Genomic DNA, 288,358 nt, shown 5'->3' on the forward strand with positions numbered 1-288,358 from the left:
ATGTCAGGACACTGCGGTGAAATTTGGCGTTAATAGAATATGTGAGCAGACGACCGACGCTTGTGCTTTTGCTAACAGCACGACATTGCCTGGCTGGTAAGAGCAGAGTTCGGGGCAGAATCCACGAAGCTATGCACCCAGGTTGTCAACAAGGTACTGTGCAAGCTGGTGGTGGCTCCATAACGGGTATAATGGTATGTCAAGAACGATCATTCGGAGCAAAATGTCTAGTAAACATGTGTTCCAAAAGAGATTCCGTAAGAACAACACGGTCCAGTCACAATAATGTGAGAAGTTGTCAAAAGCATGAACAACCATCTTTTACAACGCGCATATGCAGGAAGAAGATAACGTCTCAGACCTTCTGGTGACAGACGGACCTGAACTTATCGAATCAGTTAATGCAGAGGAAGGTATCAGTGATCATAAGGCTGTGATAGCATCTATGACGACGGGTCTGAAAGTTACAAAGATATTTTTGTTTGGCATGAGTGACAAGGTACAAATTTCACAGTATCTGAGATGATGATGAAGTCCCATATTCCGCGACAGAGCGTAGGGGAACGATGCGGGAGACCCACGTCGCCGTACTAGGCAATGTCCTAGTGGAGGAAACTACCATTGCCTTCCTCCGACCATAATGGGGGTGATGTTGAAGACGACACAACAACACCCAGTCATCTCGAGGCAGGGAAAAATCCCTGACCCCGCCTGGAATCGAACCCGGGACCCCGTGCTCGGGAAGCGAGAACGCTTCCGCGAGACCACGAACGGCGGAGAGGATCTGAGAAGTTAGTATAAAATAATCGGTGACGAGGAAGAAGATGTTGAAAACAATGTGCCCTAGACAATACGTTACGAGGAAGATATTAAGGGATGCGAAAGACCTACCTGGTTTCATAATCGTGTTAGAAATCTGCTACTTAAGGAAAGGGAACTTCTTCTCAGATTCAAGAGAAGTAGAAATCTAGCTGACAAACAAAAGAGCTGAATGAAGCGAAAATGAGCTTAAGGAGAGCAATGGGAGAAGCGTTCAATGAGTTTGAAAGAAAAACTTTGTTAGCCGATCTGGGTAATAACCCTAACAGGTTTAGGTCGTATGTAAAATCAGTAAATGAGTCAAAATCATATATTCATTAACCTGGCGACCATAATGGCACCGAAAAAGGAAGACAACAGAGAAAATGCCGAAATACTGAATTCGGTCTTCCGAAATTGTTTCACCGCGGAAGATCGTAACATAGTCCCTCCTCTTTAATCGTCATACGAACGTCGTAATGGCAGATATTGAGATAACCAATCGCAGAATAGAAAAACAACTACAGTCGCTTAGTAGTGGAAAGGCGTCACGATCAGGTGAGATACCGATAAAATTCTACAAAGATAATGCGAAAGAAGTTGTTCCCCTTCTAGCAGTAATTCATCATAGTTCGCTTGAGCAAAGAAGGGTAGCTACCGACTGGAAGAAAGCGCACGTCGTTCCTGTTTTTAAGAAGGGCCGTAGGGCAGATGCACACAATTACAGACCTATATCGATGACGTCAATCTGTTGAAGAATTATGGAACCTGTCTTAAGCTCAAGAATCTCCTCTATAAAAATGTACATGGATTCCGCAAACAGAGAGCCTGCGAAATTCAGCTCGCTCTGTTCCTAAATGAGATCGACAGCGCCGTATACAATGGCGCTCAGGGTGATGTTGTGTACCTTGACTTCAGGAAGGCATTTGACATCGTGCCGCACTGCCTTTTAGTGAAAAAACACGAGCTTATCGACTATCGGAAGAGACTTGCGACTGGGTTCAAGACATTTTTGCTGACACAACTCATCACGTCGCTCCTAACGGAATGAAATCAACAGATGTATAGGTAATTTCCGGAGTACCCCAAGGAAGCGTGATAGTAGCTTAGCTGTTTTCAGTCTATGTAAATGATGTAATATAAAGCGTCGAATGCTGTATTAGGCTGTTCGTAGATGATGCGGTTGTCTATAACAAAATAGCAATCCCAGAAGATAGCAACGATTTGCAGAATGACCTTCAGAGAATCGATGAATGGTGCAGGCTCTGGCAGTTGATCCTGAACGTAAATGAATGTAACATATTGTGCATACATCGGAAAACAAATCAGCTACTGTATAGCTGCACTATTGATGACAAACCGCTGGAAACAGTGTCTGCCGTAAAATATCTAGGAGTAGACCGCGCGGGATTATCAGAGCGGTCTTGGGCGCTGCAGTCGTGGACTGTGTGGCTGGTCCCGGCGGAGGTTCGAGTCCTCCCTCGGGCATGGGTGTGTGTGTTTGTCCTTACGATAATTTAGGTAAAGTAGTGTGTAAGCTTAGGGACTGATGACCTTAGTAGTTAAGTTCCATAAGATTTCACATACATTTGAACATTTTGAATATATCTAGGGGTAACTATCCAGAGCAACCTTAAATAGAATGACCACATGAAACAAATTCTGGAAAAAGCAGATGACACATTCAGATTCATAGGAAGAATCTTAGGGAAATATAACTCATTCATGAAGGATGTGACTTATAAGGCGCGTGTTCGACCGAATCTTGAGTTTTGTTCATCTATCAGGGATCCCTACCAGATAGTACTGATAGAAGAGACGGAGAAAATTCTGAAGAGCGACACGCTTCGCCACGGGATCGTTTAGTCGACACAAGAGCGTTACAGAGATGCTCAACAAACTCAATTGGCAGTCGTTGTAAAATGAGCGTTGTGCAGCATGGAGAGATTTAGTACTGAAATTTTGAGAGAACATTTTCCCGGAAGAGTCGGACGACGTACTACTTCTCCCCACATATCTCTCGCGTAATGACCATGAGGAGAAAATTCGAGAAGTTAGATCCAGTACAGAGGCTTACTGACCAAAACCATGAGCAGAAAATTCGAGAAATTGGATTCTCTACTGAGGCTTACTGACAATCATTCTTCTCATGCGCTATTCGCGAGTGGAACAAGGTTGGAGGGCTCAGTTAGAGGTACAGAAAGTACCCTCTGCCACATATCGTCACGTGGCTTGCGGAGTCCGATGTAGATGTAGATGAAGAGAATAACGTTCTGGAAGACAAGGGCAGGTATGTGGAGCCATGCCGACTCCATTCCTGTGGCCAGCTGCACTAGATTTTGTCGGTTGTGGATCCTTGGTACGAACAGTCCGAGCGATGGGACCCCACAGGTTCTCCATTTGGTTTAAGTCCTGGTGCTCTTCGAACAACGCACGTACACTGCAAGCTGTGTGACACGTTGCAATGCCCTGCCGCTGGAAGACATCATGACGAGAAGAAACAGACTGCATATAGGGTGTGGCCCTGGTTCCCAAGTGTAGATGCTTATTGGAATGACCCGTTGCGTCTTGCAAAATAACGAGATCACCCAGGAAATGCCACGAAAACATTCCCCAGACCATATTGCTCCGTCCTTCGGTCTGGACCCTTCCGACGACTGTTGCTCAGCAGTATACTGCAATGGTCATCTCTCCGATGGAGCATAATACATAATTCATCTCAAAAGCTCACCTATCACCTGTCAGTGGACGTTCAGTTGCGGTACTGGCATGCAAATTCCAGCCTTTGTCGCCGATGAAAAGCAGTCAGCGTTCGTGGATGAACAAGGCGCCTGCGGGGGTCTACACGCAGCAACGTTTTCTGAAGGGTCGTTGAAGAGACACTGTTGGTAGCCCTACGGTTCATCTGGGCTGTCAGCCGCATAGCAGTTGCACGTCTATTCACCCGTACACTTCGCCGCAGCAGTCGTTTATTTCTGTCATGTATATCCCGTGGAGCACCACGGTTGCCTTGGCGCCAGTTTCAGACAGCGCCATTTTGGCATGCACGATGTGCTTTAACCATTGTGGTACACTCATAGTTTACAGACTTACCGTTTCGGAAATTCATCCACCCTTCACCAGATAGCTAATGATATGCCCCTTTAAATGTCAGATGAATCGCCCCGTTTTCACATTGCGACACTAACGGCACAGTTTCTGCGCCACACTTTATATACTTTCCATTGCTAGTGCTTGCACCTACCGTCTGTATCTGGTTATTGCACACTGACGTTGAACGTAAGTTTTGGTTACATTGATGTGACTGGATCATGTATGTGTACTGACTCTCCGTCGATATTGTGAAACAAATCTCTTCTATTGGAAGCACTTTGCTTTTTGAATTTTCAGATAAGGTATTATTGACCAAAACAAGAAAAAATTGCGTAGTCAACATGGGCTCTGAAATGCATACCTTCACATCTATGAATGCCTATTCGTACGCATTTTAGAGTCCATGGCTGATAGACTTTTTTGCATCATGTGATCGTTTTTGTCATATTCATGAATATGGCTTTGACCTATGGGCCACGACAGTTCAATCATCAACGCAGACTTTTATCCTACGAGACATGACAGTTAAATGAGCCTGTATGTTAGTTGTCTGGTGGATTCTTTTCTAAACTCAGTGAGCCTATTTGCAAACAATGCTCTTGTCCATAGGAAGGTTGCAACACGAGAAGTGTCAGCGAAGTCCGGGGAGACCTACAGACGCTTGACGATTTTTTGAGCGACTGACAGTCGGAAGTGAACATAAATAAATGCGACCTTTTCTACGTAGATAGGAGAAGGAAAACACTACTGTTCGATTAACACTACTGCCGCAAATCACTATAAACAGTAGCAACCGTTAACACCTAGGACCAACCGTCCGAAACGACATTAAGTGTAATGACAACATAAAGCAGATAATAGGACAAGCAGATACCAGGTTGAGATTCATCGAGAGAATATTAAGGAAGTTTAATTCATCCAAGAAACAAGTGCTTTAAAAACACTTGTTGAACAGATTGTTTAACACTACTGACTCGCCTGTGACTGTTAATAGGCTGTTTTAACAGTGGAGATACAAAAGGTTCAACGAAGATTGGCGCGTTTCGCCATACGATCTTGCAGGTGGCGCGAGAGTTTTGCGGAAATTTTCAAGAATCTCCAGTGGTAGTCACTTCAATGCATCAGGGACAAGTTTACTTTCGTAGTTCCTGGAATATGCGTTCCAGGAAGACTGGGGAAACATGTTACTTCCTCCCACATACCGCTCCAGAAATGACCACAACGAGAAAATCGGAGAAATTAAAGGTAATATAGAGATTTAGAGAATCATTCTTCCCACGCTCCGTTCATGTACTGAATAGTGAAGAGGTCGAAACACATCAGTATCAGAAGTACCCTCTGCCACATGTCAAAAAGGAGCTGGTCTCGACGGCCGGTCTATCACTAAAGTTAAAATTACGTAGATTTGCTTTTGGAGGAGGAGCGCCATAAGCAAAACATAACTTCTTCTTTTCTTCTTTTTCCAAAATATGTTTCGCTGAAGTTTCAGCATCGTCTGCGGCAGAACTGCAAATCAGTTTATATAGGGCAAACTAGCAGAAACTTTCATACCAAATATACAGAGCTCATAAGGGTGCTAAAAAGTAATAGCGGTCACCCTACATTTGCTGAACACTTTGTGGACGTGAAATACTGACCAACAGACATCAAAATAGACATGTAAATTCTCAAATGCTGCAACAAGCCCTCACAAAAACTAATAATTGAAGAAAACACAGCTGAAGGAAAACAAATAATAAATGAATACACAGCTTTCAGCGATGGAATTCTGCTATCTGCCCTCACAGAACTGTCAGACAATACTAACCCATAAATGCACCAACCGATCGCCCCCTCCCACAAACAAAACATCAAATAACTAAACAAAAGCCAAAAGCCTTCAGCTACTTAAAGACACACACGCACATATTATCTTCCACGTAGATTTAGTTAATGTTAGGCCTAAACGTAACATTCCTAATCGTAAAATATCTTAGAAAAGAACTTTTCTACATTAAATCTGTATGATTGAAGATGAAAAACTGTGAAAGAAAGCAACTGCAATAGAAAACATGAAAACTAAGAAAGACTACAGCATGTGATAGCAAGGTATATACACAAAACTTTGTTTTTCAGATTTGTAAATACCGTCTTAAAACACAAACTTATGTATGGAAAACTAGTATTTTTCTTGTTTGAAGGCTAAAACTGCAGCGTGTGACGTCTCCCGCAATGCTGCGTGTGCGAAGTCTCGCTCAAGCTTGGCAATTATTGCCCTTAGTTTCTCATCGACGTGTAAATTTTTGGATAATCTTGCACAAGAGCCAACACAATAATTAAACTAATATACCAGCCGCATTGACGTTTGAGACTCAATGCCATGGTAAAATGCTTATATCTGATGAATGCACTCACTTCTAACCATTGAAAAGATTTAAAAAGAGATTCAGCACATTATCCAAGTTTCAGTATCGTCGAAAACAATGCTGGCCAGAGATATCACAAGAACGCCAGACTCGGCAACTTAATGAGACAAGTGCACTGCACCTACACTGTATAGCGTAAATTTGTCAGTTAATATCATGGAATACTTTCAGTTAATGAAGTCACCGGCTATAAATACCTACAAAACTCTTTCTTATTAATTAATTCTCATTTTTAAATAAATAACTTCCATTATAACTTGAAAATTTTAATTCTCTATCCTGTCACATCCACAGGTTTTCGCAGGTTGAAGCTTTGTCCAACAAAATCCAGTGTTTTCTCCCTTTATAGTGCTTTTCCACAGGTCATAACTTTTCCAGTACAGTAATAGACATCAGTGCTCGCCAGAGCGGGACATAAGCACAGAACGAACAAGAACAGTAAGAGAAAGAAACAAAAGCGTTACATTGCTATTTCTAAGAAGGAAAACAAAAAATGTCCCATCTTTAGCTTCCGTAGCCTGTACGTTCTTAGGAATCTAATTATTCCAATGCTAATATTATATGTTAAATATTTGTTAAAGTACATGAACTAATTATTTTTAGTTTCGATTTAGAGCCATATAAGAGAGTAGGAAATAGAAGACAATATAAAACTGTGTTTTGATGAAGTTGAACCCATCCAAAATACGGATAGAATAGCCTCAACCTAATGTTGATTAAATACTTTATTACGTTCTGTCAACTTCTCCTGCCTTACTTCCAAATATGGCATCATTTATCGTTAACTATGGACGATAAGAAAGCATATGATTCATATTAAGTTGTAAATTAGCCCAAAATTTGTTTGAATGTGGGTTCTCTACTAAAATTTGCTGTTAAATGCTCGTGGAGAAGCAATATAGGCAGCAATTCTTCGATGCTATGAAAATATTTCCTTTGGCAGAAGCTTGCTTTAAACCAATTTTTCCTGTTATTTCTTCCTGAATATGGGATTTCACTTTGCCTGACATCTTGCAAAATTGAATAGTGAAATATAAAAAGTCTCAAGCGCCAAATCTCACAACTGTAAGTAGAATAGAAAAACAATATGTATTATCACTGATTCGTATTTGAAAAACTGAGAAAGTATTCAGATACCAAAATTATGCTGCTCACTACAGCTAGAAAAATAATAATGAAATAAATTAGGAAATAAATACATTATTAATAACGCCCTAAGTTGCGTACCAGGAAGCTGAAACGTTCTAGAAGCCGATAAAGAAGTTGGTCCCCGCGAAGAAAATAACACCAACCAGCCACTGGCGGTAATGCTACGTATTTATTTACACAAATAACGCAGTTAACCCGTTTCGAATCGACAGTTTCATGTTGTACAGCTGTTCACGTGTATGTTACACTTTTTGTTGTTTACATTATCTGTTGGCTGTTTTTTCCAACTGAAGTAAAAAACAATAAATTGTAATATGAACAAGAATAGCAGCCAGAAGATGAACTTGACGGGTCGAAATCAGTAATTTCGTTATTTGTGTTAATAAATAGCATTATTAGCGGTAGCTAGGTCTTATATTACAGTTTTTACAATGCCATGACCTCAGAAATGTCAGTTTTGGACAAAATAGTACGAAGAAAATTCTGCCCAAACGTCATTAATCCTCAAGTATCATGCTTTGATTCTGAATATGTGTACAGAAACAGAGCATTTGATTTGTAGCTAGTAAAACCATAGTCAACAGAAACCACTGCTCATACCTTGTAAATTTCGGAACCCCGGAGAGAAGTACAAACTGACAGAAAGATCGAAGCCATCCACCAATGCATGTTTGAAAGACTTTCCCCGTAGCTGGGCATCTGCACCAAGTGTAGGGACATGCAACAGATTACCGAAAACGCAGCAGCACTGAAAGCCCTTTCTTTGGGAAAACAGATACTTAGAACGTTTTACTTTTCCACTTTTCATTTGTCAATAACTGCTCATTTCCGTTGCTGCCAACAGAGAGAACCTAGCAGCAGCGAGATTTTAGTTGCTAGCATGTCGTTCAGGCATTTAGAGAATAAGTGACTAATAAGGCTATTGTTTCAGGAGAAGATGGTAGTCGTGTACCGCAGGAAGTCAAACCGCTAGTGACGGCCTGCCTTCCAGGCGAAGCCACATCCACAGGAGAAACCCGCCAACCCTTGACCAGGACACAACGACGATGCCGCACGACGCAGAAGAAACTCCACCTCCACTGGCTGTTCCTACTGACTCCTGCAAACAGTATCCTATGGTCTCTTGATCTAAGAGCAACACGTTCCTTGTTAAGTAACTACGTACTTGATACGGTACGCTAATTTTAAAACATCTGTCCACGTTACGGGTTCCTGTAATCTCACTCATTCTTTTCATTGCCAAGTTATCTTACTTAAAGATATACTTTTTTGAAATGTCTACTTTTACTGATCAGCAATAAACAAATTTTAAAAGAAGGTAAAATATCTAATAAAAAGATAATTTATCACTTAACTACACAAGCTGCCATTAACAAAGAAACTGTTTCTCGAACAATACCTCCAGTGACAGTATTTTATGAATAATGCTAGATTTATTGTAGATTTAGCAGATTTACGTGTCATACAATCATAAAAGTTCCAACTTTCTACTAATTATTTATACAATAAGAGTTTTAAGGAAGTATTAGGTTGTAAGTCCCGTTTAGATACCAGTTTCATCAGCGGATATGAGTAGTGAATGTTGAAGTACAAATCTCGATTCATTTTAGAGCGAAGAGCTCAGATGACTGCAATATTTATTTCATTTAGTGGCGTCTCGATAGCAAATGATAATTTCTAACAGAAAACTTTTAATCATTTTGTGCATCGTATATTTATTGAGATGAGATGACGTCTTCATTCACCGAACGCTGAGATACTCATTGTCACGGACCTCTACTAATTACTCTCTTTCTAGTCTGTTGTTAATGTTATTAATGTTAGTTTGGAAGTTAAGTCTTTGCTGTGAACGCCAAATACATTTGAGATTGTTGAGAGGTCCGTCGCTTTCATCTGACTCTTCTCTTGACGTAGAAGTTCTTAGCCAGAGTTTTGTACTGTGAAATGTTATTATACAAGGTAAGATACTACAACAAACACTGTAACTGTGGTCAGCAAATTGGATATGCGTTTATTAAAAAAGGGCAGTCGATCCATAAAACGGTACATGTTAACTGTATCTTCGAGTATCTTCCATATAATGCGGCAATAGATAAAATGAAATCCGCTAATAGGTGAAAACTAATCTTCATTGAAGAAATGTGTAAAAGATAGTTTCAGTTGGGTACAGAGAATATTTTTGCTGAAAAACAAATGACTTAAGAAAACTCTTGTTCACCATGATGTCTATTTTCTGTGTTAGTATGGTAATGAAAGTTCTCTGTGATAGATATTGGACGTAGGTGAGGAAAAAAGCCGATGAATGTCACTACGATCTACAGCTGGAAGACGATGACGATATAACATGCAATAATTGTAACTAGTTCATAAAGTTTTGTACTTTTGAAAAATGATGTGTGATTTACTTGGTTATATTGCCTTGTATAATGTATTATGTGTAGTTGAAGAATTGTTAAAAATGGACTACAGTTTTCCAAATAAAAGAAAATTCTGAACCTTTGTAGCAACAATTACTCCGCTCCCATAAAGTTCGTTCAATGTTTCTGTTTTAAAGGAATACGAGTTTCGTTTAATTATGTAGTGTAAGTTAGGACTATGAACATGTTGCCTTTAAGAGTCTTCTCTTTCTCATTACTAATACATTTTAAGTGTATGTATAGTATATCAGTGAGCTCTGTGATACGTTTGTAGAAAAGAGTACATTATATCATATTATGAAAATTAATTTAGTCCATAACGTCTTAATAAAAGCTTATCACGCTAAACAAATCAATATCCATGGTCCACATATCCATAATTCTATGTGCCATTTATATGGCATCACTTTATGTGCGCAGAGGATGAGCTGGGGCAAGTGAGTTCTGTGAGACCTTTTAGGAACTCAGCTGACGGAACTCTGAAAGATATTGCAAAGGACTTCCCAAAGAAACGTTATATTACCGTCCTACAGGTCCGACAGTTGAGCCCCAGCTAAAAGACCCTCACAATGATTTGAAAACCGACAGCGACGCATTCCATTTGTTATATCCAGTTTAATTGGTAAACAGAATGACAGAACGATTCAAATTATGTAGTCTGTCTTTATTAAATACTAATATACTCGAAATAAACGCTTAAAAAAGATTTTTAAAGGTAAAAAAATTATTATTTTGAAAATAATATATCTCTCAAAATAATCACAAATTGAGAAATGCAAAGACAGTGAAAACTTGAGAAACTACACTGAAGCTTATACTTTAACTTTTTCGGAACTGCTTATTCCTGTTGACTCTGATGTAGATTGCTGGACAGGAAATTAAAACAGACATTGTAAAATTAAATATGATTTTACGAAAACAGTTGGATTGCTAATGACAATCGACATTTCCCATGTGATGTCATTGCAAGACGTAAGTGACACTCGTTAACAGAATGTTAACCACTAGCAACAAAATCAAAAGAAACATTGGATCTATATTCGGTAATGATGGTCGTCAAATAATTTCTTTTGAATTTTGTGACAGATGTTCTATAGATTGTTAACTGACTTCAGACGTAGACCGGGAGCGAATCTGCATTAAAAAGAAATTACTTTAACTGGCTCTATGCCCTCTGCCCTCTTCATTCTTCAATTCAGTAGCAGTCGCGTCAAACGTGGTAGCAATACATCGCCGATTCTGTGGACCCATTCTCCCCACCCCCACCAAACATGCACGCATTTTGTTTCCATTATGCTGATTAAAAGGCAAAAACCGAGTGAGGTGGCGCAGTGGTTAGCACACTGGACTCGCACTCCGGAGGACGAATGTTCAGATCAGCGTCCCGCCATCCTGATTTACGTTTTCCATTATTTCCCTAAATAGCTGTCTTTGAAAGGGCACGTCTGACTTCCTTCCCCATCCTAATCCAATGGGACCGATAACCTCTCCTTAAAAAAAATTCCCAGTTTGACAAACTTTACCTTTGTAGATCAGGTTGAATAATACGTTTACAGGTGTATACATCACTTTTTTCTTAGTCGGATTTTACAAATGTTCCTTTTTTTCTGAGATGTGTCGCTGATAAAGAAAGTTAATAAATAGCAATATGACCTTGTTGTAGGCTAACGAAGGTTGCTATACGTTATTTGAAGCAAAGTAGTTCTGAGTTTCTTTCTCAACAGTTGGCCGTGAGGGGTCGCCATGCAGTCTTTAGCCCAGTAGACTTTTAGACTGAAGTGCCACATCGCACCTGTTTAGGAAACATGTGGGTGCATGTGTATAATTGTCAAATCATGTAATGTGGTAAAATTTTGTGTTACATGGTGTTCTCTAATGCTGTACGCTAATCACTTTTAATGTGCTTAATTTGTGTTAAGTTTTATGGCGTACTAGGCTAACGTACTATGGTTTTATCGTTGTAATACTCAACGCACTCTTTGACTGCAGCCCACGTATGTGCATTCCAGAGGGTTGTATTATGTAAATATTCATTTTATTCACTCGACAATAAATTATTGTTTTATATATACATATTAATTACGTTATGTCCGATACATAATTGACACAAGTGCTTAAAAAGTTCTACGTAGCAAAAATTGCAAGTGCAGTGGTGACTGCAGAATAAAAGGTTATTTCATTCCAACCAGTGACAGATGGGGCGGTAGACTTATAATACAATCAGATACAAATGTCGTTACAACTTGCCCGCATAACCGCGAATAATAGAGCTCCGTTTCCGTGACGGACAGGTGCGCCGGCCCAGGATCGATTGCATCCGGCGGATTAACGAGGAGGTTTGGTGTGCCAGACAGCCTTGACGTGGCTTTTAGACTGTTTGAAACAACCGACTAAGTGAATACCGGGCTGTTATCCATAAACCACCTCAGTTACACGATTCGCAAACATTTGTAAAACTTTCGCACAGGTCTATAAGGGATAAAGCTGCGTGCAGTTTAAATGGTTCAAATGGCTCTAAGCACTATGAGACTTAACATCTGAGGTCATCAGTCCCCTAGACTTAGAACTACTTAAACCTAATTAACATAAGGACATCGTGAACATCCATGTCCGAGGCAGGATTCGGCGACCGTAGCAACAGCGCGTTTCCGGACTGAAGCGCCTAGAACCACTCGGCCACAGCGGCCAGCTTCATGCATTCTGTCTCGGGGACTAACAGGGTGGCGACATGAAGGACGCCACATTAGCTCCTACCCATTCAGGACGTGGGCAGTTGATGGACAAGGGCATAGAGAAGGAGAACAAACGTCGTAATTGAACAACTTTAGCATAAAAATATTTTTTTGTAGGTAGTTCGCTAACAAGAATGATGCACAAAGTGTTACTGAATGACAATTGAATTATTATTTTTTCCTTGTTGTAGATACGACTTATTTGAGAGCTTAGTCACCTAAATATTATATTGTACCATTCCAGAGGGAAACTAACTATCTTGTTATAATACTCACACACACACACACACACACACACACACACACACACACAGAGAGAGAGAGAGAGAGAGAGAGAGAGAGAGAGAGAGAGAAGCATATAGTCATATACACTGAAGCGTCAAAAAACTTGTATAGGCATGCGTATTCAAATACAAAGAGATGTAAACAGGCAGAATACGGTGCCGCAGTCGGAAACGCCATTGTAATAGAAGAAGTGTCTGGCGCCGTTGTTAGATCAGTTACTGCTGCTAAAATGACAGATAATCAAGATCTGAGAGAGTTTGAATGTGGTGTTGCGCACAAGCGATGGGACACAGCATCTCCGAGGTACCGATGAAGTGGGGATTTTCCCGTAAGACCATCTTACGAGTGCATCGTGAATATCAGAAATCCGGTAAAACATCAAATCTCCGACATCGCTGCGGCCGGAAAAAGATGCTGCCAGAACGGAACCAACGACGACTGAAGAGAAACGTTGAACGTGACAGAAGAGCTACCCTTCCGCAAATTGCTGCAGATTTCAGTGCTGGGCCATCAACAAGTGTCAGTGTGCGAAACATAATCGATATGGGCATTCGGAGCCGAAGGTCGGCTCGTGTACCCTTGATGATTACATGACACAAAGCTTTACGCCTCGCCTGGGCCCGTCAGCACCGACATTGGACGGTTGATGACTGGAAACATGTTGCCTGGTCAGGCGAGTTTCGTTTCAAATTGTTCAAATGGTTCAAATGGCTCTGAGCACTATGGAACTCAACATCTATGGTCATAAGTCCTTAGAACTTAGAACTAATTAAACCTAACTAACCTAAGGACATCACACAACACCCAGTCATCACGAGGCAGAGAAAGTCCCTGACCCCGCCGGGAATCGAACCCGGGAACCAGGGCGTGGGAAGAGAGAACGCTACCGCACGACCACGAGCAGCGGACGTTTCAAATTGTATCGAGTGGATGGACGTGTACGGGTACGGAGAGAAATTCATAATCCATGGACCCTGCGTGCTAGCAGGGCACTGTCGAAGCTGGTGGCGGCTCTGTAACGGTGCGGGGCGTGTGCAGTTGGAGTGATACGGGAACTCTGATACGACTCTGACAGGTGACACGTACGTAAGCATCCTGTCTGATCACTTGCATCCATTCATGGCCATTGTGCATCCGACGGACTTGGGCAATTGCAGCAGGACAATGCGACAGCCCACACGTCCGAAATTGCTATAGAGTGGCTCCAGGAACACTCTTCTGAATTTAAACACTTCCGCTGGCCACCAAATTCCCTAGACACGAACATTACTGAGCATCTCTGGGATGCCTCTGAAACATTCTGTTGAGAAGAAATCTCCACCCCCTCATACTCTTACGGATTTATGGACAATTCTACAGGATTCATGGAGTCAATTGCTTGCAACACTACTTCTGACGTTAGTCGAGTCCATGCCACGTCGTTTTGTGGTACTTCTGCGTGTCGTGGGGGCCCTACACGATATTAGGCAGGTGTACCAGTTACATTGGCTCTTCAGTGTATATACATGTGAAAGAAGGGAAGAGTGCGAAAAGACGAGAGGTAACGGCAGGGAAGGGGAGGAGAGGAAAAAGAATTGAAATGGACCACAAATAAAAAAAATAAGATGAAATAAGAAACGAAGTAAAAAAATTGAAGAAAAGACGTGCTAGGATAGGGGCACCAGAATTTTTTCTGTCTTAAAACTTGAAGACACCTGATCATATTTCTACTACTTCTGAGACAGGCGTTGGACATAAATAACCTGAGAGGGAAAAAATTACATTTTACACACCCGATCTACTGGGGTATTACTTTAATAATGCTATAGTCAATAGAAAAATGTAATTCAATGGCGATGAAATATGCTTGAACTGTCCGTACAGACAGCTCTATGTTTCGGAGTAACACACAAGTTTGTACAGTGACACGAACAGAATGTATGATCCGAAGTTTAATTCGTCGAGCCGTCACTCACTGGACTCGTTGGAAGACAGATGAAACTCGTATGTAGCTAGATGTTTGAAGTCAATGCATCTGTTCCTTCGTAACAGTCTACTGTATAGATCACTGTTTATAACCACTGCTTTGGCACTAAGAAAGTTCATGAAGGGTCGTTCAAAGATTAAGCAGAGAGCCATAGACCCACTTTTGCGTTTAACTCATTCGTAGATGTTCGACTGAAATCTCATGCCTACCACGAATTACGCATTTGGTAGCAGTGCGGTGAAGTCTTCATACAGGCAGTGTCTTCAAGGGGACACCAGCCATGTCAATACCGTTTAGCAGTCGAAACAGGAGATAATGTTAGCAAGCATTCACGTATGTTTGGCTGCAGATGGTTGGCGACCTTCTAGCGCTTGTAACAAGTGTTATTTAATCAGTCGACTAACCTGAGATGGTTGTCATCCATAAAAACGCATGAAACACGTCATTTCAGACTAAGGGTCTTAGACTGTTTGCCTCATATTCAAAGTCCTAGAGATTTCCAACATTATGTGTTTTGTTAGTTTTAGGACTTTATGTAGGGTAGCCGGCCGTTGTGACCGAGCGGTTCTAGGCGCTTCAGTCTGGAACCGCGTGACCGCTACGGTCGCAGGTTCGAATCCTGCTTCGGGCATGGATGTGTGTGCTGTCCTTAGGTTAGTTAGGTTTAAGTAGTTCTAAGTTCTAGGAGACTGATGACCTCAGATGTTAAGTCCCATAGTGCCCAGAGCCATTTGAGCCATTTATGTAGGGTATTGAACCACACCCCACTGAATAAAGAAAACTGAAAACGCATCACTGGAATACACGTTATATTCGACTGTGATGCATGTTACAGAATCGTCTTCAGCTGTTATGTACTTCGGTTAAGAGTAATCCGACATATATGTTTTTAACGTTGTAATTACGTTAATTATCGGTCTTAGTGAATCACCTGAAGAAAGTATGCATTTGCTGCGCTATATTAACCCTCTTGTCGTACGTCTGCAGCATAGGATTTAGGTGGAGTGGGGTTCGTGCGGCGTGTTTGTGGACGTGGGGCGGAATTTAACAGTTATTTTTTAAGCATCAAAAATTCCAAATCACTGAGGAGAAACCATTTACAATAAAATAAATGTAATTTTCTGTGGCCTGAAAAGACTTACATAGGCCTAAAATAACCAACCACAAAATATCCTTTTGGCAACGACAGAACAAGGCCAAATATAGAAAAATTCAGTGTGGTCGTACAACAGGCCAACAGGCAAGAACAAACGCTTTCAAATTGTCTGATACTCTTCCACAATCACAAAGCTTCCAATTGCAGAAGATAATTAACTCATTTACGATCAGTAACTTACAGTCTCAAACTTCCTGGCAGATTAAAACTGTCTGCCGGACGGAGACTCGAATTCGGGTCCTTTGCCTTTCGCGGGGAACTGCTCTACCAACTGAGCTACCCAAGCACGACTCACGCCGCATCCTCACAGCTTTATTTCTGGCAGTACCTCGTCTCCTACCTTCCAAACCTTACAGAGGCAACGGTCCCGACTTCGAGTCTCGGTCCGGCACACAGTTTTAATCTGCCAGGAAGTTTCTTGTCAGCGCACAGTGCGGGGCGTGAGTCGTGCTTGGGCAGCTCAGTTGGTGGAGCACTTGCCCGCGAAAGGCAAAGGTCCCGAGCTCGATTCTCGGTCCGGCACACAGTTTTAAACTGCCAGGAAGTTTCATATCAGCGCACACTCCACTGTAGAGTGAAAATCTCATTCTGGAAACATCCCCAGGCTGTGGCTAAGCCATGTCTCCGCAATATCCTCTCTTTCAGCAGTGCTAGTTCTGCAAGGTTCACAGGAGAGCTTCTGTAAAGTTTGGAAGGTAGGAGACGAGGTACTGGCAGATGTAAAGCTGTGAGGAGGGGTCGTGAGTCGTGCTTGGGTAGCTCAGTTGGTAGAGCACTTGCCCGCGAAAGGCAAAGGTCCCGAGTTCGAGTCTCGGCCCGTCACACAGTTTTAAGCTGCCAGGAAGTTTCATATCAGCGCACACTTCGCTGCAGAGTGAAAATCTCATTCTGGGAACTTAAGAGTCTAGCACTACCTTGCCCTACTCTTACTACTGACACCTGAGAACTAAGTCACCAACTACGAACAACGCTACCAATTTATTACATATATGACAATATAATCCTTTAAGGCAATAACAAAAGAAAATCTTAATGCACAAGAGTGAACCATTTGCTCATTCGTGAAAATCCAATACTTAACCAACTCCTCAAATAACTGTATAAACAAATGATTCACACTCGTGCAAAAAACGATCAAATTCTCTTTTAATTTTCTTAATTACGACTGCAGTGTGTACTGAAACAATTATGCCTGCTCTGAACATTATTGCACAACTTGCGTTCCATCAATGCAAGCAAACGATTACTCGCCACTTGCAGACTGACATTCATGAAGTTGTTTTGCAAGTGGCTACACTCAAATCACGTTCCCACGTAATACGGTACACGAGATAAATGTCAAAGACGCCAGGCTACTCTTTTGGTACTACTGTGCGTCCGACCAATTAAAGACAGCAACTACTGTGGCAGGTTGTCGTTCACATGGCTGCCTTGTCCGTGCTCACCGTTGTTTCTTGCGGCAATACACAGTACTTGAGGCCCTCCATCTTGGATCATCCCAAAACTTTCTTCTTCATGGTAGTTCAGCAACTGACTTGGTCACCATTTCTTCCCACTCATATGTTGTACAGCCCCAGAGTTCACATGGCCGCCCATCTGCAAGCAGATGTTGCTTGTTGTGATTGCTGGAGCTGTCGACCACCACCACCAACAGCTGTCGACAGCTAGAAAACTAGACTAATTTTGTATGAGAGCAATGTACGGACTTCTCACTACCTGTCGCTTGACAGGTGCTGCCTTCTGTTGTTCATCACTAGAATTATTTCGAAAGAAACGGTAGGGAATGTAACAGCTGCTGTAGCGAATGTCTGAGCCAATATGTGATCACACTGACGTCGTTTCGAGAGTGTATTCGTTAGGTTTCTCAGTTTGCCGTAATTCTGCTACAAACACGCGGTCCCAGTGTGCGGGCCACGGGCGAGCCAAGGCTCTATCTGAATCGGTTTTGTTCGTTCTTTCCCGAAAGTATTCAAAATTTCTTTTAGTGTTGCGGTATGACTATTTTTGTCGGCACAATTCATTCATTTCGGCAGAACCGCTGGTGTCAGCGATGCTTCTTCTTCGCGATTTGTTCGTAGTATGAAGGACGTTCTTGGGGCCAGTGGATTTTTTGCAGAAAAAGAGACAGTTTAGCTGTCTATCGGCACAAGCCCTTAAAAATAAATAGGAATGACAGAAAAAGAGGAATGAGGATTCTTAATACATATTATCCTGTCGTATAAGTGACGGGGACAGTAAATTTGCTAGGAAACGATATTACAGCAGAGGTCATTTAAAGAGTTAGTTAACAATGAAAAGTCAAAGTACGTTGCTTAAGTCAAGGAGTATACCTGAAACGATGTTTCGATTTAAGACTCACTATTATTGAATTTATGAAGCAAAAAGAAGTGCTGGAACGAAAATTAGAACATCCGGAATGGATTGCAGACCTGGCATTCTAAATGGACCTGACTGTACACTACCCACAGGAAGACAACGCGAGGTGAGGAACAACTTCCTTCTGATTTGATGGAGATGCATTTAAAAAGTAAATCGCGTTGTAGAGGGGATACATTTCACAAACACAGCCCAGTTTCCTAATCCCACTGCCCAAAAAAATGGCTCAAATGGCTCTGAGCACTATGCGACTTAACATCTGAGGTCATCAGTCCCCTAGAACTTAGAACTACTTAAACCTAACTAACCTAAGGACATCGCACACGTCCATGCCCGAGGCAGGATTCGAAACTGCGACCGTAGCGGTCGCGCGGTTCCAGACTGAAGCGCCTAGAACCGCTCGATCACTGCAGCCGGCAGCCCACTGCCATCAAAGGAAACGTGAGGTTTGAAGAAGTCATTCGCGTCTTGAAAGAATTACAAACACAGCTTCCTGAACGCTTTGAGGACGCTATGACTCTTACATCTGTTTTCGAGACAATTTCCGAATCAGTTGAAAGGGCCCCTGTGCCTGTGCAGATGTAACTGACTGACCTGGAAGGGCATTCCTGTATTAATAACACATCCTTTTGCATTAAAACCGTCCAGTCCGTCTATACTTGCTTTCCTCAGGTAGAGTTTCCCCCTCTCCATAATGAAGTCGCAAAAGTGCTACAATATTTCGGTCGATATATTTGTGTGTAAGACCTTTTTTTCAATCTTGGAAGTAAATAAATCATGATCACATGGCAACCTGAGTGTGAAAATCTGTGAAATTGCTAGGAAACGATATTACAGCACCATTCATAAATAATTTAAAGATTTAGTTGACATTGAAAGAGCAAAGAATAAGTATGGAAATTATATATATTACAGCTGTTCGTATACCGACAGTTTGTACCAGATAAAAATTATATCTTCAGTGCGCCAATAATAAGTAATACTGAAAATTTGTTTTGTTTGTGATTTATGGTCTTCATCACTGTCAAATATAAAACCATGCGATACGCAGTACGACTGCACTGAAATTTAAATGCGTCACGTTTGCTATGTCCGCCTCTCTCTAACCCCCCGCCCCCTCTTCCCCTACCCTCACACCTCCCGCTCTGCGTGGCGTGGCACTGGGGGAATGAGCAGCGAAGCTGAATGCTATGTCACTCGTGCCAGGCCACGGCCCATGAGCCTGAATAGTGGCCGGCCCTGCCAGTTTTCTAGGCCCGACGTGATTCTAAGTGGCCAGTCTTCAAAGTGTCAGGCAACGAGGCACTCGTGCGTTGCGGGTCAGTCTAGTTGGCGCCTGCTACGTGTACATGGTAGAGATAGGCAAACTGAAACACGTAACTGTTTCGAAAGAAATGAAACAGTACAATGTAATGTTTTGATACGCTGTTTCGAAACAGTGAAACAGTTTGTGTTTTATAATCTAATAAACATACACATTTTATCATCTTGAATGACTACTGTATAAGTATGTCCATACAAACACAAATGAGGTGCGAGAGCGCTAATCATCTCGCAGAAAGTATGAAACCATCAAAATGGTTCAAATGGCTCTGAGCACTATGGGACTTAATAGCTGTGGTCATCAGTCCCCTATAACTTAGAACTACTTAAACCTAAGTAACCTAAGGACATCACACACATCCATGCCCGAGGCAGGATTCGAACCTGCGACCGTAGCAGTCGAAACTATCACTTAGGCGTCTTCGTATTTCCTGCAGCAAATGCGCTGCTTTCATGTCGTGTGACTTTCATACTTTTCAGTTGGCTGAGGACAGCCATAGCTGAAGACAGAAGAACCACCACGAACGAAACTGGAGGTGGGAGCAAACTGCAGCAACAACGGATACGCTACTGGGATTCCCACATTCCGTTAGTATGGGTAATATACCCATCCTGCTAATTTCCTGGCACACAAAGGGAATCATTGAGGATAATAGGCACAGTGACTATAGACTCACAAATAACGCCAAATAATTCGAATAAATAACAAAATATAATAGAAAAAATTTTTTCTTTCAAGGTGTCTCGAACCGTTACTATAATTTCACCATGCTTCCCAGCCCTTCCCGTTCATTATTACAGTATCAGTGATATGTCAAACAGATTGCTTGCAATTATACCTACATCAAATTGATGTATATGTCTAATAACTGTCACTCTACGCCTTTTTTTATTCAAAATGTTGTAGGCTTACTTGCGTTTCTTAATATGATTACTGTACATGAACAGAGAAGCATATGTTATAAAAAAAGTGTAATTTAACTGAATGATTTTCACATATTTATTATTTTATTTGTGAATAGTATGCGTTGTTTTATTGTTTGGTTAGTGTTTGTAAAGCAGATGTTACGCCATTTCGGAATAGGACAGTCAGCTAGAAACGAAGCTTTATTTTCGGATATCTTAAGCTTCATACTACTGCTTTTCAAAAAGATTTCGACACTCTTGTATGTGTTTCACGAATGGTATGTTGTGTTTCAGTACCAGTGCAAAGCCCGAATCTCGTCCGACACAGAGCGGAATGAAACATCACTGTTTCGATACAATTAGTCCGTTCCAAGCACAGGTGGACTGAAACAGCCTTATTTTGTAACAACGATACAGTTTCTGTGTCTGCCTCGAGATCGAATCTGATCCGGTTATCCGAGACAGGGGCAGAATGAAACAGCACTGTTTCGAAACAGTGAATCACAGCCGTTCCGAAACACTGAAACAGTTCCACATATCGGTACACTGTATCGAAAGAGAAACAGTGGCCATATCTAGCACATGGAGCGAGACCGCCGACTCACACAGCGCCACCCGCGGTCCGTGCCCAGTACGGACACCACTGGAAGCCGTCTCAGGAGCCGCTATTTTATAAATTAGACCCCCGTCCCCTTATCTGGGTTGCAGCTTCTTTAAGACATTACAATAGCTCATTGTTTGCACTGCAGAGATAAAGGGGACGATCCCATTATACGGAACACGGCGCTAGGCGACGTTGATAAGCGCCTTCTAAATTCGCGGCGGCTCCTTCCCTTTTCTGCAGTGAGACCAGGAGCTCCGACGTCGCGGCGGGAGGAGGAGACGGAGGAGGAAAAAATCTCTTCTAATTAGGAAACGACCCCTGGCTGGCAAAGGCAGCACGGCGCTGACGGATATATGGCGCCTTTTTCCGTCTGAAGCCGGCGCACACTGGCTGGTGTTAAATAATTATTGCTCTAATGAGGTAAAAGGCTTCTGTTCCAAACGTGACTTATCCTCCGCGGCCCCTGTCGACTGTTCTCACTAATACTAATATAACATTAATTAAAAGGTGGATCCAATACGCAGCTCCGAGGAATGCAATAACTTCCGGTCTTAATTCCAGCGCTAAAGTGAATTAGACGAGAGGAATTATTTTCCTTAAATTAATCGAGCTTTCGTGACCTGTTTCTAAAGGACGAATTTTCAGTCAAGTTACTAACGCAAAATGAACGATTCAAACTAAAGCTATGCATAATGTTAACTGTTACGCTATGAAGGCCACTCATTTACACCAACGAATTAAAACATAAGAGGCCACTGCGAAAAGTATTTTGAAAAAACGTCATTAATGCAATATCTATAGTTCTCTAGTTTTTCAAAAAAACTGAACAGAACAGGTTGCACTGACATAAAAGCCACCACGATTACTTCAATACCGGTATTGTTAGTAATGTTTGGACCTGATTGTGTCTCCAAAACAACTGAACAAAGAATACATAAGGAAAATTTTACTCCCTTCGTTAGTGCACACGCTACACCGCAGCGGTCAAAGATTTACAGGATTAATTATAAATTTCCATGTGAAGAAAGCTGAAATGAAGTTTTTCATTGTCTTCAACGCGTGTATGTACACGGCATTACTAGTTTCGACAGGATGAAACTGCCATCTTCAGATCCAAAGTGTATAGGATATAAAATCACTCAGTGCTATAAACCGTACTTTCGTTTTCGTAACATCGTAATGGACTCGTAATAAAAAACAGTACATCATTAAAAAATATAGATGTGTCTTCATGGGCGGCAGCCAACCCAGAAACTCATGGCACTTTTTCATGTGCCATATTTGTACGACTCAGTCTTGCCACGGAGAGACAGCAGTATTTTTTTAATGTTCTGATGTCTTTTTATTAAAGGTCCATAACGACGGTACGAAAACAAATTCGTGGTTTATCGCACAGCAGATTTCATATCCTATACACTGTGTATCTGAAGATGGCAGCTTATTTCTGTCGAAACTAGTAATCCAGTGTTCATAGACGCGATCAGTGCAATAAAAATAAGTTCATTTTGAAGCTTTCTATATATTGAATTAATTCAAAGCTGTCCAGCCGACAATTTCAGGTATTTAAAATGTAAAATTGCGTCACTGAAATGAAAGATATGGCAACTGAACGCAACTACTTTAGCAGCGAATAGCTGGCAACAATGAGACAGAAATACTTTATTTTCCAAGAGCAGATATTTATGAGAGAATAGTAAGGAAGAAAAAGAAGACGAATAATCGCAGTGGTCAACACAGCACAGTTTCGTTTGGGAGGAACACAGCAAAATTCCTCCTCCAGCAATACAGGTGGGTGGTTTCCTGTAGCCGCCCTCTATGACTTGTGACAGATCTCGAGATGATGTCTTCAATATTATGATGGTTAAGGTATCAGTGTGCTCCGATCTGAGCGAGTTTGGTTCTGTCTCGAGTGGCGACTGAACGACTGTGAGCATTTCTGCACGTTACCGCCGGTCAACACGCTTAACAGTGTCCACTAACTGGTGTGGCGGTGACGCAACGTAGGGATTATGATTCCGTGTCAGCGGCGGGAGAGCTGTCTTGGTATCTTGGCCGGGAGTGAGAAACACGTCCATGCCCCTGTGTCCTCTGCTGTTCTGTGGGTCAACGTGTGTTCCGTGGTGCCGTGGTAACATCGTATGTCTACAAGTGGCGTGTGGTGAAGGCTGGAGTTGCGACACGTCTGTGCGATGTGGTGATCGAGTTCCACTGACTACCACCACCAGAGGGATAAGCGTTTCTAATTACAGTATAGATCTGTGTTTCGCCCATAATTTGATGACTGATGAGATACCACTGTGTTCTGCTGGAGCGAATAAAGTTCCGGTCGGCACAACTCGCACTCGGCACCGTGTGCAGCAATTTGACGCCATTTACAGTCTCCAGCGTGTTGGCCGTTTTAGTTGGCCATAGGTTCTGCGAGCTAATATACGCTCGCGAAGTGACTCGGCTGCACACTTAAAGGTGTGCGTTGCTTGTGTTCGATGCATTGGCGAGTAACAGTGTATTTAAAGGTATGCTTTGCCGAACCAGTTTCCACTAGATACATTGTTTTAAATTTTCTGAGGGATGTGTTGTTTTATTTTAAATCATCATATTGCAATGAATTTTCTCGTAAGTGGTTAGCAGGAATTACAACTGTGTACTCATCAGTTTTTATGCAATCTGTAGCGCTTTATAAAACAATTATCTGTGCTCATTTATCACCTAGATTTACTATTTTCTGGTAATTTTCTGGTAATTAAAAATTTTAATATTGCTGCTACTGAACCATTTTAAGTCACTACCATTTAAGTTACTTGTTGTGATTTATGAAAGTATTCTGTTTGCTCAGATACCAATTAATTTTTATTAGTTTCACTGAAAATGTGTTTAACATTTCCGCTACTGCACTAGAATGGTTTTAATACGCTGATGTTTTCAAAAATGGTTCAAATGGCTCTGAGCACTATGGGACTCAACTGCTGAGGTCATAAGTCCCCTAGAACTTAGAACTACTTAAACCTAACTAACCTAAGGACATCACACACATCCATGCCCGAGGCAGGATTCGAACCTGCGACCGTAGCGGTCGTGCGGTTCCAGACTGTAGCGCCTTTAACCGCTCGGCCCCCCCGGCCGGCTGCTGATGTTTTAAGCCACTGTTATCATCAGTCCCATACTGCTTAGAGCAGTTATATCGAACGAAATCATCTTTCTGTTTAGGTAATTATTCTGTCTCCTGTCGATCAATTTAGTGTTAGGATGCTTTTGATCCATGTTAGATTCCTGCAGTAACTTGTATCTGTCATCTTTTTACGTTCAGTTTTTTCTCTTTTCTTTCTATTATTTAACAGTTGTGCCCATGAGCGGAGGTGAAGACTGAATTAGCTTCACAAAAGTTTTGATTAAATTGCAAAACTAATATTACGCCAGAATTTAAATTAACGTTTTCCCTGTGGCTTCTTGTTTCAAGTTTTCAAGATTGTGGTCTAGCTGTTTCAGTTTGTGTAAATGATTAAAGGTTCAACTATTTTCCTTCTGTGAAAATTTTTTTACATTAAAATTTGAAATAAATGTTTGTAAAATTTGGTTTAAATTTAAGTGTTCTTGGTGGCACAGTATTTTTTTAAATCCTCGTTATTAGTTTCAAGGCTGAAATAAGTTAGAAAATGAATGGCAGTCTGTGAACATAGGCAGTCTGATAAATAATGGTAACGAGGTAGGATAGGATTCAAGTAAACTTGTAGAAAGAATCGGCAAGGCATTGATCGATAGAGTTGTTGGATGTCCTGAGAGATATCGTGCTATATTCTGTCAAAATGACGCATTAGGTCATCAAAATCCCAAGCTGGCTGGATGGCGCTGACCGTAGTACTCGAGACGTTCTCAGTCGGGGAGATATCCGGTGCGCTTGCTGGCCAAGGTGCGGTTTGGCAAGCACGAAGACATACGGTAGAAACTCTTTCTGTGTGCGAGTGGGCACTATCTTGCTGGTATGTAGGCCCAGGGTGGCCTGCCACGAAGGACAGCAAAACGGGGCGTAGAATATCGTCGACTTACCACTATGTTGCAATGGTGCTACAGATGACAACCAGAGGGGTCCTGAGGCGAAAAAAAATTTCGCCCCAGAGCATCACTCATCATTCTCGGACCGTACTGCGGGCGACGGTCAGGTTGGTACCTAACAGCTGTCCAGGGCATCACTAGGTACGTTTCCGTTGGTTATCACGACTCAGTTCAAAGCGGGACTCATCTATGGCAATTTTACTCCAGACAGTGAGATTCCAGGCCGAAGGCGCGTGTGGATACTGCCCCAACTTGTCTCGCCCGTCGTAAGGCCCAGCAACCAGGAATGATTGTCGGGAGTCATTCCTCTTCATAGTACGACCTCTTTGGTCGTCATCCGCGCACCCTTGCAGCACAATGTTGACGATATTGTATGCCTCGTTTTGTTGCCCTCAGTGGCAAGCCATCCTGGGTTTACATTTCACAATAAATGCCCGCGCGCACGTGGGAGTGTGTGTACTGCTTGTCTTTGTGCTTCCTAAATCCTACCTTGGCCAGCAAGGTCGCAAGTTCTCTTCCGAATTGAGAACGTTTTAAGCACTGTGGGCAGTTCCCTCAAACCAGATAGGGACTTTGATGCTCTAACACGCCAATTGGACAGAATTTGACTCGATATCCCTCAGGAGGACATCCAACAACTCTATCAAACATAATGTTGCATTACGGCTAGAGGGGAACCAACGCGTTATTAACTTATTTTGTGAAGCTCTTTCCCTTGGATAAATCATCCAATTTTTCTGAAATTATAATCATTGTTTGTTTATACATGTATATTACATTTACCGATTTCCATCCCTTTGGTATAATTCCTTCGTAGTGTGTTATCTTTTTATTATTTTTTGTTTTGTTTTAGAGTGTATTTAAAGTAGGTTGGGAAACAGAATCTATATTTCAGTTACTCGAGAAATAATTACTGATTATAAGAAACAAATGGCATAAATGATATGTTCCATTTGTTATGATTATCCAGTGACACAGTAATTGAAGGTAATGAAGATTATTAAATTTATGTGCTATTAGATAGTAACTTGAATGTGCTGTACTTTTCACTGATTTTCAAGAACTTAAAATAAAAATATATCTTATGGTTCGGCTGCACTTACAGTGACTACTGCATACTATTAAAAGTGTAACATAATGGTAAGTACACTAAAGCTGTTTCTGCTGTGTTGTGCAGCATAAAAGAAAGAAAGTAACACAGTCTTTCAGAAGCAATGTTAAACTACAATATACCCAATAACGGTCACACATGAGCTGAAGTCGTAACGGAAATAGGATTGCAGGGGATCGATTTAATTCTTATACCTTGCACAAATGAGAGATGGATATTAGAGCCAATGGCGTGTAAGCAGCCTAAGACTAAATGGACATCAAAGGATTGATCAAATTACTAAGAGGTTCTATATAGAATTTACGTCTGAATTAGCCCCTCAATCGACCATAATAGATCAGCGATCGACTAAACCGCGTCCAGCAGCTGAAACAAAGCACAGCCACTGTCTACAAGAAGCAATGTATAACATTTGCGGTCAGTATCCGTGCCATACATCTCCTGTAGAATTTTATAATTTATTCTGGGCTCAAACATTATCAGATGTCTCCAAAAATATGCGCCCTCCACGCCAACTAGCATAGATACCGAAAACATCGGTCATGGGGCATGGACATGACATCTCGAAAAGCACAGGTAGACACAGTATGTAAGCTCCCACACTTTACTTTCTCGTCGTTATGTTCTCTTGGTCGTAGTACATAATATATTCCAGATCTGAGAGGAACCGTTTTGTCAGTTCAGAGGATAATACCACTCACAATCAGGTATGGTTATCACTGATAGCCATCAAAGAGTCAAGTCACAAACCTGGTGATTTATTATCAAGTAATACTTAATAACACCAACTTTCATTCCAATATTTTAACAAAAGTACACCATCAGCGTTGTAACCTCTGCTGTTTTCGGCTTGAACAACATTACTAGCTGCCGCTACGGAGCTGTACATTCCACATTTACATTATTCTACAGTCTGCAAGCCACCTTACGTTGAACGGCGGAGTGTACCCTGTGTATCTAACAGTATCAGTTCCCCCTTCTCATGATTCCGTCGCTTATGGTTCGTGGGAAGAACGATTGCTCTCCGTGTGGGCTCGAATCTCTCTTATTTCATGATATTTTCGTGGGGTGTACGTAGGGGGAAGTAACATATTATACGTCTCTTTTAGGAACGTAAGCTCTTGGATCTTCAACAGTATAACATGATGCACAACGCCTCTCTTGCAGCGTCTGCCACTGGAGTTTGCTGAGCATCTCCGTGACGCTTTCGCACTAACTAAATGAATCTGTAACGAAACGTGCTGCTCTTCTTTGGATCTTATTTATTTCCTCTATAATGCTGAAGAGCAATATTCAATTATTGGTCAAACGAGAATTTTGGGGGCTACTTTTTTTGTTGATGTATCCTGAGGATTCTTTCAACGATTTTCAGTCTGGTATCTGCATTACTCGCAGTTAATTTTATGTGGTCGTTCACTTAAAAGAGCTCCCTGGACATGCTCTTCGAGCTTGTATTGATATATGTGCTTCCAGCTTGGAAATCGTATGATAAAAGTTTTCTCTGTTTCATTGAGGATGAATTACTACCCTCAGTAGCTAGGGTTGATCCTCTGCTGTTCTTTCATCATTTCGCTATAACTTTCTAGAGTCGCATTTTCTCTGTGTATAACAGTAACATCCGCAGAAAGTCACATGAAACTTACGGTGTTATCTGATAGGTCATTTATACATATTATGAAAATAATAGTCCTACAACGCTACCCGAAGCTATATTTACGTCTGAAGACTTCTCTCCGTCCAGAATGACGTGCTGTGTTACGTTTTCCAGAAACTCTAGTCACTCAGTTGACCTTTATTCCATACCCCCGTACTTCGTTCACTAGGCGACCGTGCGGAACTGTACCGAATGCATTTCAGGAGTCAAAGAACACGGTACGTACCTGGGTTTCCGAAACTACTGGTTTCTGCATGTCGCGGACGAAGAGAGTGAACTATGTTTCACACGATTGCTGTTTTCTGAACCTCTGTTGGTTCCTACAGAGAAGATTCTCGGTCTCCAGAAATTTCGTAATATGTGAGCATAAAACATGTTCCAGAATTCTACAACAGACCAACGTCAGAGATGTAAGCTTATAGTTTTGTTCGTCTGTTCGATAATCCTTCTTGAAAACAGGAACGACCTGTGGTTTTTTCCAGTCATTAGGAACGCTTCCCTCCTCAAGAAACCAACAGTACACTGCTGCTACAAGAGAAGCAAGTTATCACGTTCTCTGTGGAGAATCTAACTGGTATTCCGTCAAGTCGAGTGTCTCTTTTGTATTGAGCGATTTGAATTGCTTTTTTATACCTTACTCACTTATTTAGATATCTGTCATTTTCTCGTTGGTGCGACGATTTAAAGGAGGTATTACGGTGCGATCTCTCTCTGTGAAACTGTTTTGGGAAAAGACGTTTAGTATTTCGACCTTCTCTGTGTCATACTCTGCTTCACTGCCATTATGGTCACAGAGTATCTGGAGAGATGGTATAGATCCGTTTACTGCAGGGCCGGCCAAATGCTGCACAGTGTGCAGACGTGCGGAAGTGCTGCACATGTGCGCACGTGTGCGACAGCGAGCGACAGCGACATCTGTTATTAAACATGTGTCCTAAATGAACGGCGGCGGCTCCACTTCCCTGTTTATGTGGTACACGCAAGAGCTTGTTTGTGAAAGATTTTTGTCGGCGATGAAAATGAGTAAATCAAGGTTTCGATCAAGCATAAGTGATGAAAATCTTCGCAATTGCTTGCGTTTGTCAATGAGCCGTGCTTTTGCGCCCGATTTGAATTATATTATTTCTCATGACCAGTGAGAAACGTGTTTGGATTTATTCCTTTCATAATTAAAAATTATTGTTTACTAATTGTACATTATTGCCTCATTCTGCTCCATGTTACATTATTATCAGGAAAATTGGTCATTAAACCGATTGTTCCAATGTATACTTACATTTAGGGGTTTTTATTAATGTGTGAAGGGCTACGCTCAGCTAAAGTCGATAAAACATAACATTCATCTAATTGTCGGTTATTATGCAGATTTCAGACGGAACTGATGAAAGATATAGCAATAATGGTATAGAAATAACAGGTGATCATCGAGAGAGGTCTGCGGTTATCATTCTGTTCAGAGGTCAGTGAAACAGAAATTATGTGGGTGTAACTGAGGGCACCGAGAATTAGTTATAGGAAACCTTGCATTAGTTAAATGTTATTTGAAATCATGAACAAGGTTCGTTGGAAGTCGCTAAGTGCTCTCTTTCTTAAATACTAGATCAAAAACATTACGCGTATTTACGTGACGTCGGTCAAGCCGCCTTAATAAAAACCCACGGTTGTTAACTGCATTGCTTGTCTTATTGGGTTAAACTGTTAACATAAAAGTAGACGTCTCAGTGAGCAGACTGTGACAGTATTTTAAATGTTTAATACGCGAAATACCTTCCCATGGTTGGCTTGCAAGCTGTGGAAAGAGCACTAGAATTCGCCGGTACAGAGTATCCCAGCAAGTGGATAAAGCGACATCTGTTCGTAGAAACATGCACTACATGAACGCTGACGGCTGCGGCGTGCACGCTGTGACCCGGAAGTTGCACACGTGCAGGAGCACCGCACGCGTGCAGAATTTCTGGCCGGCCCTGGTTTACTGATTTAACACACTACCAGAACTTGTCATGATTTTCTATCAATTCGGTAACTACAATTTTACTTTAGTATTCGTTGACCATTTCACACATAGCCCTCCTTACGCTAACTTTAGCACCGCTTAATATTTTTGTACCTATGAAGCTTCGGCTACGTTTAAATTTGCTGTGAAGCTCTCCTTGCTTTCGTGGCAGCCTTCTAACGCTGTTTTCGAACTACGGTCGGTTTTTTCATCTCTCAAAATTTCACTCGAGACATACTGGCCCAAGGCGTATTGTACCATGCTCTTGAACTTTGTCCGTTGATCCTCAACATTGTCAGTGCTGGAGAAAAATTTTTTGTGAGACCTGTCAGGTAATCTGAAATCAGTCTCCTGTCGCTCTTTGTTAAAAATACAGATCCTCCTGCCTTTCTTTGTATTCCTATTTACAGGCCTATTGAATGCTCTCATGACGGCTTCGTGATCACTGTTTCCCTGTTCTACGATAACTGATGCGAAAAGTACAGGTGTGTTTGTCACCAGCAAGTCTTAGATGTTGTCTACATGAGTCGGTTCTCTGATTAACTGCTCTAAGTAATTTTCAGATAAAGCACGTAGCACGGTTTCACGTGATTCTCTGTTCTTGCGACTCGTCCTAATCTCTTGAGTGTCCCACTCTCTATCTGGAAAGTTAAAATCTCCACGTGCACCTACAAAATGTCCGGTAAATTTACACGAAAAATTCTCCAAATTCGCCATCAACCGTTACGCCACTACTCTTTCTGAGGCAGGGTGGTGATAAAAGCATCCGATAACCAGGTCTGGTCCACCCTTAACACATATCTTCACCCAAATTATTTCGCGTTCTGTGTGTGTTCTAACTCATTAGATATTATCGTATTTTTTATTGCTATAAACACGCCTCCTCCACCAACATTCATTCTATCTTTGCGATAACATCCGTATCCGAATTTGGAATATCGTTGCTATTAACCTCTCGTTTCAGCTAGTTTTTTTGTCCCAAGTGCTATGTGGGTATTTTAACCGTCTGTAAGCGAGGTTAGTTTGGTAAGTTACGGAACTTTTCCATAACCGCTCCTGCAGTTAACTAACACCATATTGACATTTTAATTCTCTGATGTGCTATTGTTACCACAATAATTTCTTGACTTTTCGAAAAGAATTCGACACAGTAAGACATCAACACTTATTAACGAAGGTGCGATCGTATTGGATATCAAACGAAATTTGTGACTAGACTGAAGATTCTTTTTTACCTGAAAGGAAAGTCATGGAAAACATAAAAAAGGTTCAAATGACTCTAAGCACTATGGGACTTAACATCTGAGGTCATCAGTCCCCTAGGCTTAGAACTACTTAAACCTAACAAACCTAAGGACATCACACACAGCCATTCCTGAGGCGGGATTAGAACCTGCGAACGTAGCAGCAGCGCGGTTCCGGACTGAAGCGCCTAAAACCGCTCGGTCACAGCGGCTGACTGAAAAATATAGAAGCACTTCAGGCGCACCCTAGGGAAACATAGCGGTGCCTTTGGTGTTCATGTTGTATATTAACGACGTGGCAAACTATCTGATAAGTATCTTCAGAGTTTTTGCACGTTTTGTTGTTACATAGAATGAAGGACAGTACGACTGAAGTTGCACCAATATTCAGCCAAATCTGTATAAGATATCAAAGTCGAAGAGATTTAGTAGATCAGAAATATAAACTTATGCATAGAGTCCTATGACTACAAGATCGACGAATAACAACAGGAATTAGTCAACCCCTACAAATCTGTGGATGGAACAACTTTCAGCGATGTGAAATGGAGTCATCATACAGGCTCAGTCGCAGGTAAAGAGATGGTACTTTTCGGTTCAATGGTACGACACTGGGAAAATACAGTACGTCTACAAAGGAGATTGTTTACAAAGATCATGTAGGGTACATCCTAGAATTCCGCTCATGTGTATGGGACCAAATATTAACAACTGACTGGGATATTGAACTTATACAAAGAATGGTCTACAGAGTTGTTTGACTCACGTGAAAGCATCACTGAGATGATGAAGAAACTGAAGTGGTAGATTCCCGAAGTCAAGTACGAACTAACACAAGTGAATCTACATGTAACGTTTCGAGAACCTTCTTTAAGTGAAGAATCAGGTAACATACTGACACCTCCTACTACAGCTCCGGGGCATTTAATCATTCTTCGCACGTCCCATACGCGAATGGAACGTGAAGAAAACCTACACATAGTACACCGGTAAGTACTCTCTCCCATGGATTTCACAGAATTTTACGGAGTAAAATTCTTCCACACGCCACTGGACTGTATTAAGCTACGAAGCAGGTTTTCCGACAAGCCATAAGCTGTCAGAAAGTAGCTGCTGAATAATTTAATATAATGGACTGAGATTTTTTGAACATATTTAGTAAATATTTATGCAGTCACCAGAGAGGTATTCACTCTATACTTTCAGATTCATTGTCTTGAAAACATGTGAGCAGTAACCTTTTTCTTTCGCGCTTTTTTTTTTTTTTTGGAATCTGGTGGAAGATGAAGTAATTCTGATGGAGAGGATGGATACCGCAAATTACATATTGTGGACGAGATCCCGTCTTCCTAGCCGGGATACGGCGGACGTGTCACGAAACAAGATGGTCTTCCTGTGCTGAAATCGCACCGCACCGCACCGCAATTTCGTAGCGCCGACTGCAGAAGATGACGTCACAGAAATAACACAAGCTTGAAAAGTAAGAAATACAGCCTTGTGCAGGCGGTATCATTCTCTAAACTAATGGATAGAAGCACGTTTGCAGGAGCAATACTAGACGCCAAAATCGTGGCCACAGTAGTGTTACTACCAACATTGTTGCAACGTGGCGCAAAAGACGCCGATATGACCTACCAGTAAAGAGTCTTCTCTCGGGCATGGGTGTGTGTGTTTGTCCTTAGGATAATTTAGGTTAGGTAGTGTGTAAGCTTAGGGACTGATGACCTTAGCAGTTAAGTCCCATAACATTTCACACACATTTGAACATTTTTTTGTTGAAGCGGAGGCTTGCAGGTAGTCCCCAGATATGGCCGATATGTTACCTGCGTTGACCACCAAGTTTGGAGAATATTGTCCAATGTTGGAGAACATTTCGTGAAGCCGAGCCATAAATACCTCTGCCCTTATCTGCAAATGCTTATCCCTCGCTCTTGTCCTTACTTCCCCTTGCTCACACCGTCAGCTCTGGAGTTCCACGTCACGTAATCTGTGCGGTGAAACGAAATTGTTTCGCTTTAGTTCGAAAGATAACACGCGTACTAAGGAGGGACAAACGGAAGAACCATGAATGTTATTAATGTGGCGTTACGTCTACGACCAAATTTATGAAAGACAGAAAATGTTTCATATGAACACCGTAATATGGAAAAGAATATTCTCGATCCTACCGTCCGTCGTAATAGCATATTTGCAGAAGTTTTCCATACATTTACATCTGGGTTTACATAGATACTCCAGTAGCCATCGTATGGCGCGTGGAGAACAGTACTCTGTACCACTGCTAGTCATTTCCTTCCTGTTCGAGTGAAAAACGGCTATCTATGTGCGCCGGCCGAAGTGGCCGTGCGGTTAAAGGCGCTGCAGTCTGGAACCGCAAGACCGCTACGGTCGCAGGTTCGAATCCTGCCTCGGGCATGGATGTTTGTGATGTCCTTAGGTTAGTTAGGTTTAACTAGTTCTAAGTTCTAGGGGACTAATGACCTCAGAAGTTGAGTCCCATAGTGCTCAGAGCCATCTATGTGCCTCCGTATGAGCCCTAATTTCATGTTTCTTCGTGGCCCTTATTTGCAGTGTATGTTGGCTACATTAGAATCGTTCTGCAGTCAGCTTCAAATGCTGGTTCTATGAATTTTCTCAATAGTGTTCCTTGAAAAGAACGTCACCTTAACTCCAGTCGGGACGCAAGGAAGGGAAGAACCGGAATTATACCTCGAAGATAGCACCTCCAGGAACCCATCAGACACTCGAACCTATCGGAAACAAATCATATCTGTATTCTAGGTACTCTTAAGACTTATAAGAATATCTGACGTTTCGTCATACGAGTTCCCATATTAATGGGCAGTAACTAGCCATTTTTTTTCTTTTTTAATAACTTCTTATTAGGTCCCTTTCTTGTTTGTTTGTTCAGTATCAATTTTGTAATTGATTTTAAACTAATTTCTTGGTGAGCTAGACACCTGAAAGTTTTGAGAGAGTTCAGAACTTGCTTTGTTATTTGGTGTGTGGTGGAGAGTACCTTCTTTCTATTTCAGTTCGCGATGAGCTGTAGACTTGAATCTTGTAACGTAGCTCAGAGCTGGACGACACTGCAGTATTAACTCGCTTGTTGTGCGATGTTTGGCTGAATTATTCCGTAATGTCTTAACAAATGTCCTATCATCCTGTCCCACCTTCTTGTCAGTGCCTACCACATACCTCTTTCCTGATCGATTCTGTGGAGAACCAACTCATTTCTTACCGCATTAGACTGCGTAATTTTCAACATTCTTCTGTAGCAGCACATCTCAAATGCTTCTATTCGCTTCTCTTCCGTTTTTCCCAAAGCCCACGTCTAAAAATGGCTCTGAGCACTGTGCGACTTCACTTCTGAGGTCATCAGTCGCCTAGAACAGAACTACTTAAACCTAACTAACCTAAGGACATCACACACATCCACGCCCAAGGCAGGATTCGAACCTGCGACCGTAGCGGTCACGCGGTTCCTGACTGAAGCGCCTAGAACCGCACGGCAACACCGGCCGGCAGCCCACGTCTCACTGACATACAATGCTGTGCTCCAGACGTGCATTTTCAGAAATTTCTTCCCCAAATTAAGGCCTATGTTTGATACTATCAGAGTACTCTTGGCCAGGAATACCTTTTCTGCCAATGCTAGTCTGCTTTTTACATCCTCCTTGCTCCCTCCGTAATGGGTTATTTTTCTGCCCAGGTAGCAGAATCCCTTAACTTCATCTACTTCGTGACCATTAATTTTGATGTTAAGTATCTCACTGTTTTTGTTTCTGCTACTTGTCATTACTTTAACCGTTCTTCGATTTACTCTCAATCCATATTCAGTACTCATTAGACTGCTCGTTCCATTAAACAAATACAGTGTCTTCTTCTCCTTTGCTCAGGACAACAATGTCATGAGCAAATCTTATCATTGATATCCTTTCACACTGGATTTTAATTCTACTCTTGACCATTTCTTTGATTTCCGTCATTGCTTCTTTGATGTAGAGATTGAACAGTGGGTACGAAAGACTACACGCCTATCTTTCACCATTTTCAAACCGAGCACTTCCTTCTTGGGCTTCCACTCTTATTGTTCCCTCTTGGTTCTTGCACATATTGTATATTATCCGTTTTTTACTATAGCTTACCCGTATTTTTCTCAGAATTTCTATTATCTCGCACCATTTGACATTGTCGAACACTTTTTCTAGGTCGACAAACCCTATGAACGTATCTTTATTTTTCTACAGGCTTGCTTCCGTTATCAACTGGAACGTCAGAATTGCGTCTCTGGTGCCTTTCCCTTTCCTAAAGCCAAACTGACAGTCATGTAACACATCCTCAATTAGTTTTTCCATCATTCTTCTGTATATTATCCTTGTAAGCAACTTGGATGCATGAGCTATTAGGCCTATTGTGCAATAATTCTCGCACTTGTCGCCTTTTTCAATCTTGGCAATTTTGTGGATGATGTTTTTCTGGAAGTTAGACATATCGCCAGACTCATACAGACCAACGTGAATAGCCGTTTCGTTGCCACTTCCCCCCATGATTTTAGAAATTTTGATGGAATGTTACCTATCCCTGTTGCCTTACTCTGTTTTAAATCATCCAAATCTCTTCTAAATTCTGATTCTAATACTGAATCCCCTGTTTCTTCTGTACCGACTCCTGTTTCTTCTTCTATCACGTCATCTGCCAAGTCTTCACCCTCATGGAGTCTTCAGTGTTCTCTTTCCACCTACCCGGTCTCTCCTCTACATTTAACAGTGGGATTGTAATTACACTCTTAATGTTACTACCCTTGCTTTTGATTTCACCGAATGTTGTTCTGACTTTTCTATATGCTGAGTCATTCTTCCCGACAGCTATTTCTTTTTTGATTTCTTCGTCTTTTTCATGAAGTTATCTCGTCTTAGCTTCCTTGACTTCCTAATTATTTTATTCCTAAGTGACTTTTATTTCCGTATTCCGAATTTCCCGGAAAATTTTTGTACTTCCTTCTTTCTTCAATCAACTGCGGTGCTATTCTACAGTTATTATGCATGATTTCTTCACACTTACCTTCTCTGTTCCTACGTTTTTCTTTCCAGTTTCTGTGATTGCCCATTTTAGAGACGAACTGTCTATTGAGCTATCCCGTATCGCAGTATCTATAGCATCAAAAAACTTCAGGCGTATCTCTAAATTGAATTGTACTTCCGTATCCAACTTCTTTGAGCATTGATTCCCGTTGACTAGCCTCGTAAACTTCATTTTACTTTTCATCACTACTAAACTGTGATCTGTGCAGATATTCGCTCCTCTGGTCCTCTTACAGTACATTATCAGATTTCGAAACCTCTGGTTGACCATGATGTAATATAACCGAAATCTTCCCTTATCTTCTGGCCTTTTGCAAGTATACTTCCATCTATTGTGTCTTGAAAAAGTATTCGCTATTACTAGCCGAAATTTATTGCATAACTCAATACGCTTTTCTCCTCTCTCATTCCTAGTACCAAACTGATATTCTCCCGTAACCCTTTCTTCCACTCCTTCCCCCATGACTATCAGATTTACAACTCCCCTTACCTACTGAATTTCCTGTTCAATATCGTCATATACTTTCTCTGTCTCTTTATCTTCTGCTTGCGACGTCGGCATGTATGTCTGAAGTATCGGTGTCGCTGTTGGGTTGTTGTCGATTTTGATGCGAACAACCCTATCACTGAACCGTTCACAGTAACTCAGTCTCTGTCCTGCTTTCCTAATCATAACGAATCATACACCAGTTACACCATTTACTGCTTCTACTGATATTACCCTTTATCCACCTGACCAGAAATCTTTGTCTTCTTCACTTCACTGGCAACCACAATAACTAATTTGACCCTCCCCATTTTTCTTTTCAAATTTTCTAGCTTCCATACCAGCTTCAAACTACTGACATTCCACGCCCGACTTGTAGAACTTTATCTTCCGTTGGTTATCCCATCTTTTTCTCACGGTCGTCTCCCGCTTGGTAGTCCTCTCACGGAGGTCCAAATGGGGGACTAGTCCGGAATTTTTTACCAATGGAGAGACAATCATGACGTTACATGGCACATAGCCTGTGCATGCACGTTATGTGTGTTTAATGCAGTGGTTTCCGTTGCCTTCTGTATCGTCTTCCCGTTGACGATTGCTGATACTTTCAACTTTAGGGACAATTTCTCACCCCAAGGACAAGAGAGTGCCCTGAACCTCAGTCTGCTCCTCCTCCCTCTTTGACAAGACTGTTGGCAGAATGAGAATGACTTGATATGCCAGAAGTCGTCGGCCACCATTGCTGACGACTTTTATTCAAAATTTTAGCGATGATTGTTTTCGAACCCGGGACCGAGGACGTTTTGATTACTGATCAAGGATGCTATCCCTCCTTTTTTTATTACAATTCCTCAGTGCTTTGAAAGAACACAGTCAGCTTCAGGCTGGAAGAGAGAAAGTGGGCAGGTGTCGAATACTGAAGCCCTTCCGTCGCTGTACTGCTCCCCTCAGACAGCTCATTTTAATTTTACTGATTTGTTTATGTATTGCACGTATACACAGTGGAAAAACATATTAAGACTAGTCCACCAATCCGGAATCCAGGAAACAACGCAAGGTGATAAAGGATGGTAGGCGGATCGAGTCCAAGGTGTAGGCGCTTCATGTTTCGTTCGAATCGAGCGGGCGCCTGCCACTCCGTGAACACGCCAACTTAGTGGGGGCGTGGTAGAAACGCTTCTAAAATAATTGACAAAATAGGATGATAACGGCCACAGCTTGCAGCTTCCGCATGTGCAGTCTGCAACAACAGCGAAAAATCATGGCGCGAGTCATGAGCATCTTCATGCAGATATGCGAAGTTCTCGCCCTTTGTCCAGAGAAAAGGCCGAGACTTTGTTGCAGGAAAATATTCCAGACCTGGGTATAGAGAGGACTCTGGGTCAGTAACATGAGGCGGCACTCGAAGAAAACACGCGACCACTTGTCGCCCCAACAATCAGACATCCGCAACGGCTACACAGACGAATCGGTGGTAATCATTATCGACATTACGAAAGACTGTGGAGAGAGGCGAGTCTGCCAGTGCTATTTCATGGAACCGCGGATCAGCCGGATACTTCCAATAGGCTGCATAATACCAACTCGAGTTGACATTCTCTGGAAAGAAGCTGTGATGAATGTGCCGCCAAATCTCAGTCCATCGCAGCTATAGGAACTTGCGTTCTACGACATTACTGGCGACATTACGCAGGAAAGGCAAATAAAAATCAACCGCCTGCGGCCAGTGCGTTCGTGGGAGCTCGGTACTAGTGTAACTGAGTCCCACAAAGAAGGCCGCAATTTGTGTAAACGTAGGCCTGATGCTAGCAATCGAGACCGGCGGACAGTGGGACACTGGCACAAGGACAGCAAATAAATGGAGCGTAATGGAGGCCTCGATACTTCACCATTGTTTATGTGTTGTGGCCATGTAAAGTTCCGTAAGACGAAGCCCTCCTGCACGAAGGGGGCAAGTGAGTGGGTCACAACGTACTTTGGAGATGGACCCAGCCGTCAGAAAATACACGAATGCCGCTTGAATACCACGTCCTTTCGTTATCGGCATCGGTAGAGCCTGTGCAATATGAACTATTCTGGAAGTCACATAGGCATTCAAGTAGGCAACACGCTGCAAAGGATCAAAACGTCGCAGGGAATTGTGACTGGTCATCATAAGGGTGCTTCTCAAAACTTGATGAAAGTCGACTGCCTCAGTATAGTGCGTTGACAAGGCGCGTTGACGATGTAAATCTGATCACAAGACAGCGGAGACGTTGGACACAGGACAGGGGCGCCAGATCTTCTGGGGGTAGCTCGTGACCAATGGACAACAATGTGGATTTGCGCACATTCACCGCACTACTAGCCGCCCTCTCATGAACGGTAATGGTGTCGAGGGTCCATGCCACCTCCTCCATAGGACGAATCAGCAGCAGCAGATCATCTACGTATGCACGACGTCGGAAGATGTGAGCGCGTAAGGACAGGCCAGACAGGTGGGTCGTCAGCAGGCTTATGAGCGGCTCCAGCGCCACTGCATAAAGATACATGGATAGCTGTAGCCTTATCGGACAGAGTTGAATCGGTATCGGACCAGCCACATGACCATCGACCTGGGCCAACGAACGCGAGATGCTAAAGAAACTCCGAAGGACGCTGATGAACGGAGCAGGAAAGACAATATGGAACTGCATGGCGTACCCTATCAACCACGCTCTCATACTCTACAGCTAAGGACTCCGCACGAAGTCAGCACACCTCTGACGGTGCACTCACATCACGACAGTCTCCAGTGACTGTCTGGACGTTAACTGTGGCACCTTGGGTAGTTTTCCCCGTGGAGTGAAAACGTAGTAAGAGGGATCTGCAACGCGCCGCCAATAGCCGCGGAAAAATCTTGTAATCATTATTTAATAAAGTGATTGGATGGTAGTGGGCCCATAGTAGTTTCAGGTGTCGGCTTGTAAACGGGAGCAATAATGCCTTCAAGAAAAGCATGGGGAATCGCAGCTGCAGACGTGATTATACATCCCCTCCCATCGTGTAGACACGAGATTACAAAATGTACGATAAATAAGTCTACTGATGCATGGCGACTTGCACAGAGCACCCTGAAGGTAGCGGCACTGATCTCCTTGGAGGTGAAAGGTTCTGTTAACGTAACGTCTTCCCCAAGAGTGAGGGCTCGTGGAACGTCCACTGCGACAGAATCGAAGTCCAGGACGGCCCCATCATCGACACTGTAGACTCGGCGATAACGTTCGACAACGCTACCGACTATGTCCCCTTGGCAGGTGACCCCCTGCGCACGTTATATACCATTTCGGTGACTAAATTTTGTCTGCGGTGGCTGAAATCGTGCACGATATCATGCGTGGAGGGATTCTGCGAGCACGCACCAAAACCGCCTGCAGTATCCGGCGAGCAATCGCTAGTAACTTGGCCTTAATCACGTTGCGTTAAGTTTGTGTTTCCGGGTAACGTGGCTGGCCATCAAGGTCGCGGATGTCGCTGGAGTAGAAGCATATAGTGTGCCTGTGCAAAGTGGCCATCTCCCTGCTGTAAGTGATGAACGTGCGACGAAGCATCGGCTTGGCACATTACAGCCACAAGTCCACCATGGATGCGCAGGATCGGAGGCGCTGTTCGAATCTTGTCCACGTCTCAGTGATACGTTGGCGACAATCAGGATCCTGCAGATGGTGAGTGTGATGAGTTTCCACGCTGGCGATTCCTCCAAATCTTCTGGCGGGGAAGAGCAGTACACGTAGCCACAATGGTCATAGAACACCAATGGCGAGCAATCTACTACGAGCACCGCACCTACCAGCTCGCAGGAGACATGAACGCGGTCTCACCGACTCACCGAGTGGGTCGTATGGAATTTGAACCCTGGATCGTGGAGCGCCGTACCTCCTAGGTATCCAGTAACGCTAGATCATTAACAGTGAGACGCAGTTCCTGGCAACTAGTAAAACTCGGGTATTGACTTTTCCGGCTGAATGCACAGATGTTCGTGTCGATCTTTGGCAATCTTCTCCTTATAAAAGGCGTGCCCTTTCACGCCGAGCCTGTTACCAGAAGGCTCGTACACATTAATGACACTTCTGGGGTGAATCGTTAACGCCATACCCCTGACAGAAGGGAGAGACATTGTGTCGTCAATTATGCTTTCGAGTACACACTCCGCCACTCCACCGCCAAATCATATCCTGCTATCCATGGTAGCGTTGGTAATTGCATCTCCCGTATCAGTGCTGTGTCTAGTTCCGAAGCCCATAGTCATTTCTTCCTCGAGATGGATCTTGACGGGTGCGACGACGTCGTTGACATTCAGTGTGGCAATACGGCATGCGTAGAGCTGCGCTCTACCTGGGTGGGGGACTATAGGTCGCTGCTGTGAAGATACGTGGGCACCTGGAGGCAGGTCGTGCCTGCGCCACTCGCACGGTACAGAAATTGACATCAACAGGTCCCTCTCCTGGCGGAGGAGACTCCTGTACGGGGGCTTCTGTTTCTTCAAAATCCACTCCTGCGGTAACTCCGTCACCATCTTATGGATGTGTTAAACGCCTTCCGACACTGCCACACCGGCTGGTATCGTTCCTTCTTCGCTAGGGATTTCAGAGGCGGGGACATTCATTTCCGTCGATGCGAGAGCCAGACGCACTTACGACGCCGTCGTCTACAGCGTCAGACGCTGGAAAGTTGGTTTACCCAACAGGTAGTGTATCATCTGAACAGGGAGAAGAACCTCGTTCCGAGGGCTTGTGGCGCCTCTCTTTGTGACGTTTAGGGGAGCGTTGTTGTTCAAGTAATGTTTAATCAATTGTCCTCCCGTGTTCGAAGATGAGACGGAGTCGCGCCCGTCAGGCAGAAAGGCCGGCGTCAGGATTATCAGAGAGTTAACCAAGGAGCCACGTTTGACATTAACGTCGACTACCCGCGGAGCCGGAGCAACCATCGGAAATTAGGCCATTGGTAAAGTCACATCGTCAGTCACCTCAGCCGGCCGAAGTGGCCGTGCGGTTAAAGGCGCTGCAGTCTGGAACCGCAAGACCGCTACGGTCGCAGGTTCGATCCTGCCTCGGGCATGGATGTTTGTGATGTCCTTAGGTTGGTTAGGTTTAACTCGTTCTAAGTTCTAGGGGACTAATGACCTCAGCAGTTGAGTCCCATAGTGCTCAGAGCCATTTGAACCATTTTTCAGTCACCTCGTCCACAACCGGTTAAAGAATCGGTGGAATGCCATCCATCAGCTGCTTACGTGATTGCGGGTGCCACCGGGCCCCTAGGGGCGACTTAAACACCGTCGCATATGTAACCGGATGTATCGTAGACCAATAAGGAAGTATATGTATGTTTGCAGGTGGGGAAATTCAGCCGCGATATAATAGTTAAAAGTTCTGTTGAAACATTCTGCTCTCATTTACTTTGCACAATTCGCTACTAATTTCGACAATGACCGTTATCAAGCTTAGCTGGTATTGTTATATATTGTTATTATTGTTATAGTGTACTCGGTTATTTTCTGGTATCCACAATGCGGTCTGAGACAAATATAATAGTCAATGATCAATAGCTAAACAATGTTATACTCTATAACCAAAATTAAATTACCATAAGAGGGCCTCAGTCGAACAACAAAGGTTTTCACAAATGATAACGTAACAAAAGGTGCTCATCGTTTTATTTCTATATCGATCCATAACTGCAAAGTAAATATTTTCACTTACACATTTACAAACCAAAACAGTAGAAATGAAAATCGTGTATGATATGGTAATGAAGACAATACCCCACCCAGTCCCCAAGAGGAGAAAAACTCCGCCCCAGCCGAAAATCCAACCCCGGCCCCTCGCGTGGCATTATGGTGTCACGCTGATTGTTTTTTTTCTTTTCTTTTTTTTTTCGAGTGGCCAGGGTCGTATTTGTAGGCCTGGCCACGGTGTCCCCGCCTCCTGACAGGATAAGGGATAAGTCAGCAGTGAGGAAAGGTTGAACATTTATTTGATATTTTTTTATTCTTTAAATTATTTATTTTTTATTTAATTTTAATGTCCCATAAAGAAACATATGAAAAAGGAAGAAAACAAATATAGCGCCAAACTGACATCCTCCTCACTTCATAGGCAGTAATAGCCTATTCCGCGAAACTACGTAAACCTGGGACTCGCCACCGCCTTGGGGGCTCATGAAACATGATGCCTAGAAAGTTGCGTCTTGTATTTAAACCAACGTCGGATGATTTCGTGTTGTTCCAGTAGATAATATCAATAGTCCATGCCCGATATAACGGTCCGCGAGAGCACGTACGCGATGCGTGTCCTCCAATCCAGCGGACTGTCGACGTTTTCTGAGAAAAATAAAGCGTCGGTCGTGATCGTGCAGTCTTCGGTGCGTCTGAGGAGTGCCATGATGCGATACGTCAGCCGCCAAACCTCCTTTGCCTCACCGCACCGCAGAGAATGTTCGTCGGTGTCCTGCGTGCCACATCTAAGTCAAAGTGGGGAATCTACCATGATAATATCGCCGGCGGGTGACTCTCTTGCGTTTCATCTTTCATTAATTATACCGAGACGACCTCGTTGCGGCCGAGAGGTTCTAGGCGCTACAGTCTCGAACCGCGCGACCGCTACGGTCGCAGGTTCGAATCCTGCCTCGGGCATGGATGTGTATGATGTCCGTAGGTTAGTTAGGTTTAAGTAGTTCTAAGTTCTAGGGGACTGATGACCTCAGAAGTTAAGTCCCATAGTGCTCAGAGCCATTTTTGATCTCGCTGCCGTGGTGGGGAGATGCGTTTTCACAGCTCGCCAAATCTGTCGCCAATTATTAGTTGGGTATTTAAGTTCGACAACATTGCTGCCTCAATCTGCAATTGAAAATAAATAAAATCAATAAAGAATCGCGCGACATCAGATAAAGAATGCGATATTGTCCCTACCGCCACCGGCGTTTCATAGGATGGGGAAAGAAGTACGTCCACAATCGCCGATGTGATGGCGTGTTGCCGTTGGTTCCATGTCCGTTGCGTCGCTCGCATGCATAGAGTCTTGTTCCTCACATTCGTGAGATGAAATCCTCCAGTATGGTGTGGGAGAGTTAAAGCCTCGTATTTGACCTTAAACAACATCACTTGGCTGACATAGTATCCAAAGGCCGCCATTAACCTGTCAGCAATACCATGTGGCATTGGCAGTACCTGTGTAAGGTGCGGAAGTAGCGGGGCCAGGTGAGCATTAGTGTACTCCTTTCTTTGGAGCAGATCGAGGCTTCGGAGGGAATTGTTGCGTATGTGCAGTCGGACGTGCTGGAGCAGTGATCGGGTGAACAAGACTCCTAAGCATCGCAAGATGTCCAATTTCGTAAACGGTCTGTGCAGAGCGTCCATCCCCTGTCCGATGTGCATACTCTTGGTTTCATTCATGTTGACATTGCTACCAGCCGCTACTCCATACGCAGTCAGAGGGCCAATAACCTTTACGTACTTCGTTCTCCGACCGAACGAGTATCAACAAGTCGTCGGCATAAGCACGACACGTAAGGAACTCGCACGGAGTCGGACGCCTGTAAGAGTCCATCTAAGAGTCTCCATTAATGGTTCGAGCGCTATTCCAAACAGCATCATCGACAAGAGGCACCCTTGCCTAACTGAGCTACAAACAGGAATCGTTCCTACCTCCTTGCCATTGACCCTCACCGTCGAAGGAGCGCCGTGAATGAGGCGCATGAGGACGGTAATAAAATCCTGTGGTATCGCCATACGTTGCATGGTCGAGTCAAGGAAATCGTGGTAGATCCTGTCAAATCCATTGATACGAACGCCGCTCGCGTGCGACTTGCTTTCGTCAGGGAAATGATGTCACGGCATTAGCCTAGGATAGAATGGATGTTGCTCCGAATCCCTAGATAAACCTAGGCTGGTGTTAATATGTTGGATATTACAGTCTTGAGCCTTGCCGCCAACATTCTCGCAATGATCTTTTAATCATTATTGAGCATTGTGAGCGGTCGAAATTGATGGGCGCTGACACTACCTGCCGATTTCGGTACTGGTATAAGCATTCCCGCCATGAATTGCGACAGGACGGCCGTGTCAGGGCTCAATAACTCATTATACATCCACAACCATTGGGGCATCATTAAATCCTCAAATTCGCGATAAAATTGGACTGTCAACCATCTGGCCCAGGGGATTTATGCACCGCACCCTTTACTAGTGCGCTCCGTATGTCATCTTCCATTAGGGGTTCCAATATCACCTCCGCATCCGGACCATCCGTTTGCATCTGTCGCAAAATTTTGTCTCCATTCCGATTGTCCGTCGGCGGTCCAGTGAAAAGGAGGTGGTAATGCTCCAGAAATCCAGCAGCAATGTTCTGTTGTGGCGTCAAGGAGCGACCATCACTGTCATGGAGTTCTATGATCAAGAATAGGCGATTACGTGTGTGTCCCTTGGACACATGATGCAAGCTAACACGTTCTCCATCGACGTTGTCCAAGCATCGAGCACGAATCGAAAGTCCCTCCAATAGATGTCTCGTGACCGATAAACTGCACGCCTGAATGCAATGGACTTTCGCCTGACGCTCGGGTGATGGAGCCCTGGCGGACATATCGCGGAACACCATGTAGTCATAATAAAATGTATCTTGGAGGCACCTCGCTTTTTCCTTGGCATACGTTATGAGAGCTCTTCGTATCGCCGGTTTTGCACATTGCAGCCACCATGAAAGAACCGTACCGTGCATCGGCAGACGGCGAGTGCATGTCTGCCATGTTTCTTCCATCCGCTGACGGCATTCGGTGATCCACCAATAAGGATTAATTGAGTTTCCACGAACTACGGCTTGGCCAGACCAGCTGCCGTGGGAGGGTTACGTGCATAAATATGAAAGGTGATCCGTAAAAGCTGTGGGTCAACGTTCAGCAGTCAACATATGATCTCTTAATCCGTCAGAAACATAAATCCGATCCAGTCTGCTCGCCGAGTGGCTAGTAAAAAATGTGTATCCCTCTCTCTGCCCACGGATCTTTCCCACGTGTCCATTAACGACATGTCCCGGCATCCCGGCAGATCGTGTGTAATGAGTAGCAGGAGCTGAAATTAGGGGTTTCATCCTACGGTGTGAGAACACAGATGTCTCGTGACCGATAAACTGCACGCCTGAATGCAATGGACTTTCGCCTGACGCTCGGGCGATGGAGCCCTGGCGGACATATCGCGGAACACCATGTAGTCATAATAACTCTCCTACCAAGATCTGGTCATATCTCCCACGAAATAGGGGGCAATCTCCTCCGGGTAGAATGGCGCACGCGCCCTTCAGATCCGGAGAGTGCATAGATGTTGACAATATGAATGCCGTTCACGGTAATCGCCAAAACCGGAGATGAAGGGAAGTAATCGTGGTCACACACCGGAATCCCTTCCCGGACTAAGATCGCTGTGCCACGTCCTCCGTCTGGAATCGACGTTAGGTAAAGTGTTGGGAAAGGCAGCATTGTAGGCTTCCTGCACCAGCAGAATATCCATATCTGTGGCGTTATCATGTCCAGGAAAAGTTGCACCTTTGCAAGTGATCGTGCGGTGTTAGTGTTCACTGCTCCCACCTTATATGCTTGGCTTGTAGTCGTTGTCATGCTCGTGTCATGTCACTGTAAACTCTATCGCCGGCTGGGGTGGCCGAGCGGTTCTGGGAACTACATTCTGGAACCGCGCGACCGCTACGGTCGCAGGTTCGAATCCTGCCTCGGGCATGGATGTGTGTGATGTCTTTAGGTTAGTTAGGTTTAAGTAGTTCTACGTTCTAGGGGGCTGATGACCTTAGAAGTTAAGGCCCATAGTACTCAGAGCCATAGGAACCATTTTTTTGAACTCCATCCTCTTTAGTCCACTATTCGTGCTCAGAGGATTGCCCACCAACGGGCTGCCCTCCGTTGTTTTCGTTCTGTGTTGTGCATCCCATAAGTGAGTCCTCACCAAGTGGGGGTACCAATTCCTGTATCTCTTCGACTGGTTCTGCCCAGTCTCATTGGTCATCAGTCCTAGAAACGCCCTCTCTTGTAGTCTGATGTGGCTGCTGGGACACTGTCCCTGACTCCTCCCTGACTTCACGGACACCTGGTCAGTCGGTGTCCATGAAGAGTGACCGTCCGAAAGGCAGAACATCCGGTCACCATCTGAAGGAATCCTTCCAGCCTCTTCTAAAGGCACGAGTTCCGTGTCAGATATTTCTTCGACTCGAATAGCTTCCCATGTCTCCTAGGTTAGGGGAGGGCGTGTTACCGGAACTATGGCGACGCTTTTTGCGACGCTGCGGCGATCGATGTTTGCGCGCTCTGCCCTCTGCCGCCGTAGCCCTCACTGTGTTCGTCGAGCGTTTGATGTTCCGTTGCCGCCGCCACTGTTTCAGCCTTCACTTCCACGCCGAGTGCCACATGTGAGCGTGCGAAAGGTTCGTCCCTCATCTGACATGAGGTGTGTAGGGGCATTCTCCGTGTCACCTCCATGCTCCCCTAACTCGGTCTGCTCTTGCATCAACAGGTCCGTGTCACGCTTCGAACCCGGTAACACCTCCCGGCGGGTCACCGACAAGTACGTCACCGGCAATTACGTGGGAACTTCTCACTGTGACGCTTCTCCATGTGGCAGTTGCATGACGCGGCGTTGTATGCACTCCAAGCGGATATATCCTTCTCCACCGCAGCCAGGCATGTGGGTGGCTGACCTTCGTAAATCAAAATAGATCAAATGGCTCTAAGCACTATGGGACTTAACATCTGAGGTCATCAGTCCCATAGACTTAGAACTACTTAAACCTAACTAACCTAAGGACATCACACACATCCATGCCCGAAGCAGGATTTGAACCTGCGACCGTAGCAGCAGCGCGGTTCAGGATTGAAGCGCCTAGAACTGTTCGGCCACAGAGGCCGGCATCGTAAATCACAATAGTTCGACATCCTCCAATATATAAATATGAAAGGGTATGTTTGTTAAGGACGATCCGCAGCTGTCGGACGCCTTTTAGCACGGGATTGGTGCTAAAACTCCCCCAGCATACAGACCTGTGACTCAGTACCGTTCCATATGGTCGCAGCGATTCAATAACCACCGATTTTGGTACCTCAAACGGCAATTCAAAGATCCGAATAACCCCTACATCCAAGCCTGAAGGAGCTACTGTTACATCGCTGATATGGCCATCAGAGTGTCGAAATTTAAATCCTCTTTGAGTAACGGCGAGAGTTCTTTCACACGCAGCTTCATCGGTCATCTTGACGTACTTTGTACTGCTTATAATGAATAGGTGTATTGCAATTAGGTCTGTAGCAGGTAAACGAACTTCTTCCCTCAAAAAGCGCTCTATTTAGAAAACCTTCGGTCTGGCATATTCGCTGTCAAACCTAAATTCGAGCGTAGTCTTTCTAAAATTGTGCGCCATGGCGATCCAGTCAGACAGCAACACGAGCGAGTATCAGCGGTGTAAACACTTTCTCTTGCACGTGCTCCCGCGGCCGGGACAACAGGTTCGTGCCGCGCCACTGTCTGCGTGTTCGGCTATGCAAGCCGACAGACAACTCGCCTTACCACGCTCCCTTTGGGGAACGAGACCTTACATGTTAACAAGAATGTTAGACGAAGACTCATAAGTGGTTTGTTTCTTACCAGTATCATTGTTCAGGAAAACTTTAATACGACACCTTAACCCTTTGTTGCCTGACGGTACTTAAAAGTACCAGTAAGTTTTGACTCTCATTATTTTCTCGTGGTGCAGTTTCGTGATCTGAGAGCCTGTTGGTACGTAACAGTAACTCTGCTCTACTGTTTCATAGATGTTATTGTGCAATACATAGACCTCTCTGGCGGTCCGAGCTAGAAATTGTTTTTCGCGCGCTGCTGTGAAAACAGAAGATTGTATGTGCTTGTTTCCATGCTGTTGCCTGAATTTGTGCGCAATTTATTGAAACTTCCGTTGAGTTTTCCATTGTACGCACTTAGCTTCTTTGTTTTTTATAATAGTTTGAAGCATTACGTTACAAGTGAATGAGATAAAGTGGAAAATATAAGGCGGACTTATTAGTACCGTCAGGTTGTGCAGACACTGGACTCGCAGTCGGGAGGACGACGGTTCAATCCCGCGTCCGGCCGTCCTGATTTAGGTTTTCCGTGATTTCCCTAAATCACTCCAGGCAACTGCCGGGATGGTTCCTCTGAAAGGGCACGGCTGACTTCCTTCCCCATCCTTCCCTAATCCGATGAGACCGATGACCACGCTGTCTGATCTCCTTCCCCAAACCAACCAACCCACCATCAGGTTGTGCGAACACTTTATTGTAGCAACAATGCGTTACCTCTCACTAGTTGTTCTGTCCACTTTTTCTCACACAGAAATCGGTAAATACATTTGCCTGTGGAACAATTAGAACAAACAGGAAAGGTTTGCCAGGGAATTTACCTAAAGAAAAATGTCTAAATCAAATCACAGAGAGTCATCTTTAGACCTGACATTATTTCAATGGAAGGAAAATAAAGTAGTGTATTTTGCGTCAAACTTCCATGGCACTGAACAGAGCGTAGTGACAAGAAAACAGAAAGATGGAACTAGTATGACTATACCATGTCCAGTTATTGTATGTGATTACAATAAAAACATGGGTGGTGTGGATCATGCAGACAGATTACGTTTAACTTGTGGTCTTGACAGGCAATCAAAGAAATGGTGGCACCGTCTTTTCTGGGGAGCAATATAAATTGCTTTTGTGAATGCTTACGTCATTTTCAGTGATCTACATGGGGCACTGCCATTGCTGGAATTCAGGCGTGCTGTGGCACTAGGGCTAATGAATGAATATGAAGTGCCAAATCTCAGAAAGAGAAACTCTGGTAAAGATGAAATAACTCTCCCAAAGAGAAGGAAGGATAACTTTTCTGTTCCGAAGGATGTACGTCTTGGAAACCGAGGAAACCATTTTGTAGTGTTCCGTTGTAAAAGAGGACGATGCGAAATGTGTGTGAAAAATAAAATTCAGCCGAGACCACATTCACAATGTAGTACATGTAAAGTGTATTTGTGATGCAATGAGAAAAAGAACTGTTTCATACAATTTCATGAGGTATCACTAAATATGGGATATGTATATACTGTCAAAAATGTATAGCTAAGTTACTACGTATTGTGAAGTTGCTCTAGAATAAATTTATGCGAAATTAAAAAAAAAATTCAGAAATATCATATTTCTGTTAACTAATTTTCTAATGTAAAAATATTTAATATTTATGTGGAATAAAGTACAAGTTACAAAAATTGGAGCATTTTTTGGCGCATGTTGTGATTCTGTCCGTGGAGTCTGACGGTACTTCTGAGTACCAGGAGAGAAAAGAGTTGTGAAAAATAAAATAAAATTTTCCAAAAACCCTACCGTCATTTAAGGCCAAAATAGTATAAATTCTGCAAAGAAAATGTTAAAAAGTAAATTTTTTCTTATGTCAGGAAACAAAGGGTTAAGTCAAAATTTGCCTTATTATTTCTCATGCAAAACTTGTTCAGGTATTTCTATTTCCTTCGTAGGATACATTGAGCTGGCGATGACATAGCTTATATTGCGTACATTCTAAGCAATCTGCCCCAGTTTATTGACATTTTGGGCGCATTGATCCTTTATTAAAAGTTAGTTGACCCGTGATTTGTTTTCAAAGAATATTGATAAGAATTTATTTTATTTACTAGCGATTCATGAAGAGCATTAACACATATTATCACACTATGTAAGCATGGAAGTAGTTGCAAGGGAGTAACTGATGAAATCAGAACCAAATTCCTTGTAACAAATGGGAATTTTATTCACTTTAATAATGCCTAAAAGCATTTTTTTTAAAGAAACAGATTTAAAATTATAATCAGAACACACCCTCTAAATATCAAAGTTACAATTTATTCAGAGGCAGAAAGAAACAAGTTTTGACTGTATGAGCTTTCGGGCTGAGAACCTTGCCGCTCCCTTTCGACACGGTCGTAGTTACGACGGCTCACAACAACCTCTGAAAGACTACACTGGTGCAAATTTGCAACACACCAGATAACTTTAAACTAAGAGTTTTAACAATTTACACAAGCACATAAACTATGCACCCCCCGTAGGAGGGATGGAAATGGTACAAAACATTAACAATTAAAATATTAAACTTGCCACCGAAGGTGCAACTTGAGTTTAACTTCTATGGAAGGTCTTACGGTGATAGGGTGGCAACTTTATATACTAAAACGATCATTTAAATAAAAGCCCATGAAATGCAATCTTATATAAAATTTTACAAGGTTGGCCAAACAATAGTTCAGATGCTCTACAGTACACTGATACCGTCTCTCGAGATCATAGGCAATAATATCAAAATTTCCAAAGATCAAAACATATATCAGGTATTAGGCCGTTAGCCTCCAAGCAATAAATTCCTTAACACACCAAATCCGACAAACATTACAGAGACAGCTCCTAACGTACGGTAGATTGATAGGGAGATTACCGAACAACCCGAACCTCAGGTTGCTCTAACACACCCCTACTCCACAAAGGAAAAACGGGCCACCCAATTTATAAACAACCTACTTCCCGCGGGTGGGCAAACGGAGAAGAATGGTGGGACGACCCCAAAGAAAAACGGCTGGTGACCTCACCAAGAAAACAAGTAGAATTTAACAAGAGCAAATCAAACAACGTATCACCAATCACTTAACTTCTAATAATCTGCGATTTCTCGAGAAGACCTGGCGCAGCAACCCCAAATCGCTCTCCCGAACCATCCGCTGCCAGCCGTTTCAACGGAAGGCGCGCCGATCTCTCGTCTCACGGCGTCGCAGCTCGCACCGGCCAGACTGATGTCGTGGGTTGACTCCTGTTGCTCTCGTGTCGACCGCGAAGTCACTACCCTCGCTATACGCCGCGGTCCCACTGGACTCACGTGGCGACCTCACATGCGCCGACGCTCAAGACAGACAAGTCATCATGTGTCTCAGTGCGTGACCGACCAACCGATCGATCCAACCGCCAATGACCATTGCCTGAGCGAACTCGAGCAGACTGGCGGCCTAACACGCAAACTCAGATGCAGGAACTAAGCCACGACCGGGCGACAACTCGCTGAGTTCTCTTACTGGCGAAATGAAAAGACTATCATTTTGCCGGCTTTAAAGGTTGATCCGAACGATAGACACACTAGCACTCCGAATGACAGACAGACAGTAAATGCCTAACAACCACTGGCTTCGAAACTCCCGACATGAACATTATTGTCTGGGATGCCTTGGAACGTGCTGTTCAGAAGAGATCTCTACCCCCCTCCTTCTCTTACGGATTTATGGACAGTCCTGCAGGACTCATAGTGTCACTTCTCTCCAGCACTGCTTCATACATTAGCCGAGTGCATGCCACGGTTTGTTGCCGCACTCTGCGTGCTCGCTGGGGTCCACACGATATTGGGCGGGTGTACTCGTTTCTTTGGCTCTTCAGTTTATTTGGCTTGTGCTTGTCGATTCCAGGCATACTTCACTAGCAGACCCCCTGCTTGCGACGACGGCCCCGGCCCTGAGGAGCGCGGGGAAAGCGACCTGTCGCGGCGTGCGGTGGCGAGGTGAGGAATGGATCCGTCCCGACCCACTGCCAGCACGCCACCCCCGCCCGGCGTGCCGGGGCGCGGTGCGGTGGAGCGGGCCTGCAGATTTCCCCGGGGAGCGGCGCGCCATGCCGCGTGTGACAGCCGCCTCCACTGCCTCCGCCTGCCCACCCCGCGCTGACCGACCGCGCCAGCCACCGGGCCAGCCCGGCCAGCGATAACCAACGCCAAAACCTGCCGACTGTCGCTCCGGGCCGCACAGTGCCGAGCGACGCCCGTCTCTCTGCCTGCGGCTGGGAATATGCGGAACAGAAGTTGTAGGTTCTTGCCGGCCAATCGCCAAATCTACATTTCTTAACCATACACGTAGTCTCTAGAGTGACTTACAAACTTTTCATCGTGCCTTCTTCTTCATCCCTCTAGGATTCACAGTTGTCTCCAGCATATCCTCAATCGTCCTCGAGCTCTCTTCCCCCTCGTCATGTAATCCAAAGCTGTCTTTGGGTGTCTGGTATTTTACATTGTTTGTAATTTGTATTTGTATAGGAATAATTATGTCCACTTTTAATCTATTACTGTGGGTTTTTCAGCCTGAGGTCTTTCTTTCTGCTCTGCTCCTCTCAATATGACCGTTTACAGGTTCAAATCCCTCGTACCATTTAATTTATTTTTTGTTTCTGTTACAGTAGCTATATTTATATCTTTCTTCTTTATTCCTCTTCTAAGTCCTGCTCTTTTTCATTTAAACCCCTCACATTCCATGTATAATTGCAATATCTTTTAACCAAGCTCCAGTTATAGTCCCTTTATACGTTCAGGTCGACATCCATCCATCTGTGTGTCCCAGATCTGTTACGACCGTGGCTGTGAAAAACAAAAGTCATAGACTGTGTTCATAAAACACTGTACTTATTCAAAATAATCTTGCCCTGAATCAATACACAACTGAAGCCGTTTTGAAAGTGTTTTGAAACAGTCTCTGTAGTTCTTTCGCAGAACTGCGTTTAGTACTGCAGTGAAATTTTCTTGGATGTCCTTAACTGCATCGTAACATTGTACCTTGATTGGCAGTTTCAAACTGTCTGGGGCCAAACCCGGATAATATGCTGGGTGATCCAGGACTGTGATCCGATTGCTGGCCAGATACCCGCGCATGAACTTCGTTTTGTGGGCTGGGGCGTTGTCATGGAGAAGCGACCAAGAACCTGTCTCTCAGTATTCTGGTCGAATTCGACGGGTTCACTGGCTGATGTGCCTAACGTGACACAAACACGTGATGTTCCCCGCCGCCCAACCGCCTCATTGTGTCAGACAGGTATTGTTACGTGCGCGGCCAGGCACCCGCTGGAGCGATGGTAGCCCTTTGAGCTTCTACGCAGTTGTTGTTCAAGTATCAAGGATTGTAGCGCCGCAGCTCGCCACCAGACAGGAATGCAGTTTAGCATTTCACATAAACAGTCCTAACGGAACTGGGACACGCTGTGTCTTGTGAAGCGACTGGCTGAAGTTTTTTTCTGCATTTTAGAGATACAAGCACTACGAAGAACCCCAACTAGAAGGATATAGTTTGATTTCGGAACAGCTCCTCCTACAGCACTTTCCTTCACGAGCGTCACGAGGGTGTTCTTCCTAGAGAATGAAACTCTACGACACCCCTGGGTATCATAACCTATTAGCGCCAGAGTCATGAAAACTAGAGTGGTCGAGAGATGCCGATAGGAAAGAAAACAGAATATGTCTGACGCAAGTAAGTGGAGCTACGGCAGACTTACCTAAGGGCCCATGGTGGTCGATGTCCATGTACTTCCAAATGGGGAGTGCGTAGAGGAGCTGCTCTTTGCTTGGTCTCTCAACTACTGACCAGTCCGTCGTGGATGACCCAGACCAGGATCATAGCTCTGTAGATTATTGAGACATACAAACCCCCTCACCATCATGAGGTAGTAGACCATGAGGAGCGTGGGCGCTGTTAATGACATTTCTTTGGATGTTCTTTTCCTGTCTATTTATCCCAATTCCACCGAAAAAATTCAGAGATATTTGAGAGTAAGTTTCTCTAAGTAACCACTCATTACGGAGTGGTAGTTCAACTTATTCGGTTTGTTATCTCAGTCACATTAGTTTCTGGGAAAATACCTTTAAACAGTTAAAACGTTTGTAACACACAACCATCAGAACGTGCAACACCATACACGGAGTAATGCAACACCCCTGGTCTGCAAAAGTTTTCGCAGCTGAGAAAACAGCTCGCTATAAAGTCATCGTGTTGATCTTCGCCGGCTGCTGTCGCCGAGCGGTTCTAGGCGCTTCAGTCCGGAACCGCGCTGCTGCTACGGTCGCACGTTCAGACTCTGCCTCGGGCATGGATGTGTGTGATGTCCTTAGGATAGTTAGGTTTAAGTAGTTCTAAATCTAGGGAACTGATGTTAAGTCCCATAGTGCTTAGAGCCATTTGATCGATTTTTTGTTGCTCTTCCACTGCGTTCTTCAACCCATACTCAAGATAAGTACTGGCCGAGTCTACATCAGTAAACGCTTACAAGCCGCTGTGTACCAATCTGAACGTACAATGAACACTGCAAGCAAAACAAACGCAAGACAGTACCGAGTAGTACTGAATGCACGGTGGTGGGCGAAGAGTAAAATAGCATTTGCTGAAAGTACTTGTTTATACACAAGACACTTAGCGCACACCAAAGGCACTTAAACTGCTGCGCAGACGCACTGCCTGACAAAGAAAGTGAAGCACGCAGAAGGGTTGAAGGAATCGATGTGAAACTTGATGGGTTGAGAGTTTATGTGATATAATTTCGGCGATAAAAATGTCTTCAAATTAGAAGAAACTTGGCGGTATGAGCCCTCTAGTCATTATGACATTTATCCCCCTCTGACCTGGATACATGAACTGACTCGGTAGGGGAAAGGTGTCATACAGCTGTTGTATTCCCTCCTGAGGAAAGCTGACCCACAATTATTGTAGCTGGTCCTTGAAATGCAGATACAGTATATCACTTCCCTCTACATATTGCAAATTATTTCCACCACACTATTTGTATTACATTTTTCTTTTGATTTTTCTTTGCATGTATAAATTATACAATCATCAGCTAGACAGAAACAAATTGTATGGAACCATTTTAACAACTGTTAAGCACTCAGTTCACTGTAACCTTAAAGAAATTTTTATACTATTTTGTTTATATTATTTAAAAAAGCGTTGAGAACTGTGTACCAATAACATTGGAACAATGAGAAGTTTTTGCTGTTGGATTAAGAAGCGTCCGACCCACCTTACATTTCAAAGCGGTGGGTTACTCTGTACTGTTAATTAAATAAATAAATAATAAATAAATAAGGTCCTTGATATCGAGGAAACTATGTTCTTTTGGGGACAAATACGGGGTGATGTCTCTTAAGGTTTAAAAAGACTGAAAAAAGAATTACGAATATATTCCATAATAGTGTGTCGAACAGTTCCCGGAACGTGTGACTCATCAAAAGTGTCGTCAATGGCCGTATGTGATCTGAGTAGAAGGAAAACGTTTGGTAATGGGTTTACTATGTCATGTGAAAGCATAGACTAGATACAGCTCTCCACACTATCCTGTGTGCAAGTCTTTCCACATCTGCATAACGGCTGCACCCTGAATCCATTTCAACCTGCGTAGCGTGGCAATCGCATAGAATTTTTAATCCCCACATTTCCCTCCATTACAAAAACTAATTCTTTGTACCCGAGGGTGTGTCGCCCTAGTGCACTCTTCCTTTTAGTCAAGTTGTGCGGTAAAGCATATTACTCGCACCATTAGACTCCATCTCCTTTTACTGGTTGTCCAATTTGCCCATCCAATTTGCCCATCCAATTTGCCCATCCAATTTGCCCATCCAATTTGCCCATCCAATTTGCCCATCCAATTTGCCCATCTAATCTGCAACATTCTTTTGCAACGCCACATTTCAAAAGTTACCATTCTTCTTCTGTCTTTATTGTCTTTCTCCTACATTTCACTTCCATATAAGCCTACTGCCAAACAAATAATTTCGGGAAACATTTCCTGAAACTTAAATTTAAATTCGATGTTTACAATTTCCTTGTTACTGATAGCCTGAATTTTAAATCTTCTTACTCTGGACATTGTCAGTTATTTTGGTGCCCCAATTACAGCACTTACCTACTACATACAGTGTGTCATACTGTAACTTAGGTTGACTACATTCCAGGCCATTTTAGTTCACGTCGGTTTTCAAGGCACTATCCACTCCATCCAAATTTTTCAATTCTTCTGACATCTCTCAAAAAGCCACCACGACATCGGCAATCGAGAGAACAGTACCCAGTCCTTTGACATAAATATTTTTATGGAATCATGATAGATTCGATGTTAACAAACCATTCCTGAACCACAGTAATGATTCATCTACAACTTAGTGCCCTGTTAAATGGACACTACTTTAAAACTTAGTGCTCTGTTAAACAGGCACGAAGGTAGAAATTATAGCAACAAATGCATTGAAGAGTAGCTGAATTAGTGAAAGCAACTATGTTGTATGGAGAACACTCACGGAGTTCGCAGTCACAATTCACTATTCTGCACTGTAACCAGATATGTGTGCTATGACAAGCAATCTGCGTGAGTTTTCCATGCATGCTACTAAGCTCTATTCGAATCACACTTGCATAATGCAAGAAGTACATACGTGTGTTTTGCATGAAATAATGCTTTGCTCGATTATAAAAACATTTACTTAGTGTGGAAATTTAGTTCTGTATGTATTCGTCAAAGTAATATCCTCAGTGCCATTTTATGAGATTTCACTCCCATCCCACCAACTGTGTAGAACTATCAAAGTAAGAAAAAAAAGGGTAATGCCAAACATCTGTTGGTGTCAGAAACTGCATGAACTTCCCACACATCTAAAGTCTTAGTAGCTGTTTAACAGAGTTCAATATGTGGGCCATCTCCAACAAGCAGGATATTTCAGCGATATATTAGTTCCTCTCATATCCAGTATTGAACGTTCGTATTAAAGTGTGCCATTATAGCTTTCATGCGAGCTCGCAGTTCTTTCTGGCCCAGCACTGATGATTGGTGGACAAAACAAAAAAAAAATATCGAATGGGGTTATGTCTGAATACCTTCGGAGCCAGTAAATGGATCCTCACCTGACAATCCCGCGAGCTGGAAATGTGCCGTCCAAAGCCTTCCTAGCGATCGAGGCAAAGTGTGAATGGGCTGCATCCTGCTGAAGTATGATGTCAGGCTGCAGCTCTTCAACCTGTGAAAAAGCAGACTGTTGCAAATACCCGCATAAATAGCGAGATTACTGATGCCTCTTCAAAGAAAAACTGTCCCACGAGACGGTCGTAAAGCAAATACACCACATATTACCTTGAAAAATACCTGTTTAAATTTATTTAATGGAAATGGATCTCAAATGTTGATTGTGTTTTTAAAGCAAAAGCCTCGCAGGGTGGCCACGCGGTTTTAGGCTCCATGTGGCGGATTGCCCGGTCCCTCCCGCCGGTGATTCAAATCCTCCCTCGGGCATGGGTGTGTGTTGTTCTCAGCTTAAGTTAGTTTAAGTAGTGTGAAAGTCTAGGGACCGACGACCGCAGCAGTTTTGTCCCTTAGGAATTCACACACACTCATTTTAATGCTAAAATTATCTGTAAAATGCTAAACTTTGGGCTTCCTGTTCCGAATGTTGCATATATCAGATGTTAAAGCTGATAGCTTGCGTAACGGTAACTGTTGGAGACAAATTTCCTGCGAGAATATATACAGAAATGTAACTACGAGAATTCTAAGAAAATCATGCCCTGTCTAAATCTTATAGTTATTGCAAAATATGTCTATGAAATTTGATGGAAAACTGATTACTTTGAAACTAAAGCTACTCCCTGTGAAATTTGATTTAAAAAATGATCTGTTTTCTACACTATTGGTCTTACTTGTGTGGTGCTGGATAACGCCGTGCAAACTGATCTTATAGTTACAACGCGTCTCGATAACAGAGCTGCAGAATCTGACTACGAAGATAAGCGGAGGTACAATGCATTTTCTAAAAGCACTGCTATCATTTTAGCTCATAATTTTTGATAATGGTGTTAAATAAATCGAAAATTATTTGGCTCTTGGTATGTGGACAGTGACTCTAGGTTAAATGAACTCAGCAGCAATCACGTACCACTTAATAACATTCAATGAAACTCCAATAAACGTTAAGCTTTCTCTGAAATCATGAAACTATAATCCAAGAACTACAAAAGTTTACTTCACTTTCCTTAAACTGAATTCCAAGATCTTGTTCTTAAATCTATTTTTCTCATAATGATCGATAAATCCTGTCAAAAATTCCTGGTTAGGATGTCTGACAAACCAAGAGTGCTGTATTATCACCTGCTGCCACCCACAATACAATTCCCAAAAATCTCCAGTGGTTGATGCCTATTGCTACTGAAACAAAACTCGATTGTTCGCATCTAATACCAAAACTAAGCTGTCTGTGTCCTCTCCTCTCCTCTCCTCACGATCAAGGGATAAATCTGGCGCAATTTCGTAGAGGGAAGATAACCTCTCACTCACCTCTGTGCAGCACAGCTTTTCTGCTGGTAATGTGCGCGTATGTCTAAGCAATTCTAACCTTACGAGCGCGATTCTAGATATCATAAACGAGAAAAATTCCTCCGAAAATTCACACACACACACACACACACACACACACACCTTTCCCTATTCCACGGACTATCCGACCAGAATTTTGCAAAATGAGACTTGCAATTGAGAAACATTAGAATGAAAAGTTCGCCAACGAAGTTAAAACAGAAAGTACATAACTAGAAATAATGAAATGATAAGAACACTAGCATAAAAAGGTAACATGTTTCACGGTGTTTACAAATTGTTTTCAATTTTTAAGCACTGGCGCACTAATAGTCCTTGACAAATTGTTTTAAGTCATTATGCACAAGCCCACAAAAATTCCATGACAAATTGGTTTAAATAACTGTACGCAAGTGCACTGACAGTCTCATAAGCGCCAGCGTGCTCAGTGCATCAGTAAGAAAAGAAATGTGGTAATATCATTACCGGGAATCATTGTCTGTTTTACTCTGCAAATAGTACGCGAGTCAAGTGTTAAGAAATTTGTTGCGTCACAAAGAAGAGGATAAAATTTTACTAAAACGTCACAGTTTTTTACACCACTCCAAAACTATGTTGCGATAGTTGAATTATATTAATTGAGTGAAAATCGTCGTTAATTTTAGTGTACCCAGTACATTACTAAAGATAACTAGTCAAAGTGTGTCTCGAAGTAAACATGTTTTGTCAAAGAGTCAGAGCAACGGTATTGTATGACGTACATCACTATATTGGTTTATTTGTGAGAAGGCTAAGAGCAGACTCAGGGGAAGCAGTATTGGTCCATAGATATTCCAATGACAACTCAGGGCCAGAGTCTCTTACAACAGTACTGTAAAGTTCCGCAATAAGGCGAATACGTGGCATTAGTTCACCACATGTCAGTGAAATAAATGCATAATCAAGTTGAAGTAATCTAATATATCATTGTTGTAAGGAAAAATTCCATTCATTGTGTAATTGTCTCGCAGCGCAGGAGAGTGTGCTTAAATGCTGCCATGAATGTTCTGAGTCGGCATAATACATAATAGACAAACACTGTTACAAACGAGTAAATACGTTAGCTATAATAAAAATTGAAATGTTTGTGTCTTTCAATTGGTCTCGAAAACAAACAGTTAAAGTAAGTTTCCATAAGAGAATGTGTTTGGTGGTAGGATTGAAGAACAGTCCATAACATACAGCTACATTTGACAAGTTACCATAAAGGATTCACAGTAACATGTAAACAAATTCGTTACATATGTGGTACACGGTTATGTGGGTAAGAAAATATGAGTGAAACATTGTATGCATACAAACACGAATTGAGAGAAAATCGTAGCATTATCGTACAAATACCTGTCAAAATACAGTAAAAAAAGTAAAAGCTTCCTTAAGGTTGTCTTGCTCACCATGTACAGTAGTCGTAGAACATAATACCATTTCTTACAAAATTTTTAGATCAAGCAAGTATACAGAAGGAAAGTGGATGAAGGAAGAAAATAAAGGTTTGCGTACGAAATTATTGTTGTACCTGTCAAAAGAGATTCATCACATTAAAGCATCCGTCAGTAGTCCATCACAAAACATAATGAAAGTGAAAATGCGGCCAAAGGTTGTCATTATCATCATCTAAAAATGCTTAGCCTGTTCCAAGTGCAAGAAAGACAGAGTGTTACCCAAAACTGCCTTACAACTATACATAAATGAGATAAAGCTGTGCTAAATTTATAGTAAACATATGTAAGTCTGGTAAGCAGAGTTGAAAAAGTAAAAAAGTCATTAACTTGGTTAGTGAGAAAGGAAAGTTGTTAGGTCAAGCAAAACTAAAAAGTTGTCAAATCAAGCACATGAAAAAAATTTCATTTCTCATAAAACATCACTACGCACACAAAAAACTGATTACAGGCGAAAAATTTCTCCTCACATTGTGTCAAATAAAGCAACAAATTTTCGCAATAAATCTCCAAGCTCAGACAAAAAGCACTAAACCACAACAATTCAAGGTGTGCACTACATCACGTAATCCGTAACAATCCTTACCGCCATTTCATATCTCCTGAAATCTTAAAACATATCTCATCAAATTCACAATTCATAAAGCCACAAAATCATCAACTTTATCATGTCATCCAATTATCATCATAAACTCATAATTACTTCCATCACATACTACATATTACTCAAAAAAGCTCTTATGACGTTACATTTCTATTTCTTACTCGGTATTAGACCTATTATGTTCAGTGATCTATGCTGAAAATAAGAAAGTTCCTCCAGTTAGTAATAAACAACAAAACTTCTCTATCTGTTCCACAATTGCATAGTGTACGACATTTGCCAAATACCGTCTAATTTTTGCACAATTCAGAGTGACAGCCTGTAAGAAAAATTCCGTTGCTTTACACGATACTCGATGTTACCAACCAACACTCATAGTTAGTGCCATTATGCTTTTCTACTTCACTGAAAGTTGCTGATCCTTTTGCAATGTAGTTTTGCCAGAATCTTTGTGTGACGTACACCGCTAGAAAGTTTCATTATTAGCGACATTGTAATTTATACCTGTGTGAGTAACGAACATTATACTAACAAAACTACGTTAAGGGAAAGAAATACAAAGAAGTGGTCAACCTCTTCTACCTTATACATGGGAAAAAATATTATGATCTACGCACACATATTATGAAATGGCTCATGACTTGATTTCTACATATTTGCAACAAACCACTCGTCAATGCGAAAATTGCGTGTCACAACATGATTATGCTAAGTAATGTGTACTGACTTAGAAGAAAAAAATGCCCAAAGAATACTTCTCCGAAATGTCTTACACTGGAAATGTGGTGTAGACCACAATAATGTTTTGTGCACTATGTTTCGATTTCAGTCGCATCTGGTGAGCTATTACGAAATCGCCCGTTGTTTTTATAGGTTAAGAAGAATTATTGAAACTTGTCCTTTGGTTTGCGTGATAACGGGTGATTGAAAACGATAACCGTTTGACCTGCTTTGAATTTTTTATTGCTTCATCTACACTTCTGTAGCCTTTTTCTCTTCTCTGCTGCGTGTTTTATGTTTTTAAGAGTTATTACAGCAATTTCGTGATGTCCTTTGTATTGAGACTTCGTAAAAGGTTCTGTTTCTCTGGTTTTGTCAGACGGTTGCTCACTTTTCAGTACCAAATGTGGAGAGAGTAAAGTGGAATCGTTAGGTAAGGAATTTATTGTGTCCTGAAAGATTGAATGGACTGTTTCCTTTCTGTGTACTTGTTTTGACGTATAAGTTGCATAATTTTTCCATTTCACTCAAGAGTCCTTCACATCCGTTGGAAGAAGGATGCTACTGGAAAATGAAAACTGATGTAATTTTTCTATTTTTCAATGTACATATCCAAAGAGGCAAAAGCAGCTGAAGTCCATTGTGAGAGATAACTTTTTCGACATGTCCGACTTCTCTTAAAAAATCCTTGGTAAATGCTGCAGAAATATTTCTCCGTCACTTTACGAAGTGGTACAAAAGGGTGAAATTTTGATATGAGTTTTACTGCCACAAAAACATAAGAAAAACATTGTCTGCTTTATGGAACGGATCCATAGAGGTTCATGGCTGCTAAATGACTCAGTTTGAATAGAATGATTTGGTGTAGCTGAGCAAAATGTGAAGCAGTGGATGTTTTTGCTTTCTGACAAAGTTTACATTTGGACAGAGCATGTCGAATGTATTTTTCCATACTGATACAGGAAGAGGTCTAAAGACGTATGTTAAATCGTTTTCTCGTTCCATAGCGCTCATCACTAAAATGAATGTACCAAACCATATCGTTGCCCAAATCATGCGGAATGCAAACATGCGATGCATCGCTGTCAGGCTTCTCACGTTTCAAACGACTGTAGTTACAAACCAAATAATAACGTCTAAATGTTGTTTGCGTCTCGCAACATGTGCTTGATATGCTTCCACATAGGATCTTTATCTGGTTCTTTTGGAGTTTCCTTTAAAGCAGACCAATAACACTTTCGAAAACGACCTGTTGTTTGTATATAAGACTGAAATTGGAGTGACAGAATTCTGTGGATGAAGCAGTCTGTGAATCGCCAAGAGATCATGAAAAGGCTTCAGCAACAATATTCTCTTTTCCAGGAATGTGTATAAGAGTGAAAAGAAATTATTGTAAATATAATGCCCACTACTCAAGCGCTTAGGAGAAAGTTTGATGGTCTTATAAACTGTAGTCTGTGCGTACCTTTCTACTCTCTCCAAATAAAAAATACCTTGGAAGGATTGGCCAGTGAAAGTTATCCGTTTAAATTTATTTTAGTGACAGTGTATCTGTAATGTTGCTCCTGTTTTTAATGCTAAAGTATATGTTCAGTGCTAAACTTTGGGCTTCCTGTTTCGAATGTTGCGTATATCAGATCATAAAGCTGATAGCTTGCGTAACGTTAACTGTTGGAGACAAATTTCCTGCGAGAATACGTTGAGAAATCTAACTACTAGAATTCTAAGAAAATCATTCCCTGTCTGAATCTTATCGTTATAACAAAATCTGTCCACGAACTTTGATGGAAACCTACTTACTTTGCAACTAAATTTGGTCCCTGTGAAATTTAATTAAAAAAAAGGATTTGTTCTCTGCACAATTGGTCTTACTTGTGTCGCACTGGATAACGCCGTTCAAACTGATCTCATAGTTACAAAGCCTCTCGATTACAGAGCTGCAAAATCTAACTACCGAGATATGCTGAGGTATAATGTATTATCTAAAAACATTGCTATCATTTTAGCACATAATTTTTGAAAATTACGTGGCTCTTGGTATGTGGACAATGACTCTAGGTTAAATGAACCCAGTAGCTGTCACGTATCATTTGACGTAACGACATTCAATGAAACTCCAATAAAGGTTAAACTTTCTCTGAAATCATTGAACAATAATCCAAGAACTACAACAGTTAACTTCACATGTGTAAACTTTCCTTAAACAAAATTCCAAAATCTTTTTCTTAAATCAATTTTTCTCACAGAGATCGATAAAAAAATGAATAGCAAAACGATTCCTGATCTAGGCATCTGAAGAACCAAAAACGCTGCATTATCAAACCACTGCCACAAATAAAATAAACTTAATCAATACCTGTGTAATCCGAACAATGTAAAAATCAATTCTTTTCCTCTCCACAGTAAAAATTCTATTAATTCCTAATATAATTCCCAAAACTCTCCTTTGCTTGCTGCTTACTGTAAATAAATTACACTCGACTCTTGAAGTCTAACACCATTGCTGAACTGCCTGTCTCGTCTTCTCTCCTCGCGTTCAACAGATAAATCTGGCGCGCATCTTTATACAGCAAAGATCACCTGCGCGCGCATGTCTAAGCGATTCAGATCTTACGAGAGCGATTCCAGACATCCAAAACCAGAAAAATTCTTACGAAAATTTATGTTCTATTTTAGCTTCCAGCTGCCATACACAATTTGCATGTTAAAGTGGGATTCTCAGGGTCCCAGCTTCTCACACTGGATCCGTTTGTCTTTCTGGACACATGAAAGCAATCTTCATCCATCAAAAAACAACTTTGGTCATGGTCGATGCGACTCATAATGTTCGTTGCAAATGCTTTGTGCTTTGACCAGTCATCAGGTCACGTGAATCAGCTGTGCACTGCATTGATAAAACTTCATTCTCTTGCGTAGCACCCTGTGCGCAGTGGTTGGTGATAGCTGCACAGACTGGCGTATTGATTTCGTTGGGTTGCGGATAAATTCCCCTTGCATGCGTTTCACAACTGCATCGTTCGTGCTCGGATGTCTGGGACTTATTCTCTTCACGACAATTCCTTGTCCCTCAGGTACACTGTCGGATGTTATGATGGTGTATTTCTGTAAAATGTCCGGAAGTTCTGCTGGACCTGGGTGTCAGAACTGATCTCTGTCGACCATTTCACACACTGTGCCATATGTTGGGAATGTATTATCTTCAATTTCGTCATTAATTAAATTGAAAGAAAAAGAACTTTAGTTTTGTCTAAATATTATGCTGCTAGCCGCACATTTCTATCAACCACCACTTCTGAAAAACACATGATCAAAAGAAATACACGTGATCCAAATTGTAAAATACGTTTTGAAATACCCTGTGTTTCTTGGGAATATGGCTGAAGCAGCTTGTGGCAGTCTATACAGCTATTGCCGTAGCTGTGTTGAACATCAGCATCATACTAATTACAGACATTTAAAAAAATTGACAGTTTGATCGTACTAGGATTCTGGCCAAAACTTCGAGCTATTTGGACTTGTGATTACAAAGGCAGTGGAAACTAGCCTATGTAGTAAAAATTTCAACAGAGACGTGTACTTAGCAATGCATGGAAGAGTCTACTTAATAAAGAAAGAGCACAGAGAGGGACCTAACATATAGTGAGCGGAAAATGCGGTGAGCGCTAGATGCGCAGTCGGCTGGGGAAGCGTGGGGAGTGCAGCAGTGGTGGGGGTCGCTCAGAACATTGTAGGAGAAATGTCGTTCTAAACTGAAGCCTACGCTCACATTTTTTGTAAATATACTTGCATGATGCCCATTCAAAGAGATCTACTGTCACCTCTGCTTTCGTTAGTATCTAAAAAGAATTCTGCTGAAAACGCAGCGATTTGTTTTCGCCTGGCTTGTTAACCATTTGTAATTTTCAGAGAAGCGTCATGAGTGGCAAATTCTGGGTAAAACCTATACATCCCTCTGACTGCCAAGTCAAAATTTGCTTCTTTTGCCGAAACACAGCGGAATTTACACTGTCTCACCTCACTAAGATGTGCAGACACAACTGTGACAGAATTCTGAAACAGTTGTTTATTAAGTTTATTAAATGAGGAACTGAGGAAAAGTAAAGTCAGTACCTTATGTAAGAAGCACATACTCTGTACAAAAAAAAAAAGAAAAAAAAAACACCTGTAACTTCTTCACCTTATGTTGTTCCAAAACCCATAGCATTTCTCATTTCATCGGCATCAAGTATGTATTTATTGGAATAATAGGGTATATAATGAAGCTGTATATAATAACGATATGGTAACATAATCTCCTCTTTGCGTGATATCATTTTCCAAAATCTCATTTCGATATCTGAAACCATTTATGAAATATGAGGAATATTGTGGATATTTCACTCTGGCTTTATCGCTGGCGCGGCACGATCGCAAATGAGTCAGCCACATCACATCAATTTTCTCTAGATTGTGGACAGAGAGCTACCTCTACCCAAGTCTAAAGAAAAATTCATTATGTTAGCTAAATTTCATATGCTACCGCGTATTATGTAATTTGCACCAAACGCAAAATAATAGTGACCCTATTTCTCATGGCACACTTTTCCAAATTTCGCGCAGTCTTAATTTCATGTAAACATCACAATAACTATGACCATTAGCGAACCTGATATATAAGGTTTTATACCGAACATTTTCTGTAAAATCGTTTGAGAAAGATTGAGGGTGCGCGCCTCGATTCTGTCGTCGCTGGTGTCCCCAGTCGTGGTCGTGCGGTAGCGTTCTCGCTTCCCGCGCCCGGATTCCCGCGTTCGATTCCCGGCGGGGTCAGGGATTTTCCCTGCCTCGCGATCACTGGGTGTTGTGTAAAGTCCTTAGCTTTGTTAGGTTTAAGTAGTTCTAAATTCTAGGGGACTGATGACCATAGATGTTAAGTCCCACAGTGCTCAGAGCTATTTTTTCTGTCGTCGCTGACCAGCCGAAAGGTGGAAAACACTTGTCGGCCTCGTCTTCTGAACAAACGAATGATTTCGCCCACCAATTAGCAGGAGAAAGGTCACTGAGCATAGGCCACCGTATCCTACGCGATCTATAATTTACCACCTGATGCCAGTGCATCGCAGCAAGTGACGCTGGACAGACTGCGCAAACGTAATCTGTGGACGTAGGGGACGGCACTTCAGCACGTGGCACCTCTGTAATGTCTTCATCACGTTCGACTCTTTGATCATATTTCACCATCACATGCACAGCTATCCTGGCTGCGTCCAGGAAAGCGCACAGACTGCCAAACTCTGTCTCCTCTGTAGTCTTTATCAACCTGCACTGTCCATCATATGTCTCCTCTCTCATAACGCTCTTGTATGAACAACATGGCAAAAACAGCCGCTCCCACCAGAGCAAAATCCTTTCTGACCCACTTCATCGTTCAGCCACTTCGTTGAAGTGCCTTTCAGTATCAGGAAGCCGACTCTGGAATAACCTTCCTCACTGGGTTAAAGAACTGAATAATATTTCCAGTTTCTAAAGGCGGCTTATGACACATCTACTAAAGCAACAATACTTTGTACCATGGTCCCTGCGCGCACTCTTTACCCTTTATGTCCTTTTTGCAATCAGGTCTTCTTCATTTCCTAGCATTCTTAGGTGGTGCAGTCTTCTTAAATCTCCCATCTCCAGAAATCGCTATATCAGAAAATATCTGTTTTTATGGTTCCGTACCTCAATCAGTAAAAACGGAACCCTTATATGGTCGCTTTGTTGATCGTCCGCCTGTCTATCTGTACAACGAAAAACCAGTCCTAAATTGCAAATTTTACTTTTTTTATTCACTGGAAGACTAGTTTCGGGTCGAGACCTTTTTTTCGAATTATCGTAACACACGAAAAAATGGTATTTCCGAAGATGGTGTGAAAATCGTGTCATAAATGTGCAACGAGCAGTTATTGTGCTGTAACTATTCGTTGTACATTTTTGACATAGTTTTCACATCTTCGGAAGTACCACTTTTGACTATGTTACGATGATTTGAAAATAGGTCTGGGTCCGAAACTAGTCATCGGGTCAACAAAAGAAGTAAAATTTGCAATTCTGGACTGCTCTTTCTTATACTGATTAACAGAAGTTATTGACCCACAGCTATTCCAGCATGCTGGGAGTTCGTGTCTGTCTGTTCGACTGTTAAAAACTCTTTTTCCCGGAAACGGGTAGACGTATCAAATTGAAATTTATGTCACATACTGAGGTGTACGGTCCCTTGGTGACGTAAAAAATTGAACCTTGTAAGTCAATGAATTCAAAAGATACAAACCTTTGCGACATATATTTTCAAACTCGCAAACACTCTCATTCAAAACTTATAGGGTACTTTCCGTTTGACTAGAATCATGAAATTTGGCAAGAAGCTAGGTTCCACGGTACAACAAAAGGAAAAAAAATACGAAAACTGTGAGTTTTTAATTATATCACAGGAAAAAACGTCTTTGTCATTTGCTTTCTGACTGACATCCCCCCCCCCCCTCCCCCACTAAGGCTATGGTCCCTTGACTGTAAAAAATTGAAGCATCCTCAACAATGCAGTCAAAAGATTCGGTCATTTATGTCACATACAAGGTGACAATAATTGAACTATATGAAATAAAATTGTCATAACTTATGAATGGTTTGCGTTAGAACGTTCAAACCGCAAGGAATAATGGGAAATGGTATGCACTGTATGGTTTGGTTTAGCAACGAAGGCCACTTTCATTTGGATCTGTGCGTCAATAAACAAAATTGGCTCATTTATGGGACTGAGAACCCGCATTTCACGATTGAGAAGTCTATTCGCCCTCAGTCAGTGACTGTGTGGTGTGCAGTGTCTAGTCACGGGATAATCGGTGCGATATTTCTCGATGGCACGGTGACTACCGTGCAGTACGTGAAGATTTTGGAAGATGATTTCATCCCCATTATCCAATGTGACACTGATGTTGACAAGATGTGGTTCATGCAAGCCAGAGTTCGACCTCATCGAAGCGGGAGAGTGTTAGATGTACTGGAGGAGCACTTCGGGGACCGCATTCATGCTCTGGAGTATCCAGAGGCCAATGGCATGGGCGTCGATTGGCTACTATATTCTCCGGATCCGAACACATGCGACTCCTTTTTGTGGGGCTATATTAAAGGCAAGATGTACAGAAATAAGCCCAAAAACATTTCTGAGCTGAAAACTTCAGGAGGTCATCGACAGCATCGATGATTCGACATTTCAGCGGCTCATGCAGAATTTCGCTATTGGTCTGCGCCACACCATCGCAATGATGGCAGGCATATCTAACATGTCATAAACTGAATAATGTTTGTGCACGCCATACCTTGTAACTGATATATGATTTTTTTCATATAGTTAAATAATTGTCATCCTGATTCCGGGAGGGGACTGTCAGGAGGGAGGTTACCATGTGAAAAAAAATTGAATAATCAACGAAATAATAACATTCTACAAGTCGGGGCGTGGAATGTCAGAAGCTTAAACGTGGCAGGGAAACAAAACAATCTGAAAAGTGAAATGCAAAGGCTCAATCTAGATGCAGTAGGGGTCAGTGAAGTAAAGTGGAAAGAAGGCAAGGATTTCTGGTCATATGAGTATACGGTAATATCAACACCAGCAGAAAATGGTATAACGGGAGTAGGATTTGTCATGAATAGGAAGGTGGGGTAGAGAGTGTGTTACTGAGAACAGTTCATTGATAGGGCTATTCTTATCAGAATCGACAGCAAACGAACACCGACAACGATATTTCAGGTATACATGCCGACGTCGCAAGCCGAAGATGAAGAGATAAAGTGTATGAGGATATTGAAAGGGTAATACAATATGTAAATGGAGATGAAAAATCTAATAGTCATGGTGGACTGGAATGTGTTTGTAGGGGAAGGAGCACAAGAAAGGTTACAGGAGAATACGGGGTTGAAGTTCTCTAAGACTATAGATACAGCAATAAGGAATATCTCAGTAGGCAGTACAGTTGAAAAGGAATGGGCATCTCTAAAAAGGTCCATCACAGAAGTTGGGAAGGAAACATAGGTACAAAGAAAGTAACTGCGAAGAAACAATGGGTAACAGAAGAAATACTTCAATTGATCGATGAAAGGAGGAATTACAGGAATGTTCCGTGAAACTCAGGAATAGAGAAATACATGTCGCTGAGGAACGGAATAAATAGTAAGTGCAGAGAAGCTAACACGAAATGGCTGCAGGAAAAATGTGCAAACATAGAGAAAGAAATGTTTGTCGGAAGGACGGACTCAGCATACAGGAAAGTCAAAACAACCTTCGGTGACATTAAAAGCAAGGGTGATAACATTGAGTGCAACGGTAATTCCACTGTTAAATGCAGACGAGAGAGCGGATAGGTGGAAAGAATGCATTGAATGTCTCTATGAGGGGAAGGACTGGATGTGATAGAATAAGAAACAGTAGTCGATTTAGAAGAGATAAGGGACCCGGTATTAGAATCAGAATTTAAAAGAGCTCTGGAGGGCTTAAGATCAAATAAACCATTAGGGATAGATAACATTCAATCAGAATTTCTAAAACCGTTGGGGAAAGAGGCAACAAAAGGATTATTAACGTTGGTGTGCAGAATGTGTAAATCTGCCGACATACCATCTGACCTCCGGAAAAACATCATCCACACAATTCCGAAGACGGCAAGAGCTGACAAGTGCGAGAATTATCGCATAATTAGCTCAACAGCTCATACATCCAAGTTGCTGTCAAAAATAATACACAGAAAAATGGAAAAGGAAATCAAGGATGCGCTAGATGACGATCAGTTTGGCTTTAGGAAAGGTAAGGGCACGAGAGAGACAATTCTGACGTTGCGGTTAATAATGGAAGCAAGACTAAAGAAAAATGGACATGTTCATAAGATTTGTCGAAATGGAAAAAGTGTTCGACAATGTAAAATGGTGCAAGATGTTCGAAACTCTGAGAAAAATAGGGATATGTTATAGGGAGAGACGGGTCATATACAATATGTACAACAGCCAATAGGGAATAATAAGAATGAACGATCAAGAACGAAGTGCTCGTATTAAAAAGGGTGTAAGACAAGGATGTAGTCTTTCGCCGTTACTCGTCAATCTGTACATCGAGGAAGCAATGATGGAAATAAAAGGTTCAGGAGTGGAATTAAAATTCAAGGTGAAAGGATGTCAATGATACGATTAGCTGATAACATTGATATCCTGAGTGAAAGTGAAGAAGAGTTACATGATCTTCTGAATAGAATGAACAGTCTAATGAGTACAGAGTATGGACTGAGAGTAAATCGAAGAAAGACGAAGGTAATGAGAAGTAGTACATCTACATCTACATAGATTCTCTGCAAATCACATTTAAGTGCCTTGCAGAGGGTTTATCGAACCACGTTCACAGTTCTCTATAATTCCTATCTCGTATAGCGCGCAGAAAGAACGAACACTTATATCTTTCCGTACGAGCTCTGATTTCCCTTATTTTATTGTGGTGATAATTTCTCCTTCTGTAGGTCGGTGTCAAAAAAATATTGTCGCATTCGGAGGAGAAAGTTCATGATTGGAATTTCATGAGAAGAAAAACGCCTTTCTTTTAATGATTTCCAGCCCAAATCCTGTATCATATCAGTGACACTCTCTCCCATATTTCACGATGATACAAAACGTGCTGCTTTTTCGATGTACTCCGTCAGTCCTATCTGGTAAGGATCCCACATCGCGCAACAGTATTGTAAAGGAGGACGGACAAGCGTAGTGTAGGCAGTCTCCTTAGTAGATCTGTTACTTTCTAACAAGGGAACCTCCCCATCGCACCCCCCTCAGATTTAGTTATAAGTTGGTACAGTGGATAGGCCTTGACAAACTGAATACAGATCAGTTGAGAAAACAGGAAGAAGTTGTGTGGAACTGTGAAAAAATAAGCAAAATATACAAACCGAGTAGTCCATGAGCCACATAGGCAACATCATGGAGACCGGCAGCCCAGGAGCGCCGGGGTCCCGTGGTAGCGTGAGCAGCTGCAGTAGGAGAGGTCCTTGGTTCAAGTCTTCCCTAGAGTGAAAATCTTACTTTCTTTATTTTTGCATAGTTATTATCTGTCCGTTCGTTCATTGACGTCTCTGTTCACTGTAATAAGTTTAGTGTCTGTGTTTTGCGATTGCATCGCAAAACCGTGCGATTAGTAGACGAAAGGACGTGCCTCTCCAATGGGAACCGAAAACATTTGATCGCAAAGTCATAGGTCAACCGATTCCTCCACAGGAAAACACATCTGATATATTCTATACGACACTGGTGACGGCATGTGCGTCACATGACAGGAATATGTTGTCGACCAACCTAACTTGTACACTTGGCGAGTGGGTAAAAAGATTCTTCTACCTTGCCCGATTTACGTTTTCTTGTGAATGTGATAATCACTCCCAAAAATGTGATGGAAACATAAGAGTTTGTCACATATACTGAAAATAAAATATTAAACTTTTCACTCGATGGAAGATTAGAACCAAGGTCCTTTCGTTCCGTAGCTACTCACGTTACCACGAGACCACGACGCTCCTGCGCTTCCACTGTCCTTCATGTTGCCTATCTTCCATGAACTACTCAGTTTGTATATTTTGCTTATTTTTTCATGTTTCCACACAACTTCTTCCTGTTTTCTCAATTGATCTGTGTTCAGTTTTTCAAGACCTATCCACTGTGCCAACTTATGACTAAATCTGAGGGGGGTGCGATGGGGAGGTTCCCTTGTAAGTGTTCTGCCAATTAATCGCAGTCTTTGGTTAGCCTTCCCCACAACGTTTTCTATGTGTTCCTTCCAATTTAAGTTGTTCGTAACTGTAATTCCTAGGTGTTTAGTTGAAATTACGGCCTTTGTATTTGACTGATTTATCGTGTAACCGAAGTTTCACGGATTTCTTTTAACACTCATGTTGATGACCTCACACTTTTAATTATTTAGGGTCAATTGACAATTTTCGCAGCATTCAAATATCTTTTCTAATTCGTTTTGCAATTTGTTTTGGTCTTCTGATGACTTTATTAGTCGGTAAACGACAGCGTCATCTGCGAACAAGCTAAGACAGCTGCTCAGATCGTCTCCCAAACCTTTTATATAGATAAGGAACAGCAAAGGACCTATAACACTACCTTGGAGAACGCCAGAAATCACTTCTGTTTTGCTCTATGACTTTCTGTCAATTACTACGAACTGTGACCTCTCTGACAGGAAGCCACAAATCGAAACACATAACTGAGACGATATTCCATATGCACATAATTTCACTATAAGCTGCTTGTGAAGTACAGTGTCAAAAACCTTCCGGAAATCTAGAAATACGGAATCAATATGCAATCCCTTGTCAATAGCACTCAACACTTCATGTGAATAAAGAGCTAGTTGTGTTTCACAAGAACGACGTTTTCTAAATCCAGATTGATTGTGTGTCAATAGACCTTTTTCTTCGAGGTAATTCCGAATGTTCGAACACAGTATATGTTCCAGAATTCTGCTGCACATCCACGTTAACGATATGGGCCTGTAATATAATGAATTACTTCTACTACCTTTCTTGAATATTGGTGGGACTTATGCAACTTTCCAGTCTTTGGGCACGGATCTTTCGAAGAGCGAACGGTTGTATATCATTGTTAAGTATGGAGCTGATGCATCAGCATACTCCGAATGGAACCTAACTGGTATACAGTCTAGACCAGAAGACATGCTTTTATTAAATGATTTAAGTTGCTTCACTACTCCGAGGATATTTACTTCTACGTTACTCATAATACGGAATACTGGAATATTTACGTCGTCTTCTTTTGTGAAGGTATTTCGGAAGACTATGTTTAGTAACTCCGCTTTGGCAGCACTGTCTTCGATTGTATCTCCGTTGCTATCGCGCAGTGAATGCATTGACTCTTTCTTGCCACTAACATACTTAACATACGACTAGAATCTCTTTGGATTTTCTGTCAGGTTGTGAGACAAAGTTTCGCAGTGGAAAATGTTATAAGCATCTCGCATTGAAGTCCGCGCTAAATTTCGAGCTTCTGTGAAAGATCGCCAATCCTGGGGATTTTGCGTCTGTTTTAATTTGGCATGTTTGTTTCGTTGTTTCTGCAACAATGTTCAGACCCGTTTAGTGTAGCAAGGAGGGTCGGCTCCGTCGTTTGTTAGTTTATTTGGTATAAATCTCTCAATTGCTGTCGATACTATTTCTTTGAATTCAAGCCACATCTGGACTACACTAATATCATTAATTTGAAAGGAGTGGAGATAGTCTCTCAGGAAGGCGTCAAGTGAACTTTTATCTGCTTTTTTGAATAGGTATATTTTTCGTTTATTTTTGGAGGATTTTGTGGCTACAATATTCAGTCTCTCAGCGACAATCATGTGTTCACTAATCCCTGTATCGGTTTTGATGCTCGTTATTAACTCAGGATTATTTGTTGCTAAGAGGTCAAGAGTGTTTTCCCAACCGTTTTCTATTCGCGTGGTCTCATGAACTAACTGCTCGAATTAATTTTCACAGGGAACTTGAAAGGTCATAATTTCGTGCAGTAATAGCTGCTGGTCATCTGATGATGGATAAATTCCGAAATGCGTCATAAGTGCCTGATGTTTCACTTTTAAAACTGCGACGCAGTCAGCCTGAATGGAGAACTGCTCATTATTTTAACAATGGACGCCCGATTCCTGCATGTTTTTATGTCACATTTGTATTATTGAATTCCGTGGGATCGATATCTTGCCAGTATCAACGTCGAAAAGAGGCAAAAATGGTGGAAATTCTCGATTCCCGGAATGGATGAACTTTCTATTTATAAAACTAAGTTTTTACGTTTACATTTACTAATTCTTCTTATATTTCCTAATATCAATGATTAGTACACTTATAAATTAGTTTTATATCTGCCACACCCACTATTGTTGTTATTATTATTATTACTGGAGGAAGCTACAGTAGAAGTAGTACCAGTATTAGTTTTGTTAGCTCTTATTCAGTACTACACTACTGGCCATTAGAATTGCTACACCAAGAAGAAATGCACATGATAAACGGGTATTCATTGGACAAATATATTATACTAGAACTCACATGTGATTACATTTTCACCCAATTTGGGTGCATAGATCCTGAGAAATCAGTACCCAAAACAACCACCTCCGGCCGTAATAACGGCCTTGATACGACTGGTCATTCAGTCAAATAGAGCTTGGATGGCGTATACAAGTACAGCTGCCCATGAAGCTTCAACACGATACCACAGTTCCTCAAGAGTAGTGAGTGGCGTATTGTGACGAGCCCTTTGCTCGGCCACCATTGACCACACGTTTTCAGTTGGTGAGACATCTGGAGAATGTGCTGGCCAGGGCAGCAGTGGAACATTTTCTGTATCCAGAAAGGCCCGTACAGGACCTGCAACATGCGGTCGTGCATTATCCTGCTGAAATGTAGGATTTCGCAGGGATCAAATGAGGGGTAGAGCCACGGGTCGTAACACATCTGAAATGTAACGTCCACTATTCCAAGTGCCGTCGATTCGAACAAGAGGTGACCGAGACGTGTAATCAGTGGCACCCATACCATCACGCCCGGTGATACGCCAGTATCGCGATGACGAATACATGCTTCCAATGTGCGTTCACGGCGATGTCGCCAAACACGGATGCAACCATCATGATGCTGTAAACAGAACCTGGATTCTTCCGAGAAAATGACGTTTTGCCATTAGTGCACCCAGGTTCGTTGTTGAGTACACCATCGCAAGCGCTCCTGTCTGTGATGCAGAGTCAAGGGTAACCGCAGCCATGGTCTCCGAACTGATAGTCCATGCTGCTGCAAACTTCGTCGAACTGTTCGTGCAGATGGTTGTTGTCTTGCAAACGTCCACACCTGTTGACTCAGGGATCGGGACGTGGCTGCACGATCCGTTACAGCCATGTGGACAAGATGCCTGTCACCTCGACTGCTAGTGATACGAGGCCGTTGGGATCCAGCATGGCGTTCCGTATTATCCTCCTGAACCACCGATTCCATATTCTGTTAACAGTCATTGGGTCTCAACCAACGCGAGCAGAAATGTCGCGGTACGATAAACCGCAATCGCGATAGGCTACAATCCGACCTTTATCAAAACCGGAAACGTGATGGTTCGCATTTCTCCTCCTTACACGAGGCTTCATAACAGCGTTTCATCAGGCAAAGCCGGTCAACTGCTGTTTGTGTATGCGAAATCGGTTTGAAAGTTTCCTCATATCAGGACGTTGTAAGTGTCGCCAACGGCCCCAAGCTTGTGTGAATGCTCTGAAAAGCTAATCATTTGCATATCACAGCATCTTCTTCCTGTCGGTTAAATTTCGCGTCTGCAACACGTCATCTTCGTGGTGTAGCAATTTTAATGGTCAGTAGTGTATTTATTCACGTTGTCTCTACTGACAATGAAATAATTTGGTTACTAATTGCCATATTAAAATACTTACTTCCCCAGTAACTATAATGTAAAAAATGATCTGTTGTATGAAACCCTGGTTCAATATACGAGAAGACCAGAAGGCACTAATCTGATCAGGTTAGATAAAGAGATAAATAAATAAAAAAATAATCCAATCAGTCAGACGCCGTCCTCTGGCCGTAAAAGTGGTAGCCTCGCCACTTTCACAACAGCCAGACTTTGCTACTGACAATGATAGCGGATGCAGTCATCGAAAGCTTGGGATTTTATCAGAATTCGTCGGGTAAGTGAACCGAGAACATTTTATCGAAAATTATTGATCGTTCTTACGTCATTACATTTTCAGAAGTTCTTATTGGGAAGCCACGACTCGGTTCGCGATATTAGTATGAGAAAGCTTCAGATAACTTTTTCTTCGTATGATAATTGCTCATTCTTCGTAAAGGATAGTGCTTTTCAGATGATTTCATATCAGTTCCGCTGTCTTTTGGGTAGAATTGTACATACCAAAAAATTATGGCACTTGACTCCTCTGTTACCAAGGAAGACTGCGAGAGGTTGTTCAGAAGTCGTAGGCTTCTTCTTTACAAACAAACAGTGGCTCGTTTATTATGTTGTTAACGAAGTAGTTATTCGTTATCACCGGCAGCCGGAAACTTAGTGTAATTGCGACTTTCCTGGCTACGAGATTAATGTATTATTCGTGTACAGAAGTTCGCTAACGACATTCCGGCGGCCCTAAACCGGCCTTATTTATTGCAGGGAGGGAGTGCGACCCTCGGAGACCTGAAAAGGCTCCGGCGCCGACTTCAAAGTGGAGCCGCGCCTCGCCGCATGGATTTTCATATTTTACGAATCATAAAACGTGACAGGAGAGCGTGATACAACTGTGTTTGTGCGGCCCGGGGATCGGGGAGGAGAAGGGGGCTGGCAATATCGCGCGCTGATGTTTGCTCGCGCCGCTGGGGGGATGCAAATGGAAGAGACGGCGGCTCCAGCTCGCGCACGAATTAATACTCGCTTTCCCAGCGCGATAACACTATTCTCCACACTGAGGGCTCTTCTCCACAATTCAGGATGCTGCCTACAGATCCGTGCTTGTATATCAGGAATGGCAGCTGCAGACACCATTATTAAGCTAAAGCGACGGAATAGTTGCGCCCCTCTTCGCGTTTACAGTTCGTGAGTAGAACAGCGGGACTACAGTTACAACGGGCATGAGGCTGGCTGTTAGCCTTACTCGTCGAAGTACTTCGATTTGAAATAAGTAGAGTTTATAGTTAATGAATTGCGCATTTTCTTTTATTATGTTCCTTTTGCTTTTGTCCAATATAAATCATTCTTCTTCTTCTGTAGTAGTCAATCCAAGAATTGGTTTGCAACAGCTACAATGGCAGCTTGTCTCCATTCTGTGCGTCTTTCAGCTTTTCTCTTCATTTCTTAATAGGTGTTACATCCCGCATCTTTCACGATTTGATCCATGTACCTCAGTCGTGGTCTTCCTCTTGGTCTTTTTCCCTCAACATATCCCTCTATGGTTGTGTTCAGGAGTCCTTTATGTCTTAATAGATGGCATGTAAATTGCACTCTTCTTTCAACAATGAAACTCCAGGAGCTTCTCTTCTCACTTGCTCTTTTCAGAACCACTACGTTTGTGACCTTGTTGATACATTTTTTTTGAGCATGCGTCTATAGCACCACATTTCAAAAGAATTTAGCTTCTGGTCTTCCTCTGTACCAAGAGTCCATGTTTCACACCCATAGCGTGTCACACTCCACACATACAATTTCAAAAATCTTTTCCTGATTTCAAGGCTGATGCTCTTAGATGTTAAGATGTTTTTCTTCTTGTTAAAAGCAGCCTTTGCTTGAGCAATTCTAATTCTCACTTCTGTCTTGCTCCTTCCATCCCTGGTAATATTACTGCCCAGATAAGTAAATTTAGTCCGCAGCTCGTGGTCGTGCGGTAGCGTTCTCGCTTCCCGCGCCCGGGTTCCCGGGTTCGATTCCCGGTGGGGTCAGGGATTTTCTCTGCCTCGTGATGACTCGGTGTTGTGTGATGTCCTTAGGTTTGTTAGGTTTAAGTAGTTCTAAGTTCTAGGGGATTGATGACCATAGATGTTATGTCCCATGGTGCTCAGAGCCATTTGAACCATTTAAGTAAATTTATCGACTTGTTAAAGCAGTTCATTGTCTACATCAACTTGGACTTTCACTTGATCTTTTTTGTCGCATGCCATTACTTTTGTTTTTGCTTTATTAATTCTCACATTATATTCTTCCCCCATAACTTTATCCATTCTATTCAGCAGGACTGCAAAATCTTATTCACTTTGAGCCAGGACTGCTATATCATCGGTATATCTTATCATATCTATTCGTTGGGCATGAATTACTATACCTGCCTTTGAATTTTCCCTTACTTTTTTCAGCGCCTCTTCAATGTATAGGTTAAAGATAACAGGGGATAGTGCTCAACCTTGTCGGACACCTTTCCGTATCTGCACCTCTTCTTGTTTTGTCCGTCCACGGATAACTGCTGTCTCGTTTTTGTACACGTTCCATATCATTTTTCTATCTTTATAGTCTATTCCTACTTTTTTGAGTACCTCAAACGTGTTATCCCATTTAACATTATCAAAGGCTTTCTCTACATCTACGAAAGCTATGTATGTTGTCAGATTCTTATATAGTCGTTTCTCTATTACTAGTTTTAGAGCAAATAATGCTTCTCTGGTTTCTCTATCTTTCCGGAATCCAAACTGGTCTTCGGAGAGTGTAGCTTCGACTTTTTGTTCTATGCGTTTTAGGATAATTGAAGTTACTATTTCAGTGGCGTGAGTAACTAGGATGAGCGTCCTATAATTTTCACATCTTGTAGCATTTGCCTTCTTTGGAATGGGGATCATAATGTTTTTCTCAAATTCTGTAGGAATTTTACCCTGCTCGTATACGTTGAAAACAAGATTATACAACTCCTCATTCAGTTTTGTTCCTCCAGATATCAGAAGTTCGGCTGGGATATTGTCTATACTAGGCGATTTGTTGTTTTTCATTATAAATCATTAGCTGGACATAAATATTACAACACACAACAGCACATTAAATTTAACATAATGTAAAGGAAAAATACAATGACCAAGGCCACAATGCCTGCAACCTCATGTCACCGGAACATCCATAAACAGGCAGCATACAGGTCAGTACTACATAGGGCCACTAAAATATTTTTGAACCAATAAAACATATAGCAAAGAATAAATACAGTGAGACAGATTGAAGCTGCCAATGATTATACCTCTTCGCTGGTTGAATCAATCCTAAACAAAGTGAAGGAAAGACCGAAAAACAAAATGCACCACAGAAGAAGTAGACGAAAACAAATGTATACCTGGTATCCCGTACATTGCTGATACATCACAGAACATTGCAAATATTTTCAAAAATCGCCAAAAATGTGTGTTTTCTACATCAAATAAACGATAACAGGAAATAATACATAATGTGAAGTGTAATCATGACCCATACTCAGTCTCTGAAATATACAAAGTAAGATGCCAGGAGTGCTCCTTGTTTTACCTAGGACAAACAGGCAGAAATTTCAACACCAGGTACAGAGATCACATTAAAACCTGCACGCACAACAGACACACAGCATCGGAAATAGCATCACACATACATAATACAGGACAGCCATTCAGAAAAGTACAGAGAAATCTCAAAGAACACCACCGACCAGATAAAGGACATAAAATTTGTCTGTTAGAGGAACTGGAATTATATTCACATTACAGAAAATATGAAGAAAAAATGCTGAACGAAAAACTTGAAAGCGAATTAACGAATATTTTCAGTTGCTTATACAATATACGCAAGTAAAAATAAAAAGGGCGGAAATGATGTTTATGTTGCTCTCTATTCCAATTTTCTTTACAGGCTTCGAATCTCTCCGAACAGAGATAATGCAAAACTTGTTTGGATGTTTGTAGTGAGCCGTGGCGGGACTGGCGCCAGTAGTATCTTTGACATGTGTACGATCGATTTCCTAGTGCCGAGGTTTGTCTTGGGGCTTGGGCCGGCTAGGGATATAGGGGTGTGCCGGCCGCGAATAGAAGTGAGGACACAACGCTTTGAGAACGTTACGCCGCGGTGCGCGAGTCGGCGATTGGCTGGAGGACAGAAGCGAAGACAGCGTGCCTGAGGACGGGCGGCGGTTATCACGTGGTTGTACTGGAGTCGGCGGGAGTTGGCCGGCGCTGTACATTCTCCGGCAACCTCGTGAGCTGTGGATGTGCCCGCTTCCTTGGAGGGACACGCTGTTAGGTCTTGCGAAGCGATAGTTTGACGTCTTCGCAAAATCGCCCCAGCGTCAAGGCACCAAGTACGCTATTTACTAAGAGCGCTTAGTTAACTGTCATTGTGATCGCTCTTGGTACAGTAAGACATTGCAAGACGTGTCATGTTATGTTTGTTTATTTCATTTGAGGGCTCTTACAAAGCGTGTGCTCTGCTTCCGCATAATAGCGATGTATTTTCAGATATGTGTCCTTAAGTTCTAGTCAGTGTCGGTTCTCGTGAGCCAGTTCATTTCCCACTTTTAGTGTTTATCAAATACTGTTTCACTTCACGGACTTGGGAGTGAAATTAATTGTTGTTTAGCCTTGATTTTGTAGAGCTAATTTACTAGTTTAACTTAGATGTTGGTTAAGAAAAGTTTCCAGCCTCCTGTTTTCGGGTGTGGTCTGTGCTTCAGTGAGCTGAGCCAGTCGGCAATCGAAGCGTAGAGCTTCCGTTTAGATTACAGGTTTGGCTTATTGGCGGTGGACTTCGCCTGAGCTCTTGTGTTCCTCTTCGGTAGCGTTTTCTTGGTTCACATTATGGTGGCCTACTCGACGTGGGGTTCCAAACGGAGCCACGTCTTGGTTAGAAGCTAAACATTACTTCTCTCAGTCGGTTCCACCGTTCGTGGTTAAACTTCGGCCTTACAAACTTGGGCCATGCTTCGGTTGGTACACATTTTCTGTTGTGTCTTAACTAGTGTTGCTTTGTTAAATTTATGGTCATATTTTGTCTGAGTGGCAGTTCTTAACGTTTGGTTAATGAAAATTACGTAAATATCTTGCCTGAGTGGCGGTTCTCAATGTTCGCCTAGCGATTTATTAACTTGCTTATGTTTTTATGTAATGAAAATTTCTTAAATTTCTGCCTGAGTGGCAGTTCTTAATGTTTGCCTAATGATTTATTAGCATGCCTATGATTTTATGTAATGTAAGTCTCTTAAATAATCTTCCCCTAGTGGCGCCTGTCAGATTTTATGTGATTGTTTTGGGTAACTAATAAACCCATTGGAATTGAAATGTTCACTTTATTGGGTCAGCCCTTCCACCCCCTTTAGATTTAAAGGTTAAGCAAACAAGTGTTTAGTACCAACTTTGCAATGTAGTAATACATAGAAATAAGCACCATTGTGAAACAGAATTAAGCAATTTATGAGCCATACTGTTAAGATAAATACCGTCAGTACAAAAGCATATCATACTCTGTGTAAGACCTGTAACATGACTCTGCACAAACGACCCATAAGAAAACTGTAAGTACAAGTTCTTCCAAATTTCGCCACTAACTGCATATAAAAATCATAACTAACTAAAAACTGTATGTTTTTGTGTATTGAAACAAAGTCACCCAAACAAAGCAGAATCAAAACACACCTGAAAATGGGAATCATTTCCCGAAACGCTTCCAGTAAAATATGAATAAAAGAAAATCGTGATTGGTAGCAGAAAAGTTATTTACGAACAAACCCATCATGTACCTTATTTGTTTCACTGTGGCGCGCCAACTAAACAGCTGTAAAACCTTGGGGAGCCTCCGTCGTAGTAGACCAGACAGCTTGATACAGCCATTAAAGTATAACGGAATTTTTCCCGCTCAAAACTGTTGAAAGTTATACTTGGAAGATCCTTCAAAATTACGTTAGTGAAACTTATTTGAAAGTCTTAAACTGCAATGAGATGATTAATCTATGAAGTTGCAAAAACTCAATACAGTATTAAAATTCTTAATGGATCTAATCTACTTCAGCTTGTATTTCTGAAAACTGCACTGAAATGCATTAAGATGCTTACTTAATCTGCACGCTTCTAATTTAGGCAATGAAATCTCTCCGTAGATCCGTTCGGGAGCTAATGGTCACGTCCTGTGGTGCGCTTACCTTGTTTGCCGGAGGATGAGGCATTTATCTGTTTGTTTAAAATAAACACCGCGTAATTTGTATGGCGATGCGATTGCGACATTGATGGCGAGGGAGAAGGAGTGTGAAATATTATACTCGGATTTTCAACAGTTTGAATTAAATTAAGGAACTGAAAGGAAAAACCGCATGAATACATTGTAATAACATTGGTACTAAAGGATATGTGTGTGAATTCCTAAAGGGCCAAACTGCTGAGGCCATCGGTCCCTAGACTTACACACTACTTAAACTACCTTAAAGTAACTTATACTAAGAACAACACACACCCATGCCCGAGGCAGGACTCTAACCTCCGGCGGGAGGGGCCCGGCAATCCGTGTCATGACGCCTCAAACCACGCGGCCACTTCTCGCGGCAGGAACTAAAAGAACTAATGCTTTCCATCACAAACTGAGTAGTTTGCGCTGAGGGAACCAGAAAGAAGAAGATCTGACATCAACATCTCAAAAGTGGAATTCATCGCTCCCACTTCCTCAAGCAATCCATTGCTATATAGAACCACTACATTCGGATTAACGGGCTAATTTTGCATATCATACACTTGATGAGTGTAAATCGCTCGAAATGCTGTAAATTTTGATGCTATGATCAAGCAATAATAATAATGGGTTGCATAATGTGACATAATTGATGAACATTTGTCTCATTAATAAAACACGGTCGTGACGCTCATATAAGGACAACGTGGGCAATCATTATCTTCTAGAGAGTAGGAAGCCCACTGCGCAACTCCTAAGTAGCTCCCGAATTGCATCACCGACTCTCTCCTCGCGACACACACTGTGGCTGCATTTGCACTTTAGTCGCGGACTGGCGGGAAGGGTAGGTTACCAGTTTTCCTTCACTTACCGAACAAACACTGGAGAGAACAACATCTCTCATCACCACAACTCGACAGAGATATATGTGTTCACTATGTATTCAACCGATGCTTAGGAAATGGGCAGGAATTAATTATCAAAACGTTTTGAATTTCTTCGGTTTGCTATTTCAGCCACGAATTTCTGTCATATCTATAGGATTTTACAGTTATCTGAAATGTGATACCAAGTAACGTGGTTACCTAATCAGTATCCACGTTCACAAAGCACTCTCCTGTAAGCACTGATTTGTGTAGTTGATGATCTCATTATGATTCAGTTTCGTCTTGAATGGAAACTGCTGTATATTAATAGAATTCATTGATTTCAGTCCCTTTTCAAATAGACTCTAAAGAAAAGAAACTCGAAAAAATCGGTAGATGTGATGTACGTGTACAGAAAAACATGTGATTACAATTATAGAAAAATTGGGTCGCTTATTGAAGACAAAGAGCTTCACAAATTGAGCAAGTCTATAAAGTGTTGGTCCACCTGTGGCCCTTATTCAAATGATTATTACGCCTAGCGTTGACTGAAGGAGTTGTCAGATTTTCTTCCGGGGGTATCGTGCCAAATTCTGTCCAATTGGCTCATTAGATGATCAAAATTCCGAGTTGTTTGGAGGGCCCTTTCTCAGATAGAGATATCCGGAGAACTCGTTGGCAAAAGTAGGGTTTGATAAGCACGAAGACAAGCAGTAGAAACTCATTTCGTGTGCGGGCGGGCATTATCTTGCTGAAATGTAAGCCCAGGATGGCTTGCCATGAAGGGCAATAAAACGGGGCGTAAAATATCGTCGACGTACCGCTGTGGTATGAGGGTGTCTGGTATGACAACAAAAGGGGTCGTGATATGAAAAGAAATGGCACTCCCGACCATCATTTCCGGTTGTCGGGCCGTATGGTGGGCGACATTCATGTTGGTATCCCATCGCTCTCTGGGTCGTCTCCAGATACACCTTCCCTGGTCATCTGGGCTTGGTTCGAAGCGGGATAAGACAATTTTACGGCAGTCAATGAGATTCCAGGTCGTATGTGCTCGACACCACTACAAATGGTCTTGTTGGTGGTTCAAATGGATCAAATGGCTCTGAGCACTACGGGACTTAACATCTGAGGTCATCAGTCCCCTAGAACTTAGAACTACTTAAACTTAATTAACCTAAGGACATCACACACATCCATGACCGAGGCAGGATTCTAAACTGTGACCGTAGCGGTCGCGCGGTTCCAGACTGAAGCGCCTAGAGCAGCTCGGCCAATGCGGCTGGATCTTGTTGGTGTACAGAGGTCAAAGGCAGTCGGCGGAAGGGGCACCGTGAGCTCAGCCACCTTTCTGTGAGCCCCCTGTTAATGGCCCTCGTGCTCACTGAAGCACCAGTTACACGTCAGATCGATGTTAATGATGAATCTTCAGTTCTGAGTGCCCCTCTGGCGACTGCTCGCTCCTCACGCCCCGTCCTCTCTCTGGGTCGACCGCTTCCCTCTTGACGCAGTGCTCGGCCATGGTTCACTCATTCCTGCCAACATGAATGCATGAATATCAATTTGTGACCAATGTGCGTAGCTCCTTCGCGATGCGTCGCTTTTCGGTGATGGCGTGTGTTGAAGTAATGTTAAACTCGGTTATAAAATAAGAAAGGAATGCGACGCATCAATCCGCAAAACGAGACACAAAGTAAGGTACTGCAGGATAACGTGGAAACAGCTTTAAAACTTTATTGTTCGGGTATTCTTCCGGTGTGACAAAGGTACTATGAAAAAATGTAAAGGAACCGCCCCCCTTTAGGAAGAACGGACTCAACTAAATGACTTAGTCCACTGGTGGTAAAAGAAATATCACCCAGCATTTAAATTTAAAGTGTGTTTCTATAAGAGACAGTGTCACAAATATTCTCCTATCTCTGCCATCATCACAGTTAGATAAATACTAAGAAACGCCCAAAGTAAAGAGTACCTACATTAATTTGTTTAAATCACTGAGCAAAGGACTTCCTCCATCTGCGTAGGTGCAGGAAGCGTATCTGGTTCGCTGAGTAGGCCTTCTCCGTTTCCATTCCATACCTGCAGTGTATAAGGGGCGATTAAAAAGTTTCCGTTCGAAGGCTACACAGTACAGAATCGGTGTGACAGTCACCCAAAAGTGTTGTGAGCGTTGAGGCAATCATTCCACCGATTCACAAGGTTGAAGATATCGGTTTGGAAAATCACTGTGTTCTGCTTAGTGAAGAAGTGCGTAACTGCCTGCTACACACCCGCTCCGACGGAACTGTCGATCCTTAAAAGCCCTTTTTTAAGGGACAGAAAGGTTGATAATCGCATTGGGAGAGATCAGGACTCTAAGGCGAATGCTTGAGCGCCTTCCACTTGAGTTAGTGTAACTTCGGCGTTACGACATTTCTGGTACGGTGACGTGAGCTACCATGAAGCAGCAGCATCCCTTTTTGCAGTTTCTCCAGACGTTTCGCCGTAACTGTGTACACATTCCTCAATCTCCGATGGATGTCTGCCTATGTTTTCCTCCGGCAGTCGAGAAAAGAATAACAGCACGTTGTTCCGTTATCCGCATCTACCACATGGACTTCGGAAAGACACGAATGGCACACTAATCCCTTGCCTACGTGTCGGTGCTTTTATGTCGGCATCGGAGTAGCGCTACCAAATGCACTGCAACCGTGATCTCAAACGGAAATGTTTTGATCGTTCCTTATATTTAGATAAGCTGCAGCTAAGCTGTAGTCGTATCTAGCAACTTACACTGACTGCAAAAGGTCGCAAATGTCAACTGGCAATTATCAGAAGTGGAAACTAGCGCTTGTAATTTGTGATGAATAAAAAATCGGGTTCATTTTACCGGAAGTATTAGAGCTTGATGACGCTAAGACCATCCTGATGAGTTGCGTGACTTCACTGATTACGTTTAACAATGTGTCAAATAAGGGAAACCTCTCTGGTGTCATTGTTGACTTCCTTGCTCTCATGCCAGACGTAATTTAACAGAAGAATTTTGAAAGCAATAACAGTGAAAACCTAACAGTAAGTATTTCCTTATAAGTGGTAACTATAAAATATTACAGAAAAATTTAGGAAAACTAATCATATTAAAATATGGGTCCTACATTTTCAAAAAAAAAAAAAACGTGATATGTGGATGTTTCCAAGACAGTCCTCAAGGACTTGGAAGAAAGTAGACAGCAGAAGCGAGGAAAGGTACTGTAAAGCGGCCATTTTTCTCTTAAAATGTATGTCACAGAACGATATGCAAATTCCCTCGATAAAGCGGTCGTTCATTACACTCCCTGTAATTGCAGGATCTGGGTTAATATTGCCAGTGGCTTTTCGCTTCACTGCTTCCTTTTCTGGTTTTCGTGGAGGTTTCGTACGCCTGAAGGCTCGTAAGTTGGATGAGCGAAAGGAATTTGCCACTACAAGACTGCTGTACTCTGGGCAAGGGCTCGTCCACGGGTAGCGTGGCTGGCGTTGGCGTTCCCTCAGCCCTCACAGCAGGAGCGTTGTGTGACACGCATTCCTTCCTTGAAGGAAACGTGAAATTCCTCGCAGAAGCCATTTTAGCCAGATAAAAGGTCTCCTGGCTTGTGTGATCCCTCTCAAGAAATGTGAATGTTCGTTATGATGCCTCGGTGAAATGTCCAGTTTAAACTTTCCGAATACCGTCTCCTCTACTTTTCGGCGGAGCTCGCGCTTTTGCGCTGTGCCTATGTGCAGAGTTTTTCATTCGTCGATTTCAGAATCATGTCCTGGAAAGTGCGTAGTCTTCCGGCTCTGGCTGCCCGCCTGTGCTCGCTCAAGTACAGTGATACAGAAAAGGATAGGATATTGCTCAACGATGTTACCTGTTGTTCATTCGTCGGAGTTTCGAATCTCCGAGCTTATTGCCGCCAATTTCCAGTTCTGGAGCAAGACAGACGAGTTCGTTCCTGGAAAACACACTTCTTGTCAGGTCGTTTTAGAGTAAGCAGTGCGTTTTACGCCTTCGTACCGTGATGAACACTTTGCTTTAGGCCTTTGTAAAGACACTTCTGCTCAGGCTCTTGTAGACTATAAACACCTCAGCTTAGAATAGTGGAGAGATGAAGAATGAAACGAGCGTTTCTACCTCTGGAAGAATGTCTGCACTTTAACAGTAAGTATAAAACGAGGGACGAAATCACATCTTCCAGTCACTGCCGCAGCCACAATGTTTATTTCCACACTGAGCGACTGTTACGCTGGCACATCGTCGCGGTCCCCGAAGCAGTTTAGCAACGAATCGAGCTCGCTCCCTTCATTCGCCGAGCACGCGATCTGAAAGACACCCATCCAGCTTGTTGCTTTCAGTGACCATTTTTTGCAGTCTGTTGGCGATCGCTCCTGTCTTTCCATGACTTTATATATCTAATTAACAACTTAAGCAGTCACTGGCCGTGTCTGCAAACTACTAACTGTGTTTTATCCTCCCTGCTCTCCTGTGACAAGACTATACTTTGCGTTGTATTCTCTTGTCCGTCTATGAATTGTTCTTTTTAAGAGGCCAGTGGGTAACTTTCATGTTCAAGACAATAAATCTATATGTTACAGTGCCCATTTGTTTCCATTCACAGTTAGAAGATCGCCCCTCCCATTCACATATCTGTGTGAGTGGTGTGGTACACATTTTTTTCGTGCTTAATTCGGCCTGTTAATATCGAATTAAATAAAACTTTTTCCATTGCGTGACAGTATCCTTGTCGTAAGTTAATTTGCATGATCATTTGGAATGGTCATTAGCTGCTCTGTAACGAAAAAAGAAGAAATAGATTATAAAGGTAAAACATTAATATCGCTTACCCGGCCCGAGAAGTTCTCCTTAATGCGTCATGTTAATGAGAAACACACCTCGAGGACACCACTGCAGCTAAACCAGATCAGAATGATACTTAGCGTCAGTTACCTGATCTTCGGTGAGTCACTTCGGCACTGAAGGTGTGTGTTTGCAGAGGAACGCACTGCTTCTCAATGTTTAGACATCAGCAGTACTGCATTTTCCTTGAACGATAGTGTCAGTAGAACTGAAAGCAGATACATTCATATTTACAGTTTGTTTCTGGCGTTTAGAAGATAATAAATATTACTGAGTTCCATAACTCCTTCAGTACTCACCACCATACCCCATCATTATTGCAAGGAAGTTACAAATCTCGAAGACAGATTCAATATTGCCGAATCAGTATGGCGACCAGTATATCAGAATCGATCACTACACTAACTGATTAATGTATGCAGACACCGGTTAGTCTACATTAATGTGGAGAATGTCCACCCTTCACCTTTATCACGGCTTGAACTCTACTGAGGAAACAGTCAATCTTCTAACAACTTTCTGTGTAAGAGTGGCAGCCCTTTCTTCCTCAAGAGCCGAAAAGAATGAATATAATCCTGTTGGGTACTGGGGTCCCCGAACGAAGTTGACGTACCAACTCATCCCAAAAGTGCTCCAATAGGTGCAGGTCGGGACTCGGGGCAGGCTAGTTTATACCAGGAATGTTATTGCCGACAAATCATTGCGTCACAGTTGCTGTATTATGACATGCTGAATTGTCATGCGGATATACAAAATCACCACCTCTAAACTATGCCTCTTTTATATCCAAAAACTATGCTGTAAAAAGTATTCATATTTTTCTCGTTTAACGTTTTCTTAACCGCAACGAGACAACTGTACCCTAACCATGACGAACACCCCCATACAGTAACAGCAACTGCTGGCAACACGCATGATGGCAGGTATCCTTCAACAGTCACTCGTTAAACCCATATCCTTCATCGGACTGCCTCAAGATATAGCGTGATTCATTACTCCAAACCATTGGTTTCCAGACAGCCACTATCCGGTGTCACTTAACACTGAATACAGAGAGGTGTGGCTTATGAAGCCCTACTCGAATACATTTTGCTCTCTGCTTTAGATGGTTTGCTCATAGCTTTTGGGAACTCACTGATGACTCATTCCATTGATTTCATGCGATTTTTTGCAACCACCCTCCGCCTAGAACAATGGTCCCTGTGTGTCACTGCATGAGGTTCGCTTTGTCTTGGTTTAGTTGTGGTTATTCCTTCGTGTTTTCAGCTCACAACCACATCACAGGGGGTGAAATGTGTTCCTGCGTAACGACAAGCGCTGGCACAAAGATCAAGATCGATACAGCAGAGAGTGCTGTGTGACGACATCAGCCAATCGCACGGTGACTAGGACGTCACCATGACAGGAGCAGCATCCACACGAAGAGAATAAAAGTGACACACCGCCTACCCTTGGCCATACTAGCAGAGCCAAACTAGAAGAGCTGCAGTGATATTAACAACAACAGTGACTCATGAACTTGTGTGAATAACTAGCATGGAAATTGTATCTATTGTAGAGGGTATGTTGGATGAGGATAGAAACTGTCAGGATGCACCATATTAAAACTCGTCCAAGTTTCCCAAGTGATTTATTATTTCGAGCTACAGTGCCCCATTCTTCTCAGTCTGCGTCACCGTGTTCTGCAATGCTGAGGACACCTCGGCATGGCACGGAATGGCTGCCTCAGCGACCCGTGCAGTGCACTGCTGTGTATCGGCCTTGTACGGCTGCAGACTTGTGATGAGGTCAGGCTGTGCCGGCAGTCGACTCAGAGGTCTCTGTCCCTGTTGCCGCTTGCAGGAAGTTGCAGGGCAGCCCCCTGTGTGCTCCTTCACCGCCGTGGTTAGGATCGCGGTGATAACGGCGTCCGAATCTGCGGCCCTCGCCTCGGGATGCCTCTGGCATGTGTTGGGAGCCAACAAGACTGTCTGCAGTAGCGAGCCATGGCATTGTCCACTGCTGGCTGGCTGCAGACCCCGCGTTGGCCTCAAAGGGTCGAACCAGTGACCTGCCGTGGACTGGAACTCTGGCACCCCCATCTGCTGCTGCGTGTAGTTCGGTGGTGTGACATGCCCCCCCCCCCCCCCCCCTCCGGCCAGGGGAACTGTCACACTTGAACACCTTGTTAGTGAAATTGAAATGATGCCTATTTATATGCAGCTGTGTGCCTCTGTTTTGCTAATGCGCTGCTCTGAGTCATGTACTCAAAACTCCTAGGTAGGGCAGTGGGCCCCTTCTGCCTGTAACTTTTCAGCAGGTCTATGACCCTGTGGCATCCATTCTACTTCACAACCGCTGGTAGCATAACTTACTGTCAACAGGCCTGTGCCCGGCTGTAACTTGGGCGCTCTGAAATATTGCACTGAAGCTAACCTTTTCCCATCTTAAACGGTGGTGCTGCTACATTATTCTCCCCTTCAGAACGACCCGGTCCCTGGGTCGACCTCTAAGTCCTCTAAAACTTGTTTGACATATTTACTACTACTATTAGAAAATTTAGATGTGGTCTAGTCCTCTTAAAACACATGACATGAGACAAAATGTAAAACTTCCTTACTGGATGACCACTTCATGTTCGATCAACCCCTTACCCACCTGTCTTACGCCCTCAGTCTCCAATCCACTGGGATTTGGACTACCGTCGGTTATGCGCCCCTCTTGCTCTGAAATGAACTGGTTTATGGATCTCAACAGACCTGAATACATAGTTTGATTTAACATGGTCAGATTCTGCCTATGTCAAACTCTAAAGTACCTTCTGGTCAGTACAGCTACTGCTGTGTAACATCCAATTGCATGCCTCCTGAAACTGATGCTGGCAGATTGAATGTTGGTCCTATTATGTTACACTTAAATCTATTGATTAAAATTCCGCTCCCCCGCTTCAGCAAATACTCCCTGCTCAAAACAACTTGCTACTACTACTAATTTTTCGTAGGTGGAGAAGATACAATGCATACCAATCCATTGCAAGCTCAATTTTGGCTCCATGATGTCCCTTGGACAGTTTATTTCTATCCTCGTGGCTAAAAATAACTGCACTGCGCACGTGTCTAGATTAGTGTTTATCAGCCTGGCTAGACATACCCCTACCTTCCCTCTATGGCAGCTCCGTAATTCCTCCTTTGTCATCTCGGCATACCGGCTGTTAACTGCCGAGATCAGCAATACCTCCTCAGTTTTTTACTTCTACGAACTTTTTCAACGCTCTAATTTACACCATCACCCTTCCTCCCTCTTCAAAAAGACTTCTGTCCTCAGTAGGCCTACAATACTCTAAAACACATACAACATATGAAAATACAATGCCTAATTAATCTACACAAACCCAATGATACATTACAAAAAAACAAAAAAACTACAAATACTCTTCTGCTTTATGGATCGCAACGTATAGGGTACATCATGCTATACTCTACCTTCCTGGTTTTCCCTGCGCTTAACACCTCTCTCCACTCTCCCTTTCTTCCCTTCCTGTGACATGCCTGGAATCACATCTGGGCAACCCTCAAATGGCCGCAATCGCCCAGTGTGTACTATCGTTGTTCTAGTTGGCAGCTGAAGCTTAACATTAATGGGGGATGTGGTTTCAACTACTTGGTATGGCCCTTGATAACTTGTGGTGAACTTCTTTGTTTTGCCTTTTGGCGTCTAGAGGCTGGATAGCATTACCCATCGCCCTACTATATACTGTGGTAGACTTCCTATTCGCTTCACTGCGCCTTCCTGCCTTTCCAAAGCCTTTGTATTCGCCTTCTGCACCTGTTTCAAACATCCTAAATTGTCCTCGCGAATTGACGTACAGATTCACCGGCCCTTCGTTTCTGTAGCTTCACTAAAACCAACGGTGGTATGGACTTTTGCATTGTATGTGCATACAATATGCTTCATATACTCGTCCCACTAATGGTGATGAGAATCCACATAAAAACTCAGCATTTCCCAATTGTTCGGTGTACCTGTTCTGTCCTTCCGTTCAGCTGTGGATGCAGCGTGCTCGTCTTCAACTTCTTTACATTCAACAATGTACACAGTTCCTTAATTTAATCTGACATGAAGTTGGTCCCTTGGTCAAACTTCAAAATCCAGTTATTTACTAACGCTTGCATAGCCATTGCTACCTGTTGACTTGGCATAGCCACCATCTCCACATACCTCGAAAAATAGTCTATTATTGTTAGAACGAATCTGTTCCCGATGGTGTTCGACTGAAAGGTCCTAAGGCATCAATTCCCAACATAGAAAATGGACATGTCACTTCCGGCAGTCTTTGTAGCTTTATCTGTTTCTGACTCAAATCTGCTCTCTGCGCACATGGTATACAATTCTTGACATACTGATTCATATCCACATTCCTACCTCTCCAACAATACCTCTCCGCCACTGTGCTGTTCGTCGCTCTACATCTGCCATGACCAGATAACACATGATAATGTGTTTTAACCTCATCTCTCAGTTTCGCTGGCACTACTACTCTTGGCCCTAACTTCGTTTCCCTGCACAGAAGACCGTCATACATATTAAATTGTGGCTGTGTCTGATACATTTTACAATCGTTGTCAGTGTCGTGTAATTGTTTTCACACTGCTAGGCCATAACCTTTGACTTCTGCTTTTGCCACCTTTCTACTCAGAGCATCCACATTACCGTGCTTCTTCCCAGGCTTTTGCACCATCTTGTAGTCGAATTCACTAAACCTCACAGCCCACCTAGCGAGTCTAGTGGACGGATCCTTCAATCCCAACAACCACTTCAACGCAGCATGATCTGTTACTACCCGAAATCTTCTCCCATATAAATAACATTTAAATTATGTGATCCCATAGGTTACACTAAGCATCGCCCTATCTGTTGTTGAGTAATTCCCCTCTGTGGCATTTAACTACCTAGACGCATAGGCTACAGGATGTTCTTTCCCGCCGGCCGGAGTGGCCGTGCGGTTCTAGGCGCTACAGTCTGGAACCGCGTGACTGCTACGGTCGCAGGTTCGAATCCTGCCTCGGGCATGGATGTGCGCGATGTCCTTAGGTTAGTTAGGTTTAAGTAGTTCTACGTTCTAGGGGACTGATGACCACAGCAGTTAAGTCCCATAGTGCTCATAGCCATTTGAACCATTTCTTTTTGTTCTTTCCCATAAATTTCCTGACTAAGGACACATCCTAATGCTTGATTCGATGCATCGCATAGTAGTATAAATTCCTTTACAAAAGCTGGAAACACATGAACTGGACTTGATGTTTCCATTCAGTATGTCAAACTCTTTCTGACACTCTGCAATCCACTTTAGTCCTTCTGTAACAATCGCGTCAATGGCTGTGCTAAATCTGCAAAACCATTCACGAAGTTTCGATAGAAATTGAAAATTCCGACGAATGATTGCACTTCCTTAACTGTTTTCGGATCCCAAAAATCCCTTACAGCCCGTACCAACCTCGGATTTGTTCGCACTCCATCCTTACTGATGATATGGCCTAAATATTTCACTTCTTCCAATGCAAAATGACACTTCTCCAGACTCAACGTTAAATGAGTAGCTCTTAAACTCATAAAGACTTCCCTTAAGCGCTGTCTATGCTGCTCCATACTTCTTGAAAACACTATAATGTCATCGAAATAGACAAGACACTGTCATGGTTTCAAACCCATTAACACACTGTCTAGCAACCTCTGAAATGTTTCCGGAGCGTTTTTCAAACCGAATAGCATTCTGATTTACTGGTAATGGCTTCCTGGAGTAGACAAACAGTTTTTGGACGATCCTGTGGCCTCCATTCTACTTCGCAATCGCTGGTAGCGTAACTTACTGTCAACATGCCCGCGCCTGGCTGTAACTTGGGTGCTCCGAAATATTCCACAGAAGCTAACCTTTTCCCATCTTAATTGGTGGTGCCGCTACACTATCAAAGGGCACTGATTATTGCTGTAATAAACTCCATTAATATGATTTGCTTGTATGTTGTCTAGCTATCAAGAAAACAGCTTCCTAGGCTTTCTATAAGAGATGAGTGGGTAGGATCCCACAAAACGTCCTCAGTGAATCTGTTACTCAAATAACATCTAATCACTGGTCCGCGTTCAAAGGTACTAAACTCTCCTGAGCGACCCATTCTACTGTTATTGTTCCTCTACCGACAATACGGTACTACTCGGCTCCATTAATACAGGTGGGTCTGCGTCACACAGGTATATCCGGGTACTTCTGATGAGACAGTGTATACAAAGGTGTAATTTAAATTATAATTACTGTAATGGTGGGCTAAGTTCAAGAGTACAGTCTTCATTTGACACACGATTTACATATAGGCAGTTGTCCATTATTGACAAATGCACTGAAGCACCAAAGAAATTGGTATTCAAATACCGAGATATGTAACCAGGCTACGGTCAGAAATGTCTATATGACAACAAGGGCCTGGCTCAATTGTTAGACCCGTTACTGCTGCTACAGTGGCAGGCTATAAAGATTTCAGTGAGTTTGAAAGTGGTGTTAAGGTCGGCGCACGAGAGATGGGTCACAGCATTGTCCGAGGTAGTGATGAAGTGGGCATTTTCCCGTACGACCATTTCATGAGTGTACCGTGAATATCAGAAATCCGGTAAAACATCAAATCTCCGATATCGCTGCAGCCGGAGAAAGATCCTGCAAGAACAGAACCAACGACGATTAAGAGATCCGTTCAACGTGGCGGAAGTGCAACCCTTTCTCATGTTGCTGCAGATTTCAGTCCTGGCCCATCAACAAGTGTCAGCGTGCTAACAATTCAACGAAACATCATCGATATGGGCTTTCGGAGGCGAAGGTCCACTCGTGTTGACTGCATGACACAGAGCTTTACGTCTCGGCTGGACCCATCGACACCGACATTGGACTGTTGATGACTGGAAACATGTTGCCTGGTCGGAGGAATCGCGTTTAAAATTGTATCGATCGAATGGACGTGCACGGATATAGAGACAGCTTCATGAATCTATGGACCTTACATGTCAGCTGGCGACTGTTCAAGCTGGTGGAGGCTCTGTAACGGTGTGGTACGTGTGCAGTTGGTGTGATATGAGACCCCTGATACTTCTAGATGCGACTCTGACAGGTGACATGTACGTATGCATCCTGTCTGATCATCTGCATCCATTCATGTCCATTGTGCATTCCGACGGACTTGGGCAATATCAGCAGGACAATGCGACACCCCACACTTTCAGAATTGGTACACTGTGGCTCCAGGGACACTCTCCTGCATTTAAACACTTCCGCTGGCCACCTAATTCCCCATACATGAACATTATTGAGCTTATTTGGGATGCCTTGCGACGTGCTTTCCAGAAGAGATCTCGAAGCCCTCGTACTCTTTCGGATTTATGGTGTCAGTACCTTCTAGCACTACTTAAAGGGGGTAGGACGTCAAACGGGCCGACTTGGAGCAGGAGAGGCGTCTCAGGACATTTTAATTTCCAGTGTCTATACTTTTACAAACAAAAGTCATAATACTTTGTCAGCATCACCAGGAAGGATTCAGGATTCACACCCATTGCAGCGGACGTTCGAAAACATAACAAAATAATTTTTTTTACGTGCGAAATTTCATCATTTTTCACTTACTAACGGCTGCATTTGTTGCTATAGGTATACTTTTCTTCAGTAGTTAGACAGATTCTTCGATGAATTTTGCACAGCATACATACCATACTCACAGGTGTATGAAACTCTAGAATTTATTTAATTTATGAAAAAACGAATGAACTGTTATATTTTAAACTTCATGTTTAGAAAAAACACAAATTTTATAGTTAATTACCCGAATTTTTACCACAGTTTCTAATAGATTTGGAAAATTCTAGAGTTTCATATACCTTTAAGTATGGTTTGTATGCTGTGCAAAATTCATCGAAGAATCTCTCTTACTTATGAAGAAAAGTGTACCTATAGCAACAAATCCTGCCATTAGTAAGTGAAAAAAGATGATGAAATTTAACAAGTAAAAAAAAATTACTTCGTTATGTTTTAGGACTTCCACAGCTATCAGTGTGAATTCTGAATCCTTCCTGGTGATGCTGACAAAGTTTTATGAATTTATTTGTAAAAGTATAGACAGTGGAAATTAAAATGTCCTGTGGTGCCTCTCATGCTCCAAGTCGGCCCGCTTGACGCCCTGCCCCCCTTAAGACATTAGTGGAGCCCATGCCACATCGTATAGCGGCACTCTTGAGTGCTCGCGGGGCCCTACACGACATTAGGCAGGTCTACTAGTTTCTTTGGCTCTTTAGTGTATCTGTAACAGAAGACGAATTCTTGCAAAAGGCGGTACCACAATAGCTACGTCGCCTAAACACGCTGATCGCCTAAACACGCTGATAATTGTTGACAGCTAAATGAAATCACTTGTCAGCACTATTCAGTTTCAGAGTGCTACCTCATTCGTATTTCAATAACTCTTTGACTTTCTCTGCAAAGTTGCATGTTTTCAGGAGAGCGCTGGAAAAGAGACAGCGAATAGGTCCGTTGAGGGTAGATTCCTGTAGACCATCAGCCCCATCCTTAACCTCGTAATCTTTCCACGCACAATTTAATACACCATGTTAATCGCTGGATGGATGAATTCCATCAGGAAGCGATTGATAGGCAAATAAGAGAACGCTATCTCTGTGTAATGACAGTTGTTGCAAAAGTAAAGGTACTCCACTCATTCCTTTCCCTTTCGTAGACCAGACGGCTGTATATTTCTTTTTATATTTCTAAGATACACATACGATTCATATCAACACAGCTGTACATAAAATGATATGAAATTCACAAGGCGGGTGCTAGAAAAGACCTTTGTTCTACAGTTCAAATGCAGTACTGTTCGAGAGCTACCACCAAAGTAAATCCTGTAAAACGAAGAAAAAGTCACGAGATGTACCTTTTGATATTCGCTTGATATGACTGTCTCGAACGTCTGGTTGGTTTTCAAAAGCTATCTGTACATTCTGTAAGCCTGAATACATCCTATCGTTTATTATTACGTGATAGACTTACACAATCTGCTTTACCAATTATTTTATCACTGTATCCTGGGTCTCTACTGTCTGCAGAGCTTCTTCAAGGCATTTTTTTCTTACAGTCTTTGTTCAACTTTGCATAGAAGTGAAAATAACATGAAGGAACGTCTTCTTTCCATGATATGGGTGCGCCCAAAATTATTCTCATCTGCAGTTCTGTCGCATTTCGTATCCTGAATTCACGGTGACAGGAGTATCATTGTCCTATAGTGAGCACACTCTTGTGGTAGTACTCCTTATCTTTTAGTTTCAGTATTCCAACATATTTTTGTAGGAGAAACTTCAGCACTGACTTTGTGGCATAGAGGGAAAAATCCGACTAATAGCAGTTGTATCTCAAAGAACTGTCACTTTTGAATTTTCTCTGGAATTAACGCACGTGTTATTGGTTTGTTATCGTCGTCAAATTTATGGTGAACGTCTTACGACTCAGGACACATAAAAGTGCATAGCAACAACTTAGCATTATCTGGAGTCATGTAATAATCAGTAACTCGTCTGATGCCTCTGATTGAAGCCCGCTTTGTAGGTAATAAACAACTGTTAAAAAATTTGTGAACTTTTTACTATATGTGTTTCCTATTAGGGATACATGAAGGAACCTCCACGCAGAATAAGCAAATAACTCATTTACTCGTCTCCCGGGAAATGACTCTAGCCACGCAACACTTCCACTGCAACAACATCGAACTGTTGATACATTGGTGTTACGTGTGTTGCTCCTACGAAGACCTTACTCTGCATAGCTTAGTACATGTGAACCATTTCTACGCCGAACCTTTGCAGTACAATTAAGTAGTTATTATTCTAAAACAAGTTGTAGCCCTACATCATGTTTCTCATATGAATAGACATAATAACCAACATCATTTTTATTATACGTTTATCTTTAGTCTATGTACAATCCTCGCTTGAGGGAATACCTACTCGTATATCATTAATTACAGAGATGTCCCTATTTCTCTTCGGTTACACCTAACATTCTTTTAATAACCATTGCCTCGTTACTTCTGCAGTTAAGCTGAGCTACCATTTCGCTCTTTTGCAAGATATTCATGTTACAGATCGTTATTCCAATTTAGTTTCGGAGCAGTTATACATTTAATACACGCTCTCATTCCTAACTGCAACAGCACTCATTTTGAAGTATCCAGTGCTCGCATTTAGAGTAGTTACGTGACTTCGGTGCTTTTATAGAGTCGGGCAGATTATTTTCTGGGTGAAGGAGTTCCACTGAGGCACTCGTGTGTGCAGCCAGTTGTCGTGGACAGCTTTATGAGGTCGAGACAATTAAGTTTCCGGCAGTATTGTGAGAACTGAATGTAGAAATGCTTTGAATGATAAAATTCCTACCGGTATCTACCAGGAAAGTAATTTTCTGTGAACTAAAGTCACATATTTTCAGAACTTAATACGCCTTTTGCACATTTTTAATCTGTATGCCTGAGAACATCATTAGCGGAGAAACCATTGTGATTCTCTAGACGATATCATTTCAACAACATATAAAATATAACGCTTCTCTGCTATTAATTTATGAAACACTACTAATAAAAAGAGGAAGGAAAACAAAATTGACATAATGAAGCTCCTTTTCATAGCACTTGTGATTTCATTTTGAGGTTTATAAATGTGAGTACTAGAATCTAATGGAAGCAGTAAATGATAAAATGTCAATATAAAACAGAAACATAGGAACTATCTAACTTTTTCGTAGCGATGAGAGACATAACCTCAAGAAGAAGTACTTCTGATGAGGCACTCATAAATAATCAGCTAATTCAATTTAGTTCCAAAATATACAGCAGATGTCGCATCATAATTCCGGCAAAACACCACAGGAATTTGGCAGACAAATATTAGAATCAAAGAGAGAATCAACAATACGTTTCATAATGGAAAACTGTTGAATGGAACACGTAATGAAATGGGAACAGGCGCTAAATCGACCTGCTTTTCTATGGTGAAATCCACATGGAAAACTAAAACTTTGGCATTGTCAGCGGATGGATAACTGAAAACAATGTCTTACGTGGTAGGAAAAAGTGGCAGATTATATAGGTTGTATCGACGAAAACTAGGCGGTACCAAAACAGTTTGAAACACGAAAATTTATACGTCAGATAGTAATGTGTAAGACAGAGTTTTAATTCATCGTTCAGGCTCATTAATTTCCTTTACTAAGAACTAATGAAGAATCTGTAGATCATAATAGGAATATTGTTGCAAACGCAACCGTTACTAACCTTACTTAAGACATTGAAGACATAGAAGTTATTTTCATGGGATATCACTGCTAAAACAAAAAATTTGGTTTCTGAGTAATCTAAGACTCAAGTCAACCAGAAACTTGAATTACGTCCAGTAAAAAATGATTACTGAAAGTTAAAACCAGAAGAAGGAAACACATAGAGATCACACAGGCACTGAAGGAGTAATCTTTCTTTGCCAAAATAGGTTTACTAAGATCAAACAAAGAGGATGGAATTGGAACAAATTTCTGAAATTGTGCATTTCAAGATCGGAAGAGTAATGAAGGAAAACACGGATGTTCGAGGGCTGAACAAGAAAAATATTTCAGTATGTTAAATATGTAGTTATGTAAGACAGGATAAATGAAATTGACTATTGCAATTCAAAATGTGTTTGGTTATGTTAGTGTAGTACTGAAAATTATGCTACAGATGGTTCAGATGGCTCTGAGCACTAAGGGTCTTAACTTCTGAGGTAATCAGTCCCCTAGAACTTAGAACTACTTAAACCTAACTAACCTAAGGACATCACACACATCCATGGACGAGGCAGGATTCGAACCCGCGACCGTAGCGGTCGCGCGGTTCCGGACTGTAGCGCCTAGAACCGCTCGGCCACTCTGGCCGGCTTCTGCTGCAACTGTAAAAGATAATTAAATTATTCAGTACCACAGACACCATTATACGAGGGTTGCCCAGAAAGTATTTCACCGCTATTATTTATTGAATATAATGAGAATTACACCCACGAAAGAACGGTGTTCTATCAACACACCGGATTTTTCCACGCGATATTCATCCCGTTCTATGGTCTTCCTCCCGCGCGAAACAAGGGCGTGTATCCCTGTCGGTATCAATCTTTGTACTAGTGGCACAGCCAGTGCTTCACTGTGTGAATCGCCGGCCGGTGTGGCCGTGTGGTTCTAAGCGCCTCAGTTTGGGACCGCGTGACCGCTACGGTCGCAGGTTCGAATCCTGCCTCGGGCATGGATGTGTGTGATGGCCTTAGGTTAGTTAGGATTAAGTAGTTCTAAGTTCTAGGGGACTGATGACCACAGATGTTAAGTCCCATAGTGCTCAGAGCCATTTGAACCATTTTTGCACTGTGTGAATCGCCTCCTCATCGTCCTCAAAATGTCTTCCACGAATGGCATCCTTTATTGGCCCATAGCAAGTGGAAGTCCGAGGGGCTAGGTCACGGCTGTCAGGTGTGACATTCGTAGATGTTCTCCCCGACCGCTGAAAATCGTGGAGCTCCACCGAACCGTCTTCTGATGACCGCAGTCTCCGGGCCCAACAGCACATGCACCATAGACTTTGCACAAGCGTTTGTGGATGTTGCTCACAGTCTCTTTCTCTGCAGTGAGAAATTTAATGACGGCGCGTTGTTTGTAACGTACATCCTCAACACACGCCATTTTGAAACTGTCCTGCAGCTAAGCTATCTTCAGAAGTGATTGAAACTTGGAAAGCTGGCTCAGGAGTCTTCAGATAACACATACGGAACGTTTCGCATTCGTATCATTGTTTTCGGCCGAGAAAAAAATGAATGCGCTGCATTGCTTTCTGGGCAACCCTCTTAGTACAAAAGGCAGTCGAATCAAAGCGAGACAAATGAGAGAGTTTATTATTTAAAAAGTAGTCGCCTTAACTGCAAACACATTTAGCCCTATGTGTGCTGCAGGTCTTGCTCTAGTGGATAGCGTTGCTGCCCCTGGATCACGGGGTCCAGAATTCGTGGATTTTCTCCGCCGGGAACTGGATATTTTTGTTATCCTCATCATTTCATCATAATTCAGGAAATTGGGGGAAAAGGACGGTGAAAAGTTTTGGAATTTTTAGGGGCGCTGATAACCACGCCGTTGAGAGGCCCACGAAAGAAAATCAACTTTTATCGCACTGTGAGACAAAGGGTCGGTCAGTGCCTTCATGGGAAATGTTTCCAGTTGCCTACGGAACAATGATTATACCCAGACATGCACCTCTTCGTCCAAAGCAAATTGACGGCCACAAATGTGTTTCCTCGGGGGTCCGAAAATATGGAAATTGCATGGTAAGAAATCGGAACTGAATGGAGGATGTGTATGGGCTTCCCGGAGAAACTTCTGCAGCGTTGCCGAAGCAGCCTTGCCAACACGAGGAAGTAATTTTTTTTTTTGTTCAACGGAATGATGCCACCCATCAACATTTCTGGGCGTGTGGACATGACGACCCCCGTTTAGTTTCCCTAAAGTGACCAGATACTGCTGTAAAATTCCAGAAAATCAATCAGCAGGGGGCGCTTCAGCCAAAGAAAAAGTTCGTCATGACTTTCCCGCATCTGACGGGCACGGCTTTGGTTTTTCTCGGTGGGGGTGAATTCATTTGTTTCCATTCTTGGCTCAGACTGACGACATCATGTTTCATCTCACGCGCATTATGGGAAACGATACTCTTAATCGTGACACGGTTCCAGGCACTGCAGTGATGACACACTATTCACCTTCTGCTCTTCCGTGGAACCCACTACGCACAGATTTTCCGGAACTTGCGATGTTCTTTCATGATGAGGTGAGCGGTACCGTGACTGAAGTCCAACATGAGCCGAATGTCTTCCACCGTCCACCGTCGGTTATTTCTGACAGTAGCATCCACCTCAGCAGTGACACTGAGGGTAATGACACGAGGAGACTTTCCTGTTTGACTGCCATCTTTCAATGACACACTACCTATGTGAAACTGTTGTTACATGGAAATAAACCGTGCTTTACATACTTGTTTGCCATTCACAGCAGACATTTGGGCACGATTTTCACTTCCTGAAACTCTTTCGGCACTGAAAAGCAGTGCTACATCATGTTGTTCGTCCTTCCTCGCCTCATACGGACGTCTGACACACACCCGACTGGGTGGTCTAACATCGATCAGGTCTAACAGACAAATGGAAAGCAGTGAAAGTTCACGCTATTCTCTCCTGATTCCCATTAGAGGGCACTTCTGTACACACACCTACCGGCGTTACCAGCGTCCGCGCCATGCTCGTTATATAGTCTGTCTCGTTTTCATTGGACTGCACCTATACTTACAAAAGAAGAACCATTGTCTTTCATACATAAGAAACTATCAGCCTCGATTGCGGTAATGAAACCAACCCTTACCTAGATTTCAGCCCAAGTAATTGAGCCTTCTTCAGAAGATAAACCTGATACTACAATATGTCTACGAGGGCATGGTCTAGAAATAAAACTAAAACAGCCTGAATAGGCGTATTCACATTTTAAAAATGCGGTACATAGGTAGTAAGACTTATTACCTACATAAATGTTTTTAAAATGTTACGAATGTATAATTATAAGGTCGCCAATTATCTTATTCATCATTTACAAATATGTTCGAGTTTCGTAGCAGATGGTGGTTTGTAACTGAAACTGGCAGTACAGTAAAACACATAATACAACTTTGCGTAAGGAATTATCGTTTACTTTTATTACGATTTCATTCTACATGGAATATTTCGGAAGTTCAGGGTGTCAACTACCAAATCATTTTAAACATTGATAGATTTCTAAAGCCAAACGGAAGTAAAGAAATGAGAAATGTGTTCTGTGGAACTACACTTTAGGGCTTCTGGAGTACAATCTGCCCTGAACGACCCCTCCCCCCCCCCCCCCCCTACCAATATTCCGGAGCGGCTCGAAAAATCCAACTCCGCGATTATCGCTTTCCAACAGACGGCCGCCAAAACGAAAAAGGAAGATTACTTTTCACCGCACCAACCGAATGACGTAATTATACGTGGGCGCAGAGAGCGCGTCGCATCGCGTGTAATTGGCTCGCAGCGCGTCAGCGGCGCTCGCAATAAATGTTGATTTCACGCCGGCTGTCACCACACCTGAGGCGCGCTCATTAAAAAATAAAACTAACTCCGCGGTACGTAACGGCGCGCCGCCGCTCAGCTGAGCTCTGCTCGCGAACCGCCTCTCCTTTGTTTGGGAGTGCCGGCTCCTCTTTTTTTCCGGCGCCGACGCACCGAGCCTCTAATTGGGTTTTTGACGCGCGCGCCACGGCGGCCGAGCCGCGCTACGTGCAGGTCTGCGGGCTGCAGTGGCCGTCCACCGACCACCGGCGGTCGTAAATGTTTTTAATTCGGCCTGCGCGCACCGGCCACCGTGTCCAGGTGCGGTCGTTCTGTGGTCGGGCCGGCGGGACAGCGGCGACCTTTGCAGCGGACGCTCGCGAAATGAGCAATTGATCCCGCTGCTGTCCTTCGCGTACGCACACTAACCTACTCTTGCATCTGCGAAGCTTTGTTTTCTCTTTCCATCCAGTTTTGTGGGTTCTGCCTACGTAATAGATCTAATACGGACATTAACTAGTGCCGTAAAAAATAATAAAAAAGCCAATACGAACATAAAAAATGCAAAAGGTATTTGAAGCAAGGAAGACATCACAAACTCTTAAGGGCGATGCATAAGGGCTCATTATACACTTCGGTTGCTCAAGTCATGGGGTACCTCATCATCTCCTGTCGGACTTCCTTTTGCCTGACATAGTACAGGAACTCAACAAGTTATTGGAACTCTCATGCAGAAATATTGAGCCATGCTGGCTCTATAGGTATTCGTGATTGCGAAAGTGTCGGCAGTGCAGCTTTTGGCCACGAATTGACCAATTGATTATGTCGATTCAGTGTTCGGTATATTCATGTTGGGTGATCTGCGTCGCCAAATCATTCACTCGAATGGCCCAGATAGTTCTTCCAAAAAATCGTGAGTATTTGTGGCCCGGTGCCACGGCGCATTGTCATGTTAACATGAAGTCCATTAGTGGCTGCAAATGGTCTCCAAGTAGCCCAATATAACCATTTTCAGTCGATGGGAGGTTCAGATGGACCAGAGGACCCACTTTATTCGTTGTAATTACAGCCCATACCATTATGAAACCACCGCCAGACTGGAAAATGCCTTGTTGACAACTTGGGTCCATGGCTTCGTGAGGTATGCGCGACACTCGATCCCTACCATCACCTCTTACCAACTGAAATCTGTACTCATCTGACCAGGCCACAGTTTCCTAGTCACCTACGGTGGACACAAACCGTCACGAGTCCAGCAGAGGCGCTGCAGGGGACGCCGTGCTGTCAACAAAGCACTCGCGTCTGTCATCTACTGCCATTGTCCATTAATGGCAAATTTCGCCACATTGTCCCAACGGATAGGTACTGTTGAGTGGTACTTAAGATAGGTAGACGTGAAGTGAAGTAGAAATTAGAAAATAAATAAAAAACTTAGTTTAGTTTAGAAGACTTATACACTGAGAAACAGCGGACAAAGCAGCAGTGGCAACGGCCGGCGCTTGAAGTCAGCACGTTCAGGAGAGAAGCGGAAACTGTCGATTCAGCCGCAGGGCATCGCCCGACCGGCTCACGTGTTTTTCAATTGTCACATGTGATCAAAGGCCCTCGCCTACATTCCAAGAGCCAATGACCGACGTTAAGAAGATTCTTCAAGAAGCTTTTTAACGTGACAGAAGAGGCAATGACCGTGAAGTCGTTCACCTCCATTGAACTGAAGTGAATAAATACGTGAGACGGAGTGGGCCCGACAAGAGTAGCAGTAGTTTTCAGTCAGTTTCGGTGCTGAAGACCGTCATGCAAAAAGAGTCTGCATCATGCACAGACGAACCAAGTCCGCCGCTGTAAGGGAATAGCAAGCAGCAGCCGCGGCGCCAGAAGACAGAAGTTAAAATATGTTTGAAGTCTGATTTTTACGTATCCGGGTGACTCGTGAGGACGGGAAGGAGACGGCCTCACATCAGCTGTCACCTGTGAGCTGACATGAAGATCTGACAGCCGAAGACTGGCAAGCGGGAGTCCGTTGTTCGAGTCCGGAACACTGGCCTTCCCCCGCCGCGCCGCTCCGCGGGCCGACGCACTACACACTCGGCCGCTTAGAGAAGAGAAACACAGGGACGCCACATCCAAGGTATCACCATCCGATTCACGATTTCGTTCTCAATAATTAAACGGGCCACCTCGCGCTGCGCGTCTCCAGTCAGCTGGGCGAGACGGCGACACGAGATACACACCGCCAGGCGTAATCAGATGCCGCCGCTGCCGCAGCAGAAGGCTTCGCAAACGACACAGCTGCCGTTCTCCCGACCAGAACGGTCGAGTAAAGAAACGGTTGTACGAAACTTTCAATAAAAGTTGTCTTATGTAAAAATGCTGTTTCATTCTACCTCATACCCGAGAAAAGGAAGAACCCACCCTGCCCACATGTTGTTAAGAGAGAAAAATTAATTTATTTAGTATTTTCACCCTGACACAATGCTTTAGAATCAAATGCCCTTTGCAGTAATGCTCGTCCTGACAATTTACTAGCATCAAAAGAGAAAACCCAGTTACATTTAGCGTCAAAAATGTTACAGTACGTCGTACGTACCACTTTGGTTTCTAAGGCTATTTCACACGGTGTTGCTTGTCTGTTAGCACTGAAAACTCTAAGCAAACGCCGCTGCTCTCGGTCTTTAAGTGAAGGTCGTCTGCCACTGCACTATCTGTGGTGAGAGGTGATGCCTGAAATGTGGTATTCTCGCCACGCTTTTGAAAAAAAGTCCGAGAAAAACTACCGCCCTTTCAGTGAGATATTATGACATTTACAGAGAAATGGAACGTTCTGGTGGAGACATTAGTGAAACAGTTGAGGAAGTAATGAAGAACAGCAGAAAAGTGAAGAATAAATATAACTAAGATACTAACGAAACCACAGAAATCGATGAGGACAGAACAATTCTGAACATGAAAGGATTACAGAGGACTCCGCAGTACCACAAGTTATCAGCGTTAACACAGAGAAGTTTCCGAAGAGACGGGAATAATTACAGCGATGAATCGTGCGAGAGATTTGAGAAATTCCGGGATTGCAGCGAGACCAGGTCCATGTTCACTGAAATAAGGAAACTAACAAAATACTTCAAATCGAGAGCATGGGGCGTAGAACACGAAGATGGCACACCCAGTGTAGAAGTAGCTGCTGATCGGTGGAGAACATACTGCAATAATATTTAATGGATAACGATGGAAAAATTGGTCTTGCAAACACTCCAGTAGGGAAGGGACCTAACATGTTAAACGAAGAAAACGGAAGAGTTGTAGCTAAATTGAAAAATAACAAAGCATCCGAACTTGAGATTAGTACTGATGAGGTGGTCAAATAATCTGGAGATCTGGGTTTGCAAATCACGGATGAACCATGTAACAGCATATGGAATAACGGAACTTGTATAGAAGATGCTGTAGCATAGAAAATGAAGATAAAGTACCTTTGCACCATCCAAAATTTCCACCGTTTAACATCCGTTGATAACTTGCACTGTACTTTAGATTCTGAAGCTGTGTTACAGATACTATATTTAATACGTAATCAATGTACTAGTGTATTTATTTTTGATTGTATATAATTGATTGTAATTATATTGAAAATATTGTAAATTGCTGGGTAACAGTCGAAGGAACTTTATTGAAATCTATCGACAGCAACGACAATATGGTAGTAGCTGTGCCGTCGTTCATCTTTGCTAATGGAGATTTTCTGTCTCGTTGCGAGCAGAGAGAGAGAGAGAGAGGAGAGCAGCTTGAGTCACGAAAGTGTTTTGTTGGGCGCTCCCGTCGACGCAGGGTGCAGCAAAGCGAGCGCCAGTTCAGACGCCCCTGTTTTGTTAACCCGCGAGTATTGAGAGCACGATAGGAGTGGACAAGCAGAGGAGACTGCAATTCCAACTACTGCCTGTCCCATAATTATCCGTGCCTCTGGAGACGACTCGGGGTTCTCAGCGAACAGCAGCGGCAGGAACGGCAGCTCAGCATTGTCGTCGGCTACGTTCTTCGTCGTCCGCACAGCTACAAGACTGTTACGTGAAAAGTTATAAACGCCCGTTGGCATTGCCCAGCAACATTTATTTCACAAATTATGAATAATATGAATAATAACTTGCAATAGTTGATACTTGTGGGGCACCTGTGTTGTCTTTTGTCCTCAGACATTATTACCACTATTTACTGCCAGTTTGTGTGTCTAAATTTTCTGCCAAAGTAACTGTTCATTCTTGTATTGCATGTAAAGTAAAGTAAAGTAAAATTTCACTGGCAAAACTAATAACTAAAGATACAGCACAAATTAAGAGTGCCCAATTTCAGTTATTCTGTATTTAGCTTAGCGACTGACTTCTGCCCGCTTGGAATGTGTTTTATTGCTATTATTTTAAAAGTAAAATCAATTCTTCATTTTCTTGCAGTATATTCAGTTCAATCTGTCAATAATCAAAAGTAAACTGCTTGCCATTTTTTATAAATTTTGCATTACGGTACACTGAGGTTACTGACAGTATTTTTTTTTTTTTTACATGGTAGAGTTTAAGCTAAGCCAGTCAGTCATTTAATTTTAATATCAAAATTTGTTATTTCAAAATAAGTAACTGCAAATTCAGTGCTTCCTGAATCATTTATTTTCTCGTGAACGGCTGTACTATGGAAAAGCGTGACAATATTCTGTTGCTTCACCATTGATTATTTGCTTATATTTATCTGCCATTACCATTCTCAAGATTCTGAAAATTCATTGCCTTACTGATCTGTCGACGGTTTAATTATCACTTTTTTAGCTAATCGGTGTTTTCTTTGTGTTATCAGTGATTTTTGTTGTAGATATTATGTGGCGCCCTTTTTCGCCCCTGTGTGATTCGTGAGCGAGTGCACCGGATTCCACCCATTTCAAAATTATCATCCGTATTTACCTTAAGTTTCGAATAGGTTCTTCCTTCAGAAGCGTCTGTTGTGCGCTTTCCTTCAACTAACCGGCGTTATTTTTCTCCGGTAACGATGGCCTTACTGCTGTAAAAAGATCATAAGGCATATGCGATCACGGTCAATTATACCGTAATCCAGTGGGCCGATTAGGAAGGCGAAGGTTACAACTGGACGATGTCGGTAAATAATCATTTCCATAAGAAAGGAAAGGCATTGCGCTGTGAGGGTGTAGGTGGCAGGCCGGCTTTCAATAACCGCGGTCCACGACGCTGCCCAGATTCTACAAATTGCCCATTTCCCCCAACGTTGGCCCACTTGAACTAACGAAATACAGCGTCTGTTTTTCTGACAACAATGGAGGCTTTAGAGACGCTTCCAGCGGTACACCACCCACCGTGCCTTCTGTGCCGGTAGTCACCTCTTTTCCTAATTATAGGTTTGTGGTAGTCGATCGTCTACCTGTCGTGCGTCGTTGGGAGGGTGGCGATGGCAGTGATGACTGTTTTACATGGGGGACCGCGGAGCGACAAGAAGCGCGTGTGGACTGTATCTGGGGCAGTACGCAACGCAAAGTGTGTGTAATAAGTTGGGCTGCAGCAGTGGGTGTCCTGTGACTGACGTTGAAACTTGCAGTGATCACTGTGGTGAAGTCTGTGCAGACGTCGAGTCACTGCTTTTAGAGAGGAACGAGACTCGTACGGCATGGACATGGAGGAATGTCTCTCTTCATGGAACGTGGTAGATGGGAGCAACTTCTTGTTCAGTACTTCGGATGAGTCGAGTTCAGGGATTGTTATGTGGTAGGCCTTCTGAGTAATTCCATATGCAAGGGAATTTGCTGCTCTGAAATGACATGATTCGTTGCTCGTATTCGCTCTGTTTCGCTGCAAACTCATGGGTGGTATAGCTGGTCTTTGCCTTGTGTCCCTCTAAGCAATATAGAATTCGCATAACGAATCAGACATTGCTGGTGGTTATTTCATTATCGGGTTACTGCCTGTGCTGTGGTGCGAGTATGCAGTTCACGGTACGATGATGTGGGGCCTGAGTTATAGTGCATCTTTGGTAGCAAGTCATTTTCATCTAACAGTGGAGAGCTAACTGTGTCGTCAGGCATCACGCGAACTTTTCTGTATCTTGCTGAGCAGCAGGAGCCGTATTGTAGTCTCTGTTTCAGACGAAAGTGAATCATGGTAACTACCTGTTATCTGTGAGGACAGTAAACAGAAGGGTCCGAACAAGTAACGGCAGACCGAGCGAGGTGGCGCAGTGGTTAGCACACTGGACTCGCATTCGGGAGGACGACGGTTCAATCCCGCGTCCGGCCATCCTCATTTAGGTTTTCCGTGATTTCCCTAAATCGCTCCAGGCAAATGCTGGGATGGTTCCTCTGAAAGGGCACGGCCGACTTTCTTCCCTGTCCTTCCCTAATCCGATGAGACCGATGACCTCGCTGTTTGGTCTCTTCCCCCCAAAAAAAACAACCAAACCAAGTAACGGCAGTTAGATGAATGGCCACTCTACCATACTGGTGACAGAAGATGCAACTGCTTGAGAAATTTCGCCCATGTGTGCACGTTGCGTTCAAAATTCAAATATCTCTAAGCACTATGGGACTTAACATCTGAGGTCATCAGTCCCCTAGACTTAGAACTACGTAAACCTAACTAACCTAAGGACATCACACACATCCATACCCGAGGCAGGATTCGAACCTGCGACCGTAGCAGCAGTGCGGTTCCGGACTGACACGCCTAGAACCGCTCGGCCACAGCGGCCGTCGCACGTTGCATAAATGTTTGTTTTGTACCTTGATTATTCTTGTGTCCTATATTAATGCGCTTTTAAATTTATTTGTGAATGAATTAGAATGTAGTTGTGGATTTTAGTAACGCTATCACTGCTTTCAGATTTTAGTAACACTATTACTAGTATTTGGTAAAAATTTCAAATAAGAGTACAAGGGGTCCTATGTAGAAATCTATAATATAGAGATGAGTAGATATAGAACGACTGGGAGTACCTGAAAGGTTCACACTAAAGTGTATGAGCTGCACACGTTTCGAAGCCATATATGTCCCGATGGTATAACTAGGTCGTTACCGCTATGAAACGTGGGATAACTTACACGTCTGGAAATAGGTGTTGCTTTAGAATTCAAGTGTAACTGTCCTTTGTCTTCCTGCACCGGCTTATTGCTCATAAAGTATTTCTGCTCCGAAACTTGACTCCATCATCTTTTCTATGAAGATTTTGTTATGATGAGTATGGCAACATACTAGATAAATATAATATTAATAACTTAATAAATTTCACTCTGTACTGATTTTCCGAGTTTAATTTGAGTAACTGAAGTTCCAAGGAACACATCTTAGACGCGTTGTTACAGTATATTCCCTAGGTAACTACGGAATAGCCGCAGAAAAATGAAATAATATCGCATAGTAACATGTGACAGTAATGTCATATTGTGACAGTAATACCACAATATGGCAAAATTTTATCTGTTATGAAATGTGGTTATACTAGATGGAAGTCATGAAAAAAAGCTATCCTAACACAGGAAAGCATATGCAATAATACGTCAGTAGAAGAAACTACTGATGTTAACCACGTAAAGCCAGTAAAATAAACGTTTAATAAAATTATGCGTTCAAACTGTTACACTCACACAAAGATTGAGAAATTCAGAGATACGTCGTTCGACACATTTGAAATGTAGATTGACGTCTGAAATTAACAAAGAGCTCTAAAACTACGCACGGAAAAAGTTTCGGAGAATTAAAGGCTCTGATGGTACCATATGTTTAGGCGCAGGATTGGTTGGATTTTGGAAACGAGAAGAAAGTAAAGGAGAGGCAGTAACCAGAAAATTTCTCTCTATAAGTTTTCTTCTCACGTCTTTATTCGGAACACTTGAAAACGGAGGACATTTAAAATCTGAATACTATGAACTGCATTCTCTGAATAACATTCAGCATAGAACAGGATTATGTCGGGTCAAACTCTTGGCTATATTTAGCAAAGACAGCAAAGCACGGAAAATATGCTTGAGTATTTCATTTAGAATGCAACACGTGCAGATACGTTCCAACTGCACGACACTGCAGGTAAAATCTTATCACATTTTAGCTTTATTGCTGTGTTTTTCGAACAGCTGCGTGGAGATAAAGAAAATTTACATTACGTGCAGTGCAGAAAAACAATGCAGAGACAAATAAAAAGTGGCTGTCGGGTAATCTGTATCGTGTGTTAGCGGAACATTTCTCACTAAAGTACGGAACATTAACTAATTCGGACATATCATACAACATTCAGGATTAGTTATACTCATTAATCTTTTTATTTCGTTTTATTCATTTTGAAATAACAGCTGGAAGTTTCGTGAGATTAAAATCTTTCGCATCCAGAAAAACTGAGTATATAATGTTTTGAATGTTTCTGTCTTAAAACACTAAAAAAAGTCTGTAGTGCGTTCAGTTCCTGTTTCGCGAGTATGGTAGGTCGGCAAACACTCATTTATCCATAAATTATTTTGACACATGAAAACTGTCTACCAGAGGAGGATTATATTTGTCTCATTGGCCTTAACTTTCGTCACTGACAAACGCAGTTAACGCGCATCAAAATGTAGTTTCCTTCTGTTGTCACCTTTTCGGATGTAAAAATCAAATTTCATCCTACTTACGTAGATAAATGATTTTTAATTGTGACTCAGTAATAAATCAAAACTGGAAACTGCAAAAATTGTTCATTCGGTTGCGTAGAATGCGCCGACACCAAAAAAAAATATCAGTAAATAAAATTACCTGATGGGGCTGAGATTTTCTATGTGATTTGTGAGACTTCCAAACTGATATACGATATTCGAATGTTCTATACTTAACATTTCAGACGATGTCTACGCCAACAAATCTGGATCTATTCTTGCGAAGTTAACAACAGATAGACAAAACGGCATGTAATCAAAAAGATAGTGCTGATACTTTACATAACCCTACGCCGATCTCCAGGAGGGGACTGCCAAGGGGGAGGTCACCATGAGAAAAGGATTGAATAATCAACGAAAGGATAACGTTCTACGAGTCGGGGCGTGGAATGTCAGAAGCTTGAACGTGGTAGAGAAACTAGAAATTCTGAAAAGGGAAATGCAAAGGCTCAATCTAGATATAGTAGGGGTCAGTGAAGTGAAGTGGAAGATAGACAAGGATTTCTGGTCAGATGAGTATCGGGTAATATCAACAGCAGCAGAAAATGGTATAACAGGTGTAGGATTCGTTATGAATAGGAAGGTAGGGTAGTGGGTGTGTTACTGTGAACAGTTCAGTGACCGGGTTGTTCTAATCAGAATCGACAGCAGACCAACACCGACAACGATAGTTCAGGTATACATGCCGACGTCGCAAGCTGAAGATGAACAGATAGAGAAAGTGTATGAGGATATTGAAGGGGTAATGCAGTATGTAAAGGGGGACGAAAATCTAATAGTCATGGGCGACTGGAATGCAGATGTAGGGGAAGGAGTAGAAGAAAAGGTTACAGGAGAATATGGGCTTGGGACAAGGAATGAAAGAGGAGAAAGACTAATTGAGTTCTGTAACAAGTTTCAGCTAGTAATAGCGAATACCCTGTTCAAGAATCACAAGAGGAGGAGGTATACTTGGAAAAGGCCGGGAGATACGGGAAGATTTCAATTAGATTACATCATGGTCAGACGGAGATTCCGAAATCAGATACTGGATTGTAAGGCGTACCCAGGAGCAGATATAGACTCAAATAATAATATAGTAGTGATGAAGAGTAGGCTGAAGTTCAAGACATTAGTCAGGAAGAATCAATACGCAAAGAAGTGGGATACGGAAGTACTAAGGAATGACGAGATACGTTTGAAGTTCTCTAACGCTATAGATACAGCAATAAGGAATAGCGCAGTAGGCAGTACAGTTGAAGAGGAATGGACTTCTCTAAAAAGGGCCATCACAGAAGTTGGGAAGGTAAACATAGGTACAAAGAAGGTAGCTGCGACGAATCCATGGGTAACAGAAGAAATACTTCAGTTGATTAATGAAAGGAGGAAGTACAAACATGTTGCGGGAGAATCAGGAATACAGAAATACAAGTCGCTGAGGAATGAAATAAATAGGAAGTGCAGGGAAGCTAAGACGAAATGGCTCCAGGAAAAATGTGAAGACATCGAAAAAGATATGATTGTCGGAAGGACAGACTCAGCATACAGGAAAGTCAAAACAACCCTTGGTGACATTAAAAGCAACGGTGGTAACATTAAGAGTGCAACGGGAATTCCACTGTTAAATGCAGAGGAGAGAGCAGATAGGTGGAAAGAATACATTGAAAGCCTCTATGAGGGTGAAGATTTGTCTGATGTGATAGAAGAAGAAACAAGAGTCGAATGAGAAGAGATAGGGGATCCAGTATTAGAATTGGAATTTAAAAGAGCTTTGGAGGACTTACGGTCAAATAAGGCAGAATGGATAGATAACATTCCATCAGAATTTCTAAAATCATTGGGGAAGAGGCAACAAAACGACTATTCACGTTGGTGTGTAGAATATATCAGTCTGGCGATATACCATCTGACTTTCGGAAAAGCATCATCCACACAATTCCGAAGACGGCAAGAGCTGATAAGTGCAAGAATTATCGCACAATCAGCTTAACAGCTCATGCATCGAAGCTGCTTACAAGAATAACATACAGAAGAATGGAAAAGAAAATTGAGAATGCGCTAGGTGACGATCAGTTTGGCTTTAGGAAAAGTAAAGGGACGAGAGAGGCAATTCTGACGCTACGGCTAATAAAGGAACAGAAGAGAATCGAAGCATTTGAGATGTGGTGCCATAGACGAATGTTGAAAATTAGGTGGACTGATAAGGTAAGGAACGAGGAGGTTCTACGCAGAATCGGAGAGGAAAGGAATATGTGGAAAACACTGATAAGGAGAAGGGACAGGATGATAGGACATCTGCTAAGGCATGAGGGAATGACTTCCATGGCTCTAGAGGGAGCTGTAGAGGGCAAAAACTGTAGAGGAAGACAGAGATTGGAATACGTCAAGCAAATAATTGTGGATGTAGGTTGCAAGTGCTACTCTGAGATGAAGAGGGTAGCACAGGGAAGGAATTCGTGGCGGGCCGCATCAAACCAGTCAGTAGACTGATGACCAAAAAAAAAAAAAAAGCGCCGAGCTATCAGATACTAAGAGGAATTTTGTTGGTTACGGCGGAAGATTAATGGGAACATCTGTCTTACTACAGTTTTAGAAGTGCTTTACGACTCTATGGTATAAATATTCAAGTAAGTGTATTAGCAAAAGCGCTGTCCAAGGAGAATACGGACTGCACTATTCCATACCAGAAGTAAGTAGTGCTTAACAATAAATGGACGACCCTTGCGTAATATATGGAAGTAAGGAGCTGCAATGTTAAAAAGCTAAGACCATTAGCTGTTAAGTCCTACAATTGTAGAAAGAAAATATCTTCTGAGCAAAAGATGTAAGACAGGCAATGCAGGGCACAGCTGAATGGAGTTCCGTTGAGGTTGTAATAAGGGCCGGCCGCGGTGGTCTCGCGGTTAAGGCGCACAGTCCGGAACCGCGCGACTGCTACGGTCGCAGGTTCGAATCCTGCCTCGGGCGTGGATGTGTGTGATGTCCTTAGGTTAGTTAGGTTTAAGTAGTTCTAAGTTCTAGGGGACTGATGACCACAGATGTTAAGTCCCATAGTGCTCAGAGCCATTTGAACCATTTTGTAATAAGGATTATACAGCTATAAAACCTACATCGCAGATAAATAACACAACGTAGTTGATCGTCAAGGTATCTGCCAGTCATTAATGTAGTACGAATTTAGTAAATGAGTCCTTCATGATTTTTTATACCACTGATCTCAATTCTGTTTCTCCTAATTACGTTCGTCATTCCTTCATTTATTATGTCCGTCGTCTGTATTTATTGCACTATTCATTCCGTTCATCACGCCCTGTACTTCCTTCTCATTTTAAATGAGTATAGAAATTTCATCAGGAGATCCCGTCACTGACATCCTTGCAACCTGAATTTTAATGCCATAAACCTGTGCTTTATTTGCGTAAGTGCTCCTTCGATGTACACGTTGAACGACAGGGGAGTGAAATTGCATCCCTTCCTTAATCCTCGTATTCCTGTAGCTTGTGCCTGTTTTTCTGTAAATTTCAAGCATCTTCCATAATTTTATAACGTCCAATACCTTTTTTTAAATCAACAAACGGTGTCACGGAAGTGCTGAATAGAACTAAAATCAGATGACATGCATACCAAAGAAACATCCTAATGTCCATGAGGTGTTGTTCAACCTATTCAGACACATAATTAGTGCAGTGTCTTGTTGAAAGAACAAGTCAGCAGCAGGACGTTGTAGGCGACAAAACGGACACATCTCACTGATCAATAGATCTCTGTACTGTTTGGCGATGGCAGGCATTGGCAAACGTATAAGAGGGACCTTTCCATCACATGTAAAAACTCCCCAACATGGCGATGTCTCCAGTACTAACATTGCCCTGTTGCCAAGTGCATTGCATCTAAGTAAATCTATATGGATGTAATGTGTACGTACTTTTCTTTCTCATTTTAAAAATATTGTCATGAAGCAGGACGATTGGACCAACATGTACGCGTCTATCATTGTCTAAAGGTAGCAATCCGGATACACTTGAAGAATTTGGAATTTTCACTAATTAAAAAAAACGTAGCCGCAGCAATTGTTAAATGAGCAAAGCAATTTCTGTAAAAAATACTGAAAAATAAAATAAAAACTTTTCTCTGGATATTTACTGACAAATTCTGACGTCTCTTCTCCCTGTTTCACTTCCTTTCTGCTTGTGGAGTTCACTGTTCTACTGGCTCAGGCACTTCTTTAATAGTACGAGTAGCTTTACTTGTGTTCTTTCATACGGGTTTTTTAGTGAGCACATGTGACCGCCAGATACTAATTTGCTACTCATAGATCGAGTCAGCTACCCTGTATCTAGCGTGCATCTAGCTAGCTCATTTACACCAGTAGTTAAATAATTTTAACTAGTCTTCGCTTCGTATAGATTTCTCTCATAATTAATTTTACATGAAGATCAGAAGTACAAGTACCATGATTTCTGTTACTTTCTGCCACTGTTTCTTATTTGATACAAGTTTCGTGAAAATAACTGTTTCGTTCGTGCTATGTATTTAAGGTGATTTCTTTTCTTTCCTTATCAGTCACAACAGTAAACCTACTGATTTGTTTGAAGTGGGATTCTTGGTTTACAGTCGCAAATTAGGAAATTTTCTGTAATGTTTGCTATACCTTTTTCATCAGTTGTTTATTTTTATGAGACTCGCGATCCACATTTTGGAATTTTTCTTTTATGGCCATTTTCCTGAATCTCCGTGTATTATTTATCTATTTACTGCAAATTGAAAGACCTGTTACCTGATGATTTTAAACAGTTCGTAGATCTTACAGCTTTCGTTTGTGATCTATATTGTAGGTTTTTTGTTTTGTTTTATATGCAACAGTTGCCAACGAATAATACTTTTTGTAAAATAACGATAGTTTGACACTGAAATATAAATAAGATTTTGTTATGAAACAACCCCGCTGCAGAGTGAAAATCTCATTCAAGATTTTGTTGTTTTGAGAAGAATGTAAAAAGATAATAGGATAGAGGAGAGATTTGTTAGTGCCATCACCGCCTGTGACTGGAAGTGAATACCTCTCAATGGTTACTTCGAGCTGTTGACCGCCAGTCACAACAAAATAAAAGTTTGGTTATTAGTAGAGAAATAGTGTTCCTAATCCTATACATTAACATAACGTGCTCATACGTGTACAAAATTTGGTGCTATTTGGATAGATCGCCAGCACCTTACACTTATTTACTGTTACATCTTGTCTTCCTCCTCCTCTTGTTCGTCTTTAGTGTTAATTGTTTTCGCTGTCACTGCGCGTGTCGCTATCCACCCTCTGCAGATTGTTGTTGCGTTCGTATAGGAATGTCTGTTACGTCGTGCCCACAAGTACTCTTCATATGTTGTTTTTGTTTGTCAATGCATTTACTTGTGCCCATTGTTCTTCGTCTCTTATTGCTGTGTGTATAGGTATGTGTGTTTCTGTGTAGTCTGAGAGTAAGTCTATTGTTCGTGTATTTCCCACTCAAGAAGACTGTGTGTTTTGGGGAACCTTCTTCCGAATGTGGATGGAGGTGTCTATGTGAGACTCACGCGGATTAAGTGCGCTTGATAAGGTACGTGTCAAGTTAAGAGGTGTCCCATGCTGCGGCTGGGATCGCTATGTTTCATTCTCAGCCGCTCCAGTATGTCAGGAAGGAAGTCGTGCAGTCTATATCCCTTATCACTTACATCCCACTCATCTAGCCATGTATCCGAACGTCAACTTTTATGGTGACATGTCGTCCCAATAGGTACACCAGTTACTGTGTGCACCTTAACTAGTCTCCTTATCCTTAACCAGCACCTTGCAGCTCTGAATTTGATGGTGATATCTATGAGGCATATTTTGAGCGCCGCACACAATGTATCCACATGGGTGGTGTCGAAAGCACTAGACATTGTAAGTGGGACACTTCTCTGCCCTGGTCTGACTGATGCTTTATTGGTGACCATGTTCAGTCTGTGCGCCCACGCTCTAGCTGCTTAATGTAGCATTTTTTTCTGTTTTGTCTGCATGTGGAAATCCAATTTCTCATTGATTATCCGTAAAAGATCTGTATAACTAAACTCATAGTGATTCAGAGTTCATTTATTTACCATAAAATTAAGGAAAACATTTTTCAATTAGACAGTTCAATAGAGTGTTCCAAAATTGCTCCCCTCTTCGAGTGCTGATCCCATGCATCCAAATCACATCCAAATATACAGGTGGCTGAAGCACAGGTTACTTTCTATTCGTGTGTTAGTTCATCCACAAGCATTTAGGTGAAAGAAAACATTTTGTTCCCATGAGAATGTTCAAGCCACAACAGTGAGTGGTGTGAATGGAATAATTCTGAGTGTCACGTGAGAAACATGTCGTGAGATCTAATTTTGACCTACTGTGTGACAGTAGAGCGCAGAATGAGATAAATGCATATATCAGTGCATTTCCTCTCGCCCATTGCTGTTTCTCCAATCAGTAGATTTTCCGCTTGTCTATACCTGCAGGGCGTACAGCGAGTTTGTATGTCTGTGTCTAGTTAGGCGAATTCAATTGGCAATAACGGTTTGTTGACAGGGTGGTGACAGGAATTGCGGATTCTGACATCACACAGAAGAATACAGTGCAGCAAATAACTCACTGCTGGGCAACATTCAGCGAGCATCCATAATATGACTTCATCTCCTGGCTGTGGGATATCATCACAGACGTCTCACTCACTGCACCTATCAAGATACAGAGATTCTGAAGATCTCTGAAACGGCGATACTGACGATCCTAACACGGGAAAACATCGCAGGTGAGTACCACTACTCGGTGGTGCATCGAACATAGGGCTGGATTTCCACGGCAACTGTATCTATTTACACAAATAAGTTACTTTTGCTTAGGCAAAAAGTGAGCGTCTTGTTTTTTTTTTTTTTTTTTTTTTTTTTTTTTTTTTTTTTTTTTTTTTTTTTTTTAATACAAGGGGGAGCGACTGTTAATACGGAACCATGGTTGGTAAGTGCCACTTGATGTTTCTCGGGTTTTAAGCTAGACAGCGAACGCATGTACTGGTTGAATAAAGGACAGACATCACTCCGCCATTTCCAGTAATTTGAGTGATGCAGCTCTTCAGTTTCTGTCAAAAATAATTATTTGTTTTTGAGTGTTGCAGCTGATGAACGGTATAGCTTTTAACATAGTTTTATACTGTTTATGATAGCTATTAGTATCATTTTTATTTTGAGTCGTCGGTCTTCTGACTGGTTAGATGCAAACCTCCACAAATTCATCTCTTGCTCTAACCTCTCCATCTCACAAGGAAATGGTTCAATGCGGTATGTCGGAACCCACCCTAAAATTTTTTATGGACGAAGAATACAACGAAAGGTACGCACTATCAAAGTCTTAGCTGCTAAGACACGCTGCAAGTATTTTTTTAAATTGTTCAGTTTACTCGTTTGTGTTGCACGAAAAATCGCTTATGAGTGCGCACAGCCCTTCCTGCCTAGAGCGTGATAGGCCGTAACGGGAAAGCGTAGCGCCGCGTAGTGCAAACATCTAGAGTGACATTTGAGAATCTGAAGCACCTAAACTATACAAATAAGTCACATTTCATTCAGTTCTTCAAGAAGAGATAGTTCATATCGACAGCTAAATTGTTACATGCGTAATTCATACAGAGGTGACTAGCAGAGTAAAGTAAATCAAGGCACTGTTTGATGTTACATTACAGATGGCATCCATCATTCGTGACTTTAATTTACTGAAATGAAATATTTGTTCCACATACATAATTTTATAACAATTCCTATATCATAGTTCTTATGATAATTTTTCGAATAATGTAAATTTTAGTGACAATGAATCCGTTCCTTTTTATTATCCACAGTTAAAAAACCAAAATCCCGCCTCGATTAAGTTTTAGTTTTTTAATATCTTAACCAACGATTGCTGACGCGCTGCGATGTTGAAGTTTCTTATAATCCACAGTCTTCACATTAAAGCGAAGAGTCATTTGAGAAACAAACACTTTCCTTACACCAGGAGTACCTGACGAAAGAAAAATTGATTAATTCAGGCACGTCACAGTAATTACTAGTCTTAGACAGAACAGCAGTGGAGCAAGAAATGGTACTCGTCGTTGCTCGGCTTATCGTGCTGCGTAAGGGGAGTACCTAAAACAATTCGTAAATGCGCCTATGCAGAGTGATAATCCACAAATGACTGAAATGTAAGAATAATGTTTCCCTGATAAACCTCAAATAATACGGAGCTATCGGAAATTATATTGTCCGACAATTTCCGTAAAAGTATTTTTCATAGTCGAAAAATTACTTCATCTGGAGTCATATTGGTTGTTGCAGGTAGAATCTGAATTGTACCAACAGTCTGTCCGTTGTCCACCTGAAGGACAATGATTATGTCCAGGCCAAGAGTCGAACAAAAGCAATGAATTCATCTCTACAACTAGTAAGAAACCGTTGTGAATGAAATGTTAAAAACTATTCTTTCCTATTTTTCCAGGTTTCCATAGGCCGATTATAAAATTTTTACCACTAAACAATCCTTTCCTTATTTTTGCTCCTAATATGCCATGAGGTTCCTAAAGGCAGACATAAAGCTGCGGCAACAGTAATCTACTCACACTTATCTCAATCATTGTTGTGTATAACTGTGCATAACATTACTGAGTTGCCAAGCAGACTGCCTTGTCGCCTCGAAATTGTAAAGTAAGGTTTGCTCGCAGTTCTTTCATCAAACCTGGCAGAACAGCATTAAACACAGCAGATGTGGGGATACTAGCAAGCTTCGTCGTCTTCAATTCAGCTATGAATTAATGGCATCTCTACACTTTTACTTGAGGTAACCTTCGTTCTTTTGCGATTTGCTGCACTGTATGTTTTCTGGAATCTGCTTAACCAGCTCAAAGAAGACTTGAAATCAGCAATTTTCATCTCAACTGCGGATCGGAGGGATCAGTCTCGTACATCTTTTTCGGTAAAGGTTTATTGCCTCTTGTGAGCAGGTCTACGTGGTTTACATCTCCAGAAAACTCCTCTAAAGAACTGTTGTTCATGTCATTTATTCAAGTTTACGAGTTTATCTAAGTTATTAATAGGGGTAACTGGACTTAGTGGCCGTCCTGTACAGTAAATATTTCGGATACTTTTTCTTTCACAATTTTAAAAGTTTCATTTTGGTACATATTTATTACTTCACTCTTCCACTTATAAGCTCGGGGTCACATTTTACGATGAGAACCTGTGTGTTCGCACTGCTTAACGTTAAACATTAAATGCAATGAATATTAATACAGTTTCGTCTCCATTGTTTCACCTAAACTACCGTAAAACCAATTGGCAATTGTTATGGATATTAAATGAGTTGTAAATTCGAGTGAATGCGGACAATTGCTCCAGGGAAACTATCGATGAAAACTGAACTTTGATTTACAAATTACTATCGCCTCGAGTGGTGTTATCTGTTAACTGATGCACCGTCGGCCAATACTATGCGCCTGCCATACAGCGCATGCAGAGTCTACTACAAATCCATTAGGGGTGTGCAATTCTCCAACCACCTGGCGAGCTACGAACAGGGAAATTTTCAACGTTTTCTAAAATACTTTTAGTGTGTCTTAGCAGCTAAAATTTTGACAGAGTATTTATTTCGGTGTATTATTGCCATATAAAAAATTTTAGGTCATGTTTCGACAAGAAGGATTGCGCCATTCTCTTGTGATAGCAGCCCTTGCACATTACGTGCTCAATTTTTTGTTCTATTTATTCCAGTCTCTGTCTCCTTTTACAGTTTTTGCTCTCTATAGCTCCATCTAGTATTACGGAAGCTATTCCCTGATGTCTTAACCTAAGCCATATCGTCCTGTCTCTTCTTCTTTTCAGTGTTTTCCATATAGTGGTTTCTTATACGATTCTGCGGAGAACCTACTAATTCCACCCCATTATCAGTCCACCAACGTTATTCTACAGCATCGCATTTTAAACGGTTTTCGCACTGTCCATGATTCACTGCCACATTACGCTGTGCCCCATACGTACATTCTCAGAAATTTCTTCCTCGAATTGAGACCTATGTTTGATACCAGTAGATGTCTCATGTTCAAGACAGCTTTCTTTGCCTGAGCTAGTCTACTTTTATGTCTTCCTTGAACTGTCCACCATAGAACTGTATCGTAGTAGAATTTAAGTAGTGTAATGCAGATTACACTGTAATACTGATGTCCTGCTCACTCAAGTCGGTTTTTGTTTCTGTCATGTTTTGGTGTGCATGTCGGTCGGACAGCGTCGGCCATACCAGAATAGGGTGCTATGGCCATCTAAGTAATTCTTTTTTTTTTATTTTTGCAGTAAGATGTCAAGTTTAAAGAACAAGCCTGCCAGTGAGAGGGGAGGGAAGTGCCCTGAGACTTCCAGCTGTCACGGAAGGCCATGTAGCTGAAAGTACTGCTGCCGAGAGTTACAATATGCCCAGAGCTGCACTGCAAAGGAGATTAAAATAACTGCAGGAAATCAGCAGACATCTGTAACACGTCAGATGTGGTGTATCAAATGAATATTGTGTGGGGGGAATATGAGGAACGAAACTGGATCCATTGAGAAAAATATGAGTGTTCGACAAATGACCTTTGTGAAGACGTTGAGGATTCATTGCAGTCTATTGAAATCAGTCTTTTCTTTTACCTAAAATTTAGAAAAGTTGGAAAGTATTGTGGAGCTAATCAAAATATTTCTCTCCATTGTAAAAGTTACATTTCTGTTTTAAGTTTTTAGTTCAGTTTTTTATTGTATTGTAAATCTGGTACGTAAAAAGGTTGTATTTGTTTGCGAAACACGAAGACTCCTTTTTTAATTAAGAACCTGTATTTTGTTGCATGACCTATACTACCCGATACTGCATTAGCTATAGACCTATCTTATAGAATCTTTTCTTGCTGCGTATCGCGTTGCTTACAAATTATTGTTTCACCATTTACACAAAAACAAATGTAGAAATAAAAGTTTGATGCAATCTTAGCTCGTCTTGTAATAACAATAGTTTTACACCAATTTTCTCTTATGCGGTTCATACTAGTGCCCGTTCCGCCGTACAGTGTCTGAAAACCTTGTAAAGTGTTGCAGTGTAGGTTCTGCTGAGAAATGATTGTAAAGAAAAAATCGATACCCTCACCATTTCTGATTTAATTAGCGTAAACTGAGCCAAACAGGCCGTCGTACGCGTAAATTCAAGCGGCCCGCCAGTTACAGGATGAGACAGGTAGAAGCGGTCCGACCGAGTCGAAACGATTGGACATGAATCTATGCATACAAACATACCCAGTTACTTCCAACAGGGCGGAGCAACTGCGGCATGTTAGTTGTTGGATGAGAGACTGCTGGTTGCTTTCCTTGAGCTCTTGAAAATTTGGTGAAATACAGTACCTCAATATAACGGCTATGCCTCCCACATAAATCAGTGACGTGTCAATACTTCCCTAACACTAGCACTGTAAGAGTACTCACGTTTACTGATTTCTCCGTCACTTATGCTAAGAACAACTTCATGGTTATGCATAAAATGCACAAAATTATGGATGTTGTACAATATTAATATATTCAGTTAACCGGTTTTTGGCTTATAAGGCCGTCATCAGGCTTTAACTGACCATTATCGTCGAAGAGGATACCACATTCGTGAACAACATTGAAAAACACGACACACATGGATACTGAGGTGCAAAAAAAAGTGTAAATTTCATCTTTGACAATGCAGTGATACCCTAACTGACAATAAAGTGAACGGAATGAAACAATGAATTTATATGTTATATAAAAAGTGGAAACAAGAGGAAACACTGATCCGTAAGATTGAGTTGGTATTGAAACATGTAATCCGATCTTACCGATTAATCGAATGTTTATTTAGTACTTTTAAGTAACATCAAAGCTATTTCTTTCATTCAGCGCAGTGGTTAGCACACTGGACTCGCATTCGGGAGGACGACGGTTCAATCCCGCGTCCGGCCTTCCTGATTTAGGTTTTCCGTGATTTCCCTAAATCGCTCCAGGCAAATACCGGGATGGTTCCTTTGAAAGGGCACGGCCGACTTCCTTCCCCGTCCTTCCCTAATCCGATGAGACCGATGACCTCGCAGTTTGGTCTCTTCCCCCAAAACAACCAACCAACCATCTTTCATTCAAACTCAATACCTGACCACCTCTTTTTAGCGCCCGAGGTAAATCATGTATATCAGCGGTGAGCCTTATATGTTGTTGAGTTACATTACATTTTACTGAAATAATTTGCACTGTGAAATAACCAAGAAAAATGTATGGTCTTGTAGCTACTGTCACTTGTATATCTCTGCTATCGAAGAGTGATACCCACAAATTGTTGAAAAACTACTCATTAAAAGTTTTATTGTCCACTTGCAGAATGATATAATTACTTCACTAAAATTTATTTTTCACTCTTTCGTTTACATCCAAAGAAAGGAGGAAGATTAGAGATTAACGTCCCAGTATAGAGTGAGGTTATTAGCAGAACAAGGAAATATTAAGAGAAAGTAAATCAACTGTGGCATACTAGAAGTAAGTGACCAAGTGGTTGCCTGAAATGATTTAAGGCATTCACAATATCAAAGTAAGATCGCAGTTGTTCATAAATTGGATGTATGACTGTAAATTAGTTGTGAGCTCATTTTTATTTCTGAGTACAAATTCTCTGCTGGACTATACTCGATAGGACGTTGCACATTAAACCCATCATCTTTCTGTGTATCCACATAAATTAAAGCTTTAGAAGACAAACAAACAAAATTCAGTTGTTTATGTACGTGTTATTTTATTGGAATGTTGTTGTAACACTGTGGAATGGGATTTGTGTTTAAATTTTCTTGATTTATTCCTTACACATTAATGTTACAACATCAACACCAAAAACAGGTATCTACTACTGCCAGAATTAAGTGGAGAAGAGCTTCGAGTAGAACAAAGAGCAGGAAATGTGCAGCACACTTCAACTGAGGCCAAGAAGCCTAGGAATGTACAAAGTGTTAGGCAGAAGAAAGTGCTGCTGCTAGGTAGTAGCCATGGGCGAGGTGTAGGCCCTCAGTTACAGGAAAGTTTAGGGGCAGTGTAGCAGGCCACCAGTATCTTACAGCCAAATGCAAGGCTAAGTCATGTGATGGAGGATCTAGGAACTTTACATAAGGACTTTACGAAAGAGGACCATGTAGTTACAGTGGGTGGGGTGGGAAACAGTTTGGACAGGGATGGGGCATATGACATAGGTGGTGACCTGGACAAGATAGCTTCCCTGAATCATGGCACCAACGTACACTTCGTTGAGCTGTTCTGGCGTCATAATCGACCACACCTTGAAGGAGTTGTGAGGTGAATCAATTTGGAATTAAGGATGGCTCTGAGGACAGCCAGCTTTGTTCATGTTTCTCTGGTTTCTGTCGGGACTATCAATAGATGGGTTTTCACTTAGCATGGGCTACATCTAAACAGGACTAGGAAGGGAAGATTGATACAACTGATTCATGGAAGTATAGGGGGTGGATGTTAGGCCACACATGGCCAAATACCTGTTGTCATAGGTAGGAAAAGTAGGTCTTTTTTAGGATAAATCCAGACAACAGGTTCCCCTGCCCAAAGAGTATCTCCAGCAGTTAAAAAAATACTGAAACAATCACTCACAAGACACATTTTAACATTTCAAATATCACACATACTAGATGTCACAAAGAAAAACAAACCATTGGAAAGAGTAACGTGGGGCATTTCACAGACTTAACAAACCTACATCAAAACATGCAATCAATAAAAAATAAAATATAACTATTAGAAGTTGAGCTCTAACCTTTGAACTGCACAGTAGTTTGTATTACTGAGCACTGGTGTAAAGATACAGAAATCCAACATTTAGGGTTATCATTATATGAAAGGGCAAACTCTTACTGCAGAACTACTTCAAGGGGTGGAGGATCATGCATTTATATCAGAAAAAGGAACACAATTCAAATCAAGACATGACTTGAGTATAGTAAGTGAAGACAAACACTTTGAAATATCAGCTATTGTGTTAACAGGGCTTGATATCACCAAGAAATTAATCGTTTTGTCTGTGTATGGATCTCCCAGTGGTAGTGTGGGCACCTTTTTCAATAAATTAACAGACGTTCTAGATAAAGTCTCAAGTACAAAGGTTAATATAATTATGTGTGGGGACATTAACATCAACACTAATATCATAAATGAATCCAGGAGCACCTTCATAAACATCCTTCAAAGTTTTTGCATGTCCCTATTGGTCAATAGTGCAGCAAGGGTTACTACCATGACTGTATCAGTAATTGACCATGGGCCACAAATATGGACAGGGAAAAACGTGATGTAGCTGTAAAACATCTCAGACTATCAGACCATCTCTGTCAAATAACAACAGTAAAATCAGGCATTGAATCATTCGCTAAACTGCAAGCCTTCAAACGACATCTATCAGAAATGAAAATACAAGATTTTTCAAAAGAACTAGGAAAACATAGCTGGGATGAAGTATATCAGGAAACCAATGTGAATATGAAATTCTCCAAATTCTCCACATTGTTTAAATTGATCTTTGAAAAGGCATTTACAAGAGTTTGCATGTCTGTATCAACATCTAACAAAAACAGATGGATAACAGCAGGTATTAAGAAGTCCTCCCAAGCACTTAATCACCTTAGTTCCATGAAAAAGATTCACAGTGATCCAGAATTCTTAAATTTCTATCATAGACACATAAATATCTATAGGAAGGTGCTGATTGCTGCAAACAAGTCATTTAATGACAAAATAATACATAATGCTGAGAATAAAAGCAAAGCAGTGTGGGATGTTATAAAAAAAGGACACAGGGAGAGGTAAACAAATGCAGAATAACATACTGCTAAGGGAGGGGACTAAGTTAATAAATGATCCACGACACTTAGCAAACAATGTAAATGAACATTTTTCAAGTATTGCAGAGAAGTTATAGCAAAAATTCCCAAAACAAATATAACACCTGTAAATAATGTTGCACTAAATACAATGATGTTATTTCCAAACACAGAGAATGAAGTCAATAAAACTGTTCAAAAACTAAAAAATAAAAAGTCAGCAGGCTTAGATGAAGTACCAATGGGTGTACTGAAACAATGCATAGGGATTATACAAGGCCCCTCAACAAATGTAATAAATGAATCCTTCATATCAGGGACATTTCCAGAGCATTTAAGACAGGCATTACCTTTGCTTAAGAAAGGTAATGCAGAAGACATAGAAAATTGCAGGCCCATTTCCCTCCTGTCACCATTCTCAAAAATAATAGACGAATTATGAAGGGCAGATTAATGAATTACCTGAATTGATACAATCTTTTAAATGAATCACAGTTTGGTTTCTGAAGTGGCAAAAATATGGAGTCAGTCACAGCAGAATTCATAAAAGTTGTATTTGATGTTCTTGATAAAGATGAGTGTGTCAGAGGCATATTTTTGGATCTTTCTGAGGCCTTTGATACAGTTGACCACAAAATTCTATTAAATAAATTAGAAGCATTAGGAATAAGACGGGTAGCTAATTACTGGTTTCGATCTTACCTAGCAGATGGGGTACAAAGAGAAGAGATAACATACACTTCAAATAGATCCAAACATTTAGTAAAACACTTATTAGAACCTAAATACAGTAATATAGGGGTCCCACAAGGTAGAATATTAGGGCCAATACTATTCCTGATATACATCAATGACTTTCCCACTAATGTTAGTCATGGCGAAAAATTTCTCTTCACTGGTGACAGCAATATTCTAGTCACTAAGTAAACAAGAGAACTCGTTGCTGAGAAAGCAAATGGAACTCTCAAGGAAGTTTATGATTGCTCAATAATCAATAAAATGACACTGAACATAAAGAAAACTAATCCCATGAATTTCAGTTTGAAGAGGAAAAGTGACAATGTTAAATTAAATGTAGATGGCACCTCTATAGACTGTGTAACAAATGCAAAATTTCTAGGAATGAAAATTGATTCTTAGTTGAAGTGGTGTGAACACACAAAGGTACTTGCAAACTGTAACTAAAATGACACTGCATGTTCTGCACTCATGATAGGATTCTAAGGACATTACATGTCATCAGCATGTAATGTCCTTAGAATCCTATCATGAGTGCATAACATGCAGTGTCATTTTAGTTACATATTATTCATGTGTACACTCAGTTCTTAGCTATGGCATTCTTTTTTGGGAACAAATTCACAAAATATGAGCACAATTTTCAAACTCCAGAAAAGAGCCATAAGAATAATAACGAAAAATACTAGTTGAACTCATTGTAAAGATCTGTTCAAAACACTGGGGATTTTAACTGCTCCATGTGAATACACTTACCAATCAGCTGTACACATCAAAAATAACATTGATAATTACTGCACAAACAGCTCTGTCCATGACCATGCAGCAAGAGATAGACTCAACTTACATTTATCAAGAAAAAATAAACACAAAACTCAAAACACTATTTTCTACCAAGGAATAAAACTGTACAATAAATTAACAAAAGAGATTAAAGAAACTGCTAAAATACACTTATTTAAAAAGGGAGCTAAATATTACCTGTTATGCATTACATTCATACATCGAAGGATTACTCAGATAAATCAGAGTACGGGTTTGATAAAAAATGTTGTACAAATAAATAATAATAATAATAATGATTATAAAACATCCAGCATTCCACATAACACCTTTAATTTATATTTTTCCTTCTTTTTTCCTTTCTAGATATACTTACCCTCAAGCTATACAAACACCTCTTCCACTTTCTGAGCTCAACATCTCACTCTTTATGGAGGAATGCTGACTCAGTTTTACAGGATAGCAAATGAGAAGTTGAGGTACAGAAAATGGACCAGAGGTCACCAGTGTGTGTGTGTGTGTGTGTGTGTGTGTGTGTGTGTGTGTGTGTGTCTGTGTGTGTGTGTGTGTGTGCACGCATGTGCGTGTGTGTGTAGTGAGTGAAGTGTTATGAAACAACATGCGTGTAACGTGTGCAGTGACTGATAGTGAGATATGTGTGAACAGTGTGGCATTACATTATTTAAAAAGTTATCTGTAAAAAATTATTGTATACCAGGAGTAAATTTAATGATTGTCTCTCACTAGAAGTCTGTAAATACGTGTGTATACGAATTAGCTTAGTTTAATATGGTCGAAACTTGTAAATACTTTGACTTGTCCTATATCCCTGCAAAAAGAGATCTACTACTACTACTACGTTATTACTTTGAGTGGCACATAAATAATGCAAATAAATTAATAAATGCCTATTTCAACATCTTAAAATTCGTTTCAAATGTCCCATCTCATGATGTCTTAAACGTAGTTCAGTAAAGTACGGAACTATATAATTTAGAATTTAAAGGAACGTTTGTGACCATACATAACCCATTAAAAAATCTCGCGTTTTAGTTTTTACAGTTTCATGGAAGTTGTGAAAATTATTCGCGAAGAAAAACATGGGCTCCTGGCTGTTCTGCGTGCGCTATGCAATAATTTAGAGGTAAACCTGTATATCATTAAACGCAGAACGAATAAATGGGTCTATCAAGTACGTTCGTTTACCCCTTGCATACCAGTTATACCACCGAAATTGTAAAGTTATTACGTACTATAAGATTTCCAACACTCTATCCTTGTGACTGAAAGGAAAAGGAATGAAGTATGGGAATACAGAGTACAATATAAATTCTGTGGTGCAATGATGAGACCCCTGGCACTGTTTCGGAATATCGATAAATATTGTACAGCTTCCATAAAATATGTTTATCCTGTACTCATGAAGAAGAAACATTGCCATGTGTTTATCGAACAAGTACACCGAATGTGGTACCTGTAAGTCACGCAGTGTGGCTAAAATGAAAACTCAGAATGAAATCAGATTACGTTACAGAAAGCAACGCGTGTCGCAGGTAAGTAGAATAATTTATCAGAATCTGTAACTTCACTACGATTCACAGACACTAAAAAGAGAGATGATAATTAAATGAACTGGACTGGAGTCATTTTGGTTTTTGGCGCGGTAGTCTCAAATGAGATTATACTATGCACTTTGCTGTATCCGTAATATTATGGACATTCATTAACACTACAAGTGCTCTAAACGGAGAGTGCAGGTAAGCACTGCACTATAAAACAGATTTTGCTTCACTTAATAAACATCGATTACATTACGAGACGCTACACAATGGAAACCAACAGCAGGAGGGAGACTTCTGTAATGAAAGAAGCCTGAAAAACTCTATCTAGTGTTCCATGAAGTGCCATGCGATAGACTAATAGATAACTGTACATTACGAAAGAGTGTTTGAGTATAGGAAATGTGAAATAGAATTTGTTGCTCCTCCTCTATACAATTATATTCTTTGGTAAGATAACGTATCGATGGATAATTGATGCTTTCATTGTACGACAGACATATCGCCAATTTTGGAACTATGTGTTTAGTTTTATTCAGTCCTATGGTTTTTAGATCTCATTAAACTCGTTGAATTTTGTCATCGTGTAAGAAATATGGGCTTACCAGATTCTTCGTAGGCAAGTGATGGATTCAGATTGACTTTCGTAACAGAAAATAAATATTTACAGGTATATTTACATGGTAGTACACTCTTCTTTCTGTTGCTGCAGCTGGATAAATCCTGATGGAGTGCTGTAGAACTTGATTTATGTGAGTTCGATGCTAAACAGTTTGTAATGAGGGTGTACTTAATTTGTTGGTTGCTAATATCACTAGCATGAGATTTATACAAGTATAATGGGAGAAACCAATCATTTAAAAAGTAGTCCAGTTCGGTAGGAATGGTAGTTGCAGCAGCATATGTAAAATAGCATGTCATACAATCTAAGCAGCATTTATGAAAATCTCTTACCAGACCGCGGATCTGTAATTACATACTTTCCTTTTACCCACTCAAAGAATTATAATACGAAATAAACCAACTTCATTGACGTTTTGTCTATGTATATGCCACATCACATTTACGCAACTGTTCTCTGAGAAATTTATCATAATGTTACTGCCAGAATTTTCTTCATGTGGTATATGTTGGGTGACGCATCGTGACATTTCATTTGTATATAATCATCCTTTAGAGGAAAGTAAAATGAAGAGTGTGGAGTCACCTACGTTGTTTCTGTTGTTGTTGTCTTCAGTCGAAAGATTCCTTAGACACAGCTAGTCTATCTTGTGTATGTGTTTGATATCTGCATAACTGCTGCATCCTGCAGCCATTTGAACCTTCTCACAGTATTCAAGACATGGTCTCACTCTACAATTTTTAGTATAGTCCACGCCAAATACACACAGTTCTCTCTACTGCGAAAGTAACTGTGCCTTCGCGCTTCAGAATGTATCCTATCAATCTGTCCCTTCTTTCGGTGAAGGTGCGTCATTAAGCTCCTTGCTCGCCAGTTCGATTCAATAGTTATTCGTTAGTAACTCCAACTAACCACAACACCTTCAGTGGTCTCCAAAGCGCCACGTATCAAAGCCTCCTGTCCTCTTCTTGTCCATGTTTGTCACATAAAATTCTACACTCCAAACAGTAACTGCTCTCTGAAACTTAATGTATGATTATTATGTATCCCTCTGACACAGTAAAACTTTTTTTGCTATTATCAGTCTATATGTCATGTTCTCCTTACGTATTATGCAGTCATGAGTTATTGTTAAAATCTTATTGCACTGTTTTTTCAGTTCTTTTACTTGTGTTGATCGCAGAAGTAAAATGTAAAGAATTTTATTACTCATTTCAGTTTCTAAACAACGATGTATATATCACTCATGACAAAGACATTTCTCAATGCACACTGCAGGCTGGGATGTCATCACCTCGTATTTTTTTCATACATTCTCAGGAAGCAGTTAAAAATTCAATACACTGCTGATTATAGCAACAAAGTTAGAGTCCAATACTGAACCATACTTTAAAAAATGTACCACAGTGTGTCGAATGTTTGGCTCCTTAATGGGCACGTATCAAGAAACATCGGGCGATGGCGTTCTACTCTCCAGCGTACGTTGATGTGTTATCACGAGTGAGCTGAAGACGGCTTTTTAGAAACTAAAACGAGTAATGAGATGTAATGCCTTTTTATATTTGTGATTATGACGATAAGAAGATTTGAAATTTTCTTTTAAAAGTTTTTAAAAATACGGTGAATGCTTTTCTCCATCACTTGAAATGTAAAGTCTTACTAATGAGTTATTTTTTTGGCCTACTAGAGTCTAACTTCTTTATCAAATTTCCTGATCAGAGCTTACTTTAATTCGACTACACTGCTTTGTTCTCGTTTTACTTTTATCGATGTTCATCTGGTAATTTCCGTTTTAGGATTACGTTCCACTGATCTAAACTGTTTGTCATAGTTGACAGACCTACAATGCTCTAGATAAAACAATATTTTTTTATTTCATTTTCCTAACTTTAACTCCTTGTTTCAAGTTCTCTTTAGTGTCCGTTGCTGTTCATGCAACGTAAAGATCGAATAAGATAGCAACTAGCCTACAGCTCTGTCTCACTCCTTTCTCAACATCTGTCTCTCATTCATGTCCTCTGATTCTTATAATTGCGGTCTGGTTTATGTTAAAAGTCGCAGATAACCTTCCGCCCCACTAATTTTTTTCCAGAATTCCAAAGCGTCAATTTCAGCCAACAGTGTTGAATCGGTAGGGAGCTTTCAGGGCGAGTAGGTCAATAAAAGAATATAAAATTAAAACAAAATCTATTAACATTAATAGTCACCAAATAAACGAATAGTGAACATTTAATGAGGAGGCTGTTATGGTTTCGAGAAAGTGCCCTGCAAGGCAGAATAAATAAGTTTTACAATTTTTCAGAGAGAAAGTAATTTGGGAAGGTAGGTGGTTACTGTTCTTTTACTACCACGGACAAATACAAACTTAAAAACAACTTGAACGCCTCACGACAATAAACAAGAACAATAAGATTGCAAAATTTTAGAAACGATCAAGGTATTCTCGCAAATAATAAATAATAATTAAAGAATACAAAATTTACAGCCGTCGGTTTAGAATGAATGGTGTGTCTCAAAATTTTATTTAATGTACACAGAATGCCAGACTGCAATACAGGCGAGACCCACTGAGGATAAGAAAAATAATTTTAAATTAGAAGCCATGGACAACATCCAGGTACAAATTAGAAGCCGGAAAGCGTCTGGCGACGGTGCTATCAAAGATTTCTTTTAGTTTCTTTATCCAGGAAGAACTCCCAGCAATAGCCACGTGCAGTTACGCTTAGGACAAGCTCCTTAGACCAATAATAAGCAAACTTGCCGTGGCAGATGCATACTGCCAACGGGATCTTACAACCTAAATATTTAAGTAATACACCTCGTGGCACCAAATTAATAAATCAGGAAAAACGCCTTGAAGTAACAAGAAATTAAACTTGTTAAAATAGTTCTTGATAATGAACGAAAAATAATTAACAGTAAGCGATGGTGAACGGCTAGGAACAGTGGATACAAAATATTCAAATTAACTTTCACAGATATTGGTAAAAATAATGATAACATCATAAAGGATCGAGGTACTACAAAATGTGGGCTAAGCGTTAAAAAATTACAGTGGAAGCACACAGGCCAGATGCTTTAACAAAAGAAGGCAGATAGCTTCATTAGCCGCTGCATTCAGAAGTTAAATAGTATGTCGAAATGCCTCTTTGTTTTGTTTCAGTTGACAGCTGAGGAGCTTGACAGAAGGATCGTAGGACTATAGACCGAGGCCCCCTTGGGCTTTCTTCAACATATACGTTCATTAGCAATAATCCTGTGTTCCTCTGTAACTTACGAAATAATATTAATAAAGCTCCTACTAACAGAGGCACACACGCGCAAATCAACTTGACAATACTGACAAGACATAAAACGCAAACCAGCAAGGAAGTATTAAAAGAAATTTCTTAGGAGCACAGCTCACTAAAGGAATAACAATGCACAAAACGCGAAGCTTGCGTGTGCGCCAGTGAGACATTCACCATCAATAAGTACGGCAACCACTCCCTAGTTGAGTTAACAGCAACTGGCGAAATATGTTAAAAACTGCCACCAACAGTGTAATACAATAAACTAACGAGCGCATTTTCAACCGGCAGTATGCAGGGCACAGAAAACACACTTGCTAGGTGCGATGCAACCAGGGTAATGGGTGCTCAGGACAACTGTTCAGCAAGTTCAAATGGCTGCTCAATGATGCAGGTAGATTCTCACTGTGAACATTCCAACAGCTTACTGATGAGAATAAATTCCAGGCCAGGTTCCAGTACGTCAAGTGGTTGAGTGCTTAGTGCCTCGAATTCAGACAGGCTTTTCAGCACAATCAATCCTGGCAGGTTGCCGCATCTGTCCCAGTGAACAGCTCGCCGGGAGGGTAGACACGTTCGTAGTAACAGCGAATCCCGAATAGCAGACGGTATCTCCAATAAGCCAACTTTCCCAATATAGGCCGTGCACGCCCGTATGTCGCCGCTCGGCGCCACATCGCTGTCCCTTTGTGGTAGCGCGTCCCACGAGTTACACAGGAACAGGGCAAAGATGCCCCCGCACCTGCTATATGTATGACATGCGTGCAGTTCAGAGACGACTCGCGCACGACTGAAGTATTAAAAGTGCTAGAATTTCTATTTGTTTTCTTCAGTTACTTGTCAGTTTTTTTTCTATTTTTGTTTGTGAACTACACTTTAATATCCACCATCAAGTATCAACAAAACAGTCTTAGTCCACACCTATGGCTTCAAAACTGACTTTACAATCTAGCTTACGTTTTAAGCAACGAGTATTTTTAAAGGTCCACAAGTTTTAATGACATCTGATACCAAACGAAAATCAAAAGCCACACAAAAGGATTAAGAATACACATTTTGCCATCTTCTTTGACAGATACGAAAAAAGCCGCCTATACTGTCGCAAACCAGCACCCAGTATTATGCTACTACTAGTAATGATGCAACCTCCCAGATCCTCCCGAAATCATCTGAAGATGAACCTGAAAGGGTTCGAAAACCGGTGCACGTAATAAAGCATTATTATTGAAAAAAGTGACTAGTTGCAGTTGTGTGTAACTTATTTACAGGGGGAGGAGTGTTGGACGTGTGAAGGATGAGGAGGTGATGAACAGAGAGAGGGGTAGGAGGAGAAGACGGACAAAGAAAGGGGGAGGGGGAGGGGGAGACGCACAGAGACATTAGAGAGATGGAGATTAGGGTGTATAACCAATTCCTACACCTATCAGAAATGTGTGCTTTTTTTTCTTTCTTTCTTTTCCATTTAAGCACACATTGCCACAGCAAAGCGTAGCAAGATACAGCTAATACCACATATAAAGTACAAGTGAAATGCGAAAATGGAAAATATTCCAAGCGTCAAACACGATATTTGTCAGGAGCATGAAAAAGGAATGTATCTCTGTTTGTACAGAACCGATTTGTATCCAAACCACCTGAGAAGCTGTTCTGATATCACAGAATTATGTTGCTCACTGGATTAATATAAAAACAATAAGGTTAATTAGAAAATAAATACCGTATTAAGAACGTTCTAACTGCTATACAAAGAAAATACTGGTTCTAAGCGCCCATAAGAAAGTTTACGCAAGTTGATTCTTGCAAAGAAGGAAACAGGAACCAGTCACTATTAATAATGCTCTTTATTTACGCACCATTACTGATGTAAACAACAACAACAACGAATCTAGCATAAACGTGAAAATCCATCGCTGTATTTGCGTAGAAAAAGAGCGTTATTGACAGTGGTAGGTTGTTGTTATGAGGAATCAGTTTTTGTTTTGGACACAGTCAAGGTCTCAAAAATGTTAGTTTTCAAAAAAGGAGCAGGGAGAAAGTTTTTGTTCCATATGCCATTAACACTGAGGCACTACGTTTCAGTTGTTATAACATAAATACAGAAGTAAACATTACGGTTTTGACTAGCATAACTATAGTTAACAAAAAGGAGTTCTCATATCTTTTAAATTTTAGAACTGCAGAGGGAAGCACGGACAAGCAGACAGAAACCATACCCCATCTACTGATGCATGTTTAAAGGACTTTCTCGCGGTTTGGTTCCTGGATCAAGTCGAGGGGCATGCAGAAGAGTACAGTGAAATCAACAGCACTGAAAACGCGTTTATGAAAAAAGGACACTTTTCTACTCTTAAAAGTTACTCAAGTTATCAGGACGCAAAAGTGACGTATTACTGATAACTTATATCAGAAATTACCGGTACTGTTAACACCAGGCGAACCACTAAATGTGTTTGATTAGTTACTGATGCTCACTGCATTACATATATTTGTTATTATTGACAATTCTTTCAGCACATCCCTAACTCATACAGTTAACAATGTTTATCTTTGGTTTGCAACGTCTTTGCTTGCTATCGCTGCATGTAGAACAAGTGACGTTGATGTAAAGTCAGGTCGTTCAGTATATAAGCGCAAATGGTGACCCACTTTTAAGTTTTTGCTTTCATGATTGCTATTAGAAAAGCACACAACGTAGTGATTTGTATATGAAGACAATATAAAAAAATGTACCCTTTCAAAGCAATTGGGACACATTCGCTTTAAATATACCTACAAGTGCAGTTTCCATCTGTACTTTACCATCGATTTTCGTTTCATTCTCGAATATTTAAATGTTTCGTATGTTTCCTGTGCAGGGCACTACAGCTTTCAACGTATTCAACTGCTGATTAGCAGTTCGTTCCGTAAATATCAAGTTCGCGACCGTCAGTGGCAAGATAAAATAAAATATGTTCAAGAAAAATGTCATGAAATTAGTGCTTGGCTGCTGTTTCTGGAACGTATCCCGTAACACAGCCGCTGAACCCTCATAGTGTTATCTACTAACCGGAACATGTGAAATTGGACAGACTATGTCAGATTCGCGGAAACGGTACACAGTACACTTCTACACCGAGATACGCGATAGATGAGCCGCATATCGGGTAACTTACTTCGTTGTGTGGTCAGGGCGGGAGGCAGAGATTGTGCAGGCGTGTCTGGGAAACAGATGGCGCCCGGCCGCGAGGAGCCGGCCAGTTACCTGAAGCTAATGCAGTGAGAGGCCGCAAGCGCAGGGTGGGACAAGGCGGGGAGGGTATTACCGGGCACGCTATCTGTTTGCTTAATAGCGGGGGCCGCGCCCGCGGCCGTATACTGATAGCCCTGCTATAGCATCACTCAGCGTAAGCGATCTGTTGTGTGGACGCCCAGCGTCGCGGAGCGCATAGCGGCCGTCGCAGCGGTGCTGGCGGACGCAAATAATGTCCAACACACTGCCGGACAAAACAAGTAAGGCGCATAAATGAGCTGTTCGGATGCCAATGTAGTTTCGTACACGTCCACACCAACGACGGGTAATAAAACAGAGTTGCAATTTTCTGTGACATGCAGAACGTCCACCACACTGCATTAGCGTTGTTCGTGTTTAGTGTTGTTACCGTGTGTGGTAGAGTGAACAGTTTGTGTGAACAGCATCAAATGTTGAGTGATTACTGTGAAGGACACAGGAGACGTTACATGCTGAACTGAGGCAGTGTTATCGTCACCTGACAGAGTTTGAAAGGGGACTTGTTCAGGGTCTCCATTCGCGCGGCTGGCCGAATCATGCAATATGCAGTTTATTGGGCTTTCAGATGTGAATGTGGTCCAGTGTTGTACTACCTGGGAACGTGAAGGCAGGCGTATTCGTTGTCAAGTTTCTGGTCATCCATGTCTGATCATAACGAGAGAGGATAGCCTCATTGTTAACCAGGCTCCTCGTAACAACTTCACATCTGGGCCTATTATCCGAGAACAAGTAATGTGCTCCCTGTAACATTCTGTCTCATCCACACCATTGATTCGAGACGAGCAGCAGCTAGCTGGTCAAAGGAATAATAGTCCCAAGTGAAGGTCAATACTAACATCGCAACAAAAATGTCTGTGTGCTGTGACCGAAGAGCGTGGACTGCTGCTAATGAACAGCATCATACTGTGTTCAGCGATGAATCGTTGTTGTGCACTTCCACGAATTACCATCGTCAGAGAGTATGGTGCCAATGTGGGGAGAGTGATTTGGGGAGGCACAGTTACTTCTTTCATGATGGTATGGCGAGCCATTGGCTATTACTTCAGTTCATGGCTAGTAGTGACTAAAGGAACTCTGGTGGCACGAAAATTCGTCGCGGCGTTTCTCATCCTCGTGTGTTACCTTGTAGGCGACAATATTGTAGCGCCATTTTTCAATATGACGTTGCTCGTACAAACATGGCACGTGTCTCTACTAACGGTCTACATAATATTCAAGTATTCCCATTGCCAGCGAGATATCCAGATCTGTGAAGTTAGCTGTGTTGAAGTGTTATGCTTACTCAGCCAGCAACCAACAACATGAAAGGGTTATGCGGGCAGAGACTACACAGGGGACGGCTCTTCAGATGACACAAGGAATGGCTGCATTCCGCCTGGTCACTAGACGGCAACCCAAGCGCCACCAGAGGGCACTGGCCATGCGAACGTTTTCGCCTCTGTGGGCAATGTAATCGAAAGTATTACATGCAGTATCCTGGCATCCAGACATTTAGGCCGACATACGTGCTACGCTGGAGGATTTCGCTCCGAGTGAGTTTACCAGCTACTGACGTCCACCATTTGTGGCCTCTACGCTGAGGTAATGTGGCCTTTGAAATCTTAGCCAGCAAATGGACGTTGTAATATTTGTCTTTGTCGTTGACAGTCAATATGCTGGTTTTGAAAATTGGTGATCCCTTTAAGATTTTAGCTGCTGCTTGTCCTCTATGGACTTAAACTTCTGCTAATGTTTGCTCTTTCCTTCCCGGTTTTCATTGTGGCATGATTAGTATATGGACATTGCATTTTGAAACTTTCTATTTACTGTCACATTTTCAGGCCATCAGCGTTCAGATAGTATAGTTGTTGTTCAAATAACTTACCGGCTTGCTGCCGAGTGACGTCGTCGACCACCGCTGCTATTTCGACAGGAGCACATCCTGCCATTCTCAAGGCACAACTACAAGGAGGAAGCAATGTGCAAAGGAATTTAATACCTCCGTTGACAGAGGAGAAACAAGGAAGATACCACACACAGAACAAGTAACCGCAGAGTCAACACACAATCAAAGATAACCAACATCAGAAATATCGATAGTGACTATTAATCAACAGGTGAGGTAGCACTAATTTTGTCCCTCTGTTTTTTGATGAGAGACAGAGCTGGATTCTAAGCAGCATTTAAACAAAATCCATCATCTCTGTTTATAAGGTTGCTTGATAGTTGGATTTCAACAGCTTTCTTAGTAACACTATCCCAATAGCTGGACGTGCAAGCCAGAAAGTGTTGAAATCATAGTGTGGTTCCAACGTTTGCTAAGGTTGTGCATCATATTAATTCTCCTGCCGCCTATCACATCAAGCAACATGCTGGTTTAGGTCTTGTTCATGAAAGGATCCACTATACTCGCCGTCAGTTAGGTTTTGTTACTAAGGAATTATTTCAGCTTCATTTAATGATGGAGCCTAATGTTTCTGAATTTTCTTGGGATTGGGGGGACGGTACTCTTGGTCGCAGTCTGACTGGGAATTTCAACCTGTAACTGCTCGTCATTCGGAGAAGTCTGAACGTTTCCTTAGCTCAGTGTCTAATTCTAATTTTAATTCTCGACGTTCTGTGATCAATATCACGGAGAAAACGTCTGACGACGCAGCTTTGTCTGTTCTGGGAAAAGATTTGAATTTGCTGTTTATAAACTACCTTCCGAGGCTGCGGAAGAGGTTAGGAGAGAAGCTTGTCGTGTGTTGACTGGGGTCCGTCCACCCAAGTGTAACATTACAGCAGCTGAGGCGGCTGCTTTACGTTCACTCAGAATGAATCCTGATGTTGTAATTTTACCTGCGGACAAGGGAAAGGCCACGGTTTTGTTGAACAAGCACGATTACATTCAAAAGATGCAGTGTTTACGTTCTGATTCGGAGTATCGCAAAATCGGTGCCTACCCTACTAAAAGTGTTGAGTGAAAGACTAATAACCTCCTGAAGAAAAGTTCTTTGTCACAGGAGACTATCAAGAGTCTTAATTCTTACTGTGCTGTACCACCTAGATTATATGGCCTCTCTAAGGTCCATAAAGAGGCTGTCCCGTTGAGGCCTATTGTTCCTAATATTGGTGCTCCGACAGATCGTGTAGCTAAACATCTTGCTAGTTTGTTGAGCCCACTACTAGGTAGGTGTGAACACCTCATTAAGAACTCTGCAGATTTCTTACGTCGATTGCAGGGATTGCGTTTGAATGACTCTGATATTTTAGTCGATTTTGATGTGATTTCTCTTTTCACTCGCGTTCCTCTCTCTGATTCGTTGCAGCTAATTGAGGTTAAGTTTGGTGTCGAGTTAACAAATTTGTTTTGACATGTGCTGGCTTTCACTTACTTTTTATTCAATGGTCATTACTACGAAAAGACTGACGGAGTTGTAATGGGAAGCCCATTGTCACCTATTGTGGCCAATTTGTTTATGGAGGACTTTGAGGAACGTGCATTGGAGTCAGCGACCTTGAAACCTGCATGTTTTTTCAGATACATAGACGATACTTTTGTTGTTTGGACTCATGTTAGTGAGAATTTAAACCGGTTTTTGGAACACCTGAATTTAATCCACTCGAATATTCAGTTCACTATGGAGGTGGAAGAGAATGGATGCCTTCCTTGATGTGTTGGTCAGAAGGAAGACTGATGGTACATTGGGACGTTCTGTTTATAGGAAGCCTACTCACACTGACTTGTATCTACGAGCTGATAGTTGTCACCATCCGGCTCAGCGTGAAGGAGTACTTCGTAAATTAGTTCACAGGGCCCACGTTGTTGCAGACCCTGAAAGTTTGGCAGTTGAGCTATCACACCTCGAAGTCACCTTTCGTCAGAATGGTTATAGCGAGAGGCAGATCAAACGTGCGTTGCGCTATCAGCCTTCTGTGCAACGGGTGAGTGACCATAGCAACGAAGTGGCACCTACGTTTACGGCCTTTTTGCCTTACGCAGGAAGCATTTGCAACACGATTGGCAGTATTCTGCGTAAATATGATGTGAAATGTGTTTTTCGACCACCTTCTAAGATTAAGGCCCTGTTGGCGTCCGTAAAAGATGATCTTGGTTTGCGTAAGGCTGGTGTCTATCGTATTCCTTGCAGTTGTGGCATGCCATATATTGGTCAGACAATCAGGACTGTGCAAGACCGGTGTATTTAACATAAACGTCACACACGCTTACAACAGCCGAGCAAATCCGCTATTGCAGAACATTGCCTTGACACCGATCATCCCGATCATCCTATGGAATATAACAACACGGAGATTCTGGCTTGCACGTCCAGCTATTGAGATAGTGTTATTAAGGAAGCTGTTGAAATCAAACTATTAAGCAACTTTATAAACAGATATGCTGGATTTTGTTTAAATGCTGCTTGGAATTCGGCTCTGTCTCTCATCAAAAAACAGAGGGACAGAATTAGTGCTACCTCATCTGTTGATTAATAGTCATTATCGATATTTCTGATGTTGGTTATCTTTGGTTGTGTGTTGACTCTGCGGTTACTTGTTCTGTGTGTGCTATCTTCCTTGTTTCTCCTCTGTGAACCAAGGTGTTAAATTCTCTTGCACATTGCTTCCTCCTTGCAGTTGTGCCTTGAGAATGGCAGGGTGTGCTCCTGTCGAAATATCGGCGGTGGTCGACGACGGCACCCGGCAGTAAACTCGTAAGTAATTTTAAAAATTAAATTCTCCGGGAAAAGTGCAAGAAGAGATTTGTTTTCGATTATTCATATCAATCCTGAATATTTTTCCTCCCCATCTTCGGCGGACACATCTAACTCTACCCATGTGTCAGTATCCAGGATAGCAAGAAAGAACACAAAGAGTTGTAGGCCAGCTGGCCTCAAGACAGGATACAAACAACGGTTTTATGAAATCCGCCCCAACCGAATTAGTGCATGCAGTCCGGTCAGACAGGGCGCAGCATCATCCTCATAAGAGTGCTTATGCCGAAAATTTGTAAATTTGACAGGATACTGTAACCATTGAAATAACATCTCCTACTCTCCCGACCAATGAAGTTTCATTTCGTTTCCTCCTCCCCATTTAAATGCTTCTCTCTCTCTCTCTCTTTTTTTTTTTTTTTTGTCAGGTAGTGTATTTCTACGTTCGAGACATGTAATAACGGTGTTTCTAATTCGTTCCAGAGACAAAAATGGTACATAGCAGCTGAGTAATAAAAGAGCTTTTGGATGAGATTGATCAAACGCATTCCTCCAACTACTAGACACATTTACTGGCCATGATTTTTCCGTCCTTAAAATTTTACCCTCCCTTATTCTCCCGTGCCTTCCACATCGTGACAGGAATAATATGACCTATCCACGTTTGCCACGAAAGTCTTGTTTAGAAGTTACATGAATTGCAAAATAGGACACAAAGGCGTCGATTTTCTTCCTACGTCAAAGTCGGATAAAATGCCGTGCTCGAGCACAGTGTATGGATAAACATAAGATTCTATGTGAACAGGCAAGGATTCTTGCCCATTCATCGGACTACTGAAACTCTGTGCCATCAGGCAAACTGTTGAAATAGGCTGTGTCACTATAACTTTAACAGGGGTACTGGTTATGCACGTACCACTGTACGACATCGAGCGTTTGAAACATCACGATAGTATACCATCTGACGTGTATCCACAGAACAAGTGACCTGTAACTGAAGAATGTCATTACGATCCCTTAATTAGTCCCTCATTCAGATCTCGGGGAAGAAACTGTCAATGGGGAGGTAACCATGAGGAAAACATTGAAAAACCAACGAAAGGGTAGCGTTCTACGAGTACGGGCGTGGAATGTAAGAAGATTGAAGGTGCTGGGGCAGCTAGAAAATCTGGAACGGAAGAGGCGTGCTGCAGGATTTGTTTCCTGAAAGTATGAATAACATGCTCGTGTTAAGGAAATGATTCGCGAACTCAAGTAGGAATCCCTGTAGGAAAGATGGCGTTTTTTTCGAGGAACGCTATTGTAAAAATTTAGAGAATAGGAATTTCAAGCTGACTGCAGAACACTTCAACTATCACCAGTGTATGTGTGTGTAAGGACCACGGGGACGAGAGAAATTAGGGCACGTTCAGATGCATACAGACAGTCGGTTTTGTAGTGTCCTCGTCGCCACTGTACTATCCTCATTGCCACTGTCGAGTCTTTTACCAAGAAAGCAAGGAAAAGAATGTTATGGGTGGCGGTATCCTCTTTTACCACAGAAACACACGGCTGGATTAATACTGTTCTTTATTTACATGACCTGGATATTTAACTTTAGTAGAGTCCATGTGTTGTGGTACAAGCTCATCCATGATAAGCCTCTTGCAGACATTATCGGTAATTTTGCTCTTAGACTACTCTGGTCGTTATGCACTGTCATAGACTTCAGAGTGAGACTGAGGGAGGAGAAAGTCTAATTCAGTTCCCCTTAAATTTCAATTAGTAATAACGAACACTCTTCAAACACAGCCTTCCGCTCTGTGATTTCTCGCTCGCATGGAAGTGGGCAATGAATGACCATGGAATATTCTATGGACAGACAAAGCCTGTTCCTGTATCCAAGGACATACCAAATAGCAGAACTGCAGAAAATGGACAACAGGGAATCAGCACGCACATCAATCGGCACCCTTCATTCTGCAAAGGTGACTGTGTGGTGCTGGTTGAGGGCAACGTTTATCGTAGGGTCGTATTTTTTCGGGAATGAATGTCCTGTCACCTTTACCGTCACTGGTAAACACTATGAGAGTCTTTTACGCATCAACGTTATTTCAGTCCTTCAACAACTTGGATGTGTGGGTAGGATCATTTTTATGTAAGTTGGCGCACCTTCGCACATTGTACAGCTATGGAAATCGCTGCAGAGGCATTTCGGAAATGCTTGAATTATCAGCCTTCATTTCGCTACAACGTGGCCGTCTAGATCACCTGATCTTAATGCATGCGACTTCTGGCTGCGGGGTTATCTGAAACACGTTGTGTTCAGTGCTCCAATTACGAACATAGCTGAACTGAAGGGTTTCATTGAGAACCGCTTTCTGAACGTGGCCTTAGAGACACACCGATCTGTTGTGTAACATGCTGTTTCTCGATATCAAGTTGTGGCATGAAACGGTGGAAAGCATATTTAACATACCTTACGCCAGTCTCAAGACAGTTTACAACCGAAATCAGTTTGCTATTTATGTGGTTTTGGCTCCAGGACAAAAAGGAAGAAAAAACCGATGTCATTTTGCTTTTTAAGTGGTTTTTGGCTTCATGACAATCAAGAACCGATTTTTCCCATCCGATGTGGTACGACCTTGCCGTGGTGGAAGGGCTTTCTTAACTAAAAGTGCCACAACTCTTGACTGCCGCTCTTTTGCAGTCACTCACACTGAAGAATACTGATGGTGAAACGTGCAGCTCTAACTATAGCCCTAGTATTGTCATTCGTCTGTCATTTATAGTCGACCCCATTAACGGTAAGACGCTTACGGCGCAATTTGACGTCGTTCTGAGCAGTGTCTCTTTCTGCAGAGTTTTGAAATTGGAACTTTAATTGTAGACCCGCTGTACATATATCGTATTCTCATACAAAACTTTTTCGTTAACGAGCACCTCCCGTAACGTGCAATTTTCATAACGAGGAAAATAATTTTTAAAAAATAACGCGCTTAACGAGTGATGTTTCGCATAATGAGTGACGACGATTTAGTGTGACGTCACCAGCCCTTCGCACTCGGCGGGGGAAACGTTCAACAACATGAACAGTTTTTATTGCCAGCAGCGGCGAAAAGAGGCGGAGCCCCTCCACGCGCACACCGGTATGATGGCCAACTCAAAAGGTCTACAGCCATCTCTGCATAAGGGATAGTTTTCTCTAAAGTGAGGTGCCGCAGGATGTGGGTACTGCGATGTTTGCGTGCGTCTGGTTAGGGTTAACCATTAATACGCGCTCATCTGGAGATAGATTAGGTCGAAAGTCGAACGAAGGGTAGCGGTTTGAAGGGCAGAGAAAAAAAGTGCCAAGGCAAGAGCCAAGGGAAAAAAACCTCTGCGATAGTTAGGTCGGGTAGTAAGAGCAGTAGCGGATGCCTTGCTGCCTGCGACAGGTCATGCAAGAGTAGACTTTGTTAGTAGTGGGTATCATGCATGTCGATACCTTTGATGTTGTGCGATGCTGTTACTAGGCGGCCGGTGTAGATCTGTCGGCATACCAGTAACAGTTACGTTCATCATTGTTTTGTGTCCGATAGGTCATGTATCAGATGCACAGTGTAGGACGATGTTGGCGATTTTTTCGTGCGCTAGTGGGCGAGCTCGTTGGTTTCCCTGCTGTATCCTGTTGGTCGGCTTTAATAGCAGCCGGTATATCCGGTCAAGGTTGCTGGTATTCAGGGGCTTGCCGACGTTTGTCACTTGTCGGTGAAAGCTTGTCATAGGTTGTTACGACCTAGCTAGTAGTGTCTTCGGCCGCTTATGCTTCCACTTATGGTTGTGATCAGAGTTTCTCAGAGTAAGGATGAAAGGATTGTTCGAGTGACTCAAGTTCCTGTATAGTCGTGTGGCGTGTTTTTTGAATACTTCCTTGAGGGTTTCATGGCGGTATTTATTGTGAAGATCCACAGTTCATGTGTAGCGTGGAGCGTCGCTAATGATGCGTAGCACTTTATTCTGTATGATATGCAGATGGCGCAGGCGTGTAGGAGCTGCATATCCCCAGACGCGAGCTGCGTACGTTGTCAGAGGTCATGTATATTGACCTCTACGCGCTCCTATTCAGTGCGCTTTCCCTGTTGAGCATTTGGTAGAGTTGACAAACTGCCTATTGGCTTCTGTCTTGGGTTCTTCGGCCGACGTTCATCTAATGATTTTTCTGACGTTTCGCCAGCACGAGTGGCTGGCATTGACAAAGCTTCACCCTCCATTGCCGATGGTGAACTGGGGCCGAGCTCGCGACCGCAGACTATATGTACCTGGCGCGCCAACGTCCGAGGGCTTCTCCGCGGTCATTTCCGGTGCGGTTCTCCTCTTGCTACCTGCGACGGTCGTTCGCTGCAGTACGGGAAGCCAGGATCCGTTTACCTAAAGGCTTTCCTCTTAAGGTATGTACCACAGTCTGGGTTTAGCGCTCTTTCTGTTACCGTCTCAGTGCAGTATGTGATCATACGTTTTCTAAACTTGTGTTCTCGTAGTATTTTTTTTGTGTACAGATTTTAATAATCTTAGTACAAATGTCACCGAAGATAAAACCGCAAGAAGACAACCTTAAGAGAAAGAAGGTGACCTTAGAAATGAAAGGTTAAATCATTGAAAAACCCGAACGTGGTGTAAGCGTCGGCAAATGAAAAGAAATTGCAAGCCGACACAACTGACGAGAAAATTATATGTGAGAATGCGAGAATGATTTTCGCTGGCTTTGTGAAGAAGACGCCAGGATCATCATCGGCCGAAGAACTGTTTAAGGGAAACCGCAGGTGGTTCGAGAAGTTTAAGAGAAGAACCGGCATCACATCGTTGTAAAGCACGGCGAAGCAGCCATCTGCGAAACGAAGACAGCAGTGAACTTTATCAGCAGCTATAAGATGCTCGTAGATTGTGAGGGTTATCTGTCGCAACAAGTTTTTAATTCTGTCGAGACGGGTCTATTCTGGAAAAAGTTGCCGAAGAGTACCTTTAAAACAGCAGAGGAGAATGCATTGCCGGTCACAAGTCAATGAAAGACCGTATCGCCCTGCTATTCTGTGTCAATGCAAGCGGCGCTTTGAAAAATTAAACCGCTGCTTGTTGACCAATCAGAATCTCCACGAGTCTTCAACAAGTTTAAAGGCAAGAAGACCAGATTAAATGGATGAGGAGGTCCAATACCAAGGCTTGGGTGACAAATGATCTTTCTTGTGGTTGGATAATGAAGTGTTTGGTTCTTCGGTGGAAAAACAGTTGCTTGAGATGAATCTGCCACTCCGTGTGTTGCTTTTTATGGACAACGCACCTGCTCATTCTCCAAGCCTACAAGACCACCTCCTTGAAGAAATTCAGTTCATCAAGATCCAGTTTCTGCTTCCCAACGCCACTCCGTCACTCCAGTCTATGGGCCAGCAGATTATTTCTAACTTTAAGAAGCTCTACACTAAATCACTCTTCGAGTATTGCTTTGAGTTGACTCAAGCTACCAATCTCACTCTCACAGTTTTTGGAAATATGACTTCAACATCGTTACTTGTGTCAAGATGATCTGGGAAGGGTTTATCAAGAGACCCTCACTTATTCTTGGAAGAAGCTTTGGGTGGGAGTGCGTTGTCGAATGTGACTCTGAGACATTTGAGTGGGTAACTAAGGAGCCTGTAGTTAACGAGATTGTGTCTTTCGCCAAGAACATTAAACTAGAAGTGTATAACAATGATGTCTATGAGCTTGTGGAAAATCACCGCCAAGAAATGACCATCGAAGAGCTTATGGAATTGCAGTGAGTGTGTTTTGCAGCAGGAAGTTGTGGAAAGGAGTTCCTCAGAGTAGGAGGCGTTAATAGAAAAGGTGGAATCTACTGGCGCAGAAAGAAAAATGCTGAAAACATGGGAATCGGTTGCATCGTACATTGAAAATCATCAGCGTAGTAAAGCAGTGGCTATGCGCGATACAAATTTATTTGACGATAATGCTGTATTGCATCTTCGCCAAATGTTGAAGAATCACATTGTTCTCGGTTCAATGGAGGTCACGTAACAAGGTTCCTGGCCCACGGCAAGCCTGTGATTAGTTCATGCTTAGGTGCCTCCAAAACATATCCTAGCTGACATTCCTTAACTAGATTCCTCAAAGGCTATAATAACGTAAGTAATCGATCAGTTGGTACAGAACATGTTTGCCAATAAGTTTCCGATTCATAATTCGAGGAAGAATGAATAACTTGAAAGCTATAATTTTAACCAATCACCTATTTATCCCCAAAAAAATGTTCAAATGTGTGTGAAATCTTATGGGACTTAACTGGTAACGTCATCAGTCCCCAAGCTTACACACTACTTAACCTAAATTATCCTAAGAACAAACACACACACCCATGCCCGAGGGAGGACTCGAACCCCCGCCGGGACCAGCCGCACAGTCCACTACTGCAGCGCCCGAGACCGCTCGGCTAATCCCGCGCGGCCTATTTAGTCCCCGTTGGAGCTATCTCTTTGTTATTTTCTATATATTTTAAAGCAACTATGGCTTCAGCTTCAGGCATTGGGCCTGCTGCGACTTCAGAGGATGCTGGAGTTCTTTACCCGTATGTGCTTGCTAGGCCATATCACATCGATCACAGAAGTACGTTGCTGGTGGTGAAGCAGTAGGTGCTTCGAATACGTTAGTAATAAAGGGAAAAAAATTGCACAGATGAGTGAAGAGAAAGTAGTATGAGAATAGAAAGGCATAGAATATAAGGCTCTAACGTTCACGAGTGTGTTCTCGCATCAGCAGGGAAAGAGATGCTCTGTTTTGACATACCAAATAAATCAACTTGTGGTTGGTGTTATAGCTGTTGTCATTGGTCCAAGACTAGTCTGACACAGCTCTCCATGCTATTCTCTTCTCTCCAAGTTTCTTTATCCCTGTGAGGTTACTGCTGCCTACACCCATTAGCTCTACATTTTTTGCCCTCCACACTTACCTTCAGCACTAATCTGACAATTCCATGATGCCTCAAAATGTGTCCGATTAGCCGATCCCTTCTTTTAGTTAAGCTGTGCCATGTACTTTTTTCTTGCCCAGTTCCGTTTAATGTTTCCCATCTGGCTGCGCGTATCCCTTCTGTGGAAGGCCACAAGGCGAGAGATTCTTCCAGGCAATAGTTTCTAACACTTAAATTTACAACTTTGTACGTGGCTGGTGTAGTAACTGTAGAATGAAATAGTAAACAGCCAATCATTTGTCGAATGATTTCAACGGTAATAAAAATGTCTGCTTCAGATGGAAATATTGACAACTGCATTTCATATTGTTGCAGAGGTACGTTATAACACAGTCGAAAGGTGTCAGTGAAATATAACATTTAACCTCCATAATAATTAAAACACGCACAATATGGTTGTTGTCAATTGGTGTTTCCTAACCAACGTACAGGTGTTAAAGGTGTTTTAATAAACCTTCCATTTTGGACCTGATTGACTGTTCACTATTTCTAGAAGAAGACTTAATTTTGTTTTTGTGACGAAAAATAAATGTTACGTAGTAAGAAACAATATTTTTATTGCTGAAGATATTAGGGCCGTGCATGTCCAAATTACCATCGCACACCTCCAGCGCCGAATAGTCTACAACACCTTCGTTCGATACAGTGCTTCCACCTCGGCTTAGCCAACCACATCTGGGTCAGTAAGTAGACACGTCGCTCCTCCGATTTCCAGAGTGTCGCGCCGGCAGTCATGATGCCCAGAGGCTTCTGGCTTGGTGTCGCTCCTTTGACGACGTCGTCAAACAGAGTGTTATCCGCAGATAGCGGGGCCGAGGCAGGAATTTCGGAGCGCGCCCGTGGAGACGTCGCCGCCGGCGGGGACTCCTCAAATCTGGTTCGCGGAAGCACGCCGAGCCGAGCCGCGCCTAGCCTGCAGACTGCAGGACTGCCTCTTTTATGGGCCGGCACCGAGGACTGCTCACTAATGGATCCCGTGGTAATGAAGTCGCCGTCGCAACTCTCTTCTTCCATCTAATTAAACCTCACTTCCGCCTTCGTGCGATTCTCTGCCGCCTGCAACTGCCTCGTCTTCTGCTTTCCCCCCTCCGCCCCATCCCTTCCGCTGCCCCTTACACAGTCAACCCCCGACTCCCACCACCGAGGGCAGACGTAGCCAAGTCTCGACGGAAGGAGCCTCCGGGCCTCCGACGCCAATGCAGATATTAATTTTCGCAGCTTACTTAGCGAATGTAACAGAAAGTAATGCACAAACTTTCATGAAGGTCTCTTACGTTTCCGAGTCAAGAGGCCTTCCATATTAATGAGGTGCCTAAGGTCGCAAGTAGTTGGGAAACGGGCGCGCTGACGCCTTCACCTTGCCTTCGCCAATTGGGATTCAAATTGTCATCTGACTGCAGGCGAGACGCTGGCTCGGAATCAAAAGGAAAAGAAACTCGTAAAATGCTATAGTCGACCGTTTGAGGATCACTACAGGCGCACACTTGTCTTAAATGATGTAAATGTCTGCACTTGGCTGCCTGGAGGAACGACGGTGAGGGTTGAGACGACGTGTGAAGAAACAATCTTTCCCTTCCCTCCCTTTCGTTTACAGAAGATATAAACATTGCAATAAATAGCAAATACGTTATAGGTTCAAAATGAGAATTTGATGTACGTTATAAAATGTTTCCTAGTCAATTCTTACCAATAAGTATTGAAAAAAAGCGCCCTAAATGCACCACGGAACTTCAAAGAGGGCCTGTCAGCATTCGGCGGCGCGGTTCCTTTGTAACGACATACCTTCACCTGCCTGTGAACATTGTCTCAGCAGACCATCAGTAGGTGAGCCGAGCGAAACCTACTGTACTTCGACGTGAACCAGGCTGCAATTAAAGTCACTAATCTACGTTTCGGGAGAAAGTTTTCACACGAAATGAAAGGTTGGAAATTTTGTCATTTATTAATATATTATGGAACTTAGGTGAACAAGTATTACTGCCAAGCCCGTGCTAGTCTTGACACAGTCGCTCACAATACCTTTCACTCACGTTAGCAAGTTTATGGTGTTGCATTTCCCGAAAACGGAATAGCTACAAAAATACGGATTGTTTTTGATTGAGAATGCTCGACAAATATTAAGTCTGTCGGTACCTAATGCAATCACAGTTTTTAGCCACCGACCTGCTCAATACGCCACGTGGAATTTATGTCTTTTCTCGCCACAAAATTCACTTAAAATTCCGAAATTTCTACACACCCACCGGAATAATTATACCGTCACTTTACAACACTTTTGATGTATGAAACACTGCTAGATCCGGCAACTTATCCTATCCATCGGAATTACTACTACATACGTCCGAACTGTTTCATGGCTAGGCTCCGACTCCTCTCTAGAATACTCGAAGTCTTCTCTACCAGCAAAGAAAGGTAAGCGAAGAATATTGTAACCTCCCCACAAAAATATTTAAAATTAAAATATGAACCATGAACCAAGTGTAACCTCCGCACAATAATAATAATAAAAAAAATTTTAAATATTGTAAGCTCTGAACAAAATTGGCTCCCATTTATAATCTCTGTGCAGAAATGCATTCACATTTAATGTACCCACAAAATTCTTATCTCATTTAATGTTAAGTTCGAAACAGAAAAATTCCTAAACACCAAAATAATAAAAAACTTCAGTAACCTGGTAAATTTTATGACGACAGCAACGCTGCGTCTCGGCCCTGCATTCTGAATAAAAAAAGCAAAAATTCTTACCTCAATAAAAACTGCGAATATACCTGCTCTTACATAAAAAATTTTCGGCACAGCTCCGTGCAATGCTGGCCTATGCTTTGTGACCCGTGAAAGGAAAGATTATTCATTGGATAAAATCTTTAAATTGAAATGAATGCTTTTTTTAAAAAATTACTTTATATTATAAAAATTATTATTGGGGCATTTTTTTAAGAAATTGATGACAGTTAATACACATTACTAGATATGCGCAAGGCTGCTTCTTTACCTTCTACAATAATACTCATCCTCCAGAGTCTCGACCAGAGCAGAGTCCCGACACGCGCCGACACGCGCACACAACTGCCGACTTGCCAAGCAACAACTAACTACATACTGGTCTCTGGTCAGAGACTCTCCTAAGTCTTGCCTGTTGCAGGCAGCGCATATAGCGCATACCTCTTACATAACCCTCCACTGGGTGGGCAAAAATTTGGCAGCGATGGTGAATCAATTGGACTTGCCATGAGCAACAAATTTTTCTTAATTAACTAAGTTTACAATCACAGAATATATATATATATATATATATATATATATATATATATATATATATAAAAGTGCAGAACATGAAATAAAATATAGTGCACATGCACTGAGTATATACCATATCAAGCAATGACAAAATGTATACGCAATGAGTACAAAACATATTAACAAATGACAAAAGTGCACACGCACTGTAGTACAAAACATATCAGCAAATCACAAAATGTATACAGAATGAGTACAAATCATAGTAACAAATGACATAAAGTGCACACGCACTGTAGTTCAGAATATATCAGCAAATCACAAAATGTATACGCAATGAATACAAATCATATTAACAAATGACATAAAGTGTACACGCACTGTAGTACAGAACATGTCAGGAAATCACAAAATGTATACGTAATGAGAACAAATCATATTAACAAATGACATAAAGTGCACACGCATTGTAGTTCAGAACATATCAGTAAATCACAAAATGTATACGGAATGAGTACAAATCATATTAACAAATGACATAAAGTGCACACACACACTGTAGTTCAGAACATATCAGCAAATCACAAAATGTATACGGAATGAATACAAATCATATTAACTAATGACATAAAGTGCACACGCACTGTAATATTTTTTTAAATTATTTTACAAGAACTAGGATAGGAAAGGGAAGGATTGCATCATGGTTGTAGCACATTAGGTTGCACGCAGCTGCACTGAAAGTTCATATCTTTCTACAGAAGCACAACACCAAGTGATACAATCTGAAGTTTTTTTCCCTGAAGTATTAATCAGTGTAGCCAAGACACTGAAATGTCGTATTAATATTCCATGTTATCATTCTGGTAGTACATTAGGTACACCAAACAGTGGGACCATAGTAAGATCTCCATCGCTCAAGATGGTGGACAGCATGTCGTGTCAACACCACTTTCTTGTAAGGTACACCAACGTAGAATTAGTGCAAAAACCAAATATAGTGCTCCATGAGCATGAGGATCTACATCTACATCTACATCTACATCTATACTCCGCGAGCCACCTTACGGTGTGTGGCGGAGGGTACTTATTGTACCACTATCTGATCCCCCCTTCCCTGTTCCATTCACGAATTGTGCGTGGGAAGAACGACTGCTTGTAAGTCTCCGTATTTGCTCTAATTTCTCGGATCTTTTCGTTGTGATCATTACGCGAGATATATGTGGGCGGTAGTAATATGTTGCCCATCTCTTCCCGGAATGTGCTCTCTCGTAATTTCGATAATAAACCTCTCCGTATTGCGTAACGCCTTTCTTGAAGTGTCCGCCACTGGAGCTTGTTCAGCATCTCCGTAACGCTCTCGCGCTGACTAAATGTCCCCATGACGAATCGCGCTGCTTTTCGCTGGATCATGTCTATCTCTTCTATTAATCCAACCTGGTAAGGGTCCCATACTGATGAGCAATACTCAAGAATCGGACGAACAAGCGTTTTGTAAGCTACTTCTTTCGTCGATGAGTCACATTTTCTTAGAATTCTTCCTATGAATCTCAACCTGGCGCCTGCTTTTCCCACTATTTGTTTTATGTGATCATTCCACTTCAGATCGCTCCGGATAGTAACTCCTAAGTATTTTACGGTCGTTACCGCTTCCAATGATTTACCACCTATGGCATAATCGTACTGGAATGGATTTCTGCCCCTATGTATGCGCATTATATTACATTTATCTACGTTTAGGGAAAGTTGCCAGCTGTCGCACCATGCATTAATCCTCTGCAGGTCTTCCTGGAGTACGTACGAGTCTTCTGATGTTGCTACTTTCTTGTAGACAACCGTGTCATCTGCAAATAGCCTCACGGAGCTACCGATGTTGTCAACTAAGTCATTTATGTATACTGTAAACAATAAAGGTCCTATCACGCTTCCTTGCGGTACTCCCGAAATTACCTCTACATCTGCAGATTTTGAACCGTTAAGAATGACATGTTGTGTTCTTTCTTCTAGGAAATCCTGAATCCAATCACAAACCTGGTCCGATATTCCGTAAGCTCGTATTTTTTTTCACTAAACGTAAGTGCGGAACCGTATCAAATGCCTTCCTGAAGTCCAGGAATACGGCATCAATCTGCTCGCCAGTGTCTACGGCACTGTGAATTTCTTGGGCAAATAGGGCGAGCTGAGTTTCACATGATCTCTGTTTGCGGAATCCATGTTGGTTATGATGAAGGAGATTTGTATTATCTAAGAACGTCATAATACGAGAACACAAAACATGTTCCATTATTCTACAACAGATTGACGTAAGCGAAATAGGCTTATAATTATTCGCATCTGATTTATGACCCTTCTTGAAAATGGGAACGACCTGCGCTTTCTTCCAGTCGCTAGGTACTTAACGTTCTTCCAGCGATCTACGATAAATTGCTGATAGAAAGGGGGCAAGTTCTTTAGCATAATCACTGTAGAATCTTAAGGGTATCTCGTCTGGTCCGGATGCTTTTCCGCTACTCAGTGATAGCAGTTGTTTTTCAATTCCGATATCGTTTATTTCAATTTTTTCCATTTTGGCGTCCGTGCGACGGCTGAAGTCAGGGACCGTGTTACGATTTTCCGCAGTGAAACAGTTTCGGAACACTGAATTCAGTATTTGTGCCTTTCTTCGGTCGTCCTCTGTTTCGGTGCCATCGTGGTCAACGAGTGACTGAATAGGGGATTTAGATCCGCTTACCGATTTTACATATGACCAAAACTTTTTAGGGTTCTTGTTTAGATTGTTTGCCAATGTTTTATGTTCGAATTCGTTGAATGCTTCTCTCATTGCTCTCTTTACGCTCTTTTTCGCTTCGTTCAGCTTTTCCTTATCAGCTATGATTCGACTACTCTTAAACCTATGATGAAGCTTTCTTTGTTTCCGTAGTACCTTTCGTACATGATTGTTATACCACGGTGGATCTTTCCCCACACTTTGGACCTTAGTCGGTACGAACTTATCTAAGGCGTACTGGACGATGTTTCTGAATTTTTCCCATTTTTGTTCCACATCCTCTTCCTCAGAAATGAACGTTTGATGGTGGTCACTCAGATATTCTGCGATTTGTGCCCTATCACTCTTGTTAAGCAAATATATTTTCCTTCCTTTCTTGGCATTTCTTATTACACTTGTAGTCATTGATGCAACCACTGACTTATGATCACTGATACCCTCTTCTACATTCACGGAGTCGAAAAGTTCCGGTCTATTTGTTGCTATGAGGTCTAAAACGTTAGCTTCACGAGTTGGTTCTCTAACTATCTGCTCGAAGTAATTCTCGGACAAGGCAGTCAGGATAATGTCACAAGAGTCTCTGTCCCTGGCTCCAGTTCTGATTGTGTGACTATCCCATTCTATACCAGGTAGATTGAAGTCTCCCCCTATTACAATAGTATGATCACGAAACTTCTTCACGACGTTCTGCAGGTTCTCTCTGAGGCGCTCAACTACTACGGTTGCTGATGCAGGTGGTCTATAGAAGCATCCGACTATCATATCTGACCCACCTTTGATACTTAACTTAACCCAGATTATTTCACATTCGCATTCGCTAATAACTTCACTGGATATTATTGAATTCTTTACTGCTATAAATACTCCTCCACCATTGGCGTTTATCCTATCCTTGCGGTATATATTCCATTCTGTGTCTAGGATTTCGTTACTGTTCACTTCCGGTTTTAACCAACTTTCCGTTCCTAATACTATATGCGCACTATTTCCTTCAATAAGAGATACTAATTCAGGAACCTTGCCCTGGATACTCCTGCAGTTTACCAATATTACGTTAACTTTTCCTGTTTTTGGTCTCTGAGGACGGACGTTCTTTATCAACGATGATAATGTCCTCTCTGGTAAGCCGTCAGGTATTTTATCGTTTCGCCCAAGGGGGGGGGGGGTCCCTCTAACCTAAAAAACCCCCGTGTGCACGCCACACGTACTCTGCTACCCTAGTAGCTGCTTCCGGTGTGTAGTGCACGCCTGACCTGTCTAGGGGGGCCCTACAGTTCTCCACCCAATAACGGAGGTCGATGAATTTGCAACCATTATAGTCGCAGAGTAGTCTGAGCCTCTGGTTTAGACCCTCCACACGGCTCCAAACCAGAGGACCGCGATCGACTCTGGGCACTATGCTGCAGATATTAAGCTCAGCTTGCACTCCGCGTGCGATGCTGGTTGTCTTCACCAAATCAGCCAGCCGCCGGAAGGAACCAAGGATGGCCTAAGAACCCAAGCGGCAGGCGTCATTCGTTCCGACATGTGCTACTATCTGCAGCCGGTCACACCCAGTGCGTTCAATAGCTGCCGGAAGGGCCTCCTCCACATTACGGACGAGACCCCCCGGCAAGCACACCGAGTGCACACTGGCATTCTTCCCCGACCTACCCGCTATTTTCCTGAGGGGCTCCATAACCCGCCTAACGTTGGAGCTCCCTATAACTAATAGGCCCGCCCTCTGTGACTGTCGGGACCTTGCCGGAGAATCGGCCACTGGCCCAACAGGCGAGGCATCCTGTGGTGGCTCGGAAACGATGTCATCACCACTAGGAAGCACCCCGTACCTGTTGGAAAGGGGTAAGGCAGCTGCCACGCGGCCAGATCCCACCCTCGCCTTTCGGCCAAGCACGCGCGAGCCCACCACTGTCCGCCATTCACCCTGGAGTGATGGCTGACCGGTAAGATGCTCACTGCCGGAAGACGCAGCGACATCAGGGGTTCCATGTGATTCCAAGGCCACCGAAGTAGGCATAGGTCTCACCACAGTTGCCCCAACGCCACTACGAGCCGACGCCTGCGCCTCGAGCTCGATGAGCCTAACAGACAAAGCCTCCACCTGCCCCCGAAGAGTGGCCAATTCTCCTTGCGTCCGCTCACAACAACCACAGTCCCTACACATGACTATGTTTACCCTACTCTACACGGTGACAAATTCCCAAGATTATCTTCTGATGAGCTACTCTGATAATCAAGAAACACTCACTGAAATACGAGACGCGAAAACTACGCTAGGTTTTCCCAGAAAAACTATTTAAAAGCTAAGCGCAGCAAATAAGTACAAAAACGCTTTATACAAACAGTACTCGCTGCTGCTGGTGCTCTCGCTCTGGCTGTCACAAGACAACTGCTGATTCAAGTGACTAGTGGCTAACGGCCGCGAAACAAACAAACGACGGTTTTAGGGCGCTTTCTGTTCTAAACGATCAAGAAAACACTAAGAAATCTAACACGAAAACGACGTAAAGTTTTATCAAGAACTGTTAGTTACTATGCAGAGCAGATAAACACAGGATAGACAGGATAAGCGGATATTGTAGTAATTTCTGGTAATTAGGTCAGAAGGTGAAGGACATTAAGTCTTATGCCAGTCATCACTGATAATTACACTAGTCGATTAACTGATTTTTAAGTAATTCGTGGAACTCATCGCCCAGTTACTGAACATTTCTGTACCATGTATGAAGTATTACAGAATAATGTTCATAAGTAATCTGTTTACAGAGAACATTGGCACTCATTGACCAGTTACAAACCATCAGAAGTCATCAGTCAAAACAGGAGCTAATGAGTGTAGAATCGAGCTACTGGTTTTCATATATATAACATGAAAGTGACATAATACAAATTTCAAATATAAGAAACAGTGGCATTCATTAGCCATCAAGTATTGAATATTACAAAACGTTGTTCATCATTCAAGTGACATATGACATATTTAAAAATTTAACACTCTGTAACTGTTACTCAAAGTCTGTGATCAGAAAAACATCATTCAGTATTATTCAGAACTCTGTTAAACTGGTAGCATTATTTGGGACTGGTAATACATTTTTTTGTGCTAGCAATGCATTGCGTTGGGATCGATAATTAATTGCTGGGACATAACAATATTTGCTTTTGACTTATTGCTGCAAATGAAGATGGGTAACGTCATTCGTCATGAGTCAGCTGTAGCAAGGTTATGAAACAAATATAGTATATGTGATCACATTCATGAATGACACAGGTTTAATGACCAACTGCTTATAGGACATTAATTTCATTAATAATTTCTCCTGCAAAAAATACAAAATGGATTATTAAGCTGAAAGAAGAAACGCATATTATGCTGAAAAGTAGTGAACTTCGAATTAACAGGTAATGAAACGTGTATTAAATATATATGTTCTCTAGCTGTCCTTTCCAAAACCTTCAGTCATCATACCATGCGACATGAGACATACTGTCAAAACGAACTACAACAAATACTTAAATAACTACATAGCATAAATACATAAACTTCAACATATCCTCATCTGCAAAGAAAAACATTATTATTACTATCATCACCTGCAAAGAAAAACTTTATTATCCATATCAACATAACTCCATTATTACCATCACCTGTAAAGAAAAACTTCATTATCCATATCACTATATTCTGCATCACTATTCATCATCATTCATTATCATCTGCAAAAAAGTCACTTCATTATACAACTATTCATAGTATAAAGTTCCTTATTTCTGGCATATTTCATCACTAAAACTAAGATGTGTAGTTCTGTCTGACGGTCTGCATCAATCGCCTCGTATTCTGAAAGAAGAAATTAGTTAAGACTGCTATCATACGATGTGTATAGTATATTCTTGTTAATGCTTGTTAATTCTGATCCATTTACTCTTCGTGACGAGGTATTGCATCTTCTTTCGTTCATTTCGAAGGTGAAATTCCCATTTCATAGCAATCCATTGTGGTTTGTTTAATTTATTTCTTTGACACGTTATTTCTTTCTGAAAATGATGAACAATGATTAATGTCTTGCATTTAAATCATATACCCATTAAATGAAAACTGGTTTATAGTGATGTAATTGAGCATACAGCATAGCATGACAAAAAAAACTTAATATGTCAAAAACATAGACAGTGTACAGGTGCAAAAATGTACACAGAGTATCACAATGTAGCAGCAAAAAAATGTAAAAAAGTCACGATGTTGAGATATCATAAGGCAAAATGTCAAAGTCAACTGGTGTTTGTTATATCTTAAATATTTCATAGTGCATACAAACAAAACAGGAAAACAATCGTACATACATGAAAAATGGAAAATGTGCACGGTCTGATGTGTAACGACAAGAAATGCCTCTCTTTGTTCAGCTTGTATGTTGTGTAGTTGATAGAGGCGAGAGTTGAACACTTTAATGGAGAAAGAATTTGATAAAATTAATATGTCACTAGATAGAATCGCATAATTGGTCATAAAATATGTAAGTTTTTCTGGAAAAATGTGCACGGTCTAATGTGTAACGACAAGAAAAGCGACCTGCTAACCTTACCTTGCCGGGTACTTGCCAATAAAAAATACGATAATCATCAGTAAGTAGTCACATAAATATAATTGCATAAGTGGTCATAAAATGTGTAAGTTCATGTGGAAAAATGTGCACGGTCTGATGTGTAACGACAAGAAAAGCCTCTGTTGGATAGATAGTGCGTACGTACTAATATCTTCTGTGCAATGTGGAAGTCACGGCGTGTACAAACCTGTTTTTGCTGTCTTCTCCGGCGCTCTGCGGCACGTTTGATGTTATTCAGCGCAATGTCAATTATTTCATGGTGTCGTAGTCGACGAGATGTAGGAAAGGATACTAATTCTTTAATTTTGTTACGTGGTTTAACATTTTTCAGTATAAAAGACGGAGATAGCATAGTAGATTCATTTGGTATGGAATTAATTACATCCTGGAATGAGAGTATGTGTGTGTCCCAATCAATATGTTTTTTACGGCAGTATATTCTACACAGTTTACCAATTTCTTTCATTAATCGTTCACAAGGGTTCGAAGAAGCATGGTACCTGGATGTATAGATCGGAGAATTTTTTTTAGCTCGTAACATACATGTCCATATAGCAGATCGAAACTGTGATCCATTGTCGGAAATTACTTTCAATACATGCCCTACATGAAATAGAAAATGTTTTACAAATGCTTTCGAAACAGTTTTAGCAGTAGCTTTGCGTAACGGAGTGAAGATAACAAATTTTGAAGTGAGTTCAACAGCGACAAAGATGTAGCAAAAACCTCTATTAGTGCTGGGAATCGGACCAAAAATATCTACAGCAGCCATGTGTCTCAATTTAACAGGTATAATGGGATGTAATGGAGGAATATGTAAAGTCGTATCTGACTTTCTGGCAGATTTTACATGACGCTAAAACTCGTCGAATACGTTTCTCCATGTTGATAAAATAACAGTTCTGTCTCATTATAAGAAAACATTTTCTGGCTCCGTAATGTGCGTAACTTAAATGAGTATACCAGATTAATTTGTTAACAAGTTCGTCAGGAATGCATAATAACCAATTGTTGCTGTCAGGGTGAGAGCGGCGAAACAGAATGTTATTGCGTACAGTGTAATGGTTTCTAAAGGTAACATTATTCCTATCTTGCCAAAGGTGTTTAATTTCTTTCCACACGTTGTCTTTACTCTGCTCTTGCGCTATGTCTCGTAATGACGACGAAATGAAATTTTCAAATGCAACTTGTTGAATGTACATGACGCTGAAATTTGCTTTGCAGAAGTTGGTTGCTATGTCTTGCTGATTGTTGCTGAGAGTACGGGATAGTGCGTCTGCTACAATATTTTGTGTACCGGGAATGTGAACAACTGTAAAATTAAATTCCTGCAAATAAAGTTTCCATCTACTTAATCTGTCGTGTGTAAATTTAGCGGAAAGTAAAAACTGTATCGCTCTATGATCTATGTAATGTTTCAAGTTCTGTAACAGAGTAATTGCGTTCAGCAGGTGACAGAATGCCACTCGCAAAGGCTATGTTTTTAATTACTGTAGTGCCATCTTCCTCAATTTCCTGAAAAATGTGTACGCCTAAAGCGGTGTTAGAACTGTCGGTGGCCATGGAAAAATTTCTAGTAAGATCTGGGTGCGATAAAAGTGGTGCATTCAACAAAGCATGTTTCAAGTTCATAAATTCAGAATGTTGGTTTTCCGTGTAAAAGTGTGTCTCAGATGTCGTCAAAAGTAATAACATTTCCGTGAACATGATTCTCTGTGTCAAAAGTATTGCTTACGTTGCTGGAAGATGCAACCTGTACTGTATCTGGTCAAATTCTTTCTGACGTGCTATTATTTGCGGGAGGATGCTGTGGCATTTCAACTATTTGTACTGTTCTGTTATTTCGTCCTGACGTATTACGTTCGGGATGATATCTACTGTCTGGTTCATTCATGATAATATGTTGTTGGGGGGTGGTGGTTAGTGTTTAACGTTCCGTCGACAACGAGGTCATTAGAGACGGAGCGCAAGCTCGGGTTAGGGAAGGATTGGGAAGGAAATCGGCCGTACACTTTCAAAGGAACCATCCCGGCATTTGCCTGAAACGATTTAGGGAAATCACGGAAAACCTAAATCAGGATGGCTGGAGACGGGATTGAACCGTCGTCCTCCCGAATGCGAGTCCAGTGTGCTAACCACTGCGCCACCTCGCTCGGTGGATAATATGTTGTTGCGGATGATTTTGCTGCTGATAAGACCGACTGTTATTAAACGTACGCTGAAAGTTGTGCTCATTATTTTCACGTCTGTCATGATAGTCATTGCTATACGGCGCGTTGCGGTACGAGTTAAAATGATGTGTTTTCTGCACGTAGTTATTTCCTTATTGCTGTGCGTTACTATTTGTTGGAGCTGACGCTATATGTGTAGGCTGCGAAGCATTAAAGCTTGGTTGACCTTGTACATTACATTGTTGGTTAGGTATGCTAACCGGCTGGTTTTGTTGCTATTGCGGTGAAAAACCTCTATTGTTACCAAAATGTGGTACCTGTTGCCGATAATTTTGACGATACTGATAATTAAAATTTGTCTGTTATTATAATTATGCTGGTAGTTCTTGTCATTTCGGGAGTGTCTAATAGTAAATGTCACTTTCAGATAAAACTTGTCGTATCAGGTTTTCTTTACTCATTCTTAATCCTAGATAGATCGATAGTTAAAGAGCTGTTTTAATAGATATAAAGGATAGTAGAAGAGAAGGCAGCAGTGCAGAAAACTAAAGATGAAATAGCACTACTACAGTTCGGGGCCCTGTGCACACTACGGCACATATTCATTAAAGCGTAATGAATCCCCTGAGGTTAATTACGCGCTGCAAATAAATTTTAGCTTTTGCGTTACAGGCAATGCCGGTGAAAATTCAAAAACAAATTGTTGTATCCAAGCCAATGCTAGTTTTTGCATTACAGGTAATGGCAGTGAAAGTACAAAAATAAATCGACGTATCCAGTTCAAAGCGTGTACCTGTGCTCTGTCATTTTTAAATACCTTAGATTTTCTTATGGATAAAAATTGCTCGTAATCAACGTTATCGTCTCTGAATGTGTGAACAGGTTCAGGATTGCATAAGAATCTGTTTGTCTGTGACTGTTCGGAGTCTAAGTCACATACACTCTGTAAATTACTTAAGTTATACTGGCTGTGTGAGTCTGACAAATGTTCGGAATGTGTCGTATGCTGTGACGTGTTAGTGACTGAAACATTTTTCATTTCTGTCACTTTAATACGTTCGTCAATTTGGCTGATCTGTTGTTCAAATTTCTTATCGACTTCCGTATCCAGAGTGCGTGAAAGTTCTGGTGACTTTAAATTAAACTCGTCGCGTATCTGTCTTGCGTTTTCTGAACATTGTTCAGTGACTGCATCAATTTCATCTCTAAGTGATTCCGTTGTGCCTGCATGTCTATTACCTAATTCTTGTCCAACAGATCTAATTTCTTCACTACTGTTCCTAGCACAACCCTCAATTTCGTCACGTAATTGTTCTTTAGTATCATGGCGTTGCACGGTAACGGCTGTAATCTGTTCATTAAGTTGTTTGTTCTGTTCGTTGAGGTTGTCGTGTTTTTCATTTGACTGTTTGAAACTTTCATTCAACTGTTTGAAATTGTTGTCTAGTTTTTCATTCCACTGTCTGAGGTTTTCATCAAGTCGTACCAATACTGCCATAATTTGATCCAAGCCAATATTACCTACACTATTCTCTGTGCTGTTTGATGGCATACCAGCAATTGTCGCGTTTTGTGTAACCATTTGGTTATTCTGTGACTTTTGAAAATGTTTGCTAATCGGATGTGCACTGTTGGTTACTACACCGGAATCAAATAAATATGTCGTACTCTGATTACACTGTTCATTTTCGTTAGAAAAATTTGTCTGTTCATTACGTAAATTTTGCCAACCGGCTGTGTCAAGCTGGGCAGCGTTCATTGTAACAGAACGTCCCGCGTCATTGATTGTCGTTAAATTAACAGAGGACACAATTGAATTTATTTGTTCATCATTAGGATCAAAATCAATACCAGTGGTCGGTAGGCACTGATTGTCTGAAAATGGAGGACTATCATTATTACACAAACTGTCGCTAGTATGATCGGTCAAATTATTCGAGTCGGCTATTTCACTCATTACACATCGCGATGTACTGTTAACAGTTTTTCGCGGCATGTTTCACAAATCAAATTTAAGCACAAATGAAACAAGGACAATGCAAAAATGCAACAAACACAATTACAACAAATAGCAACAAAATGCCGATGATCTGTTAAAGAAAGAGTGACAAATTAGTAAATGCGTTGCGCCAGATGCAAACTACATTTAAGTAAATAAGAGCAGGTATATGACTACTTATCAGAAGATTCACAAAGAAATACGATCCTGGCCGGATGTCGCCAAGTGTAACCTCTCCACAAAAATATTAATTAAATGAACCAAGTGTAATCTCCCCACAAAAATATTAAAATTAAATGAATTTTAAATATTGTAACCTCTGAACAAAATTGGCTCCCATTTATAATCTCTGTGCAGAAATGCATTCACATTTAATGTACCCACAAAATTATTTTCTCATTTAATGTTAAGTTCGAAACAGAAAAATTCCTAAACACCAAAATAATAAAAAACTTCAGTAACCTGGTAAATTTTATGACGACAGCAACGCTGCGCCTCGGCCCTGCATTCTGAATAAAAAAAGCAAAAATTCTTACCTCAATAAAAACTGCGAATATATCTGCTCTTACATAAAAAATTTTCGGCACAGCTCCGTGCAATGCTGGCCTATGCTTTGTGACCCGTGAAAGGAAAGGTTATTCATTGGATAAAATCTTTAAATTGAAATGAATGCCTTTTTAAAAAAATTACTTTATATTATAAAAATTATTATTGGGGCATTTCTTTAAGAAATTGATGACAGTTAATATACACTACTAGAAATGCGCAAGGCTGCTTCTTTACCTTCTACTCATCCTCCAGAGTCTCGACCAGAGCAGACTCCCGACACGCGCCGACACGCGCACACAACTGCCGACTAGCCAAGCAACTACTAACTAAATACTGCTCTCTGGTCAGAGACTCTCCTAAGTCTTGCCTGTTGCAGGCAGCGCATATAGCGCATACCTCCTACAATATTGCTTTACCATTGGTCAGTTTACTCAACAGGCAATAGCAAAACAACATCCTCCCGCGTCAGTCCGCGTTTTTCATCAATAATCAATCGCAAAATAGTAAACCTAACGACTGCACTATTTACCAACGTAATTATCTAATATGCTGAAGTTTTGTTTATGCATAAACTTACTTTACAAATCTATTCTACAGAAATCCCATTTTTCCACATCCATACTCCTTCGAAATGTTCCCACACTAAATCCTACTACATAACTCGTAAAACAATTATCTTCATATTAACCTTAAACCACACCCACGCATCACTCATACTGCTAAAACACATTTATAATATTTTACATACACAAAAAGACATAATAACATTTTATGAAAATACTAGAACAGTTTATGAAAAACATTGTATTACTTTAGTGCACTCTAGTGGGCACAATCGAAACTAAATCACAGTCGCCTATCCAATACTGTCCTCCATCGGCTGATACATAAACTACGTGGGCGTTCAGTCTCGCGTCACCATCTGTCACTATCCAGCTCAGAGACCTCCCACTTAACCGCGTCCAAGGCAGGATCGATATACGGCGCTACACCTCAAACACCAAGACAACACGAAAGGAGTTGCTTAAGCAGGGAATTGCATGGGGGCCTGGAATTCCAAACCCACTCATCAGTAATGGAAATGCCCGGAAACGTGGTGAGGCATAAAACCTGGGCTGTGGAGCAATGGGAGAAAGTCATCTGGTCGGATGAGTCTTTTTGCACACTAATTCCAACTTCTGGCTGCGTTTACGTTCCAAGAGTGAAAAATCGCGGGCCATATTGTGGAATTCCATGGGCCCCTTGGGTATTCTGCAAGTTCGCATCACTGCCAAGGATTATGTGAGCATTTTGGTTGATCAGATCCATCACATGGTTCAATGTTTGTTCGTCAATGGTGATGCTATATTCCAAGACGATAGGGCTCCCGTCCACACAACTCGCATTGTCCAGAACTGGTTTTGTGCGCACGAGGTTGAATTGTCGCGACTCACCTGGCTATCACAGTCACCAAATCTCAATATTATTGAGTCTTCGTGGTCTGCTTTGGGGGGGGGGGGGGGGTAGCTTTTGTTATAACTTGCTACTATTTTGTAGGACGAATAGTATAAGGTAAACCTGAGAACCGTTCAGGACTATGGAAACCATTTATCCATTCCAATACTATTGGAGGCTATTTTGAATGCCAATGGCTTTCCTGCACCGTACTAGGCATGGTAATATGTTGAGCTATTAGTGCTTCCATATTTTTGTCCACCCATGTAGGTCATATAAAAATAATACAGTAGAAAACTTCGCTTGCTTCAATTTCGTAATGTTTTAGGGCAACTCAGCAACTCAAGGTAAAGTTGTCAGAGCCGAAAAGCGTGTACTAACATAATGTATTTGATAATTATCGGTACAGATTGATAATTTACGGTAAATGCGTCACTTTTATACACATCGCGAAGTTGTTGAGTTGGCACAACGATGCAATACGCACATTTACCGACGCGTCAGAGCATTATAATTCTGAAAAGTAGATACTGACATTGGATGAACCAACATTAAGCTTCAGAGGTTGACAGATTAATTTCTTGAAGCTGGTAGAGCGAAATAAATTTCATAACTGTGCAACGTGCGTCTGAATTTTGTTTTGTTATATGTACCACAGTTGCTGAGAAAAACAGATACGAATAAAATCTTAGATTTCCTGCGTAGTGAAATTTGTCGTAACTAATATGAATAAATCTCATTTGAAACTAACAGCCCAGTCCGTGCAGTCAGTACTAGAAGTAAAAACTGATTTCATATAAATTTATAGTCACTTACTCTTGCCTAGAAATATGTTCATTGGTCTACACTTTGGGTGACCTCCGTGTTCACTATGATGAAATGATGATGAAGGCAACACTACACCCAGTCTCCGAACGGAGAAAATCTCCGACCTGGCTGGGAATCGAACCCATGCGCCGAATTGCTCAACACGTGGGGCGTGAGGTCTCCACAGTACATCGATGTTGTCGCCAGTGGTCGGCGGAAGGTGCACGTGCCCGTCGACCTGGGACCGGACCGCAGCGACGCACGGATGCACGCCAAGACCGTAGGATCCTACGCAGTGCCGTAGGGGACCGTACCGCCACTTCCCAGCAAATTAGGGACACTGTTGCTCCTGGGGTATCGGCGAGGACCATTCGCAACCGTCTCCATGAAGCTGGGCTACGGTCCCGCACACCGTTAGGCCGTCTTCCGCTCACGCCCCAACATCGTGCAGCCCGTCTCCAGTGGTGTCGCGACAGGCATGAATGGAGGGACGAATGGAGACGTTTCGTCTTCAGCGATGAGAGTCGCTTCTGCCTTGGTGCCAATGATGGTCTTATGCGTGTTTGGCGCCGTGCAGGTGAGCGCCACAATCAGGACTGCATACGACCGAGGCACACAGGGCCAACACCCGGCATCATGGTGTGGGGAGCGATCTCCTACACTGGCCGTACACCACTGGTGATCGTCGAGGGGACACTGAATAGTGGACGGTACATCCAAACCGTCATCGAACCCATCGTTCTACCATTCCTAGACCGGCAAGGGAACTTGCTGTTCCAACAGGACAATGCACGTCCGCATGTATCCCGTGCCACCCAACGTGCTCTAGAAGGTGTAAGTCAACTACCCTGGCCAGCAAGATCTCCGGATCTGTCCCCCATTGAGCATGTTTGGGACTGGATGAAGCGTCGTCTCACGCGGTCTGCACGTCCAGCACGAACGCTGGTCCAACTGAGGCGCCAGGTGGAAATGGCATGGCAAGCCGTTCCACAGGACTACATCCAGCATCTCTACGATCGTCTCCATGGGAGAATAGCAGCCTGCATTGCTGCGAAAGGTGGATATACACTGTACTAGTGCCGACATTGTGCATGCTCTGTTGCCTGTGTCTATGTGCCTGTGGTTCTGTCAGTGTGATCATGTGATGTATCTGACCCCAGGAATGTGTCAATAAAGTTTCCCCTTCCTGGGACAATGAATTCACGGTGTTCTTATTTCAATTTCCAGGAGTGTATAATTCTAATAGACACAGTTAGCGCACAGGAAGCTTTCTGAGGTCATCAAACTAAATGAAATTTTTGTACTTGCAAATCAAACACCGTATTCTTAGGTATACTGAAGATGTAGCCTAAAATTGTGGTGCATTTTTATGTAAAGTAGTGTAAAGCGAAGTTGCGTTGGATGTGAGTCGATTTCGTGTTGACGTTATATTAAGCGCACTGATTTATTGTACGTCTATTTGAAAGTCTGTAAATGTTTTTAAGTAAGTAATAAACTGTCAAAACTTTACCTACGAACAGAATTGGTTTTATATAAGCAGCATACCCTGTTACAACACGGAAAAGACGGCAACCAACTGAAAAATGATCCCGTCTGATCATAAAAGAAGGAGAATAAGCTCAACTTCAAAGAACTCTGCCAGGAAAGTGTGGAACCGGCTGCTTCAATTCTCTCTCGGCCTTCCTCACTGAAGATTTTGGTATGCGAATGTATTTGCTCATGGTTGTGCTGAAAGAGGATAGCAGAGGGACCGTGACGGTGGAAGCGAGAGGAGAGTGCTAGTTGGATAGAAAGAGAGCGGAGACAGTGATGGTGGGAGAGAGAAAGTGACAATAAAAGAGAAAGACAGATAGATGGTGATAGTAGCAGTGGGAGCGCAAGAGAGAGGAGACAGTGAAATTGAAAAAGAGAGATGAGTGAAGACCATACGTAGGCTAGGCAGTCTGTATCTCAACGAGGCTGGCGAACTTTAACAATTTCCCCCATCCCCTATGCTCATTAAAATCTCCCAGTCTCTGGGTCAAAATCCCGAGCAAACCTTCCACAATAGTGTGTGTGGAGAAAAGATAGTGGTGACTGAAGAGAAAGGCAGGAGATTGTAAGCGAGGAAGAGAGAGACACTGGCAATGGGATAGAGAAAGAATGGGACAAAGACAATAGCAGTGGGAGAAAGAGGCAATTAAAGTGGTAAAGAAGGAGAGCGAGAGAAAGGTATGAAGACTTTGACTATGGGAGAACTGACAGCAGAAAATGCCAGTTGGCGAAAAAGGATGCAGTGGGAGAGAGATATCTATAGAGAGCTACAGTGATGAGGAGATGCTATATATGCTATATATAGGAAGGCTTCCCTATAAAGAGAGTCTTGGAAAAATGATTTAGAATATTCTGTGTTAAGACAGAGCGAATATGTTAGCATGCCAAAATTTTTGATGAGAGGGGTGTGGAGATTGATGCAGCTGGTTCCCCTCTTTTCTGTCGGAGTCTTTTAAAGAGAATCATATTCGCTATTTCGTGCTCTGACAGGAGCATTTTTCTTCTAGTTACGTAGTAATCATTCATTAGGTTTGTTACCAAAGTTGCATCCGTTTCGACGAAAATGCCTTCACAAAATGGAAAACCGTGTAATATGCAATTACAAAAACGTACAATATAAAACAGAGAGTACTGGAACAACCCTGAGACACAGAAGCACTGCGATGTGGTTGATTTCGTTGCAGGAACTGCTCAGCATAGCTTCGTTTTCCCGCTCTTCCATTCCATTCAGTGAAACCATACATGAGTCATACGTCTACCAGCCCCTAATCAGTAAACCAATCCATATTGCTGTGTATCCCTGTTAATGCACAATCAGCATTGCCGGAAAAGCAAATCTGAGACAGAACCGAACGGTACTGAACACAAAACTGAGAGTGAAAAGTAAGGTGGACATCTGTGTTGAGAGTGTAAAGTACCGTTACTGAATGGAACAAGTTTGTTTCCAAACGAGACACACAGCGTATATCGTCGACTATTTTCAGCGCAATGCAGACACAACCTAATTCGTGCAAGAAATCAAATGAAATGTAATAACTCTGTAACGTGCCACCACAGTCCGAGGATCCCTTATACCAAAATGCTCAAAGTAGTTCCCTGAACAACCTCTGAAAATTTGTCGGTGGAGTTCCGGTTCGCCATGTATATTTCAGGTCTAAGTTACACAAATGGTTCCATTCCCGATTTTGAGTTATTAACAAGTTAGCAACAGGTGATCTGTTTAAAAAGAAAAAAAGAAGTTAGTAAAATACTTGGAACTAAATTACAAATCAGACGAATTTCTATACAAACCACATGTAGTTAAATACGTTAGAAAGTAATTCATCAACTGAGCAAGCCAGAGAAGGCACTCGCAAAGTAAACACACACTTAACCTGGTGCAAGGCGCTATCGTCGTTGGGGAAGACATTAAACGTGAAAGGGTACAGGTGTTCCGCGCCCGTATTCATGTAATCCACGGTTCCCTTGGGAACCCGGGTGAATATGCTCACCCTCACCACCACCACCACCAGATCGTCGGCCTGGATGACGGCCTATCTGGACATGAGTATCAGTTTGGCTGTCGTACACACCTTGTCCAATCATTCAGCGACGGTTTACGATTCATTGTCCTCTCTTTTTCATATCAGTTTAATACTTTAAGGGGAGTAAAGGAAACGTAAGCAGACCGTTTAACCTTTAGATATAATACGCTAATTCCATATTATTGTCCACAGCAGGTCTTCGGCTACCTTCTTTTCATCTATTTGACGTAACACTCGCGTGTGGTATAGATGACTGTGGGTAATGGAAATTAGCGTTTGGCGTCATTGGCCGGGAGGACCCTTACTGGGCAAGCCCGGCCGCCTTGGTGCAGGACTTATTACATTCGACGCCACATTGGACGACCTGCGCGCCGTATGGGGATGAAGTGATGATGAAGACAACACCCAGTCCCTGAGCGGAGAAAATCTACGACCCAGCAGAGAATCGAACCAGGACCCGTAGGACGGCAATCCGTCACGCTGACCAATATTTTTTGTAACTCATTTTGTTCTATATTGTTCATTGAATTTGTTCGTGGCGGACGTCCGATGACACTCGTTCATGTTGTTGGTTGATCCGCTCACTCAGTTTTTTTTTTATTACAGAGGGTAACAAAAACCCCTTAACCAAACACGCTGAGCTACCGTGCCGGCACCACTCAGCTGTCGGGGTGGACATTAGATGAGTGTGATGAGCACTTCTTCAGGCAGCGTCTTCTCTTTTCACCTCTCCTCTCGAACAACACTGACGCCGAATGTAACGTAACTATCCGGAAGAGAGAGAACAATGGGTAGTGTCACATGTCCTCATTACGTAAGAAATTGCAGAAAGATGTGCGTTTCAAAATAGAACGTCGGAGCAAAGTATGGTGAATAATATATAATTTCGCATCATATTTTCTCTGACTTCTGACCAAATACCAATGATTAAAATTTCCACCACTACGAGGATTCCAAATTTTCGAACATTGCTACATTAGGGCACGCCACTAGAGACTCAGGTACGTAGGCCGGTATGTACAGGCTATCAACTGTGGAAATAGGCGCGCGGGAAAGCTGAATGCGGTTGAAACAGGAGCGATTAGCTTCGGAAAATGATTACGACTTTTCATTCGTGACATTTCGAGTAAATGTCAGATATCAATTCAGCGATTAATGAAGTGGTGGTGAGCTGGAAATCTCATGAAATTACAAAATTGCAATCTCGACGCAGGTAGCAAAAAAAGGAAAAAAAAGTGATACACTGGAACCATTGATGTCCATAATGCGCAGTGAAGTACAATTGGAAAGTCTCTGTCGACGAAATTACGGCTGCAGTTTTGCCACTGGGATGATGAATTATTCCAGAATTCGTTTACGTAGTCGAGCAAAGTTTACATAAATTAAGTGCAGAAGGAACAGATTCTTCTTTGTAGGTATTAGTGATGCTTATCATATTTAGGACTAAGGCTCTGCAATTGTGTTCCAGGAAACGTAGCAGAACAAAATAAAACTAGATCCTTGTATACACGAAGAGACTAAAAAGAACTCTTGTAACATCCCTGCTCCATAACGTCCTTTTTCCGATAGGCTAAGAATTGCTTAAATAATTGTATGTTCGTTATCTCTATTGTTAAAGATATAAGGATGCTAAAGGCTAACTTCATTAATAGGGTGCTATGACAATGGCTTCGAACACAATGACCACCGCAAACATCTGTAAATAAGCTAGCTGAATTTTACTGTTCGACAGATTCATTAATTGATACTAAATCTGCAGTAACACGTCTAAATTACTTAGTCAGTTGGTTTATTTAAGGACTATGTACTTCCACGATGTGGCACTGTCTTTCTAACGAAAGATGAAGTACACTAGAGGCTGCTTTTGTGGCTGGGTTCCGTAAACCACTTTTATTGAGTAGCGATAAAATCAAAAGTCACAAGCTGGACCTTGGCGGTAGAAAACATGTTCTTCAGCAAATTTCTCCCAACTTGAGGTACACAGATAACGTGCCAGTGTTACAGATTTAATTTTTCCGCTGTGTCTACTGAGAGCCTGAGTCGATGCCTATGGAGATCCACTCTTCTGGTAGGCACATTAAGGTTTACCGCGAGCACGTTATATGGAGCCCGTCTTCCTGACCACTTTCCTATTATTCCATACTTAACCGTAACAGAACCATCTCAGCATTGAACAGCACAAGCACTGATATCTGTCCGTTACAGATGTCGTTGCGTATTTGACACATCTACTGCAGATTTAAGGAAGAGAAGAACGAAACATCCGGAATTGCACAGTTCTACAAGAATATTGTATTCGCTACCACCATTCAGTCATGTAATTCACATGACAAGAGAGATAAATATATCCTCTCCCACGTTAGCTATCTGGCAGAAACGAAGATTTTTTTGTTAGCATGAGAGAACAAATAGTACCTAGTCACCCTATACTTCCGCATATTTTTCAAATGTATGTGAATTGCTGAGGGACCAAACTACTGAGGTCGTCGGTCCCTAGAGTTACACACTGCTTAAACTAACTCATGCTAATAACAACGCACACACCCATGTCCGATGGAGGACTCAAACCTCCGACGGGAGGGGCCGCGCAATCCGTGACGTGGCGCCTGAGACCGAGTGGCCTCTCCGCGCGGCCCGCATATTGTAAGGCACAGTTACAGCAGGGTATAAATCTGATCCTTAAATGAGATAACCTTAGTTTTCGGATGAATATCATTGAAATCCTGAGAAGAACGGGAATAAAGTGCAAGGATAGATAGGTAATCTACAATGTAGTGAGGAGCTAAAAGAGGAATATAAGCGTAAATAGTTTTCAATCACGAAAGGTTACTACAGAGCACCACCATGAATGAATATCGATGTCACTGACAATATGTAGCGCTTTATAGTGTAAGAAAGGTATCATATTAGCCAGCAACGTCAATGACAGAGTCAGTGCTCTTATATCTAACAGAAAACCCGAACTTACTCGAAAGTGTATCGTGAGGAGCTACAAACTATTCTGAAATGTGTACAATACGTCATTGAAAATTACCCACTTAAGAATAAAAGAGCTTGGTTTTAGCAAATAAAGGCAACAGATGGCAACAAGACGGAAAAATTGCACGTGCTTTGAATTATGTAAATGCAAGGCAGTAAAAGCAGGTTCCTTACGGAAAGAGTACGAACAGAATTCGTCAGGAACGGCGCAAGGAGGTCACTAAATGTCTTGAGACGTTCCGCACTGCCGAACGTTGGCAACTTCTGCCCGGCTGTCCCCTTCACTTACACTCTTCTTGACGTCCTATTGAGAGTGACTAGGCTGATAGAGTTCTGCAAAATTGCCTTCAGCCTTTATTAGGGACGTGCATAGTAGCTGCAGTAAATTGCCTTCTTAATGGAAATTTTAGAGCGGCGGACTCGCGAAGTTTCAGGTGAGGGGTAATGAATTGAATCGAAGCTTAATTCACTTTGGGCTGTACATTAAATATTCGCAGGTAACAATGGCTGTAGTGTCATTTCGTGCATTTTCGTAGTAGGACTGGCTGCGGAGAACCCTCAATCGATGTTCCAAGATTGGGAAATTGAATGAAAGCTGCGTTACCGTCTCTTGCGGTACTGTGGAGTAAAAAATGGCTCTGAGCACTATGGGACTCAACTGCTGAGGTCATTAGTCCCCTAGAACTTAGAACTAGTTATACCTAACTAACCTAAGGACATCACACACATCCATGCCCGAAGCAGGATTCGAACCTGCGACCGAAGCGGTCTCGCGGTTCCAGACTGCAGCGCCAGAACCGCGCGGCCACTTCGGCCGGCTACTGTGGAGTCCTCGTGCATTAAAAAAAGTAACAAATTGTGAAGCATTACATTTGTGTGTCTAGTAAGACCACCAAAGTAATTTATATGTTTTTAGATGAGCAGGAGTTTTTGATTATAAGGAAAATGAAACTGAATAGTAAAGAGATTACGAAAATATATTTTCCACAGTTGGTTAGATATCGTTAAGATGAACGAAGAATAATGGATAAATAGTATGAACTCTGTATGTAGCAGTAGTATATTAATCGAACAGCACATAAACACGAAGAATTACTGAGGATGTAATGATCAAGGAGAGCACAAGAACGGAATAACGACAAAATAAACACCAAAAAGGAATGCCATATTTTGCATATTTCCGCTCAGTAATGACTTGTGGAATAATTTTCTGCAGTAGTTCGTCACTTAGAAAGAAAGTGTTAATTGCAGAAAAATGTGTCGTGTTTACCCACGGAAGTCATTTAGGTACCTCTTCAAGGGGCTACGACGTCACAATACAAAAATTCGCTGATGAAATTCATCATAAGTAGTCCCTCACAGTTTGAGAACAACAGTGATTTCCGTTCCTACAACACTACAGGATTAAAATCACCTTTATTACCACTTACTGAAGCTTTCAGTGACTCAGAAAGGATTTCAGTTGGCAGCAACAAAAATTTTTGACCATTTGCCCAATACCATATAATGCATGTCAGGTGGCCAAGCACGTCTTAAATCTTACATAAAATGATTTCTTCTGGACAATTCCTTCTACATTATTGCCTGCATCTCGTGGTCGTGCGGTAGCGTTCTCGCTTCCCACGCCCGGGTACCCGGGTTCGATTCCCGGCGGGGTCAGGGGTTTTCTCTGCCTCGTGATGGCTGGGTGTTGTGTGATGTCCTTAGGTTAGTTAGGTTTAAGTAGTTCTAAGTGAAACGTCCCCTTAATACGATTATACAGGACTGTGCTTAACCTGACACACAATATTTTTAGCGCAACGCAATCTGACTTTCAAAATTCCCTACTAAAGAATGGCCCTGACAAACATTAAACTATACCTTTCACAAATCACTTACCTCACAAAAATCTTCGCTGCTCAAGCTACTGCAATACAGCGAGCGCCACTACTGCCAGCTAAATAAAAGATTCAAACTATGGAAGGCACTAACTACTGATAGGGATAGTTAGCAAATGAAAGATATTAATAGAGAACGAACAATGTATTTACCTTGATATCATCACAAGTCATAATATATATATCAGTTCATGACAAATTACAAACCTCCGCCATCTCTCTCCCCACATCCACCACTGCTGGCGGCTCACCTCCAACTGCGCAACGCTACGCGCTGTTCACAGCCAGCTGCCTAACACTACAATGGCGAGTATTACAACAATGCAAAGCAGCCACAGACTGCACACAGCACAGCCAGTGATTTTCATACAGAGGTGGCATTACCAATAAAAAAACCTAAACAGCCTACTTACATAGAGAAAACATAAACAGCCTACTTACATAGAGAAAACATAAACAGCCTACTTACATAGCCCCCATGCTCCCCACAAAAAATTTTACAAAATATTTTTGGGCAGTGGCCAATAATGATTTGAAAAAAATTTTTCATAATTACAATAACAAAGATATCAAATGCACACACTTATTTATACAATGCTGGTCAAAAGCTAAAATTGTCTCACAGTCCATAAAGACAGTCCTAATCGTACATAACAGGAGAATAGCAGTGTTTTTCTCAAAGTCTGAGCAGTAAAAGAAAATGCACACGGAAGTAGTGGATTTCCATGCAGTCTTGAAGAAGTAGTGTTGTCCTTCCAATGGAAAGACAGTGCTGACTCTCGACATGCAGACAGGTAATGGGCCACAACAGAGCAAACCCACAGCAGAGTCAGTCGAAATTTTGAAGAATATTGGTAGGTAGGTCATCACAGAGCAGACCCACTGTAGTCCTGGTAGAGATTACGGTATTGGTGGGCCACCAGAGGTGCAGACCCACTGCAGTCCTTGTAGAAATAAGGATATTGATGGATCATCAAAGATGTAGACCCACTGTAGTCCTTGTAGAGATAGCCAGCAGCCATCTGTTGTGACTGTGCAGGTGCACAATCACCATTGAAGAGTCTTGCGGATAATGTAGCAAGTCCATAAACCACCACTTGTGCAATCACAAAGTTTTTGGAATTGTCCTTAGAACCAGCAATGCTGTTATCCAGTCCCTTGCTGAATTATTAACACACGTGCAAACACTAACAGTCCCTACTTCTCACATATTGTCCATATACTATGACCAACAGAAACGTGTGCAGTGAAATGTTACTTAATTTGAAGAACTGGTAACAATTACAATTTGGTAACATAAAAATACAATAACAAAGGTACAAAATACATCATTAAAAACATAACAATACAGATAACATTTGTAGTAACACAGGCTTTACAAAAGAATCGAACTAACATATACATCAGTGGAATTATGACATGAGTACATACATAAAAGGTCACAATAACTTTTGAAACATCAACTTCACACATTAGCATTAACACAAAACAGAGTAAATAATGTCTAAACATCTTTACAAAGTAAATAACATATTATTAATGCCAATTATATTCGAGGATAACAGTATTCCTCACCATAGTGAATGTAGCTTAATATTAAAAGAAGAAAAAATTCTATGAAACTACACAGAGACAGGAAGAAAACAAATACACAAGGGTACACACACACATAGTGGGATAACACCAATAGGAAAGGACAGGGTTCGTTTTCAGTGTAACATTTGGTACTGCAGTCCAACCCAAAACTTCATATATCTTTCCTCTTATTTCATCCTTTGTTTCCACAAAAAAAATTCTAACTAAGCATGCTTTCTGTGTTTATATGTTCACACATTTCGTACCTCATTTTTATTTTCCATTATCTTACCTCATCATTTATTTCCAAGAAAATCCTACCTAAACCTGTTTTCTCAATGCATTTCTTCCAATTCATCGCAACTCATTCTCTTAGAGGCTACCCCCTCTTAAGCTAACTTAAATCTACTGAGCTCAGGTGCTAAACTAAGGAACGAGGCAATGCAGCAGCACAAAACAATTAACACAAGCAGCAATGACAAAAAATACAGATTGGCAAAGCTAGCAGCAGCAAATGTAATAACTTATATCAAAACATGACATAGCTCAAGCAGAAAAAATAGTACACTAAAGATAACAATGCAGATAAGGGAAATGTATAATCACATCTTAATGTCTATGTAATTAAAGTGGTGCACCACAAGAAGTTATTCTACCAAAAAGTTACCAATTACTTGAAAAGAAAATTATGAATGCAGTTACTAGTTCCTTCTTATTGTTCTTTCCTTTCCAAGTGCTCCTTTTTTAAAGAATGTGGATCATAAAATAATTATTTAATAGATCTGTTGACAGAAAGTGTTCACATTAGCAAATGCATTTTATTTTATAAAAGCAATGCTGCAACACAGCTGGAAAACAGATGTCAAATGAAATAAGCAACTATGAAAAGCAAAGCATAAAAATATCATTCAATAGTCATGTGGCATTTCGTAAGTTAGTAGAAATTCTCTCAACTCTCATAGAAAGACGCTTGTCATAATCAGGTGTGCAGATGTAAAAATATTTCTTGTCATTTTATTAGGCATTTCAGTAAATATCGTAAATTAAGAGCTAGTGTAATCATATGTTTTCAAGTTCGACCGTGTCGTTTTTTGCGATGCTTTCTCTAAAGGAATGACAATGGCCAGGATAATGGCCTTCCCTTTCTTTTTTTTTTCTTTCTTCCTGTGCTCTGAAAGGCACGCGCTAATGACTTTTTCTCCAGGCGTCTGACACAGCTGGGTGCCCGCGACGCATTACGTGCAGGTGGTCACTTAACTTTCGTACGGAAATATTTACGACAGCAATTTTCGCTAAAGTGACAGTCTCACATAAAAATACTTCACAGGTCAAGAATTAGCGTTGCAAATCTGTAGAAACAAAATCCTATGAATATAACAGTGTCCAAAAAAATGTTCAGTGGCATTGTGATACATTCACACATGATTCACACATGTCATAACTCTTAAAGTACGATTCTTGGTTTCCAACATCCTTTTTCACAAGTCGAGAGTCCCTACCCACTATTCATTACTCCTTACCTTATTACACATATACGTATCCATCGACACTCGTCAATATTTCGTCATTATAAATATGAAGCATAATCAAATAACTCATATAGTAGCCTCAGCCTATTAATCGTAAACATACCTCAGCAGCATAATACACATCGTCGTCGTAAAAATAACATCATAACACCTCAGTCAAATCTCAAAATCGTCGTAGCTTCCTCCAATAATTAAAAAAAATTCTCTGCTCATGTCAAAAGTGTCATCTGCCTCAAACGTACTTTAAAAATCATAATCCCTTTACCAAATACATCATTCAAAGCTCTCATAGTATCACAATGGTTTCGAAAAAATATGAACAGTTTACAATGCACAGACAAAATACAGTTTCATAAGTGTGAAGTTATCCAGCTGTGTAATTACGTAAACATCTGTCACTGACGTAGTAAAAAAAATGTTTATCTCTCAGTTAAATGATCAGATAGCTGTGTAATTTGTGTGTTAGAGAAATATGGTACCGATGTGTAAAGTTGTATAAGCAAATACCATATTAGCTAGGGTTCCTTGTGGTTGCCACACACATGGTACACAAAGTAAGTGTGTACCCCCCTGAGGATTAACGTAATTATACCCTCAGGTGTTACAGATTACAGCAATGGAATGAAATGTATCACGGAAAACTTCAAAAATCTTTAAAAATAAATGTTTTAAGTACAAAATTAATCACTCAAATACGTGTACTGTAGCGCTAAATGTGCGTCTCGTTGCAACATAATCTGTGTGGAAGTGTCGTAGTTATCGTCCTCCGAAAGCTAAGTTCTGCAGAAGTCAATGTACTTACCTCATAATACACAAAAGTGAAATGCTTTGCGTATAAATGTCTTAGTTATTACGCTTATTGCCGTGATGAAGAAAGTACTGTACAGTAACGTAATGTTGTGCCACGAAAAAGGCTGTCTCATTGTTGCTATACCACAAAAGTTACTACTAAAACATGTTTTTCTTTCCAGAAGAATTTAGAAAACTGTGCAGATATAAAACAGATACACCGCAAAAGCAACATTGTAAATTGTCACTCATTAGTAGCGTCGTGATAAAATCGTGTAGCTGTCACATAAACTAATTATTGTCTCATCTGGTATCTCACAGAAAGTACTTTAAATCCGGAATGTATTTTCAAGTAAACCAAAATGTTGCATTAAAATCTCATTAGCAGTACTGGTAAATGTTCTAATCGTGCAACTAACAAGCAAGAATGTACACACACAATTACACTGTGTCGTCTGTTCGCAATAACAATGCATTCGTAATTTCTGTTTAAATAATTTCTCTTGGTTCTTGGCTGGATATTTAACTTCAAATATTGTTGCATGGTAACAGTTTCTAAAGCATACTAGTAACGTGAAGTGAAACGTTTTATGGCAAAGACAAAGTTAAAAAGCAGATTATCTCCCAATAAATGGTTTTACATGTGAAATGTGGTGTAGCCCTTTACTCTTCCTAGCACGCAGAGTTTCAACTTTAACGCAATTATCATGTGGTATACGTCGGTAAAGAATACTGGAATTTTGCTCAAGGTTAACGTCAATGTTATTTTTCCCTGAGCCAGCGGGCGCACGCGGCTGCCTGCGGTGTGAGTCATTGTCTGTTTCTTTGTTGGCGCGCGCCGTTACTGGGATTAGGAGGCCTAACTTCCACAAATTCGCCTTGCCCAGAGGGCCCAGCTCTGTTTAAAGCTCGCCAGTTCTGATGGAATTCAGGTCTGTCGTTATGTCGGTAGTTGACATAGTTTCTTGTTTGTCGGTCATGTGGTGGAGAATTTCTCCCGGAATCGTAATTGCGCGCTGGACTGTTGCGTCTAAAGTTATTCTGTCTCCCTTGATAATAATTGTTTTGGTTCCCATATTGTCTGTTTCTCTGATTGTCTCTCTGATAGTCATTACCACGGAGAGGTGATCTTTCCCTGTAATTATTACTACTCTGCCAACGGTTGTCATACGGGTGGTGTCTGTTTTGGTCACGATATGTGTTGTGAGAATAGCCTTGTCGTGTCCAGTTATTATTTCTTTCATCGTGGAATTGTGACAGATGTGACCTGTAATTGTTGTGCTCCTGTTTCCGCGTTCCCCGATTGTCAGTGTCAATTTCCAATTCTTGTAACAGACCCTGAAATGCTTCAATGTCAGCTTTGCAACGTCCTGCTAAAATAATATGTCGTAAATGTTCAGGCAATTTGAGTAAGCAAATGCGGATGAGTTCTGAGGGGCTGTATGGGTTTGAAAGATATTGATTCTTATGCAACATGTCTTCAAAATATTTGACAAGACTGGAAAATTCAGATTGTTCAAAGTGTTTCATCATCATGATGCTATGTTTTACGCGGTCTTGTGTAGCTTGAGACCAATATGTTGAGAGGAAGGCATGGTAAAATTCACCCTCACTGTGGCAATCGTGAATTACCGATCGCATTCTTACAGCTGGTTCATTCTCTAAGTAGCCACACATAAATTCTAATCTGTGTTCCAACGACCAGTTGGGAGGAAAACAATGAGAGAATTGATGGAGCCATGCTTGTGGATGAATGTCGTTGCCAGAATTCTTAAATGTTTTGAATTTACGTGTAGTAATGAACAGCTTATAGTCAAAATCACCATGTCGGCGAGTCGCATATCGGTCATTGTTAGGTCGTGTCGGCCGTTCCATCTCAAAATTCGGTGCACCTTCCCAATTTCTTTCATTACTTCCGAAATGCCCTGTGTTATTATTTTGCAGCTTTTCCGTGTTTCTAAGTCCCTCTTCCCGTGTTGGAGCGCGAGTGTTCTCTGAAATACCTAATTCTTGTATTACCTGTGTCAGCTGATCTTGTACTTCCCGGATTTCTCTTTGGTGTTGTGTATTAATTCGATTCTGATTTTGTTTGAATTTCCTAATTTGTTCATACTCTTCTGTGTCAGTGAAGGCTACAGGTATTGTGTCATTCAGATCATCATCTACCTTTGTAGATAAGTTAGTGAACTGATCTGAAAGTTCGGCTACTTTATCCGATAGTGTACTTATTTCCTCAGTGTGTTTTTCTGAACCAAGTTTCAGAGTGTCCATTTGTGTTGAAATCGTATCTACTGTGTCTTTTAAGTTTTCTTGACTTTTTGCAAGTTGCGTAACCGAATCGGTAGATGCAACTGCGTCAATTTTAGCTTACAAGGTGTTGTGATTTTCATGAACAATAGTTTGCAGTTCTTTTATGGCTGCTTCGTGATTCTGTAATGCATTTTCATGACGCGAAAAAATAGGTTGAAAATGCTCACAAATTTGAGTTTTTACGTCATTACAGACTTTTTGACATTTCGATTCAATGTTATGTAACTCAGCAGTTAAATCCTCACGTGTTTGTTCGAGAGTTTGTTCCAATGAGTCTAACTTTTTGAGATTTTGTTCCACTGTGTCTAACTGTTGCTGTGTTTGTCTCTGGTGTTGTTCCATTGTGTCTAACTTTTTAAGATTTTGTTCCACTGTGTCTAACTTTTGAAGCTTTTGCTGTGTCTGTCCCATTTGTTGTATTAATTGTAATAACAATGCATTAGTGTCTGGAATCTGTTCCTCTACTCTTTTCGGCAGTGCATTTGCACCGGCAACATTCACATTTTGACAAGCTGAAAATGTGTCTTGACTTATTTGAGAAAACGGTGAGGATCCAAAACCTGAATCTACAGTATTTGCGAGATCGTGTCGTGTCATTTCGGCTTCCTGAGGCGAGCTATTACCGACCGGTCGATCGATAATGCTTCCCTCTTCACTAATTGTTTCACTGTCCACGCCATTGTTTGACGCCCGCTCCATTTCCCTGTGCACAGTTACCAAATTACTACTTTGAACATTAGTAAATTCATTACTCGGCGGCGCTGATAAGCTACGCTCGTCATCACTATTATTTCTCAGTTTAGTTTGGAGCCTAGTGTTACGTTTTTCACACGCCATTATTGTCACAGTATTTCACACGACAACACAGAAAAACACAATTTGAAGATCAAAAATAAGAGAACACATTAACATAGCACTGAAAATAATATCTAGTTAATTGCAAGCGCAGCTGCGAAATACTTGGTGCAAATCTACATGCATGCCACAACTGTTTTACTATACAACAATGAAAGACTGCAACTACAAAGGAAATTCTCTCTACAATTACGCGCTAGCAATAAACAAAAGCTACACTAAATACACAAACTACAAGAAAAAAGCAGAAGATTCCAGTGAGGTATCCTGGCAGGGTCGCCATATGAAACGTCCCCTTAATACGATTATACAGGACTGTGCTTAACCTGACACACAATATTTTTAGCGCAACGCAGTCTGACTTTCAAAATTCCCTACTAAAGAATGGCCCTGACAAACATTAAACTATACCTTTCACAAATCACTTACCTCACAAAAATCTTCGCTGCTCAAGCTACTGCAATACAGCGAGCGCCACTACTGCCAGCTAAATAAAAGATTCAAACTATGGAAGGCACTAACTACTGATAGGGATAGTTAGCAAATGAAAGATATTAATAGAGAACGAACAATGTATTTACCTTGATATCATCACAAGTCATAATATATATATCAGTTCATGACAAATTACAAACCTCCGCCATCTCTCTCCCCACATCCACCACTGCTGGCGGCTCACCTCCAACTGCGCAACGCTACGTGCTGTTCACAGCCAGCTGCCTAACACTACAATGGCGAGTATTACAACAATGCAAAGCAGCCACAGACTGCACACAGCACAGCCAGTGATTTTCATACAGAGGTGGCATTACCAATAAAAAAAACCTAAACAGCCTACTTACATAGAGAAAACATAAACAGCCTACTTACATAGAGAAAACATAAACAGCCTACTTACATAAGTTCTAGGGGACTGATGACCATAGATGTTAAGTCCCATAGTGCTCAGAGCCATTTGAACCAATCTACATTATTTTCGAATTTCTGTTTATAAACTGATAAACAGAAAAGAGACTTGTTTTTAAGTATAGTTGCATGAGTAGGATTAAAAAAGTTTGTTTATTAATGTTAACACTGATCAAGCATTCATATCCTGTAAATTGGCTCGTTCCAAATCATTTCGATAAAACAATCGTTTACATAACTTGTGGAACATGTTACACAAAGAAAATAAGGGGGAGCAGAAAAGGAAAGCACTATGTGAACGCACGTTTCCTTAAGCCAGCTTATAGAAGTTTTGTGATAGAATAAAGTTTTCCATGTTGTTGTTTCAATACGATGTGTACAAATTTAATGCAGTCAACACACTACTCTTTACTAATACTTTACGTCTATGCAGTTTACTATGTGGCACCACACTCTCAAATTATGTTTAAATAATGTTTATACATTAACAAAACGAAAAGAAATCTTGCTTTTACACAATTTCTTTCAGCCCTCTTTGAACGTGAAGAGAAATAGCTAATGAGTCGTTGTACATCTAATGAAATGTGCACTGAAGGAAAAAAATCGCATCACCAAGAAAGATTTGTGCGACATAAACGAAAGTTGGTAGTCGTGTTTCTACATCTTAAACATAATGTCTATTCAAATTTCACGCTAGTATTGCCAGTATGATAATGCAAATCCGATTTACTTTAAATATATACTGTATCGATCGTGAGCGTCAGAACCCTAGAGATTGCACATGGTGAGTTGATGTTAGTCAATAGGAAACAACAAATAATAATAGGACTATGTGAAGATGGATGCTCCTTCTACGATAATGAAGAAAGGCTTGGCAGAGATGTAACCACTGTAGAGTACATAATTGCTGGCAGTGGTAGTCATGAGAGTGTACGGTCGCAAGAAGACCGGGCTCCTCACGGTCAAATGGCATTACCGAGAGTTTGGCGTTTAACTGTGGCGCATCCTACTGAATCTGCAACAGCAATTTCAGCAGTAGATGGCACCACAGTGACACAATGAATGTTACAAATCGGTTACTTTAAAAAGAGCTCCTAGTCGGAAGTCCTGCAGTGTGCACTCCACTAGACCCCAAGCCACCGCCATTTGCTACTTCTGTGGCGTCAAGTGAGATCTCATTCAAGGGAAAGGTGGAGATCTGTTGTGTTTCTGAAGAAAGGTGGTCCTGCTTCGGTGCCAGTGAGGCTGTGTTTTGGTTAGGAGGACGTCAGCTGAGTGCCTGCAACCAACCAGTCCGCGTGCACACACTGGAGTTGCATCTGGTCTGGGGTGCGATTTCGTATAACAGTAGGAGCACTTTCGTGTTCATTCCAAGTACCGTGACTGCAAATTTTAGCCCGCATCTCGTGGTCGTGCGGTAGCGTTCTCGCTTCCCACGCCCGGGTTCCCGGGTTCGATTCCCGGCGGGGTCAGGGATTTTCTCTGCCTCGTGATGGCTGGGTGTTGTGTGATGTCCTTAGGTTAGTTAGGTTTAAGTAGTTCTAAGTTCTAGGGGACTGATGACCATAGATGTTAAGTCCCATAGTGCTCAGAGCCATTTGAACCATTTTTGCAAATTTTACGGCATTTTTGTGTTTCGACCTGTTGTGCTACCGTTCGTGAACATTATTCAAAAGAGTGTTTTCCAACAGGATAGCACTCACCCATACACGGTTGTTGTAACCCAGTATGCTCTACAAGATGTCGACATGTTGTCTTGGCCTGCTCGATAACTAAATCCGTCTCCAATCGAGCACATATTGGACGTCATCGGACGGTTAATCCGGTGTCATCCACAAACAGCATTAACCGTCCGCATAATGACCGACTCAGTGAAACAGGCATGGAACTCCATCCCAAAAACTGACATCACGCACCAGTAGAACACAAAGGTTGCTCGGTTTCTTCCAACACACTCGCAGTTACAGCCGTTGTTAACGTACCAGCATTTCACAGTTGCAATTGTTTTCTCATGCATACACTAACCTTTGATCTTGCAGTGTTAATTATTTGACTATGTTACATATCCAAATGTATTCCTAAAGTTTAATCAAAGTACATTTATTATTTTTTGGTGTCTCAATTTTCTTCCGTCAGTGTATAAATGCAGACTGAAGCGATGAATCAAAACTTTACTGTGACCAGAATTCAAACCTGGGTCTCATACTAACTAGGCAGATACGCTAACCACTTCACCACGCTGGCACAAACGTGCGTACTGCCTTGTCATGCCTCTCTCCTCAGTCCAAATTCACATTCACGCCTCATCCCACATGTTATTCACCTAAACTCGAACAGTGTTGCGTAGGCTCTCCAGCTGTTGGAAAACCACCTCAGAATCGAACGAAACGGGGGATCCCAGTCATATGTGATTTATTCAAGTGAAACTATATGGTTCTAGAGACCTTGTCAAGTCTCGCACGTCTATGACAAATGAAAGTTTATACCAAGTCCAGGACTCGAACTCGTGTCTGCTGCTTGGTCTTGGTACAAATTTTCATTCGTTGCTTCAGTCTGCATACTTGAGTCATTGATGAGTGAGACTTGAGAACCACATAGTTTCGTTTGAAAAGAAATCTGTGTGAGTGGCTAGGACCTTTCGTCAGATAGGCCAGTCGCTTGGTGCAAGTCTTTGTAGTTGACTCCAGCTCAGCGACTTGTATGTGGATGAGGACGGGATGATGATGAAGACAACCAGTCCACAAGCTGAGAGAATCTCTGGCCGTGTTGGGAATCGAACCAGGGATCATGTCATGGCATTATGAGCGCTGACTACTCAGCTACTCAGCTTTCTAGGCAGACTGATAAGAAACGACGTCGAAACGTTCACACTTCGCATTTCCCTGGACGCAGTAGGCCGCCTTTACAGCGATGCCGCTTCCCCTGTCTCCCGGTTGTGTATAGTCGGCTAAGGAACTACGATTGCCTGGCAGCTGGTCGTAACATTATCCTCGCTGAAAGGCGAATCACCGAATTATTATGATGGAAGTATAATGTAATGGATAAACTTACGAATAACACATTTAGTCACACACGCGAAAAACTGGAACGTAAACACATTCTCTGTTAGCACAAATTTTCAGAATAGAAGCCATAAACAGGTGTTTACATCTGGTTCATCGCGGTTAGGTTGGATAGAGATTTGTTGGTTATTAAATCCAAAGGAGTCGAATGCAAGACGTAAGCTGACAGTAAACATCGGCCAGGTCCAGCAGATCATCATTGAGGTGACTGCGTGATAGGGAGAACACCATATACAAACATTTGATTAAGCAGAAATATTCCCTGTTCGTGTGGCAGAAAATGAATGATGAGCAGAAGCCTGTGCAACTAATGGACTCACAGTGATCCACATTTCCTTAGAACCAATTGATACAACCCTTTAGATCTGCTATTGGGAAGACAACAAGCGTTGTCGCACAGCACAACCATGTGAATCACATTTCTATCGTTATCCTAAGATACGTGATGAAAGAGCTTCGAGCGATTCCAAGAGAATCCTACCTTGACTGTTTCCAATAATATTACAAATGTTACTGAGCTGTGGTAAAAAATTGCTGTTTTGAAGAGCGCGTAGTGTGAAACAGTCGCCCTCCGTTTCTGGCGGTGGCGCCGCTGTGGCAGTCGCAGCTTTGGTGTCTCCCTCTGGTGGGAAAGGGGAAAGGTGGCCTGCTACGTGCTTTTAAGGGGCGCTATGAGCTCGCCTGTCGATCAGTCTGGGTCAGTCTCTCGTCCCCAGCTTGCTAGTCTGTCTCTCGTCCGCATTTGTTAGGCAGTTAGTGTCTGTCTGTCGTTCGGATCAACCTTTAAAGCCGGCAAAATGAGAGTCTTTCCACTCCGCCAGTAAGAGAACTCAGCGAGTGGTCGCCCGGTCAGGGCTCAGTTCTTGCAGCTGAGTCTGTGCGTTAGGCCGCCAGTCTGCTCAGGCAATGGTCATTGGCGGTTGGATCTATCGGTTGGTCGGTCGCGCACTGAGGCACAAGATGACTGGTCCGTCTTCAGCGTCGGCGCATGTGAGGTCGCCACGTGAGTCCAGTGGGCCGCGGCGTATAGCGAGGGGTAGTGGCTTCGTGGTCGACACGAGGGCAACAGGAGTCAACCCACATCAGTCTGGCCGGTGCGAGCTGCGACGCCGTGAGACGGGAGATCGGCGCGCCTTCCTGCGTCCGTTGAAGTGGCGGAAAGCAGACGGTTCGGGAGAGCGATTTGGGGGTGTTGCGCCAGGTCTTCTCGAGAAATCGCAGTTTATTAGAAGTTTGGTGATATGTTGTTTGATTTACTCTTGTTAAATTCCACTTGTTTTCTTGGTGAGATCACCAGCCGTTTTGCTTTGGGGTCGTCCCACCATTCTTCTCCGTTTGCGCATCCGCGGGAAGGTGGTTGTTTATAAATTGGGTGGTCCGTTTTTCCCTTGTGGAGTAAGGGTAGATTAGAGCAACGTGCGGTTCGGATTGTTCGGTAAACTCCCTCTCAGTCTACCGTACGTTAGGAGCTGCCTCTGTCATGTTTATCGGATTTGGTGTGTTAAGGAATTTATTGCTTGGAGTGTAGCGGCCTGATACCTGAAATATGTTTTGATCCTTGGAAACTTTGATATTATTGCCTATAATCCTGAGAGGCGGCATCTGTGTACTGTAGAGCATCTTAACTATTGTTTGGCGAATCTTATAGAATTTTATATAAGATTGAATTTCATGGGATTTTATTTAAATGATCATTTTAGTAGATTAAGTTCCCACCCATTCACCGTAAGACTATTCTTAGAAGTTAAAATCAAGTTGCACCGTCGGTGGCAAGGTTAATATTTTAATTGTTGGTGTTTTGTACCATTTCCATCCCTCCTACGTGGGGTGCATATTTTGTGTGCTTGTGTAAATTGTTAAAACTCTTAGTTTAAAGTAGTCTGATGTGCTGCAGATTTGCACCAGTGTAGTCTTTCAAAGGCTGTTGTGAGCGGTCGTAACTACGGCCGTGTCAAAAGGGAGTGGCAAGGTTCTCTGACCAAAAGCTCATACAGTCAAAACTTGTTTCTTTCTGCCTCTGAATAAATTGTAACTTTGATATTTAGGGGGTGCTTTCTGATTATATTTTTAAATCTGTTTCTTTTAAAAAATGCTTTTAGGCACTATTAAAGTGAATAAAATCCCCATTTGTTAAAAGGAATTGGTTATGACTTCATCATCAGTTATTGAGTTATTGCCTGGCAACTAGTCCCATGCTTACACAGATTAAATGTGTTAATGTTCTTGATGAATAGCTAGTAAATAAAATAAATACTTAAGAATATTCTTGAAAATAAATAACGGCCCAGTTACCAAAATTGTAATTTGGTCAATGGAGATTATTTTAAAGGAAAATTATTACTCTCGTATCTTTTCGTTTCCTTGTAGTGTGATAACACCCATAGAACAATTTAAGTACACATTTCTGATCAACGCAAACAAACAAGAGTTCTCACTTTAGAAATAATACATGCTGTTCCAAGAAGGACTGTGGCTGGCCCATATGAATCCTTTAGCTGTAGAGCTACTACATTGCATGAAAAAAATTAGCATACCTGGAAAGAAGACATCGATTTTGACCCTGGGAGATAATAGATATACTGATAATGGTTTCAACGTCGTCCAAAATATATAGCGTGGTGAGGTAGCTATCAGAGCGCCACCTGTGTCTACCCGTTAAAAGGGAATGCTCACAGACTGAACGCTCAGTGCGGTGAAGACGTGTACAACAAGAAGCCAGCCATGCCAAGGAGACCCATTCGAGCTTGTTACAGCCAACTGAGCGAGTTTGAAAGGGGCCAAATTCTGGCCTTCCGATTGGCGGGATGGTCCTTTCGGAGAATTGCCATGAAAGTCGGACTTGCTGCTTTAGTTGTGCAACAACGCTGGTATCAGTGGTTACGTGAACATTCTCACAGTGCTAGACGAGGGTCTGGACGTCCACGAAGTACAGATGCTCGCCAGGCTCGACGTACTGTAAGGACAGCATAGGCAGATCTCACAGCTTCCACAGCTCGGATGAGAGGGTATGTGAACTCAGATGTGTCAACACTAACTGTTGCGAACCGGTTGTTCGCAGTGATGACAGCAGATTCTCTTACACGCAACTGATGGTTATTTGCGTGTGTGACGTAGACCTGGTGGGCGCTGTGTCGTAGAGTGCGTTCGCCCAAGACGAACTGCCCCACCCAAGGCCTTTTAATCTGGGGATCGGTAAGTTACAACTTCCGTTCGTCGTATTGTAAGGAGAGAAGTGGCAGATCGTACAGCTACCACAGCTCGAATAAGAGGGCTTGTGAGTCTAGATGTGTCAACACGGACTGTTGCGAGCGGGTTAATCGCAGTGAGGCTACAGGCATGCACACCTCTAATCCGTCTTGTATTTACGCCTCAGCATCGAAGGTCACGGCTCCACTGGTGCCATCAGAGAGTCACTTGGAATATGGAATGGCACTCCGTGGTCTTCAGCGATGAAAGCAGATTCTGCTTGCACGCTACTGATGGTCGTGCGACCAATGGACGCACACTTGGTGAGCCCTGTCTTATACAGGGTGAAAAGTATTTAAACCGATAAACTCTGGGAGGTTGTAGGGGACATCAAAATCAATATTTTTCCCTAATGTAATTTTTTTCTATGAGGATTATTTAAACCGGTGGAGGCTGTATTACGCTCTTCAGTTGTTAGAGGCCATATTACGATCTTCAGTTGTTCGAGGGCATATTACGCTCTTCAGTTGTAGGCTACTGCTGTCCACCAGTGTAGTAATGGAGCGATGCAACTGGAGCGAGTACACAGACTTGGTGCGTACTACGTAGCGCACCACAACGGACGACGTGCACCGCGGGTTCATCAACAACAACATCCTAATCGCCGAATCCCGCATCATACGACCTTTGCTGCTGTGAATCAACGTCTGCGTGAGACCGGGTCATTCTGCAGATTACCTGGACAGGGACGCCTTCGCACGGTAAGAACGCTGCAATTTGAGGAAGCTGTCTTGCAGCATGTGGAGTGGCATCCTTCAATCAGCACTCGTGCAATTGCACGTAACATGGGGAGGAATCAGACGAATGTAAGAACAGTCCTTCGAGAGCAATTGTTACGTCCATTTCACTTACAGCCTGGAACCAGTTGATTATCCACCCAGAGCACAGTTTTCGCGGTGGTACCTGGAACAGTGTGAAATGCATCCTACATTTCCATCCTCTGTGTTGTTTACCGATGAAGCAACGTTGGAGCCTTCAACATGCACAATTCGCATGTTTGGAGTGAGGATAACCCACATGTCACAGTTAATAGCGCTCATCAAGTGCGGTTCTTCGTTAATGTGTGAGTCGGTGCTGTTGGGACTGTTTAATTGGGCCGTATCTGCCTATTACAATTTTCTCGCCAGAGCACTGCCGGAATTGCTGGAAGACATCCCGCGCCCTACAAGACAACGCATGTGGTTACAATATGACGGGGCGCCGGTACTTTTCAGTCGTCGTGTGCGTCGATTCCTGGACCGACGGTTCCCAGAAACGTGGATTGGCAGAGGTGGTCCTGTACCATGGCCTGCTCGATCCCCAGATATGGACTTTTTTGTGTGGGGAGAGACGCGCAATCTTGTTTACGTAACTCCTGTTGTAGGCAGAACGTGATCCGACCGTGTAACCTTTGTTTTCGTGTCATTTTTGAAACTCTACTGTAATTGAAATTGGGTTGTGTTAATGTGTTGTCTCTCAGTCATAAAAAAAATTGAAAACTATTTGTTGGTTTAATTAAATTGCCGCCAGAGAAATCTTCCTCTATCGGTTTAAATACACCTCATAGGAGAAAATGACATTAGGGAAAAATATTTGTTTTGATGTCCCCTACAACCACCCAGAGTTTGTCGGTTTAAATACTTTTCACCCTGTAGAGTGCATTCATCCAAGACACACTGCCCCACCCACTCCCTTATGATCTGGAATTCGGTATGTTGCAACTTTCGTTCACCTTTGGTGTTTCTCGAAGGGACGCTGCCAACGCACGCTACGTGCAGAATGGTGTTAGACTCGTTCTTTTGCCGTTCTTGGAACAGAAAGGTAGTGTGTTGCTCCAACAGGATAATGATTGCCCACGTACTGCCCGTGAAACTCACGGTATTCTGCAAGACTACTGCAACTTCCCCTGCCAGCACGAGCTCCGGACTTGGCTGCAGTCTTGCGCGTATGGTATATGATGGGACGAGAAGTGACTCGTGTTCCTCTTCAACCAATAACTCTTACTGAACTACGTGAACAAGTCGAGCAGGCGTGGAATAACGTATCCTATAATAGTATTCACCGTCTGTACGATCGACTGGATGGCAAAGAAAACGCCTGCATTGCCGTCCATGGAAGCTACACTACATACTAATATGGATGTTTCAGCATTGGTCGATACCTGCTACCTCAGAACTGCGTGAGCTATTGATATGTATTCATTTCATGTAGTCCGTAAGCACTGCTGCAACAGTAAGTCCCGAGTGAATTTAAAACCCTTTAAGAGATGGTTAAATAATTTTTCTACGGCAGTGTATTTGCGAGGTTGAAGTCTGCGTCATGTGCGTGTCTTTGAAAAAACCAGAGGTGTGTCAGTAGATATCTACTTACTGTAGTGCGTAACACCGCTGGAAAAATTCGCGGTAGGCAATGAAGTGCCAGTATCGCGCTGTGTATTGCAGCGGTGAGTGGGCAGAGATTTGTATTAATCCAGGAAGCGTGTGGACAGGCCCTGGGCAGAGGGGGTGGCGGCGGCTGTTTGTGGACGTGGCGGTATGAATAATCAATGCTGTGTCCCAGGCCGGCCCAACACCCCCTCCACCGGCGCCGCGCGGGGCGGTCAGTGCGTGGCGTGCAATTAGCATTGTCTCATCGCGGCACGGAGCTCCATACAGCGCGCTGTGGGTATTTAAAAAGCACCCCTGCATAATGCCTCGTAACCGGAGCACGCTACAAACAGTCACGTATTCCAGCACATGTTCTGTCGTACGCTTTTCTTCAACGCCACTATCTATAAAAAGATCACCCCCACACACCCTTGCTCTCTTCTTTAAGGTTTACACGGCTGTCATGCTGGGAGTTTTTATCTGAAAGTAACGTATTAAAAATTACGAACTATGCATTTTCAGTATATTCCTTGTCACGAGCAACAGGTGTACTTTTGCATTCTTTTGAAACACCTAATATGGACTATTGTCCAACCATTGATACATGTGAAGGTTTCGGTGTTGCTAGGTTCGCTGGTGCCAGCGCAAATGCCGTTTCACCCCTGAACCGAGATAAGGGGTTGAAAGAGCGCTACATCTAAAAATAATCAAATGGTTCAAATGGCTCTGAGCACTATGCGACTTAACTTCTGAGGTCATCAGTCGCCTAGAACTTAGAACTAATTAAACCTAAGTAACCTAAGGACATCACACACATCCATGCCCAAGGCAGGATTCGAACCTGCGACCGTAGCGGTCACTCGGTTCCAGACTGTAGCGCCCAGAACCGCACGGCCACTCCGGCCGGCTAAAAATAATCGAAAATAATTGATTAGTTAGTTGATACTAGCTAACTGGTGGCATTTACGATCATGTTTCACCTTAAGAAATGTGGCAGTTGAGCAGGTGAAGAGAACAGCAGAAACTGACGAACGTTAAAATTGCGTCCACGTTGTTTGGCTTACTGATTGGTGGCCGCGCTGGTGACAGCTGGCCCTCATCAAACGAGTAGCATATAAAGCACTATTGTGAAATATGTGCGACCTTTCTTACAAATTACTTACTAGCTCGTAAATATTAGACCGAGACATGCGAATTCCATTTTATCAAGCCTTGGATGGCCCAATAGTACCGATCGACCGCCGTGTCGTCCTGAGATGAAAGGTGCTATGGGATGAAAACAATTTTGATATCATTCCAGTAAAGTAATTAATTTCCCACTAGTGTTTCCAAACCAGTTTGATGCAGTCTAGCTGCCACCAAACCGTATCTTACCATGGAAACGTTGCAGTGGTGCAAGGTGCAAGGTGGGGTGGTAAGGTCTTAAGGGACCTAACTGCTGTGGTCAACGGTCCCTAAGCTTACACACGACTTAATCTAACTTAAACTAACGTACGCTGAGAGCGATACACACACACACCCATGCCCAAGGGAGGACTCGAACCTCCGACGGGTGGAGCCGCTCGGACGGTGACAAGACGCCGTAGACCACGCGGCTACACAGCGCGACGTGCAAGGTTCAACAAGGTGGTGAGCAGTGTAACTGAAGCGAATACCTTAATAGGTAAAGGAGAGGATGAAACAGGTTTTTTTCCCAGTCATTCGGATGAATTTCCCTTTTTAACTTTAGGAGATTATGACTGCACGATCAACAAATCACAAGGACAGTCTGTTAACTATGTATTGTCAAATAATGATACTTTTGGAGAATCGTGCCTCTTATGTGATAGAGAATGATTAAAATGTACAGCTGAAGACGCGTCCAGATGTAAAGTTAGTTATACAATTGACAGCAACACACAAAAGTAACACGAAACTTAAGAGCAACATGTCTCTTTCCTCAGACCACCTCATCTGCATCTACATCTACGTGATTACTCTGCTAATCACCATTAAGAGCCTGGCAGAAGCTTTAATGAACCACCTTCAATCTGTCTCTCTACCATTCCACTCTCGAACGGCGCGGGAGAAAATCGAGCTTTTAAATGTTTTTGTACGAGCTCTGATGTCTCTTATTTTATCGTGATGATCATTTCTCCCTATGTAGGAGGGTGCCAACAGAGTACCGTCGCAACGAAAAACGCCTTTGTTTTAATGATTGCCACTACAATTCACGTATCATGTCTGTGGCGCTATCTCCCTTATTTCGCGATAATATAAAGCGAGCTGCCCTTCTTTGAACTTTATCGATGTCATCGGTCAGGCCCTCCTGATGCAGATCCCACACCGCACAGCGATACTCCAGAGTAGGGCCGATAAGTGTAGTGTAAGCAGACTCATTAGTAGACCTGTTGCACCTTTCAAGTTTTCTGCCAATGAATCGCAGTCTTTGGTTTCCTCTACCCACAACACTACCTGTGTGATCGTTCCAACTTAGGTTATTTGTAATTATAATCCCTAAATATTTAGTCGAATTTACAGCCTTCAGATTTGTGTGACTTATTGCGTAATCTGAATTTAGCGGATTTCTTTTAGTACTCATGTGAATAACTTCACACATTTCTTTATTTATGCTTAACACAGATATCTTATCTAAATTATTTTGCAATTTGTTTTTGTCACTGATGCCTTTACAAGGCGGTAATGCATAGAATCATCTGCAAATAATGTAAGAGGACTTCTCAGATTGTCTCCTATGTCGTTAATTTATGTCAGGAACAGTAGAGGGCCTATAGCACTTCCTTAGGGAACGCCGGATATTACTTCTGTTTTACTCCACGACTTTCCGTCTGCTGCTACTAACTTTGACCTTTCTGACAGGAAATCACGAATCCAGTCGCACAACTGAGGCGATATTCCATAGGCATACAGTTTGGTTAGAAGACGCTTGTGAAGAACGTTGTCGAAAGCCTTCTGAAAATCTAAAAATGTGGAGTCAATTTGACATCCCCTGTCGACAGCACTCATTACTTCATGAGTATAAAGAGCTAGTTGTGTTCCGCAAGAACGATATTTTCTGAATCCATGCTGGCTATGTGTCATTAAATCGTTTTCTTCGAGGTACTTCATAATGTTCGAATACAGTATATGTTCCAAAACCCCACTGCAAATCGACGTTAGTGATGTGGGCCTGTAATTCAGCGGATTACTCGTAACTCCCTTTTTTGGGTATTAGTGTGATTTGAGCAATTTTCCATTCTTTAGGTACGGAACTTTCTGTGAGCGAGCGGTTGTATATAACTGCTAAATCTGGAGGTATTGCATCTCTGTACTCTGAAGGGAACCTGACTGGTGCAGCATCTGGACTGGAAGCCTCGCCTTTATTAAGTGATTTAAGCTGCTTTGCTACACCGAGGATACCTACTTCTATGTTTCTCATCTTGGCAGCTGTTCTTGACTGTAATTCTGGAATATTTACCGCATCATCTTTGGTGAAGGAGTTTCGGAAAACCGTGTTTAATAACTCTGCTTTGTTGGCACTGTCATCAGTGACTTCACCGTTGATATCGTCTTGCCACTGGTGTGCTTTATACATGCAAACCCTAAATAATTTTGTTTATTATAGTCCCTCTTCTTCTAAATATTATAGTCTTTTTAATACAGGTGAAACTACTGTCCAGTTTAGTTTATACAAACCTGTTTGAGGCCCCTTTCATATAATATCATTTATTATACTTACTTTGCTTTGAAATCAGCCTAGCAGCGTAATTTTCTGATATCTTTTATCATTCTTTTGTCGGGCGCTTAGGGGCGGGGTGGGGGGAGGTGAGAATTCGTAGGGACAAATTTGTTGTCTCACATCCTACCTATTCTTAATCCACGACAAGAATAATTCCCTTAATGCTAGGATGTGTGAGTAATTGAATACTCATATGCATAGCTAGAAACAGAAGTAATTTCTTCCTTTTCTGTGTAAAGCCGTGGAAAGTTTCAGTATTTCCTTCATCCTGTTCATATATGTCCTGTAACATGCCGTAATGTAAAGTCACTGTCCTCCTGCTCATTTTAGCGCTTTTCGGTTGGTGAAGCACTCCTCCGCATTTTTTAGCGTTTTCGATTTCTCTAGCTTTCCCCCAATCCGTACACGCAGACCACAGCTCTATCAGTCGGCATTTGTAAAGTTTTCTGATCACTGTTGTCCTGGGGACGCAATCGTGAGTATCCGTGCTCTTCGTCGGAGCACGGTTTATCATTACTTTCATATTATCCAAAATCTGTGTAATGTTCATTTACAATGTAGTTAACTATTGCACTTTACACGAATTAATAGTCAAAACACATATACAGAAAAACTACAATTTGATTCGAAAAATTTCTCAGTATAATATGGGCTTTGGTGTTATTGCTTTGATCTAGATCTGTTGTTAAAACATGCATTCAGCACGTCCATTATTCAAATTCAGTACTTGCTTCTATGTTTATTAATTAACTGATGCACACTTATATTGTTCGGAATGAATATTGAGTAAATTTTCCTTTTTTCGTGAACCATGAGAATGATCTTTGTACTGGCTTACCACTATGTGAAGTTCTGAAGTCCTACAGTTTATTGATTGATTTCAGCGAATTACCTGTAGCTTCTCTTTTTAATTTTAGTTAGTTTCATCCTGATTCACGTTCCCATACAATTATTGTCAAGCACCACCAGAGTTTATTGAAGTGCTACTGTGAGACTGGTTGTCCGAACAGTTCTGAATTCACTGAGTAGAGCAAATACCCATATGTTTTTCAAATTTGTGGGTATCAAACTTTGCCGAATTTCTTGTATTGTTAAGCCTTGGCCTTGAAGCATTCGTCCACCTATAGTTGGTTCAACAGCTCATGCTCAACTCCCTGAACAGAACGAATACAAACATGAATGGGAATGTTCCGACAGCCTGGGATTGATTAAAATCGTTGACTTTTATTAAAAACAGTGTACTTGCATCTTGTCCCATGAAACCTTCCCCCCGTGATCAGAGCGCATGATGATAACAATACATTGTTTAATTTGTCCAACGGTTTTCCGTCACGTGAATGATTGCGTGTTGTATGACACAGAGTTATTCACCTCCTAGTATATTCGTACTCCCTATTTCTTTCCGTAAGGTTCACATGCTGATGTTAAAGGTAAAGTCGTTGGTATAAATCCGTCACACACATTAAGAAACAGTGTTAATTAAATGTTTTTCTTGATTCACAATATGTTGTGTGAGAACCAAGAAATTTCTTTGTAAAAAATGTCCATTTTGTAGAATGTGAGTTGCTTTTGATCTCAACCCCACTCATGGTCCACCGTTTCCCTGCATTCCTTCTAAAATCAATAATGCAAAGAACATGCTATTGGGAAATGTTTGGCAGCAATAAAAATAAGTAAATAAATAAACCATCCTTGGATCGTTGTGTCGATGTCTTAGCTTAAATTCCGTTGCACATTTGATTAATCTACATAGACACAAAATAAACTTTAGTGGGACATCGTATAGCATTGCGTACACAGTGTACCAGAAGAATAGAAAGATCATAAAATAAATTTTCGAGGGACTTCGCATGGCACTGCATAGACAGTGGGACTAAAGCACAGTTCACGAGCAGAACACTTGAGTAAAGCAAGCAACGAAAAGGCACAGACCTGGAGGAACATCACATCAGCTCCAAAATATTTCTTCATACTAATCCACAGAGCACACACTGCAATCAAAGTGATATGCATGAAACATTTTAGAGGTTTCGACATTACTGGTTATCCTGGGGTAATGAAACTGGGGTAGACACTAGAACTATTAGCTGGTCATCAAGAAAAGTCTCAGGAAAGTGTCGTAAATGAAAACTTAAGTTTTAGTGACTGGTGACGATGGGTTTTTTACTTTGACTGTAATGTTTTTTGTCAATTAAATATTACAATGAGTTTGTGAACTGTATTCATCCTTTAAGAAAAAGTGTAAGTAAACTAGATTTTTTTACAGTACAGACTGCTTTCGTTCATCTTCCTGGTATAAGTTGTGGACAGGTTGATACCGTGTTCCTTTATTTCTGAAAGATATTCGATGTAGTATCGTAATGTCGTGTAATGAACAAAATGCGAGCCAGCTGAGTATCTACCCAGATTCGTGATCGGAGACTGGACTCACCTGCATAATTCAACTCGTCGTTCTTAATGGAATGAAACTGACTAATGTAAAGACAGTTTTGGATCTACGCTAAGGGAGTATTATAGAAGAACGTGACGATTACTGCCAAGATATGCTGATAAAATTTCTTAATTTAACAGCCTGTAAAGGTCTACAGACCGTCTTCAAGTTCCTGTATACCAACTCAAGGAAAATATGAAAAGTAATACATGATTAAACTATCGCAACCCCGCTAACTTAACGTAAATGTTACCGAAAACTCACGCGCAATAAAATGTCACACACACAGAAGCATAAAAGCTTTACAACATCATATTAGGCGTTCTAAAATCATTACCATCGATAATGCAATCCATGAATTCGTCACTGCAAATACAAGTACGACACAGAGAAGAATGTAATCAATTACGAACAATCATACCATAAAAACAAAGATACGTCGTATCGTAGTCTACAGAAATAAGCGTTTTATATCTGGTATGTTATATTGCATCCAGGCAGTTCCTTTAAGCATACATTGTATGCATCTGTTGCTTTAATCAGTGGGCTTATCTACGTGTAGTATTAAGTATTGTGTCAAATAACGTTAGTCATATACTTTGTGTAGCTATTATTTTAAACAGCGACAACGTATTTGAGGTGTCACTCAGTACATTAGTTCTCGCTAGATGTGCATTATGCCCTTGGCGACGTACCCGTATTGTATCTAAATCCCTGTAATTATCATCATATTTTGTATAGATTCACTACGTTACTATTAACTTATTAGAACCCACATTTATCGTGTATCATACTGTGTATACTGGGCGAAATCCCATTCTTCCAATTAGCTCCATATGGTCCCACTTACTTTCTGTAACAGTCTAGTTTGTTTCTCAAAAGAATTGTACGATGGAGGTAGTGTGCATGATGAATATGGCCGTAGTTTCTTTCAGACAGGTGTCTGTTGATGTATGGAAGTTGTTCCTTTTATGCATTTTATTTCTGTCACTGCAACAGGTTTTGTAACACACTGAGTTATGGTGTTTCTAGGCATTCAGTACTGTCTGAACGTTGCAATGTATCGGTGGTGCGACACGCTACTCTGGGAAGATTGGTTGGTTGGCTGATTAGGGGGTGTGGACCAAACAGCGAGGTAATCGGTCCCATCGGATGGTTCAAATCAAATGGCTCTGAGCACTATGGGACTTAACATCTGAGGTCATCAGTCCCCTGGAACTTAGAACTACTTAAACCTAACTAACCTAAGGACATCACAAACATCCAGGCCCGAGGCAGGATTCGAACCTGCGACCCTAGCGGCCGCGCGGTTCCAGACTGAAGCGCCTAGAACCGCTCGGCCACTTCGGCCGGCCCATCGGATGGCCGGACGCGGGTTTGAACCGCAGTCCTCCCGAATGCGAGCCCGGTGTGCTAACAACCTCGCTGCGTCTCTGGGAAGGCTGCATAGAACCATCAACAGGGTGTTTCGCCAGAACAGCGAAAAACAGTTTTGCGGGAGTCGAAGGGCAGCTTTCTCCATTTAGAAATCTTAGTAACACGACAACAGCAACCAGAAATCAAACAGCGCCGAACTTTCCACCACCTTCTGGTACATCCAAGACAACAGCAACCAGAAATCAATCAGGCCGAACTTTCCACCACCTTCTGGTACATCCAACTGGACACACACCGTAACGTATACAATGACGTTCTCGTCGACGCCTTTTAATTGGAGGTAAGACAAGCCAGCTCTGCAATTCCACTGTCTTGCAAAAAACTTGAGGCATCCAGAAGACATGGTCGGTTGTCGATACAACTTCGTACACATACAAACCAAACCATCGTCGGGTATGTGAGTGTGAGTTGTAATCCTCCGCGACTATTACTACAACCAGTAGAGTGCATTAGTGTTATTCCTGTCTAGTGTTCTTACCAGGCCTGTTAGGGTATATTAGGAGCGATAACGATGTCAGATGTCCACTGTGAAGGCACGGAGTTGCTGAATACTCGTGTGAGACAACATTATTAGTACCTGACGGAGTTTGAGAAAGGGGTGCAATATGCAGAGTTGTGAGACATTCGGTTATGGCAGTGGTCAGAATTTTGACAGCAAAGGAATGTGAGGGAGGCATACTCTTCGTCCAGTTTACGATCGGCCACTACTGATCACGATAAGGGTGGATCGTCGTATTGTCCCTCAAGCATATCGCAACTCTTTCACATCTGGACCTGCCATCCAGAAACAAGTAATGGACTCTTTGCAACATTCTGTGTCATGCCGCATCATTGGTCGGGGACTGTAATTAGTCGGACAAGGGAACCACCTTCCATGCGTAGGCTGCCGTTGGCAGCTCGTGAGAAATGGCTGCGTTTTCAGGGAAGCAAGGACTGCTGATGAATGGTGTTGCACTTGGTTCAGCGAAAAATCGTGGTTGATCTCGGTTGACAACCTTTGACAAATATGATGGCAACCTGGAGAGAGAACCCAATGTTTTTGTAGAGGCACAGTGGTGTTATCACTGGAGTCAAGGTTCGCGGATCCATAGAGAATGATCTTAGGTCAGGGCTCGTAGTGATTCACTATAATGTGATGGACATCTTGCGTCCTCAAGTGGTCCTCATGTGGGGCAGTCTGTATGAGGAAAGGATAGAACGACTTTATGACACCCTTCCCAATCATATCAGTACATTCATTGTGGCAGAGAGGATACAACGTCATACTACCTAGTTCCTTATAAATTGTAACCGATTTTATAATCTCTGAGATACATCACATATCCTCTCAACCCTTAAAGTTTCGCCTTGTTTTATTCTCCCCTTCGGATGCTTAACTTTTTTGTCAGGTAGTTTATAGTTTGTTTACAATAACTCTAATGTAAAGAAACGCCCGCTTAGCACCTTTAACAATGCATCGTAGAGCGGTGCACCGATACACCAGATGGAAACAGTCCCTAATTATCCATTATTCATTTCATTCTTTAACGTAAATGACTGATGAGGCACAGGAAGCATTGACACTGTTAACTGTGTTGTCAGTCACCATAATAAATGTCTGACTCGTGTAATTCTTGGCCGGCCGCGGTGGTCTAGCGGTTCTAGGCGCTCAGTCCGGACCCGCGCGACTGCTACGGTCGCAGGTTTGAATCCTGCCTCGGGCATGGATGTTTGTGATGTCCTTAGGTTAGTTAGGTTTAAGTAGTTCTAAGTTCTAGGGGACTGATGACCACAGATGTTAAGTCCCATAGTGCTCAGAGCCATTTGAACCATTTTTTTGTAATTCTTGTTTCATACCTCAGTCAACAATCGCTTTCTCTGTCTCGCCAGTAGTTTTTCTCTGGTCTCGTCTGTGTATGTACTGTGAAAAAGAGAGAAGCTGCCTCGTGTTCTGTTTTGAAACATATACTGTATGATCAAAAGCATCCGGACACCTGGGTGGAGATGGCTTACAAGTTCGTGGCACCCTCCATCGGTAATGCTGGAATTCAGTATGTTGTTGACCCAACCTTAGCTTTGATGACAGCTTCCACTCTTGCAGTCATACGTTCAGTCAGATGCTGGAAGGTTTCATGGGGAATGGCAGCCCATTCTTCACGGAGTGCTGCACTGAGGAGAGGTATCCATGTCGGTCGGTGAGGCCTGGCACGAAGTTGGCGTTCCAAAGCATCCCAAAGGGGTTCTATACAATTCTGGTCAGGACTCTGCGCAGGCCAGTCCATTTCAGGGAAGTTATAGTCGTGTAAACACTCCACCACAGGCCGTACATTTTGAACAGCTGCTCGATCGTGTTGAAAGATGCAATGCCCATCCCCGAATTGCTCTTCAATGGTGGGAATCAAGAAGTTGCTTAAAACACCAAGGTAGGCTTGTGCTGTATATTGCCACGCAAAACAACAAGAGGTGCAGACCCCCTTCATGAAAAACACCTCCACACCATAACACCACCGCCTCCGAATTTTACTGTTGGCACTATATATGCTGCCAGATGACGTTCACCGGGCATTCGCCATACCCACACCCGCCATCGGATCGCCGCATTGTGTACCGTGATTCGTCACTCCACACAACGTTTTTCCACTGTTCAGTCGTCCAGTGTTTACTTTCGTTACATCAAGCGAGGCGTCGTTTGGCATTTACCGGCGCGATGTGTGACTTATGAGCAGCCGCTCAACCATGAAATCCAAGTTTTCTCACCTCCCGCCTAACTGTCATAGTACTTGTAGTGGATTGTGATGCACTCTCGAATTCCTGTGTGATGGTTTGGATAGATGTCTGCCTATTACACATTACGACCCTCTTCAACTGTCGGCGGTCTCTGTCAGTCAACAGACGAGGTCGGCCTGTACGATTTTGTGTTGTGCGTGTCCCTTCACGTTTCCACTTCACTATAACATCGGAAACAGTGGGTATAGGGATGTTTAGAGTGTGGAAATCTTGTGTAAAAACGTATGACACAAGTGACACCCAATCACCTGACCACGTTCGAAGTCCGTCAGTTCTGCGGAGCGCTCCGTTCTGCTCTCCCACGATGTCTAATGACTACAGAGGTCGCTGATTTGGAGTATCTGGCAGTAGGTGGCAGCACCAACAAATATGAAAAACGTGTTTTCGGGGGTATCCGGATGTATTTCATCACATAATGCAGGTGTGGAAAAATCTTCAAAAAGCGGAAAGAGTAAGATTTTGCTTAATGTCTTCCAGAACACTGCAGGAAAAAAAATCCATCGCGGCTGATATGGTGGATTTCAGAAATAACATTTGATTTTCCTGTTGTGTGTCTTGTGTATTTGGGGTGTGTATAGAAAAACAGGACTCAGCTTACCAGTCTACTATTGAATAGACGAGAAAACATCTGATGTTTGTGTTAGGAAAGTGTGAAGATTTTGTAAAAAGAGGTATGAGTTGGCTGGTGTATGCGTGGAATTCATATGGTTTCGTTGATGCTCTTCATCTGCGTCTTTGAATTCTACGTGGCTGGCAAACTGTGGATGCCTTTCATGGTTTTAATATTTAATTCTGTGGTGAAATCTCGACAATAATATTGTAGGCCAAAGTAAGCTACGCAGACAAAGTATGTTTGCGACAGATTTTTCTGCTGCTCGTTCTGTCTTGTACCTATCACTTTCCGCCCAGTTCTTTGTGAGTCGTATTACAGAGATTTATCGTATATTATTTCATTATTCTTACAAATTGAATTTTGAGTTACACTCTTTGCCTGCTTTCGTCGTTATTATGTATCGAATATAGAGGGACTCTGATACTTTCTCGTTCGCTTGCAGGGATACGCTAACGGCGCCGCTGTAAAGCTGTCGGTACACGGACCGTGCTGTCGAACGTCAACGTTGCTTGGCAGACCACTCATCTTGCAGGCCTGACTGCTTGATGCCACAGTATGAGCAAGGCATGTGGGTGCCTGTCAACGGATATCAACTGCGTTTTTTTTTTTTAAATACGATCCCTCATTTTTTATTACATATTCGTGTAGTACGTAAAGAAATGTGAATCTTTTAGCCGGACCACTTTTTTCGGATTGTGATAGATGGCGCTGTAATAGTTCATACGTATAAGTACGCGGTATCACGTAACATTCCGCCACTGCGGACGGTATTTGTTTCGTGATACATTACCCGTGTTAAGATGGACCGTTTACCAATTGCAGAAAAGGTCGATATCGTGTTGATTTATGGCTATTGTGATCAAAATGCCCAACGGGCGTGTGCTATGTATGCTGCTCGGTATCCTGGACGACATCATCCAAGTGTCCGGACCGTTCGCCGGATAGTTACGTTATTTAAGGAAACAGGAAGTGTTCAGCCGCACGTGAAACGTCAACTACGACCTGCAACAAATGATGATGTCCAAGTAGGTGTTTTAGCTGCTGTCGCGGCTACTCTGCATATCAGAAGTAAACAAACTGCGCGAGAATCGGGAATCTCAAAAACGTCGGTGTTGAGAATGCTACATAAACATCGATTGCACCCGTACCATATTTCTATGCACCAGGAATTGCATGGCGACGACTTTGAACGTCGTGTACAGTTCTGCCACTGGGCACAAGAGAAATTACGGGACGATGACAGATTTTTTGCACGCTTTCCATCTAGCGGCGAAGCGTTATTCACCAACAGCGGTAACGTAAACCGGCCTAATATACACTATTGGGCAACGGAAAATCCACGATGGCTGCGACAAGTGGAACATCAGCGACCTTGGCTGGTTAATGTATGGTGCGGCGTAATGGAAGGTAGGATAATTGGCCTCCATTTTATCGATGGCATTCTAAATGGTGCAATGTATGCTGATTTTTCTACGTAATGTTCTACCGATGTTACTACAAGATGTTTCACTGCATGACAGAATGGCGATGTACTTCCAACATGATGGATGTCCGGCACATAGCCCGCGTGCGGTTGAAGCGGTATTGAATAGCGTATTTCATGAGAGGTGGATTGGTCGTGGAAGCACCATACCGCGGCCCGCACGTTCACCGGATCTGACGTCCCCGGATTTCTTTCTGTGGAGAAAGTTGAAGGATACTTGCTGTCGTGATCCACCGACAACGCCTGACAACATGCGTCAGCGCATTGTCAATGCATGTGTGAACATTACGGAAGGCAAACTACTCGCTGTTGAGAGGAATGTCGTTACACGTATTTCCAAATGCATTGAGGTTGACGGACATCATTTTGAGCATTTATTGCATTAGTGTGGCATTTACAGGTAATCACGCTGTAACAGAATGCGTTCTCAAAAACGATAAGTTCACAAAGGTACATGTATCAGATTGGAAAAACCGAAATAAAATGTTCAAACTTACCTACGTTCTGTATTTTAAATTAAAAAACCTACCTGTTACTAACTGTTCGTCTAAAATTGTGAGCCATATGTTTGTGGCTATTACAGCGCCGTCTATAACAAAGCGAAAAAAGTGGTCCAACTAAAACATTAGTATTTCTTTGCGTTGTACACGAATATGTAATAAGAAATGGGGGTTCCTATTTAAAAAAGAAGCGCAGCTGATATCCGTGTAACCTATGGCAGCGCCATCTAGCGGGCCAACCATAGCGCCTTCTTGTTTCCCCCTTCAAGCTAGACAAGTTTCGTTTTGTGTAGTTTTTTCGTTTGACGCTTATTTCGTGAGATATTTGGCCCGGTCACGATCAATGGACCACCCTGCATATCCCTTCCGCGTTGCACGTGCGATGAACAGAGTTCAGGTGAAGAGTTTCCCGGATGCAGAACACGTGAGGACGGGCAGTGCGCCAGCCGCAGCCTGGACGCAGAGGGAGGAGGGTGCGTTTAGCGGCGGTGGCGGCGCCAGCGGTGGGCTGGAGTGGCGCGGTGCTCGCCGGGGAGCCACGTGCCGCGCTCTCAGGCACGTGCCGCGACCTGAGACAATAACCAGACGCACCGCCCACTCCACGTCTGCTTCCGGTGCCGGGCCGTGCCGCATCGCGCTAATGCACCGCTGTGCAGATAACCCGTGCACTGCACCACAGCGGCGACTTTCTCTTACAGGGTGTCCAGAAAAGGGCTCCCTGATTTCAAAATTAAATATCTCAAAAACAAAGATCGGTAGAGGAATGCAGTAAACGGTATGTTTATTGTGAAAGCTGTAAGACGTTTATACCGCAATTTGAAATAATAGTTACAAAAGCTGCTAACAGATGGCGATGTACGCTGTACACCTCATATCAGCATACATAAGTGAAATAATCGTATGAAAACAATCTTTGCAAACAATCACATCACAATGTTTTCAAAATGTTCACCATTGGCACTATAGAGGTGGAGCAAACGAAGAATGAAATTCGCCATCACATTTCGTAGTGTCTCAACCAAAATGGATTCACATGCCACAGAGATCGCCGATTCAAGCTCGTCGAGCGTGACGCGATGCTTCGGGTAGACCATGTCTTTCACTGTGCCCCACAAAAAAAGTCACAGGGAGTCAAATCCGGCGAATATGGAGGCCAATCCATGCCTGCACCAGTAAATTTGGGATATTCCAAAGCAATGACTCGATTCCCGAAGTATTCCTCAACAAAGCGAAACACTTGTTCGGTCCGATGTGGTCGGGCTCCATCTTGCATAAACCATTCAGTACCTGGTCGATCCTCTAACGCTTGCTGTGTGGCGACAAATTGTTCCAAAATTGCAACGTAACGTGCACCAGTGACCGATTCCCGAATGAAAAAAGGGCAAATAATGCCTCTGCTGCATATTGCAGCCCACACAGTAACTTTAGGAGAATACAGGGGTTTCGCTTCACACCAACATGGCTTTTCGGAACCACTAAATTGCCAGTTCTGCTTATTCACGTATTCATTCAGGTGGAAGTGTGCTTCATCTGTAAACCAGATGCAGCCAACATCAAATCCTCCACTATCAATCATTGTGAGCATCTGGTTAGCAAAGGCAACCCTTTGTTCCACAGCTCGTACGGGTATGACCTGGTGCGTTTGAATTTTGAATGGAAACATGTGTAGGCTCTTTCTCAGTATTTTCTGCGTGCTGGAACGCTTCAAACCAGTCTCAGATGCAATTCTACGGACGGATGACATTGGATTTCACTAAATAATTCCAGAAACAGTGGCGATATTTTCAGGGGTAACTGCGGTTTGCTTGCGGCCAACATGCCCAAGTAGATCATCAGTTACGCTGCCTGTTCGTTGAAATTTTGCGAAGAGCGTGCGACTGGTTTTCGCATCGGGTCCTTTTGGAACATTAAATCGTGCTTGAAAACTTCGCCTTGTTGCCGTAGGACTCTCTTCTAACCTGTGGTAATCTAGCACCAGAAAAAAGCGTTGTTCAGTGGAGTACATGGTTTTAATCTCTTCCTTTGGTACGCTAACCTCCTTTCACGTTTCAATAGTGGAACTGATCGCACTGGGCTTCGGATCACTATTTAAACTAGGCATTACGTTAGGCGATTACAGCGCCATCTGTTACCAGCTTTTGTAACTATTATTTCGAACTGCAGTATAAACTTCTTATAGCTTTCACAATAAACATACCGTTTACTGCATTCCTCTATCGATCTTTGTTTTCGAGATATTTAATTTTGAAATAAGGGAGTCCTTTTCTGGACACCCTGTATATTAACCGAACGAAAATTGGAGACGAATGGAAGAGTGGGCAAGGGGGTGGAGGGGAGAGACGTTTTTTGCAGATGGAACGGAATCAGTTTCGACACTAAAAATAGAAGGGAGGTTGTGCATGTACATCTGTGTTTACACATACGAGGCGTGCTTTTTAAGTAAGTACCGTTTTGAAATTAAAAAAAAAGACGTGGTAAGATATCCCAATAATTTTATTTTACATGAAAGCCTGTACCTTAATCTACGCACTGACGCCATTACAGTCTGATTCTTCTTTGTTTGCGTTGTGTACTGAGTGTTTAAGATGCCTCCGACAATCGTGAATCCCGCCGACTGTGAGGTACGGGCTGCTATAAGATTTCTCAGAGCTAAAGGCCTAAAAGCAATCGATATTCATCGTGAGATCTGTGCAGTTTACGGAGAAAACATTATGAATGATGGAATGGTAAGAAAGTGGGTGAGAGCATTTAAAGATGGCCGCACAAATGTGTACGAAGAAGATAGGAGTGGGTGTCCTTCGGTCGTTAATGAAAGTTAGATGCAGGAAGTGGACAATAAGGTGAGAGAAAACAGACGCTTTACGATTTCCTCCTTGCGGGATGACTTTCCTAATGTTTCTCGTAGTGTTTTTTATGGCATTGTGACCGAGCACTTGAATTACCGAAAATTGTGCGCACGTTGGGTACCGAAAATGTTGACGGATGTGCATAAAACCAAACGTTTAGACACTGCATTGACTTTCCTTGAGAGCTACCACAACGACGGTGATGAATTCTTAAGCCGAATTGTTACGGGCGATGAATCATGGGTGGCCTACGTCACACCAGAATCAGAGCAACAGTCCATGGCAGTTGAGCAAGGGCATCGTTTTGCTGCAAGACAATGCCCGTCCGCATGTGGCGAATCAGACCAAAGATCTCATCACATCTTTTCTATGGGAAACTCTAGATCATCCTCCGTACAGCCCCGATCTTGCGCCCAGTGACTACCACCTGTTCCTGCACCTGGGCGGTCAGCGTCTTCAAGGCGATAACGAAGTCAAAACAGTGGTGATGCAGTGGTTAACATGCCAGGTGGCGGACTTCTATGAGGAGGGTATTCAAAAACTGGTACAATATTGACGGATATAATGTAGAAAAGTAGATTAAGGTACAGGCTTTCATGTAAAAATAAAATTATTGAGATATCTTAGAACGTCTTTTTTTAATTTCAAAACTGTACTTACTTAAAAAAAAAGCCTCGTACGTCTCTACTTCGCAGGTTAACTTACGGTGTGTAGCACAAAGAACATTGTGCACTAGTGTCACTTTCCCTTTTCTTGTTCAAATGACATCTGGTTCCCGGAAAGAACGATTTTTGGTAAGACTCTCTTGAATTTTCTCTTCATAGTCTTTCCGCGGGACATACGCAGTAAGGACCAATATATTGGTTAAATCTTCTAGGAATGTACGCTCTCGGAACTCCAACACTAGACCATAAAGCGACGTAGAACGCCTCTCCTGCAGCATCTGTCACTTGGGTTGGCTGAATATATCCCTGACGCTTTCCTGCTTACTAAATGAACCTGTAACTAAACGTGCTGTTCGTCTTTGGATATATTTTTTTTCTATTCAAATATTGGTCGACGAGTACGCAACTTCCTTTATTGTTGGACTATGTGTCTTGACAATTCTTTCAGTGGAAGTCTGGCATTTCACTTACGATGAATTTGACGTGGTCGTTCCGCTTTAGTGGCTCAGTACGCATACTCCTTGCTATTTTTTGGAAGTAACAGCTTCCCGTTATTGTTCCGGAAGTCTGTAATTAATACAAAAATGGTTCTGAGCACTATGGGACTTTACTTCTGAGCTCATCAGTCCCCTAGAACTTAGAACTACTTAAACCTAACTAACCTAAGGACATCACACACATCCATGCGCGAAGCAGGATTCGAACCAGCGACCGTAGCGGTCGCGCAGTTCCAGACTGTAGCGCCTAGAACCGCTCGGCCACACCGTGTAATTAATACAAAAATGGTTCAAATGGCTCTGAGCACTATGGGACTTAACATCTTAGGTCATCAGTCCCCTGGAACTTAGAACTACTTAAACATAACTAATCTAAGGATATCACACAACACCCAGCCATCACGAGGCAGAGAAAATCCCTGACCCCGCCGGGAATCGAACCCGGGAACCCGGGCGAGGGAAGCGAGAACGCTACCGCGCGACCACGAGATGCGGGCATAATTAATTGCCTAGATGTTCGCTATATGTTTCAATTGTTTATGATGATAATCAACTGCAACTCTCTGCATTAAACTTCAACCCTCTGCAGATCTTCCCTCACATTGCTATAATTTCCGAGCGCTGTGACTTCTCCGTATACAACACCATCGACCGTGAAAGGCCTCATGGAAAATCCGACGCTATCTACAGGGTAAGTTACTTTAACGTCTAAAGGCTATCTCCCGTTGATAACAACATGCTGTGTTCTGTTTGCTAGAAACTGTTCAGTCCAGTCACACAGTGGGTCTTATATTCCATACTCTTCTGTTCTTTTCCATTAGGCGGCCGTGTGGAACTGCAAGGAACATGGTATCTACCGGGCGGTTCTATCTAATGCTTTCTGCGTCTCGTGGTCGAACAGAGCGAGTTGGGTTTCGCACGATCGTTGTTTTGGGAACCCATGTTGGCTACTATAGAGGAGATTTTAGGTTTCCAGTTTTTTGCTGATTAGTCATACAGTCGGATCTGTCAAATTTCTAAGATGAGGTTAATCCACTTGGAGACAGATATTTTAGTGTAAGATCTATTAGTCAAAGGAAATACCCTCAGGCTCCAAGAAGGATGTAATAATTTCAGTTCCACGAGAGCAGGGCAGATAGGAGCGAATATGCTAGGGCAATAAACTTCACTGCAATATTATGAAAAGAGAAAGGAAGTAAATGAAAAAGTGATGAGAAACATGATACTGACAGAAGAATTCGACGGAGCACTGAAAGATATGAGTCGAAACAAGACCGCTGGGCTGGACGGTATTTTAGCAGGCCATGACAAAACTACACCCTCAGAATTCAAGAACAATTTAGTAATTCCAATTCCAAAAGAGGCAAGTTCCGAATATTACCGACCTGTCAGCTTAATAAGTCACGCTTGAAAATCTTGATAAGACCTACTTAGAGAAGAATGGGAAACTGCTTGAAGTCGACCTCAGGGAAAATAAGTTTTGATGCCGTAGGAATGTATGAACGTGAGAGGCAATGTAGACCCTACGACTCATTGTAGAAGACAAGTTTAAGAATGGCAGACCTACGTTCATAGCACTTACAGATTGAGAAAACGTTTTTGACAGTGTTGAATGGAATACCACATTGGAGATTTTGAAGCTAGCAGGGATAAGGTAAAGAGAGCGAAGACTTGTTTTCCATCAGTACATCAAACAGATTGCAGTTATAAAAGACTAGGGACAGGAAGGGCAAGCAGTGGTTGACAAGGGAGTGAGACAGGTCTGCAGCTTGTCCCCTGTGAAATTCAGTCTGAATATTGAGCAAACAATAAAAAAAATGAAGTTCGGGGAGAATAAATAGAATTTTGGAGGTTTTCCGATGACTTTGCAGCTCTCTCAGAGATGTTATGAGATGATCTTCAACAAAAATAAAACATATGTAACGTGATGTAGTCGAATTAACTCATTTAATGCGACTAGGAAATAAGATACAAACAAGTAGTAGATGAGTTTTGCACTTTGGTAACGAAAGTAATTGATGATGGACGAAGTAGAGAAAAATGTAATTTGTAGACTGGCTATAGCACGAAAAGCATTTCTCAAAAAGAGGAGTTCGTTAACATCTAGCATAAAGTTAAGGAAGTCTTTTATGATGGTGATTGTGTGGAAGAAACTCTTGCACATATCTGTGTGGAGTGTAGCCTTGCAGCTGGCCGGGGTGGCCGAGCGGTTCTAGGTGCTACAGTCTGGAACCGCGTGACCGCCACGGTCGCAGGTTCGAATCCTGCCTCGGGCATGTGGTGTGTGATGTCCTTGGGTTAGTTAGGTTTAAGTAGTTCTAAGTTCTAGGGGACTGATGACCTTAGAAATTTAAGTCCCATAGTGCTCAGAGCCATTTGAACCATTTTTTTTTTTTAGCCTTGTACTTAGATGGAAAGCAGCTTTCGAAATGTGTCTCTACAGCAGAACGCTGAATATTAGCTGGATAGATAGAGTACCTTATGGAAATTGAAAGGTACTGAGTTTGATAAAAAAAAATTACGGCACAACTTGATCAAAAAATTTATTTTGCAAGGTACACACGCCTGGCTGCGCCGCAAGCTTGGCAGAGTCGTGTTCGCCGCCAGGATATATAGATTGTACGAGGATTTTATCAACTGTGTGGATTCTATCAACTGTGTGCATTTCATCAACTGGGTAAGTTATGTACACGTGTGGTGTGCCTTTTATGCTTTGATTTCATTTAATGTAACATGTCAATTTTATATGACGTTCTATAAGATCAGATGATGGTAGCGTAAGACTGGCGAAAGCGGTCACCTTGGAAAGATAAAAGTGCTTACACTGCGATCACAGCATATGAAGTATGTTGTTAGTTTGATGACGAAAAGACGGCATAGGCTGTCATAAGGAGCAGTGAAACGAAAATCGAATGCTCGCCGCAACGGGACAACGGATTTGTTTCATTCAAATGTAAACATCACATGCGCTAAGATATTTTTATACCACTGAAAGGCGAAACGATCAATTCTTTTTTCCTAGAATGGGATTGGCCGCTGATGGAACCATAATTACACCGGCTCTTGCACTGCCACCTGCAACTGAAATCGACGTTAACGAACGTTTTTCTTCAGATCGCGAAAGACATGCAACTGACAAGGTGAAAGATCCGGGCTGTTCCGAGGTTGTTTCGAACCGTAGCCTTCATCCGATTGGGAGTGAGGGGGCAGGCGTTATTGCACAAGACTTTGGTTCCACCCGACCGCATTCGTGGGTGTTTTGACTTTACGGCGCGTCGTTGTTTCTGCAAAGTGCCTTCGTAGCTTTGCACATCGGTCGAGATTCCACGACCGATGAACTCGACGCACAGGAGGCGCCTGCAGTTGCAGAAAAAGGTCTTCATAACCTTACCTGTGTGAACATCTTTTGTGTTCTTTCGCGGGCGAGATGCGGAATTTTTCCATTGTTGGCTTTGCCGTTTGTCCTGTGGCTGTCGTAGTGCTGTCGGACGGAAGCAACTTGAGGGACGACAATGCCCGCCCCCAACTGCCAATCGGACGACGGGTATGCTTCAGTGATTTGGTTGGGAAACATTGCCTCATTCTCTGAATTGCCCAGATCCTTCATCGTGTAATATTCACATCTTTGGCAACCTGAAGAAAAACATGCTTCGACGTCAGTTTTAGTCGGACAAGGAAGTACAAGATGGGTGCTGTTTGTGGACCAGTCAGCGGCCGACCATGTTATACGAAACAGGAACCGATAGTCTCTCACCCATTTGGATGATTGTCTTAACGCCTGTGCTGATTACATTTGAATGAAACACTTCCGTGGTCCTAGTGGCGGGTTATCGATTTTCATTTTACTGCCTCTGACACATCCAGAGGCGTGAAAGAGTTGTGAATTTGGTAATGGAGGGAAATGTGAGGGGACTGTAGAGGGAGGCCATGTGATGAATGTAACAAGCGGGTTGAAGCCGTGACAGTGTTCAGTATTTAGTTGGAGGCCACTGGGCTTATAGATGACAGGTTAGCGAGGAGAACTGCAACAGATCAGTCTTCGAAAGGATAAACTCAACTTGGCAACACATACTGTGCCGTGATCACGCACTCGATACATGGTCGATTACGTGAAACGACCGACACATACGTTTTATCATCTCGTATTGGCTGTCAAGGTCTGTTGCCTCTTTTTGGCAAGTAATTGGTTTGTTTTACGAACAGAGACCTCATTCTGAGGATGGACATGGACGGAAAAAGATGTACATAGTGCGAGAGAGTGTTTTATTTTGGTTTCAGTTGTGTATCATTATTTTATTGCGCTTTTGTTTAGGGGTGGTAGACAGACCACTGGGATAGTTCTTGTGATAAATGAAAATAATCATAGCGTCCCTAAAAATAATTGTTTGCATTGCATTGCCAATAGTCAAAGAGTCTATGTATTCCTATCGCCATTACTGCGAAGGTCAGTGCTATCAATGGGCCCACGACTGTGCGATATCTTCGACGTAAGAGACATAACTATAGAACAAGGAAGGTGACTGAAAATAACTTCGCGACGTGTACCTCAAGTGTAGAAGTCCACCTGCAACATTCGCCTGAAATGTCTTGCTGTTACAACTAGCCCACATCATCATCTTTTCGGCAGCTATGACGATTAAAATTGTTGCATGCACATCTCGAATAAGTTAATTTTGACATTAAACAAACGGTCGGCTGTGCACAGATAGAATAGAATCGGTTTTGTCACAATCATGAGAGGGTTGGGACTTTCCATAGGTGGAATAGAGAGAATTATGATGCTCTATTGGAGTGCTTCGCATACATGTAATTGAGTTTCATTTGACAGCTCACATTAATAGTATACCAGGTAATGCTGTTATGTCAAGGTCACGGTGTAATATGATATCTCGCGCTCGCCTCAGGGACAATCACGTGTGCTACATTCAAGGTCACAATGTCACCTGATACCCATTACTTGTGAATATAAACGTCCTGCAAGATCACCCAGGTCTTTCAGGCAATTGTGTGATATAAAAACGGCGGGGGAACGAAGGTCCGCACAACTACTGTGCTGGTTCTGAGTCAGATAATGATCTAAGAGACCGTAGCACTTTGCTACCCACGTCCACCCCTATGACAACAGATGACTTAAATCAAGTCCCCTCCCCGTTTTATTAGTATTCTAACTGCATGACTTTCGTTATTCGAGGTTTTTGCGCTGTAATGAAGGGGTCAACTACGTTAGTGTTATCCAAATTGAAAATCGTGGTAAATACTACCTTAAGTTATGAGGTAAGGTACTTTGAAGTTACAGTACATGACTGGGTATGTTTGAATCACTATAATTTAATGAAGTCATAGTATACTCCGCAAAATAGCGCGAAATATTCACAGAATTTATGACATCAGATTATTTGACATTACACTTTGTGGCTGCGGCTCTCGCTGAATTACTATAAATTAATGGCATCAAAACATTTTGTGTAGGAATTCCAGTTGTATCTGGAGTTTTCCTTGGCTTGGCGTGAGAATGTGAGAGTTATGCATGAACTAGTTTCAAGACGGTGTGCAAGACTTGTGCGGGAGATGGACTTTGTAAATACATTGGCCACACGGTCTCCTGGCGAGCCGGCCGCGGTGGTCTCGCGGTTCTAGGCGCGCAGTCCGGATCCGTGCGACTGCTACGGTCGCAGGTTCGAATCCTGCCTCGGGCATGGATGTGTGTGATGTCCTTAGGTTAGTTAGGTTTAAGTAGTTCTAAGTTCTAGGGGACTGATGACCACAGCAGTTGAGTCCCATAGTGCTCAGAGCAAATTTTGAATTTTTCTCCTGGCGAGCACATCAAGTAGCCCACTCACAGAGAAAATTGGCAGCTTGGAAAGGCTGTGGGTTTTCCGGTTTGGAGCTGGCTGTGTGTTTGGTAGCCACATACAAATTCTCGGGTTCTTTGATGGCGTTTTCATTGCAAGCCTAGAATGTTTCCATGCAGCGGATCCAGGTTCCATTTCTGCTAGAAAAGTGATTCATAAGAGGCGTACCCGCTGTGGGATCGTCGCGGCAGTCATCATCGCTACGTAACGGAAGTTGATGACAAGCCACCGTCAGGCGAGCGACATCTTAACCGGGCTTAGTTGTACCAAACTGAGTAAATATACTACTTACATTCGTAAATCTTCGTACTGCTTGCTGGAGATCATCTTACCCATCAATTATATGACGGAAGTTGGTTCTGTGTTCGATGTTTAGAAATGAGGTGCCAAATATTGTGGTACAATACTGTACATTTATGTGTTCCTTTTATCTAAGACTCTGTAGGGAGTGCCAATAGTAACTTGGGCACTCCTGTGATTTAACTTAAGCTGTAAATATTGCAAACCTGGGTGGGATTTTGCCGCAAACAACTGCTCTTTTGACACTGTAATTAAGTTGTGTATTGTAATTTAACTCTTGTTATTGGAATTCTGTCACTTGCTGGTTTTGAATTAATTGAATACTGAACAGCAGAGATTTTTTAAAAGGGATATATTTTGATGTTTAAAATGTCTGAATAACTTATTGGTGATTTTAAGCAATTTAGGAATTACCTTATGAGTATTTAATTTGGCAAACGAGTGAGCTCAGGTTACTAGTGTCTGCCTTTTGTAAAATCGTTGGTGTGAAATAAATTCTGTATTTTATTATGCCAAGTGGGGGATTGGTTGCTTTTCACTCTCATATGCCTACGTTATATCGTTTCAGAATGAGCACCATCCATTGCTATTAACACTTTTGACGTAATGTGTTGTAATTTTATCGAGGTTTTACAGCGTTTCACAAGTCTGAGAGACACTGCACTCCGTTATTATAATATATTACACTGATATCCCATGTGAAACAGTTTCTGAAATATACTAATTAACAACAAATACATTCCTGCTAGTTACCTTATGCATGCACATCTATGTATGAACACTTATCTCCGTTGGTACTGACAGTTTTTGAGGGACGTTTGTCGATTTTCTCCCAGTATTTCACAGATATGCACATAAATATGAACAAGCACGGCAGTGCAGTTTTTGAACAACATTATAGAGTAGTCTTGCATTAAACAATTACCACTCCTCCCCACCTGCTTGAGAAACGGTGTCATAGTGTGTTTAAAAAAAAAAAACCAGTGTCTCCATTATAAGTCTGGTGATAGTAGACTTGCAAATAACGACGAAAAAACAGGAACATATATATAAAAGTACACAGAAACAGAAACATACACACACACATGCCATTTCTAAACTTATACTGTACAAAATTACCTCCCGTGCCATAGGATGGCAATAGGATAGAAATGCACTTTAGTTAAAAAAAAAAACTAGAAAACTTGTAGAGGCGATCCACCTCCATAGCCACGCATGACTGCAGACTGCTGGCTCTGGACTTCCTACTGCCACCGATGCCTCTCATATGTCATTAACATCATCCACCTTTGGGAGGTATGACCACGAATGCTTCCGGCCCAACAAATGTTTTTGTAGCGTCCTGTTGGGGAACCACAGTTTGTTGGTGAGGGAGGGAGGGAGGGAGGGAGAGAGAGAGAGAGAGAGAGAGAGAGAGAGAGAGTGTGTGTGTTCCTGCCACCCACGTTATAATCTGCTTCCAACATACCTAAACTCTCAGACATCAAACGCCATTGCCGCCGGCAACGATCGACCAGTGCCTACATACGTGACAGATAATGCTGCCGGAGAGGGAGGAAACCGCTGAGCCATCGTGCTTGCAAATGAGCAGAATTAGGGCATTTGTGGTGCATTACGGTAACAGGGTTCGGGAGTTTTGCAGCTTCCTTGTGGGGGATACACGCTGCAAGAAGCAATAGGAGATACCTGACGAGTTGGTTGTGAGAATGCAAAGGGTGATCAGTTGCATCGGTGACTCCATGGCGGAGGGAGGTAGCCTTATCCACGAAATCGGAGCGAACTAGCCAAGTATTACATGCGCTTTTTTTCCGACTAGTTTACTAAACTGCCTAATCCATATGTTGGATTGTTGCAGGAATGGAGAGGACTGTCAGTGACGTGCAGAGGAGGCTGAGCAATCAGTTTGTTTTGTCTTGTATTTCCAAGATTTTGGGGAAGTGTTTGGTTTGGGAAATGAGCGGGTTCACCAAATTTTGGATCCAATTGTCACTGGGTATGAAAAACAATCGTAGAAGGAGGCGATGTGGAACAATTTGTTCTTTTCGGGATTGAGACGGTCAGTATCTCAATTTGTTTGTATGGGATTGCCATTAACTGATAGAATAGAATGATGTTGACGTGCAGCAGCACGATGAGTTAATGAAGAAGTACGTAAAGGGAGTAAAGCACATTGTGAGAGGTGTGTGTCTAAATTTTCAGGAACATGAGATTATTTACAGAGATGAGATTATTTCGCTTTTAGTGAGCAACTGAGGAGCTTCTCACAGTTGGAAAGCTTGATTTCGGAGATGAAGACCATGCGCCATGCTGATGGCACTCACGTATGGAGCCATATGAGTACCAGGTGCCAGTTAATAAATCACGTTAACCTGACGTTAGCTTCTGTAGGTGCCAGGTTAAGGATCACCTGGACAGGAACTGCCAGCAGCCAAAGAACCAATCTGGTATATGTTAAAAGGTGAAGGGCATCTCGTCGAGGATTCCATTTCCGAAAACGATCATGGTGACACATAATTCAAGGGTACCATTCATGTGTGGAAGTTTTAATGTAGAACCCAAATGTGTTCTTGAGCCTGGTTACAAAGACTGGTATCGGGAACACTTCATGAGCTCATTGGCAAGATAGTCATGTAGCAAAGCAGGGCACTCTCTTGTTCTTGAGCTGGGAAACTGCCTCTAAAGGCGGAATAATCAGCAATGATCAACTGCATGAGGATGCAGAACGCAATGGAAATCACTGAATTAAAGAAATATAACGTGTATCCACAGGACATGTGGCCTGTAGTTGAAAACGTGTCACAATGATTTCTCCATTGGCAAATGCTTCCGGAGTATTTTCCTATTCGGATATCCGGGAAGGAGCTGCCAAGGGGGAGGTGATCATGAGATAAAGATTCAATAAACAACGAAAGGATAACGCTCTAAGAGTCGGAGTGTGGAATGTCAGAAACTTGAACGTGGCAGGGAAGCCAGAGAATTTGAAAAGGGGAATGTAAAGGCTCAGTCTTGATATAGTGGGGGTCAGTGAAGTGAAATGGAAAGAAGGGAAGGATTTCTGGTCGGATGAGTATAGGGTGACATCAACAGCAACAGAAAATGGTATAACGGGAGTAGGATTCATTATGAATAGGAAGGTAGGGCAGAGAGGGTGTTATTGTGAACAGTTAAATGGTAGGGTTGTTCTTATCAGAATCGACAGCAAACCAATACTGACAATAATAGTTCAGGTGTACATGCCGACGTCGCAAGCTAAAGATGAGGAGATAGAGAAATTATATGAGGATATCGAGAGAGTAATACAGTACGTAAAGGGAGGTGAAAGTGTAATAGTACTGATCGACTGGGATACAATTGTACGAGAGGGAGTAGAAGAGAAGCTTACAGGAGAATATGGGCTTAGGAGAAGGAATGAGAGACGAAAACGACTAATCGAGTTTTGTAATAAATTTCAGCTAGTAATAGCGAATACTCTGTTCAAGAACCATAAGAGGAGGAGATCTACCAGGAAATGGTCAGGTGATACGGGATGATTTCAGTTAGATTACATCATGGTCAGACAGAGATTCCGAAATCAGATACTGGACTGTAAGGTGTACCCAGGAGTAGATATAGATTCAGATTACAATGTAGTAATGATGAAGAGTAGACTGAAGTTTAAGAGATTAGAAAGAATCAATACCTAAAGAAGTGGAATACGGAGATACTAAGGGATGAGGAGATACGCTTGAAATTCTCTAAGGCTATAGATAGAGCGATAGCGAATAGCTCAGTGGGCAATACAGTTGAAGAGGAATGGACATTTCTAAAAACGGCAATCGCAGAGGTTGAAAAGGAAAACATAGGTACGAAGAAGGTGTAAGTAGGCTGTTTAGGTTTTTATATTGGCAACGTTACGTAGCGCTCTGTATGAAAATCACTGGCTGTGCTGTGTGCAGTCTGTGGCTAGTTTGCATTATTGTCTGCCATTGTAGTGTTGGGCAGCTGGATGAGAACAGCGCGTAGCGTTGCGCAGTTGGAGGTGAGCCGCCAGCAGTGGTGGATGTGGGGAGAGAAATGGCAGAGTTTTGAAGTTTGTAAGACTGGATGTCATGAACTGCTATATATATATATATATATATATATATATATATATATATATATATAATGACTATTAAGGTAAATACATTGTTTGTTCTCTATTAAAATCTTTCATTTGCTAACTATGCGTATCAGTAGTTAGTGCCTTCCGTAGTTTGAATCTTTTATTTAGCTGCCAGTAGTGGCGCTCGCTGTATTGCAGTAGTTCGAGTAACTAAGATTTTTGTGAGGTAAGTGATTTGTGAAACGTATAGGTTAATGTTAGTCAGGGCCATTCTTTTGTAGGGATTGTTGAAAGTCAGATTGCGTCGCGATAAAAAATATTGTGTGTCAGTTTAAGCACAGTCATGTATAATTGTTCAAAGGGGACGTTTCAAAGGTAACTGCGAAGAACACATGGGTAACATAAGAAATACATCAGTTGATGGATAAAACAAGGAAGTACAAAAATTTTCAAGGAAATTCAGGAATACAGAAATACAAGTCGCTGAGGAATGAGATGAATAGGAAGTGCAGGGAAGCTAAGATGAAATGGCTGTATGAAAAATGTGAAGGCATCGAAAAAGCAATGATTGTCGGAAGGACTGACTCAGCATATAGGAAAGTCAAAGCAGTCTTCGGCGGAATTAAGCGGAATGGTGCCAAAATTAAGAGTGCAACGGGAAATCCACTGTTAAATGCAGACGAGAGAACGGGTAGGTGGAAAAAGCACATGGAAGGCCTCTATGAGGGGGAAGATTTGTCTGATGTGATAGAAAAAGGAACATGAGTCTCTTTAGAAGAGATAGGGTATCCAGTATTAGAATCAGAATTTAAGAGAACTTAGAAGGATTTAAGATCAAATATGGCAGAAGGGATAGATAATATTCTATCAGAATTTTTCACATCACTGGCGAAAGTGGTAACAAACCAACTATTCAAGATTGTGTGTAGAGTGTATGAGTCTGGTGACATACCACCTGAGTTTCAAAAAAATATCATCCACACAATTCCGAAGACTGCAAGAGCTGACAAGTGCACAATCAACTTAACAGCTCGTGCAACCAAGTTGCTGATACGAATAATATACAGCAAAAAGGAAAATAAAATTGAGGATACCTTAGATGACGATCAGTTTAGCTTTAGGAAAGGTAAAGGCACGAAAGAGGCCATTCTGACCTTGCGGTTGACAACGGGAGCAACACCAAAGAAAAATCAAGACACGTTCGTAGAATTTATCGACCTGGAAAAGACGTTCGACAATGTAAAGTGGTGCAAGATGTTCGAAATTCTGAGAACATAAGGAGTAAGCTGTAGGCAGAGACGGGTAATAAAAAATATGTACAAGGGCCAAGGGGGAATAATAAATGTGAACGACCAAGAACGAAGCGCTCGGATTAAAAAGGGTGTAAGACACAGATGTAGCCTTTTGCCCTACTGTTCAAACTGCGTATCGAAGACCCGATTATGGAAATAAATGATAGAGTCAGGAGAGGACTTAAAATTCAAGGTGAAAGGATATCAATGATACGATTCGCGGATGACATTGCCATTCTGAGTGAAAGTGAAGAGAATTACATGATTTGCTGAATGGAATGAACGAGTACAGAATATGGACTGAGAGTGAACTGTAGAAAGAAGACAGCAATGAGAAGTAGCAGAAATGAGAAGAGCAAGAAACTTAACACCAGAATTGATGGTCACTAAGTGGATGAAGTTAAGGAATCCTGCTACTTAGGCAGCAAAATAACCAATGATGGACGAAACAAGGTGGACATCAAAAGCAGACCAGCACTGGCAAAAAGGTCATTCCAGGCCGAGAGAAGTGTAGTAGTATCTAACATAGGTCATAATTTGAGGACGCTGGAGCACAGAATAGTATGGTAGTGAAACATGGACTGTTGGAAAACCGGAACAGAAGAGAATCGAAGCATTTGAAATGTGGTCTACAAGCGAATGTTGAAAATTAGGTGACTGGTAAGGCAAGGAATGAGGAGGTTCTGTGCAGAATCCGAGAGGAAACGAATATGTGGAAAACACTGAGAAGAAGAAGGGACAGAATGATAGGACACGTGTTAAGACATCACGAAATGACTTCCATGGTACGGGAGGGAGCTGTAGGGGACGAAAACCGTACGAAGACAAAGATTGCAACAACCTAGAAAATAACTGAGGACGTAGGTTGCAAGTATTACTCTGAGATGAAGAGGTTGGCACAGGAGAGGAATTCGTGGCGGGTCGCATCAAACCAGTCAGAACACGGATGTCACAAAAAAAAGCATAGCAAATTCTGAGGAAATTCGATTGTTAGGGGAAATTCCCAGTAAGGTGCAGATTGTCTGTTCCTTTTAATCATGGGTAGGTTTTTATTTGAAATGTGTACCTAATTCCAGACTGAGGAGAGATACTTTCCTTATTTTTTTTTTCTTTTTCCTTTTCTTTTTGTCTTCAGTAGCTCACACTCATTTTTGTAAGTGCTAGTCGGAAAGAAGCGCCAACAAGGAAATGTGGGTGGTTACAGGGCATGCGGCTGAGGAAGATAAATATGATTTTGGTCATTTATCTCCTGAACAGAGTCGTTGACTCCACCAGTTGTGTGGTCTAGTTAAAAAATGCCTTTTCTGATCGCCTGGTTGAAGTGAAAGGGGAAGAAATAAAACAGAGAATTCAAACGATATCTAGGTAGGGCATCCGCCACATCGGCACTCTCCACCTTGTATTATGAATCATATATTATACGTCGAAACAGGGCGTTATTAGATCAGCCTATTCTTCCCCCATATTTGTTGTACCTTAGCCTACGTCTCTCGAGCCTTGAAAAGAAAGGTTGCTCTTCTGTCAGTATCACTACCTGACCTACATTTGTGTTTTGGTTGGTTTCAGAAGGTGAATATTAACCCATTATGGATTTTAACAGCGACTTGTATATTTATGAGCACAATTATTATATTTGGGATCTCTACGGAGATGCATTCCTCCCCAGAATTTTGGACAAAGTTTTTTCAGATCTGAAGTTTCGGTGTTCTTACCGCTACCTTGAAGGTCTGGTCAGTTTGAGTGGAAGTCTTCACGAAAGTCTACAGCATATCAGAAAAGTTCTCCAGCTTCTCTGCAACGCCAATTAGACTGCTATGCCATGAAAGGTGAGGTTTTCACACTGCAAGATATCCCATTTGGGTCACCTAGTCTCCGTATGGGGTGCCAGAGTAGACTAGAGCCACACTGAGGCTCCCATCCATGAAGAATATGAAAAAATTTCCCAACTTTTCTCAAGTAGTTCCATGCCTTAACGGCCTCAGGGAGAAGGTGACTGGGTAATGTATCATTTAACTGACCACCTAGCTGGCGCAGCCAACGGCGCTGTTCCGTATAAATGACAATTGCATTTACCCTGAATTAGCTGTGCTACATGACTCTATCTTGCCAACGATCTCAGGAAGCCGGCAATATTTGTTAACCAGGGTCAAGAGCACATATGAATTCCCTGTTAATACTCCCACACGTGTGTGGCACCCTTGAACTAGACGTCACCATGACCCTTTTGGAAAACAGCATCCACGCCCGGGTTCCCGGGTTCGATTCCCGGCGGGGTCAGGGATTTTCTCTGCCTCGTGATGGCTGGGTGTTGTGTGCTGTCCTTAGGTTAGTTAGGTTTAAGTAGTTGTAAGTTCTAGGGGACTGATGACCATAGATGTTAAGTCCCATAGTGCTCAGAGCCATTTTTGAAAACAGCATCTTTGGGAAGATGACCTTCCCCTTTTTCTTCGGCAGATCATTTCCAGGAGACCCTTCAACTGGCACTTGTAGATGTGAAGTGAAGTAGAAATTAGAAAATAAATAAAAAACTTAGTTTAGTTTAGAAGAATTTTTTTTTTGGTCATCAGTCTACTGACTGGTTTGATGAGGCCCGCCACGAATTCCTTTTCTGTGCTAACCTCTTCATCTCAGAGTAGCACTTGCAACCTACGTCCTCAATTATTTGCTTGACGTATTCCAATCTCTGTCTTCCTCTACAGTTTTTGCCCTCTACAGCTCCCTCTAGTACCATGGAAGTCATTCCCTCATGTCTTAGCAGATGTCCTATCATCCTGTCCCTTCTCCTTATCAGTGTTTTCCACATATTCCTTTCCTCTCCGATTCTGCGTAGAACCTCCTCGTTCCTTACCTTATCGGTCCACCTAATTTTCAACATTCGTCTATAGCACCACATCTCAAATGCTTCGATTCTCTTCTGTTCCGGTTTTCCCACAGTCCATGTTTCACTACCATACAATGCTGTACTCCAGACGTACATCCTCAGAAATTTCTTCCTCAAATTAAGGCCGGTATTTGATTTTAGTAGACTTCTCTTGGCCAGAAATGCCTTTTTTGCCATAGCGAGTCTGCTTTTGATGTCCTGCTTGCTCCGTCCGTCATTGGTTATTTTACTGCCTAGGTAGCAGAATTCCTTAACTTCATTGACTTCGTGACCATCAATCCTGATGTTAAGTTTCTCGCTGTTCTCATTCCTACATTACCTTCGTCTTTCTCCGATTTACTCTCAAACCATACTGTGTACTCATTAGACTGTTCATTCCGTTCAGCAGATCATTTAATTCTTCTTCACTTTCACTCAGGATAGCAATGTCATCAGCGAATCGTATCATTGATATCCTTTCACCTTGTATTTTAATTCCACTCCTGAACCTTTGTTTTATTTCCATCATTGCTTCCTCGATGTACAGATTGAAGAGTAGGGGCGAAAGGCTACAGCCTTGTCTTGCACCCTTCTTAATACGAGCACTTCGTTCTTGATCATCCACCCTTATTTTTCCCTCTTGGTTGTTGTACATATTGTATATGAACCGTCTCTCCCTACAGCTTACCCTTACTTTTTTCAGAATCTCGAACAGCTTGCACCATTTTATATTGTCGAACGCATTTTCCGGGTCGACAAATCCTATGAAAGTGTCTTGATTTTTCTTCAGCCTTGCTTCCATTATTAGCCGTAACGTCAGAATTGCCTCTCTCGTCCCTTTACTTTTCCTAAAGCCAAACTGATCGTCACCTAGCGCATTCTCAATTTTCTTTTCCATTCTTCTGTATATTACTCTTGTAAGCAGCTTCGATGCATGAGCTGTTAAGCTGATAGTGCGATAATTCTCGCACTTGTCAGCTCTTGCCGTCTTCGGAATTGTGTGGATGATGCTTTTCCGAAAGTCAGATGGTATGTCGCCAGACTCATATATTCTACACACCAACGTGAATAGTCGTTTTGTTGCCACTTCCCCCAATGATTTTAGAAATTCTGATGGAATGTTATCTATCCCTTCTGCCTTATTTGACCGTAAGTCCTCCAAAGCTCTTTTATATTCCGATTCTAGTACTGGATGCCCTATCTTTTCTAAATCGACTCCTGTTTCTTCTTCTATCACATCAGACAAATCTTCACCCTCATAGAGGCTTTCAATGTATTCTTTCCACCTATCTGCTCTCTCCTCTGCAGTTATCAGTGGAATACCCGCTGCACTCTTAATGTTACCACCGTTGCTTTTAATGTCACCAAAGGTTGTTTTGACTTTCCTGTATGCTGAGTCTGTCCTTCCGACAATCATATCTTTTTCGATGTCTTCACATTTTTCCCGCAGCCATTTCGTCTTAGCTTCCCTGCACTTCCTATTTGTTTCATTCCTCAGCGACTTCTATTTCTGTATTCCTGATTTTCCCGGAACATGTTTGTACTTCCACCTTTCATCAATCAACTGCAGTATTTCTTCTGTTACCCATGGTTTCTTCGCAGCTACCTTCTTTGTACCTACGTTTTCCTTCCCAACTTCTGCGATGGCCCTTTTTAGAGATGTCCATTCCTCTTCAACTGTACTGCCTACTGCGCTGTTCCTTATTGCTGTATCTATAGCGTTAGAGAACTTCAAACGTATCTCACCACTGCTTAGTACTTCCGTATCCCACTTCTTTGCGAATTGATTCTTCCTGACTAATGTCTTGAACTTCAGCCTATTCTTCATCACTACTATATTGTGATCTGAGTCTATATCTGCTCCTGGGTACGCCTTACAATCCAGTATCTGATTTCGGAATCTCCGTCTGACCATGATGTAATCTAACTGAAATCTTCCCGTATCTCCCGGCCTTTTCCAAGTATACCTCCTCCTCTTGTGATGCTTGAACAGGGTATTCACTATTACTAGCTGAAACTTTTCACAGAACTAAATTAGTCTTTCTCCTCTTTCATTCCTTGTCCCAAGCCCATATTCTCCTGTAACCTCTTCTTCTACTCCTTCCCCTACAACTGTATTCCAGTCGCCCATGACTATTAGATTTTCTTCCCCCTTTACATACTGCATTACCCTTTCAGTATCCTCATACACTTTCTCTATCTGTTCATCTGTATACCTGAACTATCGTTGTCGGTGTTGGTCTGCTGTCGATTCTGATTATATCATTTTCTGCTGCTATTGATATTACCCGATACTCATCTGACCAGAAATCCTTGTCTTCCTTCCAGTTCACTTCACTGACCCCCACTATATCTAGATTGAGCCTTTGCATTTTCCTTTTCAGATTTTCTAGTTTCCCTACCACGTTCAAGCTTGACATTCCACGCCCCGACTCGTAGAACGTTATCCTTTCGTTGATTATTCAATCTTTTTCTCATGGTAACCTCCCCCTTGGCAGTCCCCTCCCGGAGATTCGAATGGGGGACTATTCCGGAATCTTTTGCCAATGGAGAGATCATCATGATACTTCTTCAATTACAGGCCACGTGTCCTGTGGATACACGTTGCGTGTCTTTAATGCAGTGGTTTCCATTGCCTTCTGCATTCTCATGTCGTCGATCATTGCTGATTCTTCCGCCTTTAGGGACAATTTCCCACCCCTAGGACAAGAGAGTGCCCTGAACCTCTATCCGCTCCTCCGCCCTCTTTGACAAGGCCGTTGGCAGAATGAGGCTGACTTCTTAGGCAGTGGCGGGGGTCGAACCCGGGACCGAAGACGTTTTGATTATGAATCAAAGACGCTACCCCTAGACCACGGGTAGGTGGCACTGCAAAAGCTTATATCGGATTAACGTGATCTATTAACTGACACCAGGCGCTCATATGGCTGCCAAATCCTTACCCCGCTCAAAACACCCCACCTCAGGAAGCAGCATTTGAGGCCCTGAAGATGGTGGGTTGGTTGTTTGGGGGGAAGAGACCAAACAGCGAGTTCATCGGTCTCATCGGGTTAGGGAAGGACGGAGAAGGAAGTCGGCCGTGCCCTTTCAAAGGAACCATCCCGGCATTTGCCTGGAGTGATTTAGGGAAATCACGAAAAACCTAAATCAGGATGGCCGGACGCGGGATTGAACCGTCGTCCTCCCGAATGCGAGTCCAGTGTGCTAGCCACTGCGCCACCTCGCTCGGTAGGCCCTGAAGAGGGCTCTGTCAAGTGTCCCGGTGTTGGCTATCATTTAGTAAGGAATTTCCTGTCCAGACCGACATATCTCCGGCATCTACTGTAGCTGTCGTTTGGCAGGAGGGCAATAGTAGAGGCGATCCGTTGGTTACTATTCGTGTGTGCCGTCTTCACTTGGAGCTTAATATTGTTTGCACAAAAAGAGGCGCTGACCATTTTTTCGTTGCTGAGAAGTCCAAAACCTATCTTGAACACCGATCGTTTTGTTAGAAACAGATACCCAGGTTCTCGGTTGGACTTTGACAAGAGCGAAATTTACCAGTCAAATTACGAAGTGGGAAGTGAGAATTTATACATTCAGTTTCCCAGATAAGCACGTGCCCGACACCGAGAATATCATCACAGATGCGTAATCACGCTGTTCAGAAGGAAGACGACCACTTTCTGGACAAAGAGATCTCTGAACCAAATTAATTGCGTATCTCAGAATACAGAGTTTGCTGTCCTCTTGTTTTTAAGGATGTAGGAAAATAACAGGATTCTGACCTGGAGCTAAGTGATCTGAAGGAAGGAATCGCCGTATTTTATGAAGAGGAACACTCTGTTTTGCACCATTAGGGGTAGCCGTAGTCATAAAATACACTCCTGGAAATGGAAAAAGAACACTTTGACACCGGTGTGTCAGACCCACCATACTTGCTCCGGACACTGCGAGAGGGCTGTACAAGCAATGATCACACGCTCGGCACAGCGGACACACCAGGAACCGCGGTGTTGGCCGTCGAATGGCGCTAGCTGCGCAGCATTTGTGCACCGCCGCCGTCAGTGTCAGCCAGTTTGCCGTGGCATACGGAGCTCCATCGCAGTCTTTAACACTGGTAGCATGCCGCGACAGCGTGGACGTGAACCGTATGTGCAGTTGACGGACTTTGAGCGAGGGCGTATAGTGGGCATGCGGGAGGCCGGGTGGACGTACCGCCGAATTGCTCAACACGTGGGGCGTGAGGTCTCCACAGTACATCGATGTTGTCGCCAGTGGTCGGCGGAAGGTGCACGTGCCCGTCGACCTGGGACCGGACCGCAGCGACGCACGGATGCACGCCAAGACCGTAGGATCCTACGCAGTGCCGTAGGGGACCGCACCGCCACTTCCCAGCAAATTAGGGACATTGTTGCTCCTGGGGTATCGGCGAGGACCATTCGCAACCGTCTCCATGAAGCTGGGCTACGGTCCCACACACCGTTAGGCCGTCTTCCGCTCACGCCCCAACATCGTGCAGCCCGCCTCCAGTGGTGTCGCGACAGGCGTGAATGGAGGGACGAATGGAGACGTGTCGTCTTCAGCGATGAGAGTCGCTTCTGCCTTGGTGCCAATGATGGTCTTATGCGTGTTTGGCGCCGTGCAGGTGAGCGCCACAATCAGGACTGCATACGACCGAGGCACACAGGGCCAACACCCGGCATCATGGTGTGGGGAGCGATCTCCTACACTGGCCGTACACCACTGGTGATCGTCGAGGGGACACTGAATGGTGCACGGTACATCCAAACCGTCATCGAACCCATCGTTCTACCATTCCTAGACCGGCAAGGGAACTTGCTGTTCCAACAGGACAATGCACGTCCGCATGTATCCCGTGCCACCCAACGTGCTCTAGAAGGTGTAAGTCAACTACCCTGGCGAGCAAGATCTCTGGATCTGTCCCCCATTGAGCATGTTTGGGACTGGATGAAGCGTCGTCTCACGCGGTCTGCACGTCCAGCACGAACGCTGGTCCAACTGAGGCGCCAGGTGGAAATGGCGTGGCAAGCCGTTCCACAGGACTACATCCAGCATCTCTACGATCGTCTCCATGGGAGAATAGCAGCCTGCATTGCTGCGAAAGGTGGATATACACTGTACTAGTGCCGACATTGTGCATGCTCTGTTGCCTGTGTCTATGTGCCTGTGGTTCTGTCAGTGTGATCATGTGATGTATCTGACCCCAGGAATGTGTCAATAAAGTTTCCCCTTCCTGGGACAATGAATTCACGGTGTTCTTATTTCAATTTCCAGGAGTGTAGTTTAGTCGGGGCTTTGTAAGTAGGTTGTTTAGGTTTTTATGTTGGTAACGCCACGTAGCGCTCTGTATGAAAATCACTGACTGTGCTGTGTTCAGTCTGTGGCTGGTTGGCATTGTTGGAATATTTGCTATTGTATGTTGGGCTGTTGGATGTGAACAGCACGTAGCGTTGTGCAGTTGGAGGTGAGCCGCCAGCAGTGGTGGATTTGGGGAGAGAGATGCCAGAGTTTTGAGAGCGGACGATCTGGAGGTGTGTCCGTCAGAAAAAGGAAATATGTAAGACTGGATGTCGTGGACTGGTATATGTATTATGACTTCTGAACACTATTAAGGTAAATCTATTGTTTGTTCTGTATCAAAATCTTTCATTTGCTAACTATGCCTATCAGTAGTTAGTGCCTTCAGTAGTTAGAATTTTTATTTAGCTGGCAGTATTGGTGCTCGCTGTATTGCAGTAGTTCGAGTAACGAAGATTTTTGTGAGGTAAGTGATTCATGAAAGGTATAGGTTATTGTTAGTCAGGGCCATTCTTTTGTGGGGATTATTGAAAGACTGATTGCGTGTCGGTTTAGTGATGACCAGAATAAGTAAAGAGAGAAATGTCTGAATACGTTCAGTTTTGCTCATCTGTTTGAAAATCAAATAACGTAGAAGTTTACCAGCACAGTCATTCATAATTTTTCAAAGGGGACGTCACATCTTTACGACTGTGATGAAGATTACTGAGCACCTTATCTGCAAGGAGATGGAGAGATAGATTACAGCATCTCGTATCGAGCTGTGAGATGTGTGCAATTAATAAAAAAATGGTTCAAATGTCTCTGAGCACTATGGGACTTAACATCTGTGGTCATCAGTCCCCTAGAACCTAGAACTACTTAAACCTAACTAACCTAAGGACATCACACACATCCATTCCCGAGGCAGGATACGAACCTGCGACCGTAGCGGTCACGCGGTTCCAAACTGAAGCTCCTAGAACCGCACGGCCACACCGGCCGGCTGCAATTAATAAGCCAGAATTGAAAACCCACCAGGAATTTTTGGCACTGGACGTAGCCAACCAGCCCGTACAAATGACGTATTTTTTGATTATGCTTGACTCTTCCTAAGTCCGTGAGATGGGAGCCAGTACACGCAAGTGTGTTTAGATGCATTTAGGCGTTTTTGCTTGCTGGTCTCGACTCATGTCACTCTCTTCCACATTAGAACAAATGCCTTCAGTCCGTTTTTGGGATCTTTGACCATATAAGGCGCTTGTTACATGTAACGCTCCTAACTTCCAGTTTTCAGCCTTCTGAAATATCTGTTTTGAAGTTGGTATAAGCCAAACCACAACAATCGCATATTAACCCAGTTCGCTTTTTGCTGAGCAGGTGAACCGGAATTGGCAGGATACCCTCATCACTTTTCCATCATAAGGATCAAATCCATTGGGATATATCACTACCATGGTGGGATGGTGCTTCCAACACAGCGATGCATGAGGCTGGTAAGCCAACACCGGCTGTTACAACGTTTGCCTTTAGCTCGAACTCTCCGTTGTCTAATCTATGGAAGTTGAACAATCTGCTTCCCGAGAAAGTTGACGCTGCATAGATTCAGGCTAACTCGAACCACACAAAGCGTAACCTGAAGGTCGGTCATGAGAAACTGGAGCGGCGCTATAATGCTGGGAGGCGACCGATCTCATTAAGGCGAGGCAAGCAGGGTTGTGTTAAATACCTTGTGGCAGTGACGATGGGTATAGAAAAGGTGATGGGCAATGGGATCTATTCAGAAATGTTTCTTGTTAATTAGGAAAACAAGCTTTCCTTGGTATGTCGGCTAGACATTTGCCACAACTGGTGAAACCGTGCTCCATAGTCCGCTCCAATGATGCCGCTTTTTCAGGGCTGTGTCAATTCCTATCGAGCCGCCAACAAGTAGATATCTGGTGGACAGCCTGCGTAGTGTGTATACAGTTTGCTATGCGCCCCGAGCTGTTGAAAATTCTGACTCTCTAGCCGGCATAAGATTTTGAGGCGTAGTCTGAACTGTTTGGCTTTTAACTGCACTGGATTTTCGGCTCGCTTGAACCCTGTTCTGTGCCAAGGTGCACTGGGTCATAAACGTTTGGTAAATTTAGTTTTTAACAAGTTGAAAGGTAATTGTGTTTGCTAGACACGCTTTCTGTTCATTACTGAATGATAGAAAGAGAGTCTGTGTTGAATTGTAATTATTGGTTACTATTTTTATGCTTCTAGTTTTGACTTATAGTTTTTGCGGACCCCCATTCGAACAAAAGCGTTCCTTCACCGATGTGATAGTTATGATTTGAAGCTGGTTTTATGAAACTGCAAGCCTGAATATGAATCCATATGTGAGAGTTTTCAGCAGTGGAGTTGTTTTAAACGGAATGTACATTATGTTATAAACCTATGATCTCATGGTAAGTTCTTTTACAGTAAATTTGGTCTTGTCAGTTAACTATTTTGACAGTTAAACACCATTGCCACATTTATTAGTGGTGTTATCTTGTGTCTTACCTAGTGGTTATGTACTGGGGCTATTATAGTTTGTGATAATAAAAAAGTACAGCTAAATGGTTGTTCTTCTCTTGGCTGGGGTTTATTTTAACTACATGCGTTTTTCCTGGTAATAAAAAACTGTTTTTCCTTGGGGGAGGGGGGGTGTCTGTTATGCCCACGTCTCAACCCAATACCACCACTCCCATACTGCGCTGTGTACTTACAAGGTGTGATTGGAAAGTTTTAAGAATGGGGTTGTAATTGTAAAATGGTAATACTTACATGCTACTGTGATACAGCAGCTCCTTGAAAATAGTATCCTTCTGACTGAACACACCGACTCCAACGGTGTTTACACTTTTGGAACCATTCCTGGAAATTTTTTCCCTGAAGATTGTTAAGGATGTCTTCAATCGAGTCAAATTGCTTCCCTTTCAGTGAAAATTTCAGTTTAGGAAAGAGGTAGAAGTCCGTAGGGGCCAAATCAAGGGAATATGGTGGTTGTGGACGCACAGGACTATTTAATTTGGTCAAAAATTCAACGATGGAGAAGGCACGATGAACAGAAGCACTGTCATGGTGTTACACCCAGCTCCTGTCATTCCACAATACAGGTCTTTTCTTCCACTCCTTTTCGCGCAAACGCTCAAGGACACATTATAGTATTCTTGGTTAATTGTCTGTCCACCAGAGGTAAATTCGTGATGCACAATACCGGTAGAATCGAAAAAAGTCACCAACATAGTCTTCACCTCCGACCAACTTTGCCCCGCTTTTTTCGGTCGTGGCGAACCTGGAGTCTTCCACTGCGATGACTGCACTTTGGTTTCAGGATCATATCCATATACCCACGTTTCGTCACGTGTAATTACCCTATTTAACAGATCTGGGTCATTTTTTGTCCGATTAATCAGTTCTTGGCACACTTCAAGTCGGTATTGTCTCTGGTCACTTGACAACACTTTTGGAATGAATTTTGCGGGACTTTCGACGCATATTTAGATCTTCAGTTAAAATTGACTGAACTAAATAGAAACTTAAATTAAGTTCATCAGCCATCTCCCTAGTTGTAAGTCTACGATCAGAGAACAGTAAGTCGCGAACTTTCACAACATATTTGTTCGTTTTAGAGATGGAAGGACATCCAGACCGTGGTTCATCTTCAAATGATTCGCAGCCATTTTTAAATCTGTTGTAACAGACAAAAACATTTGACTGGCTCATAAAATTATTTACAAATCTGTTTTAAATACTTTGTAAGTCTCAGAAGCTTATTTCCCGATTTTAAAACAAAATTTCACATAAACTGTTTGCTCCGTTTTTACGTCCATTTTCACGCAGACAGAATCTGGCAACAAACCCTAACAGACCCGCACTCAACCAGTTGCCACAACAAACTGAATAAAGGAAACGTAGTTTCCTTTCAAAGGGTGTTCAAGGACAAGGCAATGACTCACTCCCCACCCTCTGTGTACATGCCCGCCAAACCAGTAAACAGTCGTGGATCCATTCTTAAAACTTTCCAATTACACCTTGTAAAAAAACAACATTTGTTTATACAATGTAATTAACATGTTCGTCATATGTAGTTATCAAACGTAAGTTTTCACTTAAATACTCTTCTGCAAAACTCCAGAAACGCTAAATTAAATCATCTACCCTTTTTTGTGCTTCTGTTTCTTGTCCTCACAAACAGATGTCTGGATTGGTGAGACGTTCAAAGGTCATTAGGTGTACCATAGTGTGAGACACAACAGAGCCACAAATTAATTATTTACCACATATATGGTTCTTTTCAAAGTCACATTTTTTCCAATTCTACAAAAATGCTTCAGAAACGATAGACATTGCGATTTTCACGCCGAACTAGTGTCAAAAACGCAATTCTGAACTCTAAAGTAAGTACCCATATGATACTGCATTACCTAAATATATGTGGCATGCTAACCAGACAAGTTAACTTCTTATGGAACATGAGAACGAATATGCAATATAATCTCCATAAATGGTTAAAAACATTGTTTGCTTACAGAGCGCAATATGAGAATGAGTTTAAAACATACACCATATAAATAATTAAAAACCAACATTTGTGCCTGGAATGTAATTAACAAATTAATAAAATTTTATTTGAGTTCTAATTACATTACTTTTCTGCAAAACCTTAAGAGATGACACAAAATCGACTAATGGTTTGAACTCCTTTTCCAATTTATCACCCACAAGTGTATATTTGTAGTTCGATCTGAGTACCATGCTTCGTTTAAGACTTGACAGAACCTGAAATTAAATATTTTACACATCCATAATGTTTGTTTAGTGTCCAGATGTTCATTCAAAGTATAAAATATCTGAATACCACACGGAAAGAAGGGCTTAACCCCATTTTATAGATTTTTCAGGTGAGCAATTTTAAAATTTAAAACATTACAGTTTCATTGGTTACTGAAATGTGCTTTTCGTATTTATACAGTACATTCAACTACATTTTCTTTAGGATTCCTTAAAAGTGGAAAAAAATATTATAAAAAATTGGACCCTGTATGTCTTTTTATCTGAATGTCTATTTTTTAGTTTTTTGTATAATGCACTAATTAGATTGTAAAAGTCAGAATGTAATATGATATTGGGTTCCCTGCAGCTCCCTTGACAAAGCTCTAGCCATGTTTGAGTCTGGTCATTATTGTACAAGATGTTCATGACTTATCAGGTTTTAGGAACAATACTGTTTATTAATAACCTGTTTTTATTTTCATTGAAATCATGTAAATTATAACGATTAATAAGCCCATGTCTCAACTTTTGTATCTTTAAACCGCCTGGTACACAACTACCAACAATTATTCAATAAATGGTTACAACACAGGACGTAATTTCAGTTATCAGTACAAGTCACCGTTTTTACAACTGACAATCTTCATTTCTCACTTTTTACTTATCACAAACAAATAACACATAATGTGTTTGTAAATTCACTACCGGAAAGGAATATTTGTGTGTGTGCAGTACACTGGGCCCCTGTGCCACAGAACACCTTCAGTTCTTGAAAATCATGATACTTTTACTTGGAGATAAGTAGCAGTCCTGAAACACTGGACATGCGACCTCTTATTAGCACGTTATCTCAATTGGTTTGTTATAATAAAGCAGGACCTGCTATTTCACACAGTGAAATGATCTACTTTCATGTAAATACTGTGACTAAAGTCTGTACGAGCCTACTTTCGTAACAGAGCGAAGGGAACAAAATCTCTTCTTCTGCAAGTTCTGGTCCCTCTTGCATTCGTCCAGCAGGAGCAGTAACAACTGATGTGATACAAGATCCGTTGTAACCATCATGATGTATGATAAGCCTTGAATGGTGACGTTCTGTCTTCATCTCCTTAATAATTCGAGATTGGACTGGACATTTTGGTCGCTATCTAGGTTGCAAGAAATCAGCCAATTCACATATCATTGAAACATCAACAACAACAACTTGTAAAGGAGTGTGTTTCGCACGCGAATCTTTAATAATTATGTCTGTCCAGTCCTTTGGGAGCTCAACTTTTGTTTTACGTTTCATGACGCCCATGTCTTTGTCACTTTCCAGGTATGAATGTCCTCTTACTGGGAATGTCACATGAATTGATTGAAATCGCTTTGTATGATGGACAAGATATTGGATGAACCTGAAAAGTGGTAGTTCTTGTTTTGACCACTGCATGGGTCACAGAAGGTTTCCTAATATCTTACCTCAGGATCTAGCAACGAAGTAACTACTTCATTTGAACCTATCTTCCCTGTGGTTTCAGGATAAACATAAAACACTGCATTACTGTCTGAGAGTCGATGTATGTTAAATACATATACAGAAAGCTGTCGCTTATAATACACAATGCTGGTACTGATGTTTGGACATAGAAGATTTCGTTGGACATCCATACATATCGATTCTGTGTTAGCAAACTTTCTGCTTCTCTGTCTAGATCGTCTTTTATGCCGATAAAATGCATCAGCTTTACAGCGGTGCAGTTCCTATTTTCAACCGTAATATTACTTTGAACGTCTGATCTTTCCTTTCAATCTGCTGCATGTGTGAGTTGTGCCTCTAGAGCTTTGAAAGTTACAGAAAACGTATGACAAGTACTGCATGTATCACTCCGAGAGAAACCGAATGAAGTATTAAATTTTGTATTGAATGTTTTACGATAAGTTTCATATGGTACAGAACAAGTAGAATGTGTCTCTTAAAACACCTCGAACATCATCTTGATTGTGAGTTCTTCAGGCAAATACAGTTTCTGTGTTTTATTTATGCTGTAATGACTGGACCATCCTTTTAATGACTTGACGTGAGCGCAGATGTTTAGCTCTGTTTCTGTAGAAAGTTTATGAACTTGGTTTCCGTGTTTCTCTCGTTTCTCAACTGGCACCATGCCTTCAATTTTTAAGGAATTGCTGATAGTTTCTAATCTTTTCTTTGATATACCATCCAGTGATATAAAGGCCTTTTGACAAACAGACAGTTCTGTCACAGTATTGTCTGTCATTATTCTGACCTTGTATTGAAATGTATAGGCACGCAAAGTACCTACTGTCTCATCTCCGCGAGGCCTTCGGCGTTGTACAATGTCAACAGAAATCAGTCCTGTCAGGTGGCAACTTTGCTCATTCCAGTCCTTCAACAAAATGAAATTAGATATTAATGTAGACTTCTCTGCATCAGGTAGCAAATCAGTACAATTCTTGCATTTACAATAATTTTACATGAAATTCAATTCTATCTACCACACCACAAAGCGCTGAAGCGATTGTCAAGACTGCTCTTTGTTAGCACAAATCCAGGCACGAAATTAAGTTCCACCACAGCACAAAGCAAAGAAGCTAATGTTTAATCTGCTCCATGTTAGCTTCGGCAATATGTAAGAAAGATCAACAACGTCAACAATGAGTCTTCCATAAGGGCAGACAAAAAGACCAAACAGCTCAGAAATCCGCACCTGCTAGACTTCACTCTTTCTGTCCATGTATTGGACGGATTTGACCCGTTTTCTCCGTGTATAGAATATTTTAATATGGCTAAAACTTCGTGACTGTGCCCATCACATCCATTTAAGTTCATCCAATTGAAAATACATCTGATGAACTTCATAAAGATACCACTAACTGATTTTCGTGAGATTTGGACTCAACCCTTTCTTTCCATGTAGTCTTCATTTGCTAAAAAATAAATAAATAAACAAATAAATAAAAAACACGTAAGCAACGCAAAAATTCAGCATTTTGAGTCAAGTATTACGATTTTATTTCCCCAGTACACATATCCGTCAAAAAAGTGCCTAAAACATTACTGTAAACTCCAAAGTATGTAGTCAGTGATATTTCCATGACTAAATAGTTACAAGTAACATGATAAATAACAGCTGACATTATAAGTTAGGTCTAAAAGATCGAGGTCATGGACCTAACATGACCAGGTTTATAAATGCAGAAAATAAATGTCAGCTAAAATACTATGATAAACAGGCAAGCACACAATCAAGTAGGCAATCTTATTTATCCTGAAGAGTGTAATGAATGAATCTTACTCTAACTGCAAGTCACAATATCCCTTCAAATCAAACATTACCATGTCAGAATTGCGGTCAAGCATCGTTTCAGGTGGTGCAGCGATAATCCATTATGATTTTTGTTAGACGTCAGAAAAATAAAACTGATGATGCTAACTGACAGTTACTGCTTTTGTAATAAGTGACTCAGGCATGTCAGAGGTTATGTACAGTAACAACTTTCGATGACGATTCCAGTACTTACCAATCAGAAATATGGTGCCAAGGCCCTCTAAACATTGGTATACTGTATTTGCTTGACTGTGCAACGCTAATAAAGAGTCACTTTTCCAAAAACGTGTAATTGTCTCACAATACAACGCAAAAGTTTGAAATTTCGTTCATAGGCACCTACAGCCTTCCTCTTTAATGATGAAAAAGCGTTGTACCCTGAGAAAACACCCTCGAGTTAGTTGACGCTTCAAACAGCATTGTGTGGCCACTTACAGAAATGAACAAAAAATAAACAACCGGGCCGGATCTCAAACGTTCATGCGAGGCTTAAAGTGCGTTAATGAGTCACATTGGCGTCTAATTTCGCGACAGTTCTGCTCAATGCCACCGTAGACACATCGCACGATGGTGTCACCCGTTACCCACATTACACCCCTTCTCTTGACTCCTCTGCGATGGAGGTCAGAACCATGGCGCCCATACACCATGAATTACCAATATTACCCCGACGTAAAATGCATATCTTTAGAGATATAGAACTTCTTCATATTCTATACTGTGAAACAAATTTTTTCTACTGTAAGCTTTTAGCTTAATATACTTTGGGAGGAGGTAGTATCGAATATAAAAAGAAAAATTAGTCTGGTAAAGATGCCCTCCAAGATACATAACTTAAGAACTACGAGCATTTATTAGGCAGAATAAATGTGTTCCACAGTAGCAGAGATGAACAAGTGATCATAGCTCTTCAGCTCTTGACTATTCCCACTATAGGGCCCTTGTTCGCCAGAAACTTTTTCTTGTTTTGGCCCATACTACCACCTTTAGAAATATGGAAGGAAAAGAGCTTGCAGTAGAAGACATTTTTCTTACAGTATCGAAGGTGAAAAAGTGCTCATAGCTCTTAAAGTACACATTTTGGAACCCATATTTGATAGACTTTATTGCTTAGAAGGATACGAAGAAATGCTCATAGCTCTTAAAGAGCTTATTTTACTACTCATATTTAACACAATTTATTGCTTCGAATGTTTGTTTCTGTCATAGCTCTGAATATTGACTATTCCTACTACGACACACTATATATTATCTCTTCATTGCCTCATTGTCGTAAGCATTACAGACTGGAAATACTGTATAACTCATTAAAATCAGTATGTTATAGCAGTGTGTGTCAGATCCTGGTTGTGTCAGCTACTGCGGGAGCTACCAGCTATGAGAGGTGACAGCTAATGAGTTGCTTAGTTTCTGGTAGAGGTATTAGCTACTGGCGTGTTATGTACTCGGGGTGTTGACTACTTTGGGATCAGCTACCAGATCTTAGATAGGCAAGTTATTTGTTACATTTGTGCTGCAGCATGGGTTAATTGTTACGCAACATCCACTCAGAGACCGTATTTTTACTCTCTGGAATGCTTACTTTAACGATGCAACAACATTATACTATACATAACAGAGGGAATAGACTTTTGCTCTGTGTAATAGTGGAAGATGACAGCGTTTTGTACTGTGCTAGTCATAGATATTCTGATCATATTAGTACGCTAAATGTATTCCAAGATGTACAGAGAAACTGCTTATTATCATGTTGTCATTGTTTACTTTGCTAATTCTCAGTGTACTTTAGGGTATGAGTTAGATCAGCCGTAATGATCTGGATGAATTTAATGTTGTCAATAAAAGAGCTTTGTGTATTGTAATATTTTATTACAAACAATGCATGTGTAAAAACATTTTAAGATCAACTGTGCTTGTAACAGGTGGCAGGAGTATCGAGCTTCCGATTTCAGAGACGAATATTTGAGATGAAACTACCGTTGGTAATTCATGGTTAGTTTTAAGCTGTAATTTAATTTGCTATAGTGTTCATGTGCATATTTTTGCAACCAATTTTTATGTATTTAGATGAATATAGTGTATGGTACAAAGATTAAACCACAGTCGTCCACTAATCTTCAGTTATATTTAAGGAGTGCCAATAAGAGAGCTGTCTGTATTTTAATAAGGAGTACAGTCGAATTAGATATCTACGTATTTAATTCGATGGTCCATAGAGCTTGCAATGTGAATGAAATAGTAAATATTTTGAAAAATAATACTAATTTAATTTTCTCAAAACTTTGTAGAGATCTGAGATTATACTTACATATCACTATAAGCGATGATGCTGCGAGTGTTTTAACAAGTTAAACTCACTCACATAACTATATATGTGGACGTGTCATTTCTGGAATGTGGCGGTACATGGTCCTGGATCGAGTATGCCCAGTTGAATAACGATGAAGGACGGCGTGCTGGCCAGCTTGGCTGTCGTTTCTAGGTGGTCTGCCAACTCCCACTAGGTGAATACCGGACAGGTACCCAAGTCTCACTTCAGTTACACATTTCTCAAACATTTAGAAAACTTTCACTCACTTTCGCAGGAATAACACTGCCTGCATGCGGTAGGGTGGATGTATTCCATCTTGGGGTGTAATGGAGTGGCGACAGTTAGGGATCCAGCTACCCCTCAGATTAAACATACCAAATCTATTAATAACCATGTTGACCACGTGCTGATGCGGCACCAAGGAGCAAGAAAAAGAATGTGGAGGATTAACAATTTTACCAAAGCGTTTACTTTCATGATACCGACTCTGTCTTGGTTCGCTATCTTCTTTGGAGATGCTTCAACTCTATCATCCTGTTTGTTTGTGATATGTGTCTAAACACAAGAGAAACTCTAGATGAGTATTACGAAAAAAATATGAAGTTTAAGTGTTACATTGCAATAAACTCATCAAAATACTTTCTTCCTTATTTCTTTGATTCCTCCATTCCATTTTTCTCAATATGGTGTTTGCTTAGAATGTTTGTCCTTTGGCTATGTCATGTGTGGGTGTGTGTGTGTGTGTGTGAGAGAGAGAGAGACAGAGAGAGAGAGACAGAGAGAGAGAGACTGTGTTTTCATGTCGCCTATGCTTATTGGATGTTGGTGTTATTTAATAGTTAATTACAGGAAGTGCAGTCTATCTGTTTTTTGAGAGACATGGTACCATGGTTCCAATTGGTAAATATTTCAACCTCTGTCCGGAGTTGTAACTGTAAATAACCTCTAGTAGTTCTGAGCCATTTTAATGAAAATAATAAGTTGCCAATCAGTATCACCAATTTTATTTTTCTGGTGTATAACATAATGAACTACTATTCCGCCGAGTCGAGAAGATGGCCTCACAATGAGTATTACAATTTGGCATCAGCAGCTGTGTGTAAGATTTGATGCTTCATCGATGTATTGAATTGTGTGTAGTGGATTCGTCAGTCTCGCAGACCACATGGAAATATGTTTTCTGTAACATAAAACATACACAGATTAATAATGTGAAAAGAGATTTGTACACAGGGCACATGATAAAACATATTCCATAGCTACTTTAACGCCAGAAATCGTGATAGCGTTGCAGTGCTATGGATCATACGTGCAGCGATGTCGTAAGCGTAGAGGGGGTATCCTCACAGCTTAATCACATGAAATAATATGTGTTGCCAGCATGGAGGGAATCACTTGAATGAGGCTGGTGTTGCGTAACGGCGCAAAACCGACGGCACGGTGAGCCGGCTCAGCTAACTGCTGCCGACAAAAACGGACGGAAGAAAAGGCTTGTTTACACGGCTATCAGCCGGTAATGGGAACGCTACCTGTTTATCGCCTGCAGTACAGGAACCGGCGCGTCTCCATTTACAAGCAGCCATCGCCACCTGTTTGGCGGGGTTTTATGGAAATACGCTCTTGCCCATTTTCTGCACGGCGATGGCGCTTGATCATTGCTCTGAAAGAGAATTCTTTTATGTGGAGCAATTTGCGTCTCGTTAACATAATTTGCAGCATGGCAGTTCCGTCGATGGTGTGCCGCATTGAGAGCCAGCTATTGGTTCGCGGAAAGAGAGCAGGCGCTTATCGATAGTCGCGTCGTTACAGAAAGAGCCACGTTGCCGCAGTGCCGAAATGGCGAGAAATGTCAGATTTGAAGTTTTGAACCTGTTGATTACAATGAAAGAAATGTGAAGCTATTTATTCTGAGCCACACCTTAAGTGAAACGAAAGGAAAATGAAAGAAAGAGAATATCACAAATATTTCAAAGTTTATGGAAGATACCAACACTCTACTGTGCAAGTTTTTATCTGCATAATTACTGTTCGTAACTTAGTAGAATAATTGGAGTGCTTTTTCGATGCAACTACATGATTTAAAGAAATAGTTATCTATGGGAAGGGCAAACCAGTGATATCGCTACATATTACAAAAATGTATTTATGTATGATCCACATCTCCTCCTGAACCACTGGACATATATCAACCAAGCTTGTATCACTTATCATCTGAAAGAAGAATCACTTTATGGATAAGAGTAACCTTGGGGTAAGAAACATCTAATTATCAAAGCGGAAGTGACTTGGGGGGAGGGGAGAGTGAAAACTTAGTGCAGGCCACTACGCGCGAATACCCGCATTTTTCTGATCCATTTGAGAGCACTCATCGACTTGCAACGGACTTCACCCAAATTTAAAAACCTTTAGGAATCTTTTTCTCGTTTGTAATCCTCGCAAAATGGTGAAAGGAAAAGTTTTATCGCTCATACCATTTTCGCTGACTGCAGTAAGACGGTCGAATCAACCACGACGTTTTGATTTATTACTTCTTTACTACTAATTCTATTAGCAACACAGTTTGCAGATAGTGTTAAAAGATTACAATGAATGTAGCGTCAAACTTATACCACTATACGAAACAGGAGATATGCGTCATAAACACAGAGATGCGTGAAAAACCTGCCATATCATGCATTACCGTCTAAATTTTACTTCTTTTCCGCTAACCATGTTACGAAATATTTCGCAGACAATGTCCACATGTACTACTGGATGCACTTGAAAAGTTATGTCAATTGTACGACACATAGTTCGGTAGATATGATGCCATAGACACTGAGCTGCATGAAAAAGAAATTGCAGGCCGAAATTCGCTAGAGACACAGATGAAATATGCGTCCAGATATGCCTGAAGTATGTTAAATTCCTATGAAATATTTTGACATGAGACACCGTAGGCAAAGTCAAGGGTAAAAAGCTCCTCCTAATTCTCTAAATCGGTTTCAGCAAACTAGGTATACGCACCATTTACTATCTGCAAACAAATACTTGTGCACTTTTACTGATCTCCATCGAGTAGTTAATATATATTATTTATCTTTTATTAAGTTTTGCACACCGTGTGAATAAAAAAGTTGATAAGTGACAGACTACAAATCTAAAAGTCTGTGGTTGCACGTCACCTGGTCTCAGGATTTTTTCCGTCTTCTGTTGTTTTTTGGCATCTGGAAATGATCCGCTTGTGCGGAAAATGACAGACTGCACCGTCGTTCGATTTGTGTGACATATAATAAGTCCCTTAATAACTGGCTGGTTAAATGAGTTAAAGGTTCTCACCATCTCCAGCAGAACCAGATAACCTGGTAGTAGCAAAAGCTATTTTTAAACAAACGCAATGTTTTTACGTTAGCAAGCTTTCACCAATCATTTGTAATGGTCAAATTATGTTTCTTCACTTACTATAGAAATTGTGGAATCAGAGTAATAATACCTAAATATGCTTTTTCATGATCAAATTGCGCCACTTAAATGCCAAAAACACGAACAAAACAAGGGAATGTGTAGGTCGATTCCCAATATGCCGTCTATTCCAATGCACATTTATGTGCTTGGCAGAGGGTCCATCGATCGGATTTCACACTATTTCTCTACCGTTATGCTCTGGAACACCGCCAGGGAAAAACGAACTCTTAGATCTTTCCGTGTGAGCTATCATTCCTCTTATTTTATTACGGTGATCATTTCTCCCCTTGTAGGTGGGCATCAACAGAATGTTTTCGCAGTCGAAAGAGAAAGTTGATGATTGAAATTGCTTAGAAATATCTCGCCTTTGTTGAATGATTGCCACCCCAACTGACGTATCACACGCATCTCTACTTGGTAATGGTACAAAAGATGTCTCGTCCTTTGAACTTTTTCGATGACTTCCGTCAAACATCTCGTAAGGATCCCATACCGCAGAGCAATACTCTAGCACAGAACTGACAAGAGTTGTGGGGGCAATTACTTTAGTCGATTTATTACATCTTCTAAGTGGGCCACCAATAAAACGCAATGTTTGATTTACCTTATCACTGCAATTTAAATTGTTCGTAATTGCATTCTCTAGGTGTTTAGTTGAACTTGACAACATTTGTAGATTTAGTACTATTAGAATAACACTGCCCTTAGCCGGAAAGCGATGGATCTTCCTTATCTGCAATGCGGAGAAACTGTGTCCTTTCTAAATAAGAAAAGTGAGCGAGACTCGTGGAAACTTCCTGTAGTACCCTCACGTACAGACTTTTCCAATGCAAACCTCGTAAGGTACAATGTAAGCAACGGTGGTTAGACGGCAGTACCTAGTAGATGGGCCTGGCATTAATTGACGCTTCACCTACTATTAACTGTGATCACACAGACTAACTGAGAAGTACCAAACGTATTAGACGTCCGCAGAGTCCCGGTTTACAGCCAAGTGGCCACTGCTGTCCACACCAGCGGCTACACCGATGGTGAGCCACACCCGCAGCTGTGTAGTTACAGGCTAATCAAATTCCCAATTCGGACCGGCTATGCGTCAAATTCTGTAGAGAGCCGCCGATGCAGAATCTGTTACCCAATTGCACGGCGGTGCTTTATTATCGGAACTGTACTGACTTCGTTACCCGTCAGTGGGCGAAGAGCCACACGCGCTTTGTGGGCGATGGTGTGAGAAGGGGATGGGGGTGGGGGGTGGGAAGGAATGGCTAGCGTCGTTGTCTCACGGGGCGTGTGTGGCTCATGGAAGGCCGACCTACTCCCACTGGACCACTGGTTCCCAGATAACTGTACAATACCCGCCGCTGCGACGAAAAGTATCGTGTCCCAAGTAATACGAATCGCCAACATCATATGTAATTAATTAAGTCACTAGAGATCGACTAAATGAATATCCGACGTTGCCCGGGTATGTACTTAGTCAAATCTTCTACTAGCCAAAGTCCTTATTCCCCCTCGGCTTTGTCTGACCACCTCCTTCCACTTTTCTTTGTCATTCCCCTTCTCTCTGTCTAGCTCCTCCTCCCCCTCTTTCCCTATCTTTTTCTCCCCCTCTCTGTGTCCATTTCCTCCTCCTCCTCCTCCCCCATCTGCTCATTTCCATTTCTTTTGTTTCTCTGTCCATTTCCCCCTCTCTCCTCTTTCTGTTCGTTTACCCGCTCCTCCTTCCCTCTGTCAATCTCGCCCCTCATCTGTATCTATCTCCTCCCTCCCCCTCTCTGTGTGCCAATCTCCTGCTCCTTCCTCTCTCTTCTTTATCGCCCCCCCTTCCCCCCAAATATGAGGTTCCTGGGCCTTATCCCCACAGTACTTTAGTTGTATGTGTAACAAATTCGGATGAAATGGATCCACGGATTTAGGAGGAACTTTCTACCTGTGGATTTAACAGCGTATGTGAGTGCCACAAGTATTTCACAGTCATCTGACATAATTTACACACATTTCTATGCATAGTACGCAAATCTCGCAGGTGAATTTCGCATTGTATTTTCCTTTTCACGCACCTCAATTATTATGACATTATACACTCCTGGAAATTGAAATAAGAACACCGTGAATTCATTGTCCCAGGAAGGGGAAACTTTATTGACACATTCCTGGGGTCAGATACATCACATGATCACACTGACAGAACCACAGGCACATAGACACAGGCAACAGAGCATGCACAATGTCGGCACTAGTACAGTGTATATCCACCTTTCGCAGCAGTGCAGGCTGCTATTCTCCCATGGAGACGATCGTAGAGATGCTGGATGTAGTCCTGTGGAACGGCTTGCCATGCCATTTCCACCTGGCGCCTCAGTTGGACCAGCGTTCGTGCTGGACGTGCAGACCGCGTGAGACGACGCTTCATCCAGTCCCAAACATGCTCAATGGGGGACAGATCCGGAGATCTTGCTGGCCAGGGTAGTTGACTTACACCTTCTAGAGCACGTTGGGTGGCACGGGGTACATGCGGACGTGCATTGTCGTGTTGGAACAGCAAGTTCCCTTGCCGGTCTAGGAATGGTAGAACGATGGGTTCGATGACGGTTTGGATGTACCGTGCACTATTCAGTGTCCCCTCGACGATCACCAGTGGTGTACGGCCAGTGTAGGAGATCGCTCCCCACACCATGATGCCGGGTGTTGGCCCTGTGTGCCTCGGTCGTATGCAGTCCTGATTGTGGCGCTCACCTGCACGGCGCCAAACACGCATACGACCATCATTGGCACCAAGGCAGAAGCGACTCTCATCGCTGAAGACGACACGTCTCCATTCGTCCCTCCATTCACGCCTGTCGCGACACCACTGGAGGCGGGCTGCACGATGTTGGGGCGTGAGCGGAAGACGGCCTAACGGTGTGCGGGACCGTAGCCCAGCTTCATGGAGACGGTTGCGAATGGTCCTCGCCGATACCCCAGGAGCAACAATGTCCCTAATTTGCTGGGAAGTGGCGGTGCGGTCCCCTACGGCACTGCGTAGGATCCTACGGTCTTGGCGTGCATCCGTGCGTCGCTGCGGTCCGGTCCCAGGTCGACGGGCACGTGCACCTTCCGCCGACCACTGGCGACAACATCGATGTACTGTGGAGACCTCACGCCCCACGTGTTGAGCAATTCGGCGGTACGTCCACCCGGCCTCCCGCATGCCCACTATACGCCCTCGCTCGCGTTCACGTCCACGCTGTCGCGGCATGCTACCAGTGTTAAAGACTGCGATGGAGCTCCGTATGCCACGGCAAACTGGCTGACACTGACGGCGGCGGTGCACAAATGCTGCGCAGCTAGCGCCATTCGACGGCCAACACCGCGGTTCCTGGTGTGTCCGCTGTGCCGTGCGTGTGATCATTGCTTGTACAGCCCTCTCGCAGTGTCCGGAGCAAGTATGGTGGGTCTGACACACCGGTGTCAATGTGTTCTTTTTTCCATTTCCAGGAGTGTATGTCTTGTACAATAATATAATTTTGCAGCTACATTCAGCGGTATATGTGGATACTGTCTGTGAAGCGTGTTGCGAATAGAGTTAGTAGCACAGAAATAATAAATTTTAATGTCATGCATGACGCGACAATTTTTCATGCCTCTCAATGTTTATAACGTCATATCTCATGAACTGTGCCTCGGAAAATGATTTAACTTTGTAAGTGCTTCAGCTGCATATGAGGATACCACATTCTAAATTTCTTGCAGAAAATGGTTCAAATAGCTCTGAGCACTATGGGACTTAACATCTGAGGTCATCAGTCCCCTAAAACTTAGAACTACTTAAACCTAACTAACCTAAGGACATCACACACATCCGTGCCCGAGTCAGGATTCGAACCTGCGACAGTAGCAGTTGCGTGGTTCCGGAGTGAGGTGCCTAGAACCGCTCGGCCACAACGTCCGGCGAAGTTTCTTGCACCTAAAGTCATTAGTAAAGAAGCAATAAATTGAAACGTTGTGCCTGATGCGGCTATTTTACTGCATGAACAGCGAAAATGTAGTAAGCGATAAACTTGTTTCATTTCATCATATTTTGGGGCTTTTCAGCAAAAGAAAGTTTCGTTAAGATTTGAAATTATGTGTAAAGTTGTTGCAAGTCGTTAAGTGCTCTCATTCTCAAATACGAGGTGAATAAATGTGAATATTCGGCGTCGTGGACTACACTTCTTTTTCAGTCTCACTTCTTCCTGTTTGATTGGTAGGTTGTTCTTAATCCTTCAGCGACTTTTTCCAGACAGTAAGTGATATGTGTGCGAAGTTTGATGAAATCAGTCCGGGTACTTAGGAGGATATGTGGAACATACATACCTATGTACAGATTGAGCAAGTCAGTAATGTTTTATTTTATCTGCGGTCCTTATTCAAGAAGTTATTTACCTTGAGACTGATTAATAGAATTGCTTTATGTTTTCCGTAGGGATATCGTTCAAAATTCTTCCCAGTTAGCGCGTTAGATCTTCAAAATCCCTAGCTGGTGGGAGCACCATGTGAATAACGCTCCAAACGTTCGCTACTGTGATGAGTTCCGGCGACCTTGTTGGCCGAGATAGGGTTGGGCGAGAACGAAGACAAACGGTATAAACTCCTACCACGTACGGGCGTGAATTATCTTGCTGAAATGAAGACTAGGATATCTTGCAATGAAGGGCAAGAAAACGGAGCGTAGAATATCGTCGACTTACTGATGTATTCTAAGGGTGCCACAGATGACAAACAAATATCTCCCGCTATGAAAAGAAATGACACTCCAAACCATCGCTCCTAGTTGTCTGGCCGCATGGCGGGCGGTGGTATTGGTATTGGTATTCCACCAACGTCCGGGGCGTTTCCAGACATGTCTTCGCTGGTCTTTGGGGCTCGAATCATCACAGAAGGACAGTGCTACTCTAGTCAATGAGATTTCAGGACGAAGACATATCTGGAGATGCCCAAGACAGCTGTGGGATGTCAACCTGACTGTTGCCCACCATACAGCCCAACAAGCAGGAGTGATGGTCTGGGTTGCCATTTCTTTTCATACCAGGATCTGTTTCATTGTCATCTACGGCACCCTTACTGAACAGTGGCACGTTGATGATATCCTACGTCCAGTTTTGTACCCCTTCATGGCATACCACCTTTGGCTTACATTTCAGCAAGATAATGTCCGGCCGCACACGATGAGAGTTTTTACCACTTGTCTTCAAGTTTGCAAAAACTTATCCTGGCCAGCAAGGTCACCGGATCTCTTCCCAATTGAGAACATCTGGAGCATTATCGGCAAGGCTCTCCAACCACCTCGAGACACTGACCGTCTAGCAGGCCAGGTGGACAGAATGTGGCATGATATCCCCCAGAAGGACATCCAGCACCTTTATCAATCAGTCGCAAGCCGAATAACTGATAGCGTAATAGCCAAGGTGTTACAAAGATTCTCAGTTTGCGAGGCTATTTCTCTTGAAAAAATCATCCAACTTCTCTGAAATTGTAATCATGTACATCACATCTACCAATTTCTGTCCCACTGGGGTAATTCCTTGGTGGTGCGTCATTTCTTTTATGTCTTAGAGGGTATACATACGTATTGTGACGTCCCTTCCCTCCTTCTCCACTCATCGGAAGGAGACGCGTCTCGTAATGGTGTTCGCCCCCGTCAGTATGACGTGAAACAGCACCTGTTACTCTCCTAAAACACAGCTCCACGCGTAGTTAAGAAATATTCTATTGTTCGTCCGTAACAGTCTTATCAGTTTGTGTTAACTGATCAATTGCTTATCTTTTATCTTATGCCCATTTAGTTTGGTTGAGCAGTGAAATCTTGGTTCTTAATCCTATCATTAAGGTCGTTTTTCGCTTCATCCTTAGCGAGGATTAATAATTGCTGTTCGTGATTCCGTTGATATGCCGTTGCTACGTCAAATTATTAACAACGGTCCAACGTAACTCCAGAGATCACTTATGTTGAAGTAACGTCCTTGTAACACGCCGTAATGCTGATTTTTATATTATTCACGTTTCACTGTCGGGTATTCCTGTCTTCACACAGTCACTTAAAATGTTTAAAAGAGTTAATCACTGGCATGAACATACGTAACATTATTCCTTGAATCATGTAGGCCACAAATCTGATTTATCTCTTGACTAATAGTTTATTAATCTTTTTGCAATTAATTGTTTGTCCCTATCATGCACACACACCGATATGTCCTTGAAGATTAACTTCTCATCAGTCCAGTAATCGTGACTTTGACAACTTTTGATTGAACGGTGTATTGGTTTTTCTTCATGACTTTGTATTATTGGGTCCTACTTAAGACAAGGAAAAAAGTTGTCGCCTTCAACGGTGTGTTTATGCTGTGACGTATATTATCGAATTCAATCAATACCGTTACTCCATACGAGCAGCTGTCTACAGATAACTTCTTGCGAATCAGAGGAAACGTCATAGTAAGAAGTCAAACATAAGTACGTGTAAACCCCGTGAATATACCAAACAAGAGGTAGTCATAAGGCACCTCCAAAAAAAAAAAAAAAAAATCACGCAATAAGTTTTCTGTTAATTGGCAGCTAAGTAAACTTGGGCCGAAGAGGATTGTGGTGCTTTCGGACTGGAGAGTGTCGCAGCTTGCTGTTGTATCATATTACTATGTTTCTGAATGGAAGGGAAGGCTCGATAGTCATTTTGTCTTGGTTTGGAGTGCGACTTGTAAGTTAACTGTTGTTCTTCACGTTTCTATTTGGGTTTGGTGATTTCAAGGCAAGGTAAACTGTTACTCGTTAATTGTACACAGTTCAGTGGCATATAATCTTAAAGTGCATGCTATTGACTATGTGTTAGTCATGTAACATGTTTAAATCTGTTATTTAGTTCCATAAGAGTTGTCAGCGTGAAATACGCTCTAGAGTGGGAATGGCACAGGAATGAACAAGATGGGACATGTTGTATCCTATCAGCTTTTGATGCAAATAGAAAATAAACTATATGTTTCTAGTCCACAGATATACTGCCGGTTCATAGTGTCCAACAGGCACAATATTTCGGCGATCAGACATGTCGCCATCGTCAGGTGCGCTGACGAACTGAGCTCCTGAGAGCGGGTGGCCGATTTAAATCCCCTCCCCCCTCGGGCCGCTCTCTTGGCCGTCCGTGCCCGCGCGCCGGCGGTCGCGAAGACGTGGCCGTCGGAATCTGTCGTAGCGTCGATGTGATTGCTACGTCGCCCTGGTCGCCAGATCGTACTTCTTGCTGAGCGTCTTCTTAATTACATTCAAGTAGTGTTTCCGTCAACACTGTCAAAAATTCTACAGTGACAGAATTAACAGATTAGTCACTCGTTGGGAGAAATGTGTTTGTCACCAGAGTTGCTATCTTGAGAAATAAATCCATAAACATGAAGAACAAAGATATAAACTGTTAAGAACAATACTTTTATATAAAAACTTTTAAGAGTTGTCACATAAAAAATTTCGGAAGCATTACTTTTTATCAAGCCATCGTAATTCGTGAAGGGCACATCTTAATATTACTACGTAATGAAAGCGAATCCCTAATATATAAACAAGGCCGACATTTTGTCGAAATGTAACTAAGTCTTACTGTAGTTTCTGTTGTTTATGTCCTTCCCTATATACTTATCCATGTATTTCTGGTTTCAAGACGAACATTTAAACAATTTTGGAGGTGATAGTAGAGACTAATCTGAATAAAACCTTCCAAACGATATGTTCCCTACTTTTAGTATTTACAGAGAAAAATACTTAGAGAAAGCTTTTGACACCGTTGACTGGAATGCTCTCTTTCAAATTCAAAAGGTGCTAGGGGTAAAATATAGGAAGCGAAAGGGTATATACAATTTGTACAGAAACCAGATGGCAGTTATAAGAGTCGAGGGGCATGAACGGGAAGCAGTGGCTGGGGAGGAAGTGAGCCAGGGTTGTAGCTTATCCCTGATCTAATTTAACCTGTATGTTGAGCAAGCAGTAAAGGAAACAAAAGAAGAATTTCGAATATGAATTAAAATCCATGGAGAAGGAATAAGAACTTTGAAGTTTGCCGATGACACTGTAATTCTGTCAGAGACAGCAAAGGACATGGAAGAGCAGTTGAACGGAATGGACAGTGCCTTGGGAGAAGGAAATAAGATGAACAACAACAAGATTTAAACGAGGATAATGGAACGAAGTCGAATTAAATTAGGTGATGCTGAGGGAATTAGGAAATGAGACACTCAAAGTAGTAGATGAGATTTGCTATTTGGGAAGCAAAATAACTGATGATGGTCGAAGTAGAGAGGATGTAAAATGTAGACTGGTAATGGCAAGGAAGGCGTTTCTGATGAAGAGAAGTTTGTTAACATCGACTATAGATTTAAGTGTGAGTAAGTCTTTTCTGAAAGTGTTTGTATGGAGCGTAGCCATGCATGGAAGTGAAACATGGATGATAAATAGTTTAGACAAGAATAGAAGCTTTCGAAATGTGGTGCTACAGAAGAATGCTGAAGATTAGATGGGTAGATCACATAACTAATGAGGAGGTATTGAATAGAATTGGGGAGAAGAGAAATTTGTGGCACAACGTGACTAGAAGAAGGGATCGGTAGGTAGGACATATTCTGAGGCATCAAGGGATCACCAATTTAGTATTGGAGGACAGCGTGGAGGGTAAAAATTGTAGAGGGAGAGAAAGCACTCTAAGCAGATTCAGAAGGATGTAGGTTGCAGTAGTTACTCAGAGATGAAGAAGCTTGCACAGGATCAAGTAGTGTGGATAGTTGCATCAAACCAGTCCCGGGACTGAAGACCACAACAACACGAAGATTCATCTGTTAGAGTGTAACGCGAACAAATTGTCACAGGTTTTAAGTAAATGTAAGTGATTTAAGTCCAAAGTCGATTTTCACAAATGAAGCCTCCAACTTAAGTGCACCTTCAAATTCTCTTGACAGCAGCGCGTGTAGCTCTTCTGTGATCATAGTGGCTACTTTTATGAGGGCAGCAGTTTCATAATCTGACCATTACGTCTCTTGTATTATAGGCTTCGCCTTTCAGCAAGCCACAAAGAAAAAGATTCTATAGAGTTAAGGCCGGGGGACCTTGATGGACAACAAATGTGGCCGTTTCTGCAGATCCATCTTCCAGAGAAGATGATTTTTCGCCTGGCGACTAGTACGTGCAGGGCCTCTGTCGTGATGGAAAAACTCCGTTAGGCAATGGAACGTCTTCCAGTAATGCTGGGAACAAGTTCTTAAGGAAATAAAGAACAGGAAGCTGTAAGATGATGCGGTAATACATAGGCAAACAACATTTACAGAGGCACGTTCTCGAAAATGTATATCCACAGAGATATTTGGGTTTTCGTGGTACTAATGATGTGAATTACGAGTGTCATTGATACCCTTACGAGTGGAAATGGCTTCATCACTAAAAGGCGTAAATGAGCTGATTTGGCGATTACAGTTAGCCAGTGACAGTTGTCTAACTTCATTTCCTTCTCGAATCCGTTGTAAATGGTGAGGGTAGAGGCTGTACATACGTAACGTCCACCATATTATTTTATGTGGATTGCCAATACGTATACAATTTCTGGATGTGCTTATTAAAGGGCTACATTGTTCCAACTAAATAATATCTTCTATTTCACCGACATTCTGTCCACTTGCACGTTCCACTGAAATACGACTGATCGGCTTACTCGAGTCTTACGCATTGTCGTGGAATTACGAGTAAACACCTTTGAATCTCCCCCCCCCATGAACCATGGACCTTGCCGTTGGTGGGGAGGCTTGCGAGCCTCAGCGATACAGATAGCCGTACCGTAGGTGCAACCACAACGGAGGGGTATCTGTTGAGAGGCCAGACAAACGTGTGGTTCCTGAAGAGGGGCAGCAGCCTTTTCAGTAGTTGCAGGGGCAACGGTCTGGATGATTGACTGATCTGGCCTTGTAACAATAACCAAAACGGCCTTGCTGTGCTGGTACTGCGAATGGCTGAAAGCAAGGGGAAACTACAGCCGTAATTTTTCCCGAGGGCATGAAGCTTTACTGTATGATTACACGATGATGGCGTCCTCTTGGGTAAAATATTCCGGAGGTAAAATAGTCCCCCATTCGGATCTCCGGGCGGGGACTACTCAAGAGGATGTCGTTATCAGGAGAAAGAAAACTGGCGTTCTACGGATCGGAGCGTGGAATGTCAGATCCCTTAATCGGGCAAGTAGGTTAGAAAATTTAAAAAGGGAAATGGATAGGTTGAAGTTAGATATAGTGGGAATTAGTGAAGTTCGGTGGCAGGAGGAACAAGACTTCTGGTCAGGTGACTACAGGGTTATAAACACAAAATCAAATAGGGGTAATGCAGGAGTAGGTTTAATAATGAATAGGAAAATAGGAATGCGGGTAAGCTACTACAAACAGCATAGTGAACGCATTATTGTGGCCAAGATAGATACGAAGCCCACGCCTACTACAGTAGTACAAGTTTATATGCCAACTAGCTCTGCAGATGACGAAGAAATTGAAGAAATGTATGATGAAATAAAAGAAATTATTCAAATTGTGAAGGGAGACGAAAATTTAATAGTCATGGGTGACTGGAATTCGAGTGTAGGAAAAGGGAGAGAAGGAAACATAGTAGGTGAATATGGATTGGGAGGACAGAAATGAAAGAGGAAGCCGCCTGGTCGAATTCTGCACAGAGCACAACATAATCATAACTAACACTTGGTTTAAGAATCATGAAAGAAGGTTGTATACATGGAAGAACCCTGGCGATACTAAAAGGTATCAGATAGATTATATAATGGTAAGACAGAGATTTAGGAACCAGGTTTTAAATTGTAAGACATTTCCAGGGGCAGATGTGGACTCTGACCACAATCTATTGGTTATGACCTGTAGATTAAAACTGAAGAAACTGCAAAAAGGTGGGAATTTAAGGAGATGGGACCTGGATAAACTAAAAGAACCAGAGGTTGTACAGAGATTCAGGGAGAGCATAAGGGAGCAATTGACAGGAATGGGGGAAATAAATACAGTAGAAGAAGAATGGGTAGCTTTGAGGGATGAAGTAGTGAAGGCAGCAGAGGATCAAGTAGGTAAAAAGACGAGGGCTAGTAGAAATCCTTGGGTAACAGAAGAAATATTGAATTTAATTGATGAAAGGAGAAAATATAAAAATGCAGTAAGTGAAACAGGCAAAAAGGAATACAAACGTCTCAAAAATGAGATCGACAGGAAGTGCAAAATGGCTAAGCAGGGATGGCTAGAGGACAAATGTAAGGATGTAGAGGCCTATCTCACTAGGGGTAAGATAGATACCGCCTACAGGAAAATTAAAGAGACCTTTGGAGATAAGAGAACGACTTGTATGAATATCAAGAGCTCAGATGGAAACCCAGTTCTAAGCAAAGAAGGGAAAGCAGGAAGGTGGAAGGAGTATATAGAGGGTCTATACAAGGGCGATGTACTTGAGGACAATATTATGGAAATGGAAGAGGATGTAGATAAAGATGAAATGGGAGATATGATACTGCGTGAAGAGTTTGACAGAGCACTGAAAGACCTGAGTCGAAACAAGGCCCCCGGAGTAGACAATATTCCATTGGAACTACTGACGGCCGTGGGAGAGCCAGTCCTGACAAAACTCTACCATCTGGTGAGCAAGATGTATGAAACAGGCGAAATACCCTCAGACTTCAAGAAGAATATAATAATTCCAATCCCAAAGAAAGCAGGTGTTGACAGATGTGAAAATTACCGAACTATCAGCTTAATAAGTCACAGCTGCAAAATACTAACACGAATTCTTTACAGACGAATGGAAAAACTAGTAGAAGCCAACCTCGGGGAAGATCAGTTTGGATTCCGTAGAAACACTGGAACACGTGAGACAATACTGACCTTACGACTTATCTTAGAAGAAAGATTAAGGAAAGGCAAACCTACGTTTCTAGCATTTGTAGACTTAGAGAAAGCTTTTGACAATGTTGACTGGAATACTCTCTTTCAAATTCTAAAGGTGGCAGGGGTAAAATGCAGGGAGCGAAAGGCTATTTACAATTTGTACAGAAACCAGATGGCAGTTATAAGAGTCGAGGGACATGAAAGGGAAGCAGTGGTTGGGAAGGGAGTAAGACAGGGTTGTAGCCTCTCCCCGATGTTGTTCAATCTGTATATTGAGCAAGCAGTAAAGGAAACAAAAGAAAAATTCGGAGTAGGTATTAAAATTCATGGAGAAGAAATAAAAACTTTGAGGTTCGCCGATGACATTGTAATTCTGTCAGAGACAGCAAAGGACTTGGAAGAGCAGTTGAATGGAATGGACAGTGTCTTGAAAGGAGGATATAAGATGAACATCAACAAAAGCAAAACAAGGATAATGGAATGTAGTCTAATTAAGTCGGGTGATGCTGAGGGAATTAGATTAGGAAATGAGGCACTTAAAGTAGTAAAGGATTTTTGCTATTTGGGGAGCAAAATAACTGATGATGGACGAAGTAGAGAGGATATAAAATGTAGACTGGCAATGGCAAGGAAAGCGTTTCTGAAGAAGAGAAATTTGTTAACATCCAGTATAGATTTAAGTGTCAGGAAGTCATTTCTGAAAGTATTCGTATGGAGTGTAGCCATGTATGGAAGTGAAACATGGACGATAAATAGTTTGGACAAGAAGAGAATAGAAGCTTTCGAAATGTGGTGCTACAGAAGAATGCTGAAGATTAGATGGGTAGATCACATAACTAATGAGGAAGTATTGAATAGGATTGGGGAAAAGAGAAGTTTGTGGCACAACATGACCAGAAGAAGGGATCGGTTGGTAGGACATGTTCTGAGGCATCAAGGGATCACCAATTTAGTATTGGAGGGCAGCGTGGAGGGTAAAAATCGTAGAGGGGGACCAAGAGATGAATACACTAAGCAGATTCAGAAGGATGTAGGTTGCAGTAGGTACTGGGAGATGAAAAAGCTTGCGCAGGATAGAGTAGCATGGAGAGCTGCATCAAACCAGTCTCAGGATTGAAGACCACAACAACAACAACCTTTGAATCTAGTACTCTGCGGTTAGAAATTTACCTAAGGTATTTTTTACAAACATCAGTAGCGTTTCCGTTGGAAAAGTTGTACACAAATACTATATCAACACACTCAGCACTTGTGAACACGTGTGCAATGCTTAAACAATACACGTTTGTCCAGATTCCCAACTGAGAAAATATTCATTTATTAAAGGTTACAGTATAATTAACAAACAAGTCACGATCACAGTTTGACTGTGACTGTGCTAATTATACAGTGCATACTCAAGCACAAACTCACAACTTCGACATCAAAATAAAAGTTACAATCGATAAATAACTCCACAGCATCTGGAGTGTGAATGTGGATAATGAATACTGACTTGCATAAACTGCTCTATCTCTGTAACCTCTAAGACCTGGATGTTTTATTTAAATTAGTCTAGTCACCTCTCAGAGTATTTTGTATTCCTCCTGAAACAGAGTTACTGTTATGTAATCACTCTTTATTAATCCATTTACTTATTAGGTCACAGTTTCAAGGTGAACCGCCATCAGCAGACGCTCATTCTCGTTGAAGCAAAAGCCAAGCTGTTATGGTGCTACCCGGCACACAGATGAAGCAAGTATTATTTAACGTGTCTTCCCACTGGTCAGTAATCCAACGAGCGCCGGATAATACGATGACAGCTTGTGTCTGGATTCCACGAGCATGAGCGACTGCTAATGGCGTTTCGGCAAAGAAACTAGCAGTGACTCAATAAATAAAGAAATAATGTGTAGCTGTAGAACAGATGTCTTCGGAAATTCTTGTTGTATATTACTCAGACACATGTAACCACTCTGGGTGAAGACTGTCTCATTTCGCAACTTTTACTATACGGGAAGTCATTAATATAAAATTAGAACATTAGTGCCCCTACAGTACTAGAGTTAGAGCCGTTGACTACTGAGCAAAACGTCCTCGATCCCTGGTTCGAGCCTCGCCACTGCTTAAATCTATAGAACATCGTATATACCCGAAAGTGCCTGACCAATTGCTTCGAAATTTTGCCCCAACGTTGCATTATAATACAGGAGTGATTTAGATACCTGTTTCTTTAATATATGATATACTGTAGAGATTTTTTGTAATTAACTTTCCTAATTATTAAATTTTCAGAAAATGAATGTCACATACATTTAAAAATGGGTGTATAACAACACACTTGTATTCCAAATGGAACGTTGTGTCAAAATTTCAAAACATTCCGTCAAAAACTGTCGTATACTTGCGATTACGAAACTTTACAGTTTATACAAAGGCATACGCTTTTTTTTTTTCGAAATCTCATGTCTCCGAAAGTTTTTCAAGGATTGCTTTGAAATTTCGACACGGCATTTAATTCCAATACTCAAGTGTTTTTATATACGTATTGGAACTCCACATACGTAATACATATTTTAAAAGAGGAAAAAGTAGCATTGTATAATATTAATGATGGTCTGTTCAAAATCGTCAATCTACGGAATTTCTTGACCGATGGCCTTGAAGTTTGGACACAATGATGAATTCTAATATGAGCGTTTGTTCAGGTAAATAAGCCGTTAATATATGTATATGTTTAATACATACAATATATAAATAAATACACAGGGTGTTTCACTAAATGTGTTTGACTCTGTAAGTTACGAAGTAATAGGCGACGGAAATATTTATTGCGGTCGGTCACCAAAGGAAACGTTACACTGTCTGCAGAGCTATGAACATAGTTTATAGAGGTATTATCCAAAGAGTTACAGCAAAAAGATACAATTCTTTAAATTGAACAATAGTGGTTTCCATCATGCACTGGAATCAGTGACATCAGTTTGTATACAACAATTTAAACTACATTCCTATCACTTTTAGTTTGGGAGCTACAACCCTTCAAAGTTTCAGGAGCAGATACCACACACACACTGCGCATAATGCACTGCGCCTCTAAATGCGGTGCGGCCGAGTTGTAATGTCGCCGGTGTCACGGAGCGAGAAGGTTCCTCAATGTATTGTTAGACTGCCGACTGTCGCCGCACACGGCCGTATACCCGACAGTTCGAGCCACACAAACAAACGGAACCCGATAATATACCACAGTTACTGACATCAGATGAAGATGGCATACACAAACAACGAGTACTGACATGGTGCTGATGCTCGGCAAGTGCCAACATGATGCCACTCAAGCAGCCATGGCGTGAGCCGTCCGTGAGATATCCTAGGGGAAGAGCTCCGGCAGCCATTACTTTATTAGGTGCTGAACAACGACTTTGGGAAACAGGCAGCTTGGTAAGGCGTCGCAGTTACAGACGAAGAACTGCAAGAAGTGAGGAGACGGAGGTGTTTGTTTTAGGTACAGTACACCACGATCCTCATGTCAGCTTACGAGCCGTTGCTGCAATCGCTGGTGTGTCTCACATCTGTGTGGCGTATAGTACACGGCCACAGGTTTCACTCATACCGCGTGTCACTGACCGAGAAGCGGCATGGGAACGATTTCCGTGCGAGAGTTATATTCTGTGAATGGGCCATGCGTAATTTCACCCTGAAGACTTATCAATGTGTTATGTTCTCTGGTGAGTCCACGTTCACAAATTATGGTGCAGTGAATCGGCATAACGCGCAGTACTCGGCCGCAGACAATCCTCGGTGGGTTAGACCTGTCGACCGTCAACATGGTGGTCTATTAACGTATGGTGTGAAGTCCTAGGGGATGAATTCATCGGTCCACACTACTTCCTAGGTACACTGACTGGTGAGTTATATCGCTCGTTTATAGTCGTCAGTTTGGGTGGTCTCCTTGAACGTGTGTGCCTACACACGAGAGTCCACATGTGGATGCAGCACAATGGTCACCCAGCCCATTCTGCGCGTGCTGTTGTGGAAGAACTAAACAGGTTTGTAGGAAGGTGATTGGGGCCCCATTGTCCTCATTCATGGCCCGCAAGGTCGCCAGATTTAACACCATTAGATTTCATTTTGTGGGAATATCTAAAGGGCCGTGTTTATGTCAGTGAGCCCACATCCGCAGATGATCTAAAACGGCGCATCGAGGACGAATGTTGCTCCGTGACACCGGCGATGTTAAATCTCGTACGTAGATCCTTTAGAAGGTGCATTGCATTGTGCATTCAGGAACATGGACATACATTTGAACATCTCATTTAAATCATTTTCCTATAGCCAGAACATCCATCACCCACCACACAGCCATGTATTATGTACAGCGTGTGGTATCTGCCCCTGAAACTTTGAAGGGTTGTAGCTCCCAAACTAAAAGACAGAAATGTAATTTAAATTGATGAATACACAGCTGGTGTTACTGATTTCAGTGCATGATAGAAACAACTATTATTCCATGTAAAAACGGTATCTTTTTGCTGTAACTCTTTGGATAATAACACAATAAACTCTGTTCATAGCTCCGCAGACAGTGTAACGTTTATTATGGTGGCCTGCCGCAATACATATTTCAGTCGCCTATTACTTCGTAACTTACAGAGGCAAACACATTTAGTGAAACACCCTGTATATGTAATATATAAATGGAAAACGTCGTTACCAAAAATCTCAAAATGTATTTTTCCGATTTACAGACTTCTTTCTAATTTCTAATAAAAACATTGTTAGCAAATAAGACAGTCATATTTATGGTTCATTATTATTAGAATATTATCACAGAATTGAAATTTGGAATACAACAAACAAGGCTCAAGATAAGAGAAGATTGACGGGGTTGGGGGGGACATTGAAAATGGGAAGGAGGAGATGGGCAGAGAGAGGGAGAAAGAAGATATGGGGAGAAGAGGAGGAGAAGATGGACAGGGTATGGGAGGAAGAAGTGATGGACTGAGAGAGGGGAGAGAGAAGGGAGAGGAAGGGATGGAGAAAGAATGGGGAGGAGGTGATGGATAAAGAGAGAGAGGGAAGAAAGGGTAGGAGATGGATAAGGAGAGGGGGAAGGAGAGATGGACAGAGACAAGGGAGAAAACGAGATTATGACATATATCCAATTCCCATACATATTGGAAACGTGTGATTGCTCTTTTTATCTTTTCTATTTAAGCAGACAGAGCCACAGCAAAGGGCGTCCGTGCGCAGCTAGTTTTGAATAAAAATCATCAGAAATGTCGGCCTTAGATTTCCGGCACAAAACGTTCTGATCACTCTCTTAACCTTGAAGTGAGAAACTGCCCCCAAAAGGCGGAAGAATCAGCAATGATCAAAGTCATGAGGATTCAGATGGCAATGGAAACCGCCATATTAAAAACACTTGACATGTATTCATAGAATATGTGGCCTGTAATTGTAAAAGTGTCGTGATGACCTAACCTATGGCAAAAGATTCCGAACTAGTCTCCCATTCCGATCTCCAGGAATGTCCTATAAAGGGGGAGGCGACCATGGGAAATAACTGAATTACCAATGAAAGGATAACATTTTACTAGTAGGGATGTGGAATGTCAGAAGTTTGAACGTGGCAGGGAAGCTAGCAGATATGAAAAGTGATAAGCTAAGGCTCAGTATAGATGTAGGGCAGTGAAGTGAATTCTAAAGAAGACAAATATTTCTGGTTAGACGAGTAAAGCCTAATATCAACAGCAATAGAAAATGTTATAAGTGAGGTAGCATTCGTTACGAACATTGATGTAGGGCGGAAGCTGAGTGTGAACACTTCAACGAATGGATTGTTCTCAACAGAATCGACGGCAAAGCAACACAGACAACAATACTTAAGGTACAGGTCGCTACGTCGCAAGACGAATTTAAAGAGATAGAGAAAGTGTATGAGTGTATTGAATGGTTAATTGAGTGGGATGAAAATCTAATAGCTATGGGAGATAGGAATGCGGTTGTAGGAATAGGGGTAGAAGAAACCGTTTCTGAAGGATTTGCGGTTGGTAGCGGAAATTAAGGAGGAGAAAGACTAAGTGAGTTCCGCAATACATTTCAGCTAGTGATAAATACCCTGTTCAAGAATCAGAAGGAGAGAAGGTATGCTTGGAAAATGCCGAGAGATACGGGGAAATTCCAGTAAGATTACATGATGGTTAGGCAGAGATTCGTAAATCAGATATTGGATTGTAAGGCTTACCTAGGAGCAGATGTAGACTAAGATCTCAATTTCCTAATGATGAAGTGAAAGACTAGTAACGAAGAATCAGTGCACAAAGTGGGACGCGGATTCCTAAGGAATGAAGAGATACGCTTGAAGTTCTCTAAGGGTACAGATAATGAGGTAGTTCAGCCAAAGAAGAATAGACATCTCTAAAAACGACAGTCACAGTATTAGGAAAGAAAAAACATAGGTACAAGGAAGCTAACCGTGAAGAAACCATGGGTAACGGAAGAGATACTTAAACTGATTGACGAAAGAAACAAGTATGTTCCCGGAAATTTAGGAGTACAAAAATACAAGTCACTTAGGAATGAAATAAATAGGAAGTGCAGGAAAGCCAAGGCAAAATAGCTGCATGAAAAATGTGAAAAATCGGAGAGGAAAAGATTGTCGGAAGGATTGACTAAGCACAGAGAAAATTCAAAACAACGTTCGATGAAAATAAAAGCAAGGACGGTAACTAAGAGAGCAATGGAAATTGTTATATAGCTAGAGAAGGCCGAAATGCACGCTATAAGCTCACGCAGGATGGCGTGAGGTCTGAAACAGGATACGTAATGAATGCTGTAAAGAAAAGTACGTAGCTTCTGGAATACTTGACTTTAATCCATCATTTGTATACATCGTTCTTGATGAGACATGCTTCATACGATAACTATCAATTGCTATGGCGCCTTGCTAGGTCGTAGCCATTGACTTAGCTGAAGGCTATTCTAACTATCTTCTCTGCAAATAAACGAGGCTTCGTCAGTGTTGCATCGCTAGCTAAGTAGTCCGTACAACTGGGGCGAGTGCTAGTAAGTCTCTCGAGACTTGCCGTGTGGTGGCGCTCGGTCTGCGATCACTGACAGTAGCGACACGCGGGTCCGACATGTACTAATGGACCGCGGCCAATTTAAAGCGACCACCTAGCAAGTGTGGTGTCTGGCGGTGACACCACATTCCTCCCCCGCAAATCGGCGAACGGTCGTGTTATAAGGCTTCCGCCCGCCGTGGGGAGGACCCCATGTTGGCGTATGCGATGAGGTGGGGAGCCTAACAACAGGCGAGGCTGTGCCACCCGCACCCGGCCATTCGGTCCGAGGGGAGCTAGGAAACGCCTGAAAACCTAGTCCAGGGTGCACGCCAACAAGCGGTGCATGCGCCCGTAAAGAGACAGGAGGGGCCGAAGGGTCGACCTCCATCGCGTCGGGGTACCCGACGCGTGAAGACGCCATGTGGTCCGGAGCGGGCAAGAGTTCCATGGCGGAGGACTGCTGGTCACGGGAAACGATCGGCGGCGCGTGACCCAGGGAGGCGCTTGGCGGCTGCAGCGACGCGTCCACTGCGGGCGGCGTCGGCGGGAGAACAGGCGGCGGCAGCGGCGGCGCGTCGCCATGGGGCAAAATGGAAGGCACCGTCGGTAACACCTGGGAATGAGGCGAGCCAGTAGATGGATCCCCAGGGCGCTGACCGGACGGCACCGTCGCTGAAAGCAGACGGGGAGCGGCAGAACCCGTGCGACGACAGAGGCGCAGCTGATTGAGTTGCCGACGCACCTCACCAGAGGCCCCCAAAACCAAATACATCGCGCGGCTGAGGCAGCGAAGAATGCGCCCTGCGAGCCAACGCCGTGAACCACGATAGTTGGGATAGAATACAACGTCGCCTGGAGCAAAAGCAGGAGTCTGCCGCTGCACAGGAACCTGATGCGGCGGATGCAGCAAAGACATCAAGGTTCGATGAGGAGGACCGTGGAGCAACTCAGCCGGCGAGCGACCATCTCGGGGCTGAGAGCGATACGAAGAGAAAAAGAGCAACAACGCGTCCTTCCGAGAATGCGACTCTTTCAACTTCAACATCTGTGACTTGGAAGTCCGGACCAATCGTTCAGCAGCACTGTTTGAGGCGAAAACGGCGCGGATGTCAGATGTTGAATACCATTGGCCTTGCAGAATGACAAATTCTGCGGACATGAATTGTGGGCCATTGTCGAAAACAATAGTCTCTGGAAGACCTTCTAGCCGGCCGAAGTGGCCGTGCGGTTAAAGGCGCTGCAGTCTGGAACCGCAAGACCGCTACGGTCGCAGGTTCGAATCCTGCCTCGGGCACGGATGTTTGTGATGTCCTTAGGTTAGTTAGGTTTAACTAGTTCTAAGTTCTAGGGGACTAATGACCTCAGCAGTTGAGTCCCATAGTGCTCAGAGCCATTTGAACCATTTGAAGACCTTCTATGCAGAAGATAGCAGATAACGCTTGGATGGTGGCAGATGACGTCGTGGAAGACATCCGGACAACAAAAGGAAAATTACTGAATGAATCCACCACAACCAACCATCGAGCATTCCAGAATGGACCAGCAAAATCGATGTGCAATCGTTGCCAAGGGGAAGTGACTTTCGGCCATGCAAAGAATTTCCGCGGTGGAGCAGATTGTTGTTCGGCACACGCCATGCAAGAAGAGCACATAGTCGTAATCGCAGCATCGATTCCGAACCAAGTACAGTGCTGACGAGCAAGTTGTTTCGTTCGCACTATACCCCAATGTCCTTGGTGGAGAAGCCTTAAGACAGAGGACTGTAACGAACGTGGGACCACGACTCTGGACTGATTATCCGAACGCAACAACAAAACACCACGTCGAACAAAAAGTCTCTCCTTGTGAGCAAAAAATCTGCGAACCAATGGATCCTCGATCCTTGACTTTGACAAGGGCCATTGCGTAGCAACAAAACGCAAAACGGTAGCAAGGACAGGGTCAGCAGCTGTGGCTGTAGCTACACGACGAAAATCAATCGGAAACGATTCGACCACGTCATCGGTTCCCGCATCAATGAACAGGCAAGCCAGTTCGGAAGAATAGAACGCTCTATCCTCAGCAACAGGCAAACGGGACAACGCATTGGCTTTTCCGTGCTTAGCAGTGGACCGATACAAGATATCGTAGCGGTACTGCGAGAGGAAAATAGACCAGCGAATAAATTTCCGCGCTGTACGTGGAGGTACAGGCTTGTTCGGATGGAAATGCGATGTCAAAGGTTTGTGGTCTGTGATGATGGTAAAGTGACGACCATACAAGAAATCATGAAACTTTGAAACACCAAACACGAGAGCCAAAGCTTCTTTCTCTATCTGTGAATAATGTCTTTGCGCAGACGAGAGCAATTTGGACGCAAAGGCAATAGGGCGATCATGCGAGCCAACTTTGTGCGCAAGCACAGCACCGATCCCGAAATCCGATGCATCTACCATCAACGAAAGGGGTTTCCGGGGATCGAATGGCGTAAGGCAAGTATTTGAAAGCAATGCCGACTTCAACTGGCGAAAGGCGCGATCGCATTCCGTCGACCAGACGAACGGAACACCTTTAAGGCGTAAGCGATGAAGCGGAGCTGAAATGGAAGAGGCATTGCGCAGAAAGCGATGATAGTAATTTATTTTACCCAGCACACTCTGCAGCTGCTGCAAATTCTGCGGCGAAGGCAAGTCTTGTATGGCACGGAGGTGCTCTGGACTCGGATGTATGCCTTGGGCATTGATGACATGTCCCAAATATGGTAACTCACAAGCAAAAAACACACATTTTTCCTTCCGCAAGCAAAGACCATTTTGTCGCAAGACCTGAAATAATGTGTGGAGGTTGGCTAAATGTTCGGCTTCTGTCTTTCCGGAGATCACAATATCGTCCAGATAGTTTGCTGCAGTAGGGACCGACGCACAAACAGTTTGTAGATACTGCTGAAACAATGCAGGGGCGGATGCACACCCGAATGGCAGTCTTTTGAAGCGATACAACCCAAGATGCGTGTTAACCACCAAAACACGCTGGGTTTCTTCGTCCAGAAAAATATGTACCCGGGCTCAGTTTGTCAAAAAGATCTTCTGGGCGGGGTAAAGGAAAAGTGGCAATCACTAGTTGTGGATTCACTGTGGCCTTGAAGTCCACACAAAGTCGCAGTTTTCCGGAAGGTTTTGGCAAAATTACTAAGGGTGAGGCCCAGAGAGAAGCCTGCACACGTTCAATTACACCTTGCGATTCCAAATCGTGTAAGGTTCTTGTGACCTCATCACGCAATGCGTGGGGAACATTGCGCGCTCTGAAAAATTTCGGTTGTGCTTTAACTTTCAGTTCCAAATGTGCTTCATAATTCTGAGCGCAACCAAGGCCCGGTGCAAAAATGTCTGCAAATTCTTCACATAGACGAGAAACACTTTCGGAAGGCACAGTCTGGTTCACTGAGAGGACCTGATTTACTATAGACAAGTTAAACAACTGAAATAAATCTAAACCAAACAAGTTCACTGCAGAAGAAGAACGAAGAACGTAAAATGACAAGTTTTGTTTGTCCCTTGCATGTTGCAAGAAGGCTGCACTGTCCTAACACAGGGATCGTATGACCTGAATATGTAGTTAGCTTAACATTTGCAGCACGCAACGGAGGAGTGCCCAGTTGTTTGTACGTGACTTTATTGATCAATGAAACTGCAGCTCTGGTATCGAGCTGGAATGGTATTACGTTGCCATTAATGTCCAAGTCTACAAAAAGTTTATTGTCCTGCTGATGACAAGAGCGACTGTTGTGTGCAACGTGAACAGACACTGGTACAGAATCACATGCGACTTGACGTGATTTCCGTCAATGTCGACGCACACTTTTTGTGGGACGAACACAGTCACCGTTTGAGAGAGTGGCACTGGGCGGAGTGGAATGAATTACATGAATTTCCATGGGCGAAGGTTCACGAGCCAGAGTATTGTTGGTTCGATTCCGGCGCGAAGCAAAGGGCCTGGAATGGTTGTGACTGTCCGATCGGAGCTTTTTCTGGCAAACACTTTGAATATGTCCTTTTTTATTACAGAAAAAGCAAATAGCTTGGCGTGACGGGCAATTCTCACGCGAATGTCTAGTAGCACACCGCGGGCATGATTTCACTGCATTTGCATGCTGGCGCGGGACACGGGGCTGCGCGGACGTGCGCGAGGGCTGTTTACAGTTCCGTGCAGCTCGCCCAGCGGCCCGGTTAACGTGACACACAGCTGGCGAAGTTTCAAATGATTCCTGAGCAAAGTCAAGTGTGTCTTGCCTATCCAATATGTCTATCACTTGTTGAAGGGAGGGATTGACTAGTTTCAAAATTTGCTCCCGTATACGAACATCAGAAACGTTCTGTGCAATTGCATCACACACCATAGTATCTGAATAAGGGAGTCCACATTCACACTCAAAAGCACAATCCCTGGTAAGGCCTTGCAAAGTTGCAACCCACTCCCGATTAGTTTGCCCGGCCATACGTTTTGTACGAAAGAAAGTATACCTTTTTGCAACTACATTAACTGATTCCTGGAAATAGGCGTCTAAAGCAGACAAATTTTCTTCGTAGGACAGTTTCTACGTCGCGTCGGGGAAATAATTTCACTATCACATGGTACGTTTGCACCCCTACACACGCCAATAAATGAGGCTGCCGCTCGTTACCTTGAATTCTGTAGGAGGCGAAATGAAATCCAAACTGGCGTGACCACTCCGTCCAGGTTTCCACCTCCGCATCGTAGTGCCGAAACGGGGGTGCAACAGCATGTTGTGGCTGCGGTAGCGGTGAAGCGGCGGCTGCCGCATCGGTTTGCATTGCACGTTGACCCTGGACGAGCTGTCCAAGGGCATCCAATAACGCCTGCGTCTGCTGATTCTGCTAGCGATAAAATTCGGACAGTACATCTGGAGATTGTGGCGAAGCCATGATGCAAATAAATTAGAGCAATACGAACGCGAAATCCTCTTTTAAGCCTTGTCGCCACTTGTTATATAGCTAGAGAAGGCCGAAATGCACGCTATAAGCTCACGCAGGATGGCGTGAGGTCTGAAACAGGATACTAATGAATGCTATAAAGAAAAGTACGTACCTTCTGGAATACTTAACTTTAATCCATCATTTGTTCACATCGTTCTTGATGAGACATGCTTCATACGATAACTATCAATTGCTATGGCGCCTTGCTAGGTCGTAGCCATTGACTTAGCTGAAGGCTATTCTAACTATCTTCTCTGCAAATAAACGAGGCTTCGTCAGTGTTGCATCGCTAGCTAAATCGTCCGTACAACTGGGGCGAGTGCTACTAAGTCTCTCGAGACCTGCCGTGTGGTGGCGCTCGGTCTGCGATCACTGACAGTGGCGACTCGCTGGTCTGACATGTACTAATGGACCGCGGCCGATTTAAAGCGACCACCTAGCAAGTGTGGTGTCTGGCAGTGACACCACAGAAATCATCCGGTTAAACGAAGAAGGGAGAGTTGATAAGTGGAAAGATTAAGTTGAATGTTTGTATGAGGGAGAGGACTTCGTAGATGACGCGTTAAAAGGAGTCGACGGGAAGAGTTATGGGGTGCAGTATCAGAATAAGAATTTGAAAGAATTTGGACGACCTAAGATGAAATAAGTCAGAATGGATAGAGAACATTTCATCGGAATTTCTAAAATCATTGGAGGAAAGGAAAACAAAACGACTATTCACGTTTGGGTGCAAAATATATGAGATGGGAAATATGGCATCCACATAATTCCCAAGAGAGCAAGAGCCGACAAGTGCGAGAATTATAGCACGATCAACTTAACAGCTCATGCATACAAGCTGCTACCAAGAATAGCATACAGAAGAATGGAAAAGAAAATTGAGGATCTGTTAGATGGCGGTTCTTTGGCTTTATGAAAGGCAAGGGCACAAGAGAGGGAGTTCTGACATGGCGGTTGATAACGGAAGCAAAATCAAGATACCTCGATAGCATTTGTTGATCCGAAAACAGCATTGGACAATGAAACCTGCTGCAAGATGTTCCAAATTTTGGGAAAAATGGGAGTAATCTATAGGGAAAGACGGGTGATATACAATATGTACAAGAAGAAAGCGGAAAAAATAAGACTGGAAGACCAAGATTAAAGAGGGTGTTAGGCAGGGACGTACTCATTCACCCCTATTCTTCAATCTGTACATCGAAGAAGCAATAACGGAAACAGAAGAAAAGTTCGAGAGTGGGATTAAAATAAAGCTGAAAGGATATCAGTGATAAGATTCGCTGATGACATTTTGTCCTCAGCGAAAGTGAAGAAGAAAGAGAGGAACTGTTGAATGGAATGATTTAATGAGTACAGAACATAAATGGGGAGTAAATCAAAAAAGGCGAATTTACTGAGAAGTAGCGGAAAAGACAACAGCGAGAAACTTAACATCAGAATTAGGAATCACGAAATAGACGAAGATAAGGAATTCTGTTACCTGACAGCAAAATAACCCATGATGGACCGGGCAAGGAGAACATAAAACGCAGACTAGCACTGGCAAAAAGGCAATTTCTGTCCAGGAGAAGTCTACTAGTATCAGACTTAGGCATATAGGTTGCATATAGTCTATTCGTTTCCGGATTTCATTCTGCTTGACATGAAAGTTATTTGATTCCATGTTGTTAATTATATTTCAGAGTAGAATACAGCTATTTTCCGGAGATCCGATAACAGAATATTATTCCTTTATGTATAACAAACTCTTCAAGGTTAGAAATGGGAGGGTGAAGACGGTGATAATGGAAACAATTCTGTAAATGATTGCCATTATGGAAGCGTGACTAGCTCCTTATGGCAGTTCTTATAGCTGTTGACTACTGGGATAAATCTGTGTTGAATGCAATAATTACCTGGTCGGGATGATTAACATATAGAATGTGAACTGAAAATAGTTACGGTGTGTGGAAGGGGATAAGGAAAATGATTGTAACATGGACTGCAAAGATTAATTAGTGCGTACCAAACTGCAGCATGTAGCGCGTTATGGGTTTCAGTTTCTAAGAATGCTGAACTCTTCTAATAAAAACACGTCTATCACTTTAACAATGCATCTTATTGCGGGTTCACTACCGCCTTAGATTAACATAAATCGTCATTAGGTGATCTTGTTATAAAATCATGTAGGTTTAAGTCGCATTGCGTTTTGCGCATTTGCGAGGTCATGTACACATCACGCCACCGGAATGGAGATTACTACGGTAATGGAAATCAGTAGCGAATGAGAAATATATTGCTATATTTATAGTACAGCGATACAAACTGTGGTTTTTAATATAAATATTATTAATTTTGTTCGGTTTTGATGACATTTGTTGCTTAAGCCATACTTTAATACTCCTGTATGCTAACGCTGTCATCAGATTACCATCATCCTGCATAACGTATTGCTAACTGTGTAAGTGCAGTTCAAGAAGCATCAACATCTGCGTGATTACTCTGCTGTTCACAATAAAGTGCCTGGCAGAAGGTTCAATGAACCACCTTCAAGCTGTCTCTCTACCGTTCCACTCTCGAACGGCTCGGGGGAAAAACGAGCACTTTAATTTTTCTGTGCAATTCCTGATTTCTCTTATTTTATCGTGACGATAATTTCTCCCTATGTAGGTGGGTGCCAAAAGAATGTTTTCGCAATCAGAGGAGAAAGCTGGTGATTGAAATTTCATGAGAAGGTCCCGTCGCAACGAAAAACGTCTTTGTTTTAAAGAATGCCACTCCAATTTACGTATCATGTCAAAAGCACTATCTCACCTATTTCGCGAGAATACAAAACAAGCTGCCCTTATTTGAAGTTTTTCCATGCCATCCGTCAGTCCCACCTGTTGCGGATCCCACACTCCACAATAATACTCCAGAACAGGGCGGACAAGTGTGGTGCAAGCAGTCTCTTTAGTAGACATAGTGCACTTTCTAAGTATTCTGCCAATGATTCGCAGTCTTTGGTTTTGCTCTTCCCGCAACATTATCTATGTGATCGTTCCAATTTAGGTTATTTGTAATTGTAATCCATAAGTATTTAGTTGAATTTACAGCCTTCAGATTTGTGTGAATTATCGCGTAATCGAAATTCAGCGGATTTTTTTTCAGTACTCATTTGAGTACTTCACACTTACCTTTATTCAGGGTTAATTGCCACTTTTCGCACCATACAGACGTCTTACCTAAACCATTTTGCATTTAGTTTTCTTTATCTGATGACTTTACAAGTCGGTAAATGACAGCAATACATGCATAAAGTCTCAGAGGGCTGCTCATATTGTCTCCATGTCGTTAATATAATTGTAGATCAGGAACAATAGACGGCCTATATCACTTCTTTGGGGGACGTCGGATATTACTTCTGTTTTACTCGATGACTTTCCGTCTATTACTACGAACTGTGTCCTTCCTGACAGGAAATCACGAATCCAGTCGCACAAGTGAGGCGATATTCCGTAGGAACGCAGTTTGGTTAGAAGACGCTTGTGAGGAACGGAGTCGAAAGCCTTCTGGAAATCTAAAAATATGGAATCAGTTTGACATCTCCTGCTGATAGCACTCATTACTTCATGAGTATAAAGAGTTAGTTGTGTCTCACAAGAACGATATTTTCTGAATCCGTGCTGGCTATATGTCATTAAATCGTTTACTTCGAGGTAATTCATAATGTTCGAACACAGTATATGTTCCAAAACCTTAGTGCAAATCGACGTTAATGATATGGGCCTGTAATTCAGCGGATTACTCCTGTTTCCCTTTTTCGGTATTGTCGTGACTTCGAGCAATTTTCCAGTCTTTAGGTACTGATCTTTTTCTGATGGAACGGTTGTATATATTTGGTAAATATGGAGCTATTGCATCAGCATACTCGGAAAGAAACCTGAGTGGTATACAATCTGGAAAGAAGGCCTTGCCTTTATCAAGTGATTTGAGTTGCTTTGCTACAGCGAGGATAGAACCTTCTGTTAATGAGTAGGTTGTACTAAAAATGAAAGCCCAGGTTACATTTGTAGTTAACTGGGTCCCTCGTAATCTCAGCTTCTGAATCCTCTACAGTTTTTCAACATCACAATAAAGAAAAGCAACTATCCAATGTAACGTATTTTTACATAACTCAGGCCATTGAGTCCTGATTTTGACATTCCCCACCTAAAGTCATGACTAACGATTCTGTGCAATGGTCAATATCTTAAGCTTGGTTATGCTAGTAGTCCGCGGGCGCTTTTACGTTGACGTTTGATGATGGTGTAATAAACCGAAAAGAAAAATTTATATCCCAAAACGCAATTTGTCCACAATTCGTCCACAAAAGGAAAACACAATTTTAAAACAACTGTAGATGGGTAATATTTTACAGTTCCGAAGATTACCTGTGTCTTAAAGACAAGAATTTTAGAACAAGAGATACTCGGTTATCTTCCTTTGTTATTGAGAATTCATTTGTAAGTATTTCGAGACCAAGCAGAAAGAATCACAACTCCAGACTATCGTTGCTTGCATTTCTTTAGATTCCAGACTCAGATGCTAGGAAATGCAATACGCGTTATATCTGTGAGAACTCGACGGAGACCATCCGGGACACGGCGCTGAACACAATAGCTATGCGACGCTCCATACAGGAGTCTCGAAGCAATAACCACCCCGGCTAAGAGCTCCTTCAGCATACTCAGGCAAACGAGATGGCCGTGTTATCCCGGGGAATCTCCTTTAACGCTGCTAGACTCCATATGAGTGTTGCAATAACTGTACATCAGAAGCGGAAACTGGCGCAGTCCCTATCTGTACTCTCGAGGAAGCCACGTGCAGTTGGAGGAACGGGTGCCACCAAGTGGGTCACCAGACGTCCCGTGGCAAGAGGTTCCCCTGTAGGACATTACATCCCCATGTCCCAGCCGTGTCCTAATTACTTTGATTCCTGTCAGTAACGGTAGTATTCTTCTTACTCATTCAGCGCTCAAATGAGCTCCACAATACTGCGTTTATCAGCAACATTAAAATTTTCTTCTGTAAGAGGCGAAGAACTGTCCCTGGAAATAAATTTATGAACACATGCGTCTATAGAATGAAGGAATAACAAGACAACTATACAATTATAACTTGAGATTAGAACTTTTCCACAAATAATGATACAAAAATTGTATTATTTAAGAAAAAGAAAAGAACTTCGGCTAAGAATCTGTACAAGTTGAACTAAAATCACTGGAATGAAACAAATGCAATCAAGTAATATGTAATTATTGAAATACAACGGCATGAAGCGATGTATCAGTGAAATCCATTTGCAAATGCTAAACCTGAAATGAAATGAACGTGTCGTCGCAAATAAAATTTGTGCTAATTAACGCCATATATTACACACGGGAGACGTTTAATAACTAAATGTGAATGTCGTGTGACTAGGGCGTCCCGTCGGGTAGACCGTTCACCGGGTGCAAGTCTATTGATTTGACGCCACTTCGGCGACTTGAGCGGCGATGGTGATGAAATGATGATGATTAGGACAACACAACACCCAGTCCCTGAGCGGAGAAAATCTCGGACGCAGCCGGGAATCGAACCCGGGCCCTTAGGATTGACATTCTGTCGCTCTGACCAGTTCAATAGGTAATGCAACATATATTTCTCTGAAAGCAGGTTGGTTTTGTCCAGGATTCCAATACACCATATTACTCCCCACTCTTTTCACTCTAATACCTTATTTTTCATCATAATATCCGTTCAAGGCGACGACCTTACGCCTCCTTAATGGGAGGGCCTGTATGCCTGCATTACTCGGAGCCTACGTCTTGCTGCATCAACGGCCCCTCCAAGTACTGCTTCCTTCATTGGGGCAAACAGACGGAAGGTGGGAGGCTCGGGCTGTGGGGCAAATGAGGAAGAAAACTCCAACGAAGTTTTGTGAGCTCTTCTAGGGTGCGCAGACTTGGCGAGGCCTTCCTTTATCACGGAGAGTTTGTTTGCATTTTTGTGGTGACGAGGACGCTGATGTTTCTTCACTTTCCTGGGGGTAACACAGCTGTTTGCGGACTGCCAGCACCTGGGAGATCAGACAGGTTTTGAGCGACCTCGTTGCCATGATGACAGACATCTCGACCAATTACTCAGCGTGCTTTTGTTCGCTGACAAGTTTCAGTAGACATTTTGCTAGCACGTCTGAATATCTGCGACGCTCTGGTTTACCAGCAACACACCTCCCTTACAGACGCCATTTTGAAGGTTAGGTGTAGCGCCGCTTATCAGAACTGCTAGAAACTATAGGAGCTGAACCGGGAATATTCCGCGATGTATCATAAGAAATTGCGCGTTATTTAACTACAACCGGTCGAGAAAAAACGTATGTTGCCTTATTTGTTGAACGCCCCTCGTCCATAGCAGATTTAGCATTTGTGAATAAATGTCACAGACATCTTTTATGTCATTGTTTTCACGGTTTTGTCTCTACTGATGCCATTCCTTTCACTTCCGTGAAATTGGTTGTTGCAGTACCACCTACCCAGTGCGAGGGCCTATGACTTTATTTTTCAGAAGTATAAAACGTTGACTGTGACAAGCTCAGTCGGTCCTGAGGGTGTAATGCGGCCCATCATAACTTCCTATTCTGCGACAACCTCTTTATCGCGTAGTAGCAGTCGAACTCAACGTCCTTAATTGTTTGTTGAACATATTACAATCTCTGTCTTCCTCTACATCTTTTACTCTCTACATGGAAGCTATCCCCAGATGTCTTAACACATGTCTTATCCTCCTGCTTCTAGTCTGCTCAGTGTTTTCCATTTGTTCCTTTCTTCGCCAACTTTGCGAATGAACTCTTTATTCCTCTTCTCATCAGCGTACCTAATTTTCAATATCCTTTTATAGCACCAGATATCGAATGCTTCAACTGCCTTATTTTCCTGTTTTCCCACATCCACAATTCATTTCCTACAATGCTTCATTCCAAAAACACATTCTCAGAAATTTCTTCCGCAATTATGGGCGATGTGTAAAATTAGTAGACTTCCTTTACTAAGCAGTCCTCTCGTTGCCTTTGCTCGTCTTCTTTTTGTATCCTTCTTGTTTCGTGCGTTATTTTACTTCCCAGGTAGCAGAAATCCTTCACTTCCCGTAGTTTAAGGTCCCCAATTTCGAATTTAAGTTTATTCGTAATCTCATTTTTACTACTTCACATTACTTTCGTCTTTCTTCGGTTTACTAACAGTCGATAGCGTGTGTTCATTAAACTGTTCCTCCCATTCACCAGTTCCTACAATTCTTCCTCACTTTTCCTGAGGATAATAATGTCACCAGCGAAATTTATACTGATATCCTTTCACCCTGGATTTTAATCCCACTGCTGTATCATCCATTTACTTCCGTCATTGCTTCTTTGTTGTGTAGGTTAAACCACAGAGGCGAAAGATACATCCATGACTTATACCCTTCCTAATATGAATATTTCATTCTTGTTTCTCCATTATTATTAATTCCCTCTTGTAAATATCGTTTATTACGTCTTTCCCTGTAGCTCACACCAATTTGCCTGACGATTTCAAATATCTTGCACTATTTGATAATATCGAACTCTTTTATAAAGTCGACAAGTCCTATTAACGAATCCTAATTTTTCTTAAGCCTTGATTCCATGATCAGCTGCAACATCAGAACTGTGTTTATATTCTCTTTATTTTCCTAAAGCCAACTAATCGTCATCTAACTGAGTCTCAAGCTTCTGTTCCGTTTTTCTGCATGAGCGTCCGCAAAAATTTTTCCAAGAGGGGTCAGAATTCTGTAACTGCCGTTTTTATATATCTCATTCGGTGCGTGTGAAAATATGTCACGCCCTAGGAATTGAAACTGACAAGAAGTACACATAACTTATTGTATCTCGCACTGATATTTATGTAGTCAGTATTTTTAAGATAGATTACTCTGATAACCAAACGCTAAGCATATTCAACTTCATGTGCATATAATATCTTATTTTAGTACATATCTCTTATTATTAATTTAAATATTGATTCCACTTCTTTGATTCAGCGATCTAAAATTTCATCTTCATATCCATTTATGAAATAAAATTGGAAAACACTAACAAAAAATGTTATTTACAGTCCCTTAAGGTGTAGTGAAACGAAAATTAAAAATCTGCACAGGAAAAAGTCAAAACGATTGACATATTCCTGTTGGATAGAAATATAAATAACCATCAATAATACTCCTAGATGTTTTCCTTACTAAATAACTTTGACCATGTAAATGGACGTATTTCATCACTTTCGTGCTATCTACTTTTTCATTTTTTACTGGTAGAACTAAAATTTAACAATAGGTGTTTTGAATACTACACTTTTTGGCTTGATTATGTGGTCTAGGCCGTGTAAACGAAATCGACTTTTGACAGCCTTGGATTGAACCAAGTCATTGCTCAACTCTCCAGTTTGGCAAATTATTGTGCATCTACATCGGACTGGGCTTGTAACTCACTAACTGCTTGTGCCGCTTTGTTATATCCCATAAAGTCGAGGAGACTCCATTTCCGGGAGAGAACAACGTTTCAACTTTGAAATTCCATAAAATGGGATTTAGTGTTCCGACTGATGCATTTGGACCCATACAACAGTTAGAGAAGTCGGTGTTCTTGAGAGTCTGCTGCAGTAGATCTGCCACGTAAAACCGAATACAGAATTTTCAGCCCATTATGTGTCCTCTGTGATCATAGATAATCGGTAGACTACTACTGAGATTCCGTTGGGTGGCAAAGGGAGAGGGTACTCTTGAGGCATTTATGGACGGATGAGAGGCACGTATCCTACTGCCATTGTGCGAGGAGTCCGCACTTCATTGTATTGGATCGTTCCCTTCTGCTGCTTGAAAAGGGTTGCACGACAGAAAGACAGAGAAAAGATGGGTGACACTACATCAGCACTGCTCTGTAAAGGTCCGCTCTCATCTTTCTTGCAGAATAGTTCCAAAACTGCCACCACAGTAAGGGATCAGCATAATTTCTCATGTACCGCATAAGAATCAGAAAAATCCCCTGGCACAAAGTCATTGCTGATGTCACAGTATTACCCATCACACTCGGCAGTATGAAATCTCAGATCAATAGAGTCGCTGACAATCATTGTTAGGAATTCCATATTGTTTTGTAACGAATAAACAGTCTGTATCATAGGTTCCAAGACATGGAAAGTGCTTCCTGATCCCCCACGTCCCCCCTCCTCCCCCCTCCCCATCCCCCGTACCGCTGTAGTGTATTATTATTGTGAGCAACTTTAATGCGTGAGCTGAACAGCTGATTGTACCTATCCGTCCTTGCTATCTTCGGGATTGTGTGGATGATATTTATACGAAAGCTTGATTCCGTGTGTCCAGGCCCATAGATACTAAAAGCAAATTTGAATTCTTCTCGCCGAGCGGCCTAAGGCGCTGCAGTCATGGACTGTGCGGCTAGTCCCGGCGGAGGTTCAAGTCCTCCCTCGGGCATGGGTGTGTGTGTTTGTCCTTAGGTTAATTTATGTTAAGTAGTGTGTGAGCTTAGGGACTGATGACCTTAGCAGTTAAGTCCCATAAGACTTCACATACATTTTTTACCACTTCTACCAGTGACAAAAATGCTGTGATGGTAGCCAGTGGGAAAATTTTGAATGAAAACGGATCCAACCTACAATCTAAGAGAATTATTCATATTTTTCCTTAAAACGTTTATCTAGATTACGAGTAGCAGAGAGCCTATAACACTTCCCTGCGGAACACCAGATATCACTTCTGTTTTACTTGATGGCTTTCCATAGATTACTACGTGCTGTGACCTTCCTAGCCGGCAGTCAGGAATCCAGTAGCACAAATGAAACGATACTCCATAGGCACACACTTTAATTAGAAGTCTCTTGCGAAGAACGTTGTTAAAATCCTTCTGGAAATCAAGGGAGATGAAACCGTATTGAGATGCCTCTGAGCACTATGGGACTTAACTTCTGAGGTCATCAGTCCACTAGAATTTAGAACTGCTTAAACCTAACTAACGTAAGGACATCACACACATCCATGCACGAGGCAGGATTCGAACCAGCGACCGTAGCGATCGCGCGGTTCCAGACTGTGTAGCGCCTAGAACCGCTCGGCCACCTCGGCCGGCCCGCACTGAGATCCAATGTCAATAGCACTGATTACTCCATGCGGATAAAGATCTAGTTATCTTTCGCAAGAATGATAATTTCTGAATTCGTGCTGACTACGGAAAACGAACTTTTCCGCTCCTATTACTCCAAATTCAGGCACCTACAGAAGAGTTAGAAGTTGCTTTGTATACCATTGAGGTAAGAGCATTCTTTGAGCAACAACTGTTTTAAAAGAAAGAAATATTTTAGGTATGGTAACTACGTGAAAGTGAAAGGACTGTTGTAAGGGAATGATGGTAGCTCTAACACGATTTCCTCTCCACCCTCCCTCCCCCCCCCCCCCCATCCTCAGCCTTAAAAGAAGAAAAAATAAATAAATAAACAGTGATGTGCCTCTCGAAAAGTGCAGGAGAACCGTATTCAAAACCTGATATGGATCATATTGGGTTGAACTATTCTCTTCAAAGGCATACGATAATGACTACTTGTAGGTAGTTCACAACATTCAAGATATCCATCACATTTCCAGAAGCAATGATATAAAATAATGTGTTTTGTAGAAACCGCGAAGTGTCGGATATTGTGTGACACACATTCAAGCATTTGTTACTAGAATATCTTTACCTCTAGGCATAGTATTACATAGATTTTTGTGTGGCTCTGTGGCGTTACCTACGACACCTTCCCAAGGATCACAATTCGATAATCCATTTTACAGCACTGTATTTGTCGCAGAATAACCTTATCCCTGTGGGCAGACAGTGGAAGGGAGAACTGGCGTCAGCTGTGGTGTAGTGAGGGCATTTGCATGACTGGGTGCTGCCAAGTGGGTCACCACACATCATGTGATTAGAGCTTCCCTGTATGACAGGTATGACTCATGTTATATGGAAATACAGGCCCAGTTCTTTTGTTAACTGAATAGCTTTTAGCGCTCCACGGCTTCTCACACCAAGTTCGGAGAAAAATAATGCTTGGTATTACGTACCCGAATGATTTACAGAAAACAATGCTAAACTGCAGTTACCATTTATTTAGTACTATGGACTAAGGTCCACGCAAAATATCAGGTACTATATATCGCAGGTACTAAGTGGAACCAAACGGAACTTAGAATCATTCGGAAGCCACGTTTAGCAAACCTACGCGTCCTTGAGGTGTGGTATAACATTTACAAACTGACATGTCGTTGGCCTTGCATGTGAAACGTGACTACGCCCGTAATTAGATGTAGTTTTAAACACACTACTGTCTGGAGCAAAGACTATCTACGACTACGCCGTAGCTTTGATACGCTCTCCATGCGCTGTGCGTTTATTCCTTGCTTATCGTGCTTTGATAACGTCGTAGAGAAGTAGGACTGCAACTATATTTTCAGTAGAGTTAAGACGTGATCAGTTCAAGTCTCTAGTACCAACAGATGATTAATGAACGGTTAATATTTGAGAAGAATCACTATCTGCCTATAATGCGTGCTGTAACAAGTAATACTTGGAATATTGAAAAGATTAGACTAAAAGCCTGGCCCAAAAAACTGATGGTGAGGCAACTTTAATTCAGTTCTCTGACTTTTTATTCCATTAATCTTCTATAGGAGAGTACAGCACATAGGGTTGGAGAGGTAAGAAGCTCCGAAGCCGCGCTGGAATCTGCCGTACACGGTCTATGCGTGATCTTCTAGTGTCCGCAACGAGCTACAAGCTTCTGTACCTGGCCCACATACCACTGCGCCGAGCTCACAGGCTGATTAACAGTCTTTCCAGTTTTCATGCGACTTTGAATATATGTAATTAATTCTTAGATATATAGTTTCCTAACATAACATCACAGACTTTGCTAAAAACAATTACGAATAAAGTTTGGGAGACAGTAGAAATCAGTCGACGTAAGACAGGAGTGTACTAAGAATCACTAATTTGTGTTACAATTTCGCGTAATATCCCTTGTATTCGCGCATTATTGTAGAGTACAGCAATCCTTGTACGTTCTTATTTCATGTGTGGTCCATTTGGAACGAGAATCGAGCGTAAAACGGAAAGACATCCAGCCTATGTGACACCATAGATTTCGTCACTGCAGAACTACGAGTTCATGCCCACATTCTCTCTAGCATCCACTGGCGTCAAGTTCTACACTCCTGGAAATGGAAAAAAGAACACATTGACACCGGTGTGTCAGACCCACCATACTTGCTCCGGACACTGCGAGAGGGCTGTACAAGCAATGATCACACGCACGGCACAGCGGACACACCAGGAACCGCGGTGTTGGCCGTCGAATGGCGCTAGCTGCGAGCATTTGTGCACCGCCGCCGTCAGTGTCAGCCAGTTTGCCGTGGCATACGGAGCTCCATCGCAGTCTTTAACACTGGTAGCATGCCGCGACAGCGTGGACGTGAACCGTATGTGCAGTTGACGGACTTTGAGCGAGGGCGTATAGTGGGCATGCGGGAGGCCGGGTGGACGTACCGCCGAAATGCTCAACACGTGGGGCGTGAGGTCTCCACAGTACATCGATGTTGTCGCCAGTGGTCGGCGGAAGGTGCACGTGCCCGTCGACCTGGGACCGGACCGCAGCGACGCACGGATGCACGCCAAGACCGTAGGATCCTACGCAGTGCCGTAGGGGACCGCACCGCCACTTCCCAGCAAATTAGGGACACTGTTGCTCCTGGGGTATCGGCGAGGACCATTCGCTACCGTCTCCATGAAGCTGGGCTACGGTCCCGCACACCGTTAGGCCGTCTTCCGCTCACGCCCCAACATCGTGCAGCCCGCCTCCAGTGGTGTCGCGACAGTCGTGAATGGAGGGACGAATGGAGACGTGTCGTCTTCAGCGATGAGAGTCGCTTCTGCCTTGGTGCCAATGATGGCCGTATGCGTGTTTGGCGCCGTGCAGGTGAGCGCCACAATCAGGACTGCATACGACCGAGGCACACAGGGCCAACACCCGGCATCATGGTGTGGGGAGCGATCTCCTACACTGGCCGTACACCACTGGTGATCGTCGAGGGGACACTGAATAGTGCACGGTACATCCAAACCGTCATCGAAGCCATCGTTCTACCATTCCTAGACCGGCAAGGGAACTTGCTGTTCCAACAGGACAATGCACGTCCGCATGTATCCCGTGCCACCCAACGTGCTCTAGAAGGTGTAAGTCAACTACCCTGGCCAGCAAGATCTCCGGATCTGTCCCCCATTGAGCATGTTTGGGACTGGATGAAGCGTCGTCTCACGCGGTCTGCACGTCCAGCACGAACGCTGGTCCAACTGAGGCGCCAGGTGGAGATGGCATGGCAAGCCGTTCCACAGGACTACATCCAGCATCTCTACGATCGTCTCCATGGGAGAATAGCAGCCTGCATTGCTGCGAAAGGTGGATATACACTGTACTAGTGCCGACATTGTGCATGCTCTGTTGCCTGTGTCTATGTGCCTGTGGTTCTGTCAGTGTGATCATGTGATGTATCTGACCCCAGGAATGTGTCAATAAAGTTTCCCCTTCCTGGGACAATGAATTCACGGTGTTCTTATTTCAATTTCCAGGAGTGTATTAATGGATTGATTAGCAGTAAATTGGCTTACTTGATTTTATTAGTTACAGTTAGTTAGATTTAGTTGTGTGTACAGAACTGCGCAGAGTATGAAATCACCATCGCTATGAGATAGTTTGTTTGCAGTGAAATTCAGTGCCAGTTTTTAAGTCAGTATTGAATGCAAGGATCTCAGTTACCAGCACAGGTAGTAACAGCGATAGCTTAAGAGCTGATGTGAGGGCAGTTTTCAAGTTTTGGGTGTTATGGTTAGAAACTGATACCAATTCAATATGACACAACAACCCGACAAGAAGATCGAGCAAGCGGTGGAAGACGTACAAGCATCTGCGAATGGGCAGACGTTGCAGGATCATTTTGCATTAATGTCAGGAAAAATTCAAGTGTTTAGTTTCTGCATACATTTCCTTGCGCCTTAATGTCCCCATGTAAAATGTGTATGACTGATTAGATGTGCTTCTGATTCTTGTGGAATACAGAGGCGCCATTGATTACTGTCTGAACGTCGATGGTAGAATAAGACGTCCTGATATAGTTTATAATGCTTTCCAGTAGGATGGTCAGGATCCCTGCTATTGTCGATCTTACTTTGCTTCACCTACTGTCAGCCTTCTGCAGTTTTAACATATTGCAACACGGTCTGGATAATATTGGCGGTAGTGTTCGTCCTGAATCAACATGATACGATAATTGTCGTCACGATTATAATCGTTCATACGGTCCAGATTATTTACGTTATGAGCTAGTCCCTGAGGTCGACGTGACAAAGCGTCTGCAATTATGTTGTCTTTTCCTTTAATGTATACTACTTCTATCGAGTAGTTCTGCAATATCGCGTTAATCATGGGTGTATGAGTTTGCATGTCATTAGAAAGGTTAACCCCTGGTGGCCAGCGTATACCTACACACCCCTTCCAGAAATATAATACTTAAGTTTCTTTAAAGCCAATATAATTCCCAACGTTTCCAACTCTGTGGTTGAATAAGTACGTTCGCACTCACTTGGAGTTCGACTAGCAAAACCAATTTTTTTTAATTCTTGGTTCTTGTTACCTGAAAAAGGCATGATCCAAGTCCTATGCATGATGCATAGCTTGCAATACAGAAATCTTCATTAAGATCAGGATCACTCAAAATATTTGAGTTCATCAATGCTTCCTTGATTGTGTTAAAATCTCGTGCACATAGTTCCGTCCAATCACAAGAATGATTCAGCCTTAAAAGTGCCAGCAAGTGTTTGCTGTTTGGTAATTGATTTGGGACAAAGCGCCTAAAAATGACACTGAACCAGAAAAGGTTTTAATCGTTTTCTGGTACGAGGGAAAGAAAAATTCTTAATTGCATCAAATTTACTAGGATCTAGTATAATGCCTTTACAATTGATTATGTGTCCCAAGAACTTAATCTTATTTCACGCAAACTTTAATTTCCGTAGATTTGCTGTAACACCACGTCTGTGTTGCAATAAGGATGTCATCTACGTACAGCGTTACCTTTTCCAGTAATTCTGTGTCTAGAACTGAGTCTGCAGCACTAATGAAAACACCTGAACTTACATTGAATAGTACGCAAAATTGGTAACTATGGCCATCAAAAATAAATGCAGTATACTTCTTTGACTCTTTGCTCAAGTTTAACTTCCATGTTATATACATACCTGTTGATACATCTCGTTTCTTTGTAAATAGGCAGATGTAGTTTAGCAATACTTTGTGTAGCGTCTCTTGTTGTTGCTGTTAATAGCTGTAGTTTCATTTACTTTATCATTAATCAGGCGGTTTAGGTCTTCACCCTCAGGATCAAATGCAAGTTCATTGCTAGTAGCGCCATCTTGTTCACGCACTAACTGGATCTTGTATCCCAAACAGCGTTTATTAAGGTTCAGTGTCTGCTTACCCAGATTAATGTCGATTAGTGTGTCGTTGTGTTTCATTAAAGATTTACCTTGTGAGAAGTCAATTATACTGTCCTTCTTTCTTAATAAATCTACGCCTATCAGGCAATTTATGGCGAGGTTTTCTACAACAAGGAACGGCTCTTCTATTGAACCATTTCCTACTTCCATGGTCAAAATATTTGCTTCCTTGCCCTATTGAATTTGCATCCAATCGCAGTCAACATTCGGCGTTTTTGAACCTGGAAATTCAGATATCGATCCTAATTCAGCCATTTGTTTAAAAAATTGCGAGATACAGCGCCAAGCGTCGCTCCCGTATCAATCATAACAGTCGTCGGTATACCAGCTCCAATACCTGCAGTCGTTGCTAGAACGATATTTTCTACTGGTGAGCGGCACTGAGTATGATCCTGAAGTAACTCGTCTGTTACACTAACATCGTGATTGTACCTTACCAAAAGTATGTGAGGCTTGCTTACAGCCCTAGTTATACACATGTTTGTGCATTGTTTGTCATTCGATGTCTGTTATTGTATCATCGTCCACCACGCATTCCTCAGTCACTACCTGGGGGTGAGTTGTAACGTTATTTAGTTTGTCAAATGTGTGGTTGTTGGAGTGACTTCATTCGCCACATCCACAATGTTTACAGTCAGATACTGTCTGTTCCAGTCACCGTTTTGTTATCTTGGTATGTATGTTGTCGTGTTTTGATTTGTCATATCATTGTTTGCTTGGTTGGCCATGATTCATTAAATTACAGTCTTGCTGCGTAACACTTGTTGGTGGTTCCCAATGACTTTGCTGGTTATTTAAGTATGAAAAACACCATGGCTCTAAATATTTTCGCAATACTGTGGTTGCGGATTATTTTAATAAGCTGAGATTTGCGTGTTATGTTGAATGTAATTGTGATTATTTGCACGTCTATAGTTGTTGCTATCTTTACCGGCTTTTGGTTTTTTGTCTGAATTACTTCCATTTCAATGCGTGACATTGTTATTATTGTACGCATTCAGATATGTTTGCATATTTTGCTGCGCCATGCAGTAGACGTTATTCTGCGCGATTGTCATCAGAATTTTGCCTTCTCCTCATGAACATTGCTGACTACCGATAGCACTATCTTGATGTCACAGCAACATGGCTTCTTTGCAGAAGGAATACCCATACTGGATCCATGTTCGAGAGCAGCTGGAGTTAATACAAAACACTAGGATAGCACCTCTCTATCAGGAATATAAGGGAGTGCTATTCCATAGGCGATACGAAGAGACAGAACAATGGTGCGTTTGCATTCCTGCACAATATGAGTCAAAATTAACTCTGTGTGCTCATCACGCCCGAAGCCAATTTGGAGTGGTGCAGTGTGCCGATAAAATTAGAAAATGCTGTCATGTATCCAATTTAAGACGTGAAGTACAGAAACTATAGAGAGCTTCTAAGTTCTTCGAAAAGTTAAGACCTTCTAATCAATGACCTTAAGATGTGCTACACTCGATGATAACAGAAAGGCCACCACAGATTTTAGGTGTCGATTTAAGGGGGCCACTACCTCAGGGGAGAGGTGGGGTTAAGTACGTAGTCGGGATTTCTGGAAATATATCAATTGTATCACTTGAAATCTGTGACATGCACACCTATAATTAAGAAACTGGCAGGAGATTACATTAAATCAAATGGAAAACCTGAAACATTGTTATTTGCAGATGCATCTAACTTTACAGGATTTTGCTGGAGGAATTTTCTATGAGAGATCAGAATCAAGCATACTTTACCTCTCGGTACCATCGTAAGTCCAACTTCTTTGATACCTTCTCCGCAGATTAAACATATTTATAAGGACTTACTGTTATCACCGACAGACTACATGGATTTATTGTCTTAAGCCATTTGAAGAAATTTAGAGCAACTTGATCTATACCTCAACCAATAGGGCATCAACAGAATTATTATTAATAATGCGGAAGAAAAACGAATGGCCGGCAAATTACCACTTATTGCTGTAACCACTTACGCGCAGGAACAAAAGATAGAGGAATCAGTTATTATTTTGACACTGAAGGCCACCAGCAGAAAGTCCCGTATCATAGAACAACTTTAAGAGTGCACCGAAGTGTTATGGGAACCAAGATACTGCTACGCAGTCATCTGAAATCATTACTAAGCAAAGTCCAGAACAAAAAGTGGCAACTGATCTGTATGGGACAATTCAGAATAGTAGATATCCCAAATCCTGGTGCCTATTTGTTAATGCACCCGACGTGTAAGAGGAAAAAGGATTATACGAGCATAAGTATTCAAGAAGTGATTTTCCTAAGCACGAGACAGTGAAATGGATAAAAAAATGGACGATTTAGAAAAAGGACAGTTTTAGAAATCAAGTTTTATTAGTAGGTGTTAACATTTGCACAAAATCTTGATGAAACTATAGGTGTAATAAATGCACGATGTTTCAATTATTCAGAATTACTGATTTCTTAAGCTGAAGTTATCAGTTTCTTAAGTTGGTCGGCGATACGGATAGCCGTACTTTTGGTGCAGCCACAATGGAGAGAAATCTGTTGAGAGGCCAGACAAACGTGTGTTTTCTGGAGAGGGGCAGCAGCCATTTCAGTTGTTGCGAGGAAACTGTCTAGATGGTTGACTGATCTGGCCTTGTAACAGTAATCAAAACGGCCTTGCTGTGCACGTGCTGCGAACAGCCGAAAGCAAGGGGAAACGACAGCCGTAATTTTTCCCGAGGACATGCAGTTTTACTGTATGGTAAAATGATGATGGCGTCCTCTTGAGTAAAATACTCCGGAGGTAAAATAGTCCCGCCATTCGGATGTATGGGCGGGAACTACGAAAGAGGACTTTGTCATTAGGAGAAACAGAACTGGCGTTCTACGGATCGGAGAGTGGAATGTCAGATCCCTTAATCGGGTAGGTAGGTTAGAAAATTTAAAAAGGGAAATGGACAGGTTAAAGTTAGATATTGTGAGAATTAGTGCAGTTCGGTGACAGGAGGAACAAGCTTCTGGTCAGGTGCATACAGGGTTATAAATAGAAAAACACATAGGGGTAATGCAGGAGTAGTTTTAATAATGAATAAAAAAATAGGATCGCGGGTAAGCTACCACAAACATCATAGTGAACGCATTATTGTAGCCAAGATAGACACGAAGCCCACGCCCACCACAGTAGTACAAGTATATATGCCTATTAGCTCCGCAGATGACGAAGAGACTGAAGAAATGTATGGTGAGATAAGAGAAATTATTCAGATAGTGAATGGAGACGAAAATTTAATAGTCATTGGGGACTGAAATTCGATAACAGGGAAAGGAAGAGAAGGAAACGTAGTAGGTGAATATGGAACGGGGATAAGGAATGAAAGAGGAAGCCGTCTGGTAGAATTTTGCACAGAGCATAGCTTAATCATAGCTAACACTTGGTTTAAGAATCATGAAAGAAGTTTGTATACGTGGAAGAGGCGTGGAGACACTGGAAGGTTTCAGATAGATAACATAATTTATATGACAGAGATTTAGGAACCAGGTTTCATATTGTAAGACATTTTCAGGGGCAGATGTGGACTCTGACTACAATCTACTGGTTATGAACTATAGACAGAAACTAAAGAAATTGCAAAACGGAGGGAATTGAAGGAGATGGGACCTGGATAAACTGAAAGAACCAGAGGTTGTAGAGAGTTTCAGAGAGAGAATCAGGGAAGATGGACAAGAACGGGGAAGAAATACAGTAGAAGAAGAATGGGTAGCTTTGAGCGATGAAATAGTGAAGGCAGCAGGTCTTCAAGTAGGTAAAAGCATGGGTAGTAGAAATCCTTGGATAACAAAAGAGATACTGAATTTAATTGATGAAAGGAGAAAATTTGAAAACAGCTTCCTTTACAGTTTCCTCCTCACTCGAGCGACCTACTACATCAGCGAAACCTCACAGTTGATAATATCGATAAATTTTACGACATTTGTTTACCGAAGATTTGCGATCCACTGGATTTTTTATACAATTTCTTTCACAGAACACCGCGCGGTAGCCGCGCGGTCTAGCACGCTGCCCCACTGCCCCATTTTTTTTTCTCTTGATTCATGGACCGCAGTGTCACATTAGTTTAAATTATCCACAGATTCTTCCGCAATAGACTCGTACTAAAGATCGGTTTGTGCTGTCCCTGTGCCTGCTACGGGCTCAGTTTCGTTAATTCTTCGTTTTAATTTTCCTGGTGGCTCCATTTCAGACTATTCGCTTTGAGAACAAACTCGGGAATAATATTTGACCTTTACTGATTCCATCCAGGGGATGGATTCTGTTCGGCAGGTCAGAATCGGCTGAAATCAATACCGTCTTCCAGGGTGCAGGAATACTAGCTAGTCGACCGTACTCTATTTCTTGAACTAAAGTATGCAAAAGCACCGATATATTGTTGACAATATACTCTACAGAAATTTCGTGGAAAACAGTTTCAAACAATTTTCTCATTCATCCATTGTTTTACACATTTTTATGGGTAGATATAGTAAACAACAAACAATAAAATATAAACTGGAAACAATGATCGCGTTTTGAGCGCGGGGCATAAAACAGTGATATAACGACGCTAGTCACTGTACAGCCACATCGGTTGAAGCTATGAAGTGCTCAGAGGTACATATAGCACCTCGAAAACTATGACTGATGTTTTCTCGGGAGTGGAGATTACCTAAGGATAAGCCGAAACAAATGTTCTCTTATTTTGACCCAACTCCACTGAGCGGGTGATGTTTAACTATAGTATCTAATAGCGCTCACAGTTAATGTTTTAACTTCTCTGATAATCTGAATGAATAGCAATAAGCTTAATTATTAACGGCCGCTGTTGTCAAATACTTTTGCTAAACCTGTTTGAGAAAATATTTGATACAGCCATCGACAGGTAGCTATTGGTATATTAACTGCATTTGGGGAATGCGTAGTATTTTAAAATTTAAAATAATTTTCGTGTTGACAGATGGCCTTACTTGCACCTAAGTTCAGTTTTCTGTATACGCTCAACATCTTGAGGGGTCTCATTTATTACAGACGTTTGACTGGCCGGGGGCCGAGAAATTTAATAGTGATAAAAAATAAATAAAAAATTAAAAAATGTCGTCTGTATGCCGTAATCGGCGTGTTTGGATTCACATTATAGAAATATTTGTTTTGGCTCTTCTTGCACTTGAACTATTCTGTAACAAAGTGATTGAGGCTAGATCGCTAATTTAGTTGTTCAAGTTTATTATTACGGTATTATTATTACTATTATTATTATCATCGTTTGGCCCTGAAACCTCTGGTCGAAAATTGCTAATGTTGTGTTGATTCGCTCTCGAGTTTCCTTTCAGGCGCTGTCGTATTTGTATAGTTTTTGTATTTTTGAAAATTTTGAAATTGTACATATCAGTTTTTAAATTAACTTTTTGCGTAAAGGTCATTGACTCTTCCACTTTAATTGTTCTCCTTTGCTGCTGAGAGATTGCTTTGTTGCAGAGATAGTAAACTGTTATTAAAAATAAGATACAATTCGCACAACATTTTACCACTCCCCAACCAGTTACCTACACCTTTATCTTCCTCGAATGAGGCGAAATAGTGGTGTATACGGGACACAACACGGTCAAGCTATAGTCTAAATACTTTCAAGACGACTCCATGTCACGTGTCATTACTACTTCACACACTGTTGGTACACCACTGTATTGGAAGAAAGCGTCAGACTTCCTTATGTAGTGGTTTCGTCGAGATTGGAGTATACAGGTTGTGTTTATATACCGGGAATCTTAAATCTGGCGGTCCGTAGCATAAAACGCACATTGTACCATTTTGTAGGAAATTATCATACAGTGACGCTCCTACTCCACTCTTTCCTCATGGTAAACAATATCGGCGGAAAATGTCTTTATTAGTTATGTCACTTATTCTAATATTGTTGCTTCAATTTTTGACATATAAGTGAACTTCTCCAATACCTTTTCACTTATCTACTTAAATGTTTGGGCCGTCCTAATCCTTTGCGTAGTTAAACGCGCAAAAAGTAGTACCTGCACCAGTTTAATTTTCATGTACTATACCATCTTGTACTAGTTGTTGCAAGTAGCGCAGCTATGCATTCGTGAATGATTTAATAGCGTTGACATGCAGGTTGCTCAGTCCACTTGGCTTTTTGGGATAGGTGCTAAAATAAACTGTTTATGGACGGCTACTTTCAGATGCACGGGTACTTTCCAAAACAACGAGCCGATTATAGAGAAGCCATAATGAAAACAGTTTAAAGCTAAAAGCACGGATGTTGACGATAGATTTAAAAACAGTTCATTGTTGACACACATTTACAGGAAAAGCATCGGAAATGTGTTATATGTTGGCCGTTAAGCAATACCGGAATATTCGGGGCTGTGGAATGCCGGTAATCTGTTTCACCGTTAATGGCGGTACAATGAAATCGTGGGACGGCGCGCATTGCCGTCTGTTCGAAACAGGCCATTACTCAGCTCTCGCTTCTGCTCGCAGGCTGTCCGACCAGCAAAAAATAATGACGTAGACAACGCAAAGAGTACGCTTTTAATCGCCATACGATGTTTTTGATAGTTTTGATAGCTGAAATAAATGGAACCAATTATTTTCGAACTACAGAAATCGGAGCGTTAATTTGGTAGCCTTGTAAAATGCAGCGGTGGCGGAATTTCCTCCCTGGTGTGAAGCGGCGAATATACACTTAAACTTGCTGGCTATCTCCTCACCTGACTGGACAGTAGCGTTACTGGAACATAAAATCAAAACTATAGCATCCGTGACATTAGTGTTTATGCCATAACACACCGGTATGAAAAGCACCCCTTTGACGACACGTCACACCAGGGAATGATG

This window comes from Schistocerca piceifrons, chromosome 1 (genome assembly GCF_021461385.2).
Source record: "Schistocerca piceifrons isolate TAMUIC-IGC-003096 chromosome 1, iqSchPice1.1, whole genome shotgun sequence".
In the NCBI taxonomy this organism is placed as follows: Eukaryota; Metazoa; Arthropoda; class Insecta; order Orthoptera; family Acrididae; genus Schistocerca; species Schistocerca piceifrons.